This window comes from Corvus moneduloides, chromosome 10 (assembly GCF_009650955.1).
Source record: "Corvus moneduloides isolate bCorMon1 chromosome 10, bCorMon1.pri, whole genome shotgun sequence".
Lineage (NCBI taxonomy): Eukaryota > Metazoa > Chordata > Aves > Passeriformes > Corvidae > Corvus > Corvus moneduloides.
Window position 1 is genome coordinate 49,459 of NC_045485.1, and position 276,591 is coordinate 326,049.

The window sequence follows — 276,591 nt, forward strand, 5'->3', positions numbered from 1 at the left end:
TGAGGGATCTCTCCTGGTCCTTGTCTCAACCCATGAACCCTTTGTTATATTTTCTCTCTCCTGTCCAGCTGTGGACAGGAGTGAGAGAGCAGCTTTGGTGGGTGCCTGGAGTCCAGGCAGCATCAATGCACTACAGACCTGAACAAAAACTCCCTGGGCAATGATTCCCCTGGGATCTAAAGCCCCCACCCCTCACACGACAGCCCCGTCCCACAGAAATGTCAGCCACTGAGCCTCTCACTCTCCACGGCTTCACTGCTTTGGTGCCCAGTGGTTGCCACGGGGCCACCATGGCCCCTCTGAGCTGGGTTTGGGTGGGGTTTTGGTGGGTCTGCAGTCCCTGTTGTCATGTGGTTGTTCCAGTTCACAGACCATGATCTCTGGGCTGGCCACTCTGGGGATTTATTTTAGGTCACATTTAAGCTGCAGCTTTGTCCATTCTATTATTCATGTTCAGGTTGGCAGCTCCAGGACTCGCTGTGATCCACCTGTGACTCACATGCCAGGGCCATAAAATTCTGAAAAACTTCACTGATCAGCCCAGCAATTCCAGCCACTGCTGTCTACTTTTAAATAACACAAATCTGTCAACCCCTCCTGTGCTCACAAGACAGCCACAGAGCAGGACAGCAGTGCAGCAGCCAGAGCTGAGGACTCCCACAAGAACAGAAGGACAGCGTGGAAGGATAAACAGAGCAGCTCTGAAAGCACCGAGTGCTGCTGCTCCCTGGCCCTGCTGCTGTGCTGGGACTCAGCTTCTCTCCCCCTCTGCACACAGGCACTGCCCTGCCAGATTCAGATGAGGTTTCAAAGGAAGCATTTTTGACCAACAAGTTGCTGCAGGATCCTTTATTTTGCTAAAGTGCACAGAGGAGGTGATTCCTCATTTCCATTGTCTCTGGGTAAAATTCGAGGTGTAAGCAGTGAATTATAAATAGGATGAATGATCCCAGTAATGGGATGATGACGGGATAAATAAAGTTTCATTGTGCATAACATTATCACAAAATGAAAAAGGAAACCCTGCAGACACACAGCCACTATGAAAAACTTGAGCAGACAGGCTGGGCCTGCACTGAGTTACACTGCAGCTGTGGAGAACAAAACCGGCACTTTATTGCTGCTGAAAAAATCCAGTCATCATTTTCCTCAGGGTATCCCTGAGCTCCTGGTTCCTCAGGCTGTAGATGAGGGGCTTCAGGGCTGGAGGCGCCACCGAGTACAGAACTGGCAGTGCCAGGTCCAGGGATGGCGAGGAGATGGAGGGGGGCTTCAGGTTGGAAAAAATGCCAGTGCTGAGGAACAGAGAGAGCACGGCCAGGTGAGGGAGGCACGTGGAAAAGGCTTTGTGCCAGCCCTGCTCAGAGGGGATCCTCAGCACAGCCCTGAAGATCTGCACATAGGAGAAAACAATGAACACAAAACAGCCAAAGAGCAAACAGACACTGACAGCGATGAGCCCAAGTTCCCTGAGGTAGGATTTGGAGCAGGAGAGCTTGAGGATGTGTGGGATTTCACAGAAGAACTGGCCCAGGGCATTGCCCTGGCCCAGGGGCAGGGAAAATGTATTGGCCGTGTGCATGAGAGCATTGAGAAAGGCACTGGCCCAGGCAGCTGCTGCCATGTGGGCACAAGCTCTGCTGCCCAGGAGGGTCCCGTAGTGCAGGGCTTTGCAGATGGACACGTAGCGGTCGTAGCACATGATGGTGAGAAGGAAATACTCTGCTGAGAGGAAGAACAGAAAGAAAAACACCTGAGCAGCACATGCTGAGTAGGAGATGTGCCTGGTGCCCCAGAGGGAATTGTGCATGGCCTTGGGGACAGTGGTGCAGATGGAGCCCAGGTCGATGAGGGCCAGGCTGAGCAGGAAGAAGAACATGGGGCTGTGCAGGTGCTGGCCGCAGGCTCCGGCGCTGATGATGAGGCCGTTGCCCAGGAGGGCAGCCAGGGAGATGCCCAGGAAGAGGCAGAAGTGCAGGAGCTGCAGCTGCCGCCTGTCTGCCAATGCCAGCAGGAGGAAGGGGCTGATGGAGCTGCTGTTGGACATTGGCTGTGTCCGGGCATTGGGTTCTGCCACAGAGAAAAAGACAGTGAGGAGTTAGAGGAGATCTATAACCACAATCAAAGCCATTTCCTGTACACCCTCCCCTGGAACACACACAGACAGACACCCTTTTGTGTTTAAGAGTTCTGAGGTTTTTGTTTTTAATCTCCCCCCATATGTCTCCTGGTATTCTTGGATATCAGAAGCCCTCAGCATTTCTGCTGCTCTCAGGGAGAACAGAGCAACTTTTGCAAGGCAAGATGATGAGTGGAGACTCAGGGGAGGTGCTCTGTCATTCTGACCTGCTCAGAGTTTCTCTGTTTCACTTTTCTCAAATGCAGAATGTTCACCCTCCCATGTTTCCCTTAAAGATCACCAGGTGCTGCTGGGAGCAGATGGATCCACCACAGACCCCCAAATGTCCGTCCCTCTCTCAAGGTCCCAGCACCACATTCGTAGCCGAGGGCACCCCTGGCTCATTTCACCAACCCGACAGCATTTGCACACTTGTAGCATCTCTGCTTTTCTCCTCTCTCTGGGCCTTTCAGATAACACAAAGATGCTACAGGACACGTTTGCATCCTGGAGGAAACTCCCAGCTTGGAAGGAAGCCTCGGGGAGAGAGCCAATAGTCCCAGAGCTGGCACTGGATGAAGGGAGATTGAGCTGCTGCCCTGGCTGCACTGACAGCCCTGCCCACAGCCGGGCACTGGGGCCAGCGTCACCCTGAGCCAGCTGTGCCCCCTCCCAGAGCCCCCAGGGCCGGGCAGCTGCTCCCAGCCCTGTGCTCTGCAGAGGGAACTGGGCCCGGGGCTGCAGAGCTGCCCCACGGCTCTGCTGCAGCTCTGCCTGCCCAGGAGGGGCTTCACGCCTTGGAGCCCCGGCCCTGAGGGCAGAGGCTTGGCTGGGGGGCACAGGAGGGAGGGGGCTTCTTCAGAGGGAGGGGCTGCACTGGAGGGGATCCTGTGGGGATCTCTAAACTCTCCCTGACACATTGCTGGGTTTGTTTTCTCTCCTTCCCTGATCTCATCTCTGCTTCCTGGGGATTTTCCTCCTGGAGCTATTTCCCTGTGCCTGATCTGTCCCTGCAAGCACTCACAGACCCCAAATCTCTGTGCACTCTCCTTGGCCCTACAGAAACCTGCCTGTGTGCAGGGCACTGGCTGGGGGCGGGTTCTGTTTGCAGCTTGGAGAAAGGACAGCTCAGACTGAGCCTGATGGGTCCAGCCAAGGTGATGCTGGTGTTGTCCATGGGCACAGGAGTGGCTGAAAGCACAGGAGGGATCCCCTGTGCACCTGCTGATCACTAAAAGTAACAGTTCAGATGTCCCAGGGACCTGAAAAAATTCGTAATACCTTTAATATTTATCCTCCCTCCCCACCATTCTCCAGTGGTAGGAAACTGAAAACAAAGTCTCAGGAAATGTCCTCATTTCTATCAAAATCCTTGTATTGGAAATATTCTGGGAGTGATCAGAAACCCTCAGCCCGTCAGAGGCTCATGAGCATTTCACCTCCCCTGCACTCGAGATGCTCTGAGTTGTACTCACAGAATCCGTAGGCACGGGGATGTTGCAGCTTTAGGAGATCCCTCCAGGAGCTGCAGCTGCCGTGTCCTGCAGCCAGAGGCTTCCTGTGCCAGGGGCTGGGAGTGATTGTCCCACAGTCACTTCCCAGCCCCTTCCCAGCCCCGGCTGAGTTTAAGCCCTGTGTGCCTCTGTGCTGTGCCCGGGCTGGCTGCAGGCAGTGCCCCAGCCCTGCTGGGCTGTGCCCAGGAGCTGCTCCTGGCCAGAGCTGTCTCTCTGCAGCGCTGCCGCTTGCCAGGAGCTGCCTCTGTGCCAGGAGCCCAGCCCAGCTCAGCAGCACACACACAGCACAAGGACTGGAATGACCCTCTCGGGCCTTGGTGCTGAGGCCCTGAACATCAGTCCCTGACAGGGACTGGCACAAACCTCTCAAGGATTCCAGTCAGAATCGAACTTCAAAGTTTCTGGAAGTTTTCATGGGTCCCAGTGAGGGACACGACTGAGAAAGTGTCCCCAGGCTCCAGTCAGAGCAGAGAACTGGAGGCAGGGATGACGAGAGGGACAAAGAGAAGCCAAGTCTTGGTGCCCTGGGGCACAGTAGCATCTGTGCCACCAAGGGCTGGGAGGAGACACCTTGTCCTGAGGCCCTGGGACCTCCTGGCACAGCCCCAGCAAGGCTGGGCACTGTCAGCCCCTTGTCCTGCCCTCAGCATCCCCCCACATCCCAGTGGCCTCAGGGATCTGCTGGAAGGAGTCCCTGGGGAGCCTTGGTCAGGAATGGCCCTGGGGGCTCCTGAATGCTCCCAGGGACTGCAGGCTTTTCAAAGGACTTTGGCTTTGGCTTTTGCCTGGGAGTCTCTGAGAGCTTTGTGCAATCCTGGCCCCCAATTCTCTGCTCTAATGAGTCCCGGGAGATTCTTTGCCGGTAACAACACTCAGTGGGGCTCATTAATGCTTTGAGATACTCAAGGTTTTTAAGGTACTTTGGATTTTCCTTTCCACACTGAGTCTGTGAGAGCTTTTGTTCAATCCTGGCCTCCAATTCTCTCCTCCAAGGAGTTGTGAAAAATGAGGTTCACTTCTTGTAAAATTTTAAAGAAGTTTAATAAAAGGGACCATTAGGAGACAATAGCAAAAAGGGTGTTACGGCTGGGTGCTTTGGCAGAGCCAAAGGCACACCTTTACATCCAAAAGATCGTCTTTAAAAGTACATCTCTTATTGCATATTCATCACAATCATGCATGATTCATAAATCCTTTGGAGTTTCTGTGTATCATCCCATCAGCCTTATCTTCCTCCTTGGCTCCACTATGTCTCTGTTCTCTCCATAAATTCTTCTCTCTCTGGTTTCTGGTTTTCTTCTTCTCTGATAAGATACTCCAGGAATGTGAAGGCTTTCTCTGCCTATCTTTTCTAAATTGACTACATAAACAATAGACATTCTAGATCATGTATTACATTACAGAATCTAGGTAAAGTTTTTCTAACACTATGTAACATGCGAAAAGCCAACATCACAATACATTCATAACAATACCTCCCTTTTCTTTACCGATCATTTGGCTTGAGCTGTATCCCTTGTTTTCTAGCCTTTAATTGCTCTTTTTTTTCACAAATCAATCTTGCTTCTTCAAAGGGGTCTTTGATATCATTTTGTTTCTTTAACACCATGATCTTTTGTGCCGTTCCAGATGTGGCCAGTTTTGCTTCCACAGGCATTGATACTATTTGCATGCCTTGGACCACAGTAGATATTAATCGAATAAAATAGGGGATCAGGCACAGGAGAAATATCAAGCCTGCAGTGACACAGAAAAGGAAGAAGCCTCACTTCTTCCACCATTCTATTCCCAATACATTATCCCACCAGCTAAGTTTTAGTGCGGATTCCCACTTTTGGACCGGTACATGGGCTATTTTTCTGATATTTTTGGATATATCTAGGATGGCATCCCCATGGTCATCTATCTTCAAAAAACAGTCTGATGTATTATATTTTCTACAAACACCTCCTTCTTCAGCCAATGGATAGTCTAAAGCCAACTATTCTGATACACTGCAGCTCTTGTTTGGCTTTGTTGGCTAGCGAGTAATTCCAATGCCTGACCAGTTGGGTTCGTTATTATTTCTACAGCTGCTTGGAGTCTTATAATCTGATTCAGCATGCAAATTGGGGTTCGATACCCCCAACTCCCATCTTGTGCCCAGGTGGCTGGCCCATACGTTCCAATTATGTGCTGAGCAGGCAATCCCTCATCTCCCCATTTTTGAGATCCTCCAATCAATTCTCTTTTATTCCTTTTCAGATCCTCATACACTGGTATTCCTAGTTGATCTCCGTCGGGCTCGGGTAAAAGAAAGAATCCTGGGTGTATGATTCCCAGGGTACAGCTCCCTTTCCACCGAGAGGGGAGCTTTGCATATGCCCTTTTTCCACATATCCAAAATAGGCCATCTAGTGCCCTCCAGTGATCAAATTTTTGTTGATTTATATTTTCCCAAAATTTTGATATATATGGGATCCCAAAATAAGGATTTTTGTTTGTATCATTGTATTGAAAGGGTTTGACCCTATTACTGTACTTACAATTATTTTCCTTTGTTTTATCCTGAGTCCAATACAGAGCTGGTTTCTCGGGGACTGTAGTGGGTTGGGTTTGTAACTGGGCAGAAACACCAATTTAGTGTAGTGGTTTGGTCCAAAATACTCATTACTGTTTATCTTCTGTGAGATAAGAATTAGGAGAAATGCAAAGCAGGCACCAAACTTGAAAGAATATAAAGAAGTTTATTAACAGACGTAAAAGAAGGAAAAAAAATTACACCACCTTCAGAACTCTCCTCCTCCCCCCACCTTCCTCCCTTCTCCCACTGACAATGTGAAAAGACAACCCTTAAGATGTTCAGTCTGTTTACCACTTCCATAATAACCTTGTTCAGTCCATTTAGAAAGAGAAGTCTCTTCTTGCTCATGCTATGAAAACATTATCACAACGAGACAGCCGCCCACTTCCAAATATTGTTCAGTCCATTTAGGAAGAGGAGTCTCTCTGCTCGCATGTGAGTCCATTCCCCCGACTTGCAGCTTTTCCCACAACTGCTTTCGAGGGTCCACTCTTGAAGTTTTTTGGGGTATAATTTTAAGGTTGAGCCGTTCAGAAACAAAAACAGAGGCCCTACTCCTTCCCTGGGAGCAAAGGGTCTTCCTCATCTTCATCGTTAGGACTATCTCTGGGAGCATCTCTACGGACTGAGGTTTTCTCCTTTCCCGTTTGGAGCAAAAGTCCTCATCTGGTCCATCTCTCCCTGTCCAAACTTCTCATGAAATTACAGCTGCGTCAGCATCTGCCTATCTCAGCGCAGGTGCTTTTGCTTGCGAGCTGAACACTCCACCCCCCATATCTTCATGAAATTACAGCAGGATACTCTGATATATCATAGCTTCACAACAGAATTTCAGCTTTAAGCATCTCCTCTCTCTCTTCCCTCAGGTTTTCAGCTCTTCACAGCAATAAAAGGGTTAATCTCACCTCGGCCTTGCAGCTGGAATTTTTCTTATCGCAGTGGAGAGGGGGGAGAGCCGAGCCGCTCCGGCTGCCCACGGCAAGGCAGTGAGGGGGGTTCCACAGCTGGGACAGGTCCATCGGCTCCAGGATGGCCATGGGCCGGGCCCACTGGGCCCCACTCGGGGCCCGAAGCCACCTGTCCCAGCGCCGGAAATGAGAGAGAGCTTGGGGGGGAGTTTGTCTATTCTTAAGTGTGGATCACAGAGGTGGTCACAACTTTAAGTGGCTTAGAGAATTGTCCATATTCAAACTGGCCAGCTGATAGGTTCTATCAGTTCCCAGAGGAAACTGTAAGCACCCCTTAGCAAGGACATCCCTTCCGGGACTATGCTTGCTAACCTATGACAACGTGGCATTCCAGTGGTCCCCACACTGGATGCCCAACATGAGCTGTGTTGTGGGCAGCCTGTGCGGTTCCTGTTCCTTAAAGCTGTTCTGATTTCCCTTGTCAGCTGAGGGCATCAGTCACCTCTTCTGTTCCATGATGAACCTTTGAAAGCCAGTTTAAAATTTCAAACAGATGATTTAAATCTCTGAATAAGGTCGGATCCCCTTTCATTGAGATTTCTTTGTAAATACTCTGAAGTTCCTGTGTTCCTGCTCTGTTTTTAAATTTTGTTTTGTGCTTAATGTTTGCCAAAATATCATGAATTCTTCATTGGGAACTTTCATAAAGGTCAAGCTCCTCTAATGCCTGTCAGTATAGCACATGCCCATAGGTATATGCACAGGTGTGTAGGAAATACGACACATTTAGAGAATATGTGAAAAGCAATTGGGCTGATTTATGTGAGGGATTGGTTACGTGAAAAGGGACATATAGATTTGGGATATACAGATTCTTTGCAGCTTACTGATCTGAGAGGCTGGCTACGTGAGAACGGGCACATAGACCCTTGCAGCTAGCTGAGCAAGGTCTCATAAGACAATGCACCACACATCCTATGTAACAACTGAAGTTGCAGAATATTACATGTATCTTGCTCAATAACTGAACCACCATTGAGTCTTACTGCTGAGCTACGGGTTTATTTGCAGAGCCAGCAAGGTTAGGTTTTGGCAGTATAACAATAGACATCTGTGGTTAGAAGGCCAGGAAAAAAAGCAGAACTGCTGACCACAAAAGGGGAACTAAGGAGGAGTTTAGGATCAGCTTAGTAGATGTGAACCACTTAGAATGCGCCGTTACGAATATGCATGAAGCCTATTATTGTTAGTATATAAGGAGCACTGGTACAATCAATAAATCGGATTCCTGCTGATCACTCATACTGAGCGTCTGGGTTTCCCCTCTATCACGACAGATTTAGAAGATAAAAATATAGAATAACTTTTGCTGGAAGGGACCTCTGGAAATCATCTGAGCAAACACACTGCTCAAAGCAAGACCAGCGTCTGGGGCTTGCAAGGTGCCCTTGGGAGATCTGGACCTGTCTTTGGATGCCGTACAAGAAAACAAACATCCAAATGGACCTAGTTAAAAAGCGGAAGAAAACAAGCTATTAGAACCCCCTTCATACCTTACCTTTTCTGCCTGTCAGGTGCAGTAGTGATTCATGGAAAGGGTAGATCTAACAGGATGAGAACTATCTTAAGGAACAGCTCAGAATGAACAGATAAAAGGCCAAAATGTAGCCTGCCAGCCCCATCTCTTGGCAGTGGTTTTCATTTGGTTATTACAGTGACAGGGATGTCTCCTTCACAGCTCTTCGTATGTGTGGGTTCAGGGAAGAGCTTAGTGATGTTGGCTGAAATTCAGAGGAGTTAAGTTTAACTGCAGAGCTTGTGTCCTTGGGTCTTGGGGAGCCAAGTCTATATGTGAGAGATGACTGCTACAGCAGTAACAGGAGTCTGGTGGGTACAGCCCGGGTTGGGATGTAGGAGATGCAGGGGCTGATTTGCACTCAGTTTTTCAGTCCTGACAGCTGAGTTCTGAGCTTGGCTGGATCCTCTTCTGAAAATTTGGAAATAAGAAGATACCTTCTTTCTCAGGCAACCCCTGAAGTCACCCCCAGGAGTGTTATTTCCCATCCTGCTAACTGAGGGCAGGAGTATGTAGACATGGGACAGGAGTGGGAAAGGGATAGGATGGAAGGCAGTGCTGAAGTGTGGCCAGAGATTCCCTTAACTTGCAGCTTCTCTGTTCTGGTGCAAACTCTGGAAAAAGAATAAGAAAAAAATCCTGTGCCTTGCCCACACCAGGCACTGATCCCCCCTAGCCCCAGCAGAGACCTGCAGCAGTCCTGGCAGCACTCCTGGGGCAGATGCAGAAACACGTACAGTAATCCAGCTCTGGGGCTGGTGGGGCCTTGTCTTTCCTCCCCTCTCTCCAAAGTCTCAGGTCCAGCACATAAACATTTCTGGCCCAAGGCTTCTCCATCAGCCAGTAGTGATGTTCTCACTACTGGTAATGGGAACAGGCCAGGCCCATAATTGCAGCAATACGTCCTTAATGAGCAGAACCTGAAGCGCCTTCATCAGCTGTCACTACTGACATGAATAAAGTTCAGCTTGCCAGATGTTCTCCTTATTTTTGTGTGTGATGCATTCACAGAACACACTTTTAAGGTGACAGATTGACCACTAGCAAAGCACCCAGGCCAGGAACTTTTATTTCCTCAGTGATGCTCTGTAAGAGCACAAAGCCCAGCAGCTGCTGGGCAGAAGCACATTTCACCTGAGTTGTCCCTGTGCATCAAAGCACGGAGTCTTGTGTCTATCAGGCAAGAGCTGTTTACCTGGTGACCAATCCTAATTGCTCCTGTTAAATCAAAGTGCACCAACACATTTGCATAATTATTTCCAACACATTGCACAGAGTTTGTCTGGGGGGCCAAGCAAACAGTTACCAGCCTGGATGACAACCCAGAGTCCCAGACTCTGGTAAATACACAGAAACCTTCTGTTCTGTTTCCTTGATGTGCTCCTGGTAAGGGTGCTTCATTTAGCTGGGACTGGATCCTTCAGACTGTAAATGGCATCCTCCTTTTGGGTCTTGTTTCCATGCCACTGTAGTGCTCTAATGTGCATTTGCACTCTTTCAGAGTTTTGATTGCTCCTTTTCTTAAAACAGCTTTCATTGAAATGCTGATAAAATGTGCCCTTTTTAGGCTAAATCAGGATGATTTCAAGGTAAAATAAACCAAAGAACCACACTGCAAATTCAACAGTAATTATTCCTTGGTCTTCAAGGAGGAGCTCCTTCCCCTGTCTGATTCCTAGGCTGTAATCTCACAGGGCAGGTAGTGCCCTAACATTTGATCTCTTGAGATGAGGTTTATAGGCAGCAGGAAAAGAGAAATTCCTGAGGCAGTCAGTGTCAAGTTGTGCATGCAGATAGTTCTTAACCCTCTCTGTGCTTTTCACAAACCATTCTCTGATGGGATTGCTGATGGTCAGACCCTTGATTCTCCACTACTGTGTGGCTATATCTGGGTGAAGTTTTATTGTATTCCTGGGCAGTACTGTGTGTGAGGTGTCCATCAGACTCTCTCCAATGCAATGTATTTCTTGCACAGTTCTGTCCTGTATGCTGCTTCTCCATTGTCTTGTCACGGACGCTTTTTCTATGTTGCCCTCTACACATGTGTGTAATTTCTGTCTCATAACATTTTCAGGCCCTCGAGTTCCTGTTTGATAACAAATCAAGACAAATTTTTCCTCATCCCCATTCCCCAGGCCACTCATGCTGTTGCAAACCTCTCCCATCTATCTCCCATTTGATTTCCAGACTGAGAATCCCATTCAGTCTTCATATAGAAGCTGCTCTCTACTTACTAATCTTTCCTTTGTCCCTTTTTTATTTAATTTGAAATGCTCCAGCTTGGTTTTTGAGATGAGAACAGTATCAAATATTTCAAGACTGATGTGGCTGTGCATTTGGACAGAGAGATGATGATGATTTTCATGGTGTTCATTTTGTAGTTGTTTGTCATATTGCAGAGCACTGGGTTGTGTTTCCTCACTTGTGTCCCCTCCTGCTGTGGGCTGTCACTTCAGTTGTTCCTTTGGGCCTTCCTTTTCTGCCCACATGCCCCCAGGCATATTTTCTTGTCAGCAACAAGGGATCAGGAGAGACAGGAGTCTCGCAGGATGCCCAGGGGAGACAGGGCTCCTCAGCGTCACCTGAAGGACTTTGATGCAGAATTCCCAGTGATCGGCGTGGGTCACCTGAGCACATCTGACAAATCCCACTGTAAATACTGTCACCTTGGGGCCAAATCTCTACAAACACACTCAGAAATAAGGCGTTTAAGGAGGTGCCCAGGACATCCTCACTCTGTACACACAGAGCTGTCAGGATGTGATAAATGTACTGATCCATAGAACTGCTCATTCAGCTAAAAGCTGTGACACTTTCTTCTGTCACCTGTGGTTTGCTCTGTTCCTTGTGCTTCCATCAGCGCCTGAGCTGAGCAAAGACTCCTCTTTGTTTCAGATGAAACTATCTGGAGATCTGGAACTATCTATTCATGGAGAAGCTATAGATCTCAACATTGGGTTGAGCACATACTCCATGGAGCTTGAGAAGATTTACATCACCGTGTTGTGCCACACAACCATGGTCATCGAAAACAGGAGTGACACCACAGCTCACTTCCAGTGGAGGACTTATCCTAATGAGGAAGAAGAGAATCAAAAGAAGATGAGGTGGGTTTGAAAGATGCATTTCAGTGAAATACGTGGCGCAAGACTAAAACTAACATATGGCCTTAGGGGTTTGTTGGTGCTTTTGAATGGTTTAGGTCAAGTAAATCATCTCTGAAATTAGGGTGTGTGTCCCTGGGCTTCAGGAGCTCAGCACTTTGCATTCCAGTTCCATTTATACTCCAGCCTAGGATGGCGTTTTGGCGAGGAAAGGTTGATCGCAATGACTGGATTTCCTCAAGTTCTAATTGGGCTTTTGCCTCTCTAATTTTCTTCCTACGTGACCTGACAACATCCTTAAACATTTCCTGAGTTGCCTGCCCCTCTTTCCAAAGGTCATACACCCTCTTTTTTTCCCTTAGTTCCTTCAAAAGCTCCTTGCCCATCCGGGCTGGTTGTCTTCCCCATCAGCTCGTCTTTCAGCACATTGGGACAGTCTGTTCCTGTGCCTTCAAGACTTTTTTCTTGAAGTATGCCCATCCTTCCTGGACCCCTTTGTTTTTAAAGGCTGTTTCCCAAGGTACTCTCCAGATCAGTCTCTTGAACAGGCCGAAGTCTGCCCTCCAGAAGTCCAGAGTGGAAGTTTTGTTGATGCCTCTCCTTGTTTCACCGAATATTGAGAACTCTATTATTTCACAGTCACTGTACCCCAGATGGCCTCTGACCACATCTCCCACCAGCCCTTCTCTGTTTATGAACAGCAGGTCCAGCAGAGCTCCACCCCTTGTAGGATCACTCACCAGCTGTGATAAGAAGCTCTCCTCCATATACTCTGAGAACCTCCTAGATTGCCTCTTCTCCGCTGTGTTGAGTTCCCAGCAGATGTCTGTCAGGTTAAAGTCAACTACAAGAACAAGTGCTGGCGACCTTGACACATCCTTCAGCTGCTTGTAGAATAACACATCCACCTCTTGGTCCTGGTTGGGTGGTCTATAACAGACCCCCCCGGAATGTCGGCCTTGTGGGGCTTCCCCTGATTCTCACCCACAGACACTCAACTTTATCATCATTAATCTCAAGTTCCATGGTGTCAAGAGCCTCCCTAATATACAGAGCCACCCCTCCACCTCTTCTCCCTCTCCCATCTCTTCTGAAGAGCTTGTAGCCATCCATTGCAGCACTCCAGTCATGCAAGTCGTCCCACCATGTTTCCATGATGGCGACTACATCATAGCTTTTCTGCTCTACCATGACTTCCAGCTCCTCTTGTTTGTTACATGTGTCACTAATGGGTGCGTTAGTGTACGTGCACTTCAGCTGGGCTGCTGACTTCACCCCTAACTCTGGCTTACCGCCCTTAGGCTCCTCTCTGGAGAGTGTGGTTTCATCCCCTTTCCCTTCAAATCTAGTTCAAAGCTCTCTCAATCAGACCTGCCAGCTCAGGGGCTCTAGCAGGCCAGGTGCCGTAAAAGTTGCCTCCTGATAAAAAAACCCAAAATTTCACTGATGGTACCAGTCCTTAAACCACTTATTGATGATGTGGGTTTTCTTGTTCCTTTCATCATTCATTCCTGCTCCTGAAAGAACTGAGAACACCACCTGTGCTCCTGCCCCATCAACCAGTTGATGAGCCTCGAAGTTCTTTTTAATTACCCTGGTGCCTTTCCTGTCAGCGTCATCACTGCCAGCCTGGACAACCAACAGTGGGTAATAATCAGAGAGTTGATTTAGTTCATTTAGTTATTAGGGAATCTTCTGGATATCTACTGGATATCCAGTAACTGGATCCCAGGGAGGCAGCAGACTTCCCTGTGGAATGGATCCGATTGACATACAGGGCCCTCAGCTCCCCTTAGAATGGAGTCACCTACTGCAACTACTCTTCTTCTTAACACTTGAGATTGTGATTTGTCTGACAGACAAAGTGAAACTGGAAGACTCTCCAGACAGAATTGTTTCTTTGGTGTCATCTGCCTGACCCTCTGGATCCAGCGCCTCGTACCTCTTCTGTCAGGGCACCTGGGTAGGTGATGGGGATCAGGATGGAATTTTATTACCTCCCCAGGAGGGACCCATTTCCATTCCCCACTGTCTCCTAGGTCTTCTCCTTCTGCCTGGTGGCAGGAAGGGCAGGGTTCCTCTGACTGCTGCTGAGCTTCTCTCAGGGTTGGAAGGGTGTAACTCCACCAGCCTTTTTCCCTTTCCCTCTCCCTAATACTCCCTCAGCCTTTCCACTTCTTCCTTAAGCTCTGCCATCGGACAGAGCAGATCATCCACCTGCTCACACCACACACAGGTGTCTTGTGCACTGTCCTCTGGCACTAACGCCAGGCTCAGACCCTCCCTGCAGCCAGGGGCCTGGACAGCTGCATCCTTCCTGGGGGTTCTGTTTGGGTTAGTACACTCTTGCTGGCAGCAGCAGCAATGGCTTTTGATAATTTGTAAACTGTTCCTGGGGGGGGGAAAGGCAGGCTCTTCAGAACCAGCCAAAAGACACGAGCCACTGCCAGGAGGGGGGGTGGCTGCACCCTTTCTGTTCAGCCTGCTTGCCCAAATGGCCACACAAAAACCGACAAACTGTGTGCCAAAACCGCCGTGCCAAAACTGCTGTAGCAAGCCCGTTTGCTGCAGTCTGGGTCACTCCCACTCCCCAGAGCCATTTTAAATTGCCTGCCAAGGACCAGGCGATCGACCCTCGCCGGCTTGAATGGATGGCAAGAGGGTCCTTTAGTGCCCTGGGCTTCTTGGTGTTCCACTGTTCTCTATCTACTTACACAGTATCTGACTTCCATGCAAGCTCTGTGTGTTAAAAGAAAACCCCCTGACATTCTCTGGCTACTTCCCTGGACTGTTTATTTCCATTTTTTCCCACTTGCCTGCCTCAGCCTGGACCCCAAGTGATCCACTTTCCCCTCAGAAGCAACTAGGTTTCCCCACAGTTAACTTCAGCCTGGTTTTGGTTTTGTGGGTTTTTTTCCAATTACATTTGTTTTCATGCCAGTTTGTGTCCTAGACTTTGACCAAGACATTTTGTTCTTCCTTACTTCCAGTCTTAGGGATGGTTTTAGCTCCAAGGCTACTGTCGTGCCATGAGATCTCAGAGCAGAGAGGACATTTTTATGAGAAGAGACAGTGCAGGATCCTTTCCCTCTCAGCACATTCTATGACCATGCACTGGGATGGGACCCAAAAAGCCCTGGATCATGAAGAAGTCTCTCCAGGAGTTTGCTGTCTCCCTCCTGCACAACAAAAGTCCCTTCCCTTCTCAGGGCCTCTGTTTTCATGCATATAAAACCTTGAATGTCACTGAAGGGATGCAATGTCTGAGTTCATCAATTTCCTTTGGAAGTGATCTGGGATGCTCTCATGGAAGGCAGAATAGGGAACAGGGCAGGTCAAAAATGAAAGAAACAAAGAGTGATGCTGGTGACCTGTAGCTGCAATGCAGTTTCATCTCCTCTTCCCAGGGAAGTCCGGCAATGGATGCTCCTTGATCTTGATCTGCCTCCCCTGAGTAGCTCAGTGGTAGGAAAAGCCACTTGGGGTGGCTGGTGGATTCCCCTCAGCTGTGGCAGAGGTTTTGAGCCAGGAGGTTCTCTTGAGGGCTGCTGGCTTTCTAAACCTCTCCTGAGCTTGTAAGTGTGGAGTAAAACTGCGTGCTATGCCAGTGAACAACAAGTGATCCTCTGATCCATTTGGGACCCCGTGGCTCGGGGTCAGCCCCTTGCTGAGGAGCTGCTGCTGCTACTCCCCAGGTGCTTTGCTCTCCTGCACTTACACTGATCTCTGCAAATATGTGGCTTATTAAACGATCTGCTGGGTTCATCTCTCCCTGCGGCTGCAGGCTGTATCATTTGCTTAGTCCGGAGAAAGGGGTCTGGCTGGAAAATTTACTGGAGGAGATAAAAGTAATGGAGGTGCTGGGCACTTGTGAAGATCGCACTGCCATGCGACATGGTCGATGAGGAGATGGCAAAGGTGCAAGAAGACCCCATACTGTTCTCTGATGACATTTTTTTCATTGAGCCACTGGTCAGTAATAGCTGAGAACCTCATCTCCTCTTCCCTCCCCCCCTTCCCGTCATCTCCCCCCCCATGTGGTCACTCAGCAGATCCTCAGCTGGCTTGATGTGCTGACAGGGAAGACATCGAGTTTCTGGTGAGGCTAGAGAGCTCGCTCCTAAAAGCATTTCTGCCCTGCGGGCTCAAGGCAGGGGTGGGAGCCTGACAAAGCCAAGGCCTGTCCTTGCCGTGTCCACAGGGACCAGTTATTGTAGGTAGGGGCTACCCCGTGGTGTGTGGGGTTTAGCAGGGGTGCTGGAGCACTGCCAGTTCACATATTGACCTGAAGCATGCAATGGTTCACTGGGAAAAGGAGGCCAAATTCAGCCCAAGGTTAATCATAGAAATGCCAATCCCTTTGTGTAACCACAACCTGCACTATTTCTGAGTCTCCCTTCCAGTGTCATCTGCGAGCCTGGACACAAGGCTGGCAGGTTTAAATGGGCTTTTTGGGTTCTGTTGCACACAGGGACAGAAAACCTTTTCCTTTTCTGTTTATGCAAGCAAAGCCCCACCTCCTGCCATCAACCAGAGCCCTGATTCTGAGTACTGGCATAGTGAGAAATGATGAATGCCTAATGTCTGCACAGTGCAAAATCCCTTCTCATCCTGGAGTAAACCCTAGAATAATCCCAACCTCTGCTTTCTTTCAAAACAGGTTAAACTAATATTTTTATTTCCAAGGAAGGTGTTAGGATCAGAGTTAGGAAAAGTTGGCTTTCACAAAGTTGTTGGTTAATTGTTGAAATAAAAATTGGTAATTAGGGGATAAAGGAAGTTGTTAATGAGTTGGTTGAGGGTTTCTACAGTTGAGCAGTTGTGCATTGATCAGGTTTTAATTGTTGTAATTTATTCAAGGTTAAAAGTCATTAGTTACTGTGTTAATTGTATTTATTGTTAATAAAAATCATTATAGGGATTGTGGTACAAAATGGGGAACAGGAGAATGTTCCAGAACCTCTATGAGGTAACCAAAGAGGGAGGTCCCCCAAACCCATGAGGTAATCAAAAGGGAGGGCTTCAGCCGTTATCTACATAAGGGTGGAAAAGAAGGACTTTTACTGGATGTAGCCCGGAGCAGTCAGAAGACCCCAGACAACAGCCAAAGGACAAGGAGCCAACCAAAGGACTCTAGACATGGGAGAGGCAAGCGGGATGCTCTGGCTGGGTGGGGAAAGGGGCGCCCAGGAGGCGGAGACTAGGGGGATAAAATGTGTCGCCCGAGGCTGGGAGAGGAGCCTCTTATTTGCCCTGGCCTGCGTCAAGCTTTCAGTGCTGCTCCCTTTGTCTTGTGTGAGGCAAATAGCCACAAGTGGTCTTTTACTGTCTTTTATTTCTTGTTAATAAGTTTATTTTAAAGCTCAATCCTGAGCCCATTTTTAACAAAGGAGATCGTGTTCTCTTCTTGGTTACTCCTGTGGCCCATCTAAGGCCAAGAGCCGCCAGTGCACAATGGCAGTTACACACCACTGTAGCTGACAGCAGCGTGAAATGACCAAGAGCTGTATCAGAGCAGCAGGAATATTGTGGAGAGTGGGAGCTCATCGGCTGAGCATTAAGAGCTCCCAGAGGTGTGTTGAGCTTGGTTTGGTTTCCTCGGGCTCCTTGTGTTGTTCATTCCTGCCTCAACATTGATGCTCTAAATAAAGGCTTACAGGACTGTGGGTGAAAACAAGAAATGTGATGTATATAAGTGGTTTGCTGTCTCTTTCTTGTTTTAGGAGGGAGAGATTGGGCCAAATTGTTCGGCCAAAATCAAGGTGACCTTTAAACCCCAAGAAGCACTAGAGTGTCGAAGTGTGGCTTACTGCAACATCTCAGGTACAGCTCCTTTCCCCTGCTCCTCTCACCCACAGTGAAGCCATGGTGCAAGCCCGAGCCTGTTGGGCTCCCATGTAACTGCTGGGAAGAGTCTGTGGTCAGCGGGGCAGTGCTGGCACATCCCCACTGTCCCTGCAGCTTCCAGGGAGTCTCCTGTGCAAGGCCAGGGCTCAGAGCACCTGTGTCTGAATTATTGATCCCAGAACAATCCAGGCAGTGCAGGGAGAAGCTTTCATGCCATGGCTTTGCCAGCATTTCCTCAAAGGCCGAAGAGCTACAGAGCAGAAGAGCTTTAGTGAATGAGCACTGAGTCCCTCTAGACCACTGACCTCCAGGATGGGTCCATTTTACATGGATCCATCATCAGGCAGTGGGAGCTGAGTTAGAAATGTGCTCCCTGACCCTGGATCACCTCCCACTGCCCAGACACCACCAGACCAGAGGTGGCTGAGGCCCGCAGAGCCCAGGGTGTTTGTGGAAGGACCACCCTTGGCCAGCACCTGCTTCTCTCCTGTGTGGGAATTGTCACCTTGCAGCTCTCAGTCTGTGGAAATAGAACACAGTGCTGAGTGTCAGAAGTTGAGGGCTTTGGCAACAGAGTCCTGTGCTGCTGGGCCACCTACAAAACCCAATTTGCCAGGTAGCAGTTGCCAAACTCTTTATGAGCTTTGTGCCTTCACTGGATGGATTTCAAAGCTCCTCTAAGTGCATGGGAAGGAAACCATAGAATCACGTTAAGTATGTTAAGGATGGAATGGACTTTAAAGATCCCCTAGTCCCAAGCCCCCTGCCAGGGACAGGGCCACCTGCCACTAGACCAGGTAGCTCCAAGCCCCATCCAGCCTGGCTTTGAACACTTTCAGGGCTGGAACCTCCACAAAGTCCCTGGGCAGCTTGTTCTAGTGTCTCACCACCCTCACAGTAAAAATTTCTTCCTAGTATCTAACCTAAATTTCCTTTCTTTCAATCTGTACCCATTACTCCTTGTCCTGTCACTACAGGACATCAGAGATGTTTTAAACTCAGCAAACTGGTGGCTAAATTAGAAACCAGCCCAAGGAATGGGTTAGAAATTGGAAGTCAGCCCTAAGGGATATCTCCTGAGGGAAGAAAAGGGTCCATATCTTCTCTTGGAGCATCAGGAGCTGGTTGCATCCAGCTCAGAGTCAGGGACTACCATTGAGGCAGCCTGGAAAATACAGGATAACAGAGAGAATTATTGTACTGAAATGGACATCCTTCCACAGGCCGTGAGACCAGGCTGCCCCTGAAGCTCAGAGGGGAAGGCAAAGGACCCTGGGTTGAAGTCAGCTATCATACACTGAACCTTGGGAACATTTTTGTCAACACACCCCACGCCTATGAGGTGAGCAGCAGGGTTGGGGTGGATCCTGATGGCTCCTGAGACAGCAGCGAGCCTGGTGGACCTGTGGAATTCCTGGCAACTTGGGCAGTTGTGAGCAGGGAATATTTGATGTACTGCTCAAATCTGGAGGGGTCAGAAAGGCGTGTCTGCTGTTCATGAAACCCCAAGCCCTGCTTTTTGGCAGCCTTCCTTGGCCATCAGCTGGGGAGGCTTCCTGCAAAGCCTTGCCCCATGAAAGCAACACTGGGTCAAAATGCTGCATGTGCAGAGGCTTTTGTTCCAGTCCCAGGCACAAATCAGCTTTGTGCTCAGGCTGTCCAAAAGCAGCTGGAACAAACTGGCTGCATTTGAGTTCGAGTCCATTGCAAACAGTTTTCAGTCCAGTGCCTCCTGCCTATTCCTGGCAGTCGGAGGAAAGCCATCCACCCTCCTGGCTCAGCACTGGTCAAGGGGGCTTGGGAGTTCTTTCCCTTGCTGAGCAGTCCTTCACCACACTTCAGCCTTGGTGCATCTCTGGCTTTAGAAAAAGTGTTCCTGGAAATAAAGTAAAGTAATTTTCTACCTATTTGCCTCCACCCCAATACTGTCAAGTTTGCAAAACAAAAAACCAAAAAAACAAAGAGAGCAACTGAAATAGGTAGGAAATGAGGCACTACATCATGCCAGACACTTTCAAAAGCTTGGCTGTGGAAGGGAAAGGTGGTGATGGTCTATACAGTTTCATGCTGGTGCCTCATTGTTTATCAACGAATTGTTTCCGTGATCTGAGAAAAGGCGAATGAGTAGATGGTCCTGTTGGAGCTGTGCTAACCAGGGCAGCAGCAGCAGCTCTGTGGTGATTCACTATGCAGCTGCAATCACCTCACGTTGCTCCCAGGGCCAGGTCTGAATGAGCTTGGTGATGCTGACCAGAGGTGGACTGCTCTGTGTCCATGGCATAACCCCAGGGTGACTCTGGTTATGTGAAGTTACCACTGCTTAGCATGAAAACCCAAAGGCAGAACTTGTCCTGTTGTATTTTTTTGTCTTCTGTCGTTCAGCAGCACAAAGCATCTTCTGCCCTTTCCAGGTGTCAGTGGCTTCATTAGAAAATAACTCCCAAGAAGGGAAGATTCCACAAGTATTTCCATTTCGCTTTCTTGCTGCTGCAGGTGGATCTGATTAACAAGGGCCCTATTGATGCTCCCTTCACCTTCATGCCTCCAACTGCACACGTGGCCAACTGCTTCGAGTTTGAGCCCAGGAAGGGCATCATTGCGCCAGGCGAGAGACAGACTATTCAGATCTCCTTCAAAGCCACCCTGCTGGGGATGTTTGATGAAGAATTCCAGTTCAGTGTGGCTGGATCTCCTATGCCTGCAGCACTGAGAATCAAGTAAGGAGTCTGGGAGCTTGGTGGGCACATCTGTAGCTGACTCTGGGACATCCCCCACTTACCTCATTTTGGAGTGGAGCAGAGAAAAAAGGTGTTTCCTGAGGTCATAACCTCTGCTCTGATCCTGACATTGCCTTAGTGTGAGGATGCCTGCTGCCCTGTGTGGGTACCCAGGAGCTGGAGTGACTCCTCCCTGCAGGGATCTCCCTCTGCCTTGAACCATGGCAGGCAGTGGGATGGATCAGCTTTGGGCAGTAGCTGCTCCGGCATGTCCCACCTGAATAACAGCCAGCAAGGCCTCCAGGGCTTTGGAGATGGGCCAGCCTGGGTGATTGTGCGCCAGAAGCAGCATTTTTAAAATCCTCTGATAATAATTGGTCCCAAAGGGGCAGCAGCAGCCTCACCTCAGCTCTCATGCCCATGCATGGAGACAGGCTGAGCTCCCATCTCCTGTGCAGAGAGTGCTCTGGTACCTCCTCTCCACAGCCAGGAAAGGGCTGATGTGGGACAGGGAACTCTGCAGCAGGGACTGTCACAAGAACTTAGCCTTCATCCCATGGGCTGGTGCCATTGCAAGAGATAATCCTTGCCCAGCAAAAGGGAGAAGGGGTGATAATAGGGGAGGCAGAGCTCACTTCTCAGAACCACAGCAGCGTGAGGGCTTGTCCCTGCTAGCCTGAGCCATGTGCTGGTGGGATAATGTAGTGTAAGCAGGAAAGCTGATGCTGGCTGCTCTGGAGCTTTGGAGCTAGGCTGCTGCTGCTGGGGGGCACTGGGTTAAGGCAGTAAAGAAATGAAAGCAATCTGCAGTCGATTGTACTTTGTATCGATGAGGGGAAATGGATGAAAGAGAACAAGAAGGTTATTACTAAGCAAGAGAAAAGTGGTAAGTAGGTCTGCCCATAGTAGAGAAACAATTCTGCTGGCTTTGTTTTTGGAGGAAAAGTGCTGGGTTTTTATTTTGGAAATCAAGAGGGAACCTTTTAACACCAAATAATTGATTCTCCTCTGTCCCTCCCCCAAACTGGTCATGGGCTGTTACTGCATAAGCAGCTTTCTCCTTGAGCAAGGCGTCTCTTGTTGACATGTGTAGAGCAGAGCCAATGGCAGTCCTGTGAATACAATAGAAGGCACAGTTCACTGGTGCTTGATTTTTAACCAGAAGCCAGAGTGGGCATTGATTGGCATCAACCATTAAATAAACTTGTGAGTGTTGTGCAGCTTCAAGTGCTGATTTCAATGGATGTTGGTGACTTTTGGAGCCTGCTGAGTTCAAGGGCAGGTGAGGTGGTGTGGTTGACTGAGGACACCCATGTTTGGTTGTTTAAACCATTGCTCTTGGCTGTGTCAGCTGATGTACTGGGGATAAGTTGGTCCTTTCCTCTTAAGATTCATCTGTCCACTGTGTAGGATTGCTGCTGCTCTTTTCAGAAGATGTTTGGGGCTCCCCTGGCTTCATGTCTCAAAACTGTCTGTAATTACTGTGTGGGTCCTGAGAAAGCTCCATGGAAACACCAGTTACAGCTAAGAAGTAGCAAATCAGGGAAGCTGTGGCTGGAAAGGCTGGTTACAGAAGTCCATCACATTTCAGATGGGGAAACTGGCACAGAGCCATGTCTGGGTGTGTGTTCAGGGTCCTTCATGGGACCAGCAGCAACTCCAGGGCACTTCCTGCCTGCCCTGTGCCCAAAGCCCTATCAGGGGCTGTTGGCTGCTGACCACTTGGCTTTGGCTGCCTCCTGTCCACATGGACACTGTGCTGAGCACATGGCGGTGTGTTGGTTTGAAACCCATGGTGCCCCTGACACCAGGTTTTCTGCCCCTGAGCCACGCCAGGCGGACGCTTTGCAATTCCCTTTAACCTTTGCCTCCTCTGTCCTTGTCATCGCAGGGGGTGCATCGATGGACCGAATTTACACTTGGACGTCAAAGACTTTGGTGACATCGCCTTTGGTGAGTGCTCCCTGGGCTTGGACGCAGCGTGAGGGGTCTGTGCATTCCAAAATTGAGCACGTAAGAGTATCCATCACTCACGTTCTGCCTCTTGAGGGTGTGAATTCCAGGGCTACTGGTGCCTCAGGTAGCATTTTGCCATCGTGAGATCAAATAGAACCAAAGAATAGAATGTCAGTATGTTCTGGTGTGTCTCTGTCCTGGTTTAAAAGACAGATGTCTGCCAAGAAAGGCAGGAGTCTTCATGGAATGGAAAGATGACCCCTTCCCTCCAAATTATTATACCTTTGAAATTACAGGGCTTCCAGGCAAAGATCTGGGAAAAGGAATAACAGGTCTTTACTAGAATAGATCAGGACAGCACAAACAACAACACAATAACAGAAGATTCCAACCCGCCGAGTACTGTGTTTCCCTTTGGGTGCGATTATGATCCCAGGCAGGGGGAGCTGATGGCTCTGGTAGGGCAGTGATCCTCTCCCAGCTGGCATCGGCAGGGAAGGAAGCAGGGAAATCACTCCTTTTGCAAACTCAGGGGCAGCAGGCGATCTCGGCACTGCCGAACAGCAGCAGGCAGGAGGGGGGAAGGCAGGCAGGTTCGGTCGTAGTGCCGAGTTGCAGCGTAGTGGAGTCCCGGGGCCGAGCACACAAGCTCCCGCAGCTTCCCGATCCCTGAGAGGAAGGAAGGAAAGGTCCGCTCCCTGCGAAATCTCAGGTCCGAGTTCACAACCGCTCGCGGCATCACGCCACAATTCCTGAAGAACCCCGAACACAAAAGCCCACCCCCACAGCCAAAACCCCCCAAAACCTCTATCCCCCTTCCCAGACCAAGGGAAAAATTTGCTACGAAGCCTGAACCCATAACAATGAAGTTCATGAACTTTTTAAAGAAAATTCATTGCCTTCATGAGCTGCTTCTTCCCCTCCCTGCATCAGCACTGAGGCACTTGTTAAGCTGCCTTTTGAATAAATGAAACAAGAAAGGCAGCAGGTAGAAACATGGTTCTGTAATAGGAGATTCATCTGGCTTAATCCAATTTCATTCCTCAGGTCCCTTCAGCTGAAGAGTGCTGTTGTGTCTTTGCTTCTTTTTAACTGTTGTCTGTTGTCTGCATGTGGTGACCTCAGTCTCGTTTGAGGCTGTGACATCTGTGTTTGTCCTTCTTGTGCCTCTCTGCCTGTGTGCTGGAGTCACTGCTGGAGCCGGCAATGGTCACTGTTGATGGGCACGGAGGAGCTCTGGGCTGTGCCTGCTGTTGGCTTTTCCCCCCAACCTGTGTTCAAATGACTCTTGATGAGAAGCCTGGGGAGAAGTCTCCTCTCCACAGAGCTGGCCAGCCAAGCCAGATGTCCACTGCAGAGCAGGTTGTGGCTGGTGTTTGCACTCTGTGGGACACCCCCACCATGCGTGGCTGTATCTCTGGCTTTCCAGTATGGAAAGCAAATCTCAGAGCTGAAGTGGGGTAAACCCTTGCAGGCAGCAATCACAGTGAGCAGCACGGGTGTGATGTCCCCATTTGTTGGGTGAGGTGTGATGTGGTTCCTAACTGCGAATCTTGAAGCAAGGCTCAGATTTGTCTCCAGTGGACTGGGCTCTGAGCTGTCACGTGCTCAGTCTGTTTGGCCCAAACAAAGAGATGCCTTAAGGATCCCGCAGGGAGAAACTGCATTAGGGTGCTTTGCAACACGTTCTGTTTCCTGATTCCATCCTCACTTTCTTTTGCTGTAGCTTCTTCTCAATGACAGCTCATTGCTGATACACCTTGGAAACAGTGGCAATGTTGGCAGACTTAGCAGGGAATTTTACAGCTTGAATTTTCAGAGGTAAGTGCTCGGTCTGGGTGCACACTCATCAGTGAGAAATAACTGGTGCTGGTTTGGAGCAGGTGAGGGAGCTTCTCCCCATGAGAAAGAGAGAAACTTGTGGTGTTCAGCAGGGCTAAGAGTGGGCATTTTCAAGGCAGCAGTCTGGGATCAGTGTCAAAGGGAACTAAGTGACGATTAATTCCTCATGCAGCTGCTCGGTGAGCTGTAGTTCAGATAACAAAAAGCTAAACTCAATAGCCAGAGGTCTGCCAGGATGAACCACGCTTCTCATAGAGATATGATGGAACTCCGTTTATTCTATTGTCAGACCCATAGTTATACTCTAATTCCTCAAGCACGCATAAGCAAGCTCCATACTATTGGATTACAGCTACTGTTCACGCGGCCTTTAATAGCAAGCAATTGGTTACAGATTAATATGCACACGACTAACTAACATAAGTCTCTCTGTGGTCAGTATCCCCCTCTGCAACATCGTGTTGGCTTGCCAACATTGCTCCTCTCTTTTTTCCCTAGTCAAGGACAGTTCACTAATATAGCTTGGATTGTGAACGTACACATGTCCCTGTTCACTCAGCCATTTCTCTACAATTCCCCCTTTTTCTTCTTGCACAAGCCAAGCTCAATGAACAACTTTCTCTAAAGCTTTCCGTATGCACCCAAAACCACAACAAATTATTATTGCCACAATTACTAGTGTAGCTAGCAGACGTAATCCTTCTTGAACCAGGTTTCCTGACCACCCTGTCAGTCCAAGCAAGGACAGCCACTCAGAGAAGCTGTCTGTATGGATCTGTATCTTCTGAAAAGCATCTTGCGGTTCTGAGAGCTGTCGATGGATACTCTGGGAATGGTCTGATAGGTTCATACAACACATACCTTCAAACTCTTCGCAACCATGGCCGTTAGCTAGCAATAAAAAATCAATCGCGGCTCGATTTTGTAGTACAGCATGCCTAATGCTATCTACATCAGTTAAAAGTTCATTTAATATATGGGAAGTCCTATTAAATTCCTTTTCTGACCAACAAGCCAACTTTTTCAGAATTTTATAGCCATGAGCTGCAGCACCCCCTGGGTTAAAAATAGCCAGTGGTATAAACGCACTCAAACTCATAATGTTTACCTTATCATTACAATCTTTATCAAATGTGGAAACACTACACTGGTATCTATTCCGCATCCTACTTTTCCAACTTTTTGATGCCGTAATGTTTTTCCATGCTCGTATAGAAGGGGCAAACATAGTTAGCTTTCCCAGGTAGCAAGGACCCCCAATCGGACTATGCGGAATCCCATTCCATGCTCTATCTCCACATATCAAAAACACTCCAGGAGGTAAAACCTTTCCTCTGGTTGTGTCAATAGACTCAGCTCCTCGTAACGTGGCTGGCACGTTCCAGCCTCTGATGGAGTGTCCTGATACGTTCTGTTTCCATGGAATGGAGGCCATGCCCTGTCGTGCCTGATAGTCCTCCCAAGGATCTCCAAAGACGAAAACCCCAGACCCATTGGCATATTGCATTGGAGGCACCACATTGGAACAGTTGGTCCATGGTGTTACGTTAACAAGAGTACTGGGAAGAAGGGACCCATAAAGCTGTAGCTCTTGAAGAGGCAAGGTTGCATTTTTTGTTAAATTGGCAATAATACGGGTTTGCTGCAAGGAGTGCCAATAACTAGACCAACAACCTAAGCACTCGCCCCAGTTTCTTTTGTTTTGCATTTGTTGCTCCACCTCCTCATTGATTTTCCCTATATCTGTCACCCATTTTTGAAACGTGTCCTCGAGTGAGATCCATGGCACGCCAATAAGACATGTGTGAAATGGATCTGCTGCTGACACCACAGCCAGACAGAAGTCTGTCTGGTTCGCCTGGTGAGCCCATGTTACCCACACATTTTCTCTGACACTGAAGTTATCACAGCTTTACTCAGGGTGAAAGTACTTGAGAGGAGGAGCCACATGTAGGGCACCATGCCTGGGTTACAATGGTCTTTTTACTCACTTGCAGATGTCTGATGGCTTCCTTCCCTGCCCACACTTCCAAACTTAGTACAAACTTGTGTGGATCCCTGAATGAGCTAACTCTTATCTGTTGTGGTGGAATTCTGAACACGATAGACGCACACTGCCTAAAACTTCTTGTCTCAGGCAATTGATAACATTCTCGGCATAAACTACCTCGCTCATCTACATTCCAAGTTCCCCTAGTAAGCTCTTCCCCACAGCCCCCACAGCACAAGCGCAAGCACAAGCTATTATAACAGCATAAACAATTTCTGCGGTGATTAGCATGCACACTCGGTGACTGTTCCCAGACTCCGAGTGGTCGTCCAAATGTGAGGTCATCGGCCACCAAGCAAAGGTTCACTTCCCAAAGATTGGGAACATCTGCTGCACGTGCCACGTCCTGGCTCAGTCGGTCATGCACTCGCTGGAGCTGCTTTTGTCGACAGTGGGACTGGGAGCAGGCTTGGTCCATCTGCTAGGAACCCATATTGGTCCGGTATCTGTAGAAACACAGCTATAACCTCGACTGTTAAATAACAATGGAGCTGGACCCCCCCATTGTCCCGTCCGTGGGTCTTTATAACAAATTTGTACCCCTGGGGTGGCTTGTAACCTAATATGGCTGTTATGTGTGACTATGGGGGGCTATTCAGCATCTCCTGCCAAACTAAAAAAATTTAGAGTGAACAGTACCTGTTGCAGCCTAATTACAGGATCCGTTTGCTCAGCACCCTTCTGTTTAGCTAAATACTCCTTGATTGTCCGATGGGCCTGTTCTACAATAGCCTGTCCTGTAGACACATGAGGAATGCCGGTACTATGCTTAACACCCCATAGCTGTAAAAACTTCTGCACTCGACCCCCCACATAAGCAGGCCCATGATCAGTTTTTAAGGAGTCTGGTACACCCATGATGGCAAAACATGCAGTTAGGTGGTGAATCACATGGATTGCCTTCTCTCCTGCCTGTGCAGTAGCCCATATCATTTTAGAAAAGGGATCTACAGTGACATGCACGTATTTTAAACGCCCAAATTCAGGCACAGATGTGACATCCATCTGCCACAGTTCGCACGCCTGCAGCCCTCTTGGGTTCACTCCGAGGCCTAAACTTGAGCCGTGCTGGCTGCACTGTGGGCAGGCCTTCACAATCCCGTATGCATCAGTGTTGGTAATGCAGAACTGTCTTTGCAAGGCCTTTGCGGATTGGTGGAACATAGCATGACTGTTATGGGCTGCTGCAAAAGAGTGTTGAGGTGCCTTCAATAGCGGGCTAACCAAGGCATCAGCTCAGGTATTGCCTTCGCCTAATCCTCAGTCGGAGAGGTGACTTCTGATGTGCAGTATACTGCATGGCTCAGTCCTATCATGCTTGCTGCACTTTAAAGAACAACTGTCCAAGTCGTGGGTTGCTGGGTGGTTTAATCAAAGCATCCTTGATTCTCATCACTACACCCACCACATATAATGAATCGGATACCACATTCAATGGTTCTGTTCTCCACTGTATTAGTGCCCACGCTACTGCAGCTAATTTAAGTGTCTGTAACGAGTCCTGATCAGTTCCATACACCAGGTGATGCTTCCATGTGGTCCCCTCTAGCCACGTGCAGGCAGCTTTTCTACTTTGTTTGCCTGCATCAGTAAATACCGTACATCCCTTTACAGGACGCTTGGACACCTTTGCAGACTCAAGCCACAGTTGTTTCCCTAACATTTGGAGTCGTGCATCCTTTGGGTACCAATCAATAACATCTCCGGGGTAGGCCAGTAATGCCACTTATAGCGGTTCAGAGTGTTGTAACATCCATTCTTTTGACTCTGCTTTCAGAGGTAAAGCTATGAATGCAGGTTCCATAGCACCAATTTCAAGAGTCCTAGTCCTGGCTTTGCGAATCAAGTAGGCAATTGCCACTGTTCTGGCCCAAATGCTCATTGGAGGCATGTGCGACATAAACACCCATTCCAATAGGGCAAATTTGTCATCTGGAGTTTTCGGTTGCTTTGTTGTCACTTTGTCGGGTGCTTGTGTTTGTTGCTGTTGTTGCTGCAGCCTGGCACTACAGACTGTGTTATCAACAGGGTCATTTCCCCCCTTTTCCTTTTGCCAGGCTGGCCATTGACAGAGCATTGCAAAAGGGGAAGCCTCTTGGTTAAATACAAGCACTCCTATGGATTCGTCTGGGAAGCAGCGATCAGCAAAGGCACCTGTTATCTTGTTCCCAAGATGCTGCAAACAGCAGCGCTGGTCGTCGCTAAGCTGGACAGGGCATTGAGGAGAGGTACCGCGTAATAGGGGCATTAGTGGAGCTATTTCATCATTCTGGAGCCCTGTTATGTTGCGGACCCATTGTAAGTCACCAATTAAAGTCTGAGCATCGTGTAGGCTGGTGACATCAGTGGCAAGAGTCACTTTTTGAGGGCGTACGGAGCTAGAGGTAAGCACCCATCCCAAATACTTCCAGGGGCTTGATCGTTTCACTTTTTCTAGTGCCACTATAAGATCTCTGTTCTGTAGCAATCGAGTGATGTAAGAAACATCTTCATCAGTAAATGGTCGTTGCTGACAAAACAGAATATCGTCCATGTAATGGTAGATGATGGTGGCAGAAAAGTGCTCTCGAACTGGTTCCAACACCCAATGCACGTATAACTGACACATAGTGGGAGAGTTTTTCAGGCCTTGAGGCAGGATGATCCATTCATATCTTTCTGTTGGGGCACTTTTATTGACAGAGGGGATTGTGAAAGCAAAGCGCACAGTATCTTCGGATCGTAAGGGAATAGTGAAAAAACAGTCCTTAAGATCAAGAACCAAAATTTCCCAGTCTCGAGGCAACATAGTAGGAGATGGCATGCCAGGCTGGAGGGCGCCCATAGGCCACATTTCTTCATTTACTGCTCGTAGATCATGCAAAAGGCGCCACCTTCCGGATTTTTTGGGAATTACAAAGATGGGTGTATTCCATGGACTGATGGAGGGCTTTATGTGGCCTGCTTGCAATTGTTCGTGTATCAGGTGCTTAGCAATCTGGAGCCGCTCTTCATTTAAAGGCCACTGCTCTACCCATACAAATTTATCAGTTTTCCATGGAATTCTCGGGGTAGGCAGCTGTTCTGCAGTGGCCACACCTAAAAAGGTGTTGGCACATTTAATGTGGCCCCTATCTGGCTGAGGATGTCTCGTCTGATGAGACCTCCCAAGCCCCCTGGAAGGGTCATGACATATGGGCAAAGAGTAATTTCTTGCCCTTCTGGCAACTTCATCTTTATTGCTTGCAAACTGCGCATGAGGGTGGTTCCTTCCCCTATACCTTGTACTGCATCAATTGCAGGACACAGAGACCACTGTCAAGGACACTTGTCTCTGTTGATGATTGTAACATCAGCGCCTGTATCCATCATTGCAGTAATTTGATGTGTCTCGGTGTCATTTAACATGGTAATAGTGACCACGGGCCAAAGTTTCATTTGCTGTACAAAATTGACAACTGTTTCCCCGGTGGACCCAAAGCCATGGTCTTTGCGATAAGGACGAGCATAAATTTCTTCTCCTGCGGGCTTGTCTATAAACACGAGCTGAGCAATCCGTTGTCCCACTTTAATGGGTAAGGGGGGAAAACAAGGTATAAGCGCAAATTATAATTTCTCCAGTGTAATCAGCATCAATGACCCCTGGTAAGACTACTAGTACAGCAAGTCTTGTTGATGATCTCCCTAATAGCAATGCTCCAAATGAACTGTCCACTTCTACCACGGGGCCAAAAATACCCATGGGAATTTTGTGGACAGTGCTGTCCTTCAAGGTGATATTCACTGCTGCTGCCAAATCGACTCCCAGGCTTCCCCTGGTGGTGGGGAGGGAAGGTCTTAGACACTGATGCCTGGCCGACTACTTGTGTCGGAGCGTGGTAAGGCCTCGTGCTGGATTTCCCATTTTTTGACCTCTTACATACGGTTGTAGAATGGGTATCCTTTTGGCATTGACACCATACAGCCACCTTGCAAATGCGACGAAAATGTCCTTTTTGGCCACAGTGAAAGCAAGTTCCTGACTCTTCTTCTTGTGATTTAACCCCCATCCTTGTAACTGTGGTGGCCAGGAGCTTCGTAGCAGGTTTTATGGCCTCTGCTACCATACTGGCCATAACTTGTCCTTGTTGTTGTTGTACTGTAGAGAATTGGCTACGTGACTGAGGACACGTAGACTCTTTGCAGCTTATAGAGCATGATTTAGCAGAATATCACACTCATCTTGTATAATAGCTGAGCTACGTGAGAAAGGATGCATAGACCCTCTGCAGCTGATCAAGGCCTTGTGCTGATACAGCGGGGACATGCTGGCCTTGGTGAGCAGTACAGTTAACAAGAGACAGCTTATGGTCGGGGCATGGGAAAAAGAGGAACTTAGGCATGGGAAAGAGGAACTTGCTGACCACAAAGGTAGAACTAAAGGGAGGGGTCGGCGGCAGTGCCGTAAACCACTCAGCTTGCGCCTTTTGGAATATGCATAAGCCTCATTAGTCACACTATATCTGTAATCCACGACTGATCAATAAACGGAAGCTTGTTGATCACTCATATTGAGCGTCCGGGCTCTCCCTCCGTCGCGACATTGTACCGCTCGATTGGCTAGCTCGAGCATATCACTGACTTCCGCACCCCTTGGAAGGGTGGCGAGGACACGTTTCGTATTTGGATTGGCTCCTTCAAATGCCAACAACTTAAACATACTCTGCTTTGCGTCCTCTGTCATGTCTGATTGGCTGGCCAGAGCTTGCCAAAGCCTATCGATGAAATGCGAGTATCCTTCAAAATGGCTTTGTCGGATGGTGGCGAAGCTGGGTTGAGGCCGGGAATCAGGTACTGCGTTGAAGGCTTGGCGGGCAAGCTGCACTGACAGATGATGTATGGGCAACGGGTATTGAAGCTGCACTTGTAAATGTCCATATACTCCAGACCTGGTCAACATGTCTGGGTTGATACCGTATAGAGGTTCATTCTGCTGTCGCGGACGATTGGCCTCCATCTGTGCTAGTCTTTTCCACTCTCGCTCCCAGTGAAGGAACTGGGAAGGTGTCAACAGAAGCCTTGCCAGGTTAGTGCTGTCTATAGGAGAGTTGGTATCTGCTGTAAAAAATTCAATCCAAGGCCACGAGGGCAGCCTCAGATTTTATTCCATGATCTGTTACAGACTTCTTGGCTTGTTGTAAAATTTTCCAGCAATGCTGCTCATACCGTCGTTCACCATTCTGGAATATGATGCGGCAGGCAATTTGCCCTGCCGCTTCCCAGTCTCCCTCCAGGATATCATCTTTTATAATTCCAGACCACCTCTGTCCCAATTGAGAAGTAGTGGGAGTGCCCGTGACATAGGGTGGAGGTGGTGTGTTATCGAAGTCGGGAGGTGGAGCGGAGGGCTCTACTTGAGCCCACTCCTGTAGTTGCAGGGCTGTCTGGGCCACACCCTTCCGGGACTCAGTGGGACCCTGTTGTGGCTCGTGCTTCCGATGGAGCTTTTCTTCCATAGAAGACAGAGCACAATCAAAGTGTGGTTTCATTTGATGCACTGCCTCTTCTACTTGATGAGCCCATCTTTCCAATGCTTGTGGGTTCACGCAAGATCCTGGGGGATGAGCAGGTAGCTCATTTGTCGCCTCTGTCATTGGTATGTCATCATCTGGCAGAGGAACAGTCTGTGGCTCTGGCCGAAAAACAGTCTGTGGCAGAGAAGCAGTCTGTGGTCCGGGATGAATCTCTGCTGGCAGTGGAGGTGGAGGGGGCGGGCAAGCAGGGTAGAGGCGCTGCTGACAAGAAGGACTGCCCGTTGCCCTGACCATTGACTGGTCGACTGTAACTTCCACGTTTGCCTTCAGTTTGCTCTGAGGCACAGTGGCGGTAACTTCCTCTTTTGGCTCTGATTGCAAGAGCTCTTTCTCCTGCTCCTGCAGGAGCTCACTGACAGTCTCAAAGTGCTTCTCTGCTTTCTGCCCTTTTATCGCGCTTGGGCTTTTAAACAGTCCACTCAGCCCCCTGCGCTGCATAGTTCGGGCAGGAGTGACAACCCCAGCCGGTGTTGCAATTGCCTCCACCGCAGCCGCAGCTACTTTCAATTTGGCTTGCATATTTTTCGAGGCATTTATAACAGTTCTCCAGGTGGGCCCTAAGTTTGTCATTTCTTTCCCTTTTGTTGGGGAAGATGAAACAGGAAAGCCTTATAAATATGATTGCCTGACAAAAGATTTTGGGAATATGAAAACTACAGGCAACATCGAAATGAAAGCCACTTTTGAAATACCAAGTCTTACTTACTGAACAACTGGAAAACAATGGTATGGCCAACTGAAGGTAATCCCCTCTTGATGGAACAATACCCTTTGATTGCAAGCAGGTCCAAGGGTCAGAGCAGACCCTACTAGCTCAGCAGAAGGGGTCCAAAGAGTAGTTTTTAGAAGTTAAGATGTAACACTCTATGGTAATATAAGAACTCTTATAGGCTGTATGTAAATGCTATAGGATTTGTATCTTGTATTAGATTGGTTAGTGACAATTAGAATATTCAGTACAGAAGATGATTTATTGTATTGTAACCAGGACTTCAGACACTCTTGCTCTTACTGCACTTCCACTCTTACTCTTGCTCTTACTTCCACTCTTGCTCTTACTCTCTCTCTCTCTCACCCGCTTACTCTCTTGCTCTCTTGGGCCTGCTCAGAGCTGAGTCTGGCAGCTCTGAGCAGTGCCCCTATACCCACGCCCTTTGCAATAAACCCCATGTGTCCCAAGATCAGACTATAGAGATCTCTCGTCTCCGTCTCCATCCGTCCGACCGAACCCACCCGTAACCTACACCTTTTCCCTGGATAGTACAGTCCCAGAGGTGATCCCCTACTTCCCTCCACTTGGCTGCATCGAAGAAGAGGGGGGGACTTGCAAATGTCCATGCTCCTGCGCCCATAAAACGAGCTTATTTAGATCCTTTTCCTTGACCTCCTCCCCTCGCTTAGCGAGGATACTGAGGAGTAATTTCTGTGCTGCCACAAACCCTAAATCCATGCTAGCAGGGTATCACGGAGGGAAGGTAGCGACCCTTCTTACCGGCCTGACCGACGTCCTTTGACTCGCGGTCGACACTCTCCGCCTGCAGTGTCTCTGTCGCTCGTCATCGTCACCCTTCTTTCGGTGATCAGCGAGCGTATCTTCCTCTGAGGAACAGTCCCTGGTCAGGCGCCAGAAATAGCCAGAGATCTGCCAGGATGAACCATGCTTCTCATAGAGATATGATGGAACTCCATTTATTCTGTTGTCAGTCCCATAGTTATACCCTAATTCTCCAAGCACGCATAAGCAAGCTCCATACTATTGGGTTACAGCTACTGTTCACACGGCCTTTAATAGCAAGCAATTGGTTAGATTAATATGCATGCGACTAACTAACATAAGTCTTCCTCTCTCTGTGGTCAGCATCCCCCTCCCCAACATCCTGTTGGCTTGCCACATCAGCATTGCTCATCTCTTTTTTCCCTAGTCAAGGACAGTTCACTAATATAGCTTGGATTGTGCACATACACGTCCCTGTTCACTCAGCCATTTCTCTACAAAACTCCAAGCACACTTTCATCCTACCAAGATATTCACACCAGGAGTCATGATGTAATTGGTGCCTGAATGGATATTTGTGTCCTTTTCCTAGGCCTTCCCTACACCAAGTATTTTGCCTCACTAACACCTCTTCGGCATCCCTGACATTCAAGCTCTGCATTCCGGACGATGGTTCAGGGCCTGTTGTTACCTATTATGATCAAATGTGCAACAATAATGACCCATCCTGGAGGAAGGGAATTCATTTTTATGTGGAGCCAAAGGAGTTTACAATGACTCCCAGCCAAGGGACCATCCTCCCCCAGGGACACCAGGATATTGAGGTATGGGGAGAGTCCAGCTGGTGGGGCTGAAGCTTCACTGGAGTGTGGGAGCGCTTTAGCTCTGCCAGCTTTGAGCATCGTGTGTGTGAGAGACCTGTGTAGATACAAAAATGCTGCTAGCAAGAATTTTCTTGCTACTTTCTAAGTCCGTGAGAGACTTTTCTCTCTCACAGACGATAGTAGCAGAGTTCTATAAACAATGAAACACCTGCAACCTTGAGAAGCCTTGTTTACGCTATAGTAGAAAAATATTTTGACAATGGATGTTTTAGGAAATCTTGACAATCATCCCCAAGGGGTGGCTGATCCCTTGTCCAATTAGACTATGAAGAAAAAAGTCTATAAAAGAGTTTGTAAAATAATTAAAGAAATCAATCTTGCTGCACAATTCCTGCCTGCTGGATCTTCTCTCCTCTTCCCTATGGCTGCGGGACACGGTAATATTTTACGGCATTAATAGACCTGCACCGGTGTGAGGCCTCTGTTAGCTGGGTTACTGGGGATGCTCCTGAAGGAGCTGTTTTGTCTCCAAAATCACAAGCTGAAACTGTGTATCAGATGATCAGTACAGAAGCCATTCTTGTGCTTTCGAGAGAGATTTCTTTGATTGAAAGGGGGCAGAGGAAGGATGAGGACAGGAGGTGGCTATTAGAGAGATGTCACTGTATAAAGCAGTTTGCTTTTCTTCCTGGTCTCATTTCTCCTCTCCTGGGGAGCAGATGAGTTGTGTTCACTGCAGGGATCTCCAGGGGAGACAGAAAAAACTCTGCAGCCATGAACTGCCCAGCACCTGCTGGGCCACACTTTGCCCTCAGTTTCTTGCTGTAAAGCTGAACTAGTTCTGTTCAAGTCAGCAGACTTCCTCTGCATTTGTCATTGCAGTCAGATGAAAAATTGGCCCCTTAATTTGAATACAGTGGTGCATAGAGCTTTACTCTAATGTTTCAATTTAGCTGACCTATGCCCTGATAGAAGGGTGTGTTTAACAAATCCGGTATTGCCAGAAGGCTTGTGTTACTCCCAGAGACTGTGCTCTACACATGGACCAGCAGAAGAATTAAGGCAAAATCCTCCCCTTCCTTGCCATGAAACAAGAACTGGAGGACACCACACGTGGGCAATGAGCTTTTGTAAGGAAGAATTTACTGCTCTTCTCTTCCACCAGGTGACCCTGTGTTCCAACACCATGATGGAATACTACCGGTATATCCTGGTGGTCATGGAGGGTGTTGGTGAGGGAGTGTTGGCACTGAACGTCATGAGCAGGTATCAGCATTTCCCTGGCCTCCCCCAGTGTCTTGGGGTGACCTTATGATGTGTATCCCATATCGCTGCCTATGCCCAGAAGTTAATTCCTGTGCCTTTCTATGCCTCTAAACTGAGCCTGAGAGGGGAAAGGAAAAAACTGAGCAAAACTTTTTCAAAGCGGTTTGCAGCTTGTTCAAGGTCACACACAGATAGCAATTGGTTTCCCAGCTGCGGCAGGGGAGGGAGGAAGCACCCGGCTTGCTGCTCCCGGGACAGTTTTTTTTTTGGCCAGTGATTCAGCTGCTTTGTTCTCTGGAGAGAGACTGAGAGTTGAATTTTTCCTTCCCTGGAATTAAGGATTTTCTCCCTTTTCTACTGGACTGCTTGATTGCTTTAACATCAGAGCACATCGGGAGGACTTTCCACCAGGCACAGAGGGCCTGGCCCTGGCCCAAGCCCCAGCTCCGAGGAGACCAAAGGGAGGACTCTAACACTTTCCCAGGTTTTTCCTCCACAGCGAAAGATTTTATTATTTAGCATTATTTTCCTTTCCCGTGTGTTTGTTAAATAAATAGTTTTATCTCCTTCCCTTTCCTTCAAGGAAATTTTTTTTCCCAAACCTGGTGGGGGAGGGGTGGTTGTGCCTTCTCTCAGAGGATATATTTCTAAATTTGGCCAAACCGGAACAAATTTAGTGGCGCCCAACTGTGTGGCTTGAAGGAAAGTGAAAAAACCTGTCGTAATTACATTTTGGTTTGAATTTACTTATTCTATGTTGGGGTAAAGTAGTCACCATGCTGGTTGAGTTCATAATGTCTCTCTGGCTTGATGTACTCATGTCTTTCTGGTCCTTAGGCTTCATTGTGGTACTGGTGTTTTTTTGGTCCCTAGGGTTGTTTGCCTACACACAACTTGCTCCAATCTTGTCCCTGATATGTAAATTTTACAGAGAAGGGAGACGAATCAGGATTTCTCTCTTGCTGTGCTCAGTGATAATGATTTATAAGAAGTTAACAGAGGTACAGACAGCTGTTCGAGGTGTGTATGATATGTGGTTTCTCCGTCCTAACCCCAGTCCTAGCTTCAGTAGCCTGTTTTGGGAATTTATTAGTAATCGCACCCAGATTGTGAAAAGAGGAGGAGACGGGGTTTCCCTTCCCTTTAAATTTGATAGGTTATCTTTTGAGAATGTTCAGTATCCCCTGGATGTTAAAGAGACCACCTTCCTGGCATTTTATCTCGTAAGCTTCCTCCATATGTCTCGCAGCTTGTCTAGAATGAGAGCTCAGATTTCCAGGGTGACTGAGGAGACACCTGATCCAGAGGTGGAACATCCTGAGTGATGTGGGGAATGGGAGGACATCGGTCAAACCCTAAAGGAATTCTCTGACCCGATAGTTTGGGATTTCCCATCTGAACAAATTCAGAAACCAGCTGAGGTGGGAAAATATCTGAAAGAGAATACAATGAAAATTCTGAAAAAAAGACCTTTGCAATACGTTGGGCTTTGGCATATGCCTATCGCACACTGCAGCAGGTAAAGGTAGAGGGGCAGGAAGATAAATCAGCAAAGCCTGCAGACACCCCAGTCACTCAGACTGCAGCCACACCAGACAGCAAGCCCAAACCAGATGGAGAGTCTAAGCCACTGACAGTGGCTCCTGTCACAAGAAAAAAACACACAACCAAAACTGATTGTCCAGTGAAAGATGAGGATAATGCAGGGGAAGGGACCTCAAAAGATGCAGGGGAAGGAACCTCAAAACCACCAACTGACTCAGGCACAGAAACCATTACTGAGTCCATGTCCATAAAGGACTTTCACAGCCTAAGAAAGGATTACACCCGACGGCCTGAGGAATCCATAATAAGTTGGATGGTCCGTATTTGGGATGCGGCAGGTGATGATGTGATGCTGGACAGTGCTGAAGCGAGGCATTTGGGATCCCTGTCACGTGATCCAGTGATCGACCAAGTGATGATAAGGGAGGCTGACTCTGCCAGTGTCTGGAGATGGGTTTTGACAGGCGTGATTGAAAGATATATGTGTGGAGATGATCTCTACATGCAGCTAACCCCATGGAAGACCATAGAACAAGGGATCCAACGCCTGAGAGAACTAGGGGTGGTAGAGGTTGTCTTCGCAAATGACCCAGGATTGAGGAGTCCAGACCGGGCCAGAGTTATTCCATATATGTGGCAAAAACTCATACAGCTTGGGCCACAAGAATACGCTTCTGCTTTAGTAATAATGAAACCGGACTACGGTGCGAATGAGACCGTGCGGGATATGGCAGTGAAGCTCCGAGCATGTGCAGACTCTGTGCATGGCCCAACACATGCAAAAATCGCAGCTGTGGAAACACATGTGCAGAGAATGGAAGATAAGATGGAGAAGAGTCTCCAGGAGATTAAAGAGTGCCTTCTCCGTGGACGTTCCCCAGAGAGAAGGTACATCCCATGAAGTGAGCTGTGGAAATTCCTGTGTGACAGTGGGGAAGACACGAAGAAGTGGGGTGGACAACCCACATCTGCTCTGGCAGCACGAGTGCATGAATTGAAGGAGCGCAAGTTTCCAAAAGGAAATTCTACCAAAAAGGAAGTAGCTCCAGTTGCCTGTAGCCAAACTGCCAGAAATGATGGAAAAGACGATGGCATGTCCGATTCCCATGAAGGAACCTCTAAGATGCAGACCCAGGAAAAGAAGGATAACCAGGCATAGAGGGGCCCTGCCTCTAAGCCAGGTAGAGGTCAAGGAAAACCGTGTTTTTTGGACTGTGTGGATTTGTTGGCCTGGTACATCAGAACCACAAAAATATGATGCCTTGGTTGACACTGGTGTGCAGTGTACAATAATTCCATCGCAACATGTGGGGGTAGAATCTGTTTCTATTTCTGGTGTAACAGGCGGATCACAAAATTTGACTCTGGTGGAAGCTGAAGTGAGCCTGACTGGAAATGAGCGGAAGAAACATCTCATTGTGACTGGCCCAGAGGTCCCGTGCATTTTGGGCATAGATTTCCTCCAGAACGGGTATTTTAGAGACCCAAAGGGACTCAAGTGGGCTTTTGCAATAGCTGCTCTGGAGACAGAGGGCATTAAGCAATTGAACACTTTGCCTGGACTATCAGAGAACCCGTCTGCAGTAGGCCTTCTGAAGGTGGAAGAACAAAGAGTACCAATTGCTAACTCGACAGTGCATCGTCGACAGTACCGGACAACTTGAGATGCTGTGATTCCCATCCACAAGATGATCCGTGAGCTGGAGAGCCAAGGGGTGGTCAGCAAGACCCACTCACCCTTCAATAGTCCCATCTCGCCTGTGCGCAAATTGGAAGGAGAATGGAGATTGACTGTGGACTATCATGCCTTGAATGAAGTGACTCCACCGTTGAGCGCTACTGTGCCGGAAATGCTGGAGCTCCAGTATGAGCTGGAGTCCAAAGCAGCGAAGTGGTACGCCACTATTGACATTGCTAATGCGTTTTTCTCCATTCCTCTGGCAGCAGAGTGCAGGCCTCAGTTTGCCTTCACCTGGAGGGGTGTGCAGTACACCTGGAACCGACTGCCCCAGGGGTGGAAGCACAGTCTCACCATCTGCCATGGACTGATCCAGGCTGCACTGGAAAAGGGTGAGGCTCCAGAACATTTGCAGTACATTGATGACATCATTGTGTGGGGGAACACCGCAACAGAAGTGTTTGAGAGAGAAAGTTATCCGGATTCTCCTGGAAGCTGGATTTGCCATCAAGAAGAGCAAAGTCAAGGGACCTGCTCAAGAGATCCAGTTCCTGGGAGTGAAATGGTAAGATGGACGGCATCAGATTCCCACTGAGGTCATCAATAAGATCACAGCAATGTCTTCACCGACCAACAAGAGGGAAACACAAGCTTTCCTAGGCGCCATAGGCTTTTGGAGGATGCATATTCCTGAGTACAGCCAGATCGTGAGTCCTCTCTACCTGGTTACCCGCAAGAAGAACGATTTCCACCGGGGCCCTGAACAGCAACAAGCTTTTGCCCAAATCAAGCAGGAAATCACTCACGCCGTAGCCCTTGGTCCAGTCAGGACAGGACCCGAAGTGAAGAATGTGCTCTACTCTGTAGCTGGGAGCCATGGTCTGTCCTGGAGCCTTTGGCAGAAGGTGTCTGGCAAGACTCGAGGTCGACCACTGGGATTCTGGAGCCGAAGCTACAGAGGGTCTGAAGCCAACTACACTCCAACAGAGAAGGAAATCTTGGCAGCCTATGAAAGAATCCAAGCTGTCTCAGAGGTAATTGGCACTGAGGCACAACTCCTCCTGGCACCCCGATTACCGGTGCTGGGGTGGGTGTTCAAAGCAGAGGTTCCCTCTACCCACCATGCCACCAATGCCACATGGAGCAAATGGATTGCTCTCATCACGCAGTGCGCCCATATCGGAAAACTGAATCGCCCTGGGATTTTGGAAATAATCACAAACTGGCCTGAAGGTGAAAACTTTGGTCTCACTGATGAAGAGGAACAAGAACCAGTGACACGTGCTGAAGAAGCTCCACCGTACAACCAACTGCCATCAGAAGACACACGCTACGCTCTTTTCACCGACGGCTCTTGTCACATCGTAGGGATGAAACGAAAGTGGAAAGCAGCCATATGGAGTCCCACACGACGGGCTGCCGAAGCTACTGAAGGAGAAGGTGGATCAAGCCAACTCGCTGAACTCAAAGCTGTTCAACTAGCCCTGGACATTGCTGAAAGAGAGAAGTGGCCAAAGCTCTACCTCTACACTGATTCATGGATGGTAGCCAATGCTCTGTGGGGATGGCTGGAAAAGTGGGAAAAAGCTAATTGGCAGCGTAGGGGAAAACCAATTTGGGTTTCCCCTCCCCAAGAGCGGAAAGACATCGCTGCCCGAGTAAGAAAGCTGGTTGTGAAAGTCCGCCATGTAGATGCCCATGTCCCCAAGAGTAGGGCTAATGAGGAACACCAAAACAACAAACAGATCAGGCTGCAAAGATAGAAGTGTCACAGATAGACTTAGATTGGAAACATAAAGGAGAGTTGTTCCTAGCTCAATGGGCCCATGATGCCTCAGGCCATCAGGGCAGAAATGCCACCTATAAGTGGGCATGAGATCGAGGGGTGGATCTAACCATGGACAATATCTCCTAGGTTATCCATGACTGTGAGACATGAGCTGCGATCAAGCAGGCCAAGCGGGTGAAGCCCCTGTGGTATGGTGGGCGATGGTCCAAATACAAGTATGGGGAGGCCTGGCAGATTGATTACATCACACTGCCTCAAACCCACCAAGGCAAGCGCTATGTGCTCACAATGGTAGAAGCCACCACTGGATGGCTGGAGACCTACCCTGTGCCTCACGCTACTGCCCGGAACACCATCCTGGGCCTGGAAAAGCAAGTCCTTTGGAGGCATGGCACCCCTGAGAGAATTGAATCTGACAGTGGGACTCATTTTAAGAACAGCCTTATTAACACCTGGGCTAGAGAACATGGCATTGAGTGGGTGTACCACATCCCTTACCATGCACCAGCTGAAGGCAAAGTGGAACAGTGCCATGGATTGTTGAAAACCACCCTGAAGGCACTGGGTGGGGGAACTTTCAAAAATTGGGAACAGCATCTGGCAAAGGCCACCTGGTTAGTTAACACCCGAGGTTCCACCAACAGAGCTGGTCCAGCCCAATCTGAATCCCTGCATACAGCAGATGGAGATAAGGTCCCAGTAGTGCATGTCAGAGGTCTGTTAGGAAAAACTGTGAGGATGAATTCTGCCTCAAGTACAGACAAATCCATCTGTGGGGTTGTCTTTGCTCAGGGACCTGGTTGCACATGGTGGGTAATGCAGAAAGATGGAACAACACGTTGTGTACCACAGGGAGATCTGATTCTTGTATGAGAACCACCTGTAGTGTGAAATGCTTGTATACCCCTGCTTGCTGATTGTCACTGTCACTGTTCATATATAGCTGTGTATATATATATATATATATATGTATTAATGTGTGTGTAGAATTAGAATACATTCGTTTGGGCATTGAGCCAACAATATGGGATAAGGGGTGGAATGCCTTGGGGTAACCTTATGGTGTGTATCCCATATCACTGCCTATGCCCAGAAGTTAATTCCTATGCCTTTCTATGCCTCTAAACTGAGCCTGAGAGGGGGAAGGAAAAAAACTGAGCAAAACTTTTTCAAAGCAGTTTGCAGCTTGTTCAAGGTCACACACAGATAGCAATTGGTTTCCCAGCTACGGCAGGGGAGGGAGGAAGCACCCGGCTTGCTGCTCCTGGGACAGTTTTTTTTTTGGCCAGTGATTCAGCTGCTTTGTTCTCTGGAGAGAGACTGAGAGTTGAATTTTTCCTTCCCTGGAATTAAGGATTTTCTCCCTTTTCTACTGGACTGCTTGATTGCTTTAACATCAGAGCACATCGGGAGGACTTTCCACCGGGCACAGAGGGCCTGGCCCTGGCCCAAGCCCCAGCTCCGAGGAGACCAAAGGGAGGGCTCTTAACATTTTCCCGGGTTTTTCCCCCACAGCGAAAGATTTTATTATTTAGCATTATTTTCCTTTCCCATGTGTTTGTTAAATAAATAGTTTTATCTCCTTCACTTTCCTTCGAGGAAAAAATTTTTTTTCCCCGAACCTGGTGGGGGAGGGGTGGTCGTGCCTTCTCTCAGAGGATATATTTCTAAATTTGGCCAAACCGGAACACTGGAGAACTTAATTTTGTGTGCTGGATATAGGAACTTTGTTAGGCAGCACTATGTGGTCTAGTTTACCCTGGTTCGGGTGGCAGGTGTTCATGGCTGTATTCTTCCCCTTTGCAGCTCCTTACCTAAACAAGGGTCCTCTGACTAAGGCTACTGTTGCTGTTATCCAGTTTGCGCTATGGGTCGAGAAGATGAGGAATTCATGGGTCTTTAACTTCCTCCGGAATGTGGGTACATGGATAAAGGGCTATCACACACTAAGTGCATGTTTTTGGGGTTATGTTAAAAATGGTACCTTCTGTGAGGAAATGATACCAAGGGAAGTTTTCTCCAAACCCTTCAACCAGTTCTTTGGGCCCACCCCACCAATTTTCGAAGGGTTTAGATTCCCTCTGAGTATTAACCAACTGGTGCTGATAGGCCTACTCTATTTAGCACTCAGGGATAAGCTCAGATTGGCTTGGATAACTACCCAGACACTCGCCCCAGAGACTAGAGATCCTGCCCCAGAGCCTGATCCTGCCCCAGAACCTGACACGGCCCTAGACACTAGAGATCCAGCCCCAGAGCCTGATCCAGCCCCAGAGCCTGACACGGCCCCAGACACTAGAGATCCTGCCCCACAGCCTGACCCTGCCCCACAGCCTGATACTGCCCAACAGCCCACCTCAGAAATGGACTACCCGAACTGGGTGGGGGTACTGGTGAAGGGGATGCAGGAGATGCGCCAGGAGATACGCCAAGTGCTGAGGGAATACACCTCCTCAGCTAGTGAAAAACCCTCTCCCTGCCCTAATGAGGGTGAGTCCAATGGTGCAACAGTGGAACCCACGGATGTAACAACCGTCCAGGTTTCAGCTGAACCACAAGGACAACCACAGCCAGCAGCAGTCGCCCCTGTGCAAAGGAGGAAGTGTAAGACCAAATCAGTACGACCAGTTAATGATGATGGGCAACCAGGGCCCTCACAACCAGCAGGAGAGCCAGAGCCAGAAATCATCACTGCGTCCCTGTCGCACGACAGTCTCCGTAGTATGCGGATAGACATTGTGCGAAGGGGGCGTGAGCCTTGTACCACCTGGCTGCTTCGGGTTTGGGACCTTATGGGCACAGGTGTGCAACTGGATAGTGGTGAGGCAAAGTATCTGGGATCATTGACCCAGGACCCAGGTGTGGACCAGATATTTGTGAGGGAGCCAGGGCCCCTTTCTCTCTGGGAGTGGCTCTTAATGAGTGTGAGAGAAAGGTTTTCATTCACAAAGAGAGAATGCAGGAGTACCATCACAGAATGCAGTGGAAGACACTCGAGGAAGGGATCCAGCAACTAAGAGAGGTGGCAGTATTAGAGGTACTCTTTGGGAAGGATGGACAGCATGATAATGACCCTGATAAGGTCAGGTGCATAGGACAGATGATGTGGAACCTGGCAAAGCTAGGGCCACTGCAATACACCACCTTCATTGCAACAATTGATGCTGACAATAACAGAGAAACAGTGGGCTCTGGTGCCAACAAGCTCAGGCATTATGACAGCATGATCAATGGCCCGCTGAAAGCTCATGTCTCTGCTGTGGTCCAGGACCTCAAAGAGGAGATGAAGGAGATGAGGGAGGAGATGAGGAAGATCAGTGTGGCACCAGTGCGAGTCACAGGCCCCCAAGTCAGAGCCCATCGTCCCCCAGCTAGAGAGAGAGGGTACACCCCACGAGCTGAGCTGTGGTTTTTCCTGTGTGAGCATGGGGAAGACATGCGAACGTGGGATGGGAAACCCACTTCTGCCCTGGCAGCGCGGGTGCGTGAACTCAAGGAGGGAGGCGCTAACCGAGGGGGTTCCGCTAAGGTGAAAGTAGCCTCAGCCTCCCGTGACAGAGCTGCCAGGTATTACATTGCTAAACTTCTGACAAGAAACTTGTTGGAAGCCAGACCAGACCCACTCTTTCTTCCTTTATCTCCAAACTAATGTGAGCTTAGATCATCGGATCCTGCGGTGTATCCTCTGCAAAGGAGCCAGCGAGCTCGCCCAGCCAACGCCTTTCCTGATGCCAAGGTCACTTCTGTGACGCAGAGAAGTAACGCAGCTGGACACCCTCTGATCAAGGGCATGCCAGAGCTCATGCAGCGAGCCCAGAACTGCGTTACTAAATAAGCAGTATATCTGTTTTGCTATAGCATATGCACACGTGCACGCACACAGACATAAAGAGTTAGTGTGAGCAAGTTACCTGTGAAAAATTCCCCACAGAGGTCAGTGAAATGCTCACTTTGGATGGCTTTGCATCTCCCGACGGGTGAAGGGTCAGGCCTCAAGGAGTGAGGGTGTCAGCCCAGGACTCGTCGTTGTTCGGCAATCCTCCAAGTACTGCAAACCTGAGAGTTTGCTGGCTCTGAGAGGCATCTCACTCAGAGGGAGATTGCTGGTCGCAGCCTGCTGCGCTCCAGGAGAACTCAAATGGTCTCATTTTGGACCGCTGTTTATAGGGTCGCAAGAGAGTGGGCTTTAGCCATAACAATGTTCCATCCTAGCCACAGTTTGTGTTGCCACTTTCTTTGAAACTGTGAGAACAGGAATGCTATGGCGTTCAGGCAACAAAAGTATTTTCCAAGACCAGTCATAAGGAAAACAGGAGCTCGTTAGACAGCAGTTCTTGGGAAGAGACGGTGTTTCTGAGAAGCTCAGGAAGAGCTGAGAACAGGCTGTTTTCAAGGCCGAGGCCTAATGAGCGTTTCTCAGATCTCAGTGTGGCCTGAAAAAGGAGGGGGGAGGAATGCACCCCCACAGCTCCACTCCACCTTTGTAGTTGGGACCCTCAGAGTACAAGAAGGGCCCCTGAGGCCCCGTTCCAGAGGCCCGAGAGACACAAGCCCAGGGTCTCTGGCTGCAGCTCCTTGAGCCTTGGCCTCAGCCAGGCACCTGGGAGACCCTGCCCTGTGGCTGTGGTCATTCATCCTCTCCTGTGCTCCTCCCCCTGACAAGCCTTGACTGAACCAGCTGCAAGAGGAAGCATCCCCTTCACCAAACCAGCTGGGCAGTGAAAGGTCCCTCACCACACCAGGTGCTGCTGCATGATACAGCTGGGAACAGCCGTGACCATAACAGCAGCATCAGCTTCCCATGAGCAGCATGAGCCACGGTGGGGAACAAAGGATCATCAGTCATCCCACGACAGCCTTGAAACGTTCTCTCGATGAATTGTAGCCCAAGTGGAAGACCCCCATTGTTGCTTCAGTTTTGGAAACAATTTCCAAATGTCTTGGGAGTTGTTTCCAGAACTTACCACCATGGATTATGTCCGAGATGGAACCTTACTGATGACTAAGGCAAATCATCTTGTGAGCCTGTAAACAGCTCTGTCCTGAGTGAGGCTCTTGGAGGCCTCCTGGACCACAGTGGGCTGTGCCAGCACCTCCCTCTGGGTGGAACGTCTCTCGCAGCTTGAGAACCATAAGGCTGGGGTACTCAAAAGACCACCACTGATGACGTGGCCTGGTTTGATCCACACACACATCCATGCACACTCCTCAAAGTCCAACCCACGCTTGGTTGAGAAATGCAAAGGGATTTGATGTGAACATTTCAATGAGCCCGAGGGGCATTTTCAATAGGTACATTTACACACCTGAATACAGATGTGCTCTTCTCTGTGCCTCTGTAGGTGTGGGTGTGTGTGAATTGATAATGGTATCAATGTTGTCACCGTGAATTTGTAATTAAGTCCTTGCTATGATTGTGGATTGAGCGCTGCTAAACCCTTTTGCACCCTTCTAATTTTGTATCCATATCCTTTGCATACCGTACACTTCTAAATGCACAGTGTCCCTATAAAACATTAAACATTGATTACAATTCAATATTCTATTTATGCTTCATCCATTTAGGAAGTAACAGAGTGAACTTTGCCATCAAACTCTGTTGAAGCCACACTGTCTACGTCCAGCCATGAAAAGAAGTGGTTTTCTCCTTCCCAGCCCACAATCATGTACTCATCCCATTGAGAAAATTCCAACATCACCAACAGAAGAGATAAGATTGATTTTCCTATGCTTTGGTGAAGAAGCTCTGACAGGACTGAAAAGTTGCTCAAAATATCTTTATTAACTCTCACAAAGAACAAATTGGCACCGGGCCCTGCAAGACCATGATCTCCAGGTGACAGACCCAAGCTCAGTGACTGAGGCTTTGGTGCTCTGGTGTAATTTCTGGGAGTACTTTGTGCAGCTGCAGGTAACCTCAGGACAGAAGCCAGTACTCACCCTGGCAGTGCAGGTGGTAGCTGAGGGAAGAGGAGAACAAACGACCACAACTCTCTAGCAATGCTGCACAAAGGCTTTAATGAGAAGGAGCAAAAGCAGCGGCGCAGAACACAGACCAAGGGACACGCGTGCAGGGAACAGGCAGGGAAAGAGATCGGCCCATTTGCCAAGGACAGAGGGCATGAGCCGCTGGCTTCAGCAGATCTGACCGCAGCGGGGGGAAGGCAGACACAGGCCTGACCCCCCCAGCCCAAGGGAGCCCCCAGAAGAGATGGGAACCCCCGCACTGCTGAGGGAGCTGCCCACAGCAGCTGACAGAGAGGATCCCACGGCTGTGCTCTGAGGGAAAGAGGTGAGGATGGGGCCCGGCATGGTCACCACCACCGGCGAAGGCTCGATGTACACCGTGGAGTCAGCGCAGCGGGCGACACAGGGCTCACTGCAGCTGCTTGCAAGGGGGGTTGGGCCACAGGGGCCGCAGGGCCGTGGGGGACAGGGTCTGCAGCAAGACATCTCTCGGCGCAGGAGGCAAAGCTGCAACACAGAGCAGGGAGCGCCAACCAGCCTCAGGATCAGTCTGTCTGTCCCTCAGCTCTCTCCAGGGACACATGCGGTCTTCAAAACACGCTCTGTGCCCACAGCTCCCACATCCCTCCTCGTGCCCTGTGAGTGGAACGGCACAGGAAGGCCGCCCCACTTCAGGAATAGGACCCAGCACAGTGGCTTTAAGGCCCCTGTGGAAAGACGGGTCACAGCCCATGTCCAGAACAGACATGGCTGTGTTAGAGATGTCCGGAGACATTTTGCTACACCACTGCAGGTGCAAATTCTGCTGGGCACATCCCCCTGCGGCTGAGCCCCATTGATCCCCTTCTGCTGGAACAAAGCCCCCTCTTCCCAGCTGTCCCCAGCCACCACCATGGAAAGGCTGACGGCCCTTCAACAGTTCTGTGTCAGGGCCAAGCTGAGGCAGCCCAAGGATCAGCCTGGACAGCCTCCATGACAGCAGTTCAGCCCACAGGGAGAGATGGAGTGGACTCAGGCTTACCTCGTTCCTCGAGGAAAGGCACACCAGAGAGGAGGAGGATGCAGAGCCTGGAGCAGCGCAGCCTTTTATGCCGTGTCCCAGAGCCCTGTGGGGCCACAAACATTCCTTGTTCGTGAAACATCCAAACTCCTGGGAGTGGCTACTTGCGAGGCCTTGCTGCTGATGAAGTCCCTTCGTCTTTCATCTTAAATGTTGTGCTCCCACTTCATACAACCTGGAATCTTGCAATGATTCTTAGAATCACCTGGGGATGGAATGGATCTTAAATCATCTAGCTTGAGCACCCTGAAATGGCTTCTACAACTTCTCTGGAGAACCTGTTCTAGTGTCTCACTCCTCTCAGAGGAAAGGATTCCTTCCCAATATCTAATCTAAATATACCTGCTTTTAGTTTAAAACCAGTAGCCCTTGTCCCATCCCTACACACCCCAACCAAGTGTCCCTCCCTTTCTAAACTGAATGTCTCCTGGGAGCCCTCTCTTCTCTTTGCTGCACAACCCCAACCCTCTCAGCCTGTCCTCACAGAGCAACGGCTCCAGTTGCCCGATGGTCTTTGTGGCTCCTCTTGACCCACTGCAGCAGGTCGGTGTGTTTCTTAGGCTGTGGGTCCTAGAGCTGGACGCAGTACCCCAGCTATGGTGTCATGAGAGCCAAGTACAGCAGGACAATCCCCTCCCTCAACCTGCTGGCCTCATGGCTCTGGATGCAGCCCAGGATACGACTGGCTTTCTGCTGGCGCGTGGTGCAGGCTCATGTTCAGTATTTCAACCATCAGAACCTGCAAGCCCTTCTGTGCAGGACCACTCTCGATCTACTCATGGCCTAGCCTGTGTCCATGTTTGGGATTGCCCTGACCTTGGCACTTGACCTTGTTGAACTTCATGAGATTTTCACAGACCCACCTGTCCAGCCTGTCCATGTCCCTCTGGATGGCATCCCTTTCTCTAGAGTACCAACCACTATCGCTTTCCAGGCGCTGCGGCTTTTCTGTGTCATAGCGCGAGGTGCTGCGATCTTCCAAAAGCGTCTCCTTAGCGAAGCCGCTCGGCAGGATCAGCACACACTCACACATGTGTGCATGCACAAACGCACTGATAGCTCCAGTAATATCGGTCGATGGCAAAGAGGCAGGGAGAGTCTCTGTGTAGAGTTCCATGGACGAAGGTTTATTGCAGCCGCACCATGAAGGGGTGAAGGGACGAAGACAAAAGACAATGGAGAGTCCAGGTTTAAGCACGGGAGCGTGGCGAGCATCAGAGACCAATGATCTGAGGGCATGGCGGGTGGTACAAAGGCGGGACTGGGGAATGGGAGCCAATAGGAAAGCTCTAGGGGAGTGGCGATAGGCAAGGGCCAATGGGGGAACCTGGAGTGGAGAACTTTCTAGGGCATGGGACATATAAGGTAGCAAGGGGGCAGAGAGGCCAACGGCCAACCAGGAACGCAGAACTGGAGTACATTAGCATAGCAACGCAAAGCATTCTGGGAGACACTTCTTTTCTCACCCTAACCTGGAAGAATTCTCTGGTACTAGGGACTGTCTTACCAGAGGACTCTCTTTGTCTCTTGTACCACAGGCTAACCGGCCCCACAAACCACATCACTTTGCTCAGTGTCACCCACAAACCTGCTGAGGATGCCCTCAATCCCCCCCTAACACCCCTTCCACCCCCCATGTCTCCCAGCAAGCTGTTAAATATTCCTGGTCCCATCACCAAACCCTGAGAACCCACACTCATCACTGGTTGGACACTGCTCAAGTGTGACATCGAGCTCTCCACCACAAGTCCTGGAGTGCTGCCATCCATCCAATTCCATGTGCACTGACTGGCCACCCCTCATAAAATCCACGTCACTCCTATTTAGAGAGAAGGATGCAAAGAGCAGGTCCAGCAGTGCCTGTCCTCTGGTCAGGCTCTCCATCCCCTGTGCTAGGATGTTGTCCTCAACACACTCTAGTAGTTCCCAGGACTGCTGGCAGTTCCCTGTGCCGCTTTGCCAGCAGATGACTGAGTGGTTTAAGTTCCTCTCAGGACCAGGGCCAAGTGAGTGGGCTGTGTCCCAACATCAAAACAATTCGTCTGTGTCCCAGAAGCATAAGGCCAATTGGCTCAGAGGTCTGAGGCTGGAGTGGAGGAAGATTGGAGGTGGCTTTGTGTCACACGGATTGCCTTTGTCACATTGCCCTCTTCATGGGGACAGTGCCCGCCTGTCAACAGTAGAATTTAGCTATGAGAGACACCTCAAGTGAGCCCTCAAGTGCTTTTGGTGCAGATGCACAAGCCAGCCCTGAGAGGCATTTCTCCCCGGGGGTCACTTTGGCAAGGAGGAGACGGTGGGTAAGTTGAGGCGGAAGGTCAAGGCTGCACAGTCCCGTAGAGAAGAAGAGACGCACCTCTCCAGGGCTGTGGCAAAACTCAGTGGCAAAGTAGGATCACTGTGGGCCGGAGAGAAAGCTCCTCACTGAGAGGAGTGAGGACCACGAGGGCCTTGCTTTCTGTTATCAGTCTCTGCCACAGCCTGCTTTTTTCTGCCCATGAGCCTGGGGAAGAGAGGCAGATTCACAACCAAGACAAGAAAACCAAGGACTCAATAAACTGTCTCTCAAGGGACTTGTCTAAGGGAATCTCCACAGCTGTGTGTCCCTCGAAAACTAAGCAGGGCCCTCATGCATTTTACAAGCAGAGCTCTGGCCTCAGCTTGGGAAGCTGAGATCCTCTAGAGAACAAGGAAATCAACACGTAGGAAGGTGATCAAAGGCACGTGCCTACGTCTCTCCCAGAAAGACAAATGGACCCATTCTCTCACACACTAATTTTGCTCAGCGTGTCCACCCCGGAGGCCAGGATCTGCATGGTGGCCTTGGGGAAGAAGCTGAGGGCAGGGAACCCACAGCTCATGGCTCTTTTTCCTGGGGCAGGCATCCCTTTGCCCATTCAATGCATTTTGCAGTTCAAAGGGATAATGGATCAGTCTCCCAGAGCATGTGGGAATCATTGTGATGTGGAAGAGTTGGGAAAATCCATGAGCTTCAGGCAAACCTGAATCATCCTGATGTGGAAATGAGTGCACACGGTGCCCTGGACTCAGGCATTCCAGGGATACCAGAGCACATAGCCTCTTCCCTCCAAAATTTCTGCCTTTGTCGGGGGCGTTTCCAGACCTTTTAGGACCAGTCCCAAACCACCTCGTACGTCTGTGTAATCCTGTGCTGCTGCTGCTGCTGCAGCTTTCCAAAAGGCATTGCCTTTCGGTGGCTGTAGGTTCTCTGGTGGGTCGGGAGATCTCTATAAGCAGATCTTGGGACATGCGGTTTATTGCAAAGGGCGTGGGTATAGGGGCACTGCTTAGAGCTGCAGCTGGCAGCTCTGAGCAGGCCCAAGAGAGCAAGAGAGTAAGCGAGTAAGTACGGAGAAAGAGAGAGAGAGAGAGTGTAAGAGTGTGCGAAGAGTAAGAGAGGAATGGAATGGAATGGTGAAGTCCTGGTTACAATACAATAAATCATCTTCTGTACTGAATATTCTAATTGTCACTAACCAATCTAATACAAGATACAAATCCTATAGCATTTACATACAGCCTATAAGAGTTCTTATATTATCATAGAGTGTTACATCTTAACTTCTAAAAACTACTCTTTGGACCCCTTCTGCTGAGCTAGTAGGGTCTGCTCTGACCCTTGGACCTGCCTACAAGCAGAGGGTATTGTTCAATCAAGAGGGGATTACCTTCAGTCGGCCATACCATTGTTTTCCAGTTGTTCAGTAAGTAAGACTTGGTATTTCAAAAGTGGCTTTCATTTCAATGTCGCCTGTAGTTTTCATATTCCCAAAATCTTTTGTCAGGCAATCATATTTATAAGGCTTTCCTGTTTCATCTTCCCCAACAGGTGGCTGCTCAAGGGCCCATGGGACGCAGGGCAACCCAGGATAATGGAGATTAGGAGAGACCACTGGAAGTCCTCTGATCCCGCTCTGAGAAGAACAAACTTCCCAGTTGCCTGCAGAAGCTGTGGGCCTTGTGCCATTGTCCTCTGAACACTGCCACTGTCAGACAGGTCCCCGTCTCTTTGGACAGCTCTTCCAGGGATGCCCTGCACCCCTGGGGAGCTAGCAGGAGATGGAAAGGGCTCCTACAGCTGATCTTCCCAGGTCCTCGAGGGGGACGACCACCAGGAGATGACATTGAGGCTGCCTGCACTGGTGAGCACATGCCACATGGCAGCCTGGAGAGAACAGGGCCGGGTATGTGCAGGGAATGCCACCTGCTCCGCATTGCACTCTCAGGCCAGTGACAAGGAACCCCCCTTTGGGGCAGAAGGGCTGGAAAGCAGAGAGAAAGTCTGTCCCAAGAGAGCTTTCACTCGAAGTCCTCTGGGGAGCTTTCACCCCTAATCCTGAGAGTTGCTTACTGTCCATCTCCAGATCCCACCCCACAAGCCTGGGATCTGATCACCCCGTGGATGGTGCCCTTTCCTTGGCACTGCAGAAGCCACATCTGGGTTGGTGTCCCCATTTGGTGTCCCCAGGGACAAGGGAGGTGGTGGTGATCTCTTATGGCAGAGGGCCAGGCAGAACATAAGGGCTGCAGCACCCGACGTATGGGGGGAGGCGGAGGGCACTGTGCTTGTGCAACCTGGTGGAGATGGGCAAGGTGTGGAGGGGGGCATGGAGCTGCTGTCTCCACCACCTCCTGGAGGTTCTGGAGAGAATGAAGCCAAACTCTCCTGAGAGGTGCACTGCCAAAGGGCAAGAGGCAGCAATTGCAAATTGCAAGAAAAGAAATCCCAGGGCTCCCTGGGGGAAGACAAGGGACAGGCCTGGGAGAGCTGCACAAGGGACAGTGACCTCTTTCTTGAGCTGTGTCCGTGCTTAGAAGTCAGCAGGACAAAGGCCCAGAGCCTGCTGGGGAACCGGGGCAGTTTGGTCTGCCCTGAGCAGTTGATAGGAGCACAATACCTCTAGAGCTCTATCCCGACCTGCTGGGGTGGATCTGGGGTACTCTGAGTCACTACGGCCCTTGAGCAGCCACCAAAAGGCACATCTCCACGCCTTGGGAGACAGCAAATGCAGGACATTGCAGAGAAGCACCAGGTGATCCAGGAATGGGGATAAGAGGTGGGGAAATGCCCTTCATGGCAGCAGAACATTGAGGATATGAGCTCTGTTAACCCTTGAACGCCTGAGTCTGCGGCACCCAGTCCACTGAATTCCACACTGGGTGACTCAGGTTTGCCTGGAGCTCAGGGATTTTCCCAACTCTTCCACATCACAATGACACCCACGGGCTCTGGGAGACTGATCCAGTGTCCCTTTGAAATGTAAAACGTATGGAATGAGAAACCCCACTCCTGACCCAGCAAAAAGAGCTGTGAGCTTTGGGCTCCCTGCCCTAAGCCTTTCCCCAAAGCCGCCATCCCGGCCTCTGGCCTCTGGGATGAACACGCTGAGCAAAACAGGTCAATGTGGCTGTGGGTCTCTTTCAGGGAAGGACACGGCATCTCTTTGATCACAAAACCAGGCCGTGGTACAGCCTGTGGACCGTAAGCAAATCCCTATGGCTGTCACTCAGGCCTGCAGGGGACATCCTTCCAGCTGAACATGGGCTTTGCTTGCCACTGAGCTTTGCCACCTCCCTGCAGAGCTGGGTCTCTTCCCCACTATGGGATTGTGCAGTGTTGACTTTCTGCCTCAACTGAGCCACAGTCTTCTGGACATCTGTGATGACCCGTGGAAGTAATGACTCTCAGGATTAGCCTGAGTGCCTGCACTGAAAGCTCCTGAGAGCTGACCTGGGGTGTCTCTCATGGCTGAATTTAACTGTAACTGGAGCCAAAGTAGCCATCAAGAAGAACAAGTGACAGAAGCAATAGACACTACGCAAATCCATTTAAACTCACCTTATGCACTGGCCCGGGAACTCCAAGTCAAGTGGCCTTAGGAAGCTGGGACACAGATGAATCATTTCCTTGTTGGCTGGTGTGAAACTGGAGAAAAATGCCTGAGATGAAAGAGGCATGGACTTCATCAGCAGCAAGGCCTCGCAAGTAGCCACTCCCAGGAGTTTGGATGTTTTGCGAACAAAGAATGTTTGTGGCCCCACAGGGCTCTGGGACACGGCATAAAAGGCTGCGCTGCTCCAGGCTCTGCATCCTCCTCCTCTCTGGTGTGCCTTTCCTCGAGGAACGAGGTAAGCCTGAGTCCACTCCATCTCTCCCTGTGGGCTGAACTGCTGTCACGGAGGCTGTCCAGGCTGATCCTTGGGCTGCCTCAGCTTGGCCCTGACACAGAACTGTTGAAGGGCCGTCAGCCTTTCCATGGGGGTGGCTGGGGACAGCTGGGAAGAGGGGGCTTTGTTCCAGCAGAAGGGGATCAATGGGGCTCAGCCGCAGGGGGATGTGCCCAGCAGAATTTGCACCTGCCGTGGTGTAGCAAAATGTCTCCGGACATCTCTAACACAGCCATGTCTGTTCTGGACATGGGCTGTGACCCATCTTTCCACAGGGGCCTTAAAGCCACTGTGCTGGGTCCTATTCCTGAAGTGGGGCGGCCTTCCTGTGCCGTTCCACTCACAGGGCACGAGGAGGGATGTGGGAGCTGAGGGCACAGAGCGTGTTTTGAAGACCGCATGTGTCCCTGGAGAGAGCTGAGGGACAGACAGACTGATCCTGAGGCTGGTTGGCGCTCCCTGCTCTGTGTTGCAGCTTTGCCTCCTGCGCCGAGAGATGTCTTGCTGCAGACCCTGTCCCCCACGGCCCTGCGGCCCCTGTGGCCCAACCCCCCTTGCAAGCAGCTGCAGTGAGCCCTGTGTCGCCCGCTGCGCTGACTCCACGGTGTACATCGAGCCTTCGCCGGTGGTGGTGACCATGCCGGGCCCCATCCTCACCTCTTTCCCTCAGAGCACAGCCGTGGGATCCTCTCTGTCAGCTGCTGTGGGCAGCTCCCTCAGCAGTGCGGGGGTTCCCATCTCTTCTGGGGGCTCCCTTGGGCTGGGGGGGTCAGGCCTGTGTCTGCCTTCCCCCCGCTGCGGTCAGATCTGCTGAAGCCGGCGGCTCATGCCCTCTGTCCTTGGCAAATGGGCCGACCTCTTTCCCTGCCTGTTCCCCGCACGCGTGTCCCTTGGTCTGTGTTCTGTGCCGCTGCTTTTGCTCCTTCTCATTAAAGCCTTTGTGCAGCATTGCTAGAGAGTTGTGGGCGTTTGTTCTCCTCCTCCCTCAGCTACCACCTGCTCTACCAGGGAAGATCCTTCCTTCTCCCATGGCAACAAATATAACCCAATGATGGGGCACTGCCCAGTGTTGGTAGAGCTCCTTGCACTGACTGCAGAGCAATAGAACGAAATTGGCAGGGAGGGAGGAAAAGCCGCAGAGGAAAGGAGCAAGAAAGGAGCAGGACAAAGGACAAAGGTGGGCATACAAGTAATGCCACACAGAGTAACCTGGTGTTACTGTGGGAATGGTCCAACGTGGAAACAGCTGCCCAAAGAGTGTAGCCCAGTCTCCTGTTATTGGATTTGTCCAACATACAAGCAGAGAGTCCCAGAGCTGCCTCCTGTGCCTGACCCACTTTGAGTGGGTGATCTCCACCTCAGCTGCTGTGTGATTCATCAGAGAGCATTCCACAAGTGAACCAGGAGCAGAGTAGAGCTGTGAGGGTGTCAGCATGCTGAGGGAAGAAAAAAGCCAAGGTCCCACTGAGATTTGAACTCAGATCACTGGATTCAGTGTCCAGAGTGCTCACCATTACACCATGGGACCTCGTGCATAGGTGACCTCTGGCTCCTGTGCCCAGCCTTGCTCAGCCTTATGCCCCTGGCTGAGGCTGGCTGTCTCTCCATCGCCTTGGACATCCATCACCAAGTGCAGCCTTCCTGCAGGGCCTCCAGGCACTCTCTAATCGCGCCACCCTTCAGGGCAGCAGCACAGCTTCTTCTGCTGGCCCGGCGTGGCCTCTCTTACAAGTGCCAGGCTCAAAACCTCACACAATCTTGTCTTTCCCAAATTGCAGCAAGCTCTTTCAGACTCAGGGCAGGCCTTGGCAAGTCACCTTCACCCAGCAGAAGCCCCCTTGCCTTCTCTTCTCCAGCCCAAACCAGCCCCGCTCCTTAAGGACTAATAAGAGGGAAACATTGCCCCGTCTCTACAAAAGGTAAAGAAAGACCCTCTGCGGAACCCAGGAAAGGGGCTGGAGAGGCAAGCAGAAAGGACAGGTGAGACACCAAGGGCTGAGCAACGACTGAGCTCCAGTTCCTGTGGGGTAGAGGTTCACTCACTGCCCATGGTGGAGAGCAACGAGGGCAGAGCCCTCTCTGGGAACTCTTCCTTCTCGGAAGGAACTTCACTGCAAGGCATCCCAGGAGGACACAAGTCCAAATGCCTGCTCAAAGCAGCGCTGGAGACAAAGCAAGGAACTAGGCAGCTCAGTGCCTGAGCCCCGTTGCAATCCCAGTGCATGGAGAACCACCAAGATCTCTGCACACCTGGCTGCAGCAGCTCATTTGCTCTCTGGGAGTCTCTGCAGGATCCAGAGCAGCTCCCGCAGTCTGCTTTTGCCAAGGACGACCTGGCTCAAAGCCAGTCTGTGCCTGCTGGGCTGGGAGGTGCCGGGAGTGCCGAGCAGGAGGCCCGGCTGAGGGGAGCAGGAGCAGGAGCTCAGCTGCTCTGTGTGAGCAGAACTTGCAGAGGAAAGAAACCATGCTGTTCGGGAGCAGGAGAGGCCGGGCAGTGTGGAGCCAGGCTGAAGAAAAGCTGGTCTGCCTTGGCCAGGAATGACCGAGCCCTGCTCACCTGCTTGGAGGGCAGCTCTGCCAAGCACTACCCCGCAAGGCTCCTGCAGCGCTGCTGCTTCCCGCTCCTGCCACCCGCAGCCTGCGCTGCCTCCTGCTCCTCCAGTGCCCACGGGCACTGCCTCCCACACTGCCACCTCACACCCTGGCCTGGCTCCAGCTCCTGCACCTCTCACACTGGCTGCCCCCTCCTTCCACACCTCCCTCCCCCTTCACACACCGCAGCTCCAGCTCCTGGCATGTGCCTGCACTCCTCTGGCTCTCACACATGGGCTCAGCACACTCACGCTTCTGGGTGCTCCTAATGGAGCCCCCCCAGTTGTAGAACACAAGTCCTGTTTCACTGGGGAATCCTCCGTGGTCCCCAGGCCTTTCAGGAAACCTCTTCAGCGCCATGGCTACTCTGTAGGATGGAGCGCCATCCGGAATATTCACGTGCTCCAGCAATGCTGTTGAGGGTGCCACGAGCTTCACAGATGTTTCAGAGTTGTGGTGGCAGCAGGAACCAGCTGTGTCCTGGGCAGGCCAACCGCTAAAGGTTTTCCAAGAGAGACGGTGCCCACAGCACCCTGTGTCTCCTCCACTCCCAACACCCAGCCACCTCTAGCCAATACAGTGTCCCTTGGGAATACCTGCTTGGCCCTGATCCTGGATCACCCTACAAATGGTCACGGCAGCAAACAGACGAGGACGGAGAAAGCTCCCAGGTCTTTGAGCTGAGCACATGTGGAGCAGTCTGAGCCTCCTCTGCCCCTAGAGGAGGTGCCCTCCTGTGCCTGGGAAGCTGGGGATTGAGCTGCCTGCAGGGAAGGGAGGAAGACCTGTGTGCCCATAATACGCAGGGCCTCATGGGGGGAGCTGTGCCTGCTGCTGCACAGCTGCCCATAGGCCATGCTGAGGGGCCCTTTGGGAGTGTTGGTGCCTGAGAAAGCCAAAGAGAAAGTGTCACCAAAGCCTAGGGAAAACCAGAAACTCTCAAACAACATCTTTTCAATGCTAGAGAATTAGGCATTACTTTACTCTGGCCAGGATGGAATTCTGGCCAAGATTTGCAATAGAAATTATTCCATCCACACGTGTCTGGTTTGTGCAGTGGAAATTTTTCCATCACACACGGTTCTTTACCAGATTTTTCACATATTTTTACGTGAAAACCCCAAAGAAATTCTTCTTCATTGGACCTAAATTACACAATCCTTAGTATGCAATCTCCTATGGGTTATCGATCCCTTTTCCCTTGATGCTAATTTGGTGCTCTTATCAATCTTTTCCCAGACCACGTGTCTCCAGCCACACCAGGCGGTAATGTTAATGTCCATTTATCTCCTCTGTATCTTCTGGCCACTCCCAACCTGTAGATGCATGTTAAACTCTCATAATCTGGGAATCTTCTTTTTGTTGACTGACACCGACCAGGCCCCAGCCTGCAAAACTCAAACCCTGGGTAAACAGAGTCTTTTGAAGAAAAGCTTCGATTCCCCTCCTCCTGGGCAGAGGTGAACAAACCCCTGACTAAAGTTAGTTAAAAAAATTATAAAAGTTGTAGCATTTCTAACAAAAGCAGGTAGTGGGGGCAGAGGGAAGAGGAGCGCTATGGCCAGGGTTGCTCAAAGAGCTAGAGCCAAGCAGGGTAAAAGCTGTTGGGTGGGGCAGCATCGGTGAAAAAGTACCCTAGCAGAGGATGGTTTCAATCCATCGACCTCTGGGTTATGGGCCCAGCACGCTCCCGCTGCGCCACTCTGCTCCCCCTGGGGCTCAGCTGCCACTGCCCCCAGCCGGGCCTGACCCTGCCTGGGCACTGCTGGCTCTCGCTCCCTCCCTTCCTCTCCGCTTGGCCTCCCCCGCCCCACAAAACAGACTCCCCCAAAAATTCATCTCCTTTGGGCACGCGCTCTACAGCTCCAGGGCCAGGCCTTGCCCTTCTCCCACGCCTCCCGCACACAGCCCTGCACGGCCACTTGCCCTTTGACCACCCAAGCTGGCGCTGCATGTGCTCAAGGCATCCCGGACGCAGGCTGCAGCCTTGGGCCTTGCTAGGGACGGGGGCACCTGAAATCCAGCGACATCCTGACGGCTGCAGCCCTGCCCAGAAATCCAGCTCTGCTCCCAGCATGCTGCGAGACTGCACCTGCCCGACAGTTTGGTTCTTTGCTGGCCAAGGAGGGACGCAGGCTCCCTTTGCTTAGAATTACCAACGGAAGAAATTCTCCTCTTTTAGCTGTGCAAATTCCGGTGCCTGAGCTCAACGCTGCTCACGGTTACCCTGAAGGAAAAGCTCTGAGTTCTAGGCACTTTGTGCTAAGCAGGCTGTCAAGCTGCAGGTCCTTGCCTTTCACGCTTGGTGCTAATGCGAGGTGACAAAATGGTCAGCTCCAGGTGCTGTCTGCATTTCCCCTTTCCTTCTTCATTGATGCTGACAACATCTCTGAGCTTCTTCTCCCTTGCAGGGCTTCCCCCACGCCAAGTGGCTTGGCTGCAGGACACAGACCTTGCAGCAGCAATGGGCTTTTGTCCCCCTGCCCTTACATGTGCACCTCAGGCTTTCCCCTTGCCCTGATGAAGGCCCTTCAGAAGCCATGAAAGGCATTGCCAGCAGCTCCTCCCTTGCAGCTGCTCTGCGGGAACAGCCAGGGCTGCAAGCGCAGGAGCCCTCCTCTGGGGCTGTGTCGCGGCTGCAGAGTGGTCAGCTGCCCGCAGCCCAAAAGGGGCACGCACCCCGTAGTTGGCAGGATTCGAACCTGCGCGGGGAAACCCCAATGGATTTCTAGTCCATCGCCTTCACCACTCGGCCACAACTACCTGCTCCAGCCCTCCCTGCCCTGCACATCACACGCCCTGTGCCATGACACCAATGCCCAGGCACTTTGGGCCAAGGCTCCTCTTACAAACGAGTGTTTCAGATTGCTTAAAAAATTGCTGGCAAGAGTATCAGCAAAAGCCAGATTTAAATATTAAATAAAAGCACAACAAAGTTCCTTGGCAACAGTCACTCTACTACTTACAGAACAGTTAAGGCACAACAAGGAAAAACAAGCAACAACAAAACCAAACAAAATCCAAGCAATCAAAACAGAAATAAACCAAGAACTACCTAGGGGAATGTTTGTGTTTGTGGGTGTGTCTCCCTGTGTGTCTCTGTGTCTGTGTGTGTGTGTGTGTGTGACAAAAGTCAGTGAGGGCAAGGATATAAAGAAACACAGCCTAAAAGCTTAACAGCACTCAAACTTAACAGTATTTTAACTTAACCTATACATTAAACCTAATTAATATCTTAACCTTAAAATTTAACAGAGGAATAACACTTGAATAGCATTTAACCTAACATAGAACTTCGAAGTTATACTTAGCAACTTAGCAGAAGAACAACACTTAGCAGCATTTAGGTAAGTTTATAACTGTAACTTAACTTTACTTACAGGCCTAACTTACTTAGATATCCAAGGTACTTAACCATCTAAGAAACCAGTATTTCTCCCAGATTTGCTATAGCATATGCACACGTGCACGCACACAGACATAAAGAGTTAGTGTGAGCAAGTTACCTGTGAAAAATTCCCCACAGAGGTCAGTGAAATGCTCACTTTGGATGGCTTTGCATCTCCCGACGGGTGAAGGGTCAGGCCTCAAGGAGTGAGGGTGTCAGCCCAGGACTCGTCGTTGTTCGGCAATCCTCCAAGTACTGCAAACCTGAGAGTTTGCTGGCTCTGAGAGGCATCTCACTCAGAGGGAGATTGCTGGTCGCAGCCTGCTGCGCTCCAGGAGAACTCAAATGGTCTCATTTTGGACCGCTGTTTATAGGGTCGCAAGAGAGTGGGCTTTAGCCATAACAATGTTCCATCCTAGCCACAGTTTGTGTTGCCACTTTCTTTGAAACTGTGAGAACAGGAATGCTATGGCGTTCAGGCAACAAAAGTATTTTCCAAGACCAGTCATAAGGAAAACAGGAGCTCGTTAGACAGCAGTTCTTGGGAAGAGACGGTGTTTCTGAGAAGCTCAGGAAGAGCTGAGAACAGGCTGTTTTCAAGGCCGAGGCCTAATGAGCGTTTCTCAGATCTCAGTGCGGCCTGAAAAAGGAGGGGGGAGGAATGCACCCCCACAGCTCCACTCCACCTTTGTAGTTGGGACCCTTGCAGAGCCAGACGGGCCCCTGAGGCCACATTCCAGAGGCCCAAGGGACATAAGCCCAGGGTCTCTGGCTGCAGCTCCCTGAGCCTTGGCCTCAGCCAGGCACCTGGGAGACCCTGCCCTGTGGCTGTGGTCATTCATCCTCTCCTGTGCTCCTCCCCCTGACAAGCCTTGACTGAACCAGCTGCAAGAGGAAGCATCCCCTTCACCAAACCAGCTGGGCAGTGAAAGGTCCCTCACCACACCAGGTGCTGCTGCATGATACAGCTGGGAACAGCCGTGACCATAACAGCAGCATCAGCTTCCCATGAGCAGCATGAGCCACGGTGGGGAACAAAGGATCATCAGTCATCCCACGACAGCCTTGAAACGTTCTCTCGATGAATTGTAGCCCAAGTGGAAGACCCCCATTGTTGCTTCAGTTTTGGAAACAATTTCCAAATGTCTTGGGAGTTGTTTCCAGAACTTACCACCATGGATTATGTCCGAGATGGAACCTTACTGATGACTAAGGCAAATCATCTTGTGAGCCTGTAAACAGCTCTGTCCTGAGTGAGGCTCTTGGAGGCCTCCTGGACCACAGTGGGCTGTGCCAGCACCTCCCTCTGGGTGGAACGTCTCTCGCAGCTTGAGAACCATAAAGCTGGGGTACTCAAAAGACCACCACTGATGACATGGCCTGGTTTGATCCACACACACATCCACGCACACTCCTCAAAGTCCAACCCACGCTTGGTTGAGAAATGCAAAGGGATTTGATGTGAACATTTCAATGAGCCCGAGGGGCATTTTCAATAGGTACATTTACACACCTGAATACAGATGTGCTCTTCTCTGTGCCTCTGTGGGTGTGGGTGTGTGTGAATTGATAATGGTATCAATGTTGTCACCGTGAATTTGTAATTAAGTCCTTGCTATGATTGTGGATTGAGCGCTGCTAAACCCTTTTGCACCCTTCTAATTTTGTACCCATATCCTTTGCATACCGTACACTTCTAAATGCACAGTGTCCCTATAAAACATTAAACATTGATTACAATTCAATATTCTATTTATGCTTCATCCATTTAGGAAGTAACAGAGTGAACTTTGCCATCAAACTCTGTTGAGCCACACTGCCTACGTCCAGCCATGAAAAGAAGTGGTTTTCTCCTTCCCAGCCCACAATCATGTACTCATCCCATTGAGAAAATTCCAACATCACCAACAGAAGAGATAAGATTGATTTTCCTATGCTTTGGTGAAGAAGCTCTGACAGGACTGAAAAGTTGCTCAAAATATCTTTATTAACTCTCACAAAGAACAAATTGGCACCGGGCCCTGCAAGACCGTGATCTCCAGGTGACAGACCCAAGCTCAGTGACTGAGGCTTTGGTGCTCTGGTGTAATTTCTGGGAGTACTTTGTGCAGCTGCAGGTAACCTCAGGACAGAAGCCAGTACTCACCCTGGCAGTGCAGGTGGTAGCTGAGGGAAGAGGAGAACAAATGACCACAACTCTCCAGCAATGCTGCACAAAGGCTTTAATGAGAAGGAGCAAAAGCAGCGGCACAGAACACAGACCAAGGGACACGCGTGCGGGGAACAGGCAGGGAAAGAGATCAGCCCATTTGCCAAGGACAGAGGGCATGAGCCGCCGGCTTCAGCAGATCTGACCGCAGCGGGGGGAAGGCAGACACAGGCCTGACCCCCCCAGCCCAAGGGAGCCCCCAGAAGAGATGGGAACCCCCGCACTGCTGAGGGAGCTGCCCACAGCAGCTGACAGAGAGGATCCCACGGCTGTGCTCTGAGGGAAAGAGGTGAGGATGGGGCCCGGCATGGTCACCACCACCGGCGAAGGCTCGATGTACACCGTGGAGTCAGCGCAGCGGGCGACACAGGGCTCACTGCAGCTGCTTGCAAGGGGGGTTGGGCCACAGGGGCCGCAGGGCCGTGGGGGACAGGGTCTGCAGCAAGACATCTCTCGGCACAGGAGGCAAAGCTGCAACACAGAGCAGGGAGCGCCAACCAGCCTCAGGATCAGTCTGTCTGTCCCTCAGCTCTCTCCAGGGACACATGCGGTCTTCAAAACACGCTCTGTGCCCTCAGCTCCCACATCCCTCCTCGTGCCCTGTGAGTGGAACGGCACAGGAAGGCCGCCCCACTTCAGGAATAGGACCCAGCACAGTGGCTTTAAGGCCCCTGTGGAAAGACGGGTCACAGCCCATGTCCAGAACAGACATGGCTGTGTTAGAGATGTCCGGAGACATTTTGCTACACCACGGCAGGTGCAAATTCTGCTGGGCACATCCCCCTGCGGCTGAGCCCCATTGATCCCCTTCTGCTGGAACAAAGCCCCCTCTTCCCAGCTGTCCCCAGCCACCACCATGGAAAGGCTGACGGCCCTTCAACAGTTCTGTGTCAGGGCCAAGCTGAGGCAGCCCAAGGATCAGCCTGGACAGCCTCCGTGACAGCAGTTCAGCCCACAGGGAGAGATGGAGTGGACTCAGGCTTACCTCGTTCCTCGAGGAAAGGCACACCAGAGAGGAGGAGGATGCAGAGCCTGGAGCAGCGCAGCCTTTTATGCCGTGTCCCAGAGCCCTGTGGGGCCACAAACATTCCTTGTTCGTGAAACATCCAAACTCCTGGGAGTGGCTACTTGCAAGGCCTTGCTGCTGATGAAGTCCCTTCGTCTTTCATCTTAAATGTTGTGCTCCCACTTCATACAACCCAGAATCCTGCAATGATTCTTAGAATCACCTGGGGATGGAATGGATCTTAAATCATCTAGCTTGAGCACCCTGAAATGGCTTCTACAACTTCTCTGGAGAACCTGTTCTAGTGTCTCACTCCTCTCAGAGGAAAGGATTCCTTCCCAATATCTAATCTAAATATACCTGCTTTTAGTTTAAAACCAGTAGCCCTTGTCCCATCCCTACACACCCCAACCAAGTGTCCCTCCCTTTCTAAACTGAATGTCTCCTGGGAGCCCTCTCTTCTCTTTGCTGCACAACCCCAACCCTCTCAGCCTGTCCTCACAGAGCAACGGCTCCAGTTGCCCGATGGTCTTTGTGGCTCCTCTTGACCCACTGCAGCAGGTCGGTGTGTTTCTTAGGCTGTGGGTCCTAGAGCTGGACGCAGTACCCCAGCTATGGTGTCATGAGAGCCAAGTACAGCAGGACAATCCCCTCCCTCAACCTGCTGGCCACGCAGCTCTGGATGCAGCCCAGGATACGACTGGCTTTCTGCTGGCGCGTGGTGCAGGCTCATGTTCAGTATTTCAACCATCAGAACCTGCAAGCCCTTCTGTGCAGGACCACTCTCGATCTACTCATGGCCTAGCCTGTGTCCATGTTTGGGATTGCCCTGACCTTGGCACTTGACCTTGTTGAACTTCATGAGATTTTCACAGACCCACCTGTCCAGCCTGTCCATGTCCCTCTGGATGGCATCCCTTTCTCTAGAGTACCAACCACTATCGCTTTCCAGGCGCTGCGGCTTTTCTGTGTCATAGCGCGAGGTGCTGCGATCTTCCAAAAGCGTCTCCTTAGCGAAGCCGCTCGGCAGGATCAGCACACACTCACACATGTGTGCATGCACAAACGCACTGATAGCTCCAGTAATATCGGTCGATGGCAAAGAGGCAGGGAGAGTCTCTGTGTAGAGTTCCATGGACGAAGGTTTATTGCAGCCGCACCATGAAGGGGTGAAGGGACGAAGACAAAAGACAATGGAGAGTCCAGGTTTAAGTACGGGAGCGTGACGAGCATCAGAGACCAATGATCTGAGGGCATGGCGGGTGGTACAAAGGCGGGACTAGGGAATGGGAGCCAATAGGAAAGCTCTAGGGGAGTGGCGATAGGCAAGGGCCAATGGGGGAACCTGGAGTGGAGAACTTTCTAGGGCATGGGACATATAAGGTAGCAAGGGGGCAGAGAGGCCAACGGCCAACCAGGAACGCAGAACTGGAGTACATTAGCATAGCAACGCAAAGCATTCTGGGAGACGCTTCTTTTCTCACCCTAACCTGGAAGAATTCTCTGGTACTAGGGACTGTCTTACCAGAGGACTCTCTTTGTCTCTTGTACCACAGGCTAACCGGCCCCACAAACCACATCACTTTGCTCAGTGTCACCCACAAACCTGCTGAGGATGCCCTCAATCCCCCCCTAACACCCCTTCCACCCCCCATGTCTCCCAGCAAGCTGTTAAATATTCCTGGTCCCATCACCAAACTCTGAGAACCCACACTCATCACTGGTTGGACACTGCTCAAGTGTGACATCGAGCTCTCCACCACAAGTCCTGGAGTGCTGCCATCCATCCAATTCCATGTGCACTGACTGGCCACCCCTCATAAAATCCACGTCACTCCTATTTAGAGAGAAGGATGCAAAGAGCAGGTCCAGCAGTGCCTGTCCTCTGGTCAGGCTCTCCATCCCCTGTGCTAGGATGTTGTCCTCAACACACTCTAGTAGTTCCCAGGACTGCTGGCAGTTCCCTGTGCCGCTTTGCCAGCAGATGACTGAGTGGTTTAAGTTCCTCTCAGGACCAGGGCCAAGTGAGTGGGCTGTGTCCCAACATCAAAACAATTCGTCTGTGTCCCAGAAGCATAAGGCCAATTGGCTCAGAGGTCTGAGGCTGGAGTGGAGGAAGATTGGAGGTGGCTTTGTGTCACACGGATTGCCTTTGTCACATTGCCCTCTTCATGGGGACAGTGCCCGCCTGTCAACAGTAGAATTTAGCTATGAGAGACACCTCAAGTGAGCCCTCAAGTGCTTTTGGTGCAGATGCACAAGCCAGCCCTGAGAGGCATTTCTCCCCGGGGGTCACTTTGGCAAGGAGGAGACGGTGGGTAAGTTGAGGCGGAAGGTCAAGGCTGCACAGTCCCGTAGAGAAGAAGAGACGCACCTCTCCAGGGCTGTGGCAAAACTCAGTGGCAAAGTAGGATCACTGTGGGCCGGAGAGAAAGCTCCTCACTGAGAGGAGTGAGGACCACGAGGGCCTTGCTTTCTGTTATCAGTCTCTGCCACAGCCTGCTTTTTTCTGCCCATGAGCCTGGGGAAGAGAGGCAGATTCACAACCAAGACAAGAAAACCAAGGACTCAATAAACTGTCTCTCAAGGGACTTGTCTAAGGGAATCTCCACAGCTGTGTGTCCCTCGAAAACTAAGCAGGGCCCTCATGCATTTTACAAGCAGAGCTCTGGCCTCAGCTTGGGAAGCTGAGATCCTCTAGAGAACAAGGAAATCAACACGTAGGAAGGTGATCAAAGGCACGTGCCTACGTCTCTCCCAGAAAGACAAATGGACCCATTCTCTCACACACTAATTTTGCTCAGCGTGTCCACCCCGGAGGCCAGGATCTGCATGGTGGCCTTGGGGAAGAAGCTGAGGGCAGGGAACCCACAGCTCATGGCTCTTTTTCCTGGGGCAGGCATCCCTTTGCCCATTCAATGCATTTTGCAGTTCAAAGGGATAATGGATCAGTCTCCCAGAGCATGTGGGAATCATTGTGATGTGGAAGAGTTGGGAAAATCCATGAGCTTCAGGCAAACCTGAATCATCCTGATGTGGAAATGAGTGCACACGGTGCCCTGGACTCAGGCATTCCAGGGATACCAGAGCACATAGCCTCTTCCCTCCAAAATTTCTGCCTTTGTCGGGGGTGTTTCCAGACCTTTTAGGACCAGTCCCAAACCACCTCGTACGTCTGTGTAATCCTGTGCTGCTGCTGCTGCTGCTGCAGCTTTCCAAAAGGCATTGCCTTTCGGTGGCTGTAGGTTCTCTGGTGGGTCGGGAGATCTCTATAAGCAGATCTTGGGACATGCGGTTTATTGCAAAGGGCGTGGGTATAGGGGCACTGCTTAGAGCTGCAGCTGGCAGCTCTGAGCAGGCCCAAGAGAGCAAGAGAGTAAGCGAGTAAGTAAGGAGAAAGAGAGAGAGAGAGAGAGTGTAAGAGTGTGCGAAGAGTAAGAGAGGAATGGAATGGAATGGTGAAGTCCTGGTTACAATACAATAAATCATCTTCTGTACTGAATATTCTAATTGTCACTAACCAATCTAATACAAGATACAAATCCTATAGCATTTACATACAGCCTATAAGAGTTCTTATATTACCATAGAGTGTTACATCTTAACTTCTAAAAACTACTCTTTGGACCCCTTCTGCTGAGCTAGTAGGGTCTGCTCTGACCCTTGGACCTGCCTGCAAGCAGAGGGTATTGTTCAATCAAGAGGGGATTACCTTCAGTCGGCCATACCATTGTTTTCCAGTTGTTCAGTAAGTAAGACTTGGTATTTCAAAAGTGGCTTTCATTTCAATGTCGCCTGTAGTTTTCATATTCCCAAAATCTTTTGTCAGGCAATCATATTTATAAGGCTTTCCTGTTTCATCTTCCCCAACATCTCCCCCTTTCTGATGAACAAATAAGATATTAGACACAGTCCTACTCGTCATTTTTTGCACACACTGAAGTATACAAGGTACTGCTACTAAAACTATAATTATTACTACTAGAATAATCAAGCCTATTTTACAGAGTTCCCTTAGCCAAGGTGCAAAGCTCCAACCATCAAACAAACTGTCTAGCCAAGACGAGTCATCTGTTGTAATTTGGTTAGCTAGGTCCCTTAGGTTTTGTAACTGTTTGTGAATGGAAACAGAATTATCGGATAAGTTCATACAGCATAATCCTTCAAAATCTTCACAGCCATGCCCATGTGCTAATAAAAGATAATCAATGTAAGTTTGGTGTCTATGGCTGGTAGTTGGAGAAATGTGATGATTATCATATGGCCAATATTTATCAAAAGTAACATTACCAAAACCTTCTGGAAAAGGTATTCCAACTAAACAGGTTGAAAAAGGTTTGTCAGGGCTTGTGTCAGATAGACAGATGGTATCGGAGCCTGCAGATTTGGCTAAAGCAACCCAAACATTTGTCTTTGGTTGATTTACAGGTAAAGCTTCACTGCAAAAACAAAAACAAAAGGTTAAAAGCAACATGCAGCTACACAAATAATGCTAAAACTCCATTCTTTTCTTGAGCTGTTTCTGGCAGACAATCTTCTCTCAGTGGTTCTGCCTAGTTCACATTTCAGTGCTGGCTTCTCGGCTTCCACTCGCGGGGTCACTGGCTGAAGTGGAACCGACAACGGGTTTTGATGTGTGGTACAGCTTCACGTTCTTTGCTGGAATCCACTTGGTTCCTTCACCTGTGGAGAGACATGCAAATCCCTTTCCCCACATTATAAGATCATAAGGTCTTTCTATTTTTCCTGATGCTAAATTCTTAATTAAAACTAGGGGGTGCTCCTTCAGTTTTGCTTTTTTGTTGTTTAAGAAATGTCTGAAAATGGGGGAATCAGGCTCTTCTGCAGAGCTGTTCAAGAAATTATAAACATACAAGGCTTTATTCAACCTTCTTTGAGGTGTAGCCTGGGCTTTTCCCCCTTTCTGTTGATTTAAAATGCGTTTTAAAGTTTGATGTGTTCCTTTTAGGGTACTTTTTAGCAGTTGTTTAAGATACGGTGAGCAAATGCCACTGTATCTTACAGCACTTTTTAGTTCTTTAATTTCGAGAGTGGGGATGGGAGCCCACGTTTTAGGACTGTCAGGCTGTTGGCTAGCTATCACAGGCTTAGTTAATAGACTAAGACTTTCATCTTTATAGATTTGGGGTCTTATTTCATGGCAATCTGTTAATTGAGAATAATCTGAGCACTTTGGAGGATTTTTTGATTCAGAAGGTAGCGCTGACAAACTCTCGGAACTCGTTTTCTCTTTCTGGGTTGCAAGATCCCCGCCGCTCGCTGGCGGGACTCTGGGGCTCATTGCAAACAAATCTGGCTGCTTTTCAGAGTTTACTTGTGTTAGATTTAAAGCATCAGCTCCGGCAGAAGGGCTCTCTGTCTCCCCTGCCACTGGAGCTGCATCATTGCTCTCCGTTCCCCCCCTGCTCGCGGCTTCTGAGGCGAGGCTGTGCTGCGCGAAGGGATACTGCTGGGCGGCGGAGGGATACGGCTGCGCGGTGTCGGGGGACCCCGGCGGGGGCGGCTGCAGCGCGGGGATGGGACCCGGCAGGGGCGGCGATGACACGGCAGAGCTCGGGAGTGGCACAGCAGAGCTCGGGAGTGGCACAGCAGAGCTCGGGAGTGGCGCAGCCGATCTCGGTGGCAGCGGGCGAGGAGGCGGCGGGGCCGCAGGGGACTGGCTCAGTGACTCCGGCACGGCCAATTGAGGTGGCGGCGGGCGAGGGGGCGGGGCGGAGCTGCGCGGCGGTGGGGGGGGGGCGCGGCGAATAGTTCCATTAACGCTGCACAAGCCGGGATGAGTTCTGCGGTACTCTTGTCCCAGCGTGATATGGCATTAAATAATTTGATTCCCACTGAGTCCCAAAAGTCTCTGGTGTAGACTGCTGAACGGTCAGCATTTGGGAAATTAATCAGAGTCCATTCTAAGAGGTTTTTTAGCTCCTGTTTAGGTAATTGACTTGGACCGGAGCTTATAAGTAAATGCTTAAGTTGCTTATAGAGATCTCTGTCATGGGCAGAGTGAGTTTGTCCCATTTTTAGACCAGTATGATACTCACTTAGATGATGTCGCAGGAGCAGTGTCCTTAGTCAGAGGTCCGTCGTGGGGGGCTGGCCAGGATCTCCACTCGGCACTCAGGACGCTGCTTTTGGGTCCTTTCCCAGAGCTCCGGTTTTAGGCGTCGCTTGGCAGCGGCTTTCCGTGCTCAGGACCTCACAGGTGGGTCTGCACTGAGCTCCAGTGCGGGCGGTGCTGAGCACTACTCGCCTGTGCTCGGGGCGCGCGGCAGGGTCCCTCCTTAGAGCTCCGGTCAGCACTGCTTAGCAGCGTGTCCGTGCTCGAGGGGTGCCACGGCAAACTTCCTCAAAGAGCTCCAGGTAGCCGCTGCGCAGCAGTGGCCGCCTGTGCTCGAGGACTGCCAGGCAATTCCCTCCAAGAGCTCCAGGTAATCCCCGTGCTCGAAGGCTGCCTCAGCAGAATTATAGAGCTCCAGCTTTTACGATGCGCAGCAACGGTATGCCGTGCTCGCGACACGTTCTAGGTGGCTATAACTGGTCTTTTAGTTACCGTCCATGGAGAGGTCTCCCACAGATGGAGAAAGCTGAACCGGGCCTTCAATCACGTTGTGCGCCAGACTGTAGGTGCTGGGTGTGGGTTCGGCAATCACGATGGGCGCCAGACTGTAGGTTCTCTGGTGGGTCGGGAGATCTCTATAAGCAGATCTTGGGACATGCGGTTTATTGCAAAGGGCGTGGGTATAGGGGCACTGCTTAGAGCTGCAGCTGGCAGCTCTGAGCAGGCCCAAGAGAGCAAGAGAGTAAGCGAGTAAGTAAGGAGAAAGAGAGAGAGAGAGAGTGTAAGAGTGTGCGAAGAGTAAGAGAGGAATGGAATGGAATGGTGAAGTCCTGGTTACAATACAATAAATCATCTTCTGTACTGAATATTCTAATTGTCACTAACCAATCTAATACAAGATACAAATCCTATAGCATTTACATACAGCCTATAAGAGTTCTTATATTACCATAGAGTGTTACATCTTAACTTCTAAAAACTACTCTTTGGACCCCTTCTGCTGAGCTAGTAGGGTCTGCTCTGACCCTTGGACCTGCCTACAAGCAGAGGGTATTGTTCAATCAAGAGGGGATTACCTTCAGTTGGCCATACCATTGTTTTCCAGTTGTTCAGTAAGTAAGACTTGGTATTTCAAAAGTGGCTTTCATTTCAATGTCGCCTGTAGTTTTCATATTCCCAAAATCTTTTGTCAGGCAATCATATTTATAAGGCTTTCCTGTTTCATCTTCCCCAACAGGTGGCTGCTCAAGGGCCCATGGGACGCAGGGCAACCCAGGATAATGGAGATTAGGAGAGACCACTGGAAGTCCTCTGATCCCACTCTGAGAAGAACAAACTTCCCAGTTGCCTGCAGAAGCTGTGGGCCTTGTGCCATTGTCCTCTGAATACTGCCACTGTCAGACAGGTCCCCGTCTCTTGGACAGCTCTTCCAGGGATGTCCTGCACCCCTGGGGAGCTAGCAGGAGATGGAAAGGGCTCCTACAGCTGATCTTCCCAGGTCCTCGAGGGGGACGACCACCAGGAGATGACATTGAGGCTGCCTGCACTGGTGAGCACATGCCACATGGCAGCCTGGAGAGAACAGGGCCGGGTATGTGCAGGGAATGCCACCTGCTCCGCATTGCACTCTCAGGCCAGTGACAAGGAACCCCCCTTTGGGGCAGAAGGGCTGGAAAGCAGAGAGAAAGTCTGTCCCAAGAGAGCTTTCACTCGAAGTCCTCTGGGGAGCTTTCACCCCTAATCCTGAGAGTTGCTTACTGTCCATCTCCAGATCCCACCCCACAAGCCTGGGATCTGATCACCCCGTGGATGGTGCCCTTTCCTTGGCACTGCAGAAGCCACATCTGGGTTGGTGTCCCCATTTGGTGTCCCCAGGGACAAGGGAGGTGGTGGTGATCTCTTATGGCAGAGGGCCAGGCAGAACATAAGGGCTGCAGCACCCGACGTATGGGGGGAGGCGGAGGGCACTGTGCTTGTGCAACCTGGTGGAGATGAGCAAGGTGTGGAGGGGGGCATGGAGCTGCTGTCTCCACCACCTCCTGGAGGTTCTGGAGAGAATGAAGCCAAACTCTCCTGAGAGGTGCACTGCCAAAGGGCAAGAGGCAGCAATCGCAAATTGCAAGAAAAGAAATCCCAGGGCTCCCTGGGGGAAGACAAGGGACAGGCCTGGGAGAGCTGCACAAGGGACAGTGACCTCTTTCTTGAGCTGTGTCCGTGCTTAGAAGTCAGCAGGACAAAGGCCCAGAGCCTGCTGGGGAACCGGGGCAGTTTGGTCTGCCCTGAGCAGTTGATAGGAGCACAATACCTCTAGAGCTCTATCCCGACCTGCTGGGGTGGATCTGGGGTACTCTGAGTCACTACGGCCCTTGAGCAGCCACCAAAAGGCACATCTCCACGCCTTGGGAGACAGCAAATGCAGGACATTGCAGAGAAGCACCAGGTGATCCAGGAATGGGGATAAGAGGTGGGGAAATGCCCTTCATGGCAGCAGAACATTGAGGATATGAGCTCTGTTAACCCTTGAACGCCTGAGTCTGCGGCACCCAGTCCACTGAATTCCACACTGGGTGACTCAGGTTTGCCTGGAGCTCAGGGATTTTCCCAACTCTTCCACATCACAATGACACCCACGGGCTCTGGGAGACTGATCCAGTGTCCCTTTGAAATGTAAAACGTATGGAATGGGAAACCCCACTCCTGACCCAGCAAAAAGAGCTGTGAGCTTTGGGCTCCCTGCCCTAAGCCTTTCCCCAAAGCCGCCATCCCGGTCTCTGGCCTCTGGGATGAACATGCTGAGCAAAACAGGTCAATGTGGCTGTGGGTCTCTTTCAGGGAAGGACACGGCATCTCTTTGATCACAAAACCAGGCCGTGGTACAGCCTGTGGACCGTAAGCAAATCCCTATGGCTGTCACTCAGGCCTGCAAGGGACATCCTTCCAGCTGAACATGGGCTTTGCTTGCCACTGAGCTTTGCCACCTCCCTGCAGAGCTGGGTCTCTTCCCCACTATGGGATTGTGCAGTGTTGACTTTCTGCCTCAACTGAGCCACAGTCTTCTGGACATCTGTGATGACCCGTGGAAGTAATGACTCTCAGGATTAGCCTGAGTGCCTGCACTGAAAGCTCCTGAGAGCTGACCTGGGGTGTCTCTCATGGCTGAATTTAACTGTAACTGGAGCCAAAGTAGCCATCAAGAAGAACAAGTGACAGAAGCAATAGACACTACGCAAATCCATTTAAACTCACCTTATGCACTGGCCCGGGAACTCCAAGTCAAGTGGCCTTAGGAAGCTGGGACACAGATGAATCATTTCCTTGTTGGCTGGTGTGAAACTGGAGAAAAATGCCTGAGATGAAAGAGGCAGGGACTTCATCAGCAGCAAGGCCTCGCAAGTAGCCACTCCCAGGAGTTTGGATGTTTTGCGAACAAAGAATGTTTGTGGCCCCACAGGGCTCTGGGACACGGCATAAAAGGCTGCGCTGCTCCAGGCTCTGCATCCTCCTCCTCTCTGGTGTGCCTTTCCGCGAGGAACGAGGTAAGCCTGAGTCCACTCCATCTCTCCCTGTGGGCTGAACTGCTGTCACGGAGGCTGTCCAGGCTGATCCTTGGGCTGCCTCAGCTTGGCCCTGACACAGAACTGTTGAAGGGCCGTCAGCCTTTCCATGGTGGTGGCTGGGGACAGCTGGGAAGAGGGGGCTTTGTTCCAGCAGAAGGGGATCAATGGGGCTCAGCCGCAGGGGGATGTGCCCAGCAGAATTTGCACCTGCCGTGGTGTAGCAAAATGTCTCCGGACATCTCTAACACAGCCATGTCTGTTCTGGACATGGGCTGTGACCCGTCTTTCCACAGGGGCCTTAAAGCCACTGTGCTGGGTCCTATTCCTGAAGTGGGGCGGCCTTCCTGTGCCGTTCCACTCACAGGGCACGAGGAGGGATGTGGGAGCTGAGGGCACAGAGCGTGTTTTGAAGACCGCATGTGTCCCTGGAGAGAGCTGAGGGACAGACAGACTGATCCTGAGGCTGGTTGGCGCTCCCTGCTCTGTGTTGCAGCTTTGCCTCCTGCGCCGAGAGATGTCTTGCTGCAGACCCTGTCCCCCACGGCCCTGCGGCCCCTGTGGCCCAACCCCCCTTGCAAGCAGCTGCAGTGAGCCCTGTGTCGCCCGCTGCGCTGACTCCACGGTGTACATCGAGCCTTCGCCGGTGGTGGTGACCATGCCGGGCCCCATCCTCACCTCTTTCCCTCAGAGCACAGCCGTGGGATCCTCTCTGTCAGCTGCTGTGGGCAGCTCCCTCAGCAGTGCGGGGGTTCCCATCTCTTCTGGGGGCTCCCTTGGGCTGGGGGGGTCAGGCCTGTGTCTGCCTTCCCCCCGCTGCGGTCAGATCTGCTGAAGCCGGCGGCTCATGCCCTCTGTCCTTGGCAAATGGGCCGATCTCTTTCCCTGCCTGTTCCCCGCACACGTGTCCCTTGGTCTGTGTTCTGTGCCACTGCTTTTGCTCCTTCTCATTAAAGCCTTTGTGCAGCATTGCTAGAGAGTTGTGGGCGTTTGTTCTCCTCCTCCCTCAGCTACCACCTGCTCTACCAGGGAAGATCCTTCCTTCTCCCATGGCAACAAATATAACCCAATGATGGGGCACTGCCCAGTGTTGGTAGAGCTCCTTGCACTGACTGCAGAGCAATAGAACGAAATTGGCAGGGAGGAGAGGAAAAGCCGCAGAGGAAAGGAGCAAGAAAGGAGCAGGACAAAGGACAAAGGTGGGCATACAAGTAATGCCACACAGAGTAACCTGGTGTTACTGTGGGAATGGTCCAACGTGGAAACAGCTGCCCAAAGAGTGTAGCCCAGTCTCCTGTTATTGGATTTGTCCAACATACAAGCAGAGAGTCCCAGAGCTGCCTCCTGTGCCTGACCCACTTTGAGTGGGTGATCTCCACCTCAGCTGCTGTGTGATTCATCAGAGAGCATTCCACAAGTGAACCAGGAGCAGAGTAGAGCTGTGAGGGTGTCAGCATGCTGAGGGAAGAAAAAAGCCAAGGTCCCACTGAGATTTGAACTCAGATCACTGGATTCAGAGTCCAGAGTGCTCACCATTACACCATGGGACCTCATGCATAGGTGACCTCTGGCTCCTGTGCCCAGCCTTGCTCAGCCTTATGCCCCTGGCTGAGGCTGGCTGTCTCTCCATCGCCTTGGACATCCATCACCAAGTGCAGCCTTCCTGCAGGGCCTCCAGGCACTCTCTAATCGCGCCACCCTTCAGGGCAGCAGCACAGCTTCTTCTGCTGGCCCGGCGTGGCCTCTCTTACAAGTGCCAGGCTCAAAACCTCACACAATCTTGTCTTTCCCAAATTGCAGCAAGCTCTTTCGGACTCAGGGCAGGCCTTGGCAAGTCACCTTCACCCAGCAGAAGCCCCCTTGCCTTCTCTTCTCCAGCCCAAACCAGCCCCGCTCCTTAAGGACTAATAAGAGGGAAACATTGCCCCGTCTCTACAAAAGGTAAAGAGAGACCCTCTGCGGAACCCAGGAAAGGGGCTGGAGAGGCAAGCAGAAAGGACAGGTGAGACACCAAGGGCTGAGCAACGACTGAGCTCCAGTTCCTGTGGGGTAGAGGTTCACTCACTGCCCATGGTGGAGAGCAACGAGGGCAGAGCCCTCTCTGGGAACTCTTCCTTCTCGGAAGGAACTTCACTGCAAGGCATCCCAGGAGGACACAAGTCCAAATGCCTGCTCAAAGCAGCGCTGGAGACAAAGCAAGAAACTAGGCAGCTCAGTGCCTGAGCCCCGTTGCAATCCCAGTGCATGGAGAACCACCAAGATCTCTGCACACCTGGCTGCAGCAGCTCATTTGCTCTCTGGGAGTCTCTGCAGGATCCAAAGCAGCTCCCGCAGTCTGCTTTTGCCAAGGACGACCTGGCTCAAAGCCAGTCTGTGCCTGCTGGGCTGGGAGGTGCCGGGAGTGCCGAGCAGGAGGCCCGGCTGAGGGGAGCAGGAGCAGGAGCTCAGCTGCTCTGTGTGAGCAGAACTTGCAGAGGAAAGAAACCATGCTGTTCGGGAGCAGGAGAGGCCGGGCAGTGTGGAGCCAGGCTGAAGAAAAGCTGGTCTGCCTTGGCCAGGAATGACCGAGCCCTGCTCACCTGCTTGGAGGGCAGCTCTGCCAAGCACTACCCCGCAAGGCTCCTGCAGCGCTGCTGCTTCCCGCTCCTGCCACCCGCAGCCTGCGCTGCCTCCTGCTCCTCCAGTGCCCACGGGCACTGCTTCCCACACTGCCACCTCACACCCTGGCCTGGCTCCAGCTCCTGCACCTCTCACACTGGCTGCCCCCTCCTTCCACACCTCCCTCCCCCTTCACACACCGCAGCTCCAGCTCCTGGCATGTGCCTGCACTCCTCTGGCTCTCACACTTGGGCTCAGCACACTCACGCTTCTGGGTGCTCCTAATGGAGCCCCCCCAGTTGTAGAACACAAGTCCTGTTTCACTGGGGAATCCTCCGTGGTCCCCAGGCCTTTCAGGAAACCTCTTCAGCGCCATGGCTACTCTGTAGGATGGAGCGCCATCCGGAATATTCACGTGCTCCAGCAATGCTGTTGAGGGTGCCACGAGCTTCACAGATGTTTCAGAGTTGTGGTGGCAGCAGGAACCAGCTGTGTCCTGGGCAGGCCAACCGCTAAAGGTTTTCCAAGAGAGACGGTGCCCACAGCACCCTGTGTCTCCTCCACTCCCAACACCCAGCCACCTCTAGCCAATACAGTGTCCCTTGGGAATACCTGCTTGGCCCTGATCCTGGATCACCCTACAAATGGTCACGGCAGTAAACAGACGAGGACGGAGAAAGCTCCCAGGTCTTTGAGCTGAGCACATGTGGAGCAGTCTGAGCCTCCTCTGCCCCTAGAGGAGGTGCCCTCCTGTGCCTGGGAAGCTGGGGATTGAGCTGCCTGCAGGGAAGGGAGGAAGACCTGTGTGCCCCATAATACACAGGGCCTCATGGGGGGAGCTGTGCCTGCTGCTGCACAGCTGCCCATAGGCCATGCTGAGGGGCCCTTTGGGAGTGTTGGTGCCTGAGAAAGCCAAAGAGAAAGTGTCACCAAAGCCTAGGGAAAACCAGAAACTCTCAAACAACATCTTTTCAATGCTAGAGAATTAGGCATTACTTTACTCTGGCCAGGATGGTATTCTGGCCAAGATTTGCAATAGAAATTATTCCATCCACACGTGTCTGGTTTGTGCAGTGGAAATTTTTCCATCACACACGGTTCTTTACCAGATTTTTCACATATTTTTACGTGAAAACCCCAAAGAAATTCTTCTTCATTGGACCTAAATTACACAATCCTTAGTATGCAATCTCCTATGGGTTATCGATCCCTTTTCCCTTGATGCTAATTTGGTGCTCTTATCAATCTTTTCCCAGACCACGTGTCTCCAGCCACACCAGGCGGTAATGTTAATGTCCATTTATCTCCTCTGTATCTTCTGGCCACTCCCAACCTGTAGATGCATGTTAAACTCTCATAATCTGGGAATCTTCTTTTTGTTGACTGACACCGACCAGGCCCCAGCCTGCAAAACTCAAACCCTGGGTAAACAGAGTCTTTTGAAGAAAAGCTTCGATTCCCCTCCTCCTGGGCAGAGGTGAACAAATCCCTGACTAAAGTTAGTTAAAAAAATTATAAAAGTTGTAGCATTTCTAACAAAAGCAGGTAGTGGGGGCAGAGGGAAGAGGAGTGCTATGGCCAGGGTTGCTCAAAGAGCTAGAGCCAAGCAGGGTAAAAGCTGTTGGGTGGGGCAGCATCGGTGAAAAAGTACCCTAGCAGAGGATGGTTTCGATCCATCGACCTCTGGGTTATGGGCCCAGCACGCTCCCGCTGCGCCACTCTGCTCCCCCTGGGGCTCAGCTGCCACTGCCCCCAGCCGGGCCTGACCCTGCCTGGGCACTGCTGGCTCTCGCTCCCTCCCTTCCTCTCCGCTTGGCCTCCCCCGCCCCACAAAACAGACTCCCCCAAAAATTCATCTCCTTTGGGCACGCGCTCTACAGCTCCAGGGCCAGGCCTTGCCCTTCTCCCACGCCTCCCGCACACAGCCCTGCACGGCCACTTGCCCTTTGACCACCCAAGCTGGCGCTGCATGTGCTCAAGGCATCCCGGACGCAGGCTGCAGCCTTGGGCCTTGCTAGGGACGGGGGCACCTGAAATCCAGCGACATCCTGACGGCTGCAGCCCTGCCCAGAAATCCAGCTCTGCTCCCAGCATGCTGCGGGACTGCACCTGCCCGACAGTTTGGTTCTTTGCTGGCCAAGGAGGGACGCAGGCTCCCTTTGCTTAGAATTACCAATGGAAGAAATTCTCCTCTTTTAGCTGTGCAAATTCCGGTGCCTGAGCTCAACGCTGCTCACGGTTACCCTGAAGGAAAAGCTCTGAGTTCTAGGCACTTTGTGCTAAGCAGGCTGTCAAGCTGCAGGTCCTTGCCTTTCACGCTTGGTGCTAATGCGAGGTGACAAAATGGTCAGCTCCAGGTGCTGTCTGCATTTCCCCTTTCCTTCTTCATTGATGCTGACAACATCTCTGAGCTTCTTCTCCCTTGCAGGGCTTCCCCCACGCCAAGTGGCTTGGCTGCAGGACACAGACCTTGCAGCAGCAATGGGCTTTTGTCCCCCTGCCCTTACATGTGCACCTCAGGCTTTCCCCTTGCCCTGATGAAGGCCCTTCAGAAGCCATGAAAGGCATTGCCAGCAGCTCCTCCCTTGCAGCTGCTCTGCGGGAACAGCCGGGGCTGCAAGCGCAGGAGCCCTCCTCTGGGGCTGTGTCGCGGCTGCAGAGTGGTCAGCTGCCCGCAGCCCAAAAGGGGCACGCACCCCGTAGTTGGCAGGATTCGAACCTGCGCGGGGAAACCCCAATGGATTTCTAGTCCATCGCCTTCACCACTCGGCCACAACTACCTGCTCCAGCCCTCCCTGCCCTGCACATCACACGCCCTGTGCCATGACACCAATGCCCAGGCACTTTGGGCCAAGGCTCCTCTTACAAACGAGTGTTTCAGATTGCTTAAAAAATTGCTGGCAAGGGTATCAGCAAAAGCCAGATTTAAATATTAAATAAAAGCACAACAAAGTTCCTTGGCAACAGTCACTCTACTACTTACAGAACAGTTAAGGCACAACAAGGAAAAACAAGCAACAACAAAACCAAACAAAATCCAAGCAATCAAAACAGAAATAAACCAAGAACTACCTAGGGGAATGTTTGTGTTTGTGGGTGTGTCTCCCTGTGTGTCTCTGTGTCTGTGTGTGTGTGTGTATGTGTGTGTGTGTGACAAAAGTCAGTGAGGGCAAGGATATAAAGAAACACAGCCTAAAAGCTTAACAGCACTCAAACTTAACAGTATTTTAACTTAACCTATACATTAAACCTAATTAATATCTTAACCCTAAAATTTAACAGAGGAATAACACTTGAATAGCATTTAACCTAACATAGAACTTCGAAGTTATACTTAGCAACTTAGCAGAAGAACAACACTTAGCAGCATTTAGGTAAGTTTATAACTGTAACTTAACTTTACTTACAGGCCTAACTTACTTAGATATCCAAGGTACTTAACCATCTAAGAAACCAGTATTTCTCCCAGATTTGCTATAGCATATGCACACGTGCACGCACACAGACATAAAGAGTTAGTGTGAGCAAGTTACCTGTGAAAAATTCCCCACAGAGGTCAGTGAAATGCTCACTTTGGATGGCTTTGCATCTCCCGACGGGCGAAGGGTCAGGCCTCAAGGAGTGAGGGTGTCAGCCCAGGACTCGTCGTTGTTCGGCAATCCTCCAAGTACTGCAAACCTGAGAGTTTGCTGGCTCTGAGAGGCATCTCACTCAGAGGGAGATTGCTGGTCGCAGCCTGCTGCGCTCCAGGAGAACTCAAATGGTCTCATTTTGGACCGCTGTTTATAGGGTCGCAAGAGAGTGGGCTTTAGCCATAACAATGTTCCATCCTAGCCACAGTTTGTGTTGCCACTTTCTTTGAAACTGTGAGAACAGGAATGCTATGGCGTTCAGGCAACAAAAGTATTTTCCAAGACCAGTCATAAGGAAAACAGGAGCTCGTTAGACAGCAGTTCTTGGGAAGAGACGGTGTTTCTGAGAAGCTCAGGAAGAGCTGAGAACAGGCTGTTTTCAAGGCCGAGGCCTAATGAGCGTTTCTCAGATCTCAGTGTGGCCTGAAAAAGGAGGGGGGAGGAATGCACCCCCACAGCTCCACTCCACCTTTGTAGTTGGGACCCTTGCAGAGCCAGACGGGCCCCTGAGGCCACATTCCAGAGGCCCAAGGGACATAAGCCCAGGGTCTCTGGCTGCAGCTCCCTGAGCCTTGGCCTCAGCCAGGCACCTGGGAGACCCTGCCCTGTGGCTGTGGTCATTCATCCTCTCCTGTGCTCCTCCCCCTGACAAGCCTTGACTGAACCAGCTGCAAGAGGAAGCATCCCCTTCACCAAACCAGCTGGGCAGTGAAAGGTCCCTCACCACACCAGGTGCTGCTGCATGATACAGCTGGGAACAGCCGTGACCATAACAGCAGCATCAGCTTCCCATGAGCAGCATGAGCCACGGTGGGGAACAAAGGATCATCAGTCATCCCACGACAGCCTTGAAACGTTCTCTCGATGAATTGTAGCCCAAGTGGAAGACCCCCATTGTTGCTTCAGTTTTGGAAACAACTTCCAAATGTCTTGGGAGTTGTTTCCAGAACTTACCACCATGGATTATGTCCGAGATGGAACCTTACTGATGACTAAGGCAAATCATCTTGTGAGCCTGTAAACAGCTCTGTCCTGAGTGAGGCTCTTGGAGGCCTCCTGGACCACAGTGGGCTGTGCCAGCACCTCCCTCTGGGTGGAACGTCTCTCGCAGCTTGAGAACCATAAAGCTGGGGTACTCAAAAGACCACCACTGATGACGTGGCCTGGTTTGATCCACACACACATCCACGCACACTCCTCAAAGTCCAACCCACGCTTGGTTGAGAAATGCAAAGGGATTTGATGTGAACATTTCAATGAGCCCGAGGGGCATTTTCAATAGGTACATTTACACACCTGAATACAGATGTGCTCTTCTCTGTGCCTCTGTGGGTGTGGGTGTGTGTGAATTGATAATGGTATCAATGTTGACACCGTGAATTTGTAATTAAGTCTTTGCTATGATTGTGGATTGAGCACTGCTAAACCCTTTTGCACCCTTCTAATTTTGTACCCATATCCTTTGCATACCGTACACTTCTAAATGCACAGTGTCCCTATAAAACATTAAACATTGATTACAATTCAATATTCTATTTATGCTTCATCCATTTAGGAAGTAACAGAGTGAACTTTGCCATCAAACTCTGTTGAAGCCACACTGCCTACGTCCAGCAATGAAAAGAAGTGGTTTTCTCCTTCCCAGCCCACAATCATGTACTCATCCCATTGAGAAAATTCCAACATCACCAACAGAAGAGATAAGATTGATTTTCCTATGCTTTGGTGAAGAAGCTCTGACAGGACTGAAAAGTTGCTCAAAATATCTTTATTAACTCTCACAAAGAACAAATTGGCACCGGGCCCTGCAAGACCGTGATCTCCAGGTGACAGACCCAAGCTCAGTGACTGAGGCTTTGGTGCTCTGGTGTAATTTCTGGGAGTACTTTGTGCAGCTGCAGGTAACCTCAGGACAGAAGCCAGTACTCACCCTGGCAGTGCAGGTGGTAGCTGAGGGAGGAGGAGAACAAATGACCACAACTCTCCAGCAATGCTGCACAAAGGCTTTAATGAGAAGGAGCAAAAGCAGCGGCGCAGAACACAGACCAAGGGACACGCGTGCGGGGAACAGGCAGGGAAAGAGATCAGCCCATTTGCCAAGGACAGAGGGCATGAGCCGCCGGCTTCAGCAGATCTGACCGCAGCGGGGGGAAGGCAGACACAGGCCTGACCCCCCCAGCCCAAGGGAGCCCCCAGAAGAGATGGGAACCCCCGCACTGCTGAGGGAGCTGCCCACAGCAGCTGACAGAGAGGATCCCACAGCTGTGCTCTGAGGGAAAGAGGTGAGGATGGGGCCCGGCATGGTCACCACCACCGGCGAAGCCTCGATGTACACCGTGGAGTCAGCGCAGCGGGCGACACAGGGCTCACTGCAGCTGCTTGCAAGGGGGGTTGGGCCACAGGGGCCGCAGGGCCGTGGGGGACAGGGTCTGCAGCAAGACATCTCTCGGCGCAGGAGGCAAAGCTGCAACACAGAGCAGGGAGCGCCAACCAGCCTCAGGATCAGTCTGTCTGTCCCTCAGCTCTCTCCAGGGACACATGCGGTCTTCAAAACACGCTCTGTGCCCTCAGCTCCCACATCCCTCCTCGTGCCCTATGAGTGGAACGGCACAGGAAGGCCGCCCCACTTCAGGAATAGGACCCAGCACAGTGGCTTTAAGGCCCCTGTGGAAAGACGGGTCACAGCCCATGTCCAGAACAGACATGGCTGTGTTAGAGATGTCCGGAGACATTTTGCTACACCACTGCAGGTGCAAATTCTGCTGGGCACATCCCCCTGCGGCTGAGCCCCATTGATCCCCTTCTGCTGGAACAAAGCCCCCTCTTCCCAGCTGTCCCCAGCCACCACCATGGAAAGGCTGACGGCCCTTCAACAGTTCTGTGTCAGGGCCAAGCTGAGGCAACCCAAGGATCAGCCTGGACAGCCTCCGTGACAGCAGTTCAGCCCACAGGGAGAGATGGAGTGGACTCAGGCTTACCTCGTTCCTCGAGGAAAGGCACACCAGAGAGGAGGAGGATGCAGAGCCTGGAGCAGCGCAGCCTTTTATGCCGTGTCCCAGAGCCCTGTGGGGCCACAAACATTCCTTGTTCGTGAAACATCCAAACTCCTGGGAGTGGCTACTTGCAAGGCCTTGCTGCTGATGAAGTCCCTTCGTCTTTCATCTTAAATGTTGTGCTCCCACTTCATACAACCCGGAATCCTGCAATGATTCTTAGAATCACCTGGGGATGGAATGGATCTTAAATCATCTAGCTTGAGCACCCTGAAATGGCTTCTACAACTTCTCTGGAGAACCTGTTCTAGTGTCTCACTCCTCTCAGAGGAAAGGATTCCTTCCCAATATCTAATCTAAATGTACCTGCTTTTAGTTTAAAACCAGTAGCCCTTGTCCCATCCCTACACACCCCAACCAAGTGTCCCTCCCTTTCTAAACTGAATGTCTCCTGGGAGCCCTCTCTTCTCTTTGCTGCACAACCCCAACCCTCTCAGCCTGTCCTCACAGAGCAACGGCTCCAGTTGCCCGATGGTCTTTGTGGCTCCTCTTGACCCACTGCAGCAGGTCGGTGTGTTTCTTAGGCTGTGGGTCCTAGAGCTGGACGCAGTACCCCAGCTATGGTGTCATGAGAGCCAAGTACAGCAGGACAATCCCCTCCCTCAACCTGCTGGCCTCATGGCTCTGGATGCAGCCCAGGATACGACTGGCTTTCTGCTGGCGCGTGAGGTGCAGGCTCATGTTCAGTATTTCAACCATCAGAACCTGCAAGCCCTTCTGTGCAGGACCACTCTCGATCTACTCATGGCCTAGCCTGTGTCCATGTTTGGGATTGCCCTGACCTTGGCACTTGACCTTGTTGAACTTCATGAGATTTTCACAGACCCACCTGTCCAGCCTGTCCATGTCCCTCTGGATGGCATCCCTTTCTCTAGAGTACCAACCACTATCGCTTTCCAGGCGCTGCGGCTTTTCTGTGTCATAGCGCGAGGTGCTGCGATCTTCCAAAAGCGTCTCCTTAGCGAAGCCGCTCGGCAGGATCAGCACACACTCACACATGTGTGCATGCACAAACGCACTGATAGCTCCAGTAATATCGGTCGATGGCAAAGAGGCAGGGAGAGTCTCTGTGTAGAGTTCCATGGACGAAGGTTTATTGCAGCCGCACCATGAAGGGGTGAAGGGACGAAGACAAAAGACAATGGAGAGTCCAGGTTTAAGTACGGGAGCGTGACGAGCATCAGAGACCAATGATCTGAGGGCATGGCGGGTGGTACAAAGGCGGGACTAGGGAATGGGAGCCAATAGGAAAGCTCTAGGGGAGTGGCGATAGGCAAGGGCCAATGGGGGAACCTGGAGTGGAGAACTTTCTAGGGCATGGGACATATAAGGTAGCAAGGGGGCAGAGAGGCCAACGGCCAACCAGGAACGCAGAACTGGAGTACATTAGCATAGCAACGCAAAGCATTCTGGGAGACACTTCTTTTCTCACCCTAACCTGGAAGAATTCTCTGGTACTAGGGACTGTCTTACCAGAGGACTCTCTTTGTCTCTTGTACCACAGGCTAACCGGCCCCACAAACCACATCACTTTGCTCAGTGTCACCCACAAACCTGCTGAGGATGCCCTCAATCCCCCCCTAACACCCCTTCCACCCCCCATGTCTCCCAGCAAGCTGTTAAATATTCCTGGTCCCATCACCAAACCCTGAGAACCCACACTCATCACTGGTTGGACACTGCTCAAGTGTGACATCGAGCTCTCCACCACAAGTCCTGGAGTGCTGCCATCCATCCAATTCCATGTGCACTGACTGGCCACCCCTCATAAAATCCACGTCACTCCTATTTAGAGAGAAGGATGCAAAGAGCAGGTCCAGCAGTGCCTGTCCTCTGGTCAGGCTCTCCATCCCCTGTGCTAGGATGTTGTCCTCAACACACTCTAGTAGTTCCCAGGACTGCTGGCAGTTCCCTGTGCCGCTTTGCCAGCAGATGACTGAGTGGTTTAAGTTCCTCTCAGGACCAGGGCCAAGTGAGTGGGCTGTGTCCCAACATCAAAACAATTCGTCTGTGTCCCAGAAGCATAAGGCCAATTGGCTCAGAGGTCTGAGGCTGGAGTGGAGGAAGATTGGAGGTGGCTTTGTGTCACACGGATTGCCTTTGTCACATTGCCCTCTTCATGGGGACAGTGCCCGCCTGTCAACAGTAGAATTTAGCTATGAGAGACACCTCAAGTGAGCCCTCAAGTGCTTTTGGTGCAGATGCACAAGCCAGCCCTGAGAGGCATTTCTCCCCGGGGGTCACTTTGGCAAGGAGGAGACGGTGGGTAAGTTGAGGCGGAAGGTCAAGGCTGCACAGTCCCGTAGAGAAGAAGAGACGCACCTCTCCAGGGCTGTGGCAAAACTCAGTGGCAAAGTAGGATCACTGTGGGCCGGAGAGAAAGCTCCTCACTGAGAGGAGTGAGGACCACGAGGGCCTTGCTTTCTGTTATCAGTCTCTGCCACAGCCTGCTTTTTTCTGCCCATGAGCCTGGGGAAGAGAGGCAGATTCACAACCAAGACAAGAAAACCAAGGACTCAATAAACTGTCTCTCAAGGGACTTGTCTAAGGGAATCTCCACAGCTGTGTGTCCCTCGAAAACTAAGCAGGGCCCTCATGCATTTTACAAGCAGAGCTCTGGCCTCAGCTTGGGAAGCTGAGATCCTCTAGAGAACAAGGAAATCAACACGTAGGAAGGTGATCAAAGGCACGTGCCTACGTCTCTCCCAGAAAGACAAATGGACCCATTCTCTCACACACTAATTTTGCTCAGCGTGTCCACCCCGGAGGCCAGGATCTGCATGGTGGCCTTGGGGAAGAAGCTGAGGGCAGGGAACCCACAGCTCATGGCTCTTTTTCCTGGGGCAGGCATCCCTTTGCCCATTCAATGCATTTTGCAGTTCAAAGGGATAATGGATCAGTCTCCCAGAGCATGTGGGAATCATTGTGATGTGGAAGAGTTGGGAAAATCCATGAGCTTCAGGCAAACCTGAATCATCCTGATGTGGAAATGAGTGCACACGGTGCCCTGGACTCAGGCATTCCAGGGATACCAGAGCACATAGCCTCTTCCCTCCAAAATTTCTGCCTTTGTCGGGGGCGTTTCCAGACCTTTTAGGACCAGTCCCAAACCACCTCGTACGTCTGTGTAATCCTGTGCTGCTGCTGCTGCTGCAGCTTTCCAAAAGGCATTGCCTTTCGGTGGCTGCTCAAGGGCCCATGGGACACAGGGCAACCCAGGATAATGGAGATTAGGAGAGACCACTGGAAGTCCTCTGATCCCGCTCTGAGAAGAACAAACTTCCCAGTTGCCTGCAGAAGCTGTGGGCCTTGTGCCATTGTCCTCTGAACACTGCCACTGTCAGACAGGTCCCCGTCTCTTGGACAGCTCTTCCAGGGATGCCCTGCACCCCTGGGGAGCTAGCAGGAGATGGAAAGGGCTCCTACAGCTGATCTTCCCAGGTCCTCGAGGGGGACGACCACCAGGAGATGACATTGAGGCTGCCTGCACTGGTGAGCACATGCCACATGGCAGCCTGGAGAGAACAGGGCCGGGTATGTGCAGGGAATGCCACCTGCTCCGCATTGCACTCTCAGGCCAGTGACAAGGAACCCCCCTTTGGGGCAGAAGGGCTGGAAAGCAGAGAGAAAGTCTGTCCCAAGAGAGCTTTCACTCGAAGTCCTCTGGGGAGCTTTCACCCCTAATCCTGAGAGTTGCTTACTGTCCATCTCCAGATCCCACCCCACAAGCCTGGGATCTGATCACTCCCGTGGATGGTGCCCTTTCCTTGGCACTGCAGAAGCCACATCTGGGTTGGTGTCCCCATTTGGTGTCCCCAGGGACAAGGGAGGTGGTGGTGATCTCTTATGGCAGAGGGCCAGGCAGAACATAAGGGCTGCAGCACCCGACGTATGGGGGGAGGCGGAGGGCACTGTGCTTGTGCAACCTGGTGGAGATGAGCAAGGTGTGGAGGGGGGCATGGAGCTGCTGTCTCCACCACCTCCTGGAGGTTCTGGAGAGAATGAAGCCAAACTCTCCTGAGAGGTGCACTGCCAAAGGGCAAGAGGCAGCAATCGCAAATTGCAAGAAAAGAAATCCCAGGGCTCCCTGGGGGAAGACAAGGGACAGGCCTGGGAGAGCTGCACAAGGGACAGTGACCTCTTTCTTGAGCTGTGTCCGTGCTTAGAAGTCAGCAGGACAAAGGCCCAGAGCCTGCTGGGGAACCGGGGCAGTTTGGTCTGCCCTGAGCAGTTGATAGGAGCACAATACCTCTAGAGCTCTATCCCGACCTGCTGGGGTGGATCTGGGGTACTCTGAGTCACTACGGCCCTTGAGCAGCCACCAAAAGGCACATCTCCACGCCTTGGGAGACAGCAAATGCAGGACATTGCAGAGAAGCACCAGGTGATCCAGGAATGGGGATAAGAGGTGGGGAAATGCCCTTCATGGCAGCAGAACATTGAGGATATGAGCTCTGTTAACCCTTGAACGCCTGAGTCTGCGGCACCCAGTCCACTGAATTCCACACTGGGTGACTCAGGTTTGCCTGGAGCTCAGGGATTTTCCCAACTCTTCCACATCACAATGACACCCACGGGCTCTGGGAGACTGATCCAGTGTGCCTTTGAAACGTAAAACGTATGGAATGGGAAACCCCACTCCTGACCCAGCAAAAAGAGCTGTGAGCTTTGGGCTCCCTGCCCTAAGCCTTTCCCCAAAGCCGCCATCCCGGTCTCTGGCCTCTGGGATGAACATGCTGAGCAAAACAGGTCAATGTGGCTGTGGGTCTCTTTCAGGGAAGGACACGGCATCTCTTTGATCACAAAACCAGGCCGTGGTACAGCCTGTGGACCGTAAGCAAATCCCTATGGCTGTCACTCAGGCCTGCAGGGGACATCCTTCCAGCTGAACATGGGCTTTGCTTGCCACTGAGCTTTGCCACCTCCCTGCAGAGCTGGGTCTCTTCCCCACTATGGGATTGTGCAGTGTTGACTTTCTGCCTCAACTGAGCCACAGTCTTCTGGACATCTGTGATGACCCGTGGAAGTAGTGACTCTCGGGATTAGCCTGAGTGCCTGCACTGAAAGCTCCTGAGAGCTGACCTGGGGTATCTCTCATGGCTGAATTTAACTGTAACTGGAGCCAAAGTAGCCATCAAGAAGAACAAGTGACAGAAGCAATAGACACTACGCAAATCCATTTAAACTCACCTTATGCACTGGCCCAGGAACTCCAAGTCAAGTGGCCTTAGGATGCTGGGACACAGATGAATCATTTCCTTGTTGGCTGGTGTGAAACTGGAGAAAAATGCCTGAGATGAAAGAGGCAGGGACTTCATCAGCAGCAAGGCCTCGCAAGTAGCCACTCCCAGGAGTTTGGATGTTTCGCGAACAAGGAATGTTTGTGGCCCCACAGGGCTCTGGGACACGGCATAAAAGGCTGCGCTGCTCCAGGCTCTGCATCCTCCTCCTCTCTGGTGTGCCTTTCCTCGAGGAACGAGGTAAGCCTGAGTCCACTCCATCTCTCCCTGTGGGCTGAACTGCTGTCACGGAGGCTGATCCTTGGGCTGCCTCAGCTTGGCCCTGACACAGAACTGTTGAAGGGCCGTCAGCCTTTCCATGGTGGTGGCTGGGGACAGCTGGGAAGAGGGGGCTTTGTTCCAGCAGAAGGGGATCAATGGGGCTCAGCCGCAGGGGGATGTGCCCAGCAGAATTTGCACCTGCCGTGGTGTAGCAAAATGTCTCCGGACATCTCTAACACAGCCATGTCTGTTCTGGACATGGGCTGTGACCCATCTTTCCACAGGGGCCTTAAAGCCACTGTGCTGGGTCCTATTCCTGAAGTGGGGCAGCCTTCCTGTGCCGTTCCACTCACAGGGCACGAGGAGGGATGTGGGAGCTGTGGGCACAGAGCGTGTTTTGAAGACCGCATGTGTCCCTGGAGAGAGCTGAGGGACAGACAGACTGATCCTGAGGCTGGTTGGCGCTCCCTGCTCTGTGTTGCAGCTTTGCCTCCTGCGCCGAGAGATGTCTTGCTGCAGACCCTGTCCCCCACGGCCCTGCGGCCCCTGTGGCCCAACCCCCCTTGCAAGCAGCTGCAGTGAGCCCTGTGTCGCCCGCTGCGCTGACTCCACGGTGTACATCGAGGCTTCGCCGGTGGTGGTGACCATGCCGGGCCCCATCCTCACCTCTTTCCCTCAGAGCACAGCCGTGGGATCCTCTCTGTCAGCTGCTGTGGGCAGCTCCCTCAGCAGTGCGGGGGTTCCCATCTCTTCTGGGGGCTCCCTTGGGCTGGGGGGGTCAGGCCTGTGTCTGCCTTCCCCCCGCTGCGGTCAGATCTGCTGAAGCCAGCGGCTCATGCCCTCTGTCCTTGGCAAATGGGCCGATCTCTTTCCCTGCCTGTTCCCCGCACGCGTGTCCCTTGGTCTGTGTTCTGCGCCGCTGCTTTTGCTCCTTCTCATTAAAGCCTTTGTGCAGCATTGCTGGAGAGTTGTGGTCGTTTGTTCTCCTCCTCCCTCAGCTACCACCTGCACTGCCAGGGTGAGTACTGGCTTCTGTCCTGAGGTTACCTGCAGCTGCACAAAGTACTCCCAGAAATTACACCAGAGCACCAAAGCCTCAGTCACTGAGCTTGGGTCTGTCACCTGGAGATCATGGTCTTGCAGGGCCCGGTGCCAATTTGTTCTTTGTGAGAGTTAATAAAGATATTTTGAGCAACTTTTCAGTCCTGTCAGAGCTTCTTCACCAAAGCATAGGAAAATCAATCTTATCTCTTCTGTTGGTGATGTTGGAATTTTCTCAATGGGATGAGTACATGATTGTGGGCTGGGAAGGAGAAAACCACTTCTTTTCATGGCTGGACGTAGGCAGTGTGGCTTCAACAGAGTTTGATGGCAAAGTTCACTCTGTTACTTCCTAAATGGATGAAGCATAAATAGAATATTGAATTGTAATCAATGTTTAATGTTTTATAGGGACACTGTGCATTTAGAAGTGTACGGTATGCAAAGGATATGGGTACAAAATTAGAAGGGTGCAAAAGGGTTTAGCAGCGCTCAATCCACAATCATAGCAAGGACTTAATTACAAATTCACGGCGACAACATTGATACCATTATCAATTCACACACACCCATACCCACAGAGGCACAGAGAAGAGCACATCTGTATTCAGGTGTGTAAATGTACCTATTGAAAATGCCCCTCGGGCTCATTGAAATGTTCACATCAAATCCCTTTGCATTTCTCAACCAAGCGTGGGTTGGACTTTGAGGAGTGTGCGTGGATGTGTGTGTGGATCAAACCAGGCCACGTCATCAGTGGTGGTCTTTTGAGTACCCCAGCTTTATGGTTCTCAAGCTGCGAGAGACGTTCCACCCAGAGGGAGGTGCTGGCACAGCCCACTGTGGTCCAGGAGGCCTCCAAGAGCCTCACTCAGGACAGAGCTGTTTACAGGCTCACAAGATGATTTGCCTTAGTCATCAGTAAGGTTCCATCTCGGACATAATCCATGGTGGTAAGTTCTGGAAACAACTCCCAAGACATTTGGAAATTGTTTCCAAAACTGAAGCAACAATGGGGGTCTTCCACTTGGGCTACAATTCATCGAGAGAACGTTTCAAGGCTGTCGTGGGATGACTGATGATCCTTTGTTCCCCACCGTGGCTCATGCTGCTCATGGGAAGCTGATGCTGCTGTTATGGTCACGGCTGTTCCCAGCTGTATCATGCAGCAGCACCTGGTGTGGTGAGGGACCTTTCACTGCCCAGCTGGTTTGGTGAAGGGGATGCTTCCTCTTGCAGCTGGTTCAGTCAAGGCTTGTCAGGGGGAGGAGCACAGGAGAGGATGAATGACCACAGCCACAGGGCAGGGTCTCCCAGGTGCCTGGCTGAGGCCAAGGCTCAGGGAGCTGCAGCCAGAGACCCTGGGCTTATGTCCCTTGGGCCTCTGGAATGTGGCCTCAGGGGCCCGTCTGGCTCTGCAAGGGTCCCAACTACAAAGGTGGAGTGGAGCTGTGGGGGTGCATTCCTCCCCCCTCCTTTTTCAGGCCACACTGAGATCTGAGAAACGCTCATTAGGCCTCGGCCTTGAAAACAGCCTGTTCTCAGCTCTTCCTGAGCTTCTCAGAAACACCGTCTCTTCCCAAGAACTGCTGTCTAACGAGCTCCTGTTTTCCTTATGACTGGTCTTGGAAAATACTTTTGTTGCCTGAACGCCATAGCATTCCTGTTCTCACAGTTTCAAAGAAAGTGGCAACACAAACTGTGGCTAGGATGGAACATTGTTATGGCTAAAGCCCACTCTCTTGCGACCCTATAAACAGCGGTCCAAAATGAGACCATTTGAGTTCTCCTGGAGCGCAGCAGGCTGCGACCAGCAATCTCCCTCTGAGTGAGATGCCTCTCAGAGCCAGCAAACTCTCAGGTTTGCAGTACTTGGAGGATTGCCGAACAACGACGAGTCCTGGGCTGACACCCTCACTCCTTGAGGCCTGACCCTTCGCCCGTCGGGAGATGCAAAGCCATCCAAAGTGAGCATTTCACTGACCTCTGTGGGGAATTTTTCACAGGTAACTTGCTCACACTAACTCTTTATGTCTGTGTGCGTGCACGTGTGCATATGCTATAGCAAATCTGGGAGAAATACTGGTTTCTTAGATGGTTAAGTACCTTGGATATCTAAGTAAGTTAGGCCTGTAAGTAAAGTTAAGTTACAGTTATAAACTTACCTAAATGCTGCTAAGTGTTGTTCTTCTGCTAAGTTGCTAAGTATAACTTCGAAGTTCTATGTTAGGTTAAATGCTATTCAAGTGTTATTCCTCTGTTAAATTTTAGGGTTAAGATATTAATTAGGTTTAATGTATAGGTTAAGTTAAAATACTGTTAAGTTTGAGTGCTGTTAAGCTTTTAGGCTGTGTTTCTTTATATCCTTGCCCTCACTGACTTTTGTCACACACACACACATACACACACACACACAGACACAGAGACACACAGGGAGACACACCCACAAACACAAACATTCCCCTAGGTAGTTCTTGGTTTATTTCTGTTTTGATTGCTTGGATTTTGTTTGGTTTTGTTGTTGCTTGTTTTTCCTTGTTGTGCCTTAACTGTTCTGTAAGTAGTAGAGTGACTGTTGCCAAGGAACTTTGTTGTGCTTTTATTTAATATTTAAATCTGGCTTTTGCTGATACCCTTGCCAGCAATTTTTTAAGCAATCTGAAACACTCGTTTGTAAGAGGAGCCTTGGCCCAAAGTGCCTGGGCATTGGTGTCATGGCACAGGGCGTGTGATGTGCAGGGCAGGGAGGGCTGGAGCAGGTAGTTGTGGCCGAGTGGTGAAGGCGATGGACTAGAAATCCATTGGGGTTTCCCCGCGCAGGTTCGAATCCTGCCAACTACGGGGTGCGTGCCCCTTTTGGGCTGCGGGCAGCTGACCACTCTGCAGCCGCGACACAGCCCCAGAGGAGGGCTCCTGCGCTTGCAGCCCCGGCTGTTCCCGCAGAGCAGCTGCAAGGGAGGAGCTGCTGGCAATGCCTTTCATGGCTTCTGAAGGGCCTTCATCAGGGCAAGGGGAAAGCCTGAGGTGCACATGTAAGGGCAGGGGGACAAAAGCCCATTGCTGCTGCAAGGTCTGTGTCCTGCAGCCAAGCCACTTGGCGTGGGGGAAGCCCTGCAAGGGAGAAGAAGCTCAGAGATGTTGTCAGCATCAATGAAGAAGGAAAGGGGAAATGCAGACAGCACCTGGAGCTGACCATTTTGTCACCTCGCATTAGCACCAAGCGTGAAAGGCAAGGACCTGCAGCTTGACAGCCTGCTTAGCACAAAGTGCCTAGAACTCAGAGCTTTTCCTTCAGGGTAACCGTGAGCAGCGTTGAGCTCAGGCACCGGAATTTGCACAGCTAAAAGAGGAGAATTTCTTCCGTTGGTAATTCTAAGCAAAGGGAGCCTGCGTCCCTCCTTGGCCAGCAAAGAACCAAACTGTCGGGCAGGTGCAGTCCCGCAGCATGCTGGGAGCAGAGCTGGATTTCTGGGCAGGGCTGCAGCCGTCAGGATGTCGCTGGATTTCAGGTGCCCCCGTCCCTAGCAAGGCCCAAGGCTGCAGCCTGCGTCCGGGATGCCTTGAGCACATGCAGCGCCAGCTTGGGTGGTCAAAGGGCAAGTGGCCGTGCAGGGCTGTGTGCGGGAGGCGTGGGAGAAGGGCAAGGCCTGGCCCTGGAGCTGTAGAGCGCGTGCCCAAAGGAGATGAATTTTTGGGGGAGTCTGTTTTGTGGGGCGGGGGAGGCCAAGCGGAGAGGAAGGGAGGGAGCGAGAGCCAGCAGTGCCCAGGCAGGGTCAGGCCCGGCTGGGGGCAGTGGCAGCTGAGCCCCAGGGGGAGCAGAGTGGCGCAGCGGGAGCGTGCTGGGCCCATAACCCAGAGGTCGATGGATCGAAACCATCCTCTGCTAGGGTACTTTTTCACCGATGCTGCCCCACCCAACAGCTTTTACCCTGCTTGGCTCTAGCTCTTTGAGCAACCCTGGCCATAGCACTCCTCTTCCCTCTGCCCCCACTACCTGCTTTTGTTAGAAATGCTACAACTTTTATAATTTTTTTAACTAACTTTAGTCAGGGGTTTGTTCACCTCTGCCCAGGAGGAGGGGAATCGAAGCTTTTCTTCAAAAGACTCTGTTTACCCAGGGTTTGAGTTTTGCAGGCTGGGGCCTGGTCGGTGTCAGTCAACAAAAAGAAGATTCCCAGATTATGAGAGTTTAACATGCATCTACAGGTTGGGAGTGGCCAGAAGATACAGAGGAGATAAATGGACATTAACATTACCGCCTGGTGTGGCTGGAGACACGTGGTCTGGGAAAAGATTGATAAGAGCACCAAATTAGCATCAAGGGAAAAGGGATCGATAACCCATAGGAGATTGCATACTAAGGATTGTGTAATTTAGGTCCAATGAAGAAGAATTTCTTTGGGGTTTTCACGTAAAAATATGTGAAAAATCTGGTAAAGAACCGTGTGTGATGGAAAAATTTCCACTGCACAAACCAGACACGTGTGGATGGAATAATTTCTATTGCAAATCTTGGCCAGAATACCATCCTGGCCAGAGTAAAGTAATGCCTAATTCTCTAGCATTGAAAAGATGTTGTTTGAGAGTTTCTGGTTTTCCCTAGGCTTTGGTGACACTTTCTCTTTGGCTTTCTCAGGCACCAACACTCCCAAAGGGCCCCTCAGCATGGCCTATGGGCAGCTGTGCAGCAGCAGGCACAGCTCCCCCCATGAGGCCCTGTGTATTATGGGGCACACAGGTCTTCCTCCCTTCCCTGCAGGCAGCTCAATCCCCAGCTTCCCAGGCACAGGAGGGCACCTCCTCTAGGGGCAGAGGAGGCTCAGACTGCTCCACATGTGCTCAGCTCAAAGACCTGGGAGCTTTCTCCGTCCTCGTCTGTTTACTGCCGTGACCATTTGTAGGGTGATCCAGGATCAGGGCCAAGCAGGTATTCCCAAGGGACACTGTATTGGCTAGAGGTGGCTGGGTGTTGGGAGTGGAGGAGACACAGGGTGCTGTGGGCACCGTCTCTCTTGGAAAACCTTTAGCGGTTGGCCTGCCCAGGACACAGCTGGTTCCTGCTGCCACCACAACTCTGAAACATCTGTGAAGCTCGTGGCACCCTCAGCACCATTGCTGGAGCACGTGAATATTCCGGATGGCGCTCCATCCTACAGAATAGCCATGGCACTGAAGAGGTTTCCTGAAAGGCCTGGGGACCACGGAGGATTCCCCAGTGAAACAGGACTTGTGTTCTACAACTGGGGGGGCTCCATTAGGAGCACCCAGCAGCGTGAGTGTGCTGAGCCCAAGTGTGAGAGCCAGAGGAGTGCAGGCACATGCCAGGAGCTGGAGCTGCGGTGTGTGAAGGGGGAGGGAGGTGTGGAAGGAGGGGGCAGCCAGTGTGAGAGGTGCAGGAGCTGGAGCCAGGCCAGGGTGTGAGGTGGCAGTGTGGGAGGCAGTGCCCGTGGGCACTGGAGGAGCAGGAGGCAGCGCAGGCTGCGGGTGGCAGGAGCGGGAAGCAGCAGCGCTGCAGGAGCCTTGCGGGGTAGTGCTTGGCAGAGCTGCCCTCCAAGCAGGTGAGCAGGGCTCGGTCATTCCTGGCCAAGGCAGACCAGCTTTTCTTCAGCCTGGCTCCACACTGCCCGGCCTCTCCTGCTCCCGAACAGCATGGTTTCTTTCCTCTGCAAGTTCTGCTCACACAGAGCAGCTGAGCTCCTGCTCCTGCTCCCCTCAGCCGGGCCTCCTGCTCGGCACTCCCGGCACCTCCCAGCCCAGCAGGCACAGACTGGCTTTGAGCCAGGTCGTCCTTGGCAAAAGCAGACTGCGGGAGCTGCTTTGGATCCTGCAGAGACTCCCAGAGAGCAAATGAGCTGCTGCAGCCAGGTGTGCAGAGATCTTGGTGGTTCTCCATGCACTGGGATTGCAACGGGGCTCAGGCACTGAGCTGCCTAGTTCCTTGCTTTGTCTCCAGCGCTGCTTTGAGCAGGCATTTGGACTTGTGTCCTCCTGGGATGCCTTGCAGTGAAGTTCCTTCCGAGAAGGAAGAGTTCCCAGAGAGGGCTCTGCCCTCGTTGCTCTCCACCATGGGCAGTGAGTGAACCTCTACCCCACAGGAACTGGAGCTCAGTCGTTGCTCAGCCCTTGGTGTCTCACCTGTCCTTTCTGCTTGCCTCTCCAGCCCCTTTCCTGGGTTCCGCAGAGGGTCTTTCTTTACCTTTTGTAGAGACGGGGCAATGTTTCCCTCTTATTAGTCCTTAAGGAGCGGGGCTGGTTTGGGCTGGAGAAGAGAAGGCAAGGGGGCTTCTGCTGGGTGAAGGTGACTTGCCAAGGCCTGCCCTGAGTCTGAAAGAGCTTGCTGCAATTTGGGAAAGACAAGATTGTGTGAGGTTTTGAGCCTGGCACTTGTAAGAGAGGCCACGCCGGGCCAGCAGAAGAAGCTGTGCTGCTGCCCTGAAGGGTGGCGCGATTAGAGAGTGCCTGGAGGCCCTGCAGGAAGGCTGCACTTGGTGATGGATGTCCAAGGCGATGGAGAGACAGCCAGCCTCAGCCAGGGGCATAAGGCTGAGCAAGGCTGGGCACAGGAGCCAGCAGTCACCTATGCACGAGGTCCCATGGTGTAATGGTGAGCACTCTGGACTCTGAATCCAGTGATCTGAGTTCAAATCTCAGTGGGACCTTGGCTTTTTTCTTCCCTCAGCATGCTGACACCCTCACAGCTCTACTCTGCTCCTGGTTCACTTGTGGAATGCTCTCTGATGAATCACACAGCAGCTGAGGTGGAGATCACCCACTCAAAGTGGGTCAGGCACAGGAGGCAGCTCTGGGACTCTCTGCTTGTATGTTGGACAAATCCAATAACAGGAGACTGGGCTACACTCTTTGGGCAGCTGTTTCCACATTGGACCATTCCCACAGTAACACCAGGTTACTCTGTGTGGCATTACTTGTATGCCCACCTTTGTCCTTTGTCCTGCTCCTTTCTTGCTCCTTTCCTCTGCGGCTTTTCCTCCCTCCCTGCCAATTTCGTTCTATTGCTCTGCAGTCAGTGCAAGGAGCTCTACCAACACTGGGCAGTGCCCCATCATTGGGTTATATTTGTTGCCATGGGAGAAGGAAGGATCTTCCCTGGTAGTGCAGGTGGTAGCTGAGGGAGGAGGAGAACAAACGACCACAACTCTCCAGCAATGCTGCACAAAGGCTTTAATGAGAAGGAGCAAAAGCAATGGCACAGAACACAGACCAAGGGACACGCGTGCAGGGAACAGGCAGGGAAAGAGATCGGCCCATTTGCCAAGGACAGAGGGCATGAGCCGCCGGCTTCAGCAGATCTGACCGCAGCGGGGGGAAGGCAGACACAGGCCTGACCCCCCCAGCCCAAGGGAGCCCCCAGAAGAGATGGGAACCCCCGCACTGCTGAGGGAGCTGCCCACAGCAGCTGACAGAGAGGATCCCACGGCTGTGCTCTGAGGGAAAGAGGTGAGGATGGGGCCCGGCATGGTCACCACCACCGGCGAAGGCCTCGATGTACACCGTGGAGTCAGCGCAGCGGGCGACACAGGGCTCACTGCAGCTGCTTGCAAGGGGGGTTGGGCCACAGGGGCCGCAGGGCCGTGGGGGACAGGGTCTGCAGCAAGACATCTCTCGGCGCAGGAGGCAAAGCTGCAACACAGAGCAGGGAGCGCCAACCAGCCTCAGGATCAGTCTGTCTGTCCCTCAGCTCTCTCCAGGGACACATGCGGTCTTCAAAACACGCTCTGTACCCTCAGCTCCCACATCCCTCCTCGTGCCCTGTGAGTGGAACGGCACAGGAAGGCCGCCCCACTTCAGGAATAGGACCCAGCACAGTGGCTTTAAGGCCCCTGTGGAAAGATGGGTCACAGCCCATGTCCAGAACAGACATGGCTGTGTTAGAGATGTCCGGAGACATTTTGCTACACCACGGCAGGTGCAAATTCTGCTGGGCACATCCCCCTGCGGCTGAGCCCCATTGATCCCCTTCTGCTGGAACAAAGCCCCCTCTTCCCAGCTGTCCCCAGCCACCCCCATGGAAAGGCTGACGGCCCTTCAACAGTTCTGTGTCAGGGCCAAGCTGAGGCAGCCCAAGGATCAGCCTGGACAGCCTCCATGACAGCAGTTCAGCCCACAGGGAGAGATGGAGTGGACTCAGGCTTACCTCGTTCCTCGCGGAAAGGCACACCAGAGAGGAGGAGGATGCAGAGCCTGGAGCAGCGCAGCCTTTTATGCCGTGTCCCAGAGCCCTGTGGGGCCACAAACATTCCTTGTTCGTGAAACATCCAAACTCCTGGGAGTGGCTACTTGCAAGGCCTTGCTGCTGATGAAGTCCCTTCGTCTTTCATCTTAAATGTTGTGCTCCCACTTCATACAACCCGGAATCCTGCAATGATTCTTAGAATCACCTGGGGATGGAATGGATCTTAAATCATCTAGCTTGAGCACCCTGAAATGGCTTCTACAACTTCTCTGGAGAACCTGTTCTAGTGTCTCACTCCTCTCAGAGGAAAGGATTCCTTCCCAATATCTAATCTAAATATACCTGCTTTTAGTTTAAAACCAGTAGCCCTTGTCCCATCCCTACACACCCCAACCAAGTGTCCCTCCCTTTCTAAACTGAATGTCTCCTGGGAGCCCTCTCTTCTCTTTGCTGCACAACCCCAACCCTCTCAGCCTGTCCTCACAGAGCAACGGCTCCAGTTGCCCGATGGTCTTTGTGGCTCCTCTTGACCCACTGCAGCAGGTCGGTGTGTTTCTTAGGCTGTGGGTCCTAGAGCTGGACGCAGTACCCCAGCTATGGTGTCATGAGAGCCAAGTACAGCAGGACAATCCCCTCCCTCAACCTGCTGGCCTCATGGCTCTGGATGCAGCCCAGGATACGACTGGCTTTCTGCTGGCGCGTGGTGCAGGCTCATGTTCAGTATTTCAACCATCAGAACCTGCAAGCCCTTCTGTGCAGGACCACTCTCGATCTACTCATGGCCTAGCCTGTGTCCATGTTTGGGATTGCCCTGACCTTGGCACTTGACCTTGTTGAACTTCATGAGATTTTCACAGACCCACCTGTCCAGCCTGTCCATGTCCCTCTGGATGGCATCCCTTTCTCTAGAGTACCAACCACTATCGCTTTCCAGGCGCTGCGGCTTTTCTGTGTCATAGCGCGAGGTGCTGCGATCTTCCAAAAGCGTCTCCTTAGCGAAGCCGCTCGGCAGGATCAGCACACACTCACACATGTGTGCATGCACAAACGCACTGATAGCTCCAGTAATATCGGTCGATGGCAAAGAGGCAGGGAGAGTCTCTGTGTAGAGTTCCATGGACGAAGGTTTATTGCAGCCGCACCATGAAGGGGTGAAGGGACGAAGACAAAAGACAATGGAGAGTCCAGGTTTAAGTACGGGAGCGTGACGAGCATCAGAGACCAATGATCTGAGGGCATGGCGGGTGGTACAAAGGCGGGACTAGGGAATGGGAGCCAATAGGAAAGCTCTAGGGGAGTGGCGATAGGCAAGGGCCAATGGGGGAACCTGGAGTGGAGAACTTTCTAGGGCATGGGACATATAAGGTAGCAAGGGGGCAGAGAGGCCAACGGCCAACCAGGAACGCAGAACTGGAGTACATTAGCATAGCAACGCAAAGCATTCTGGGAGACACTTCTTTTCTCACCCTAACCTGGAAGAATTCTCTGGTACTAGGGACTGTCTTACCAGAGGACTCTCTTTGTCTCTTGTACCACAGGCTAACCGGCCCCACAAACCACATCACTTTGCTCAGTGTCACCCACAAACCTGCTGAGGATGCCCTCAATCCCCCCCTAACACCCCTTCCACCCCCCATGTCTCCCAGCAAGCTGTTAAATATTCCTGGTCCCATCACCAAACCCTGAGAACCCACACTCATCACTGGTTGGACACTGCTCAAGTGTGACATCGAGCTCTCCACCACAAGTCCTGGAGTGCTGCCATCCATCCAATTCCATGTGCACTGACTGGCCACCCCTCATAAAATCCACGTCACTCCTATTTAGAGAGAAGGATGCAAAGAGCAGGTCCAGCAGTGCCTGTCCTCTGGTCAGGCTCTCCATCCCCTGTGCTAGGATGTTGTCCTCAACACACTCTAGTAGTTCCCAGGACTGCTGGCAGTTCCCTGTGCCGCTTTGCCAGCAGATGACTGAGTGGTTTAAGTTCCTCTCAGGACCAGGGCCAAGTGAGTGGGCTGTGTCCCAACATCAAAACAATTCGTCTGTGTCCCAGAAGCATAAGGCCAATTGGCTCAGAGGTCTGAGGCTGGAGTGGAGGAAGATTGGAGGTGGCTTTGTGTCACACGGATTGCCTTTGTCACATTGCCCTCTTCATGGGGACAGTGCCCGCCTGTCAACAGTAGAATTTAGCTATGAGAGACACCTCAAGTGAGCCCTCAAGTGCTTTTGGTGCAGATGCACAAGCCAGCCCTGAGAGGCATTTCTCCCCGGGGGTCACTTTGGCAAGGAGGAGACGGTGGGTAAGTTGAGGCGGAAGGTCAAGGCTGCACAGTCCCGTAGAGAAGAAGAGACGCACCTCTCCAGGGCTGTGGCAAAGTAGGATCACTGTGGGCCGGAGAGAAAGCTCCTCACTGAGAGGAGTGAGGACCACGAGGGCCTTGCTTTCTGTTATCAGTCTCTGCCACAGCCTGCTTTTTTCTGCCCACGAGCCTGGGGAAGAGAGGCAGATTCACAACCAAGACAAGAAAACCAAGGACTCAATAAACTGTCTCTCAAGGGACTTGTCTAAGGGAATCTCCACAGCTGTGTGTCCCTCGAAAACTAAGCAGGGCCCTCATGCATTTTACAAGCAGAGCTCTGGCCTCAGCTTGGGAAGCTGAGATCCTCTAGAGAACAAGGAAATCAACACGTAGGAAGGTGATCAAAGGCACGTGCCTACGTCTCTCCCAGAAAGACAAATGGACCCATTCTCTCACACACTAATTTTGCTCAGCGTGTCCACCCCGGAGGCCAGGATCTGCATGGTGGCCTTGGGGAAGAAGCTGAGGGCAGGGAACCCACAGCTCATGGCTCTTTTTCCTGGGGCAGGCATCCCTTTGCCCATTCAATGCATTTTGCAGTTCAAAGGGATAATGGATCAGTCTCCCAGAGCATGTGGGAATCATTGTGATATGGAAGAGTTGGGAAAATCCATGAGCTTCAGGCAAACCTGAATCATCCTGATGTGGAAATGAGTGCACACGGTGCCCTGGACTCAGGCATTCCAGGGATACCAGAGCACATAGCCTCTTCCCTCCAAAATTTCTGCCTTTGTCGGGGGCGTTTCCAGACCTTTTAGGACCAGTCCCAAACCACCTCGTACGTCTGTGTAATCCTGTGCTGCTGCTGCTGCTGCAGCTTTCCAAAAGGCATTGCCTTTCGGTGGCTGTAGGTTCTCTGGTGGGTCGGGAGATCTCTATAAGCAGATCTTGGGACATGCGGTTTATTGCAAAGGGCGTGGGTATAGGGGCACTGCTTAGAGCTGCAGCTGGCAGCTCTGAGCAGGCCCAAGAGAGCAAGAGAGTAAGCGAGTAAGTAAGGAGAAAGAGAGAGAGAGAGAGTGTAAGAGTGTGCGAAGAGTAAGAGAGGAATGGAATGGAATGGTGAAGTCCTGGTTACAATACAATAAATCATCTTCTGTACTGAATATTCTAATTGTCACTAACCAATCTAATACAAGATACAAATCCTATAGCATTTACATACAGCCTATAAGAGTTCTTATATTACCATAGAGTGTTACATCTTAACTTCTAAAAACTACTCTTTGGACCCCTTCTGCTGAGCTAGTAGGGTCTGCTCTGACCCTTGGACCTGCCTGCAAGCAGAGGGTATTGTTCAATCAAGAGGGGATTACCTTCAGTTGGCCATACCATTGTTTTCCAGTTGTTCAGTAAGTAAGACTTGGTATTTCAAAAGTGGCTTTCATTTCAATGTCGCCTGTAGTTTTCATATTCCCAAAATCTTTTGTCAGGCAATCATATTTATAAGGCTTTCCTGTTTCATCTTCCCCAACATCTCCCCCTTTCTGATGAACAAATAAGATATTAGACACAGTCCTACTCGTCATTTTTTGCACACACTGAAGTATACAAGGTACTGCTACTAAAACTATAATTATTACTACTAGAATAATCAAGCCTATTTTACAGAGTTCCCTTAGCCAAGGTGCAAAGCTCCAACCATCAAACAAACTGTCTAGCCAAGACGAGTCATCTGTTGTAATTTGGTTAGCTAGGTCCCTTAGGTTTTGTAACTGTTTGTGAATGGAAACAGAATTATCGGATAAGTTCATACAGCATAATCCTTCAAAATCTTCACAGCCATGCCCATGTGCTAATAAAAGATAATCAATGTAAGTTTGGTGTCTATGGCTGGTAGTTGGAGAAATGTGATGATTATCATATGGCCAATATTTATCAAAAGTAACATTACCAAAACCTTCTGGAAAAGGTATTCCAACTAAACAGGTTGAAAAAGGTTTGTCAGGGCTTGTGTCAGATAGACAGATGGTATCGGAGCCTGCAGATTTGGCTAAAGCAACCCAAACATTTGTCTTTGGTTGATTTACAGGTAAAGCTTCACTGCAAAAACAAAAACAAAAGGTTAAAAGCAACATGCAGCTACACAAATAATGCTAAAACTCCATTCTTTTCTTGAGCTGTTTCTGGCAGACAATCTTCTCTCAGTGGTTCTGCCTAGTTCACATTTCAGTGCTGGCTTCTCGGCTTCCACTCGCGGGGTCACTGGCTGAAGTGGAACCGACAACGGGTTTTGATGTGTGGTACAGCTTCACGTTCTTTGCTGGAATCCACTTGGTTCCTTCACCTGTGGAGAGACATGCAAATCCCTTTCCCCACATTATAAGATCATAAGGTCTTTCTATTTTTCCTGATGCTAAATTCTTAATTAAAACTAGGGGGTGCTCCTTCAGTTTTGCTTTTTTGTTGTTTAAGAAATGTCTGAAAATGGGGGAATCAGGCTCTTCTGCAGAGCTGTTCAAGAAATTATAAACATACAAGGCTTTATTCAACCTTCTTTGAGGTGTAGCCTGGGCTTTTCCCCCTTTCTGTTGATTTAAAATGCGTTTTAAAGTTTGATGTGTTCCTTTTAGGGTACTTTTTAGCAGTTGTTTAAGATACGGTGAGCAAATGCCACTGTATCTTACAGCACTTTTTAGTTCTTTAATTTCGAGAGTGGGGATGGGAGCCCACGTTTTAGGACTGTCAGGCTGTTGGCTAGCTATCACAGGCTTAGTTAATAGACTAAGACTTTCATCTTTATAGATTTGGGGTCTTATTTCATGGCAATCTGTTAATTGAGAATAATCTGAGCACTTTGGAGGATTTTTTGATTCAGAAGGTAGCGCTGACAAACTCTCGGAACTCGTTTTCTCTTTCTGGGTTGCAAGATCCCCGCCGCTCGCTGGCGGGACTCTGGGGCTCATTGCAAACAAATCTGGCTGCTTTTCAGAGTTTACTTGTGTTAGATTTAAAGCATCAGCTCCGGCAGAGGGGCTCTCTGTCTCCCCTGCCACTGGAGCTGCATCATTGCTCTCCGTTCCCCCCCTGCTCGCGGCTTCTGAGGCGAGGCTGTGCTGCGCGGAGGGATACTGCTGGGCGGCGGAGGGATACGGCTGCGCGGTGTCGGGGGACCCCGGCGGGGGCGGCTGCAGCGCGGGGATGGGACCCGGCAGGGGCGGCGATGACACGGCAGAGCTCGGGAGTGGCACAGCAGAGCTCGGGAGTGGCACAGCAGAGCTCGGGAGTGGCACAGCCGATCTCGGTGGCAGCGGGCGAGGAGGCGGCGGGGCCGCAGGGGACTGGCTCAGTGACTCCGGCACGGCCAATTGAGGTGGCGGCGGGCGAGGGGGCGGGGCGGAGCTGCGCGGCGGTGGGGGGGGGGGCGCGGCGAATAGTTCCATTAACGCTGCACAAGCCGGGATGAGTTCTGCGGTACTCTTGTCCCAGCGTGATATGGCATTAAATAATTTGATTCCCACTGAGTCCCAAAAGTCTCTGGTGTAGACTGCTGAACGGTCAGCATTTGGGAAATTAATCAGAGTCCATTCTAAGAGGTTTTTTAGCTCCTGTTTAGGTAATTGACTTGGACCGGAGCTTATAAGTAAATGCTTAAGTTGCTTATAGAGATCTCTGTCATGGGCAGAGTGAGTTTGTCCCATTTTTAGACCAGTATGATACTCACTTAGATGATGTCGCAGGAGCAGTGTCCTTAGTCAGAGGTCCGTCGTGGGGGGCTGGCCAGGATCTCCACTCGGCACTCAGGACGCTGCTTTTGGGTCCTTTCCCAGAGCTCCGGTTTTAGGCGTCGCTTGGCAGCGGCTTTCCGTGCTCAGGACCTCACAGGTGGGTCTGCACTGAGCTCCAGTGCGGGCGGTGCTGAGCACTACTCGCCTGTGCTCGGGGCGCGCGGCAGGGTCCCTCCTTAGAGCTCCGGTCAGCACTGCTTAGCAGCGTGTCCGTGCTCGAGGGGTGCCACGGCAAACTTCCTCAAAGAGCTCCAGGTAGCCGCTGCGCAGCAGTGGCCGCCTGTGCTCGAGGACTGCCAGGCAATTCCCTCCAAGAGCTCCAGGTAATCCCCGTGCTCGAAGGCTGCCTCAGCAGAATTATAGAGCTCCAGCTTTTACGATGCGCAGCAACGGTATGCCGTGCTCGCGACACGTTCTAGGTGGCTATAACTGGTCTTTTAGTTACCGTCCATGGAGAGGTCTCCCACAGATGGAGAAAGCTGAACCGGGCCTTCAATCACGTTGTGCGCCAGACTGTAGGTGCTGGGTGTGGGTTCGGCAATCACGATGGGCGCCAGACTGTAGGTTCTCTGGTGGGTCGGGAGATCTCTATAAGCAGATCTTGGGACATGCAGTTTATTGCAAAGGGCGTGGGTATAGGGGCACTGCTTAGAGCTGCAGCTGGCAGCTCTGAGCAGGCCCAAGAGAGCAAGAGAGTAAGCGAGTAAGTAAGGAGAAAGAGAGAGAGAGAGAGTGTAAGAGTGTGCGAAGAGTAAGAGAGGAATGGAATGGAATGGTGAAGTCCTGGTTACAATACAATAAATCATCTTCTGTACTGAATATTCTAATTGTCACTAACCAATCTAATACAAGATACAAATCCTATAGCATTTACATACAGCCTATAAGAGTTCTTATATTACCATAGAGTGTTACATCTTAACTTCTAAAAACTACTCTTTGGACCCCTTCTGCTGAGCTAGTAGGGTCTGCTCTGACCCTTGGACCTGCCTACAAGCAGAGGGTATTGTTCAATCAAGAGGGGATTACCTTCAGTTGGCCATACCATTGTTTTCCAGTTGTTCAGTAAGTAAGACTTGGTATTTCAAAAGTGGCTTTCATTTCAATGTCGCCTGTAGTTTTCATATTCCCAAAATCTTTTGTCAGGCAATCATATTTATAAGGCTTTCCTGTTTCATCTTCCCCAACAGGTGGCTGCTCAAGGGCCCATGGGACGCAGGGCAACCCAGGATAATGGAGATTAGGAGAGACCACTGGAAGTCCTCTGATCCCACTCTGAGAAGAACAAACTTCCCAGTTGCCTGCAGAAGCTGTGGGCCTTGTGCCATTGTCCTCTGAACACTGCCACTGTCAGACAGGTCCCCGTCTCTTGGACAGCTCTTCCAGGGATGTCCTGCACCCCTGGGGAGCTAGCAGGAGATGGAAAGGGCTCCTACAGCTGATCTTCCCAGGTCCTCGAGGGGGACGACCACCAGGAGATGACATTGAGGCTGCCTGCACTGGTGAGCACATGCCACATGGCAGCCTGGAGAGAACAGGGCCGGGTATGTGCAGGGAATGCCACCTGCTCCGCATTGCACTCTCAGGCCAGTGACAAGGAACCCCCCTTTGGGGCAGAAGGGCTGGAAAGCAGAGAGAAAGTCTGTCCCAAGAGAGCTTTCACTCGAAGTCCTCTGGGGAGCTTTCACCCCTAATCCTGAGAGTTGCTTACTGTCCATCTCCAGATCCCACCCCACAAGCCTGGGATCTGATCACCCCGTGGATGGTGCCCTTTCCTTGGCACTGCAGAAGCCACATCTGGGTTGGTGTCCCCATTTGGTGTCCCCAGGGACAAGGGAGGTGGTGGTGATCTCTTATGGCAGAGGGCCAGGCAGAACATAAGGGCTGCAGCACCCGACGTATGGGGGGAGGCGGAGGGCACTGTGCTTGTGCAACCTGGTGGAGATGAGCAAGGTGTGGAGGGGGGCATGGAGCTGCTGTCTCCACCACCTCCTGGAGGTTCTGGAGAGAATGAAGCCAAACTCTCCTGAGAGGTGCACTGCCAAAGGGCAAGAGGCAGCAATCGCAAATTGCAAGAAAAGAAATCCCAGGGCTCCCTGGGGGAAGACAAGGGACAGGCCTGGGAGAGCTGCACAAGGGACAGTGACCTCTTTCTTGAGCTGTGTCCGTGCTTAGAAGTCAGCAGGACAAAGGCCCAGAGCCTGCTGGGGAACCGGGGCAGTTTGGTCTGCCCTGAGCAGTTGATAGGAGCACAATACCTCTAGAGCTCTATCCCGACCTGCTGGGGTGGATCTGGGGTACTCTGAGTCACTACGGCCCTTGAGCAGCCACCAAAAGGCACATCTCCACGCCTTGGGAGACAGCAAATGCAGGACATTGCAGAGAAGCACCAGGTGATCCAGGAATGGGGATAAGAGGTGGGGAAATGCCCTTCATGGCAGCAGAACATTGAGGATATGAGCTCTGTTAACCCTTGAACGCCTGAGTCTGCGGCACCCAGTCCACTGAATTCCACACTGGGTGACTCAGGTTTGCCTGGAGCTCAGGGATTTTCCCAACTCTTCCACATCACAATGACACCCACGGGCTCTGGGAGACTGATCCAGTGTCCCTTTGAAATGTAAAACGTATGGAATGGGAAACCCCACTCCTGACCCAGCAAAAAGAGCTGTGAGCTTTGGGCTCCCTGCCCTAAGCCTTTCCCCAAAGCCGCCATCCCGGTCTCTGGCCTCTGGGATGAACACGCTGAGCAAAACAGGTCAATGTGGCTGTGGGTCTCTTTCAGGGAAGGACACGGCATCTCTTTGATCACAAAACCAGGCCGTGGTACAGCCTGTGGACCGTAAGCAAATCCCTATGGCTGTCACTCAGGCCTGCAAGGGACATCCTTCCAGCTGAACATGGGCTTTGCTTGCCACTGAGCTTTGCCACCTCCCTGCAGAGCTGGGTCTCTTCCCCACTATGGGATTGTGCAGTGTTGACTTTCTGCCTCAACTGAGCCACAGTCTTCTGGACATCTGTGATGACCCGTGGAAGTAATGACTCTCAGGATTAGCCTGAGTGCCTGCACTGAAAGCTCCTGAGAGCTGACCTGGGGTGTCTCTCATGGCTGAATTTAACTGTAACTGGAGCCAAAGTAGCCATCAAGAAGAACAAGTGACAGAAGCAATAGACACTACGCAAATCCATTTAAACTCACCTTATGCACTGGCCCGGGAACTCCAAGTCAAGTGGCCTTAGGAAGCTGGGACACAGATGAATCATTTCCTTGTTGGCTGGTGTGAAACTGGAGAAAAATGCCTGAGATGAAAGAGGCATGGACTTCATCAGCAGCAAGGCCTCGCAAGTAGCCACTCCCAGGAGTTTGGATGTTTTGCGAACAAAGAATGTTTGTGGCCCCACAGGGCTCTGGGACACGGCATAAAAGGCTGCGCTGCTCCAGGCTCTGCATCCTCCTCCTCTCTGGTGTGCCTTTCCTCGAGGAACGAGGTAAGCCTGAGTCCACTCCATCTCTCCCTGTGGGCTGAACTGCTGTCACGGAGGCTGTCCAGGCTGATCCTTGGGCTGCCTCAGCTTGGCCCTGACACAGAACTGTTGAAGGGCCGTCAGCCTTTCCATGGTGGTGGCTGGGGACAGCTGGGAAGAGGGGGCTTTGTTCCAGCAGAAGGGGATCAATGGGGCTCAGCCGCAGGGGGATGTGCCCAGCAGAATTTGCACCTGCCGTGGTGTAGCAAAATGTCTCCGGACATCTCTAACACAGCCATGTCTGTTCTGGACATGGGCTGTGACCCGTCTTTCCACAGGGGCCTTAAAGCCACTGTGCTGGGTCCTATTCCTGAAGTGGGGCGGCCTTCCTGTGCCGTTCCACTCACAGGGCACGAGGAGGGATGTGGGAGCTGAGGGCACAGAGCGTGTTTTGAAGACCGCATGTGTCCCTGGAGAGAGCTGAGGGACAGACAGACTGATCCTGAGGCTGGTTGGCGCTCCCTGCTCTGTGTTGCAGCTTTGCCTCCTGCGCCGAGAGATGTCTTGCTGCAGACCCTGTCCCCCACGGCCCTGCGGCCCCTGTGGCCCAACCCCCCTTGCAAGCAGCTGCAGTGAGCCCTGTGTCGCCCGCTGCGCTGACTCCACGGTGTACATCGAGGCTTCGCCGGTGGTGGTGACCATGCCGGGCCCCATCCTCACCTCTTTCCCTCAGAGCACAGCCGTGGGATCCTCTCTGTCAGCTGCTGTGGGCAGCTCCCTCAGCAGTGCGGGGGTTCCCATCTCTTCTGGGGGCTCCCTTGGGCTGGGGGGGTCAGGCCTGTGTCTGCCTTCCCCCCGCTGCGGTCAGATCTGCTGAAGCCGGCGGCTCATGCCCTCTGTCCTTGGCAAATGGGCCGATCTCTTTCCCTGCCTGTTCCCCGCACACGTGTCCCTTGGTCTGTGTTCTGTGCCATTGCTTTTGCTCCTTCTCATTAAAGCCTTTGTGCAGCATTGCTAGAGAGTTGTGGTCGTTTGTTCTCCTCCTCCCTCAGCTACCACCTGCTCTACCAGGGAAGATCCTTCCTTCTCCCATGGCAACAAATATAACCCAATGATGGGGCACTGCCCAGTGTTGGTAGAGCTCCTTGCACTGACTGCAGAGCAATAGAACGAAATTGGCAGGGAGGAGAGGAAAAGCCGCAGAGGAAAGGAGCAAGAAAGGAGCAGGACAAAGGACAAAGGTGGGCATACAAGTAATGCCACACAGAGTAACCTGGTGTTACTGTGGGAATGGTCCAACGTGGAAACAGCTGCCCAAAGAGTGTAGCCCAGTCTCCTGTTATTGGATTTGTCCAACATACAAGCAGAGAGTCCCAGAGCTGCCTCCTGTGCCTGACCCACTTTGAGTGGGTGATCTCCACCTCAGCTGCTGTGTGATTCATCAGAGAGCATTCCACAAGTGAACCAGGAGCAGAGTAGAGCTGTGAGGGTGTCAGCATGCTGAGGGAAGAAAAAAGCCAAGGTCCCACTGAGATTTGAACTCAGATCACTGGATTCAGAGTCCAGAGTGCTCACCATTACACCATGGGACCTCATGCATAGGTGACCTCTGGCTCCTGTGCCCAGCCTTGCTCAGCCTTATGCCCCTGGCTGAGGCTGGCTGTCTCTCCATCGCCTTGGACATCCATCACCAAGTGCAGCCTTCCTGCAGGGCCTCCAGGCACTCTCTAATCGCGCCACCCTTCAGGGCAGCAGCACAGCTTCTTCTGCTGGCCCGGCGTGGCCTCTCTTACAAGTGCCAGGCTCAAAACCTCACACAATCTTGTCTTTCCCAAATTGCAGCAAGCTCTTTCGGACTCAGGGCAGGCCTTGGCAAGTCACCTTCACCCAGCAGAAGCCCCCTTGCCTTCTCTTCTCCAGCCCAAACCAGCCCCGCTCCTTAAGGACTAATAAGAGGGAAACATTGCCCCGTCTCTACAAAAGGTAAAGAGAGACCCTCTGCGGAACCCAGGAAAGGGGCTGGAGAGGCAAGCAGAAAGGACAGGTGAGACACCAAGGGCTGAGCAACGACTGAGCTCCAGTTCCTGTGGGGTAGAGGTTCACTCACTGCCCATGGTGGAGAGCAACGAGGGCAGAGCCCTCTCTGGGAACTCTTCCTTCTCGGAAGGAACTTCACTGCAAGGCATCCCAGGAGGACACAAGTCCAAATGCCTGCTCAAAGCAGCGCTGGAGACAAAGCAAGAAACTAGGCAGCTCAGTGCCTGAGCCCCGTTGCAATCCCAGTGCATGGAGAACCACCAAGATCTCTGCACACCTGGCTGCAGCAGCTCATTTGCTCTCTGGGAGTCTCTGCAGGATCCAAAGCAGCTCCCGCAGTCTGCTTTTGCCAAGGACGACCTGGCTCAAAGCCAGTCTGTGCCTGCTGGGCTGGGAGGTGCCGGGAGTGCCGAGCAGGAGGCCCGGCTGAGGGGAGCAGGAGCAGGAGCTCAGCTGCTCTGTGTGAGCAGAACTTGCAGAGGAAAGAAACCATGCTGTTCGGGAGCAGGAGAGGCCGGGCAGTGTGGAGCCAGGCTGAAGAAAAGCTGGTCTGCCTTGGCCAGGAATGACCGAGCCCTGCTCACCTGCTTGGAGGGCAGCTCTGCCAAGCACTACCCCGCAAGGCTCCTGCAGCGCTGCTGCTTCCCGCTCCTGCCACCCGCAGCCTGCGCTGCCTCCTGCTCCTCCAGTGCCCACGGGCACTGCTTCCCACACTGCCACCTCACACCCTGGCCTGGCTCCAGCTCCTGCACCTCTCACACTGGCTGCCCCCTCCTTCCACACCTCCCTCCCCCTTCACACACCGCAGCTCCAGCTCCTGGCATGTGCCTGCACTCCTCTGGCTCTCACACTTGGGCTCAGCACACTCACGCTTCTGGGTGCTCCTAATGGAGCCCCCCCAGTTGTAGAACACAAGTCCTGTTTCACTGGGGAATCCTCCGTGGTCCCCAGGCCTTTCAGGAAACCTCTTCAGTGCCATGGCTACTCTGTAGGATGGAGCGCCATCCGGAATATTCACGTGCTCCAGCAATGGTGCTGAGGGTCTCACGAGCTTCACAGATGTTTCAGAGTTGTGGTGGCAGCAGGAACCAGCTGTGTCCTGGGCAGGCCAACCGCTAAAGGTTTTCCAAGAGAGACGGTGCCCACAGCACCCTGTGTCTCCTCCACTCCCAACACCCAGCCACCTCTAGCCAATACAGTGTCCCTTGGGAATACCTGCTTGGCCCTGATCCTGGATCACCCTACAAATGGTCACGGCAGTAAACAGACGAGGACGGAGAAAGCTCCCAGGTCTTTGAGCTGAGCACATGTGGAGCAGTCTGAGCCTCCTCTGCCCCTAGAGGAGGTGCCCTCCTGTGCCTGGGAAGCTGGGGATTGAGCTGCCTGCAGGGAAGGGAGGAAGACCTGTGTGCCCATAATACGCAGGGCCTCATGGGGGGAGCTGTGCCTGCTGCTGCACAGCTGCCCATAGGCCATGCTGAGGGGCCCTTTGGGAGTGTTGGTGCCTGAGAAAGCCAAAGAGAAAGTGTCACCAAAGCCTAGGGAAAACCAGAAACTCTCAAACAACATCTTTTCAATGCTAGAGAATTAGGCATTACTTTACTCTGGCCAGGATGGTATTCTGGCCAAGATTTGCAATAGAAATTATTCCATCCACACGTGTCTGGTTTGTGCAGTGGAAATTTTTCCATCACACACGGTTCTTTACCAGATTTTTCACATATTTTTACGTGAAAACCCCAAAGAAATTCTTCTTCATTGGACCTAAATTACACAATCCTTAGTATGCAATCTCCTATGGGTTATCGATCCCTTTTCCCTTGATGCTAATTTGGTGCTCTGATCAATCTTTTCCCAGACCACGTGTCTCCAGCCACACCAGGCGGTAATGTTAATGTCCATTTATCTCCTCTGTATCTTCTGGCCACTCCCAACCTGTAGATGCATGTTAAACTCTCATAATCTGGGAATCTTCTTTTTGTTGACTGACACCGACCAGGCCCCAGCCTGCAAAACTCAAACCCTGGGTAAACAGAGTCTTTTGAAGAAAAGCTTCGATTCCCCTCCTCCTGGGCAGAGGTGAACAAATCCCTGACTAAAGTTAGTTAAAAAAATTATAAAAGTTGTAGCATTTCTAACAAAAGCAGGTAGTGGGGGCAGAGGGAAGAGGAGTGCTATGGCCAGGGTTGCTCAAAGAGCTAGAGCCAAGCAGGGTAAAAGCTGTTGGGTGGGGCAGCATCGGTGAAAAAGTACCCTAGCAGAGGATGGTTTCGATCCATCGACCTCTGGGTTATGGGCCCAGCACGCTCCCGCTGCGCCACTCTGCTCCCCCTGGGGCTCAGCTGCCACTGCCCCCAGCCGGGCCTGACCCTGCCTGGGCACTGCTGGCTCTCGCTCCCTCCCTTCCTCTCCGCTTGGCCTCCCCCGCCCCACAAAACAGACTCCCCCAAAAATTCATCTCCCTTGGGCATGCGCTCTACAGCTCCAGGGCCAGGCCTTGCCCTTCTCCCACGCCTCCCGCACACAGCCCTGCACGGCCACTTGCCCTTTGACCACCCAAGCTGGCGCTGCATGTGCTCAAGGCATCCCGGACGCAGGCTGCAGCCTTGGGCCTTGCTAGGGACGGGGGCACCTGAAATCCAGCGACATCCTGACGGCTGCAGCCCTGCCCAGAAATCCAGCTCTGCTCCCAGCATGCTGCGGGACTGCACCTGCCCGACAGTTTGGTTCTTTGCTGGCCAAGGAGGGACGCAGGCTCCCTTTGCTTAGAATTACCAACGGAAGAAATTCTCCTCTTTTAGCTGTGCAAATTCCGGTGCCTGAGCTCAACGCTGCTCACGGTTACCCTGAAGGAAAAGCTCTGAGTTCTAGGCACTTTGTGCTAAGCAGGCTGTCAAGCTGCAGGTCCTTGCCTTTCACGCTTGGTGCTAATGCGAGGTGACAAAATGGTCAGCTCCAGGTGCTGTCTGCATTTCCCCTTTCCTTCTTCATTGATGCTGACAACATCTCTGAGCTTCTTCTCCCTTGCAGGGCTTCCCCCACGCCAAGTGGCTTGGCTGCAGGACACAGACCTTGCAGCAGCAATGGGCTTTTGTCCCCCTGCCCTTACATGTGCACCTCAGGCTTTCCCCTTGCCCTGATGAAGGCCCTTCAGAAGCCATGAAAGGCATTGCCAGCAGCTCCTCCCTTGCAGCTGCTCTGCGGGAACAGCCAGGGCTGCAAGCGCAGGAGCCCTCCTCTGGGGCTGTGTCGCGGCTGCAGAGTGGTCAGCTGCCCGCAGCCCAAAAGGGGCACGCACCCCGTAGTTGGCAGGATTCGAACCTGCGCGGGGAAACCCCAATGGATTTCTAGTCCATCGCCTTCACCACTCGGCCACAACTACCTGCTCCAGCCCTCCCTGCCCTGCACATCACATGCTCTGTGCCATGACACCAATGCCCAGGCACTTTGGGCCAAGGCTCCTCTTACAAACGAGTGTTTCAGATTGCTTAAAAAATTGCTGGCAAGGGTATCAGCAAAAGCCAGATTTAAATATTAAATAAACTTAGCAGAAGAACAACACTTAGCAGCATTTAGGTAAGTTTATAACTGTAACTTTACTTACAGGCCTAACTTACTTAGATATCCAAGGTACTTAACCATCTAAGAAACCAGTATTTCTCCCAGATTTGCTATAGCATATGCACACGTGCACGCACACAGACATAAAGAGTTAGTGTGAGCAAGTTACCTGTGAAAAATTCCCCACAGAGGTCAGTGAAATGCTCACTTTGGATGGCTTTGCATCTCCCGACGGGCGAAGGGTCAGGCCTCAAGGAGTGAGGGTGTCAGCCCAGGACTCGTCGTTGTTCGGCAATCCTCCAAGTACTGCAAACCTGAGAGTTTGCTGGCTCTGAGAGGCATCTCACTCAGAGGGAGATTGCTGGTCGCAGCCTGCTGCGCTCCAGGAGAACTCAAATGGTCTCATTTTGGACCGCTGTTTATAGGGTCGCAAGAGAGTGGGCTTTAGCCATAACAATGTTCCATCCTAGCCACAGTTTGTGTTGCCACTTTCTTTGAAACTGTGAGAACAGGAATGCTATGGCGTTCAGGCAACAAAAGTATTTTCCAAGACCAGTCATAAGGAAAACAGGAGCTCGTTAGACAGCAGTTCTTGGGAAGAGACGGTGTTTCTGAGAAGCTCAGGAAGAGCTGAGAACAGGCTGTTTTCAAGGCCGAGGCCTAATGAGCGTTTCTCAGATCTCAGTGTGGCCTGAAAAAGGAGGGGGGAGGAATGCACCCCCACAGCTCCACTCCACCTTTGTAGTTGGGACCCTTGCAGAGCCAGACGGGCCCCTGAGGCCACATTCCAGAGGCCCAAGGGACATAAGCCCAGGGTCTCTGGCTGCAGCTCCCTGAGCCTTGGCCTCAGCCAGGCACCTGGGAGACCCTGCCCTGTGGCTGTGGTCATTCATCCTCTCCTGTGCTCCTCCCCCTGACAAGCCTTGACTGAACCAGCTGCAAGAGGAAGCATCCCCTTCACCAAACCAGCTGGGCAGTGAAAGGTCCCTCACCACACCAGGTGCTGCTGCATGATACAGCTGGGAACAGCCGTGACCATAACAGCAGCATCAGCTTCCCATGAGCAGCATGAGCCACGGTGGGGAACAAAGGATCATCAGTCATCCCACGACAGCCTTGAAACGTTCTCTCGATGAATTGTAGCCCAAGTGGAAGACCCCCATTGTTGCTTCAGTTTTGGAAACAACTTCCAAATGTCTTGGGAGTTGTTTCCAGAACTTACCACCATGGATTATGTCCGAGATGGAACCTTACTGATGACTAAGGCAAATCATCTTGTGAGCCTGTAAACAGCTCTGTCCTGAGTGAGGCTCTTGGAGGCCTCCTGGACCACAGTGGGCTGTGCCAGCACCTCCCTCTGGGTGGAACGTCTCTCGCAGCTTGAGAACCATAAAGCTGGGGTACTCAAAAGACCACCACTGATGACGTGGCCTGGTTTGATCCACACACACATCCACGCACACTCCTCAAAGTCCAACCCACGCTTGGTTGAGAAATGCAAAGGGATTTGATGTGAACATTTCAATGAGCCCGAGGGGCATTTTCAATAGGTACATTTACACACCTGAATACAGATGTGCTCTTCTCTGTGCCTCTGTGGGTGTGGGTGTGTGTGAATTGATAATGGTATCAATGTTGACACCGTGAATTTGTAATTAAGTCTTTGCTATGATTGTGGATTGAGCACTGCTAAACCCTTTTGCACCCTTCTAATTTTGTACCCATATCCTTTGCATACCGTACACTTCTAAATGCACAGTGTCCCTATAAAACATTAAACATTGATTACAATTCAATATTCTATTTATGCTTCATCCATTTAGGAAGTAACAGAGTGAACTTTGCCATCAAACTCTGTTGAAGCCACACTGCCTACGTCCAGCCATGAAAAGAAGTGGTTTTCTCCTTCCCAGCCCACAATCATGTACTCATCCCATTGAGAAAATTCCAACATCACCAACAGAAGAGATAAGATTGATTTTCCTATGCTTTGGTGAAGAAGCTCTGACAGGACTGAAAAGTTGCTCAAAATATCTTTATTAACTCTCACAAAGAACAAATTGGCACCGGGCCCTGCAAGACCGTGATCTCCAGGTGACAGACCCAAGCTCAGTGACTGAGGCTTTGGTGCTCTGGTGTAATTTCTGGGAGTACTTTGTGCAGCTGCAGGTAACCTCAGGACAGAAGCCAGTACTCACCCTGGCAGTGCAGGTGGTAGCTGAGGGAGGAGGAGAACAAATGACCACAACTCTCCAGCAATGCTGCACAAAGGCTTTAATGAGAAGGAGCAAAAGCAGCGGCGCAGAACACAGACCAAGGGACACGCGTGCGGGGAACAGGCAGGGAAAGAGATCAGCCCATTTGCCAAGGACAGAGGGCATGAGCCGCCGGCTTCAGCAGATCTGACCGCAGCGGGGGGAAGGCAGACACAGGCCTGACCCCCCCAGCCCAAGGGAGCCCCCAGAAGAGATGGGAACCCCCGCACTGCTGAGGGAGCTGCCCACAGCAGCTGACAGAGAGGATCCCACAGGCTGTGCTCTGAGGGAAAGAGGTGAGGATGGGGCCCGGCATGGTCACCACCACCGGCGAAGGCTCGATGTACACCGTGGAGTCAGCGCAGCGGGCGACACAGGGCTCACTGCAGCTGCTTGCAAGGGGGGTTGGGCCACAGGGGCCGCAGGGCCGTGGGGGACAGGGTCTGCAGCAAGACATCTCTCGGCGCAGGAGGCAAAGCTGCAACACAGAGCAGGGAGCGCCAACCAGCCTCAGGATCAGTCTGTCTGTCCCTCAGCTCTCTCCAGGGACACATGCGGTCTTCAAAACACGCTCTGTACCCTCAGCTCCCACATCCCTCCTCGTGCCCTGTGAGTGGAACGGCACAGGAAGGCCGCCCCACTTCAGGAATAGGACCCAGCACAGTGGCTTTAAGGCCCCTGTGGAAAGACGGGTCACAGCCCATGTCCAGAACAGACATGGCTGTGTTAGAGATGTCCGGAGACATTTTGCTACACCACTGCAGGTGCAAATTCTGCTGGGCACATCCCCCTGTGGCTGAGCCCCATTGATCCCCTTCTGCTGGAACAAAGCCCCCTCTTCCCAGCTGTCCCCAGCCACCACCATGGAAAGGCTGACGGCCCTTCAACAGTTCTGTGTCAGGGCCAAGCTGAGGCAGCCCAAGGATCAGCCTGGACAGCCTCCGTGACAGCAGTTCAGCCCACAGGGAGAGATGGAGTGGACTCAGGCTTACCTCGTTCCTCGAGGTAAGGCACACCAGAGAGGAGGAGGATGCAGAGCCTGGAGCAGCGCAGCCTTTTATGCCGTGTCCCAGAGCCCTGTGGGGCCACAAACATTCCTTGTTCGTGAAACATCCAAACTCCTGGGAGTGGCTACTTGCAAGGCCTTGCTGCTGATGAAGTCCCTTCGTCTTTCATCTTAAATGTTGTGCTCCCACTTCATACAACCCGGAATCCTGCAATGATTCTTAGAATCACCTGGGGATGGAATGGATCTTAAATCATCTAGCTTGAGCACCCTGAAATGGCTTCTACAACTTCTCTGGAGAACCTGTTCTAGTGTCTCACTCCTCTCAGAGGAAAGGATTCCTTCCCAATATCTAATCTAAATGTACCTGCTTTTAGTTTAAAACCAGTAGCCCTTGTCCCATCCCTACACACCCCAACCAAGTGTCCCTCCCTTTCTAAACTGAATGTCTCCTGGGAGCCCTCTCTTCTCTTTGCTGCACAACCCCAACCCTCTCAGCCTGTCCTCACAGAGCAACGGCTCCAGTTGCCCGATGGTCTTTGTGGCTCCTCTTGACCCACTGCAGCAGGTCGGTGTGTTTCTTAGGCTGTGGGTCCTAGAGCTGGACGCAGTACCCCAGCTATGGTGTCATGAGAGCCAAGTACAGCAGGACAATCCCCTCCCTCAACCTGCTGGCCTCATGGCTCTGGATGCAGCCCAGGATACGACTGGCTTTCTGCTGGCGCGTGGTGCAGGCTCATGTTCAGTATTTCAACCATCAGAACCTGCAAGCCCTTCTGTGCAGGACCACTCTCGATCTACTCATGGCCTAGCCTGTGTCCATGTTTGGGATTGCCCTGACCTTGGCACTTGACCTTGTTGAACTTCATGAGATTTTCACAGACCCACCTGTCCAGCCTGTCCATGTCCCTCTGGATGGCATCCCTTTCTCTAGAGTACCAACCACTATCGCTTTCCAGGCGCTGCGGCTTTTCTGTGTCATAGCGCGAGGTGCTGCGATCTTCCAAAAGCGTCTCCTTAGCGAAGCCGCTCGGCAGGATCAGCACACACTCACACATGTGTGCATGCACAAACGCACTGATAGCTCCAGTAATATCGGTCGATGGCAAAGAGGCAGGGAGAGTCTCTGTGTAGAGTTCCATGGACGAAGGTTTATTGCAGCCGCACCATGAAGGGGTGAAGGGACGAAGACAAAAGACAATGGAGAGTCCAGGTTTAAGTACGGGAGCGTGACGAGCATCAGAGACCAATGATCTGAGGGCATGGCGGGTGGTACAAAGGCGGGACTAGGGAATGGGAGCCAATAGGAAAGCTCTAGGGGAGTGGCGATAGGCAAGGGCCAATGGGGGAACCTGGAGTGGAGAACTTTCTAGGGCATGGGACATATAAGGTAGCAAGGGGGCAGAGAGGCCAACGGCCAACCAGGAACGCAGAACTGGAGTACATTAGCATAGCAACGCAAAGCATTCTGGGAGACACTTCTTTTCTCACCCTAACCTGGAAGAATTCTCTGGTACTAGGGACTGTCTTACCAGAGGACTCTCTTTGTCTCTTGTACCACAGGCTAACCGGCCCCACAAACCACATCACTTTGCTCAGTGTCACCCACAAACCTGCTGAGGATGCCCTCAATCCCCCCCTAACACCCCTTCCACCCCCCATGTCTCCCAGCAAGCTGTTAAATATTCCTGGTCCCATCACCAAACCCTGAGAACCCACACTCATCACTGGTTGGACACTGCTCAAGTGTGACATCGAGCTCTCCACCACAAGTCCTGGAGTGCTGCCATCCATCCAATTCCATGTGCACTGACTGGCCACCCCTCATAAAATCCACGTCACTCCTATTTAGAGAGAAGGATGCAAAGAGCAGGTCCAGCAGTGCCTGTCCTCTGGTCAGGCTCTCCATCCCCTGTGCTAGGATGTTGTCCTCAACACACTCTAGTAGTTCCCAGGACTGCTGGCAGTTCCCTGTGCCGCTTTGCCAGCAGATGACTGAGTGGTTTAAGTTCCTCTCAGGACCAGGGCCAAGTGAGTGGGCTGTGTCCCAACATCAAAACAATTCGTCTGTGTCCCAGAAGCATAAGGCCAATTGGCTCAGAGGTCTGAGGCTGGAGTGGAGGAAGATTGGAGGTGGCTTTGTGTCACACGGATTGCCTTTGTCACATTGCCCTCTTCATGGGGACAGTGCCCGCCTGTCAACAGTAGAATTTAGCTATGAGAGACACCTCAAGTGAGCCCTCAAGTGCTTTTGGTGCAGATGCACAAGCCAGCCCTGAGAGGCATTTCTCCCCGGGGGTCACTTTGGCAAGGAGGAGACGGTGGGTAAGTTGAGGCGGAAGGTCAAGGCTGCACAGTCCCGTAGAGAAGAAGAGACGCACCTCTCCAGGGCTGTGGCAAAACTCAGTGGCAAAGTAGGATCACTGTGGGCCGGAGAGAAAGCTCCTCACTGAGAGGAGTGAGGACCACGAGGGCCTTGCTTTCTGTTATCAGTCTCTGCCACAGCCTGCTTTTTTCTGCCCATGAGCCTGGGGAAGAGAGGCAGATTCACAACCAAGACAAGAAAACCAAGGACTCAATAAACTGTCTCTCAAGGGACTTGTCTAAGGGAATCTCCACAGCTGTGTGTCCCTCGAAAACTAAGCAGGGCCCTCATGCATTTTACAAGCAGAGCTCTGGCCTCAGCTTGGGAAGCTGAGATCCTCTAGAGAACAAGGAAATCAACACGTAGGAAGGTGATCAAAGGCACGTGCCTACGTCTCTCCCAGAAAGACAAATGGACCCATTCTCTCACACACTAATTTTGCTCAGCGTGTCCACCCCGGAGGCCAGGATCTGCATGGTGGCCTTGGGGAAGAAGCTGAGGGCAGGGAACCCACAGCTCATGGCTCTTTTTCCTGGGGCAGGCATCCCTTTGCCCATTCAATGCATTTTGCAGTTCAAAGGGATAATGGATCAGTCTCCCAGAGCATGTGGGAATCATTGTGATGTGGAAGAGTTGGGAAAATCCATGAGCTTCAGGCAAACCTGAATCATCCTGATGTGGAAATGAGTGCACACGGTGCCCTGGACTCAGGCATTCCAGGGATACCAGAGCACATAGCCTCTTCCCTCCAAAATTTCTGCCTTTGTCGGGGGCGTTTCCAGACCTTTTAGGACCAGTCCCAAACCACCTCGTACAGTCTGTGTAATCCTGTGCTGCTGCTGCTGCTGCAGCTTTCCAAAAGGCATTGCCTTTCGGTGGCTGCTCAAGGGCCCATGGGACACAGGGCAACCCAGGATAATGGAGATTAGGAGAGACCACTGGAAGTCCTCTGATCCCGCTCTGAGAAGAACAAACTTCCCAGTTGCCTGCAGAAGCTGTGGGCCTTGTGCCATTGTCCTCTGAACACTGCCACTGTCAGACAGGTCCCCGTCTCTTGGACAGCTCTTCCAGGGATGCCCTGCACCCCTGGGGAGCTAGCAGGAGATGGAAAGGGCTCCTACAGCTGATCTTCCCAGGTCCTCGAGGGGGACGACCACCAGGAGATGACATTGAGGCTGCCTGCACTGGTGAGCACATGCCACATGGCAGCCTGGAGAGAACAGGGCCAGGGTATGTGCAGGGAATGCCACCTGCTCCGCATTGCACTCTCAGGCCAGTGACAAGGAACCCCCCTTTGGGGCAGAAGGGCTGGAAAGCAGAGAGAAAGTCTGTCCCAAGAGAGCTTTCACTCGAAGTCCTCTGGGGAGCTTTCACCCCTAATCCTGAGAGTTGCTTACTGTCCATCTCCAGATCCCACCCCACAAGCCTGGGATCTGATCACCCCGTGGATGGTGCCCTTTCCTTGGCACTGCAGAAGCCACATCTGGGTTGGTGTCCCCATTTGGTGTCCCCAGGGACAAGGGAGGTGGTGGTGATCTCTTATGGCAGAGGGCCAGGCAGAACATAAGGGCTGCAGCACCCGACGTATGGGGGGAGGCGGAGGGCACTGTGCTTGTGCAACCTGGTGGAGATGAGCAAGGTGTGGAGGGGGGCATGGAGCTGCTGTCTCCACCACCTCCTGGAGGTTCTGGAGAGAATGAAGCCAAACTCTCCTGAGAGGTGCACTGCCAAAGGGCAAGAGGCAGCAATCGCAAATTGCAAGAAAAGAAATCCCAGGGCTCCCTGGGGGAAGACAAGGGACAGGCCTGGGAGAGCTGCACAAGGGACAGTGACCTCTTTCTTGAGCTGTGTCCGTGCTTAGAAGTCAGCAGGACAAAGGCCCAGAGCCTGCTGGGGAACCGGGGCAGTTTGGTCTGCCCTGAGCAGTTGATAGGAGCACAATACCTCTAGAGCTCTATCCCGACCTGCTGGGGTGGATCTGGGGTACTCTGAGTCACTACGGCCCTTGAGCAGCCACCAAAAGGCACATCTCCACGCCTTGGGAGACAGCAAATGCAGGACATTGCAGAGAAGCACCAGGTGATCCAGGAATGGGGATAAGAGGTGGGGAAATGCCCTTCATGGCAGCAGAACATTGAGGATATGAGCTCTGTTAACCCTTGAACGCCTGAGTCTGCGGCACCCAGTCCACTGAATTCCACACTGGGTGACTCAGGTTTGCCTGGAGCTCAGGGATTTTCCCAACTCTTCCACATCACAATGACACCCACGGGCTCTGGGAGACTGATCCAGTGTCCCTTTGAAACGTAAAACGTATGGAATGGGAAACCCCACTCCTGACCCAGCAAAAAGAGCTGTGAGCTTTGGGCTCCCTGCCCTAAGCCTTTCCCCAAAGCCGCCATCCCGGTCTCTGGCCTCTGGGATGAACATGCTGAGCAAAACAGGTCAATGTGGCTGTGGGTCTCTTTCAGGGAAGGACACGGCATCTCTTTGATCACAAAACCAGGCCGTGGTACAGCCTGTGGACCGTAAGCAAATCCCTATGGCTGTCACTCAGGCCTGCAGGGGACATCCTTCCAGCTGAACATGGGCTTTGCTTGCCACTGAGCTTTGCCACCTCCCTGCAGAGCTGGGTCTCTTCCCCACTATGGGATTGTGCAGTGTTGACTTTCTGCCTCAACTGAGCCACAGTCTTCTGGACATCTGTGATGACCCGTGGAAGTAGTGACTCTCAGGATTAGCCTGAGTGCCTGCACTGAAAGCTCCTGAGAGCTGACCTGGGGTATCTCTCATGGCTGAATTTAACTGTAACTGGAGCCAAAGTAGCCATCAAGAAGAACAAGTGACAGAAGCAATAGACACTACGCAAATCCATTTAAACTCACCTTATGCACTGGCCCGGGAACTCCAAGTCAAGTGGCCTTAGGATGCTGGGACACAGATGAATCATTTCCATGTTGGCTGGTGTGAAACTGGAGAAAAATGCCTGAGATGAAAGAGGCAGGGACTTCATCAGCAGCAAGGCCTCGCAAGTAGCCACTCCCAGGAGTTTGGATGTTTTGTGAACAAGGAATGTTTGTGGCCCCACAGGGCTCTGGGACACGGCATAAAAGGCTGCGCTGCTCCAGGCTCTGCATCCTCCTCCTCTCTGGTGTGCCTTTCCTCGAGGAACGAGGTAAGCCTGAGTCCACTCCATCTCTCCCTGTGGGCTGAACTGCTGTCATGGAGGCTGTCCAGGCTGATCCTTGGGCTGCCTCAGCTTGGCCCTGACACAGAACTGTTGAAGGGCCGTCAGCCTTTCCATGGTGGTGGCTGGGGACAGCTGGGAAGAGGGGGCTTTGTTCCAGCAGAAGGGGATCAATGGGGCTCAGCCGCAGGGGGATGTGCCCAGCAGAATTTGCACCTGCCAGTGGTGTAGCAAAATGTCTCCGGACATCTCTAACACAGCCATGTCTGTTCTGGACATGGGCTGTGACCCATCTTTCCACAGGGGCCTTAAAGCCACTGTGCTGGGTCCTATTCCTGAAGTGGGGCGGCCTTCCTGTGCCGTTCCACTCACAGGGCACGAGGAGGGATGTGGGAGCTGTGGGCACAGAGCGTGTTTTGAAGACCGCATGTGTCCCTGGAGAGAGCTGAGGGACAGACAGACTGATCCTGAGGCTGGTTGGCGCTCCCTGCTCTGTGTTGCAGCTTTGCCTCCTGCGCCGAGAGATGTCTTGCTGCAGACCCTGTCCCCCACGGCCCTGCGGCCCCTGTGGCCCAACCCCCCTTGCAAGCAGCTGCAGTGAGCCCTGTGTCGCCCGCTGCGCTGACTCCACGGTGTACATCGAGGCCTTCGCCGGTGGTGGTGACCATGCCGGGCCCCATCCTCACCTCTTTCCCTCAGAGCACAGCCGTGGGATCCTCTCTGTCAGCTGCTGTGGGCAGCTCCCTCAGCAGTGCGGGGGTTCCCATCTCTTCTGGGGGCTCCCTTGGGCTGGGGGGGTCAGGCCTGTGTCTGCCTTCCCCCCGCTGCGGTCAGATCTGCTGAAGCCGGCGGCTCATGCCCTCTGTCCTTGGCAAATGGGCCGATCTCTTTCCCTGCCTGTTCCCCTGCACGCGTGTCCCTTGGTCTGTGTTCTGCGCCGCTGCTTTTGCTCCTTCTCATTAAAGCCTTTGTGCAGCATTGCTAGAGAGTTGTGGTCGTTTGTTCTCCTCCTCCCTCAGCTACCACCTGCACTGCCAGGGTGAGTACTGGCTTCTGTCCTGAGGTTACCTGCAGCTGCACAAAGTACTCCCAGAAATTACACCAGAGCACCAAAGCCTCAGTCACTGAGCTTGGGTCTGTCACCTGGAGATCACGGTCTTGCAGGGCCCGGTGCCAATTTGTTCTTTGTGAGAGTTAATAAAGATATTTTGAGCAACTTTTCAGTCCTGTCAGAGCTTCTTCACCAAAGCATAGGAAAATCAATCTTATCTCTTCTGTTGATGATGTTGGAATTTTCTCAATGGGATGAGTACATGATTGTGGGCTGGGAAGGAGAAAACCACTTCTTTTCATGGCTGGACGTAGGCAGTGTGGCTTCAACAGAGTTTGATGGCAAAGTTCACTCTGTTACTTCCTAAATGGATGAAGCATAAATAGAATATTGAATTGTAATCAATGTTTAATGTTTTATAGGGACACTGTGCATTTAGAAGTGTACGGTATGCAAAGGATATGGGTACAAAATTAGAAGGGTGCAAAAGGGTTTAGCAGCGCTCAATCCACAATCATAGCAAGGACTTAATTACAAATTCACGGTGACAACATTGATACCATTATCAATTCACACACACCCATACCCACAGAGGCACAGAGAAGAGCACATCTGTATTCAGGTGTGTAAATGTACCTATTGAAAATGCCCCTCGGGCTCATTGAAATGTTCACATCAAATCCCTTTGCATTTCTCAACCAAGCGTGGGTTGGACTTTGAGGAGTGTGCGTGGATGTGTGTGTGGATCAAACCAGGCCACGTCATCAGTGGTGGTCTTTCGAGTACCCCAGCTTTATGGTTCTCAAGCTGCGAGAGACGTTCCACCCAGAGGGAGGTGCTGGCACAGCCCACTGTGGTCCAGGAGGCCTCCAAGAGCCTCACTCAGGACAGAGCTGTTTACAGGCTCACAAGATGATTTGCCTTAGTCATCAGTAAGGTTCCATCTCGGACATAATCCATGGTGGTAAGTTCTGGAAACAACTCCCAAGACATTTGGAAGTTGTTTCCAAAACTGAAGCAACAATGGGGGTCTTCCACTTGGGCTACAATTCATCGAGAGAACGTTTCAAGGCTGTCGTGGGATGACTGATGATCCTTTGTTCCCCACCGTGGCTCATGCTGCTCATGGGAAGCTGATGCTGCTGTTATGGTCACGGCTGTTCCCAGCTGTATCATGCAGCAGCACCTGGTGTGGTGAGGGACCTTTCACTGCCCAGCTGGTTTGGTGAAGGGGATGCTTCCTCTTGCAGCTGGTTCAGTCAAGGCTTGTCAGGGGGAGGAGCACAGGAGAGGATGAATGACCACAGCCACAGGGCAGGGTCTCCCAGGTGCCTGGCTGAGGCCAAGGCTCAGGGAGCTGCAGCCAGAGACCCTGGGCTTATGTCCCTTGGGCCTCTGGAATGTGGCCTCAGGGGCCCGTCTGGCTCTGCAAGGGTCCCAACTACAAAGGTGGAGTGGAGCTGTGGGGGTGCATTCCTCCCCCCTCCTTTTTCAGGCCACACTGAGATCTGAGAAACGCTCATTAGGCCTCGGCCTTGAAAACAGCCTGTTCTCAGCTCTTCCTGAGCTTCTCAGAAACACCGTCTCTTCCCAAGAACTGCTGTCTAACGAGCTCCTGTTTTCCTTATGACTGGTCTTGGAAAATACTTTTGTTGCCTGAACGCCATAGCATTCCTGTTCTCACAGTTTCAAAGAAAGTGGCAACACAAACTGTGGCTAGGATGGAACATTGTTATGGCTAAAGCCCACTCTCTTGCGACCCTATAAACAGCGGTCCAAAATGAGACCATTTGAGTTCTCCTGGAGCGCAGCAGGCTGCGACCAGCAATCTCCCTCTGAGTGAGATGCCTCTCAGAGCCAGCAAACTCTCAGGTTTGCAGTACTTGGAGGATTGCCGAACAACGACGAGTCCTGGGCTGACACCCTCACTCCTTGAGGCCTGACCCTTCGCCCGTCGGGAGATGCAAAGCCATCCAAAGTGAGCATTTCACTGACCTCTGTGGGGAATTTTTCACAGGTAACTTGCTCACACTAACTCTTTATGTCTGTGTGCGTGCACGTGTGCATATGCTATAGCAAATCTGGGAGAAATACTGGTTTCTTAGATGGTTAAGTACCTTGGATATCTAAGTAAGTTAGGCCTGTAAGTAAAGTTAAGTTACAGTTATAAACTTACCTAAATGCTGCTAAGTGTTGTTCTTCTGCTAAGTTGCTAAGTATAACTTCGAAGTTCTATGTTAGGTTAAATGCTATTCAAGTGTTATTCCTCTGTTAAATTTTAGGGTTAAGATATTAATTAGGTTTAATGTATAGGTTAAGTTAAAATACTGTTAAGTTTGAGTGCTGTTAAGCTTTTAGGCTGTGTTTCTTTATATCCTTGCCCTCACTGACTTTTGTCACACACACACACATACACACACACACACAGACACAGAGACACACAGGGAGACACACCCACAAACACAAACATTCCCCTAGGTAGTTCTTGGTTTATTTCTGTTTTGATTGCTTGGATTTTGTTTGGTTTTGTTGTTGCTTGTTTTTCCTTGTTGTGCCTTAACTGTTCTGTAAGTAGTAGAGTGACTGTTGCCAAGGAACTTTGTTGTGCTTTTATTTAATATTTAAATCTGGCTTTTGCTGATACCCTTGCCAGCAATTTTTTAAGCAATCTGAAACACTCGTTTGTAAGAGGAGCCTTGGCCCAAAGTGCCTGGGCATTGGTGTCATGGCACAGGGCGTGTGATGTGCAGGGCAGGGAGGGCTGGAGCAGGTAGTTGTGGCCGAGTGGTGAAGGCGATGGACTAGAAATCCATTGGGGTTTCCCCGCGCAGGTTCGAATCCTGCCAACTACGGGGTGCGTGCCCCTTTTGGGCTGCGGGCAGCTGACCACTCTGCAGCCGCGACACAGCCCCAGAGGAGGGCTCCTGCGCTTGCAGCCCCGGCTGTTCCCGCAGAGCAGCTGCAAGGGAGGAGCTGCTGGCAATGCCTTTCATGGCTTCTGAAGGGCCTTCATCAGGGCAAGGGGAAAGCCTGAGGTGCACATGTAAGGGCAGGGGGACAAAAGCCCATTGCTGCTGCAAGGTCTGTGTCCTGCAGCCAAGCCACTTGGCGTGGGGGAAGCCCTGCAAGGGAGAAGAAGCTCAGAGATGTTGTCAGCATCAATGAAGAAGGAAAGGGGAAATGCAGACAGCACCTGGAGCTGACCATTTTGTCACCTCGCATTAGCACCAAGCGTGAAAGGCAAGGACCTGCAGCTTGACAGCCTGCTTAGCACAAAGTGCCTAGAACTCAGAGCTTTTCCTTCAGGGTAACCGTGAGCAGCGTTGAGCTCAGGCACCGGAATTTGCACAGCTAAAAGAGGAGAATTTCTTCCGTTGGTAATTCTAAGCAAAGGGAGCCTGCGTCCCTCCTTGGCCAGCAAAGAACCAAACTGTCGGGCAGGTGCAGTCCCGCAGCATGCTGGGAGCAGAGCTGGATTTCTGGGCAGGGCTGCAGCCGTCAGGATGTCGCTGGATTTCAGGTGCCCCCGTCCCTAGCAAGGCCCAAGGCTGCAGCCTGCGTCCGGGATGCCTTGAGCACATGCAGCGCCAGCTTGGGTGGTCAAAGGGCAAGTGGCCGTGCAGGGCTGTGTGCGGGAGGCGTGGGAGAAGGGCAAGGCCTGGCCCTGGAGCTGTAGAGCGCATGCCCAAAGGAGATGAATTTTTGGGGGAGTCTGTTTTGTGGGGCGGGGGAGGCCAAGCGGAGAGGAAGGGAGGGAGCGAGAGCCAGCAGTGCCCAGGCAGGGTCAGGCCCGGCTGGGGGCAGTGGCAGCTGAGCCCCAGGGGGAGCAGAGTGGCGCAGCGGGAGCGTGCTGGGCCCATAACCCAGAGGTCGATGGATCGAAACCATCCTCTGCTAGGGTACTTTTTCACCGATGCTGCCCCACCCAACAGCTTTTACCCTGCTTGGCTCTAGCTCTTTGAGCAACCCTGGCCATAGCACTCCTCTTCCCTCTGCCCCCACTACCTGCTTTTGTTAGAAATGCTACAACTTTTATAATTTTTTTAACTAACTTTAGTCAGGGGTTTGTTCACCTCTGCCCAGGAGGAGGGGAATCGAAGCTTTTCTTCAAAAGACTCTGTTTACCCAGGGTTTGAGTTTTGCAGGCTGGGGCCTGGTCGGTGTCAGTCAACAAAAAGAAGATTCCCAGATTATGAGAGTTTAACATGCATCTACAGGTTGGGAGTGGCCAGAAGATACAGAGGAGATAAATGGACATTAACATTACCGCCTGGTGTGGCTGGAGACACGTGGTCTGGGAAAAGATTGATAAGAGCACCAAATTAGCATCAAGGGAAAAGGGATCGATAACCCATAGGAGATTGCATACTAAGGATTGTGTAATTTAGGTCCAATGAAGAAGAATTTCTTTGGGGTTTTCACGTAAAAATATGTGAAAAATCTGGTAAAGAACCGTGTGTGATGGAAAAATTTCCACTGCACAAACCAGACACGTGTGGATGGAATAATTTCTATTGCAAATCTTGGCCAGAATTCCATCCTGGCCAGAGTAAAGTAATGCCTAATTCTCTAGCATTGAAAAGATGTTGTTTGAGAGTTTCTGGTTTTCCCTAGGCTTTGGTGACACTTTCTCTTTGGCTTTCTCAGGCACCAACACTCCCAAAGGGCCCCTCAGCATGGCCTATGGGCAGCTGTGCAGCAGCAGGCACAGCTCCCCCCATGAGGCCCTGTGTATTATGGGCACACAGGTCTTCCTCCCTTCCCTGCAGGCAGCTCAATCCCCAGCTTCCCAGGCACAGGAGGGCACCTCCTCTAGGGGCAGAGGAGGCTCAGACTGCTCCACATGTGCTCAGCTCAAAGACCTGGGAGCTTTCTCCGTCCTCGTCTGTTTGCTGCCGTGACCATTTGTAGGGTGATCCAGGATCAGGGCCAAGCAGGTATTCCCAAGGGACACTGTATTGGCTAGAGGTGGCTGGGTGTTGGGAGTGGAGGAGACACAGGGTGCTGTGGGCACCGTCTCTCTTGGAAAACCTTTAGCGGTTGGCCTGCCCAGGACACAGCTGGTTCCTGCTGCCACCACAACTCTGAAACATCTGTGAAGCTCGTGGCACCCTCAGCACCATTGCTGGAGCACGTGAATATTCCGGATGGCGCTCCATCCTACAGAATAGCCATGGCACTGAAGAGGTTTCCTGAAAGGCCTGGGGACCACGGAGGATTCCCCAGTGAAACAGGACTTGTGTTCTACAACTGGGGGGGCTCCATTAGGAGCACCCAGCAGCGTGAGTGTGCTGAGCCCAAGTGTGAGAGCCAGAGGAGTGCAGGCACATGCCAGGAGCTGGAGCTGCGGTGTGTGAAGGGGGAGGGAGGTGTGGAAGGAGGGGGCAGCCAGTGTGAGAGGTGCAGGAGCTGGAGCCAGGCCAGGGTGTGAGGTGGCAGTGTGGGAGGCAGTGCCCGTGGGCACTGGAGGAGCAGGAGGCAGCGCAGGCTGCGGGTGGCAGGAGCGGGAAGCAGCAGCGCTGCAGGAGCCTTGCGGGGTAGTGCTTGGCAGAGCTGCCCTCCAAGCAGGTGAGCAGGGCTCGGTCATTCCTGGCCAAGGCAGACCAGCTTTTCTTCAGCCTGGCTCCACACTGCCCGGCCTCTCCTGCTCCCGAACAGCATGGTTTCTTTCCTCTGCAAGTTCTGCTCACACAGAGCAGCTGAGCTCCTGCTCCTGCTCCCCTCAGCCGGGCCTCCTGCTCGGCACTCCCGGCACCTCCCAGCCCAGCAGGCACAGACTGGCTTTGAGCCAGGTCGTCCTTGGCAAAAGCAGACTGCGGGAGCTGCTCTGGATCCTGCAGAGACTCCCAGAGAGCAAATGAGCTGCTGCAGCCAGGTGTGCAGAGATCTTGGTGGTTCTCCATGCCTGGGCATCACGCTGGGGTTGCAACAGGGCTCAGGCACTGAGCCGCCTAGCTTCTTGCTTTGTCTCCAGCGCTGCTTTGAGCAGGCATTTGGACTTGTGTCCTCCTGGGATGCCTTGCAGTGAAGTTCCTTCCGAGAAGGAAGAGTTCCCAGAGAGGGCTCTGCCCTCGTTGCTCTCCACCATGGGCAGTGAGTGAACCTCTACCCCACAGGAACTGGAGCTCAGTCGTTGCTCAGCCCTTGGTGTCTCACCTGTCCTTTCTGCTTGCCTCTCCAGCCCCTTTCCTGGGTTCCGCAGAGGGTCTTTCTTTACCTTTTGTAGAGACGGGGCAATGTTTCCCTCTTATTAGTCCTTAAGGAGCGGGGCTGGTTTGGGCTGGAGAAGAGAAGGCAAGGGGGCTTCTGCTGGGTGAAGGTGACTTGCCAAGGCCTGCCCTGAGTCTGAAAGAGCTTGCTGCAATTTGGGAAAGACAAGATTGTGTGAGGTTTTGAGCCTGGCACTTGTAAGAGAGGCCACGCCGGGCCAGCAGAAGAAGCTGTGCTGCTGCCCTGAAGGGTGGCGCGATTAGAGAGTGCCTGGAGGCCCTGCAGGAAGGCTGCACTTGGTGATGGATGTCCAAGGCGATGGAGAGACAGCCAGCCTCAGCCAGGGGCATAAGGCTGAGCAAGGCTGGGCACAGGAGCCAGAGGTCACCTATGCACGAGGTCCCATGGTGTAATGGTGAGCACTCTGGACTCTGAATCCAGTGATCTGAGTTCAAATCTCAGTGGGACCTTGGCTTTTTTCTTCCCTCAGCATGCTGACACCCTCACAGCTCTACTCTGCTCCTGGTTCACTTGTGGAATGCTCTCTGATGAATCACACAGCAGCTGAGGTGGAGATCACCCACTCAAAGTGGGTCAGGCACAGGAGGCAGCTCTGGGACTCTCTGCTTGTATGTTGGACAAATCCAATAACAGGAGACTGGGCTACACTCTTTGGGCAGCTGTTTCCACGTTGGACCATTCCCACAGTAACACCAGGTTACTCTGTGTGGCATTACTTGTATGCCCACCTTTGTCCTTTGTCCTGCTCCTTTCTTGCTCCTTTCCTCTGCGGCTTTTCCTCCCTCCCTGCCAATTTCGTTCTATTGCTCTGCAGTCAGTGCAAGGAGCTCTACCAACACTGGGCAGTGCCCCATCATTGGGTTATATTTGTTGCCATGGGAGAAGGAAGGATCTTCCCTGGTAGTGCAGGTGGTAGCTGAGGGAGGAGGAGAACAAACGACCACAACTCTCCAGCAATGCTGCACAAAGGCTTTAATGAGAAGGAGCAAAAGCAATGGCACAGAACACAGACCAAGGGACACGCGTGCAGGGAACAGGCAGGGAAAGAGATCGGCCCATTTGCCAAGGACAGAGGGCATGAGCCGCCGGCTTCAGCAGATCTGACCGCAGCGGGGGGAAGGCAGACACAGGCCTGACCCCCCCAGCCCAAGGGAGCCCCCAGAAGAGATGGGAACCCCCGCACTGCTGAGGGAGCTGCCCACAGCAGCTGACAGAGAGGATCCCACGGCTGTGCTCTGAGGGAAAGAGGTGAGGATGGGGCCCGGCATGGTCACCACCACCGGCGAAGGCTCGATGTACACCGTGGAGTCAGCGCAGCGGGCGACACAGGGCTCACTGCAGCTGCTTGCAAGGGGGGTTGGGCCACAGGGGCCGCAGGGCCGTGGGGGACAGGGTCTGCAGCAAGACATCTCTCGGCGCAGGAGGCAAAGCTGCAACACAGAGCAGGGAGCGCCAACCAGCCTCAGGATCAGTCTGTCTGTCCCTCAGCTCTCTCCAGGGACACATGCGGTCTTCAAAACACGCTCTGTACCCTCAGCTCCCACATCCCTCCTCGTGCCCTGTGAGTGGAACGGCACAGGAAGGCCGCCCCACTTCAGGAATAGGACCCAGCACAGTGGCTTTAAGGCCCCTGTGGAAAGACAGGTCACAGCCCATGTCCAGAACAGACATGGCTGTGTTAGAGATGTCCGGAGACATTTTGCTACACCACGGCAGGTGCAAATTCTGCTGGGCACATCCCCCTGCGGCTGAGCCCCATTGATCCCCTTCTGCTGGAACAAAGCCCCCTCTTCCCAGCTGTCCCCAGCCACCCCCATGGAAAGGCTGACGGCCCTTCAACAGTTCTGTGTCAGGGCCAAGCTGAGGCAGCCCAAGGATCAGCCTGGACAGCCTCCGTGACAGCAGTTCAGCCCACAGGGAGAGATGGAGTGGACTCAGGCTTACCTCGTTCCTCGAGGAAAGGCACACCAGAGAGGAGGAGGATGCAGAGCCTGGAGCAGCGCAGCCTTTTATGCCGTGTCCCAGAGCCCTGTGGGGCCACAAACATTCCTTGTTCGTGAAACATCCAAACTCCTGGGAGTGGCTACTTGCGAGGCCTTGCTGCTGATGAAGTCCCTTCGTCTTTCATCTTAAATGTTGTGCTCCCACTTCATACAACCCGGAATCCTGCAATGATTCTTAGAATCACCTGGGGATGGAATGGATCTTAAATCATCTAGCTTGAGCACCCTGAAATGGCTTCTACAACTTCTCTGGAGAACCTGTTCTAGTGTCTCACTCCTCTCAGAGGAAAGGATTCCTTCCCAATATCTAATCTAAATGTACCTGCTTTTAGTTTAAAACCAGTAGCCCTTGTCCCATCCCTACACACCCCAACCAAGTGTCCCTCCCTTTCTAAACTGAATGTCTCCTGGGAGCCCTCTCTTCTCTTTGCTGCACAACCCCAACCCTCTCAGCCTGTCCTCACAGAGCAACGGCTCCAGTTGCCCGATGGTCTTTGTGGCTCCTCTTGACCCACTGCAGCAGGTCGGTGTGTTTCTTAGGCTGTGGGTCCTAGAGCTGGACGCAGTACCCCAGCTATGGTGTCATGAGAGCCAAGTACAGCAGGACAATCCCCTCCCTCAACCTGCTGGCCTCATGGCTCTGGATGCAGCCCAGGATACGACTGGCTTTCTGCTGGCGCGTGGTGCAGGCTCATGTTCAGTATTTCAACCATCAGAACCTGCAAGCCCTTCTGTGCAGGACCACTCTCGATCTACTCATGGCCTAGCCTGTGTCCATGTTTGGGATTGCCCTGACCTTGGCACTTGACCTTGGCACTTGACCTTGTTGAACTTCATGAGATTTTCACAGACCCACCTGTCCAGCCTGTCCATGTCCCTCTGGATGGCATCCCTTTCTCTAGAGTACCAACCACTATCGCTTTCCAGGCGCTGCGGCTTTTCTGTGTCATAGCGCGAGGTGCTGCGATCTTCCAAAAGCGTCTCCTTAGCGAAGCCGCTCGGCAGGATCAGCACACACTCACACATGTGTGCATGCACAAACGCACTGATAGCTCCAGTAATATCGGTCGATGGCAAAGAGGCAGGGAGAGTCTCTGTGTAGAGTTCCATGGACGAAGGTTTATTGCAGCCGCACCATGAAGGGGTGAAGGGACGAAGACAAAAGACAATGGAGAGTCCAGGTTTAAGTACGGGAGCGTGACGAGCATCAGAGACCAATGATCTGAGGGCATGGCGGGTGGTACAAAGGCGGGACTAGGGAATGGGAGCCAATAGGAAAGCTCTAGGGGAGTGGCGATAGGCAAGGGCCAATGGGGGAACCTGGAGTGGAGAACTTTCTAGGGCATGGGACATATAAGGTAGCAAGGGGGCAGAGAGGCCAACGGCCAACCAGGAACGCAGAACTGGAGTACATTAGCATAGCAACGCAAAGCATTCTGGGAGACACTTCTTTTCTCACCCTAACCTGGAAGAATTCTCTGGTACTAGGGACTGTCTTACCAGAGGACTCTCTTTGTCTCTTGTACCACAGGCTAACCGGCCCCACAAACCACATCACTTTGCTCAGTGTCACCCACAAACCTGCTGAGGATGCCCTCAATCCCCCCCTAACACCCCTTCCACCCCCCATGTCTCCCAGCAAGCTGTTAAATATTCCTGGTCCCATCACCAAACCCTGAGAACCCACACTCATCACTGGTTGGACACTGCTCAAGTGTGACATCGAGCTCTCCACCACAAGTCCTGGAGTGCTGCCATCCATCCAATTCCATGTGCACTGACTGGCCACCCCTCATAAAATCCACGTCACTCCTATTTAGAGAGAAGGATGCAAAGAGCAGGTCCAGCAGTGCCTGTCCTCTGGTCAGGCTCTCCATCCCCCGTGCTAGGATGTTGTCCTCAACACACTCTAGTAGTTCCCAGGACTGCTGGCAGTTCCCTGTGCCGCTTTGCCAGCAGATGACTGAGTGGTTTAAGTTCCTCTCAGGACCAGGGCCAAGTGAGTGGGCTGTGTCCCAACATCAAAACAATTCGTCTGTGTCCCAGAAGCATAAGGCCAATTGGCTCAGAGGTCTGAGGCTGGAGTGGAGGAAGATTGGAGGTGGCTTTGTGTCACACGGATTGCCTTTGTCACATTGCCCTCTTCATGGGGACAGTGCCCGCCTGTCAACAGTAGAATTTAGCTATGAGAGACACCTCAAGTGAGCCCTCAAGTGCTTTTGGTGCAGATGCACAAGCCAGCCCTGAGAGGCATTTCTCCCCGGGGGTCACTTTGGCAAGGAGGAGACGGTGGGTAAGTTGAGGCGGAAGGTCAAGGCTGCACAGTCCCGTAGAGAAGAAGAGACGCACCTCTCCAGGGCTGTGGCAAAACTCAGTGGCAAAGTAGGATCACTGTGGGCCGGAGAGAAAGCTCCTCACTGAGAGGAGTGAGGACCACGAGGGCCTTGCTTTCTGTTATCAGTCTCTGCCACAGCCTGCTTTTTTCTGCCCACGAGCCTGGGGAAGAGAGGCAGATTCACAACCAAGACAAGAAAACCAAGGACTCAATAAACTGTCTCTCAAGGGACTTGTCTAAGGGAATCTCCACAGCTGTGTGTCCCTCGAAAACTAAGCAGGGCCCTCATGCATTTTACAAGCAGAGCTCTGGCCTCAGCTTGGGAAGCTGAGATCCTCTAGAGAACAAGGAAATCAACACGTAGGAAGGTGATCAAAGGCACGTGCCTACGTCTCTCCCAGAAAGACAAATGGACCCATTCTCTCACACACTAATTTTGCTCAGCGTGTCCACCCCGGAGGCCAGGATCTGCATGGTGGCCTTGGGGAAGAAGCTGAGGGCAGGGAACCCACAGCTCATGGCTCTTTTTCCTGGGGCAGGCATCCCTTTGCCCATTCAATGCATTTTGCAGTTCAAAGGGATAATGGATCAGTCTCCCAGAGCATGTGGGAATCATTGTGATGTGGAAGAGTTGGGAAAATCCATGAGCTTCAGGCAAACCTGAATCATCCTGATGTGGAAATGAGTGCACACGGTGCCCTGGACTCAGGCATTCCAGGGATACCAGAGCACATAGCCTCTTCCCTCCAAAATTTCTGCCTTTGTCGGGGGCGTTTCCAGACCTTTTAGGACCAGTCCCAAACCACCTCGTACGTCTGTGTAATCCTGTGCTGCTGCTGCTGCTGCAGCTTTCCAAAAGGCATTGCCTTTCGGTGGCTGCTCAAGGGCCCATGGGACACAGGGCAACCCAGGATAATGGAGATTAGGAGAGACCACTGGAAGTCCTCTGATCCCGCTCTGAGAAGAACAAACTTCCCAGTTGCCTGCAGAAGCTGTGGGCCTTGTGCCATTGTCCTCTGAACACTGCCACTGTCAGACAGGTCCCCGTCTCTTGGACAGCTCTTCCAGGGATGCCCTGCACCCCTGGGGAGCTAGCAGGAGATGGAAAGGGCTCCTACAGCTGATCTTCCCAGGTCCTCGAGGGGGACGACCACCAGGAGATGACATTGAGGCTGCCTGCACTGGTGAGCACATGCCACATGGCAGCCTGGAGAGAACAGGGCCAGGTATGTGCAGGGAATGCCACCTGCTCCGCATTGCACTCTCAGGCCAGTGACAAGGAACCCCCCTTTGGGGCAGAAGGGCTGGAAAGCAGAGAGAAAGTCTGTCCCAAGAGAGCTTTCACTCTAAGTCCTCTGGGGAGCTTTCACCCCTAATCCTGAGAGTTGCTTACTGTCCATCTCCAGATCCCACCCCACAAGCCTGGGATCTGATCACCCCGTGGATGGTGCCCTTTCCTTGGCACTGCAGAAGCCACATCTGGGTTGGTGTCCCCATTTGGTGTCCCCAGGGACAAGGGAGGTGGTGGTGATCTCTTATGGCAGAGGGCCAGGCAGAACATAAGGGCTGCAGCACCCGACGTATGGGGGGAGGCGGAGGGCACTGTGCTTGTGCAACCTGGTGGAGATGAGCAAGGTGTGGAGGGGGGCATGGAGCTGCTGTCTCCACCACCTCCTGGAGGTTCTGGAGAGAATGAAGCCAAACTCTCCTGAGAGGTGCACTGCCAAAGGGCAAGAGGCAGCAATCGCAAATTGCAAGAAAAGAAATCCCAGGGCTCCCTGGGGGAAGACAAGGGACAGGCCTGGGAGAGCTGCACAAGGGACAGTGACCTCTTTCTTGAGCTGTGTCCGTGCTTAGAAGTCAGCAGGACAAAGGCCCAGAGCCTGCTGGGGAACCGGGGCAGTTTGGTCTGCCCTGAGCAGTTGATAGGAGCACAATACCTCTAGAGCTCTATCCCGACCTGCTGGGGTGGATCTGGGGTACTCTGAGTCACTACGGCCCTTGAGCAGCCACCAAAAGGCACATCTCCACGCCTTGGGAGACAGCAAATGCAGGACATTGCAGAGAAGCACCAGGTGATCCAGGAATGGGGATAAGAGGTGGGGAAATGCCCTTCATGGCAGCAGAACATTGAGGATATGAGCTCTGTTAACCCTTGAACGCCTGAGTCTGCGGCACCCAGTCCACTGAATTCCACACTGGGTGACTCAGGTTTGCCTGGAGCTCAGGGATTTTCCCAACTCTTCCACATCACAATGACACCCACGGGCTCTGGGAGACTGATCCAGTGTCCCTTTGAAACGTAAAACGTATGGAATGGGAAACCCCACTCCTGACCCAGCAAAAAGAGCTGTGAGCTTTGGGCTCCCTGCCCTAAGCCTTTCCCCAAAGCCGCCATCCCGGTCTCTGGCCTCTGGGATGAACACGCTGAGCAAAACAGGTCAATGTGGCTGTGGGTCTCTTTCAGGGAAGGACACGGCATCTCTTTGATCACAAAACCAGGCCGTGGTACAGCCTGTGGACCATGAGCAAATCCCTATGGCTGTCACTCAGGCCTGCAGGGGACATCCTTCCAGCTGAACATGGGCTTTGCTTGCCACTGAGCTTTGCCACCTCCCTGCAGAGCTGGGTCTCTTCCCCACTATGGGATTGTGCAGTGTTGACTTTCTGCCTCAACTGAGCCACAGTCTTCTGGACATCTGTGATGACCCGTGGAAGTAGTGACTCTCAGGATTAGCCTGAGTGCCTGCACTGAAAGCTCCTGAGAGCTGACCTGGGGTGTCTCTCATGGCTGAATTTAACTGTAACTGGAGCCAAAGTAGCCATCAAGAAGAACAAGTGACAGAAGCAATAGACACTACGCAAATCCATTTAAACTCACCTTATGCACTGGCCTGGGAACTCCAAGTCAAGTGGCCTTAGGATGCTGGGACAAAGATGAATCATTTCCATGTGTGCTGGTGTGAAACTGGAGAAAAATGCCTGAGATGAAAGAGGCAGGGACTTCATCAGCAGCAAGGCCTCGCAAGTAGCCACTCCCAGGAGTTTGGATGTTTTGTGAACAAAGAATGTTTGTGGCCCCACAGGGCTCTGGGACACGGCATAAAAGGCTGCGCTGCTCCAGGCTCTGCATCCTCCTCCTCTCTGGTGTGCCTTTCCTCGAGGAACGAGGTAAGCCTGAGTCCACTCCATCTCTCCCTGTGGGCTGAACTGCTGTCACGGAGGCTGTCCAGGCTGATCCTTGGGCTGCCTCAGCTTGGCCCTGACACAGAACTGTTGAAGGGCCGTCAGCCTTTCCATGGTGGTGGCTGGGGACAGCTGGGAAGAGGGGGCTTTGTTCCAGCAGAAGGGGATCAATGGGGCTCAGCCGCAGGGGGATGTGCCCAGCAGAATTTGCACCTGCCATGGTGTAGCAAAATGTCTCCGGACATCTCTAACACAGCCATGTCTGTTCTGGACATGGGCTGTGACCCATCTTTCCACAGGGGCCTTAAAGCCACTGTGCTGGGTCCTATTCCTGAAGTGGGGCGGCCTTCCTGTGCCGTTCCACTCACAGGGCACGAGGAGGGATGTGGGAGCTGTGGGCACAGAGCGTGTTTTGAAGACCGCATGTGTCCCTGGAGAGAGCTGAGGGACAGACAGACTGATCCTGAGGCTGGTTGGCGCTCCCTGCTCTGTGTTGCAGCTTTGCCTCCTGCGCCGAGAGATGTCTTGCTGCAGACCCTGTCCCCCACGGCCCTGCGGCCCCTGTGGCCCAACCCCCCTTGCAAGCAGCTGCAGTGAGCCCTGTGTCGCCCGCTGCGCTGACTCCACGGTGTACATCGAGGCTTCGCCGGTGGTGGTGACCATGCCGGGCCCCATCCTCACCTCTTTCCCTCAGAGCACAGCCGTGGGATCCTCTCTGTCAGCTGCTGTGGGCAGCTCCCTCAGCAGTGCGGGGGTTCCCATCTCTTCTGGGGGCTCCCTTGGGCTGGGGGGGTCAGGCCTGTGTCTGCCTTCCCCCCGCTGCGGTCAGATCTGCTGAAGCCGGCGGCTCATGCCCTCTGTCCTTGGCAAATGGGCCGATCTCTTTCCCTGCCTGTTCCCTGCACGCGTGTCCCTTGGTCTGTGTTCTGCGCCGCTGCTTTTGCTCCTTCTCATTAAAGCCTTTGTGCAGCATTGCTAGAGAGTTGTGGTCGTTTGTTCTCCTCCTCCCTCAGCTACCACCTGCACTGCCAGGGTGAGTACTGGCTTCTGTCCTGAGGTTACCTGCAGCTGCACAAAGTACTCCCAGAAATTACACCAGAGCACCAAAGCCTCAGTCACTGAGCTTGGGTCTGTCACCTGGAGATCACGGTCTTGCAGGGCCCGGTGCCAATTTGTTCTTTGTGAGAGTTAATAAAGATATTTTGAGCAACTTTTCAGTCCTGTCAGAGCTTCTTCACCAAAGCATAGGAAAATCAATCTTATCTCTTCTGTTGATGATGTTGGAATTTTCTCAATGGGATGAGTACATGATTGTGGGCTGGGAAGGAGAAAACCACTTCTTTTCATGGCTGGACGTAGGCAGTGTGGCTTCAACAGAGTTTGATGGCAAAGTTCACTCTGTTACTTCCTAAATGGATGAAGCATAAATAGAATATTGAATTGTAATCAATGTTTAATGTTTCATAGGGACACTGTGCATTTAGAAGTGTACGGTATGCAAAGGATATGGGTACAAAATTAGAAGGGTGCAAAAGGGTTTAGCAGCGCTCAATCCACAATCATAGCAAGGACTTAATTACAAATTCACGGTGACAACATTGATACCATTATCAATTCACACACACCCATACCCACAGAGGCACAGAGAAGAGCACATCTGTATTCAGGTGTGTAAATGTACCTATTGAAAATGCCCCTCGGGCTCATTGAAATGTTCACATCAAATCCCTTTGCATTTCTCAACCAAGCGTGGGTTGGACTTTGAGGAGTGTGCGTGGATGTGTGTGTGGATCAAACCAGGCCACGTCATCAGTGGTGGTCTTTCGAGTACCCCAGCTTTATGGTTCTCAAGCTGCGAGAGACGTTCCACCCAGAGGGAGGTGCTGGCACAGCCCACTGTGGTCCAGGAGGCCTCCAAGAGCCTCACTCAGGACAGAGCTGTTTACAGGCTCACAAGATGATTTGCCTTAGTCATCAGTAAGGTTCCATCTCGGACATAATCCATGGTGGTAAGTTCTGGAAACAACTCCCAAGACATTTGGAAGTTGTTTCCAAAACTGAAGCAACAATGGGGGTCTTCCACTTGGGCTACAATTCATCGAGAGAACGTTTCAAGGCTGTCGTGGGATGACTGATGATCCTTTGTTCCCCACCGTGGCTCATGCTGCTCATGGGAAGCTGATGCTGCTGTTATGGTCACGGCTGTTCCCAGCTGTATCATGCAGCAGCACCTGGTGTGGTGAGGGACCTTTCACTGCCCAGCTGGTTTGGTGAAGGGGATGCTTCCTCTTGCAGCTGGTTCAGTCAAGGCTTGTCAGGGGGAGGAGCACAGGAGAGGATGAATGACCACAGCCACAGGGCAGGGTCTCCCAGGTGCCTGGCTGAGGCCAAGGCTCAGGGAGCTGCAGCCAGAGACCCTGGGCTTGTGTCCCTTGGGCCTCTGGAATGTGGCCTCAGGGGCCCGTCTGGCTCTGCAAGGGTCCCAACTACAAAGGTGGAGTGGAGCTGTGGGGGTGCATTCCTCCCCCCTCCTTTTTCAGGCCACACTGAGATCTGAGAAACGCTCATTAGGCCTCGGCCTTGAAAACAGCCTGTTCTCAGCTCTTCCTGAGCTTCTCAGAAACACCGTCTCTTCCCAAGAACTGCTGTCTAACGAGCTCCTGTTTTCCTTATGACTGGTCTTGGAAAATACTTTTGTTGCCTGAACGCCATAGCATTCCTGTTCTCACAGTTTCAAAGAAAGTGGCAACACAAACTGTGGCTAGGATGGAACATTGTTATGGCTAAAGCCCACTCTCTTGCGACCCTATAAACAGCGGTCCAAAATGAGACCATTTGAGTTCTCCTGGAGCGCAGCAGGCTGCGACCAGCAATCTCCCTCTGAGTGAGATGCCTCTCAGAGCCAGCAAACTCTCAGGTTTGCAGTACTTGGAGGATTGCCGAACAACGACGAGTCCTGGGCTGACACCCTCACTCCTTGAGGCCTGACCCTTCGCCCGTCGGGAGATGCAAAGCCATCCAAAGTGAGCATTTCACTGACCTCTGTGGGGAATTTTTCACAGGTAACTTGCTCACACTAACTCTTTATGTCTGTGTGCGTGCACGTGTGCATATGCTATAGCAAATCTGGGAGAAATACTGGTTTCTTAGATGGTTAAGTACCTTGGATATCTAAGTAAGTTAGGCCTGTAAGTAAAGTTAAGTTACAGTTATAAACTTACCTAAATGCTGCTAAGTGTTGTTCTTCTGCTAAGTTGCTAAGTATAACTTCGAAGTTCTATGTTAGGTTAAATGCTATTCAAGTGTTATTCCTCTGTTAAATTTTAGGGTTAAGATATTAATTAGGTTTAATGTATAGGTTAAGTTAAAATACTGTTAAGTTTGAGTGCTGTTAAGCTTTTAGGCTGTGTTTCTTTATATCCTTGCCCTCACTGACTTTTGTCACACACACACACATACACACACACACACAGACACAGAGACACACAGGGAGACACACCCACAAACACAAACATTCCCCTAGGTAGTTCTTGGTTTATTTCTGTTTTGATTGCTTGGATTTTGTTTGGTTTTGTTGTTGCTTGTTTTTCCTTGTTGTGCCTTAACTGTTCTGTAAGTAGTAGAGTGACTGTTGCCAAGGAACTTTGTTGTGCTTTTATTTAATATTTAAATCTGGCTTTTGCTGATACCCTTGCCAGCAATTTTTTAAGCAATCTGAAACACTCGTTTGTAAGAGGAGCCTTGGCCCAAAGTGCCTGGGCATTGGTGTCATGGCACAGGGCGTGTGATGTGCAGGGCAGGGAGGGCTGGAGCAGGTAGTTGTGGCCGAGTGGTGAAGGCGATGGACTAGAAATCCATTGGGGTTTCCCCGCGCAGGTTCGAATCCTGCCAACTACGGGGTGCGTGCCCCTTTTGGGCTGCGGGCAGCTGACCACTCTGCAGCCGCGACACAGCCCCAGAGGAGGGCTCCTGCGCTTGCAGCCCCGGCTGTTCCCGCAGAGCAGCTGCAAGGGAGGAGCTGCTGGCAATGCCTTTCATGGCTTCTGAAGGGCCTTCATCAGGGCAAGGGGAAAGCCTGAGGTGCACATGTAAGGGCAGGGGGACAAAAGCCCATTGCTGCTGCAAGGTCTGTGTCCTGCAGCCAAGCCACTTGGCGTGGGGGAAGCCCTGCAAGGGAGAAGAAGCTCAGAGATGTTGTCAGCATCAATGAAGAAGGAAAGGGGAAATGCAGACAGCACCTGGAGCTGACCATTTTGTCACCTCGCATTAGCACCAAGCGTGAAAGGCAAGGACCTGCAGCTTGACAGCCTGCTTAGCACAAAGTGCCTAGAACTCAGAGCTTTTCCTTCAGGGTAACCGTGAGCAGCGTTGAGCTCAGGCACCGGAATTTGCACAGCTAAAAGAGGAGAATTTCTTCCGTTGGTAATTCTAAGCAAAGGGAGCCTGCGTCCCTCCTTGGCCAGCAAAGAACCAAACTGTCGGGCAGGTGCAGTCCCGCAGCATGCTGGGAGCAGAGCTGGATTTCTGGGCAGGGCTGCAGCCGTCAGGATGTCGCTGGATTTCAGGTGCCCCCGTCCCTAGCAAGGCCCAAGGCTGCAGCCTGCGTCCGGGATGCCTTGAGCACATGCAGCGCCAGCTTGGGTGGTCAAAGGGCAAGTGGCCGTGCAGGGCTGTGTGCGGGAGGCGTGGGAGAAGGGCAAGGCCTGGCCCTGGAGCTGTAGAGCGCATGCCCAAAGGAGATGAATTTTTGGGGGAGTCTGTTTTGTGGGGCGGGGGAGGCCAAGCGGAGAGGAAGGGAGGGAGCGAGAGCCAGCAGTGCCCAGGCAGGGTCAGGCCCGGCTGGGGGCAGTGGCAGCTGAGCCCCAGGGGGAGCAGAGTGGCGCAGCGGGAGCGTGCTGGGCCCATAACCCAGAGGTCGATGGATCGAAACCATCCTCTGCTAGGGTACTTTTTCACCGATGCTGCCCCACCCAACAGCTTTTACCCTGCTTGGCTCTAGCTCTTTGAGCAACCCTGGCCATAGCACTCCTCTTCCCTCTGCCCCCACTACCTGCTTTTGTTAGAAATGCTACAACTTTTATAATTTTTTTAACTAACTTTAGTCAGGGGTTTGTTCACCTCTGCCCAGGAGGAGGGGAATCGAAGCTTTTCTTCAAAAGACTCTGTTTACCCAGGGTTTGAGTTTTGCAGGCTGGGGCCTGGTCGGTGTCAGTCAACAAAAAGAAGATTCCCAGATTATGAGAGTTTAACATGCATCTACAGGTTGGGAGTGGCCAGAAGATACAGAGGAGATAAATGGACATTAACATTACCGCCTGGTGTGGCTGGAGACACGTGGTCTGGGAAAAGATTGATAAGAGCACCAAATTAGCATCAAGGGAAAAGGGATCGATAACCCATAGGAGATTGCATACTAAGGATTGTGTAATTTAGGTCCAATGAAGAAGAATTTCTTTGGGGTTTTCACGTAAAAATATGTGAAAAATCTGGTAAAGAACCGTGTGTGATGGAAAAATTTCCACTGCACAAACCAGACACGTGTGGATGGAATAATTTCTATTGCAAATCTTGGCCAGAATTCCATCCTGGCCAGAGTAAAGTAATGCCTAATTCTCTAGCATTGAAAAGATGTTGTTTGAGAGTTTCTGGTTTTCCCTAGGCTTTGGTGACACTTTCTCTTTGGCTTTCTCAGGCACCAACACTCCCAAAGGGCCCCTCAGCATGGCCTATGGGCAGCTGTGCAGCAGCAGGCACAGCTCCCCCCATGAGGCCCTGTGTATTATGGGCACACAGGTCTTCCTCCCTTCCCTGCAGGCAGCTCAATCCCCAGCTTCCCAGGCACAGGAGGGCACCTCCTCTAGGGGCAGAGGAGGCTCAGACTGCTCCACATGTGCTCAGCTCAAAGACCTGGGAGCTTTCTCCGTCCTCGTCTGTTTGCTGCCGTGACCATTTGTAGGGTGATCCAGGATCAGGGCCAAGCAGGTATTCCCAAGGGACACTGTATTGGCTAGAGGTGGCTGGGTGTTGGGAGTGGAGGAGACACAGGGTGCTGTGGGCACCGTCTCTCTTGGAAAACCTTTAGCGGTTGGCCTGCCCAGGACACAGCTGGTTCCTGCTGCCACCACAACTCTGAAACATCTGTGAAGCTCGTGGCACCCTCAGCACCATTGCTGGAGCACGTGAATATTCCGGATGGCGCTCCATCCTACAGAATAGCCATGGCACTGAAGAGGTTTCCTGAAAGGCCTGGGGACCACGGAGGATTCCCCAGTGAAACAGGACTTGTGTTCTACAACTGGGGGGGCTCCATTAGGAGCACCCAGCAGCGTGAGTGTGCTGAGCCCAAGTGTGAGAGCCAGAGGAGTGCAGGCACATGCCAGGAGCTGGAGCTGCGGTGTGTGAAGGGGGAGGGAGGTGTGGAAGGAGGGGGCAGCCAGTGTGAGAGGTGCAGGAGCTGGAGCCAGGCCAGGGTGTGAGGTGGCAGTGTGGGAGGCAGTGCCCGTGGGCACTGGAGGAGCAGGAGGCAGCGCAGGCTGCGGGTGGCAGGAGCGGGAAGCAGCAGCGCTGCAGGAGCCTTGCGGGGTAGTGCTTGGCAGAGCTGCCCTCCAAGCAGGTGAGCAGGGCTCGGTCATTCCTGGCCAAGGCAGACCAGCTTTTCTTCAGCCTGGCTCCACACTGCCCGGCCTCTCCTGCTCCCGAACAGCATGGTTTCTTTCCTCTGCAAGTTCTGCTCACACAGAGCAGCTGAGCTCCTGCTCCTGCTCCCCTCAGCCGGGCCTCCTGCTCGGCACTCCCGGCACCTCCCAGCCCAGCAGGCACAGACTGGCTTTGAGCCAGGTCGTCCTTGGCAAAAGCAGACTGCGGGAGCTGCTCTGGATCCTGCAGAGACTCCCAGAGAGCAAATGAGCTGCTGCAGCCAGGTGTGCAGAGATCTTGGTGGTTCTCCATGCCTGGGCATCACGCTGGGGTTGCAACAGGGCTCAGGCACTGAGCCGCCTAGCTTCTTGCTTTGTCTCCAGCGCTGCTTTGAGCAGGCATTTGGACTTGTGTCCTCCTGGGATGCCTTGCAGTGAAGTTCCTTCCGAGAAGGAAGAGTTCCCAGAGAGGGCTCTGCCCTCGTTGCTCTCCACCATGGGCAGTGAGTGAACCTCTACCCCACAGGAACTGGAGCTCAGTCGTTGCTCAGCCCTTGGTGTCTCACCTGTCCTTTCTGCTTGCCTCTCCAGCCCCTTTCCTGGGTTCCGCAGAGGGTCTTTCTTTACCTTTTGTAGAGACGGGGCAATGTTTCCCTCTTATTAGTCCTTAAGGAGCGGGGCTGGTTTGGGCTGGAGAAGAGAAGGCAAGGGGGCTTCTGCTGGGTGAAGGTGACTTGCCAAGGCCTGCCCTGAGTCTGAAAGAGCTTGCTGCAATTTGGGAAAGACAAGATTGTGTGAGGTTTTGAGCCTGGCACTTGTAAGAGAGGCCACGCCGGGCCAGCAGAAGAAGCTGTGCTGCTGCCCTGAAGGGTGGCGCGATTAGAGAGTGCCTGGAGGCCCTGCAGGAAGGCTGCACTTGGTGATGGATGTCCAAGGCGATGGAGAGACAGCCAGCCTCAGCCAGGGGCATAAGGCTGAGCAAGGCTGGGCACAGGAGCCAGAGGTCACCTATGCACGAGGTCCCATGGTGTAATGGTGAGCACTCTGGACTCTGAATCCAGTGATCTGAGTTCAAATCTCAGTGGGACCTTGGCTTTTTTCTTCCCTCAGCATGCTGACACCCTCACAGCTCTACTCTGCTCCTGGTTCACTTGTGGAATGCTCTCTGATGAATCACACAGCAGCTGAGGTGGAGATCACCCACTCAAAGTGGGTCAGGCACAGGAGGCAGCTCTGGGACTCTCTGCTTGTATGTTGGACAAATCCAATAACAGGAGACTGGGCTACACTCTTTGGGCAGCTGTTTCCACGTTGGACCATTCCCACAGTAACACCAGGTTACTCTGTGTGGCATTACTTGTATGCCCACCTTTGTCCTTTGTCCTGCTCCTTTCTTGCTCCTTTCCTCTGCGGCTTTTCCTCCCTCCCTGCCAATTTCGTTCTATTGCTCTGCAGTCAGTGCAAGGAGCTCTACCAACACTGGGCAGTGCCCCATCATTGGGTTATATTTGTTGCCATGGGAGAAGGAAGGATCTTCCCTGGTAGTGCAGGTGGTAGCTGAGGGAGGAGGAGAACAAACGACCACAACTCTCCAGCAATGCTGCACAAAGGCTTTAATGAGAAGGAGCAAAAGCAATGGCACAGAACACAGACCAAGGGACACGCGTGCAGGGAACAGGCAGGGAAAGAGATCGGCCCATTTGCCAAGGACAGAGGGCATGAGCCGCCGGCTTCAGCAGATCTGACCGCAGCGGGGGGAAGGCAGACACAGGCCTGACCCCCCCAGCCCAAGGGAGCCCCCAGAAGAGATGGGAACCCCCGCACTGCTGAGGGAGCTGCCCACAGCAGCTGACAGAGAGGATCCCACGGCTGTGCTCTGAGGGAAAGAGGTGAGGATGGGGCCCGGCATGGTCACCACCACCGGCGAAGGCTCGATGTACACCGTGGAGTCAGCGCAGCGGGCGACACAGGGCTCACTGCAGCTGCTTGCAAGGGGGGTTGGGCCACAGGGGCCGCAGGGCCGTGGGGGACAGGGTCTGCAGCAAGACATCTCTCGGCGCAGGAGGCAAAGCTGCAACACAGAGCAGGGAGCGCCAACCAGCCTCAGGATCAGTCTGTCTGTCCCTCAGCTCTCTCCAGGGACACATGCGGTCTTCAAAACACGCTCTGTACCCTCAGCTCCCACATCCCTCCTCGTGCCCTGTGAGTGGAACGGCACAGGAAGGCCGCCCCACTTCAGGAATAGGACCCAGCACAGTGGCTTTAAGGCCCCTGTGGAAAGATGGGTCACAGCCCATGTCCAGAACAGACATGGCTGTGTTAGAGATGTCCGGAGACATTTTGCTACACCACGGCAGGTGCAAATTCTGCTGGGCACATCCCCCTGCGGCTGAGCCCCATTGATCCCCTTCTGCTGGAACAAAGCCCCCTCTTCCCAGCTGTCCCCAGCCACCCCCATGGAAAGGCTGACGGCCCTTCAACAGTTCTGTGTCAGGGCCAAGCTGAGGCAGCCCAAGGATCAGCCTGGACAGCCTCCGTGACAGCAGTTCAGCCCACAGGGAGAGATGGAGTGGACTCAGGCTTACCTCGTTCCTCGAGGAAAGGCACACCAGAGAGGAGGAGGATGCAGAGCCTGGAGCAGCGCAGCCTTTTATGCCGTGTCCCAGAGCCCTGTGGGGCCACAAACATTCCTTGTTCGTGAAACATCCAAACTCCTGGGAGTGGCTACTTGCGAGGCCTTGCTGCTGATGAAGTCCCTTCGTCTTTCATCTTAAATGTTGTGCTCCCACTTCATACAACCCGGAATCCTGCAATGATTCTTAGAATCACCTGGGGATGGAATGGATCTTAAATCATCTAGCTTGAGCACCCTGAAATGGCTTCTACAACTTCTCTGGAGAACCTGTTCTAGTGTCTCACTCCTCTCAGAGGAAAGGATTCCTTCCCAATATCTAATCTAAATGTACCTGCTTTTAGTTTAAAACCAGTAGCCCTTGTCCCATCCCTACACACCCCAACCAAGTGTCCCTCCCTTTCTAAACTGAATGTCTCCTGGGAGCCCTCTCTTCTCTTTGCTGCACAACCCCAACCCTCTCAGCCTGTCCTCACAGAGCAACGGCTCCAGTTGCCCGATGGTCTTTGTGGCTCCTCTTGACCCACTGCAGCAGGTCGGTGTGTTTCTTAGGCTGTGGGTCCTAGAGCTGGACGCAGTACCCCAGCTATGGTGTCATGAGAGCCAAGTACAGCAGGACAATCCCCTCCCTCAACCTGCTGGCCTCATGGCTCTGGATGCAGCCCAGGATACGACTGGCTTTCTGCTGGCGCGTGGTGCAGGCTCATGTTCAGTATTTCAACCATCAGAACCTGCAAGCCCTTCTGTGCAGGACCACTCTCGATCTACTCATGGCCTAGCCTGTGTCCATGTTTGGGATTGCCCTGACCTTGGCACTTGACCTTGGCACTTGACCTTGTTGAACTTCATGAGATTTTCACAGACCCACCTGTCCAGCCTGTCCATGTCCCTCTGGATGGCATCCCTTTCTCTAGAGTACCAACCACTATCGCTTTCCAGGCGCTGCGGCTTTTCTGTGTCATAGCGCGAGGTGCTGCGATCTTCCAAAAGCGTCTCCTTAGCGAAGCCGCTCGGCAGGATCAGCACACACTCACACATGTGTGCATGCACAAACGCACTGATAGCTCCAGTAATATCGGTCGATGGCAAAGAGGCAGGGAGAGTCTCTGTGTAGAGTTCCATGGACGAAGGTTTATTGCAGCCGCACCATGAAGGGGTGAAGGGACGAAGACAAAAGACAATGGAGAGTCCAGGTTTAAGTACGGGAGCGTGACGAGCATCAGAGACCAATGATCTGAGGGCATGGCGGGTGGTACAAAGGCGGGACTAGGGAATGGGAGCCAATAGGAAAGCTCTAGGGGAGTGGCGATAGGCAAGGGCCAATGGGGGAACCTGGAGTGGAGAACTTTCTAGGGCATGGGACATATAAGGTAGCAAGGGGGCAGAGAGGCCAACGGCCAACCAGGAACGCAGAACTGGAGTACATTAGCATAGCAACGCAAAGCATTCTGGGAGACACTTCTTTTCTCACCCTAACCTGGAAGAATTCTCTGGTACTAGGGACTGTCTTACCAGAGGACTCTCTTTGTCTCTTGTACCACAGGCTAACCGGCCCCACAAACCACATCACTTTGCTCAGTGTCACCCACAAACCTGCTGAGGATGCCCTCAATCCCCCCCTAACACCCCTTCCACCCCCCATGTCTCCCAGCAAGCTGTTAAATATTCCTGGTCCCATCACCAAACCCTGAGAACCCACACTCATCACTGGTTGGACACTGCTCAAGTGTGACATCGAGCTCTCCACCACAAGTCCTGGAGTGCTGCCATCCATCCAATTCCATGTGCACTGACTGGCCACCCCTCATAAAATCCACGTCACTCCTATTTAGAGAGAAGGATGCAAAGAGCAGGTCCAGCAGTGCCTGTCCTCTGGTCAGGCTCTCCATCCCCTGTGCTAGGATGTTGTCCTCAACACACTCTAGTAGTTCCCAGGACTGCTGGCAGTTCCCTGTGCCGCTTTGCCAGCAGATGACTGAGTGGTTTAAGTTCCTCTCAGGACCAGGGCCAAGTGAGTGGGCTGTGTCCCAACATCAAAACAATTCGTCTGTGTCCCAGAAGCATAAGGCCAATTGGCTCAGAGGTCTGAGGCTGGAGTGGAGGAAGATTGGAGGTGGCTTTGTGTCACACGGATTGCCTTTGTCACATTGCCCTCTTCATGGGGACAGTGCCCGCCTGTCAACAGTAGAATTTAGCTATGAGAGACACCTCAAGTGAGCCCTCAAGTGCTTTTGGTGCAGATGCACAAGCCAGCCCTGAGAGGCATTTCTCCCCGGGGGTCACTTTGGCAAGGAGGAGACGGTGGGTAAGTTGAGGCGGAAGGTCAAGGCTGCACAGTCCCGTAGAGAAGAAGAGACGCACCTCTCCAGGGCTGTGGCAAAACTCAGTGGCAAAGTAGGATCACTGTGGGCCGGAGAGAAAGCTCCTCACTGAGAGGAGTGAGGACCACGAGGGCCTTGCTTTCTGTTATCAGTCTCTGCCACAGCCTGCTTTTTTCTGCCCACGAGCCTGGGGAAGAGAGGCAGATTCACAACCAAGACAAGAAAACCAAGGACTCAATAAACTGTCTCTCAAGGGACTTGTCTAAGGGAATCTCCACAGCTGTGTGTCCCTCGAAAACTAAGCAGGGCCCTCATGCATTTTACAAGCAGAGCTCTGGCCTCAGCTTGGGAAGCTGAGATCCTCTAGAGAACAAGGAAATCAACACGTAGGAAGGTGATCAAAGGCACGTGCCTACGTCTCTCCCAGAAAGACAAATGGACCCATTCTCTCACACACTAATTTTGCTCAGCGTGTCCACCCCGGAGGCCAGGATCTGCATGGTGGCCTTGGGGAAGAAGCTGAGGGCAGGGAACCCACAGCTCATGGCTCTTTTTCCTGGGGCAGGCATCCCTTTGCCCATTCAATGCATTTTGCAGTTCAAAGGGATAATGGATCAGTCTCCCAGAGCATGTGGGAATCATTGTGATGTGGAAGAGTTGGGAAAATCCATGAGCTTCAGGCAAACCTGAATCATCCTGATGTGGAAATGAGTGCACACGGTGCCCTGGACTCAGGCATTCCAGGGATACCAGAGCACATAGCCTCTTCCCTCCAAAATTTCTGCCTTTGTCGGGGGCGTTTCCAGACCTTTTAGGACCAGTCCCAAACCACCTCGTACGTCTGTGTAATCCTGTGCTGCTGCTGCTGCTGCAGCTTTCCAAAAGGCATTGCCTTTCGGTGGCTGCTCAAGGGCCCATGGGACACAGGGCAACCCAGGATAATGGAGATTAGGAGAGACCACTGGAAGTCCTCTGATCCCGCTCTGAGAAGAACAAACTTCCCAGTTGCCTGCAGAAGCTGTGGGCCTTGTGCCATTGTCCTCTGAACACTGCCACTGTCAGACAGGTCCCCGTCTCTTGGACAGCTCTTCCAGGGATGCCCTGCACCCCTGGGGAGCTAGCAGGAGATGGAAAGGGCTCCTACAGCTGATCTTCCCAGGTCCTCGAGGGGGACGACCACCAGGAGATGACATTGAGGCTGCCTGCACTGGTGAGCACATGCCACATGGCAGCCTGGAGAGAACAGGGCCAGGTATGTGCAGGGAATGCCACCTGCTCCGCATTGCACTCTCAGGCCAGTGACAAGGAACCCCCCTTTGGGGCAGAAGGGCTGGAAAGCAGAGAGAAAGTCTGTCCCAAGAGAGCTTTCACTCTAAGTCCTCTGGGGAGCTTTCACCCCTAATCCTGAGAGTTGCTTACTGTCCATCTCCAGATCCCACCCCACAAGCCTGGGATCTGATCACCCCGTGGATGGTGCCCTTTCCTTGGCACTGCAGAAGCCACATCTGGGTTGGTGTCCCCATTTGGTGTCCCCAGGGACAAGGGAGGTGGTGGTGATCTCTTATGGCAGAGGGCCAGGCAGAACATAAGGGCTGCAGCACCCGACGTATGGGGGGAGGCGGAGGGCACTGTGCTTGTGCAACCTGGTGAAGATGAGCAAGGTGTGGAGGGGGGCATGGAGCTGCTGTCTCCACCACCTCCTGGAGGTTCTGGAGAGAATGAAGCCAAACTCTCCTGAGAGGTGCACTGCCAAAGGGCAAGAGGCAGCAATCGCAAATTGCAAGAAAAGAAATCCCAGGGCTCCCTGGGGGAAGACAAGGGACAGGCCTGGGAGAGCTGCACAAGGGACAGTGACCTCTTTCTTGAGCTGTGTCCGTGCTTAGAAGTCAGCAGGACAAAGGCCCAGAGCCTGCTGGGGAACCGGGGCAGTTTGGTCTGCCCTGAGCAGTTGATAGGAGCACAATACCTCTAGAGCTCTATCCCGACCTGCTGGGGTGGATCTGGGGTACTCTGAGTCACTACGGCCCTTGAGCAGCCACCAAAAGGCACATCTCCACGCCTTGGGAGACAGCAAATGCAGGACATTGCAGAGAAGCACCAGGTGATCCAGGAATGGGGATAAGAGGTGGGGAAATGCCCTTCATGGCAGCAGAACATTGAGGATATGAGCTCTGTTAACCCTTGAACGCCTGAGTCTGCGGCACCCAGTCCACTGAATTCCACACTGGGTGACTCAGGTTTGCCTGGAGCTCAGGGATTTTCCCAACTCTTCCACATCACAATGACACCCACGGGCTCTGGGAGACTGATCCAGTGTGCCTTTGAAACGTAAAACGTATGGAATGGGAAACCCCACTCCTGACCCAGCAAAAAGAGCTGTGAGCTTTGGGCTCCCTGCCCTAAGCCTTTCCCCAAAGCCGCCATCCCGGTCTCTGGCCTCTGGGATGAACATGCTGAGCAAAACAGGTCAATGTGGCTGTGGGTCTCTTTCAGGGAAGGACACGGCATCTCTTTGATCACAAAACCAGGCCGTGGTACAGCCTGTGGACCGTAAGCAAATCCCTATGGCTGTCACTCAGGCCTGCAGGGGACATCCTTCCAGCTGAACATGGGCTTTGCTTGCCACTGAGCTTTGCCACCTCCCTGCAGAGCTGGGTCTCTTCCCCACTATGGGATTGTGCAGTGTTGACTTTCTGCCTCAACTGAGCCACAGTCTTCTGGACATCTGTGATGACCCGTGGAAGTAGTGACTCTCAGGATTAGCCTGAGTGCCTGCACTGAAAGCTCCTGAGAGCTGACCTGGGGTGTCTCTCATGGCTGAATTTAACTGTAACTGGAGCCAAATTAACCATCAAGAAGAACAAGTGACAGAAGCAATAGACACTACGCAAATCCATTTAAACTCACCTTATGCACTGGCCTGGGAACTCCAAGTCAAGTGGCCTTAGGAAGCTGGGACACAGATGAATCATTTCCTTGTTGGCTGGTGTGAAACTGGAGAAAAATGCCTGAGATGAAAGAGGCATGGACTTCACCAGCAGCAAGGCCTCGCAAGTAGCCACTCCCAGGAGTTTGGATGTTTTGCGAACAAAGAATGTTTGTGGCCCTACAGGGCTCTGGGACACGGCATAAAAGGCTGCGCTGCTCCAGGTTCTGCATCCTCCTCCTCTCTGGTGTGCCTTTCCTCGAGGAACGAGGTAAGCCTGAGTCCACTCCATCTCTCCCTGTGGGCTGAACTGCTGTCACGGAGGCTGTCCAGGCTGATCCTTGGGCTGCCTCAGCTTGGCCCTGACACAGAACTGTTGAAGGGCCGTCAGCCTTTCCATGGGGGTGGCTGGGGACAGCTGGGAAGAGGGGGCTTTGTTCCAGCAGAAGGGGATCAATGGGGCTCAGCCGCAGGGGGATGTGCCCAGCAGAATTTGCACCTGCCGTGGTGTAGCAAAATGTCTCCGGACATCTCTAACACAGCCATGTCTGTTCTGGACATGGGCTGTGACCCGTCTTTCCACAGGGGCCTTAAAGCCACTGTGCTGGGTCCTATTCCTGAAGTGGGGCGGCCTTCCTGTGCCGTTCCACTCACAGGGCACGAGGAGGGATGTGGGAGCTGAGGGCACAGAGCGTGTTTTGAAGACCGCATGTGTCCCTGGAGAGAGCTGAGGGACAGACAGACTGATCCTGAGGCTGGTTGGCGCTCCCTGCTCTGTGTTGCAGCTTTGCCTCCTGTGCCGAGAGATGTCTTGCTGCAGACCCTGTCCCCCACGGCCCTGCGGCCCCTGTGGCCCAACCCCCCTTGCAAGCAGCTGCAGTGAGCCCTGTGTCGCCCGCTGCGCTGACTCCACGGTGTACATCGAGCCTTCGCCGGTGGTGGTGACCATGCCGGGCCCCATCCTCACCTCTTTCCCTCAGAGCACAGCCGTGGGATCCTCTCTGTCAGCTGCTGTGGGCAGCTCCCTCAGCAGTGCGGGGGTTCCCATCTCTTCTGGGGGCTCCCTTGGGCTGGGGGGGTCAGGCCTGTGTCTGCCTTTCCCCCGCTGCGGTCAGATCTGCTGAAGCCGGGGGCTCATCCCCTCTGTCCTTGGCAAATGGGCCGATCTCTTTCCCTGCCTGTTCCCCGCACACGTGTCCCTTGGTCTGTGTTCTGTGCCGCTGCTTTTGCTCCTTCTCATTAAAGCCTTTGTGCAGCATTGCTGGAGAGTTGTGGTCGTTTGTTCTCCTCCTCCCTCAGCTACCACCTGCACTACCAGGGAAGATCCTTCCTTCTCCCATGGCAACAAATATAACCCAATGATGGGGCACTGCCCAGTGTTGGTAGAGCTCCTTGCACTGACTGCAGAGCAATAGAACGAAATTGGCAGGGAGGGAGGAAAAGCCGCAGAGGAAAGGAGCAAGAAAGGAGCAGGACAAAGGACAAAGGTGGGCATACAAGTAATGCCACACAGAGTAACCTGGTGTTACTGTGGGAATGGTCCAACGTGGAAACAGCTGCCCAAAGAGTGTAGCCCAGTCTCCTGTTATTGGATTTGTCCAACATACAAGCAGAGAGTCCCAGAGCTGCCTCCTGTGCCTGACCCACTTTGAGTGGGTGATCTCCACCTCAGCTGCTGTGTGATTCATCAGAGAGCATTCCACAAGTGAACCAGGAGCAGAGTAGAGCTGTGAGGGTGTCAGCATGCTGAGGGAAGAAAAAAGCCAAGGTCCCACTGAGATTTGAACTCAGATCACTGGATTCAGAGTCCAGAGTGCTCACCATTACACCATGGGACCTCGTGCATAGGTGACCTCTGGCTCCTGTGCCCAGCCTTGCTCAGCCTTATGCCCCTGGCTGAGGCTGGCTGTCTCTCCATCGCCTTGGACATCCATCACCAAGTGCAGCCTTCCTGCAGGGCCTCCAGGCACTCTCTAATCGCGCCACCCTTCAGGGCAGCAGCACAGCTTCTTCTGCTGGCCCGGCGTGGCCTCTCTTACAAGTGCCAGGCTCAAAACCTCACACAATCTTGTCTTTCCCAAATTGCAGCAAGCTCTTTCGGACTCAGGGCAGGCCTTGGCAAGTCACCTTCACCCAGCAGAAGCCCCCTTGCCTTCTCTTCTCCAGCCCAAACCAGCCCCGCTCCTTAAGGACTAATAAGAGGGAAACATTGCCCCGTCTCTACAAAAGGTAAAGAAAGACCCTCTGCGGAACCCAGGAAAGGGGCTGGAGAGGCAAGCAGAAAGGACAGGTGAGACACCAAGGGCTGAGCAACGACTGAGCTCCAGTTCCTGTGGGGTAGAGGTTCACTCACTGCCCATGGTGGAGAGCAACGAGGGCAGAGCCCTCTCTGGGAACTCTTCCTTCTCGGAAGGAACTTCACTGCAAGGCATCCCAGGAGGACACAAGTCCAAATGCCTGCTCAAAGCAGCGCTGGAGACAAAGCAAGAAGCTAGGCGGCTCAGTGCCTGAGCCCTGTTGCAACCCCAGCGTGATGCCCAGGCATGGAGAACCACCAAGATCTCTGCACACCTGGCTGCAGCAGCTCATTTGCTCTCTGGGAGTCTCTGCAGGATCCAGAGCAGCTCCCGCAGTCTGCTTTTGCCAAGGACGACCTGGCTCAAAGCCAGTCTGTGCCTGCTGGGCTGGGAGGTGCCGGGAGTGCCGAGCAGGAGGCCTGGCTGAGGGGAGCAGGAGCAGGAGCTCAGCTGCTCTGTGTGAGCAGAACTTGCAGAGGAAAGAAACCATGCTGTTCGGGAGCAGGAGAGGCCGGGCAGTGTGGAGCCAGGCTGAAGAAAAGCTGGTCTGCCTTGGCCAGGAATGACCGAGCCCTGCTCACCTGCTTGGAGGGCAGCTCTGCCAAGCACTACCCCGCAAGGCTCCTGCAGCGCTGCTGCTTCCCGCTCCTGCCACCCGCAGCCTGCGCTGCCTCCTGCTCCTCCAGTGCCCACGGGCACTGCCTCCCACACTGCCACCTCACACCCTGGCCTGGCTCCAGCTCCTGCACCTCTCACACTGGCTGCCCCCTCCTTCCACACCTCCCTCCCCCTTCACACACCGCAGCTCCAGCTCCTGGCATGTGCCTGCGCTCCTCTGGCTCTCACACTTGGGCTCGGCCAACTCATGCTGCTGGGTGCTCCTAATGGAGCCCCCCCAGTTGTAGAACACAAGTTCTGTTTCACTGGGGAATCCTCCGTGGTCCCCAGGCCTTTCAGGAAACCAGTGCCATGGCTATTCTGTAGGATGGAGCGCCATCCGGAATATTCACGTGCTCCAGCAATGGTGCTGAGGGTGCCACGAGCTTCACAGATGTTTCAGAGTTGTGGTGGCAGCAGGAACCAGCTGTGTCCTGGGCAGGCCAACCGCTAAAGGTTTTCCAAGAGAGACGGTGCCCACAGTACCCTGTGTCTCCTCCACTCCCAACACCCAGCCATCTCTAGCCAATACAGTGTCCCTTGGGAATACCTGCTTGGCCCTGATCCTGGATCACCCTACAAATGGTCACGGCAGCAAACAGACGAGGACGGAGAAAGCTCCCAGGTCTTTGAGCTGAGCACACTGGTCTTTCGTACACGCAGAGCAGCCTGAGCCTCCTCTGCCCCTGCATGGCCCTGGAGGTGCCCTCCTGTGCCTGGGAAGCTGGGGATTGAGCTGCCTGCAGGGGAGGGAGGAAGACCTGTGTGCCCATAATACGCAGGGCCTCATGGGGGGAGCTGTGCCTATTGCTCCACAGCCACCTTGGACCACGCCAGGTGTCAGGGCCAGAGGGTGCCCAGAGAGCTCAAGCCCAGCAGGGTAAAAGTTGTTGGGAAAGCAGCACTGGTGAAAGAATGCTCTAGCAGAGGATGTTTTCAATTCATCAACCTCTGGGTTATGGTCCCGGCACTCTCCCACTGCGCCACTCTGCTCCTGCCAGGTTTAACTGTCACCACCCCCAGTCCGGCCTGATGCTGCCTGGCACTGCCGGCCCTTCCTCCCTCCCTTCCTCTCTGTCCATCCCTGGACACACTTTTGTCATTCCTAGATGTAGGAACCCACAGTGCCAAGAATATTTCTCTGCCTGTTTTTAAGGGTTCTTACCCCGCTGAACAACACTGTTTTAACCTCCAACCTTGGAAAAAATTACCAACGATCAGACAGGAACTAGAAAATACAGTGGTGTGAATTAGGTGATAGACTGCTATGTAAGATTGTCACAGGGTGAAAAATTTAGAGGTTTTAGGCTTATCTTTGTAGTAAGATAAGAGTAAAAAATATCAAAATGGAGGATTGTTGTTTTTCTCTAAACCTTCTTCTCTTTCTTCTACTACTCCATGTTCGGCAGTAAAAGTAGTTTGGAATGATTGGATAGAGAATTCTGCAGTTCCTGCCCATGTTACTGAATAATTGGTAGGAAAGTGAAAATAATGTACATTTTTAGTAACTATTGGTTAAATTATCTTTAAAAGGCCGTGTAAATCTTCATAATTAGACTTCACTCCCGCTTTCAGGGCTCTATGTTGTATCTGGGTAATGCTAGTGGCTCTGTTCCTCTGATAAGACTTAATAAACAACTATCCGGCAGCATTGAAACTCAAGGAAAAGTCTTGGTTTATCTTTGAAACTCCTTGCAAGGACTTTTAGAAAATTCTTTCCCATCAGGAGGGATTTGATTTATGGCACAGTTCAGTGTCACTAGACAGGTTAAGCTTTCTGAATGAACTCTTTACAGGATTTTAGACCCTTGCCAGTGATAACTGGTTCTGCCCAAACCCTCTGAAGTGTATAATTTTTTACACATTTAATACGGCAATCAAGAAAGAGCATCTATCCAGTGACTGGATTCTTCTGGTGGTGGTCTGACAGCATGCTGGCAAGTTGTCAAAAGTGTTTGTGCGGAATTATGCTCCTGTTTGCAAAATGCAGTCACAGCTTGCTGTAAACTGTCAATCCCAATGGCTGATGATATGGCTCCCATTTATGCTTTTGAAAATTGGACCAAATACTTAGCAGTGATGTTAAGAATATAGAGCATTGCAATATGATACCAATTATGTAACCCTAAATATTGCAAGAAATAGTATAACAAATACTTGTCTTACAGACCTGGGTTTTTTTTCCCTGCTTTTATCCAATTTATTCTAGAAATGGGAAATTTCTTTTGGTAGATGTCTGCTTGTCTGCTGCTCATCTGAAGCACTTCCCATGATGGCATAGAAATTCAGTTTAAAACACAGGCGAAAAACTAAGTGACATGAATTCAAGACTGAAATATTCAACACTGAATCAACTCCAGCAAAGTCAAGCTTTGTATCCTGGAAAAACAAGTCAAACTAGCGGTACAAAAGAAAACTCTTGTACCAGCTGGGAAATGTCACAGAGAAAACCCTAGTGTTCTCCTATTGTGAAAGGTTTGACTTGCACCCACCTCCCTGACTGTGCTCCAGGCAGGTCTGATGCTGCTTCTGCTCTGTCCTGAGCTCTGGCTTTCTCATTTGTGTGAATTCTCTCATTTGTGTAAATTCTCTCATTCCTGTGCATGCAAATGTCTGGTGGCCTGACTTTGCTGGGTGCCAGGCTCTCACCCAGTGCTCTCTCACTCCAGCTCCTCAGGAGGTCAGGACAGGGGAAAAAAATGAGATGAAAAACCTCATGGGTCAACATAAAGACAGGGAGATCATTGACCATCACAGGTAAACCTAAACCCCACTGATTTGGGGAAAAATTAACTTACTTCCTTGCCAATCAAAATAGATTGGATGGTGAAAAATAGACACAACTAAAACACCTTCCCCCAACCCTCCTTATTCTTCCCAGGCTCAACTTCACTCCTGCATATATACTTTACTCTTTCCATATCTTCTACCTCCTCCCAGCCCCAGGCTGTTCACAGGGTAAGAGGAATGGGGGGTTGCAATCAATTCATAACAGTTTGCCTCTGCAGCTCTTTCCTCTTTACACTTTCCCCCTCCTGCTCCAGTGTGGGTCCCCTATGGGGGCTCAAATATCATAATCTCAGACATTACCTGTGCTGCAGTTTAAAGTTGTAACTTTTTTATTACTTAATGACCTACAGTAGTGGGAAAGCATTGCAAGAGATAAAAGTCACCCCAGCAGGAACAGGTTCAGACTCCCTACCCTGAGGCCAAGACTTACTTGAACAGCATTAATAGTTTATCAGGGTTTAAATGGGATCAGCATAGCAAGTGTTCCAAGGAATCCATCCCCTGCTTTTCTCCAGGTGATTTTCTTGTTTAAATCTTCAGTAGTAACTCAGAGCCAGCCTAAGAAGCTGATGCTGTGTGGAGCCTGTAGGAAGGGGACAACAGACTTCCTATACAACAGAGGGCTTCCAAGAAAGTAAGACATTGACCTATTGGAACAAGTCCAAAGGAGGCCACTAAGTTGATCCCTGGGCTGGAGCTCCTCTGCTCTGGAGACAAGCTGGGAGAGCTGGGGCTGTTCAAGCTGGAGTAGAGAAGACCCAGGGGAGTCCTTAGAGTCCCTTACAGTGCCTAAAGGAGCTATAGGAGAGCTTAAGAGGGACTTCAGATAATGGTCTGGAGTGACAGAACAAGGGGAGATTGTCTTTAGCTGAAGAAGATTAAGTTTATATTAGATACAAGGAAGAAATCCTTTACTATAAGGGTGGTGAAGTCCTCACACAGGTTGCCCAGAGAAGCTGTGGCTGCCCCATCCCTGGAAGTGTTCAAGGCCAGGTTGGATGGGGCTTGGAGCAACCTGGGATAGTGGAAGGTGTCCCTGCCCATGGCAGGTGGTGGCATGGGATGACCTTTAAGGTCCCTTCCCACCCAAACCAATCTGTGATTCTATGATTCAATGGTATTAGAAGTGACCAGCAACAAAGTTTTGTTGTCAGCATTGCTACCCTTTACCTATTGCTGTCTGTTTCTTTCTGAGCCGGTATAATCCTTCCACTTTGGAGGTATTCCTGTGTTCTGATTAAAATCAGAACTTAAAATGGCTACTTAAGAAGTAGCCATTTATATTTCAATTAATTGTTGACTATTAGTCGTCATTACAGAGAGCAATTACAGAGGAATTCCAAAAGAATGATTTACCTCATCCATGAGATAAATGTGAAGAAAATATCTATTTCTCTCCAGTGGTTGCAGATTAATCTTCACTAGGTAAAAGGTAGATTTATGCATTCCATACTTTCAAAGCCAGACATGATATGGTTGTTTTAATACTTAATTACACAGTTTGCATTGATTACCTCTATCTGAATGCCTCTTTCTTAGAGAAGGGCCTAAGATATTTTTTTAATTAATAACAAAATCACCAAGAAAATATGGAGTCATAAAGGGAAAGATAAATAAATAAATCAGCAAAATGTGAGCAAATGAGGTGACTATTTGCTTGTTTCTTTCTCCCTAAATGATTGTAGAAAAACTAAGTATTTTATCCTAGCCTTTTTTTCAGATGAGTATGTGGGTGTTTTGTTCATAGTGAATCAGGAGCTGTGGAGTCCCTCAAGACAGAGAGACCTTACAAATAGATCTGGATAGACCAGAGAGCTGGACAACCACCAACTGGATGACATTCAACAACAATTCAGGGTTCTCCACCTGGAGCAAGGTAATCCTCGGGGATTAGAGTCTGGAGAGCAGTCCTGTGGAAAGAGATCTGGGGGTTGGGTTAATGGAATCTTGAGCATGATCCAGCAGTGCCCTGGCAGCCAGGAGGCATCTAAAGCTGTCAGAGAGCAGCCAAAAGGGGGACATGTAGATGGTGAAGGGTCTGGAGAAGCCACACAAGGGGTGGCTAAGAGCACTTGTCTTGTTCAGCCTGGAGGAGACTGAGAGCAGAGCTTGTGGCACTCTGCACCTTCCTCAAAGCGTGCAGTGGACAGGGAGGTGCTGATATCTGTGACCAGTGACAAGAGCCAAGGAAATGGCTGGAGTTGTGCCAGGGGAGGGTTAGGTCGGATATCAGGAAAAGGTTCTCCCCCCAGAGGGTGGTCAGGCACTGAGCAGGCTCCCCAGGTCATGGCACCAAGGCTGCCAGAGCTCCAGTAACAGCTAGACAATGCTCTAGTCATTTTAGGTCATTCAGCAAGGAGCAGGAGTTGGACTTGATAATCCTTATGGCTATCTTCTGACTTAAGATATTCTGTGATTCATTTTCAAAATGAACCTACCTCTGCTTCTTGAAAGGCCTTTTTTATTATTATTTGAAAATTGCTTTCCTTAAAGGGAAAAAATACACCGAAAATATTCTAATGATGCTAAAAAAATAAAAATAAAATGAAAACACTAATGCCAAGTTCAAAATAAAGTTTTTATTTTACCAGATATCCGTCCTCCACTGCTTTGCTTTTATTGTATTGGTTGTTTAAATCTGCTTTAGCTGGATCAGAACTTCCCACTACTCCTTGATGGAGTTTTTTAACTCACTGGGCAAAATAAAACCCTGGTCATGTATAGGAGAAGTGTCTATGAAGGATGTCTGGACTTCAGGCAGCTCTCTTGAAAGCTGTTTATTGAATAGGTGAAGTTACAGCATTTCAGGGAGCGGGTATCCAGAGCCAGCCCTACAGCTGCCAGCTCCAGCTGTAGGCATACCTGAAGCCGCTTTCTGTTCAAGTTACAAAACATTTTATACTTTTCTTTGCTGAGTATCTTAACACATAACAACCAATAAGCACCACACACAATACCTTTACATTTGCCTATAGCCTATCATAGCTACTACCATCACCATATTATAGTCATTATTATCCAATCACAAGAGTAAGTTACAATTTAAGCTTACAATGGGAAATTCTCAGACCTCTCTTCTTCTTGCTACATCGACATTTCTTGTTTGCCTGCAATATCTCTCTTTTTGGTAAAAACATGTTTTCTATTTACTTATGCTCTTCTTGAGACTTATTTACTTGGTGAAAAACATGTCTTTGTTTGTAGTCACATACCTTTGCCCTAATCATAAAAATCTCCTTCCAACTCATCTCCAACCTTTGCCTTCTCAGTTATTCAGTGCTCAGTGTTTCTGCAAAACATCTTTTACTCTATATCAAAACTTGCTTTCATTTCTATCTCATCCTCAGTTTCTACATTCAGAGATCTTTCTGCCAAGCCTACATACCTGTGAAACTTTCTTACCAAACTTTCATCCTCCCCAACAGTCACGTTCACAAAGGCAGTTAAAAGTGTATTCCTCTGGAAACCTTATAATACCTATTTATGAGCAATCACAAATGGCTCTCTAAAAGCAATAAATAAACATACATAAATCATGATCGTGGACATTGGTGTCAGTAAGGGTAGTTGGGTGCACAAATGGAACAAAGAATAGGAGCAGACTTCTTGGGCTGAGTTAAGGTATTATTCATGGACCTTCAGTAACAAAAATGCCTGTACAATCATCATTCACAGAGAAGGAGCACCATGTGGAGGCGATGCATCCTAGGCCCTCCTTGCTGTGGTATGCTCATGTTATTTTTCAGTCTACAAGTGATTCCATTTAACCCTTTTGCATTATCTAGGAATGATAAGTAAAAATTGTGTAAATTGCTACATTGAGTATGTGTGGGGCTGGGGATAAAATGGTAACTTTTATCACTCTATGGGAAATGAACATTATAAAATTACATTCCTATCAGGCTAATGGGCAAGAGACTGAGGGCAGAGATTGTCTACACTGAGATCACTATTCAACCAGCATTCTCTCTGGAGCACCCTCGCCTTTCTCAGACATACATGACCACACACAGAGTTGTCCCAGGGACTTCTAACCAGTGACTTGTATAGTGTGATGCCCAAAACTAGGCAAGAAAATAAAACTCTGTAGTCGACTTGGCTACAGAGCAGGCATTTGTTTATTCAGTGCTGGGAGTGAGGGGGATCTCTCAGCCAAAAACTCACTCAAATCTTCTTTAGCCTTTGGTTACATTTTATAAGTCCTTCTGTGCAACATCACAATTACAACATATCACTAGCATACTCATATTTACATAAAACTGTGTCATGCTTTTACAACAGTTTGTTGCTTCTGTGCATGCGTCAGTTCCTTCTGTGGTGGCCATCAGTCTTCTGGCAGTCTTTTGATGAAGGCTTCTGTAGTCTTCCTCATGTTTGAACTTTTTACCTCTGTCTTCAATGTATGCCCTGTGCTTTTTGTTTTTCAGTCTAACTTGTTTTAACTGATTTTGCAGTTTCCAAGTTCCATTCAAACTTGCTATCTTGCTTTTGATGGCGCATGCTATCTTGCTTGCTTTCCTATCTTGCTTGCTTTGCTATCTTGCTTGCTTTACCTGCACATCTTGTTACAATATTACTTGTGGTTAACCTTTTGGTACATACCACTTAGGTTTCAAGTGGAAACTTTACTTTCCTGACCCTACAGGAAATTCTCTGCCTGGTATACGGCTGTGGTACACTTGCCTGTTTTCCAAAAGTTTTATATTTTGATTTCACAAATTCACAATTTTTTTTTTTCATTTTGGTAATCTCCTTCTGCTGATCGAATGGTAATGCAAAATCAAACTGAAAAAAATGAATTCAAGAACTAAATTTCTAGCAATATATTATTGAACATTTATTAGTAGAACAAAGGCATATCACAGCGCAGGAGCACTTATCATTACTGCTAGGGGCGTGGCTCCATTAATTTTACTGTGAACTTAAGTACTTCTTTAAACATAGTCCTTAAGCCCAGAAAGTAATTTACACTTCACTCAACTTTTCCCCCCCTCCTGTCTCTGCCCCCTTGTGCCAGTGCACGCCAGCACACCGCCGCCGGTCCTCTGGATAGCTCCAGAATTGAAGGCAGGCACCCTGCTCCAGTGCCTCCTCAGTCTCCAACCTAATTTGTAGTTGACAGATTCTTTGGGAGGTGTGAGTTTTGATGAGATAACAGACTTCCTGGGATGCATGCGGTTCATCTTCTTTGTTTCTTTAAGATGTCTTGGTTTCTGCTGACTTTCGGCGGGGGAAGGCATGCAGACAATCAATGTGATTGCTAAAGCAAGCTTAATTTATTAGCAATACAGAGGCACTTATATAGTGTGAGAGTACATGCTTATCAGTTCTTTAGTTTAAACTTTCAAAAGCGCATTCTTACTTCTACATAATTGGGTTAGATAAAAGACTACATTTGGCAAGCTTCTATTATTTATGTTTTGACTTGAGAGATCAAAGATCTTCCTCCCTTCTCATGGTCAGTACATTTTATCAGCACAGGACTGTACCTCCTTAAAACTCCCTTTCGGTTCTCAGGCCTGTTTCTCACGCAGGCATTTTCTCATGGAGGCATTTTCTTGTGTAGGCTTTTGCTTGCAGGCTTTTGCTTGTACAGTTCTTTTATTGATCTGGTTTTATCAATGATCCATGTCCCTGATCCTTCAACCATTCTCCAACAGGTTTCTACCTCTGTAGTTTCTCAATTCAAAAGACATTTATTACCATGTATTTATTACTACATTTCTTAACATATTACAACTATTTTGAAGTTACAATTTACCTTAATCTTGTTTCTACTTAACTACATTTTACCTTAACACAATTTCTACATAGTATTTTATTATCATTATATAATACTATTTTTACATAGTATATTATTATCACTTATAGATGTTAAAATCCTATATGCAAAAGACAATATTCATCATTCACTCATTTATCACAATACTGTGGTGACTGAATTTCTTCTATTGGAACTTTCCAGCATTCCCAACTTCCAGATTTCACCATTTCTGGTGCCTTTATTTAATTATCTAATGACAGTGACTAGGAGTTCAGTTATTACACTGGTAAGGAAAGTTCACCCTCAGCTTCAGTCCTCCACATATGTTTGGGTTATGTAGCTTTTGTTTATGTGTGTTACCCCACAGTGACTGTCTCAAAGATGCTAAAGAACTTCCTGGAAAAGGAAAAAAATGTTTTTCTCAATGGCATTTGTCTCGGTTTAGAGACAAATTTAAGAGAAAATGCTCTGGAATGAGTGTTTCCTCTAAAGAGAAGGGCTTCAGTAATCCCTTTTGCCAATGAGAAAAATGAATGCCAGTGGGTGAAAGTGAAAAAACCCCTGTTTATTGACAATCCAAAGTGCCTGCACGGCACGGGAAAAAGAATTGAATAAATGCTAGATATTGAACTTTCAGAACCTTACCCACACACACCCACACACCCACAGCAGAACCAAACAACTCAAAATGCCAGGGGAAGAAAAAAATACGACCGACCATGTGGCAAAAGGGGGGCAAAATGGTGGCCAGCCCCTGTGCCTCAGGGAAGGAAAAGAAAAAGAATTCATGCAGCAGCTCAGGGAAAAGAGATGGGAACCTGTTGAACTTCTGGCATTGGTCTCCTCCTCACAACAGATGAAGCTGGTAAATTTTGGTGTCCTTTCTCTTGTTGGTTGAGCTTTTCCCGAGGTCTTGGGCTGACTGGAGCGGCTCCCACAGGCTCCCGTTGGTCCCGGTCAATCGTCTCAGTGATCTCAGCCCAAAACCAAGCCGCTACAGTTCAAGAAACAAAAACCAAAAAGCGCCAAAGGATTGCTGCTGCAGTCCAGGGAAAGGTGAAAAAAAAGAAACTCCTTGCTTAAGTTACCAAGAAAGAATGAGCTAGCTAAGCAACAAAGCAACCAAGCATGCCTGGGAGAGAGTCTTTGAACAAAGCCCACTCAGGCGCTCCGAGGCTTCCGCCCCTCCCCCGGACCCACCTTAAAGTTTGAGCAGCCATTTCTGGGCATAAAGCAGACAATCAGGAATAGCGTAGCATAATAAAATTACCCCAAGACAGCACTGTATCATTATTATGTTTTTCCTGTCACCTTGTGCAAAGTTTTTACGCTTTCAGCAACGGGTTATGACCAATATGCATGTGACCATATGACCGCTGTGCAACCCTTTCCTTTGCAAAGACTGTACCCAGCTTGGATCTGGGGTGTGGGTGGTGGGATTTATCCTCGCATAAACACTATTCTACTTTTCAGTTTGAAAGGAATGAGATAGATTTGTCTTTACAAACAAAGTGTGGGTCTGGTGATAGGTAAAGATAGATACTGATAGATGAAAGAAGCAATGGGAAGAACCATAAATTCCATAGGAAAAGAAAAAGGAGGGTATACATTAGACGGGGTCTGTATTAGGCAATTCGGGAAGTCTGTACCTCTCAAGTACGTCAGCCAATGGGGAAAGAGAGAGGGAAATGTAGCCAGGAAATTGGGATAAAAAGGGGGCTGCATCCTCTAACAATTTGGGAGACCCCAGGGGAATGCCCCATGGCCTTTCCCTTTATTTGAATAAAGTAACAGGAGATTCTTCTGTCTCCTTTTTGGACATAAACCTCTGGTGTTTGTAGATTAATTTACCTGGCAAGTTTAAGCCTCTGTGAGCCCAATGGAGTCAGTCATTTCAGCAGTGAATTTCCATTCTTATTGGATTTGTGCTGCACTAAGGCTTTAATCAACTTTGATAGGCTTTGATAGACCAGTTTCAATCCAATAGATCATCTTAACACCCACTTTCAACTTTCTTATTTATACTCTGAAAAACAAGACTGTGAAAGAGACATTGAAAATTAAAAAGGAACATTTGGTTTTCAAATAATTTTCTGCATAAACCATAGAATCATAGAATTGTTTAGGTCGGAAATTACCTCTGAGATATTTGAGTTCACCTGTTCCCCCAGCACTGCCAAGGCCACTAATCCATGTCCCCAAGTGCCACATCCACATGGCTTTTAAATCCCTCCAGGAATTATGACTCCACCACTTTACTGGGCAGCTGTGCCAGGGCTGGACAACCCTTTCAGTGATGACTTAATTTAGTCCAAGTATGGAACCATCAGAACAGAAAGTTCTCGTAACAAAAATCAGTTCATTATGTTTGGCATCCCATGTATTCTAATTAACTTTAAACCAATACCTGGAGAGCTGCACAGAAGAATTCTTCCAGCAGAAGAATCAAAGAATAAAAAGCACGTACAGATCTATTTATCATTAAAGTCACTGGGTATATTTTCCCATTTCGTTGTACTTGCTTGGGCTGGTATAGAGTTAAGTGTCTCACAGTAGCTCACATGGTCCAATGTTTGGACACATTGATGAAAAATAGTGTTGATAACACATTAGTATTGTAGTTATTATTGCTGAACTGTGCTTATACATTGTTTGCCCCACCAGTGAGTAGGGTGGGGGTGTGCAAGAAGATGGGAGGGGGAACAGCTGAGACACCAAAGGGATATTCCAAAGTTTTTGGGGGACTACCTTTGCTCAGAGACTGATTGGGCTTAGACCAACTGGTGATGAACAGTTGGGAGTTTTTTACATCATTTGTTTTTCTTGATTTTGTTTTACTTTGAGTTGTTTTGTTTGCTTTCTTCTCCCTTTTTCCCTGATTAAAATATTTCCACTCAAATCTTTTTGCATTTTTGCATTTTTACCCTTCCAATTCTGCCCCCGCCCCCCCACCCCCCCCCACCCCATCCCACAAGGAGGGATCATTTTATGGAGCCAAAGTTTCATAAAAGGACTCAGGAAAATCTAATACTGCATGGCAGTGTGGTGTTTTATGTTAGGATACCTGGCTAACAGTTACTCAGTGATGAGAGGAACGGTGATGAGACACAGAGCACAACCAATCTCATTCATCTGACTCAGCCACCAAAAAACATAAAGGTGTTTCAGGATGTGAAACAATCTTCCAGATGCTATACAAGCTAAGGAGGACTGTGGCATAAAAGTTATTATGGGTGTGTGCACGTGGGGACAAATTTGGAGAACAAACAGGAAATTATTTCATACAGGATAGTTCTTATTGGGGCTGCTTGTAACTTAGGTACGCCCTCACCTTCCCAGGGACCAATGCGAGGCTGACCAGCCTGTAGTTCTCTGAGGCCTCTTACCCTTTTCAAAGACAGGAGTCTTTTGCTTTGTTTTAATCCTCAGGCATCTCTCCCAGTCACTATGATTATTCAAAGATTATTGAGAATGGCCTGACAATGACATCAGCCAGTGCCCTCAGCACTCATGGGTTCATGGGCAGGTTCATGGACAGGGGGATTGGAACTAGATAATCTTTAAGGTCCCTTCTGACCCAAACCATTCCATGCTTCTATAATTCTTTGATTCTATAATTTACCTATGTCTGTTATTCCCTGGCCATATCTTCTTTCACCAAGGATGCACCATTCTTACTCCAGTCTCCCTCTGATTTCTAGGGCCTGGGATTCCTGAAGCCTGGTCTTGCTAGCGAAGACCAAGGCAAAGGAGTCATTCAGTGTATCAGCCTTTTCCATGTCCTGCATCATCAGGTTCCCCAGCTCATTCACCAATGCGCTGTGTGTGCCTTTTGTCATGTGGATATGTACAGAAACCCTCCTTGTCTTTGACATCCCTGACCAGATGCAATTCCATTTGAGCTTTGGCTTTCATAACTGCATTTTGTAACATGCTCAGACAGAGCATGAAGATTTGAAAAATAATAATTCTTAATTAGTTTATGCACTTTTGTCCTGTAAACTGCCAACCAGATGCTTTAGGGAATATACCTATGTGGCCAACCAAAACACTTCCACCCACACCCAGGTGTGCGCAAATATGCATCACACACTGTAGGGGAGGATGATGGAGCAACTGTTCACAGCTATTGCAAAACAAACCAAAATCATTTCAATATGAAAGGAAACCACAGGTGTTCATTGTTTTATTTTGACAAAAGAGCAAAAACTAGAACAACCAGTTGTACTTACAGAAATGCAGAGCTAGAGCAAGGCAAAACTAATTTTAGGGTTATGCTCACATAGCTTGGGAGCTTGCCAGGCCCAGCAGCATATGGGCTGGATGAGTTGAGCATGGGCATGTCCAACCACACAGCTGCAGCCCCTGACCTGTCAGGGACACTTCTGCCTGCCTGAATCCTCTACGTGGACCATTCCCCAAAAGAACCGTGGCCTGGAGACAGCCCACACTGGAGCAGATTTATCCTGAAGGACTGCTGCCCCAGAGAGGACATACACTGGAGCAGGGGAAAAATGGAAGGAGGAAGAAACAGCGAAGACAAACTGTTACGAACTTACCACAATCCCCCACTGGTCAGTAAAGGGAGGAGATAAAACTTTCAGGAATGAATCATAGAATTCTTTAGGTTCCAAAGAACTTCTAAGATCTTCAAGTCCAACCATTAATCCAGCACTGCCAAGGTCACCAGTAAGTCGTGCCCCCACCTGTCACATCCACACATCTTTTAAATCTCTCCAGGGATGGTGACTGCCCTGTGCAGCCTGTGCTAGTGCATGACAACCCTTTCAGTGAAGAATTTTTTGCTAATATCCAATCTAAAACTCCCCTGGCACAACTTGAGGCCAGTTGCTCTTCTCCTATTGCTTGATGCTTGGGAGCAGAGCCTGACCCCCACCTGGCTACAGTCTCACATCAGGGAGTTGTGGAGAGCAAGAATGTCCCCCCTGAGCCTCCTTTTCTCCAGGCCGAGCCCCCCTTAATTGTTCCTGGTGTTCCAGACCCTTCCACAGCTTCATTCTCTTCCCTGGACATGTTCCAGCCCCTCAATGTCTCTCTTGTCATGAGGGACCAAAAACTGACCCCAGGACTGGAGGTGTGGCCTCACCAGTACCCAAGGACACTCACTGGCCTGGTCCTGCTGGACACACTGTAGCTGGTACAGACCAGGTGCCATTGGCCTTCTTGCCCACCCGGACACACCTGGGCTCATGTTCATCTGCTGTCAGCCAGCATCCCCAAGTCCTTCTTCTCCAGGCACTTTCCAACCACTCTGCCCCAGCCGGGAGTGTTCCAAGGCACTTGGTGTGACATAAGCACAGGACCCAGCATTTGTCTTGTTGAGTCTCAAACCACTGGCCTCAGCCCATCAATCCAGCCTGTCCACATCCTTCTGCAGAGCCTTCCTGTCCTCCAGCAGATCCACACTCCCCCCAATTTTGCCTGCAGATTTACTGAAGGCGCACTCCATCCCCTTGTCCAGATCATCAATAAAAATACCATGAAATGGAGCCCAGGAAAAAAGGGAATGTAGGGGGAAGGTGATGTAGTTTTGGTTTTGTTTCTCACCGTCCAATTTATTTTGATTGGCAAGGAAGTAAGTTAATTTTTCCCCAAATCAGTCTGGTTTGCCTACATGGTAATCAGTCAATGATCTCCCTGTCTTTATGTTGACCCAGAGGTTTTTCATCTCATTTTTTCCCCCCTGTCCTGTCCTCCTGAGGAGCTGGAGTGAGAGAGCACTGGGTGAGAGCCTGGCACCCAGCAAAGCCAGGCCACCAGACATTTGCATGCACAGGAATGAGAGAATTTACACAAATGAGAGAATTCACACAAATGAGAAAGCCAGAGCTCAGGACAGAGCAGAAGCAGCATCAGACCTGCCTGGAGCACAGTCAGGGAGGTGGGTGCAAGTCAAACCTTTCACAATAGGAGAACACTAGGGTTTTCTCTGTGACATTTCCCAGCTGGTACAAGAGTTTTCTTTTGTACCGCTAGTTTGACTTGTTTTTCCAGGATACAAAGCTTGACTTTGCTGGAGTTGATTCAGTGTTGAATATTTCAGTCTTGAATTCATGTCACTTAGTTTTTCGCCTGTGTTTTAAACTGAATTTCTATGCCATCATGGGAAGTGCTTCAGATGAGCAGCAGACAAGCAGACATCTACCAAAAGAAATTTCCCATTCCCAGAATAAATTGGACAAAAGCAGGAAAAAAAACCAGGTCTGTAAGACAAGTATTTATTATACTATTTCTTGCCATATTTAGCTAAGATTAGTAAGCTGTAAGAAAAAGCATTAAAGAATATCCTATTATTACTCTTAACAATTATATCACTTACAACTCAACATGCATAAGGAATAAGGGAATTTTGCCTATCCTACACTTAGACTGCTAGTATGTTCTAAAACCGTTGATAAAAAAAAGATTAAGTAACATACGATTTCATCATACCAACAAGTTGCTGTCTGGAGACCGGATCCTACTGGGAGCATATGAAAATTCAAATAGCCCCACCAGTTTGCTATGGAGCCTTTGGAATCAGAGAAGAGATGCTTCCTCTTAGAGAGGAAAATGAAGGGAGTTGGGGTTTTTTTCTTTCATTCTCTTTATTCATAATTTCTCTTCCTCTCCGCCTTTAGAATTATTGCTCCTTGAAGAGGAGCAATTATTTCTCCTCTTGAAGACAGAGACAAAACTCCACCACTTTTTGTAACATAAGGTAATATTTAATTTTCCGTTCCTCATTCTTAGTTGGTTCCTAAGGCAAAACCAAAACACATATGTGTTTCCATGGTTTATTTTTCTGATTGGAGCCTGGAGCTGCTATTAGATTCTACAAGAGAAATCTATTCCGCCTTTAAGCACCAGCAATATGGATTTTTACATCTGAATTACTCACTCATCCAAAAGCAACAGAAACATCTCTGGCATCAGTATGTTATTTTCAGTGTTTATGATGGAAAAACTTTAATTATACTGACAGTACACTTGCTTATTTCTATTGTCTATAGAAAACTTTGGCAACTTTAGCTACTTATTTTGCTGATAAATGTGTGGAACAAATGAATCACAGTGTCTATACTTTCTCCTCATTTTCTATTTTGTAATTGTTAAGGAAAAGAAAAAGGCATTTTCAGAAACCCTGAAAACCCAGATTCCAAAATCTCAAGCTGTTTTATCGTTATTAATGATGCAGTATAGCTGCTGTGTAGGAAGCAAGAGTTCTCTTTCATCTGGATAGAAGCCAAATCCCACTGGACATACAGATATTTTCATGAGAGTCCAAGCAATTTATTTTCATTATTTGTTTGGAACTTTTGTTGCACATATATATATTTTTATCTCATACATGTGAACCCTGTAAGAAAATGTTAATCCTTAGTTCTCTTAGAGTAAAACTAAACTCCAGGTCTTGTGGGCAACATTATCTTAATCCCAATGGTGTAAATATAGAAAAAGTTATGGTTCTATTATTGTCTTTCTGTATCTTTCAAAAATCAGCCAAGTATATTTTGGCTAAAACAGTCCAGGAAGTTTCCCAGAAAAATAATTCTCTTAGCAGATCTGATGAGATGGCAAATTCCCAGAAAAAGGCAGCAAGGTGTAGATGCTGGTGACCACTTTTATGTGGGCAGCTGTGTCTATGCTGAGCATCTTTTTATTCCCCAGAGCTTATCTTATATAAAAACTCAGAATATGGATTTTATATGATTTGACAAAACAAACAACCAAACACCTCTAGCAGCCTAAACTTGTTTAGGTTTGGATTTTACTTTTGCAGGGTTAAAATGAAATAATATATGTAGGTCACTTCTGCTAGAGTCAACCCAGCAGGTAGAAAGCCACAGGATCTCCATATCATCTGGCCCGAGAAATTAAATTAATTTCAATTCCAGGTATCCAAAAATCTAGTATTTGCATATTGCATACTCACTTCATTAATAATTATACCACCGATCCTTGCATCTTTGAACATCCATGTTAGAAGGAAAGAAATTCTGCATCTGTCTTATGGTATCTTTCTCATCATTAAATATGAAGTGAAGATATGTATCCAAGATATGAAGATATCTAAGCTCCCGCTTGGATGTCTGTAGACATTTAGATGCTGAAGTTAACTGAGAGGAATCCAGCCCATCCAAAGTGAAATTCTGCTGTCTCATCAAAGATACTTCTGTCACTCTAAGGTGAGCTGCCCTTTGGTGGCATCAATTTCTTTCTGTATAAAATGAACACAGAATGGTCATTTGAAATTTGTATGTCTGTCTTCTGTTCACCTAATTTCAGGAAGACAAATCCCAGCCTGTTACTGTTAAAGATGATCTTGAACAGGTTCTCCAGCTGAGATTTTTTTCACAGAGGTCACTGTCATATCCAGCCCAAGTTTCATGACGTGTTTTAAACCTCATTTTGCTGCCCATTTTGCATTTTAGTCCACAAGTCTGTCCCCAGCTGCTAATACTTTTGTAGTGTGGTCTGCTTTTTTCCCTTTTGGGATGAGACCTGTTGAGGAAATGAAGCCGGGTAACCAAACCAACACTATTCACTTCTTACTTTTGTATTACCAGGGGCCTAGGCCCTAGGGTATATCACCGTGTCCCGCAGCCATAGGGAGGAGGAGGAGAGAAGATCCAGCAGGCAGGAATTGTGCAGCAAGATTGATTTATTTAATTATTATACAAACTCTTTTATAGATTTTTTTAGAGGGATTCCTTGTGGAACAGGGGCATATGATCCCCCAGGAGACTCTGGGCAACCCAGGGCTGCTGCAGAAGCACCCTTGCAGGGGCCTCAGACTGCAGATAGGTCAGAAAGACACCTGGCAGCAGGCAGCCTTGAACAGCCTTGGGAAAAAATATACACTGGTCGGCTCCCCCGCTGCTTAGAGGCTGTCCTGTGGGAATAAGGCGTGAATCATCTTTGTAAAGTAGATGTAAGGGTAGGTAAACAATAAAGGAGCACGATACTCAAATCATATCGGTGTTCATATCGTGACTTCGGCCGGCTCCCCTGCACTCAGAACCCCCCCTCCCCCCCGCTAAAGACTTTTTTCTTCATAGTCTAATTGGACAAAGGACCAGCCACCCCTTGGGGGTGACTGGCTAAAATCCTAAAACATCCATTGTCAAAATATTTTTCTACTGTACCATAAACAAGACTTTTCAAGGTTGCAGGTGGTTTGGTTGTTTACATAACTGCTACCTCTTCTGTGAGAGAAAAAAGTCTCTCATGGACTTAGAAACTAGCAAGAAAATCCTTGCTAGTAGCATTTTTGTATCTACACTTTTGGGGTTTGCCTTTCATGGCAAGATGCCGGTCCAGCTCTTCACACTGATTTGCATCACATTTGTGGCCACCTTGATAGGGAACTCTCTAACTGTTGTGATCACAACCACTGACTCTGTCCTACACATGCTCATGTGAACCTTGCCTTGACAGATCTGCTACAGGCTGAGCATTATCCCCAAGATGCTCATGATTCTGCTGGTGGAGGAAAAAATTATTTCCTTCAGAGCTTGTGCATTGTGAGTTGTAGCTCATCTGCGTTGTCCTTTTTCTCACTTGAGAGTGTTTCCTCTGGGGTGCAATGGCTTATGACGGGCAAGTGGCAATATGTCATCCTTTGCAATATGCCACCATGATGAATAGGGATCGCTGCGTCAGGATGACCCTTGGGTCTTGGCTGTCTGGTGCCCCTGTGGCTTTGTGCTTCACCACATGGTTGTTCTCTCTGCCCCTCTATGGGAGAAACATGGTCAATCATTTCTTTTGTGATGTTTTCCCTGTGTTAACGTTGCTGTGTGCAGACACAGCCTTGTTTGAACTACTGATTGTTATTGCTGTTGTCATAATAGTGATGATTCCTTTTTCTCTGATAGCCATCTCTTACCTTCGCATTATCCATGCTGTTCTTCAGATACCATCAGCTGTGGGCCAGAGACAAACCTTTTCCACGTGTGCAGCTCACCTGTTGGTGGTGGCTCTTTTGTACAGCACAGCTGGCATCATCCACCTGCAACCCAAGGCCAGCATGAAGAAAATGGTTTCCCTGTCCTATGCAGTTATCACCCCAATGCTCAACCCCATCATCTACTGTAGGGTATGCCCAGCCACTGCCCTGGAAGGACGTCTGCTGAGATGAGGAGATTGAGCAATCTCCCAGCAGGACCCCCTCCGGGAAGGCAGCTAACTTTGCAGTTATGGCAAGAAGAAGAGAGACCCAGAATCCTCTGGGAGACCCTATGCAGATCTTTTGTAACCCATTGGCCTTTACCCTCTGACACCCACCCCCTGTATCCCTATAAGAGCTAGCCCTCTGCCCCTGCAACTGAGAGAGCACATCCCAAGTCTCCCCTTCGCTTGGAGTACAGACCAGCAATAAAGCTACTTCATGCGGAACCAGCTACACGGGCCTCTCTTCTCTCCCTGGTCTGGCTGCCTGGGAGGCTGCCCTGCAGAGCTGAGCTGAAATCACGAGCTGACAATCACTAAAGCGCTGACAGCTTCTGCATGGGCCCTCCTGCCAGCAGCTGAGGGAAGACACCGGGCCTCAGGAAGGCGATTCCTTTTGGGACCATCTCTCCGGACTGGTCACAGCTTCCTCGGTCAGAGCTACTGACCCCTCACCAGCTGCCACAACTATCTACAGCTTGAGGAATCAGGAATTCAAGCAAAACCTGAAGAGATGCACTGATGAGTGGTTCCTTAGGAAGCAGGTGGCTGTTTTTCCACTGTCCAGGTGATGGATTCCTTGTAGCTGCACAGAACATGAGAGTTCCCCTTGTAAAAAAGTTAAATAAAATCTAAGAATTAAGTGAAATTCCTTTCAAAGAGACATCTGCTATTTTAGCAATCCTTTGCTCTTAAATCCATAAAATATCTGACCTCTTTTTACTCAGCATGTTAGAATACAGTATAGCTGTACCTCTGACATTGCAAACAAATGAGTAGACCTGAATCAGTGTAGGAACACTACAAAAGCGGATTATGAAATTCTTATCCTCCCCCACCAATCATTATACTTTTATCTCCCTAAGTACATGAAATCTCTGGCATGGGAATAAGAAGTTTGTTTTCCTCTCTGTCAAAGCAAAAGGGATAACCTGGAACTCCCTCCACCACCATCTCCACCCCCAAAAAGCCCTCAAAAAACTCAGGAATGAGTTTAGAAACAAGCTGAAACCTTATGATTGGAGGGAAGATGTGTCCCCTGGTGTGTCCTTCCTACTGATGTGAGAGACTGGGTCCAATCTAGACTTCATCTCATTTTTTTCCTCTCAGAGCAAAGACTTCTTGCACAAAGTAGTAACTTGCTCAGTTCAAACTGGAAAAGGTAAAGTGAAACATTGCCAGATACCTGCAGTAGCTTTGTTCAATTTTTACCCCTCTAATGTAGACTAAAAGCAAGCTGTGGGAGGGGACTGTTCATAACTCACTGAACCTGATATTTCTGACTGATCGTTCTCCTGGCTTGCCAGATGGAGAGTTCAGGAAAGCAAAATGTGACCTGTCTTTATTTTCCCTCTGCTTATTTCAGTGCCAGTTCTGGTCTTGCTTGTATCTGAGCAGCATTTTCTCTTCCAGTTTGTGTGACTAAAACCTATTTTACTGTCTCTTAGACTAGAAGTAATAAAGACACCGTACTACAAACACAAAAAACCACTATGTATTTTCTGTGTATTGGGTGTACAGGGTGAGGTTTTGGTAGGTGGGACCAGCAGCTCATGGAAATCTCACATTAGAGCAGGTTCATCCTGAAGGATTGCAGACCCAGAGGGACACTGGAGCAGGAGGGGGAAAATGTGGAGAGGAATAAGCTGCAGAGGCAAACCGTTAAGAACAGACTGCAACCCCCCATTCCTCTTACACCCTGCACAGCCTGGGGCTGGGAGGAGGTAGAAGATTTGGGACTGAAGGAGGGAAGTTGAGCCTGAGAAGAATAAGGAGGATGAACCCCCCGAGCCATCCATAAAAAGTCTGGTGGAAATGATCTCTTGTATCTTTTTGAGAGACTGCCTTGCCTCTTTTGTCAGGGATCTAGGGGATGCTGGACCACCTTCCCCTTTTAACAGGCTTGCAATAGGAGCTACATCTTCTGTGGTGAGTCCTAACCAGGACCTTAAATAATTCAGTGTCCCACAGATCTGTTGCACTTCCTCTAGTGTTTTTGGGTTATTATTAATGGTGACGGGTGTTGGGGTGATAGAGGTTTCTGTGATTTTGAGTCCGAGGTATTTCCAAGGGCTTGTTCTCTGCATTTTTTCTGGTTGTAATTCAAAGCCCTTGGCCTCTAGGGCCTCAATCACCATGTTAAGTGTCTGCTCAAGATACTGACTATTGGGAGTACATACCAGCACATCATCCATGTAATGTAGGATGATGGCTTTCTCTGCTTTGGCACGGATGGGAGATAGAATTTTAGCAATATACTCTTGGCAGAGAGTTGGGGAATTTTTCATACCTTGGGGAAGCACAAGCCAATGGTAACATTCCATGGGAGTTTCACGATTAATAGAGGGCACAGAAAATGCAAATCGAGGGGTGGAGTGGAATATGAAAGAAGCAATCTTTAATATCAAGAACAGCTAAATGCCAATGTTGTGGGAGCATTGAAGGTGATGGCATACTTGGTTGAAGGGGTCCCATGTCTTCAATAACCTTACTGATTTCTCTAAGATCTTGGAGGAGCCTATATTTGTTCGTTCCCGTTTTTTTTATTACAAACATGTAATAAAAAAAGTGTATTCCAGGGGCTATTATTTGGTACAATATTCCCTTTAGCCAGTTGTTCAGCTACTAACGTTTTGAGTGCCTCTAAATTTTCTTCTTTTAGCGACCACTGGTTAACCCACACTGGTTCATCTGTTTTCCAAGTTAGCTTTTGTGGTTGGCACTCAGCTCCAGCAGCCGCAAGGGAAAATTTTGATGTCTAGGGGTGATATCAATTTTTGTTCCCCACTCAGACATGGCATCCTTTCCTCACAGGGTGAATTTGGTATCCAGGACATATGGACGAAGTGTCGCTATTTGTCCTTCAGGACCTTCAATCTGAATGGTGTTTTTGGATTGCTTCATCATTTGGGTACCTCCAATCCCTTGTGTGATACCCTGAGACTGCAATTCCCTTTGTGCAGGCCACTTATCAAATGGAATGACAGACACATCAGCACCTGTGTCAGTCATTCCCATGATACTGATTTTATGTGATCCGTGATGGAGCTTACATTCTACTACAGGTTTATCGTTTCCCAAAACCTCAGTCCAAAGATGGCTGGGATATGACCATCTGTGGGCAGGTATTTGGGCAGTGGAATGGCCTGTGCAAGGACTTGACCCTTTGGCATAAAGTACGGTGGATATATACATTGTACAATTAGGTTAGAACACCCGTTCTGATCCACTTTCATGAGTGTGGGTGTAACCTCTATCCCAGCAGGTGTTTCCTGCGTGTCCCCAATAACAAAAAGCTATGTAAAGTCTTGCATGTGGTCCACGTTCTGGAATGAGATGGGTATTACAGTCTGGTTGTTGTTGAAATGGTGTGTTTCATCACAGGTTACCTTAAACCTGAGTCCAGAAGTCCAAGTTGCTTTGTCTGCAGCTCTCTTTTTGTCTGAACATGGAACTGTGACGCGTTGAGTCGCTAGTTTCCCTGCTGTTGACCTGGGGAAACAGTCTTTGGAGAGTTTTTATCAGCAGTTATAATCGCTCTGCAATTGTGAGCAACATGTCCCTTTTTCTGACAACGATAGCATATAAGGTTACCTCAAGATTGAGTTTCCCCTGTACCCATAGATTCTCCACAACCTCCCCCACCATCCCCACTTTTTTCAAAAAGGGAACAGCTGTGTTCAGCTGCACCTTCTTTGTACAGACTTCGAGGATGGTTTCAACAGTCGGGGTTGGGCGCAGAGGAAGACTCAGAATGACTTGTTTGCAAGCATCATTCATATTCACTTGGAGCAGTTCGAGTAGGAGCGCTTGTTGGAGGTCAGGATTAGGGATCTGGGAAAAGATAGCTTCGCGCAAACAGTTATAAAAGTGAATAATACTTTCATTTGGCAATTGTTTGATGTTGGTATAATAAGATGCAGGAGTCTGAGATGGTAGTAATGTTAAGGCCTTTTCAGCAGCACGTGTGATTTCAGTAAGAACTGGACGAGGGATAAGCATTGCTTGTTTTTGAGGATTTGCCATATTGTCACCAGATAAAAGGTCTAATGTGATATAATTGTTGTCAAAGTCCAGGTAATTATGTGGAGTTTGCCACAAAATTTGCAATAAATCAGATAAAATTATTTTCCATTGTTGTTTCCACAACACAAAATCACCAGGTGTGAGAAGAGTTTGCATTATTGTAATTAGATCATGAGGTGCAAGTAAGTGAGTTGCAAAAGTAGCACTTAAAAGGCTCTTAAAATAGTTACTATGCATCCCAAACTCCTTAATTGCCTTGCACAAATCCTTACTATTAGAATAAGGGTGTCCAGCCAGGTTTCTCTCCTGTGCTAGTACAAGAGAGTGTAGTAGTAGCAGCAGGAGTTACTTCCTGGTAGCCATGGGTTGCCGGATTGAAGGGGGGAGTCACATGACTGTGGGATTCTGGGGCAGGACAATGGGAAGCAGGGGTGGGGAGTGGAGGGGCGGGGGGGGAGTGGAGGCGGGGATGTGGTGGGAGGAGGGGAGGGGTTGGGGGTGGGGTTGTGAGAGGCAGGGGCGGTACTTGAGTCATGGGTGGGTACAGAGGGAGGGGTGAAATGCAACGCTGTGGGGGCAGGGTTGAGGGCGGGGACAGGTTCCAACACAGGAGGGGGAGGGGATGGGGACAAGAAGGGATTTGTGGGATGGGGAGAAAGGGATTGTGGGAGGTGTAGTTTGGAGATGAAGAAACGTTGCATCCGCCATTATTGGAGACAAACTCGGAGAAAAGGGGTTGGGGGGAGGGGTTTTTTACGGAATGCGAGCACATGGCAGTGGCTGTCCCTGGGAACAAAGAGGTCAGGGGAGAAGGGGTTTTTACGCGCACTTAAAACATGAGAGCTAGAAACTGGGGAAAAGGGAGTGGAGAAGAGGTTTTGGAAAGGTCCTGGGACGGGCTCCGGATTCCCGTCCAAGGCAGGGTGCTGAGGAAACACAGGTGAGCCAGGAGGACGATAGCTCTCCTGTGCTAAAAAGCAGTCTGCTCTAGGTGTGTTTTCCAGCATAGGGGAAGAGGGGTCAGGGACACAGGGGCTGGAAGAGTGTGTAAGGGAATTAAAAGAGGGTTTTTGCAGTGGCTTTTCATGTACTGTTTTTTTCTCCGGCAAAGTATAACTTAGTAACAGGAGAGGAAAAAATTTTGAAACTGTTTCATCTCCTGATCCTCTGAGAGAGGAGAGTTTTCTCCCCACCTTATCCCAAAATTCAGAAGAGCTCATATCCTCGGAGGTCAGATTAGGAAAGTACTGGAAAAGCCATTGTACAAAAGATTGAACTAGATTTTTAGGGTATTTATGCCCAGTACAAGAAAGGTAGCTTTGAACTTGGTAGTATATTTCTCTATGGTGTGCAGAAACCTCAGATCCCATGACAAACCTCAGCCCCAAATCGCGAAAAAGAGGGAAAAAAAAAGACAAAATTTGCACCGGAACCAGCTTAAGACAGGAGCCCCTAAATCAGCAGGGAAATACTCACCAGAATTCTGGATTTACCACATGAAAGCAGGTCCAGAGAAAAAAAAAAAAAACAAATTGGGTCTTCCACTTTCCAGCTGTTCCCTTGCCATGTGGTGCGGGGGAGGGTACAGGCTGAGACTCTGGGCTTGCTGTTACGCAAAAAGTAACAGCTCACTACAAAGAGCTGGCATGGCAGGACGTGCAGAGCTAACTCCAGCAGACACTCAGCTGCTGTGACACCCTGAAAGTCTCTCAGAACCAGAGTTCAGAGATAGCACGCTGGGCGCCAAATGTGAAATACTCACAGCTTTTTACTGGCTAGCGCTCGTAGTTCAATGCCTTAGAAAGCCTCGGGCAGCCTAAAGAGGTAGCACGGGCAATCTAGCATTTCAGTGGCTCTAAAAGGGGCAAATAGTAGCTGCAAAGCTAATACCGCTAGCAGAAGCAAAGAGGGAGAAATATAGGTCTTAGCTTAAGCTGTAGTTCGGCTTTCAATAAGAGACAGAGACACACAGATGTTCGCAGAAGGAATGCAAAGCCAAAAGGGCGGGTCCCCTCTCAGGTCCTTCTTTTACTCGGAAAAGGGGAAAGGGGAGAACTGGGGGCGGACCTGGGGTGACCGGCCAATCAGACACTGCTAAAGAGTTTGAGTTACATTTGGTTTTGCCCGCGCTTGGAACAAAGGAGTTCAGAGCACATGGCAGAGGCAAGTCCTGCCTTGTCTTGGAGAGGGGAAAGGGAAGCTCGGAGCAGGCAGCAACACATGACTTTTATGTGCTTCATGTCCATCCTCATACAGGTTTACCTGGTAATACTTGTGCTGATCTTACTGTCATGCCAAATGTTGTGCCTAGTAAGTTTGCTCAGGCTAAGCTGTCTGATGACTTCTTTCATCAGAATGCACGCTCTTTACAAAAGCAATTCCAATTGACTGCCTCACAAGCTCGAGACATTCTGCTTTCCTGCCCCTCTTGCCGTGGAATTGTTCCTGCTCCTTTGGCAGATCCTCGAGGCCTAACTGCTAATTCTGTCTGGCAAACTGATGTTACTCATGTTCCAGAATTTGGTCGTTTGAAGTATGTTCATGTAACTGTTGACACTTTCTCATGTTTTTTTGATGGCAACTGCCCACACAGGAGAAAAGGCTTGTGATGTTACTCGACACTGGCTGACATGCTGTCATGGGTTAACAAGCATAGTCGCGGAAGTGGTTTTCTTGCAGAGAGGTGCTTACAGCTTCCTCTATGGCCTGACAGAACCCATCAGCTGGCTAGTTTGAATATGGACAATTTTTTAAGCCACTTAGAATTTTGACCGCCTCTGTGGTCCACATTTAAGAATGGACAAAGCCCGGGGGAGCTCTGTCTCATTTCCGGTGCTGGGACAGGTAGCTGCAGGGCTCGTACGGGGCCTGCAGGGCCCAGGCTGGGCCCTGCTTGGGCCTGGAGCCGTGCGGCCCTGTTCCACCCGTGGCCCCCCACAGCCCTGCTATGTGCAGATGGCGTGGCCCCCCTCTCCAGTGTGGCTGAAGAATTCAGCTGAAGCTGCCCCGCTGCCCAGCAAAGATCATGTGACCAACAGCGATAAGCGAAATTCCAGCTGCAGGATCCAGGTGAGATTAACCCTTTTAGTGCTGTGAAGAGTTGAAAGCCTGAGGGAGGAGAAAGAGGAGATGCTTAAAGCTGAAATTCTGTTGTAAAGTTATGGTGGTGATGGACTATGATATATCAGAGTACCCATTGTAATTTCATGAAAGCATGGGGGGTGGAACGTTCAACTTGTGCTGGAATAAGCAAATGCTGAAGCAGCTGTAATTTGATGAGAAGTTTGAACAGGGAGAGATGGAAGCGATGAGGACTCTTGCTCCAGTTGGAAGGAGAAGACATCTGTTCCTACAAATACTCCCAGAGATAGTCCTAGAGATGAAGATGATGAGGACCCTTTTCCTCCCAGGGAAGGGGAGGGCCTCTGTTCTTAGAGATAAAATGCTCCCAGAGATGGGTGAAGAGAACTTTTGTTTCTGAACAGCTCAACCTTAAAATTGTACCCCATTAGCTCAAGATTGGACCCTCGAAAGCAGTTGTGGGAAAAGCTGCAAGTCGTGGGAGGGGACTCTCACATGGTGCGAGTGGAGAACCAGCCCAGGCGGCTGTCTTGTGATACTGAAGCGAGCAGAGAACCAACCTGGGCGGCTATCTCATTGTGATAATGTCTCCATAGCATGAGCAAATGAGCAGTTCCTAAATGAACTGAACAAGGTTATTATGGAAGTGGTAAACAGACTGAACATCTCAAGGGTTGTCTTTTTACATTGTCAGTGGGAGAAGGGAGAAAGGTGGGGGGAGGAGAAGTGTTCTGAAGGTGTGGTATGATTTTTTTTTTTTCCCTTCTTTTAGGTCTATTCATAAACGTCTTTACATTCTTTCATGTTTTGTGCCTGCCTTGCTTTTCTCCTAATTCTTATCTCACAGAAGGTAAACAGTAGTGAGTATTTTGGACCAAACCACTACCCATGCTTTGCTACTTTGGGCCTCCCAGACACTATAAAGACTGACAATGGCCCTGCTTATGCTTCTGAGCAGACTCACCAGTTCTTACAGCAATGGGATATCTCCCACAGCACAGGTATCCCTCACTCTCCCACTGGCCAGGCAATTGTTGAACGTGCCCACAGAACACTGAAAACTATGCTTCAGAAACAAAAGAAGGGGGAGTTGGAGTGCCCACGATAGGTTAGCAAAAACCCTGTATGTTCTCAATTTCCTGAATCGAGATGAAGCTGGCCAAACAGCATGCGAAAGGCAATATTCTTTTGATACAAAGGCTCACCCAGGCCTCAGGTGATGGTAAAGGACTCAGTAACAGGGCAGTGGGCAGGACCTTTAGACTTGTTAACATGGGGAAGGGGTTATGCTTGTGTCTCCACAGGTCACCACGTGAAATAGGTTCCTACATGGTGTGTGCAACCATTTGTTGCATCATCCTGATCAGTGAAGGCACTGCAAGTGTCTCACTCCCTACACTGGACAGCGCAAACGTATGGATCACCCTTGCAAATTCTATGCACACTGATACTATGTGCACCTCTATGACAACTGCTAGTGATTCTTTTCGCACGTGGTTGATAGGGGTACCCATTGACAAGAAATGCTTTGGTAAGCTGTACAATGAAAGCATGCAGCAAAACTGCACGGCCCCAGGTATATTGCAGCCTCTGTGGTGGTGCCAGGACCCCCTGGTGGAAGACCGCAGGACAGGATGAGACATGGTATAAAGATCTGAGAAGAATGCATGACTTTCCAGCTTTGCCCTCACAGCCACAAGAACTAGACATGCTAGGGACTTTGCGTGCTTTGCTGTGCTTTTACACTGATGGTACGTTCGGTGTTTATATGAACAGTGTTAACTTTGATGTCTCTCCTAAAGGTATTTTCAGCAATGCTTCCTTGTGGTGTAATCGGACCGTGGAAAGTCAACTGACATCCAGCATCAGCGCTGTTGCTGTCCCCCCGGACTTGTTCTTAATATGTGGGGAGAGCATCTGAAAAGGTATATCAGGCAAAGCTGTTGGTGAACCTTGCACCATTGGCCAACTAACCTTGTTTCATCCAAATCAGACTGCTCTAATTGTTGCAGCACAGCGTTGCGTTAGGCGCAGCACGCAGGTTCTTAACGAGAAGTGCGATCCGATGGTAACTCTCTGGAACACCGCAGAGCGCATCTCTGCCAGTTTAGTACCAGCAATTGGTACTGCTCACGCTTTGGCTTCTTTAAGCAAGCTTGGCTGCTGGCTTGCAAAGGAAGCTAACGCCACTAGTGCCACTCTTTCAGCTATGCTAATGGACATTGAATCGGTATGACATGCAACACTGCAAAACAGGGCGGTCATTGACTTCTTGCTGTTGGTTCAAGGCCATGGATCCGAAGATTTTGAGCATGTGCTGCATGAACTTAAGTGATCATTCAGAGTCTATCCATAACGGTATCAGTAATCTGAAGCAGCTCATTAAACAGTTACAGCAACATAATGAGGGTGATTGGTGGGTGGTGTCTTCATGGCTCGACTACCTTGACTTTGGCTTTGGGGCATGGTTAAAACGCTTAGCAATGTATGGCATAGTTATCCTTGGTGTGTTCTTAATGATTATGGTATGTATCCCATGTATTTTATCTTGTGTGCAACAAATGATCAATAACAGTCTTAATAAGATAATGGCCATACTGGCACAGACAGTTTTAGCTGTGCAACACTTAAAAAACAAAGAAGGGGGAAGTGTCACCGATAGGTAAAGTTTTGTAAAGGGAAGGCCTGGTAAAATCATGGCTCTGGCCTGTTACTTAGTGTAAGTAGAAGAGGACTGTGGGAGAATGACTCAGCTAGAATAGAGGTAGTGAGGCATGCTGCATGAATGTCTTGTGCCCGCACCATGGTGTATGGTGGTTGGTTAAATTTGGTTTGTTGTGCCTTAAAACTGTGTAAACTAACAACCAACTAACAGCATAAAAAGGCCAGGTTTTTGTAAATAAAGTTCCTCTTTTGCACCTGCCTGGGGACTCCTCGCTGCTCCCTAGCGTTACACTTCCTGACCCTGAACTGTTCCCTTCCAGACAGGTACACACCTGTCCAGAAGGTTTTCAGTGGCCTCTTGCGGGTTCTGAACTGGGAATTCCTGGATGCCTATGAGAACTCCAGCTCTCCAGAGTTCAGTGTGCTGGCCAAGAAGGTGAAGAGCATGGTAAGAGGTTTCTTGCCTACCTCCTTCTGCAAGCAAGGAATTTTTCTCTTGTTCCATGGCCATGGGGATATGTCATGTAAGATTCCTTGGAGCTTTCCCTGCTCACTGTGACACACTGGCTGGGAGCAGGGACCTTCCTTGGAGCTGGATCTTGACATCCCAACTCCAGCCCAGTGCCACAGCATCTCCCTGTGCCATAGGAGCTGCCAGGGCATGTCCCAGGATCGTTGGATGAGTCAGGGCCGGGAACTGAGGCAGAAGGGTGTCTGAAGGAGGCTGAAGCTGTGGCTGGTCTTGCCTCTTCCCTCAGACTTGGGGATTCACTTCTCCCAGGGAAGCTGCGTCAGAGCAGGCTGTGATGGGCAGCCCTGGGCTGTGCTGGGGCTCTCAACTCTCCTTCTTCCTTTCTTTGGCTCTGCAGATTCCAGCACCCAGGGATGCCAGGTATGTGCCCTGGTTTTCCTTAAAAGGCCTCTGTCTTTAGCCTTTCCCTTTTCCTCACTTCTGGACATGATGAACACCCCTTTTTAACCCTTTCAGGTGGAGGAGACCTACAGGAATCACACTGATATTGGTCCTTACCACAAAGAGACAATGATCACTGCCTTCAGGTGAGTGTTAGGCACTGCCTGAGCCCCATCTTGGGTGCCAGGATATCACACAGCCATTTATTCTCATTCCCAAGATGCTGGGATGGAAGAACCCCCGTAGTCACCCTAAATGACACAGGAAAGGGTGAGCAGTAAAAAGTGGCCTGAAAATACATTTTGTTTTCTATCAGATGTCTTCAGAAAATCAATGTGTGGTGTAGTGAACTGCAGTGTTTGGTAACTGGCAGCATTGAGAGGGACTCCTGGGGCTGGCAGGGGCCTTTGCTGGGCACTGTCTGCTTAACTTGTCACTGAAACTCTCCCTTCCCTGTGGCTAGGCTCCAAAAATAGCTCATCAAGTACTCTGGCACCATCTTCTAGTGGTACTTGAATCCTCCCATGTTTGTCCTTGCCCTCACGCCACAATTGCCCTTCCCACAGTGAAGGCAGTGTCAGTGACTACCACTGGTCAGAATTCCTTGCGCCCAAGTACCAGGAGGAGAGCCTGGACAGGGCAATGGCTGACAAGCAGAGCCTGGTGCAGAGGTGGAACCCCTGCCTGAGAAACCCCATGCTGAAGGTGGAGTCAGTCATCGCTATCCATGAGTATTGGCTCTGTTGTCCCTGGGCCTCTGTGTGGGACTGGGTGGGATATTTCTCTGGAGGGAGAAGACGCTGGTAGCAGCCCTCTCTTGGGAAAGCCAGCCCTGAGGGTGGTGGTAAGGTTGTCACAGCACAGCTTAATGGGATGTACAGCCTGAAGGAGGCTGCACGGACCTGCTCCCCTCTGCTGGAATGCTCTTTGTTCTCCTCTGAGCCCAGGGAAGAGGGACAGGGATGAGTTCTCCCTCTGCAGAGAAGAGTTTTGTTACAGTGTGGATACACTGCAACATGTGTATCAAACAGCGAGGCCCATGGAAAAGAAATATATATGGACAGATTCTTGACAGATGTTTCAGAGATGTTTCTTTCTCCATGGCTGAGGATCTGCTGAGGAACTGAGGCAATCACGGGACCCGAGGGTCCTTGCCCGTGCAGGGGAACACAAAACAACCAATGGGGAACGAGGCTGACCAGGGGCGGGGAAACCCCATGCCTCCCCCCAGGGCCCCTCTCCCAGGACCCCACGGCAGGGGGGAGGGCCCCAACAGAGTTTGATCCCTCAGTTTCCAGAGGCCAGGCAGAAGCAGCCTCCCCTGTCAATTTTCAAGGAGAGACTCCTCAAGCAAGGCCCGATCAATGAGGGTCCAAGAAACAACCTCGGCTTTGTGCCCAGGGATTTTGCATAGCCCAAAGGGTGATGCCAGCTCTTTTTTCTCCTGCAGCTGTGAACCCCAGCATAGCTCACTCTGCCTGGGACCGTAAGTGCAGTTCTTCTTCCATTTCAGTGGCCTCTTTAGGGTGGTGTTTCTCTTGCAGGATGGGGAAGGATCTGGAGAGAGGTGCTCTGTGTGCAAGGAAGACCCCAGTGTGCTCCTTGGAGCTGTTTTGTGGTTGGACAGACTGTGGCACTTGCTGTTATCCAGGAAGAGCCATCTGCCCTGGGATAGCCTGCAGGATTTATTCTCTGCATCCCAGGGAAAGGCAGGGCAAGCCTTGTTTGCCTTGTTAACTGTTCCCTACTCTCCAGGCAGACAGCTGCATGTTCTCCCTCCACACCAAGGAAGAGGAGGTCACCAGTTTCACCATGCTGGGCTTCCCCAACAGCCCATACCCCAACAATGCCCTCTGCAACTGGGCATTGAGGGAAAATGCCAGCTCCAGCATCAGCCTCACCTTCAAGACCCTGGAGCTGGAGCCATGCAGAGATGACAGTGACTACATCAAGGTGTACGACTCTCAGCCCAGATCCCCACACCTTGGTTAGGTGGGTGTTCCTGTACAACACTGAGTCCAGGGTGATCCTGAGATGTCCTGCTCCTGTCCCTGCTCAGAGCTGAGCTGTGCTACTTGAAGCTCCCTGTGCAGCAGTGCCTCATGGATTCTGTCCCTTGCTTCCTAGGCTTTGTGGGAATTATGGCCCATCTTAGAACCTGACCTTCCTGTCCTCCCAGAATGTCATGCTAGTCATGTTGACTACCAACAAGGAGGGGTGATTCCCTGGCATTAAGGCTGAGTTCTTCCAGCTCCCAAAGACAAAAGGTGAGGTGAGGCGTTGGCCTGTTTCCCCCCCCCTCTCCCTGCCATGGGCAGCCGTCTCAGTTTGAAAGACAGGTGTCTGCCAAGGAAGGCAGGAGCCTCCCTTGGAATGGAAAATATGACACCCTTTCCTCTGAATTATTACAACATGAAAATTTAGGAGCTTTCAGGTGAAGATATGGGAAAAGGAATAACAGTTCTTTACCAGTGTGTGTATGTATAACAAGGCAAGCAAACAACAACAATGGCAGTGACAACAAACAAGAGCAGCAAGCCCAGTGAACGGGCTCTTCCCGCTCCTGGAGCGCTTTCCCCTCGCTGCAGCTCCGCTCGCGGCCGCCAGGGGCGCTGGTGGCTCCCGGCTGGGCGGGGCGGCTGCGGGGATTTCCCGCGCCGGCAGGGGGCGCTGTGCCGCGAGCTCAGGGACCTCACGTGGTCCGTGGCGGACGGGCTGGATGGTGACAAAGGCTGCGGCAGGAACCTCGGAGCGGGGCCTGGAAGGGCAGGGCAGCCTCGCCCAGGATAGCAAGCAAGAGGTGGCAGAAACTCTGCAGCTGGGGCAGGAGCCCGGAGGTGTCCCAGCAGGCGGGGGTGCATGGCTACAGTGTAGCAAAAATGCCAGAGAAGTGGGAGAGAAACCGCGGGGCTGAGCAGTGGCAGCCAGGCTCCTGAACAGGGCAGGGAGAGGCTCCCTTGGAGGGGGAAGGGACTCGGGGATCCCAGGGTTTCCCACCTGAAGCACCCTAGCAGTGCCCACCCACACTGCTGCAGTAATTCAATAATGGCATTCAGTTCTTGTTGCATTTGTTTCATATGCAGTCCTTTTATGAGAATACAATTTATGTATTGTAAAATCTGTACCTCAGCAGGTGCAGTATGTGCAGTTGTGTCGAAGTGTGGTGTATTGCTTGGTGACAAAAGGTCTGCGTTTTTACCCTTGAGGCAGACATGTGAAGGTGTATTGGTTTCCTCCCCAGGTAAATGCAAACTGATCTTGAGCAGCAATGGGGAATAGGAATCGTGAAAAACGCATTAGCTACACCAGTCACCATATATTATGCTCCTGGATGTGCCTAAATTTGGTGTACCAGTGTAGTGACCTCGGGTGCAGCAGCTCTTATGGGGGGTGTTTTCTTGTTCAATGCTCTAGAGTCCACAGTCTTTTGCCAGTTATCATTTGACTTTTTTACAGGCCAGAAAGGACTATTAAAAGGAGAGTGTATACAATGAACAACTCCTGCCTGTAGGAAATCATTGATGGTTGCTTTGATTTCTGCATCTTCTCCTGGGATCTTATATTGCTTGATCCTTATAATTTCTGTAGCTACTGGAATGTCTGTTTCATGTTGTGTAAATCTCCCAGTGATGCCTCTGGCATGTAGCCACCACATAGTAGCAAAAGCCCAACATGTACCATTAATTTCTAATGTGGCACCCCATAACACATCCATGCCTAGGATATATTCACCGATTGAAGTAATCATAACAGAATAGGTATGAGGGTCCCAGTCCCCAATTTGTAATTTTAATTTGGTCATTTTTCTCACTACAGGTTGGTCACCTAACCCCCACATGTGAGCAGTCGTCCCCCATATCTTGTCTGGGTTACCATGTATGATAGTGACCTCTGCCCCTGTATCCACAAGTGCACGGACTCCCTGTTTGTTTACATTTGACCACCAAATGATACATCTGGTAAAGGGACAGGGGTCTCATCGCAACACACTGCAGTCCAATACAGGGGCTTGGTCTCTTCCCTATTCAGTTTTTATTTGTCCTTCTGCTGCAGCTACAGCTTCTTTAGCGTCTTCCCACGGATAAAAGAGTGTAGACAGAGTAAGCGCTGGGACTTTTGGTGTTCCCAACCCTGGGTATTCCACCTTCTGCACACTCCTACTCTGGGATTCCTTTATCACATGGTGCAAGTTTTGTATAGGTAGTCTCTCTATTTCCTTCTTATCTACCCCTCTGTTAAGGACTAAATGGAATAATCGGGTCTGTTCACTTGGCTCCCCTTTGCCACTTTCAGTTCTCCTCTAAGCCTGGACCGAATCCTCTGAGTTTAGTTCTGGTAACTCACTTAATTGATTTAATTTTTCAATAACTTGTTCAATTGGGTTCCCTTGTTCAGCTAGGAGTACAGGTATAAGATAGGCTTTCCGCCCTTTTGGGCATCCCTCTAGGAGAGTGTTCTGCATTCCAGGAGTTAGAGGCTGAGCCATATAAAGCTCAGGAGACCCCATCATGATGTTTACTTTCATGTCTTCTGCTTTGAGCAGATTGCATGCTTGTCTTAAAGTTGTCCGTTCTTTGGCCATGACCAGCCAAGCAGCATCATTGGTATACTGATCTGAAAATTTTTCTTCAACAACTCTAACCAGAGTGACACTGTTGTCCTCAATATGGCGTAATGCAGATTGCACGTATTTGTCAGAGGTAAGTCCCATGAACTTTTTAGCATTTCTACTATTTAGTAACACGGTATCACTTCCTTCTTCTACAAGACATACCAGCCAGTTTTGGGGATTTTCCCATGGCCTCTGTTTATATTTTTCCAGTAAATTTTCAACTTTTTCAGAGCTATAATTAGTAAGTTCATCTGTTTGAACAGTCTGTTTATTTTTTCCAGTTACTAGGTTTTTTTAAACACAGGAGCAGCATGAACACCTTTCTTTTTTGCGTCAGACTTTTCCTCAGCAGAGGAATCAAAATTCCAAATATTTCCATCCCAGGTTTCCGGATCCTGGGTTTGCAATGATTGCATGGACTTGTGGGCCAGCTGCCTTTCTATCTTTCTTTTTCCTCATTTCTTAGTAACCCAAACCGCAAACGGTTCTGCTAAAACTGCACATTTTTTCCTCAATCGTTTACCCTGCTCAACAGCAGTTACAAACACTTGCCTTCATAAGATCATATCTGCTCTAAGCTGCTCTGCATCCTTGGCCTGTTCAATTAACTGTTGCTCTAGTTCTTTATTTTTTTTCATTGCAACTTTGTATGCAAATAACAGGCAACCTGTCATTTGGCTAGCAGGAATCAGTTGCTCTTTAAACCATGTCCAAGAAGTTTGCACAAACTCTCCCCAGTATTTTAACGCCTCCAAGGGGTTCTTAGCCTCCCATGGTCCGATATTTGTACAAGTTCTGTCATAATGTATTCCATGGCTCCTGGGTCTACCCAGGTCACTCCAGTGAGGGAGCCACGGCCTGAGGCTTATTTTTCTGAAATATTATTATCACTGCACTTGCACAAGATCGTGATAATGACAACAAAAATAGTAAGGACGATAACTCTGTTCTATTGGTATTGTCTGGCTTCACCACAAACACAGAGGACTAAGGGATTTTTTAACTCAACTTTTAAAGTATTTCAGTTATGTCTACAAAGTCTACACTGAGCCACAACAACTGTATGACGCCAATTACACCTCACTCACAGATAAACACTACTAAGTTCTCACACGACTGGGTACCTGGACTAAATCTTGACTTCCCATATACCACACACACACATAGTACAGCGTCTCTCAGTGCAGTGACGTGCTTCACTCTCCTGGTGCAGCCCCACGCTTCGCTGACTACACTCTACACACAGAGAACAGTGGTACGCTCAGTCCCCTGGTGCAACCACACAACCCACTGACCACAGAACAGCCTCTCCTGGTTCAGCTATGCGCTTCACTGACCAGGCTCTCTCACATAAACTAAACAGCTGTCATAGGTTAGCAAGCATAGTCCCGGAAGGGACGTCCTTGCTAAGGGGTGCTTACAGTTTCCTCTGGGAACTGATAGAACCTATCAGCTGGCCAGTTTGAATATGGACAAGTCTCTAAGCCACTTAAAGTTGTGATCACCTCTGTGATCCACATTTAAGAATAGGCAAACTCCCCCTCCAAGCTCTCTCTCGTTTCCGGCGCTGGGACAGGTGGCTGCAGGGCCCGAGCAGGGCCCAGTGGGCCCGGCCAGGCCCTGCTTGGGCCAGGCCGGGCCGGGCCACGGCCATCCTGAAGCCAATGGACCTGTTCCAGCCGTGGAACCCCCCCCACTGCCTTGCCGTGGGCAGCCGGAGCGGCTCGGCTCTCCCCCCTCTCCACTGCGATAAGAAAAATTCAACATTCCAGCTGCAAAGCTGCAAGGCCGAGGTGAGATTAACCCTTTTTATTGCTGTGAAGAGCTGAAAACCTGAAGGAAGAGAGAGAGGAGATGCTTAAAGCTGAAATTCTTTTGTGAAGCTATGATATATCAGAGTATCCCGTGGTAATTTCATGAAGATATGGGGGGTGGAGTGTTCAACTCGTAAGCAAAAGCACCTGCGCTGAGATAGGCAGATGCTGACGCAGCTGTAATTTCATGAGAAGTTTGGACAGGGAGAGATGAACCAGATGAGGACTTTTGCTCCAAACAGGAAAGGAGAAAACCTCAGTTCCTAGAGATGCTCCCAGAGATAGTCCTAAAGATGAAGATGATGAAGACCCTTTACTCCCAGGGAAGGAGAAGGGCCTCTGTTTTTGTTTCTGAACGGCTCAACCTTAAAATTGTACCCCAAAAAACTTCAAGAGTGGACCCTCGAAAGCAGTTGCGGGAAAAGCTGCAAGTCGGGGGAAAGGACTCACACGCAGGCAGAGAGACTCCTCTTCCTAAATGGACTGAACAATATTTGGAAGTGGGCGGCTGTCTCGTTGTGATAATGTTTTCATAGCATGAGCAAGAAGAGACTTCTCTTTCTAAATGGACTGAACAAGGTTATTATGGAAGTGGTAAACAGACTGAACATCTTAAGGGTTGTCTTTTCACATTGTCAGTGGGAGAAGGGAGGAAGGTGGGGGGAGGAGGAGAGTTCTGAAGGTGGTATAATTTTTTTTTTTTCTTCTTTTAGGTCTGTTAATAAACTTCTTTATATTCTTTCAAGTTTGGTGCCTGTTTTGCATTTCTCCTAATTCTTATCTCACAGCAGATAAACAGTAATGAGTATTTTGGACCAAACCACTACAACAGCATTGCAATTTTTAGCAGCCACACAAAAACACCATCGTTTGGTGCAGCTACACATCTTACTGCCCAAGCCCTGTTTTTTACGCACAAACAGCATCTTTTGGAGAAGCTGCTCTCCCACTCCCCTGGTGCAACTACGTGCCTCACTGCCCAAGCCCCACCCGTGTTAATGTGCACGCACACCAGTGTTAGTTTGCCACACATACACACTCAAGACAGTGTCAGCTTTTGCGCTCTGGGCATCCCATCCTCAATGCTGGTACTGTTACGGGTTCAGGAGGATGCCCGTGCACAACAAACTCAAGACGCACTCAGGACTGCAAAGAAAATTAATTTTATTAGTTTCATTAGCAATTAATACATACTGACCCCTGGATTCTGGAGAAGCTGCTGAGCAGGAGAAGGAGATGGAGAGGGAGGGGTAGGGAGGTAGCACACCTTCAGGGCGTCTCCTGGATGAAAATGGCGTGCATGTTGTCTTCCTCTCCCCTCCACCCCAAGACCACACCTTACATCTCCTCCTCAAGAGTGGCCAGTTTCAAAATCATCTCATGTGGGGCCAGTGCGTGAGATGAGGTCATAATGGCCCATGATAACACCTCCATGCTAACAACGGTTTTATCGTTATTATTTTCCTTTCAAAGGTTGAATCCTACCAGGTGACCGATACATAACTTCATTTCAGAAGGTTAAAGTCCTACCAACTAACAACAAGGTCTTCTTCCACATTATCTTGTTGACGTGCACAACAGCAGACCAAATATGGTAGGCCTTAGACACAGCTTTGGTCCCTGTCACACTCTGCCATCTGTAGCTGCTGCTTTTCACATCTTTAGAGAAGTGCAAAAGAACTTTCAAGGAAAGGCATTGTTGGAGACTGAAATATTATAATTTATGGCTTAAACATCTTCATTAAGGACTTTTGCCTATAATAGCAAAACTGTACAAAAGCTGCAGAGAAAACCACCAAAACCCTGAATGGGGCCCTGGACTACTTGTTGATGGAGATAAGATAAAGTAACTCAAGTCTGGGCTGGGGGAGAAGATACATTCACAGCAGGATCAAGCTCATCACCTTCGGGGTGGAGACCACAGCCCCGGGGCTATTAGCTGCCAGGCTCGAACAGACCCTCACACCAAAGGAGGGGTGGAGGAGAGGTTTTGGATGTGTAGTGAAAAAGCCTCTGGTCTGAGGCAGTGAACACCCATCATCCACTGTGCAGACCAGTCCAGCTGCAGGGACTCCTTCACCCTGGGAAAAGCCGCATTCATGTGAAGGAGAGCAGAGGGGGTATCATGGCCCATCAAAGGCCCTCCCTCCCCCCCCAAAGGGTCCCCAGACCCTGCATCAGAGCACTGCAACATGATGCAATAGACCCACAGTGCCAAACTTGCTCTCCCCAGGGAGGCATGTGGGTGTTCTTACCTGGCCCAAACGTATATTAATCCATTGGATTCTATACTTTTCAGTGCAGGGACCCTCACCACCAAGAAGACCAGATGGAGGGGAGCAACAAGAAGTCATTGGGACCCTCAGAAGGGTGATATGTTTCTACTTAATCCCTGTCACTCTCTCCCTGTCCCCCCACCCATGCATGCCTCTTTTTCTCTTTCTTTTCTTTTTCTTTGCCTCTTTTACTATTAAATAAAATATATCAAGTTTTTTGACACCAACGCCTAATCTCGTTTGGTTTTAATCATGCTTTTTGGGTTTATGTTGAACCTTTCTGGGTTTGATCTGTTTTATTCACAGAGACTTAGTTTTCTTTACTCTTCTGTGTTTAAACCAGTTCATAACAGGCATATTTGCTTGAAGAGGGAACAGGGAAAGCTGTCAGACAAGGGGTCTCTGGGGAGGGGGGACAGTTATGTCTCTGCTCCAGCTGTGCTTTGTGGAATGACTGCAAGAGCTCAGCAGTAGCGAGTGATGATAGTTCTTGGTTTTAACAGCTGGAAAGAAGATTGTGTCACATTCAAAATGTAGATCAGTAAGAAAAAGACAGTATTTCAGATTGATACAATTTACAGAAGCCCGCCCGGATGCAGGAGGCAAGAGGAACGGCTGTGGTGATGGCCCAGTAGCTGGGAGGTTGCTCAAGGTTGAGCGCTGCCCTGTGCTGTGCTCCTCTAAGCACCCTTGGAAACACCTGGAGTCTCCCTTGCACATCCAATCTTAGTAATCTCTGCTTCTCCCTCAAGAAGAACTGCAAGGGTAGAGAGATGATGTATCAGCACTCAGAAACTGTTACAAGAGGGACTAGGGATGCAGAGAACCACTAAGAGCTTGTCTATTACTGTGCGCTCAGCCAAATCTGTTAAATTGTTCTTATTAGTAGTATCTATTACCCTTTCCTCAACTGAACATTAAACCAAAATAAAACCATCTAACTCAATTCTTCACCCTGGTTTAAGTAAGAAATAAAACCACCAGATGCTAATTTAACTTGTACGATTTTAAATGTTTACTGTAGGGCTGAAAAATGAGATTGTTTGGACACCAGAAAACAGAGAGCACAGACGGAGTTTCTACCATCACTCTCAAGATGCAACAATACACGCAGCAGTGGTGAGTCACAGCATACCAGACTATTTCACAAGACAAAAACAAAGTTTGAAATTGCTTTTGGGCAGAAGCTTCCTATGACATTTGGTGGATCACTTTACGTCAGAGAATGGTTGACCGTGGGCAAGAAGGGATTACATGTTATCAAAAACGTTGCACTTGGAGGGGCCCTCCTTGGGGAGTGCAGTCCCTCATCCTTCAGGGGCAATGGTTGCCATGACCACTTTCTAGAAGGCCTCCAGAGGTGTCTTCTGGACCCGAAGGGTAAAACGCCAGGAAGCCGCTTCCCCTCGCCGCAGGGGTGTGTGCAGGGATGAGCAGCCCACGGAACAGGCTGGAAGCACGGCTGCTTTGATCGCAGTGAAAGGAATGAGAGCCTTGTCTTTACAAACAAGCTCTGGGCCTGCTGGTTGATGAAATTAGCACTGAGAGATAAAGGAAACAATGAGAAGGGTTCCATTGACTGATGAATGGAAAGGGATTTGTCTCTACAAACAAACTGTAGGTCTGCTGATAAATGAAATTGGATATTGAGAGATGAAGGAAACAATGGGAAAACCATAAAATTCAATAAGAACTAAAAATAAGGGGGGGGGGGGGGTATACTTTAGAAGGGAACCTTAGGTATTAGGCGTTCCAGGAAGTCTGTACCTCTCGCGTACCTCAGCCAATGGGGAAAGAGAGAGGGAAATGCGGCCGGGAAATTCGGATAAAAAGGAGGCTGTGCCCTCCAAAAATTTGAGAGATCCCAGGGGAATACCCATGGCCTCTCCTTTTATTCGAATAAAATAACGGGACTCCTCTGTTTCCTCTTTGGACATAAACCTCTGGTGTTGGTGGATTAATTTTCCTGACAGCAGGAACAAAACCACGTCAGTGCGGTGTATGTCACTACGCACCAGGTAGCGGCTCGGCCAGCGCTGCCCCCTCCATCCCACACTCACAGTGGCTGCAATGTGTTTACTACCAGATGGGGCGACGCAGCTTCGGCGGCGGGACGGAGGCAGCCGCCGTGCCTCCTCCCCCTTTCCCTTCTTTCTCCCTCCTCCCCCCTCCTTCCGCTCTGTCGCCTCGTTATTCCGTATTTCTTTCCCTTTATAGGAAAAGTATGCGCAGGTCCGGGGGGGCTGCCCTGAGTCACCGCGGGTTGCGGTGCCCGCCCACGCCCAAGGGGTCGGGGCCGCCGCCGGGGCGGGGCGGGGTCAGAGCTGCCCGCCGGGGCCGCAGCGGCGGGGCCGAGCCGCCTGTCCCGGCCCGCAGCCCCGCGGCGGCAGCGCGGGGTTCGCCGCCATGACGGGCAGGTGAGGCCGGGCACAGGGAGCCGGGCGGGGGTCTGGGCCGTGCCAGCCTTCATCGCCCCGGGCAGGCCGTGACGTGTCGGGAACAGCTCCTTCTCGCCCTGGGTACCGCCATGGCGGGGCTGGTTGGAAGGGTCGGGGGAGGACGCTTTGCTGCTGTGGGACTCGGGCGGAGCGGGGCACGCTCCGGCCGGGGGTGCAAGCGCAGAGCTGCTCCGCTGTGCCTGAACCGTGCACGGGGACACAGCGGAGGGCAGGCCAGAGGCTGTAGGTGTGAGCAGTGCCTGCTTAGCAGCCGGGCTCTCTGTGGCCGCATGGTGTGACCCAGGCTGGCAGCCTGCGCCCGGTGTGCCCCGCACCGCTGCCCCGTCGGGCCCTTCTCACTGATCTACACGCAGCCCCTCTGCCCACAGATTCCCTTTCCTCTTCTTCGAGCTGGCCTTGGAGTTAACGAGTTCCGGGAGCTGTTTAAATCTGGAGTTTGATTCTCCTCTCATGCTGACAGTGGAGAGCACTGTAAAGCAACTTAATTGACAGTTGTAAATGAGAAGAGGAGCGAGAAAGGCATTTACTGGCTTTTTGCGAGGGTTTGCACAAGTGCTTTAATGTCACTTTTTTTTCCCATCTGTAAAATAAAACCCAGACGTTATAAAGCAGTTTGTAAAAATAAGCTTGCTTTTGTGAAATGTCTTGGAGATGAGAAGCGTGAAGAAGCAGTACTACAATTAGCAGGGTGCCCTTTTTAGGATACTCATCCTCACGAATGCTATCTTACTGTAGTTCTGAAGCATTCCTATTCATGATTAGGAATACTGACATGGATCCAGAGCACTTTGTGTATAAGTATTCACTTTCCTTTTGTGTCAAGTTTTGATCTTTGTATTATGCAGCTTTTTACGATTATTCAAAGGGGATCCTAATTAGTGAGTTGGGTGTGAGAACCTGCTGAATAATTGTGAATGCTCGTCTATGATTTGGGAATGTGTTATTTTTGGTCTCTGTGATGACAAATTGATGTTTGTGGGTGATTGTACATGCTCCTCTGGGTTTTGCCTCATGTCTTTAATGGTCCCTTTTTAATTTTTTTGACATGTGAAACAGGTGTGTATTTACAAGTTTACATTCATTTTCTTACAACTAGTGGAAGACTCAGGAGCCTTAAATGTTCACAGGTTATGGGTACCCATCCAGGTCTTAAATGGAGACAAGATGGGGAGGACTTGGCAAGAATTGTGGCTGTATGAACCCAGCTGATTTTATTTTTACAGAACTGTGGCATGATACTGTTTAGAATGACAGGCTTGGGTGAAATCACTCAGGAGGACAGTGGGAAGTGCTAGTGCACAGTAATCCTTGTCTTCTCTCCATGCTTCCACTGAAACTTGCCTGTTAAAAGTGCAACACTATTCAGTGAGAAGCTTGGATGTGAAGTGTGAGCCTGGGCGGGGGGTGGGGGGAGGTTCCAAGGTAGCTGAGACACTGCAAAGTGTGTAGTTCCAAGTGATGCATGACTTCTGTCTTCTTTTCCTTGGGTTTACTTCAGAGGGTTGTTAAAATGAGCAGGCCTTGGCTTTAGCTTGTGAAAAGTGAACACGGGTATTATTTAATGTTTTCAGAAATGTTTGTCCTGGGAAGTTTGTCAGCTATGAACATTTCTAAAGTTATGTCTGCTGTCATTCCCAGGACAGGACAATTAACTGTTCCATCCGAGTTGTTTGTCGCAGCTGTAACTCAGCTGACTGTTTCCTTGTTAATAGTATCATCCATTCAGGGTTGTAGTTTCCCAGCAAAGCTTTACAGCATCTGTGAAACATTGCACTGCTCAGCACCTTGCCTGGCCAATGCCGTTGACTAGCACTGTGTTCAGTGTTGTTTTTCAGGCTGGGACAGACTCGTATGGCATTGGAAAGAATTCAGCGTTGAGAATGTTCTTCCTTAGATCCAGCTACAGGTCACTCTGCTGAGTGGTACCCAGATGTTGTTCCATGTTTGTTATTCTTCAAGTCTGCTGACATTATGTGGTCAGTTGTTCTCCAGCTTTTGCGACTTGGGATTTTCAGGGCTCTGGGAGGAGATGAACTGCTTCACAGCTGGAGCATCCCCACAATATCCATCAGTGGGAACCTTCCTGAGCCAGGAACGGGACATAAACATGCCTTTGGTCTTGAAACTGTTAACACAGAGAATGACTGTGTTGTTTTACAGTGTGCTAAAGTGAGGAAGATTGGAAAACATGAGGTGCTGAAACAGTATTCTTCTTCACCTTTCTTGTAAAGTAGAAATACGGAAAGACTCTCTTCTAGGTACTGTGATTACTGATGCAGTATTAGTATTAAAATACATTAAAAATAACTCAATTTTCATCATGTTCTGTCTCATTTGGCTGCAGAGGGCATCTCCTGAATTTAAAAAACTGCAGTGATTTGATTTATTGACTTTTAGCATTAGGGATAAATATAACTCCAGGAAAAAGAAGTGCACATCTTTCTTTTTGTGTACTCATAGAAAAAAATTACTAAAATTAGGTGACTATTTAGCAAGTGAAATGCAAATCTTACACGTATCACTAGTTACATTCTTACAGTGTGAGGACTGTGTTTTGAGATAATTGGATTTTAGAAATAGTGTTTGTGACTGCCAGGTCTGGGCTGGGCTATTGGGGAAGTAAAGGAGGAGAACCACCTCCCTGACCTGCTGGTCACACTCTTTAGTTTTATGAGGTTACATGTTGTTTTAACTACATTTAAAAACAAATTGTGTATAAGAGATAGTGTGTTAGATGTAAAACCCGTATGTTTCTCAGCAGTCTTTCTGTATTTTTCACTGTTGATAAATACAGTTGATGTGATTTTTGGAGCATTTAGGAGTTAACTATGGTGCTTCTTACCAATAAATAAGGGAAGACTGCTTCTAGAATTGTATTTGATGTATTTAGTCCATTTGTTCATTTTAACTTTTGCCTTTTTGACAATTGTTGGAGTTTGGGGTGGGGTTGATTATTTTTGTTTGGTTGGCTGGGTTTTGTGGTTTTATTTTTCTTTGTCTTCATGATGGGCTTATTCCTAAGAAAGAGGATCTGTGAATGACCAGTGAGCAAAATGTTGTCAAATGCCCAAAGTAGAAACTAAACAAGAATGGAAGAGAGTTTCCTTTAAGACTTTGCTGCTGTGGTGTTGATTACAAAACCCAAAGGTAAAAAATGCCTGGACTGTTTTGTGTTGCCTTTAGAAATTAATCTAATACAAAGCCCAAGAAAAAAACATTTCCCAGGTGCATGTTTCAGAGCATAATTATTTTTGTAAGACATTTTTGTTATCACTATACTTGGTCAAATTGGGATCTGGATACGCCTATGTACTTCCTGTAGTTAACAAAAGAAGAGCAGCTGCATTTACAGATACGCTTACTGACTGTTCCTAATCCAGTGGAGGTAAGAAATAACAGTATATTATTTTCAATTAGGCTAGCTGGTTAGATGCTTTTTTAATTCAGTAGAGAGCTGCTGCTGCTGTGCATGAAGCAGTTGCAAGTAAAATGGTTTGAAGAAGGAGGGAGTATAAAGGACAACATTACAAAAGGTTCTTGGCGCTGAGTAGAAAGTACCTGTATCAAATAAAGATATCTTGTCTCTCTGAGTTAGAAGCATCCATTTCTGCTCTTCTGGATTGAAAATGTGGTTTTAATCTTAATCTTTCAATCTAAATCTGCTCTCTGTGGCTCTCTAGATAGAAAGGTCCTTAGTCTGTTCTGGGGCCATAGAGGTGCTTCTCTGAGGAAGAACCTGAAAATGCCTGAAAGAAGTCTGGCTGCTTTCTTCTCTGCTTTGGCCCAGAAAGTAACCACCTGTAAGATTTTGGCATCAACCCTGTCTCCTAAAAGCAATCTATCAAGAGGGAAAGAAAAAACAAACCCATGCATTTTCACTCTTCATGTGTAAAGTGGCAAGAGAGGAATGAGTGAGTGAGCTTGTGTTGAGGGATGGAAAGACAGGATGTTTGCTGTTGTGCTCTTGTTTTTTTCTTTAATCCCCTCATCTTCCCTTTTGAAGAAGATGGTCATAGTTTCCATGGAAGAGTGGTTATTTGAAAACCAATAAAATCATGTCATATGAGTCAGGTAAAAGCTTAAGTGTTTGAGAAAGGAGGGGTTTTGTCAGATTGCTTAAGGATAAGGGAGATTAATGTTTTGGTGATTTAATGTTTTGCTTTGTGCTAGAAGTAAAAAGGTGATTTAATCTTACATTTAAAAAATGGTTTATTGCTCTAAAATTTCAAAGGTCAGCAGAGACACGCAGTATGGAGGACATTTTTCTTTATTCCATTTATATTATAAAATAGAAATGGATAAACCACACTTACAGTCTGAAAGAAATTATAGCGGCAGATTGCTGTCACGTCAGGAGCTGAAACTCCCAAGGAAATGTGAGGTGCATTGTAGATTTTAAGGTTGCTGATTTGTGGTTTTGAAAGTTTATTGTTCTTTATTCATGCCTGTTCTGCTGGGCCTCAGTAAACCTTTCTGTTTAAGAGTCAGAAGAGATTCCTGCTGGTTAATACTCATTTAGAACTCATGAAGTCATCAGTCTTCTCATTTTTTTTCCTCTGTAGCTTGCCAAGCTGTATTTCATGCTCATGCTACAAAAATCCTCTCTTTTTTTTCTTTCCTTTTTTTTTTTCCTTTTTCAGTTTACTGAAAAGTGATTTGTTGGTAATGACTCTTATGTTATTTTTCATGGTAATGCTTGAAGGCCAGAGAGCTCTGGAGACTGGAATGCCAAGTGTGTTCTTTCTCCCTGCTTCCTGACTCTCTGCTGCCTGCTGGTGCTGCCAGCTGCGGTGAATCCGAAGAGCAGAAGTCTTCGCAACTTTGTTTCTTGTAATATGCTTTGTCCAAATGGAAGAAACAGCTCTGTTGTTTACAGTATCCTTAGGACATGGTGTGTGTCTTGGTTTGAAAGACAGGTGTCTGCCAAGGAAGGCAGGAGCCTCCCTCGAAATGGAAAATGTAACTCCCTTCCCTCCAAATTATTACAATTTTGAAATTAAGGGACTTTCAGGCAAAGATATGAGGCACGGGAATAACAGTTCTTTACTATTATATATCTGTATGTGTATAACCAGTCAAACAAACAGCAATAACTCTGGCAGTAACAGCAAACAATCACAAACCCAGTCCCAGCCTTCTCGGCTGTCAGGCCCTTTCCCCTCGGGTGCAGTTCCGCTCGCAGCCGGCAGGGGCGCTGGCGGCTCCCGGTGAGCAGGGCAGGTGCGATGGTTCCCCCGCGGCTGCAGGGGGCGCTCCGGAGCGAGCTCGGGGAGCACGCGGCACCGGTGCCCTGGGATCCCGGGAAGGATGGAACAAAGGCTTCACAAACCCTGGGCAGCTGATCCCGGACTCTCAGGAACAGCAGGCTGGAACGGCAGGGATGAGCACAAATCCCAGGCGGCAGACGAGATGTATCGAACTCCGGAGCTGCGGTGGGAACCCCCGGAGGTCTGGGCAGGCAGGGCGAGCAGGGCTACAGCGTAGCGAAGGCTCGAAGCAGCAGCGGGGGCAGGGCGGCCACAGCCCGGCCTCCAGCAGGGCAGGGAAGGCAGGCTTGGGAATCCTGGGGTTTTTTCTCTGAGGCACCAGAGCGGATGGTGAAAAAGTCCCTCTTTTAGTGAGGTAGGGTGTTAGGGTCCCAGTGTAACAGCCGCCCCAGCGAGCAAGCTCCACTCACAGTAGAAGGGAGGCAGCAGAAAGCAGAAACCTGCAATGGTGACGAATGCTCTCCACAACGCAGCCCTCCTCTCCCTCTGAACGCCGAGAGAACAACAGAGCTAGGGGCTATACACAACCCCTTTTTCCCAGTTCAAATCTCGTGGAGTCCCCCACCCTACACAGAAAACTGCAGGTGAAAGAGAGTGGCCAGTTGGACCCCTCCCCCTGTGGCCAGGTCTTTTTTGTCTCTCTTAAGTACTCAGTAATTTGTCTCGGCAATAGTGTGGGGGAAATTCTTTAAGAGAAAAAGAAAAACAAAAGGAGAACTCCTAAAACCCCAACAGTGTGGTACAGCAGCTTGCAGGGAAGCACATGGAGCTACCAGGGTCAGAAACTGATCTGCAGCAAACAAGAGCTGTCAAGAGCTCTAGTAATCTGCTTTGCCTTTCTGCATTTCTCTGTGCGTTGATCAGAAAGTTTTCTTTAATTAAGTGGCTTAATTATGTGAGGACTCAGGATTTATTTTTTTACCTCACTTATGCATTTTTACAGATGCATTCTGTAAGCCTAGCACAGAATGAAATGCTGATGTAGCCCCCAGTGCTGCATTAAATAGGTAATTACTAGTGGAATACAGGAAAGAGATTGTCAGATCTTTAAGAATATGGCAAAGTGGCAGACAGGTTGTAAGAAACAGTGCTGGATTGGGGGTCTGTGCATCCTGCTTTAGCTCTTCTAAGATGTAAAGGCAAATCCCCAAAGGAAGGTGACTCATTGAGTATCGGTGCTACTTGTGTTGCTCCAGTTGTGTCCCTGCATTCCCCTGCAGAGGGGCCTTGGGTGCCATGGCTGGCCTGAGGCTCCGGGGGCTGGCAGCCTCCAAGCTTTATCAGCGCTGGCAGGATCGGCTGAGTGGCACAGGGTCACTGCTGACTCACAGGACAGACATGGCAGCCGGGATTCATGGGTATGTCTCTGAGATTAAGGGAACGGCATTGTTAAAGCATTTGCCAGGATTTGATAGATTTTCGGTTCTGGTGGTGGGGTGGTTTTATTTAAAGTGAGAATTGTTTGCACAGAGCCAGAGGGGATGAGGTCTGTTTTTTTTCATTTCCAAGTAGATTAAGAAGGAAAGGACTTTCCTGATGAGAAAGCTTTCAGTTTTTAACAATAACAGGAAAGCAACAATGGAGAACCTTTCCCATTTCGAGCTCTGTGCTAGACTGTTCAGAACCAGCATTAGTGCTTGTGTTGGTTTTGCATGGCCTGGTAGTGGGGGGGCCACAGAGGTGGCTTCTGTGAGAAGCTGCTGGAAGCTTCCACCATGTCTGGCAGAGCCAATCCCTGATGGCTCTGAAGATGGACATGGCACTGGCCAAAGCTGGGCCAATTGGAGATATTGGTAATGCCTCTGTGATAACAGATTTAAGAAGAAAATCAAAACAAAAGGCACACAGTTTTTTCTAGCCAGAGAAGAGGAGGAGGTGAGAACATGTGAGGAACAACAACATGGCAACACCAAGGTCAGTGGAGAAGGAGGGGGAGGAGGTGCTCCAGGTGCTGGAGCCAAGGCTCCTCTGCAGGCCGTGGTGAAGAGCTTGGTGAAGCAGCTGTGTTTCCACAGGGGATGCAGAGATCCACCCGCAGCCCCTGGGGATCCATGGGGATGCAGAGATCCACCCGCAGCCCCTGGGGATCCACGGGGATGCAGAGATCCACCCACAGCCCCTGGGGGAGGTGTCCATGCCAGAGTGGGTGGATGCCTGGAGGAGGCTGTGATCCAGTGGGAGATCTGGCGGAGAGAGGTCCTTGCTTCCCGGCTGGAGCAGCCTGGCCTTGGAGGACTGCACCCCATGGAAGACAGACCCATGGCACAGCAGTTTTGGGAGGACTTGTGCCTGTGGGAGGGGCTCACGTGGCAGCAGGTTTGGCAGGACTGCTGCTCGTGGGAGTGGACCCACGCTGGAGAAGTTCATGGAGAACTGTCTCCCGTGGGAGGGACCCCACGGTGCAGCAGGGGAAGGACTCCTCTCCCGGAGCAGTGGAAGAAAAACTCGGGTGATGAGCTGACCAAGCCCCCGTGCCCCGTCTCCCTGCACCGCTGTCAGTGGGAAGGAGAGAGGGGTTGGGGGAAGAAAAGGTGGTTTAGGGGCTTATTTTACTTCTCATTATCTTTCTCCAACTCTGTTAGTAATAAACTCACTTTTTATCTCTGAGTTGAGCCTGTTTTTCCCTTGGAGTGTTTTCTCCCAGTCCTTATCTCAATTCATGAACTCTTTGTTTAATTTTTTTTTTTTTCCTCTCCTTTTCCCAGCTGTGGCAGGGGAGGGCGAGTGAGTGGCTGTCAGGGGTGCCTGGTGTTTGGCCCGTCTCAAACCATGACAGTGCTAGTGGTGTTATTGGTGAAATGTTTGAACACTGTGGGAGTAAAAAATTGTGAAATGCAGTAATTTTTAAAAATGCTGATAAAATTCTATCATTCCTTGGGTTTTAGGGTTCAGTAGTCAATTCTTTACCTATACTGTTAGTAGCAAACTTGTTGATTTTAGTTTTTGTAAATAACTCCAATCCAGCAGAAACTAAAGCTTTCAAGTTAGCTGCTTCATGAGAACATGCAAACCAGAGATTCTTGAATCTGTCCAGACAATTCCATTGCTTGATATGATCATTACTTTTCCCATGTTTCACATTAAAATTTTACTTTTGAATTTTCATTAGTTAATTTTGTGCAGGAGGTAAATTAACAGGAGTTAAATAAAACTTAGTTTCTTGCATTCTGGGAGAACTGTGAGCTGCAGCAGCAATATTGGATCTGAAATCTGTGTCACTGGAGAGAGCAGTGAGCATCCAGAGGAGATTTTCTTCTTCTAGCAGTTAGGAGTTCTGAATTTCAGACTTTTCTTAGCAGGAAGTAGGCCTGATGCTTACCTGGAACTGAGGAATTAGTTTGGCCTTTCAATATGAACTGTGCATCCCTTGCTAAAACCCTCCTTTCCCTGCTCTTTTCCTTTTAGCTAATAGCTCTTAGTTAGTTGGTAAATTTTCTATTTTTCCTGCACAAAGCTGTGGGTGTGAATGTATGAGAATTTAATGAGGAGGGGGACTAACAAGGTAGTGAAGGAAATGGTGATGCCATCGAGTGGAGACAATGCTGTTCAGGAGTATTGAGAAGCATGGAAGGGACCTGTGAGGGGAAAGAAAAGTACTGAAAAAGCAGATGTACAGCTAAATTGAGTACATTTTTCACATCATAGTTCCTGAAGAAAAGTAAACATAGAGCCAATATATTTTGGTTTTACTGAACAGGTGACAGTGCTGAAAATTTTAATCCCTTTGAGAAGTTTCTCTCCTGAATTATTGTATTTCATCCATGGGGTTTGAGCTAGTGATAATTTTTGCTTCTCCTTTTTGATAGGCCCTGATAGGAGATGTCCTTTCTTCAGGCAAAGGAGAGTAATCCAACAGTAGTGCTGATGCTAGTTGGTGATAATTGATGAATACATGTGGGGAATGATTTGTGTTACCAGTGCTGGTAAACAAACATCACATTTAAACTCCTCTGAGATAATGAAAGTGGAGAAGAGAAAGAGTAAGTGTGCATAAGGAGTTATTTGTCAAATAGATATTCTGGGTGAAGTGGTACATGCTTGATAATAAAAGGGTGGTTTTCCTGTGTAAGAGGTATAATTTGTTTAATTTCTTTGTTTCTTTTGTTTAATTTCTGTACATTTCTTTATGTTGTTGATGTTTGCCTGTGCTGAGTGAACACTGCTAACTGTGTGTCTTTTTAAGTAATTGGTCATGATTTACTGGCAATAAGTATTGCTTGGTATTGAGAGGGACTCCCAGGTACCCATGGCATAGATTTTTTTTCTGTGTGAATACCAAGAGACTTTCACTGCTGCTGCTGCTGGTCTCAAAGGTCTGCCTGATTGCAGCTTCCTGCAGGTCAACCATACGGACGTTGTACTCTGGTCTCAGCTGCAATATCTGCAATTTTTTTTTTTAAACCTCCCCCCCCCCCAGTTTCTACTAATCGCAAATTGCTGTTGCTGGTAGGCCCAAGGAGAGATTGTTTTTTTTCATATTGTGGCCATAAGTTGCATTTGTATGTTCTTCTTAATTTTGGTTGTCCCTGTATTCTAAATAAGAAAGAAAAATGTTTATTTCACTGAAAGTTTGGGGGGCTACAGGATCAAGGAAAATATACTGAGAGAAACACTATTAATTTCTTATTTAGTCAGTGAAAAAATATTTAGAAGGAACTGAAAATTCAATACAAGCAGAAGGAGAAATGCTGAAATGTTAAGCTATGTGCATAGTTTAACAAATGCACAACAAATCATACTTTAAACAAATGGGAATTACTTTTTTCAAACACTTTATGACAAATTTAAAGAATTAACTAAAGAAGTTAATTCAGTTTGGGAAAGTTGTCCTGATAAGACAATTGCAGCAAAGAGATTTTGAAATGATAAGGGTAGCTGAGGGCTGTTTTTCAGTACTAGTTCGTGAACTGACACCCTTCCTCTTTCTTTTGTCTTTGCATAAATCTTTATCTGTGAAATTAATCATAAAGTCTGGTATTGTCCCAGCTGATTTCATTTGTGTCTTTGTCAACATTGAGGACTTAAAGCCACTAATTCTCAGCTGTGCTATGGGGGTGGGAACCAGCTCCTCTCCTGGAGTGCTGTGATTTTTATCTTGGCTGCTGACATTTGTGACACACACAAGTGGTGACAGCTCTTTCAGTTTTGACTTTTCACTGTCCTATCTGTGTGTACATACATACTAGACATGTGATTGTATTGTGATGTTTTCTGTATACACTTGCTCCTACTGGTAGACTAGAATGAGCAGAGAATACATTTTTAGGGTTCTCCAGCATAGGTTTTGCTGTCTGCTGAGGTTTGGATAATGCCCTGAGTTCTTGTATCTCAAAGTATTGTCTTGCTTTCTTTTTGTAGTATCTGCAAGGTTGTTGGTCACTATTAAAGCAAATCTTCGTTCAACATTGTTGAACTCTATTTGACACTAAAACCAAAAAGCTTTCAAAACCAATTAAAGAAAACTTTTTTTTTTAACTGGGCTTTTCTGACAGAAGCACTCCACCCTCCTGCAGTTCCTTGCCTTCTCAGGCAAAATCTGAGATTGTTCATCTGTTCTCCTGGTTGTCCAGGTGTCTGGTTCATTTTGTCTTGCAGCCACATTTAAGATAATTAAATCTGCAAATGTGATGGCGAAGGCTGGAGCTCCTCTTCTAATCTCTTAGCAGGCGAATTATTAAATTTGCTTCTTTTTCCTTAATCTGTCACCAGTGGTAGATCTCCGGGAACAAGTGTCTTAAAAAAGAGGTAGTATTGACTTCAGTGATAGAAGAAGGTAAAATGCTTTCAAATATTTCTATAGCACCTGTACATGTGGCACAGAATGGGTCTCCTAGATAATGTCCACTTTTGAAGAAGGATTTTTGTTTCTCTCTTTTTTGTTTCTTTTTTTTCCCATTTGAAAGCAATGGTGGTACTTTATAGTAAATACTTCTGAGAAGTCAAAGCATGAGAAACCTAGTTATAATGGTAAAAACATAATTTCTGTAAATTAGGTACTTTGTCAAAGATAATTTGTTAAAAATACAGCACACAATGATGAAAGATTGGGAAAAGCGTTGTTTGAATGCTGGTATTTTTTGGGTTTGTGCAGGACAGGATAACTTCAGGATGTTGATCTCATTGTGTTTTAATAGCCTTTCCTGTCTTTGTGTCACCAGCTTATTGTTAAAACAAGATGTATTTTACTGAATAGCAAAAAACCAATGAGCAAACAGAATAGAAGAAGCACTGTATATTGGGGATTGTCCAATATAGGGGAAGATTAAGGTGTAAATATATGATGAGTGGCACAGCAAGTCAAACTTTTGTGGTCACTCCTGGTACCACTATCAGAAGGACAGTGATAGTGTTACTCTTCCTCTCCCCATACTGCTGGGAGAAGTGCTTTTGCAGCAGTGTAGTAAACTGAATGATAAAATTGCTCTGAATTGGCACAGTGCTCTCTTCCTTCCAGCTTTGGTTAATTTTAACCTTGAGCTAGTTGAAAAAACGCTTGGTTTTGTATGAACAAGAGGGCACACACGGGTGTGTACTTGGGGGAAATTAAGAAATTGGCAAATGTTAAAGTAAAACCTTTGAATAAATGCAAAGTCATATCTTTAGGGCAAGGCTGAAGTGGCAAATTGTAGCTTGAGTACAAAACAATAAAATGTCTTCTGTGAAAACGGATGCAGAGTTATAAATGGAAAAAGAGCAGTGATGCAAAACTCTTGCTGTGATTGTCAAAGAGCCGCAGTTGCTGGTTTGCATTACAGGAGGTACATTGGTCAGGAGCTGATGAGGTTCAGTTGACTCCTGGTAGTCTGGCTCTTCCCAAAAGTTTCAGTTGGATTTTAGCTGAGGCAGAGAACTGAGTCATTTTTTGTACTGGTTCTTTCATTTATATTTTCCTGGACTAATAGTTTCTATCATCTGCATAATAAGTCACACTCATTAGCTCATTTGCATGGACAGCTCAGACTTTATCATGCTAATCTTTCTTACGCCTTTGAGGAAATCTTAGCAGCAGCAGCATCACAAGGAAGTCCCTGTGTCGTCATAGTTTTTCTTGCCAGGACAGCCATGGGACTTGTGTGGGAGTCTCTCCCAGGACAAGTATATTCCATAGTGTCTCTCCCAGGACAAGTGTATTCCATGGTGTCTGGTGTGAAGTGTCATGGCTGCACTGGATTTCATGCGGTAACGTGGCTGTGAAGGTTGCAGGCTTTATTTGTTGCAAAATGCTGATGTGGAGGTGGCCGCTCTGGTCTAGCAGAGTTCACCCTGCATGTTGGCATTGGCACTGGCGGGTCCCTTTGGAGGAAGAAAAAAGAAGGAAAATTAGGATTTTTTAAAATGTTGATTTCATATTTATAAAGAAAAAAACCCAACAAGCACAACATGAGATGGTGCTTTGTTGTTAGTGTCTAGCATGTAATACTTGCTGGTTTGCCTGGTTTTCTTCCCAGAGGAGATTTTTCACCATGATGTCAGTTTTTATTAATTTGGGCTGTTGGCTAGCTCAAATCTTGGTATTTACTGAATGAACTGAATTTTTCAACAGAGAAAAAGTACTTGAAGGGAAGATTATATTTTCAAGTCCTGGTACAGATTTTTGTGGTGCAGCTGAAAGAGTGGTGACTGAAAACCAAGCCGATGAGGTGTCGGCTTTGCTGAAAATACTGATGTTTCTGTACTATTCCCTTGGTACTGTGTCAGGATAAAAAATGTTTCTTTAACTTATGATTTCTAGTTTATGAAATTGCAGGATTTCCTCTTGTCTGTAATTACAGTCCATGTCTCTTTTTTTACATCTCCTTTGTACTGCAATAAGGAAACAAGTTGCAACAAATTTTTGCTAAATTAGTACTCCATTCTTGAAACTATTGTGATCTCTCTTGGGTTTTGCCTCCATTGGAATTGCAGCAGTAGAAAGAAAGTCTGTTTTTACTGAGGGGTCACGCCAGGTTACAGCCTAGGATATTAGTGCAGGCTGCAGAGGGGAGACACTTGGCTCAGCTCAGCCAGCTGGAACGCAGGGCTGGTTGTGTTGCGAAGTGGTGGTGCAATGTTTTATTGTATTTTTGTATGTTCTTTGTACCCCAATAGTTCATCCCTATCTCCCGCATTTCCACTCCCAGTTGGTTTGCCCCAGAGCCAAGCCGCTCCCCCGATGCTCCAATATGGTTATCCCAATATGGTTATCCCAATATGGTTATCCCCTCCCTTTGTTCTGGCACCTTCCCTGCCAATCGCCCAAACCCCTCCCGGAGTTCTGGATTGTTCTGTGCCCATCACCCGAGCCCTCCCTCCCTAATTACCCTTATATGGTCCCCATCAATCCCCCAAAACCCTGCCCCCTCGGATACCGCCCCTCTTGGAAATCCCCTAAACCTTGACGCCCCATTGGGGCATGTGACCCCTCTCCCTCCTCCCACCAGGACCATTGGACCAGGTGTAGGTCCTCCCCCCCAGCGTCCCTCCCTCCTGATCCACCTATTGGTCCCTACTCGGGTTACTCCCCTTGTTCCACCCCCCTTTATAAGGTGTAGCAGCACTGCAACTGTTGCTCGTTCACCGTGGATCCCTTCAATAAGTCTTGCGTTATATCCAGTGCCGAGCCTCCCTGCTACTTTTATGTTTCCCTTCGTGGAGGGCTGCTGACTGCTACAGTGCCTGGAGCCTTTGCTCCCCAGGGTAGAGCAGAGGCTTCAGAGGAGCAGCTTTAAAGCTCTGCACCTCCGGCTGCTCCCCACTCCTGCCGCACCCCGCTGGAGCCAGCCTGGGCAGTGGACAGCAGCGGTCACTGCGACATTGCCTCACGAGTGTGAGACTGCGCCCTGCTCATTCTAGTTGTGCTCAGGACATGAAGCCCTGGAATACAGACAATGGCCTGTTTTTGAGGGGGATGTCTCTGACCAGAGGAAAGAGAATCTTCTGCTCCTGGAAAAGCTTATTGAATTACTGTTCTCCGTGAAGAGGTGGGGAAAGTAGCTTGTTGGGTTGTTGAGTAACACTAACAATGGAAATTCAGTTCAGAGTAATTTTGAATCTAAAAAAAAAGAAAAAAGACCTTGTAAACCCAGCTATCTTTCATTTTATGCATACATTACATACCTCAGGAAAAGTGCTATGCAAATAGTTTGGAGATTTTTTTAAACGTGGTGGCAATTTTTTATACTTCCACCTATAAAACTGCGATCTTTCCAATCATAGAATTCAAAAGATGCCCAGAAGGCATAAAACAGTTTTTCTATATCTAAAAGTGTAATAATATCGAGGTTTTATACTATTAGATAGTCTGATGGTTAAAAGAAAGATCACATTGCAACAAGAAGCTGAGATGTGCCTTATAATTTTTCCCTCCCAGTTTGCACATGTGGTATACAATTTGAAAAGTGCATTAACTTAGCTTGCATGATGGCAAGCACGTAAATTTTGTGAAAGAGGTTAGGGTGATTCCATGTTTTAGGGTAGATAGAGGAAATGTTCTTTACGTGATTTTTAAGTGTGGCTTGGGGGGGTTTTAGCCGCACTTTCTGAGGAAATGAAGCTGAGGTATTGGCCAAGCCCACGAGAGGGGCTTTTGCCTGCCCAAAGCTTTGTAACACTTTGACAGTTTCAACAAATTTGTTAGGAGGACAGGGGCCTGTAGAGAGGGAAATGCATTGTTACTGCTCACAGTGAAGGGGAGAGTGCAGTGGGATACCAGTGCTTATTACACATCAGAAAATCCACAGGGGTGCACATCCTGAGACCAGAAGGCTGGAGAAGTCAGGATCTTTGGGTTTGCTGCTCTCCAAACGACTGGTTTGTGAAAAATTGTGGATATTTGCTATGAGCTATTAGCAGGATGATGTAATGGGTTGAAATAACGGTGAAGTAGCCAAAAGTGTGTGATCGGTAAGTCTGCTACATGACCTCATCTGCCACATATGAGTTGTCAGAACCTTATTTCTAACCAATGTCAGTGACTCATTGATCTTTTTTGTTTCATGTAAAAGGGAGTTTAAAGCAGCGGGAATGTTGAGCTCATAAGTGTTCTTACTCTTGTCTTTTTTCCAGTAATATGTCTGATGCTCTGGCAAATGCGGTGTGTGAGCGCTGCCAGACGCGGTTCGATCCTGCGGAGAGGATTGTGAACAGCAATGGGGAGCTCTATCACGAGAACTGCTTTGTCTGTGCTCAGTGCTTTCGGCAGTTCCCAGAGGGACTCTTTTATGAGGTGAGTTCTCAGACTGGGTGGCAGAGGTATAGCTCTGGTAAAGTGCAAGGAATTAAGTGAAGATTCTGGCAGAAATATGAATTCTCATCTTTTTTTGCATGTTTCTTAGCCGTAAATGTTTGTTGGCATTTTTTTTGAGGAGCTTCCAACTTAATTTCCCTTTTTTTCTTCTCATGTATTCCTTCAGTAACAGCAAAAGCTGCTCTTTGCATAAGAGGCATTTCAAAAAGAAAATTTAAAGTGTTTTGTTAATCATCACAGAATCACAAAATGGTTTGGGTTGGAAGGGACTTTACAGATCATCACATTCCAAACCCTGCCGTGGGCAGGGCCACTTTCCACTGGACCAGGCTGCTCAAAGCACTGTCCAACCTGGCCTTAATATTTCATTAGACATAAGTGAATTTTTGTCTTTATTTTTAGACATATTGTACCAAACTGTTCCGGTTGGGCAACTGAAATAAGTGAATCCGTTTAAAAGCTAGGTTGAATTTTTTTTACAGAATATGCACAAACACATATTTTGATTAACACATTATTTTAAACTTGCTGTATTTTATTTTGACATGAGTTTTAGCCTCATGTAGGAGTAGTAGTTCTGAACTAAACTAAAGCAAAAATGAAGTTAAAGGTAACTATAGGAAAAGGATTGGGGTATTCTTCAGGAGTTTTACTGTCTTGTAGCAGCATTGCTATTAACTTAGCTGTGCAAATTCACCATGAGGCTGAAACCATATGTGGGTATTTCTTTAAGAAGAACCTTTAGGAGTTGAAAAACAGGTGTGTAGGGTGCTAGAAGTGGTCAGCTTGACTGACCTTGACTAAATGGTCATATCAATGGAAAATCATGCCGAACATGATTTACATGTCAAGATGTAAAAGTAGTTTGGTTATTCATGATGCCTCCTTCTCTCTTGTTCTGTTTGCAGTTTGAAGGTAGGAAGTACTGTGAGCATGACTTCCAGATGCTGTTTGCTCCTTGCTGCGGGGAATGTGGTAAGATGTGGCAAATAACAAGACAAGGGGTAACAACTACAGGGCTGTGCAAAATTCGCAGCATTGCTGTGACATCCAGCCTTGGGCTGGAATTGTTAGGGTCATTTTAAGGAGCCAGGAGCTCTGGATGGGTACAAAGCATGATACCAGGAGTGATTTGGGGTTATCCGGGTTGTGGGAATAATTGGGGTTTTTCCAGAGTTAGACTGTGATAGTACTTATGGAACTAAAGTGGAAGGACTGTGAAGGACAGTAGATTTTGATAAGACTATTTTCTGCATGCATCTCATGCTTTCCTTTTGCAGGTGAGTTCATTATTGGGCGTGTTATCAAGGCAATGAACAACAACTGGCACCCAGAATGTTTCCGCTGTGAGCTCTGCGATGTAACCCTTGCTGACCTGGGTTTTGTGAAGAACGCTGGCAGGTAAGATGGAGCAGGAGGTCGGAAAGTTTTATCCTTGTGTTATTGATACAGCAGTGAGATGCTGAGGGTGGTCAGTTAGTTTTACACTGAGAAGGAAAGCTTGAAAAGGTACAGAAGAAACTTTAAGGAATAACCTGTTAGGTGGGAAGTTCTTCATCCAATGGAACATGCAGGAACCTCAAATTTTAGTGGCTAGTGGATGGGTTCTGGAAAAGAAAGGGATTTCAGGCAGAAGACTGCATAGTAAGTGAGAAAAAGGGATTACATGATCTCAGGCAGGCTGTTTATCAAGTAAACTGCTGAGCAGGAAATCAAGATGTAGCAAAAGGCCAAAAGAATAACACAATGATTGCAGCAAAGTCTTTTCAGCCTGTGATTCCACTGGTCTTCAGAAATCATTCATTTTAAATGCAGAAATATTAAAATGAATCCTAGAGGTTGATTAATGCATTTAATTCAGAAATAAGAAATAAAAACACAAAAGGGAGTTTATACAAAAACATACCATTTTAAGAAAATAAAACAATCCAGCAGTTAGCAGAAAGTGTTGCACAATTCAGAGTGAATTCTAGACTTTCATATTACGAGCAAAGTCTAGTAGTTTCCTAGAGTTTATATTTTCACTAACTAAATGGTGAAGGAAGGAAGAAAAGGTCATATACTTGTACCTGTCCAGCAGAGAGTCCTATCAACTCCCTCTTCTTTTTCATACTGCATGCAACCTCTGTGCCTTAGTTTTTTGAGCTGGGCATAACTGATTTTCTTTTGGCGCCTAAGCTTGCTAGAAGGGGCTGTTGGAATAGCTTAAGGTGTTTGGGGAAAGCAGTCAGGATAAAAGCAGTTCAAGCAAGATAAAGTATGTTTGATTTTGAAATTTGTGGACCAAATCTAAAATGGTAAGGAACTTGCTCCCAAAAGCATAGCAGAGAGATAGGTGTGTGTATCTACATAAGAATATATTTCACCTGTCACATGATTTCCTATAGTACTTATCTCCATAACATTGAAGCAGTCTTCTAGTAAATATTGTTGGAAACTCTTGAGTTCTTTTTTGCACTTTTCATTGTACCTGGTCTACCCTAGTCTGCCTGTCACTTCCAGGCATATTCCGCTGGATGCAATTTGTCTCAGTAAGAATCAAGATAATCCCTACTTTATCTATAGTGAAGGAATAGTCCTGCTAGATAAGTCACAAAAAAGAACTGTAAACCATCTTAAAGCTAGGAATCTTTTCCGTCTTAATTCCAGTCCTGGCTGGGTTCATTGCATCATTCTGGTCTTTTTTTTTTCTTGTCACCATTTGGTACCAATTTTCTATTACATGTAAACACATTGAATGCAGGGACTTGAACAAGATGTGCAAATATGGGGTTTTTTCATCAGGCAGATCTATCTCAGGAGCGCATCTCTACTGCTGGCACAATGTGAAATTTTAAATAAGGTGTATACATTGTGCAGAGGAAGCACTGAGTGCTTTGGGAAGTAAGTTCTTTAAAAAAAAAGAAATACATAGGTCCATTTCCCTCTTTGCCCCCTTCCCTATTCCTAAGTGCTCAACCCTCAGTTTCATTTCTTGGAAATCAGTAGAACTGTCCTTCTCTTTGCAGTTTCAGGAATATAAACACACGTGTTCTCTATGGTCAGAGGGGTTCTTGTTATGGCAGTCCCATGAAAACAACAGAACTTTCCTTCCCAGGATGAATTTGACTCTGGGTGGACTGTCTTGCTGCATATTTGTGCTCTCAACTGGTTTTGGTGGAAGAGAGTGTTCACGAGAACTGACAAGTCATGTTCACAGTTCAGATTTAGCACTTAGTGAGCTTTCATTTGTCTTACCCTCATATGTTTGAGGCAACATTACAGTCTTTTTGATACAAAACAGATTGCACAAAGCCTCACGGAATTTCTCAGCTACAAAAAAGTACATGACGGGGTCGAACGCCCCGTTGAGGCTGGTGAGGCAGGAAGTGATGCGGTTGCTGAGGGCCAGGAGACGCTGTGTTTCACAGGAAGCTTTGGTCCCGATGTAATGAAGAATATAAATGTAGCGATTGACATGATAAGGTACAAAGCAAATCAGAAAGATCATCAGGACCATGATGATCATTTTGACAGCTTTTTCCTTCAGGTGTTTCTCAACTCTGTTCCCGCTCTTCAGGCTTCGGATGATGAGTAAGTAGCAAGTCACAGTTGTAACAAAGGGGAAGGTGAATGCCACTGCTAAGGACACGAGGGCATGACGTGATGCCTTTTCTCTGTAGAGCTGCAGGCAGACAGTTGTGTTTTTCATCTGGACTGTCTGCACACTGAGCAGCAGAGGTGCCATTGCCACACCAACGATAACCCACAGAAAGACACATGCCACATGGGCATAGCGGGACCTGCGCAGCTTGATGGACTTCACAGGGTGCACAATGGCCAGGAAACGGTCAACACTGATGCACATCAGGAAGTAGATACTGGCATACATGTTGAGGTAAAAAAGGAAGCCAGTGAGTCTGCATGGGATCTCACCAAATGGCCAATGGTTACCAGAAAAATGATATACCAGCCGGGTGGGAAGTACCAGCACGAAGGACAGGTCAGCCACAGCAAGATGCATCAGGAAAACGTTGGCAGGTGTGCCCGACTTTTGGTCCCGGATGAAAAGCCAAAAAGCCAGGGCATTGCCAGCAAAAGCCAGGATGAAGTCCAGAAAGTAGAAAGTGGCGAAAAGCATGTTCTCAAGGTGTGTCTCTTTGCCACATTGCTCTGATGTTTCCAAAGCGAAATTTGATTGATTTGAGCAATTGAAGAGCAGGCTTGAATCTGCTGGCCCATTCATTTTTCCCCCACAGTTTTGAAGAAAAAAGCCCTAAATCTGAAAGAATTAAGACAGTATATTACTAAAGAGCCTGGGTTTGTGGAAAACAAACAACCCCAACAAAAGACCCAAAAACCCATACATGAAAGTGAACAATGTCTCCTGTTTGCTAGCATCAGTGTTTAGTATACAGGTCAGTCTGAATTTAAAACTTATATTAAAATTCTGAATACCCTCTGCTCAGCTGGGTTTACCACAGCAGTAATTTCTGTGGAAGGAACCCCAATGAAGAGCTGGCTAGCTGGTGATGAGCTTGTCTCCAACCTGTGCTGAGGTCACTTGTATAACCAGGTAGTGAGATGCTTGTGTCCCTGGTTAAGAGGAGTAGGAGTGAGTTCTGTATGTCGAACTAGAAAGTATTTGCTGTGTTTTGATTTGAAAGCCTGAGGACTGAGGAGTTCCTGATGAGTTAGCTTTTCTGAGCACAGGTATCTGTTGTAAGGTGATCTAGATTAGAATATCTGTCCTGTTCTTAGAATAGATAAAAGACAGGTCAAGTACTGCTGTTATTTTAAAAATCCACAGGGTTCCTGAAAACATTTGAACATTATTTTGGTCTAAAATCCTCTGTTGAAGGCAAATACACCTAGTTCCAATATAGGAGGAAACTTTTCAGATGGGTAGCAAGCATCTCATTTGACACTGAATTGGCTCAGGGAAGATTTTAAATAATGCCCATGCTGTCAGTCACCTGTCAAAGTGTCGTCCTTCCCTGCAGCTTTTATCTTCCAACATAGCTCTCTCTTTTCCTCCCTCAAAAGCCCAAGCTCCCCTGTAGCTTATCCAGGGCCTTTTCCAAATAGCAGCTTAGTAAAACTGATCTTAGCTTTGCCGGTCTCTGTTTGCAATGTCCTGAACAGCATCAACAAGAAGTGTGATAGGATATTCTGAGCACCTACCCATGGCTTTTTATACATTGCTCATCTGTGGGTATAGGTGGTAGGGAAATGCAGGCAGTCTGAAATTCCAGCATTGTCTCTATTACTTGGATTCCTCAGAAGTGTTACAGTATGTGCAGCAGTACCTCCATTGTGCTGACCATTGCATTTTGTACTGACTGACCATTTCTCCGTGATAGTCAATAAATATTTAAATACATCTGTTAAGCACTGCGTCCCACTCCCCAACAGAACTCATTGTTCAGATGTCTAAAAATACTGGGTTCATAGAGAAACCGAAATGGGATTAAGGACAAACAAATATATTGGAAAATGTAAGAAAATTCAAGATAATTAATATCTTCAGTTTGGCTGCTGCTACTTTCAGGTGAACAGAAAACTGGAATAGCTGGAGATTAATGTGCTGGATCACTTCTGTTTGGTTCACAGCTGAAGAGACAAAGTCAACAGCAGGGAGAGTGGATGAAATTCAGAAATTGGAAGTTCTTTCTATGGTGCTTCTTCATACATTGCCTGAATACCCTTCTGGATTTGAGTATTTGTAACAAGGTGCTATCTTGCCATTACTTGAAATTGCACGTGCAAGGAAGGCTGGAAAGCCCTTATGTCCTTATCTACAAAAATACATGTGAAATTGTGCTTTCACATACAAAAGGAGAATGCCCTGCTGCATTTTTTTTTCTGTGAAGGTCACAAGTTTACAGAGGAGGCCACAATTTTTTGTTAATAGTATTCATTTGTCCCTTACAAAGTAAAACCTGCAAGTATTCTTGAACCACAAGAGTTTAAAGTTTGTGTGGGATAGTAACATTGACTCACATACTTGCCCTCCCTGGAAAGAGTTAGTTTAAATATGTATTTTTCTGTTGCATACCAAAAGAGAAACACGCCAGACCATGCCTTTTTATTGGCTGTTAATTTACAGTGGTGCATATCACCTCATATTCTAGCTATTAAGCCTTTTCTTGGTGTCAGGCCCATTGTTTAATTATGCTTTTCATCTGCAAAAAGTGTAAATCAGGTGATCTTTATGTCAGGGACAAGGTGGTCTGATGGCTAAACATTGCTCTATCCATGGTTGTGACACCTGTGCAAGCAGCAAACACTGCCTTGGAGCGCCTGAAAAGGCAGAAGCACAGATTGGGATGGCTCTTGTCTTACTGATAATGCTTTAAATCAGTTCCTGAAATGAAGGACTAGGCAGACTTTTCCCTGTTTACAAGCTAATTACTAAGGGTTTAGCAGCATAATACACTGAGCCAATTCTATTTGAGCTGATTTCCTAAGGAGGATCTTGGAAATTCAGATTCAGCTGCGTGTCAGTGCCAGACCTAGAATAGGCAAGACTTCAAAGTTGAGAGTTTTATCCTCACTGATGACAGCACTGAGTGTGCTATGGATTTCTATACAGACATGATTTCGGTGCAAAACGCTGTGGGTTGGAGGAGAAAGGAGAATGTCAGAGCTATCTGGAAGCCCAGTATGTCAGTGTCAGGAAGAGAGAGGCTTAGAACTAATGATAGAATTGAAATAGATTCAGTCTTTGCAAATGACGGCCTTCATAGGAGAGCTGCTGTTACCTAATTTACTTTTTAGAGCAAGGTGAAGTGAGATGATTTTCGATACTTGGTTTGAAGTTATAGAAAAGGGAAGTGGTCCTCTTTCTAATTTTGCTTATGTTTTAAGTTAGAAGGAAATTTTAATTACAGCTTTAATATTTTTTTTGTAATTCTGCTTATTGGTTGAAAACAGTGGTGTAGCACTTGAGTAGGTTCGGAAAAAAGCCAACATGTCACTAGAATTAATTGTTGGGCTTATTTTTAGAATTTATATGTTTTCAACAAAATTCTACAGCTTTAGAAAAGTAATAATTCTCTGACAGTGTGTTCTCTAGAAGGTGTCAAAAGCCCTTTGCTGTTATTTGCAATTCCATGCCTATTCTCCTCAGGTTTATCCTATAAATTTAAAATAAATGTGTGTAGGTTTTTTATGCTTATAGACAAAGCACTGGGATTCCTATAGTCTGTATAAATGCTGAGAGCAAACTAGAAACCGTTCCAAATAACCTAGAATATGTAGTTTTTGTTAAGCTGTATGGTGCAAGAAGCTTTCATTCCACAGACAGAAAACTCCTTTAGGAGTCTGGCTCATTATCCAACAATTTCCGCTTGGACTGCACTCTTGATGCTGTGTGAATATTTAGTGACTTACGTATTGCTAAACAGAGCACTGTTCTGGAATTAGCCATTATCCCAGGCCTCCCAGGGCAGAGCTGTAATGGGGATGCCACTGCTCATTTGAAATGCATGCACTCTGACCATATTTCATGCCCTTTTTCTCTTCTGCTCAGAAACAAGCAAGAGAACAATCCACAAGGCTGTCAGTATGGACATAATGCAGTCACTCTTTCAGCAGATGCTCTGTCTGGCATTAATGAAGGAACTAGCAGGAGAAATCTTTAGCTCCTTGTACTCAGTTACCTAGCTAGTTTGCAAGGAGCTTTTGTTTGCCCACTGCAGATAAACTTGACCTATATGTTCGGGTTTGTGGTGGGTATCAGAAACTGCTGTTCTTGCTCTCAGCTAGAGCAGTTTCTGGTATGATTATACTGGTTTGTGCATTTTTATGATTATGAGTTTAGTGTTCTGTCAAATGAGCATTTCCTATCTTTCACTCAAAGTACTCTTCATTAGAAATAGTCCGTTTCTGGCTGAAGTTATTCTCCTGAAAATCACTCTCTGCTGAGCCTGTACTTCAGCTGAAATACTTGGTTTTTGTGAGCATGAAAGCAGTGTCAGAGAGCACTGGACACAACATTACAAATGGCACAAATGGATATACATTAGATACAAAAGTTTGGAAACCTTTTTTGTTTTGAAGGAGTGATGTAAAAGAAAGGCGAGGAAATTATTCTTTGAAGTTCAAAAAACGCTGCCTATTCTTAGATTCAGACATTTCCGTTATATTCATCCACCTCAGTATGTGTTCTGCTCCTCACTGGCACCAGCTAAAACTAATGCCATTAGGAAAGCTCCTAAAAAAGGAATACTCCTAAAAAAAGTATGCTCCTAAAGCCCCTAGTAACAAAAGTTTGTCTCTTACCTCTTTACAATGCAGTCCTGTAGGTGGAGTATAGGGTCCTTTTGGGGAATATCTCAACGAACTCCTTCTGATGACAGCAAACTAGGTAGAAGCAGAGCAGAGCAAACAAGATGATCCCAAGAGAGTGCACAGTTGCAGAGCTGCTCTGGGCAGAGAGGGGAGCCCCCTCTATATAGAGTCCTCCTTGCTCTGATAGCACATTATCAGCTCAGTCACACAACAGAGCAGGGGAGAGGACACCCCAGCACTGAGGAGCAGTCTTCATCCCAGCTGAGCTCTTGGCACTGGGGCTGCTGCTGTTGGTATAGATATGAGTATCCTGCATGAATATTCCAGTGTTCATGGTGCTTACTGAAGGCTGCTACTGAACCCCCAGCCCTAAACACAGAATCCTTGGAGTCCCCTGATTATTTGAGGAGGCTGGAGAGATGCATTGTTTGAGGGCAATCTAGTATTAATAGGCACAACAGGACATTTCAGAACGGGATAATTCCATAATGGTGGGAGTGGGGAGGGGGGGAGGGTGAGGGAGAGGGGAGGCTGCTATGGTAACAGCTTAGCCTGTCCAACACTTCCCTTTGCTTCCAATAGAGAGGGTCTGTGGGAGGGCAGAGGGCTTGTGAGTGGGGAGGGGGCTGATAATGGTTTATCAGTGCAAACGGCTGAAGGCGTCTCATTCAGCTGGATGAGAGGGGTCTCTTTCAGGACACTTGCTTCGGGGTCTCCATGTCCAGCCCTGTATAATTACTCTGCGTTTGATAGTGCTGAATAAAATTGATGCCTTTATGCTGAGATGAGCACAGCTGCATGTTTCCTTATAATGGGGTGCTGTCTGCTTTTTCTGGACTCCGTCTGGGCGGACAGTACTTCCAGCCCTGGACAGAGATACTTGCTGACAGGAGGGCTCAGATTTGGAGAGAATAATAATGATACTTAGCACTTAGGCGCCTGCCAGCTGAGAGTCATAAACGTTTGAGGCCTCACAACAACATCTGTGTTGTATTCTTATCCCCATTTCACAGATCGAAGGGTGAGTGATTCATCACGGCAGAATTTTGAAATGGGCCCTGTGAAGAACCTAATACTTCATCCATAAATCTGCCCTTTCCATTTGAACTTTTCCTTTTGTCTGATGTGTTTTGAGAATGACCTGTGAATCTCAGTGAGTGTTTGACATAGTGATACAGTGAAAGGAATTAAGCAGACTTGTTGGTTTTGGGACAAAGCAACCCACAGAAGTCGTTCTCTGTCATTTTTCTTTTATCATAAATTCTTCCCAGCCCACAGCATTGCAGCTAGAGGGATAGGTAATAGGCAACTAAACTGAACAGCTTCTCGTCAGAGCTCCTAAATATTGGGATAAAACTGGTGGCTTCCATCAGCCTTCACAAGTTTTTTACACCTTCACCTGAGCTTTGCTGCCAGAAATTTGAGTTATCTGCCTGTTTAGAAGTGTACTTGTAATATGTTCAAGAACATGTGCTAGGAACACACTGGCTTTTACCACATAAAGCTGCATAGTTCTTAATTTTCTTTGACTTAGGAGTAAAAGGAATTTGTAGGCAAGAAGAGGTCTCTTGTTTATCCTAGATATTGAAGACTAAGGAATCCAGCCATGGTAAAAGCAGTACACTTTGGTTTGATACATTTTATTCTCTCTCCTTGACTCCCTCCCAGTGCTGTAGTGCCCCTGTTATGGTTGGATCCATTAGTAATAGAGAGAGGGTGTTGCCACTTTTCCTTGTCCAGCTATCAGAAAAGATCTAGAGGGTTGGAAAGGATCCCTAGAAGAATGACTGGGTGATATCCCTGATGGCATATAAATCAGTGAATGTTGGAGGAGTATTCTAAGGAAATACAACTGTGTGACTGCTTCATACTCATATTCTTGTCTGTGCAACTGGAGTGAAATATTGGATACCAAACTGAATTATGTTTAGTCTGACCTCAGAAGACAGTTCTGTTACATAAAGTACTTCTCACAGTATGCACTATATGTTGTTTTAGGAGAAAGAGTTTTTAAATATTTTCTTTCCTTTACTTTGTTCAACCAGGCATCTGTGCAGGCCATGCCATAACCGTGAAAAAGCTAAGGGACTGGGCAAGTACATCTGTCAGAAGTGCCACTTGATAATTGATGAGCAGCCTCTGATGTTTAGGAATGATTCCTATCATCCAGATCACTTCAACTGCACCCACTGTGGGTATGTTGTCATACTGTAAACTCTGACAAAAAAGGAGAGAGACAAACAGTTCAGTCAGCAGTGCAGTCCTTCCCAAAATCTAAACTTTGCTGCCTTCACATTGTTGAGCAAATAGAAATTGTGTAAGGAGAAACTGAAATAAGTTTGGAAAAAATACAGGAATTTTAGTTTTATTTTGCCATTCAATGTTCTCTTATTCTAACATTGGATAATGTTAGTTTATAATGAAAGTGAAAATAGTTCCTGAGCATGAACTTATCTGAAAGGTTGTGTGCAGATTACCATAGCAGAGTTTTCCAAAGATAGTAGATACCAGGCTGTCCAAAATAGTTTAACTTTGAATTCCTAGATAGAAAAAAAAAAAAAGATGGCTTGATGAGCTGTGTCAGTTGTGTGGCACAGTCCATTAGCACGCTGATACCTGTCTGACCTGAATTACTTACCACGAAGGCATTTTACCTGGGCACAGTATTGCCCCAGAATGGGTAAGAGTCCAAGTAAATGTCTCAGTATTGAGCACTGCTAGGATGGTTCTTGTACCTGAGCTCTCCCATTCAAAGGTAATTCGAGTCTTAGCATGACAGTGCAATGTTCCCTGTAAGTGAACCTCATCTTTCTGTGGGACTGTGCAGCTGCAGACATGATGTCCCACATATGTTCTTGTCTGGCAAACTGAGAAAACAATTTTAGAAAGATGAGATGACAATAACTGTGTTTCACTAGCTAAACTTAATGACTGCATTTGTAGCATGAATGTTACCTAAGTTAACTTTCAAATTTAGTCTTCCAAAACTTCCTCCTGGGCATTGAAGAGTTTCCCTCGGTGTTCTTACTTCAGGGACATGTTTGTGTTCCCAGGAAGGAGCTGACTGCCGAGGCCCGGGAGCTGAAGGGGGAGCTGTACTGCCTGCCATGCCACGACAAGATGGGGATCCCCATCTGCGGCGCCTGCCGCAGGCCCATCGAGGGCCGGGTGGTCAATGCTCTGGGGAAGCAATGGCATGTGGAGGTGAGGCCTGTCTGAAGCTCAAACTTCCTTCAAGAGCTGCTTTGGAAGAGGACTAGTGCTGGTTGGAAGCTGTAGACATGAAGGTGGTCTGTAATAGATGAATTCAGACAAAACCCAGTTGCTTATGTTTCAGATTGTCTTCACTTTTGTGAGTGAATGAATTACAGCAGGGCCATCAGGATTCCTAAGAAAGCTATGTTTTAACGACTGCAATAAACTTAATTTTAAAATTTGTAAAGATTCTTGCAGAATAGGGTTCACTGAACAGCATCTACTTACTAATAAATTTACATATTTTCTATGGTGTACTTAGAGTTATCCTCTCCAATTCCAGTTACCAGGCACATACAGGGTTGCAATTTTTACTGCAGGCTGAGCCAGTGCAATTTGTGCTTTTTAAGCCTTTTCAGCTCATTGTTTCTATAACTTTCAGCTGAGTCATCACAACTTGCTCTGAAGATTTTTAGTGATCTTTGTTTCAGTCATTTATGCCTCCTAGGGGAGAGAGATGCTGCTGCTCATTTAAAGTGTATTAATACCAACTATGTTTATGTTCCTGCTTCTCTTCCCTGAAACAAGCAAGATAATAGTCCACAAATCTGCCAGGATAGACACAAGATGATTGCCTATCCAGCTGGTCTTCCACCTATCTTTAATACAACTCTTAATTACTATAAATAGACTAAATATCTCTTTTTTTTGCTTCCATAAAGATCTTTCCTGTCTGTGCTTCATTAAAGCATTAAGAGGTAACAGCTTTAAATGGAAAGAGGTAGATTTAGATAGATATTGGGAAGAAATCCTTCCCTGTCAGGGTCCTGAGGCCCTGGCACAGGCTGCCCGGAGAAGCTGTGGCTGCTCCATCCCTGGAAGTGTCCAAGGCCAGGTTGGAATGAGATGAGCCTTAAGGTCCCTTCCAACCCAAACTATTCTGTGATCAAGTGTCAGGTATTGAGCTACAATGTATTGCCATGTTTTTCCCTGGTGATGGGAAATTTGTTTTGCCTGCCATGGAATTTTTTTTTTTTTTTTTGTCTTTTACAGCATTTTGTTTGTGCCAAATGTGAGAAGCCATTCTTGGGGCACCGACACTATGAAAAAAAAGGGCTGGCCTATTGTGAGACTCATTATAATCAGGTAAATTCTGCCATCTGTGCTGTAGGTGTGACTGGCAAATGCTTTTTTATGTTTTATATATGCAAAGCTATGCAGATTTTGCATAATCTGAATTTGTAGAGGCAATGAAATACTAAGAAATTAGTCAGATTTAACAGAAAAAGGACAGTTTTTCTTGGTAGGTAGAAAAGTGATGCTGAAAACAGAATAGAAATATCTTGGGGATACTGATTTTAATTTATGCCATTGAGAAAATCACTGGCCATGGGTTGTGATTAAAATCCCTGTAATTGTACTTCTAAAGTATTTAGTGGGCCTCTTTGGTAATTGCTTGCTTCTGTGGGCCTGAGGCAACTATTGTGTTATCTAAAACATAGAAAAATAGATCAATAAAAAAAACCCATAGAAAAGCCAATCAAACCCTGTTTTTTGGGTATGATTTGACTGAACAACTTTTTGGTTTGGTATTTTCCTCTGTCAGATAAATGGCTCTCTCATAAGAAGTAAGTGTTGCTGTTCTGATAGTAGCAGTAGTTTTATTTTGGTGTTTATAGTTAAGCATCAGGAGATGTTTGTCTACAGTAAGCATCATACTGTACCCATCCTTCCTTCTCCACCTGACACATATACAGGACTTGAAGATTGCATGACAGTACTAGAGTGTGAGGCATCAACAAAAAAGGTTTTGTAATATTTACTGGTATGAGATCCAAAGGAACACAGCCTATTTGGCAAGTGTATGAGAAGTTATTCAGAGGATTTAAATTGGTATATTGGGGGCCGCTGCAGTATCTGGGAATTCTTTGGTTATTAGCATTTAATGTTCACACCAGCTGTGTAATTTGGGCAGCATGAGTAGTCAGCAACATGAGTTCCTATTCTTATTTCTTTTTCTGTGCAGCTCTTTGGAGATGTTTGCTACAACTGCAGCCACGTGATAGAGGGAGATGGTAAGATTTGTTCTCTCCCTGTTTTTGGTTGCTGTCCTTGTTTCATTTGTTAGTGCAGCTGTTGCAGTCCCACAGTTGCAAGACATCAGTGTTTGTTTTCACATCTGGCCTCATTTGAATTTGCATGTAAATCTGAATTCAAGTAACCCGTCACTTTCCTCTTATTTGGTGCTTTTACTTTTGCAGTGGTATCAGCTCTTAACAAGGCCTGGTGTGTGAATTGCTTCTCCTGCTCCACCTGCAACATCAAGCTCACATTGAAGTAAGTCAGTGTTTATATTTTGGACCATGTGCGATATTTGCCCTTATGGCACGGTATCAACCTGGAGGAGCCATGAGCCAGTGCCTCTCTGAAGGCCAGTATACGTCTTCTCTGTGGGAGCAGGGGCTTTTAATTCCACTGATTTCAGCACTAAAAGGGATCTGACACTCAGCATCCTCTCTGATTTATTTCCCTTCATTAATCTATTCTGTGAGGAGGTTGGGTAAGATGGGAACTCAACCAGCAGTACAGAGGGAAGGCTCTAAACTTTGCCTGTCCTGAACAGCCTGCAGCCTCCATGTCTCTGGTTGCTCCACTCAATGACAATATTTGCTATTGCATAGATTACTTTGAAATAAAATACTATGCTATTTGCCTTAAATATCTAGAAGAGGGACAGCAAAAAAAAAAAAGCAATCCTACATTTTTCCTTTCTCAGGTTCAAACCCTTATCCTACGATACTGGGTTGGCTCCACTGACCATATGAAGGAGCTCTGATTCATCCCAAAGGGGATCTCTGAAGTGCAAGGGACCTCTTGCATTCTACAATAACAAAACTATTATTCTAGATAGTTACATGCAAATATATAGCAAAATCTTGCTCCTTATTTACCTAGCAATACTAAAGACTTCAGTTCACTGATAACCCAGTCTCTGTACTTGCGTCACCAGCTGAGGAAATGAGTCGTTTTATAAATGGAGTAGAACATTAGCAACAACACTCATGTAGGTACATGGAGATTTGAAGTAGTGAAGCATATAGTTTGCAAATACCATTTTAGTGACTGTTCTTTGTGTTAAAGGAATAAATTCGTGGAGTTTGACATGAAGCCTGTGTGCAAGAAGTGCTATGAGAAATTCCCTCTGGAGCTGAAGAAACGTCTGAAGAAATTGTCAGAGCTGGCATCCAAGAAGACCCATCCTAAAGCTTTAGATTTAAACTCTGCTTAAACGCATCTGTCAGTCTCCTGATGCACTCTTAACACAAGCTGCTCCTCACTGCAGCTGTTGATTACAGAAGCAATTACTAAGAAGTGGAACCAAAGATAAGTAGTACCTTTCTCTGCTTCTGGTGATGTCTCTTGCATCTAGACTGTCCCTTTTCTCAAGCAATTGTCTGTTAACACTGGCAGGAAGAGGAGTATGATTTCTGCTTGAGCAGCATGCAGGCTCATTATTAATTTGCTACTAACATTGCATTTTGCCTTTGTGGAGTTATACACAGTCTTTCGTTCCTCAGTTGAACTGTACTACTCTTTCCACTCCTCTAGTCTAAGGAGTTTGGAAAAAGTGGTTGAGTGTAGGGCTGGAAGAAATGTCAGATTTTCTATTTTTCAATCAGAGTATCAAAATTTTTCTTCTTACTCTGGGTGAAGAAATTTTTTTTGTTTTTAGTATATAGGCAAATATTCTGAAAGTTGTCACTCTTTGCTGCCAGCAAAACGTTCTGGTCTTTCTCCAGATTCCTACAGAGAATATGGGTGCCCTACAGTCCTTCTGGTTTGTAGGTTTACTGGACAAGCCCAGGAACCAATAGCTATGGCTTCTGCACTGCCCACTTAGGCCCAGTGTTAAGGCAGCTAAGAAGTTTGCTTTGCTGCTTCCCTGCTCACTAAGGAGATTTCAGCTGTCAAGGCCATGTGAGCCTGTTCAGAATAGCTGGGCTCTCCTTAAGGAGAAGGTGGCTGCGGGAAACTAAACATTTTATTAGAACTGACACTAAATTTCTTTGTTCTCTACTACTACATGGCTGGTAGAGTGGTCAGTATAAAGTGAGTCCTGTCCACTGGCATAGCTGATATTTATTGAGGCAGTGTGGCTGGAGCATTGGTTACTCTTTTGCATAAGGAAATCGAATGGATAATATGGTACCAATTTAAGCACTTCAGTTTTCCCATTCTCACTTTATTTGCAAGCCAAGTATATGTTTGTTGGTCGCGCTTCAGAAAGCCCAATTACATCACAGAGTTTCTAATGTATGCCATTTGTAGCAAATGTGGTGCTAGGCAGAAAAAAAAGCCCATTTTTCTTTAAATTTTTACCCAAAAAAGAGTTTCCCATTCATCTTTCTTTTTAAGACCTGAGTATACTTAAGGAAAGAATCTCAGACATGACTCTAACATTCTCAAGCATATAGTCCTCCTCTGTAATTTTGCCTGTCACCAGTGAAGTTTCAGTGGTCTACTGTCTCTGCTACCACAACCCTAGGTGCTGAGATATCTACTGGTTTTGGATATTCTCAATACTTCTTTAGAGGTGAGCCATCAGCAGTGCTGTTTCTGAGCCCACCTGCACAATGTATGATCCCCGTGAGCTTCGGAGGCCCCCGGAGGTGACCCCCTTACTTCCTTGTGCTGAACCAAGCTGAGCAGCCTGAAAATCCCTTTCCAGGAACAGTTGTGAGACTGTTGCAAGGCTGACAAGCACTGGAGGATTACTGTCCTTCGCATGGTTTAAGTCTTCCGAAAAATGGCTAGTTTAGTCAGTCAAATGAACACAGCAGTTGGGCCTAGACAATACCCTGCAGCCCCAGGTGAATTAGGTAGCAAGAAGTTAAAGCTTCCCCACTTCATGTATGTGTGAGCAGCAATTGGATAGGGGCAATAATCTACTTTAGAATTGTGTTACCATGCTTGCTGGATCTACTACCCATGGAACTGCACCAGTGATACCACAGCAGTGGTGGGAAATCCTGGATAACTGCGTGCAGATCAGAATCCCCCATGTGAGACCATCTTAGATCTTCACTGCCTTTGCTAACTCAGTTTCCATCAGCTGCCTTGCTTTTTGTTGCTGTAAGTTACCATAATCTTTTAACTGGGTTACAGTGTATCCACTCTAATAATGATGAGGGGATAGGCCTAATTTTAACAGTAAACTCTTTCATCTTTTCCTGCACTGTAGATTCCAATAATAGTAGCTGCTTGTGTCACTGCTTTAGGAGAACACATTGGCTATTCACTGTTCTCTCACCAGCCTTAAAATGGTCTTTTAGTTAAGGGCACAAAGAACAGCACATCTTTTGGTGCAGTAGTGTGGCCCTGCAAAGACCCCCGTTTGCAATGAAACCTGTTGTTTGGCATTTTGTCATCGCATAAAACACTTGGAAGTTCTAACCTAGATGCAGCTCAGTATGTTATGCAGATTTGTCTCAGCATAAAGCATTCTGGTCTGTTCCTGTAATCTCAGTCCCAGGCCATGTTTAATGCTGAATCTGAGCAGCTGTGTATCCCCAGCCTCCTGGGAAGTGGTGGAGGAACACACAGTCACACATTCCTGGTAAATATGGAAGGACTGAGTAGCTAGCAGCCAGCAGGTAATATTCTTTCAGCAGCCACTCTCACGTTCAGCAATGGGAAGTGCATGTATGTGAAGGCGAATGGATTTACTTCTGTGCTGCCAGTAAAGATTTAGTATGGGCTCTCGCCTTGTCTCATGTTAGAAATTTGGCAGACCTAGAAAGCTTCAGAGTTCAAAGGAGAGTTGATATAATTCTCTATTCAGTTCTCTAAGATTTGGAGTATGTCCTTATCTTCAGGATATTTTGTAAAGTTAGTTGGTGAAAAAAATCACTGTAATCCCTGACCTCTATATTAGTGGAGGGTGATACTCTCATAAATTATTAATTTTCCACAATTATTTTTCGTATACATCTGCTGCCCATAGCCTGCAATGTGCAGAGTTACAGTAGTTTATATTACCAACATACCTTTTGTGTGAGAGTGGAATTGAAGGAGTAGGAGAAATAACTATAAATGTTTTAAAAAAATACATCTTCCTCTACTTCTGTCAGTCTACATTTTAAAAACCAAGTAGAATATAGTGCAAACTTACAAGTTCTCCTTAGTGCCTTGGTAGGCTGACAGGTTGGGTTTTGTTTTCTTTATAATAAATATAGTCAAGGTGTCAGTCAGAAATAGGCTGCATGCTTTTTTCCATTGCTGTAAATAGACCTGCTGGCCAAATTCTTCCTAAGTATCACACCACTGGAGAGTAGAGATTAATATCAAGGTTGAACTTGGCTCAGAAATCTACACTTACTAAAAGGTGTTGTCTCATACTATTCACTTATAGTTTACATTCATATTTTTACATAATTAAAAGCACTAACACTCACTGAGTACACTTGAAAATGGTTTTGCTTTTAGAAAGCATGGTATGTGAAGCTTCTTTGTATTCAAAGGGTATGCTAATCACTTGCAGCCTTTCTTTATGGCACTAACCTGCTCTCTAGGATTTGTGTCTGATGTTTTTACAGCAGTCTGTGCAATGCTGGCAAACATTGGTCAGCCTTTTGTACAGAGAATTCCTGATGTGGCATGATTGGTGTTAGATGATATGACTGACACACTTTCAGAAGTGATTGGATGGGGAGGGAATAAATTGCAGGCAAGCATGTAATAAACATGGTTATACTAGTCTGTAAAGCACTGTTAAGTGCTGAGGGTATTAGACTGAGAAAAGAATTAGCAGTTCCCTGCCTTGATTCAGGCCTTGATGGGTTCTGCACCGTGTAGAGCTCTCATTTTATCACACTTTGTTTTAGCTGTCTAACCAAAACACAATTGTGGATTGAAATGCTGTAATACTGTGCCTTTGTATGTTCTTGTATTAAAGTTACTGTAATACATTTTAAATCTTTACCCAAAAATAAAGGGAAAAAATTTGTATAGTGTACAGTTAATACCATATTTTCAGTGCTTAGCCAGAGAGCATTACCCACTCTGAGGAGCTCTGGTTTTGCCCAAACCTTAGGAGCTGCTGTGGTGAATTCACATTTTGGACCTGTGCTGCTTCTGTGGTGATGTGTTGGTTGATGAGGATGTGCAGAAAGGGGGATCATCCTTTTAGCAGCTGTCTTGTACTAATTGTGTTGTGTATTTAATGAGCAGATGGGATGCTATGATCATTTACAGGATATAGTGGATATTTGGTAGATCTGGGTTACATGGATCTGGAGCAAACATTCACTTGGTAAAAAAAGGACATTGTGGTTGATTTTCTGAAGTCTTTATTTAAAAAACAGATACAATACAGTTTGGCCGCAAAATTTCTTTTTGTACAGGTGAAGTGCTGGACATTTTTCACTTATAGGTAGGTAGGTAGATCAGACACTGGGTGACAAAACCACTCTGGGCAATTAGACTCCAGCATTTCCATTGCCAGCAATGGACATTACAGCAGGAACATCTAACTGCTTGCAAAAGGATCAGCTATTCTGACAGGTGTGGCACTCATTTAGATGCACAAACGGAGTGGGGCTCTTGCCTGCCACCCATATACAAAACTCCCACCAGCATTTGAATTTTGCACATGCATGTCAGAAGGAACAAGAGAACCATTGTGCATCCATTGGCAAAGTTGAAAGCTCAGGCAGAGCTGCATTTCCAGCACTGCCAGACTGTGTGTCAAGGAACTTGGTGTAAATGATTTAAGACATATCCACGTTTCACTGGGAGTGAGGGAGGAGTACTTTTTCTGAGGGGGAAGCAGCTGAGCTTACTCCCACCATAGTGCATATCTGCTTTACACACTCACAGCACACTCTGGTTCCTGTGGCACCAAAGCTGTGTTTCTACAAAGCTCTGAGAGATGAACAAGTGCTGAATCAAATTTTACCACTCAAACTGTCTGCTAAACAGGAAACAGAAAAGATCAGGAGCAATTAAAGCTATTATTGTTGTCTTGTGAAAGAATGCCTGCATAACTCCAAACAGAACATTTTTGTAGAGCAGAAAAGTCTCTTTTCAGCAGAACTCTGTTAGACTGAGTTCTTCAGTTCTGATTTGCACTGAATAGCTCATCTATATCTTGAAATAGGAGCAACTAAAAGTGATGGACCCAAACCCCAGACTCATTTCAGCACTTACTAGAAACTGCAAGCAGTTGTTAGTTTCCAAGAGGATTATAACATGTGGAAGAAAGAAGACTATTTAATTTAAGCAAGGCTGTGGTAAATCAGGGGACAGCCTGCAAGTTTAGCAACATGCAGGAAGGACAGTTACATTGGGACAGTAATTGGCTGTCAGTCTACTGTAATGTGCAGCATGTAACCTAGGGACCAGAGGGTGAAACCATGCATGTTACCTTTCAAAGTGTCCAGTTATCTACTACTAAAGGGCATCTCTCCACTCTTAGAATTGCCAACAGGAGGGAAAAAATTACATTACCTTTGTTTCCAAAGACTCTTTGAGTTTGTGCATTTGGTAAGACCATATACAATAAGGGGCATTTTCTTTCCAACAGAAAGACAGCTCTTAATGTGTGTCTGTCTTTGAATGGAGGAGATTCAAGCTATTAGAAGGGGCCCTCACAGGGTTTCCCCACTCCCATGGAACATTAAAGTCCATCTAAACTTCTCTAAATCCAAAATCTGAATAGAATTCTCATACTACATCTAAGACAGAAAAGTTACAGATGTTTGAAAGCACATGCTTACTTGAGCTTCTCTTGTAGTAGTATTTCAGCAACTCAGTTCATTCAGTGTGTGATCAGAAGATTGATCATCAAGATTAATATTTTTTAAATGGCATTTCTTCTGGGATATGAAATTACAGGTAGTTTGGCACAAGTACAGGTCATGGACTCTATCCACTCTCAGGCTGGGAGGTTCTTTTGCTTGTTTACAGCATTCATGAGCAGGTGTACATAGGATGTTAACAGGTCATCCATTTTGTAACCCTGTCAGGAAAGAAAAGAGTCTTAAATCTCTCAGAGAGCTCCAGAAGCAAAAATAACTATCATTTCCTCCCTCATTTATTATCTTCTCAGGTTCTTCCTTGCATGAACATCTCCTTTCAATAGCTGTCACTGTTTTAGTTATAATTTATCCATTCCTCCCTCTGCTTTTCATAGATTTCCAAAACTTTACAGAGCATAGCTCTACTGTCTCCTTGGTATTCATTCTGTAGCTTGACTTGTACTTAAGATTCTTGTATTTAAGAACCCAAGCTTTTCTGTCAGAGAAGATAGCCTTTAAATGTTTTTGTTATCTTACAAACCTACCTTTAAATATTAATACAGTGACGCTTCTCTGACACTGTGAATAGTCTGAAACCAGTTGTTAAAAAGATGGTACCACTCCCTGGAAAATATGAAGTCTTACAAGGCTGGCATTACTACATAACTGGAGGCAGACATGCAAGACAAAAAGCCTCTTCTGTAGCTTTGCAGTCTTAACTTCTCAGATGGATAGAATTTTGATATATGGGAAGAATTTGGGAAATAACTATTTTCCCTTGTGTCCTGTGTCTTGCATCTTTGCATCAGATAGCATTATATATGAAAATTGCAATTTTATTGACACAGCAGTGAATGCTTTTTGTATCTGCACTGGTATTTATCTGGTTTTGCACCATCTTTTGTAGCAATCCTGGTTGGAAAGGAAAAATTAGGATTTCATTGCATCTAAGTTGGCAAAACTCTTCTTACCAGAGATGTCTCACATAAGAGCCGGTTTCCTCGTACCAGGTTCCCTATTGTCATGTGAAAGTACGTGCTCCCACTGCTCCAGTTGGAGATTTTATTGAAGGGGTAGACTATTAAAATATCCTGTAAGGGGAAACAAACTGAACCATAGAACATCTCTCAAATGAAAGCAGGCTGTTACATGTAGACCCAGAGAATTCTTGTTCTTTCTCACTTCATTTATAAAAACAGTGGATCAAGGTAGTTCTTGCATCCAGATTACAATGGTATATTGTATTTTCACCAAACAGGTGAATCTTAATCACACTAATGAGACTTCCTTTCATTATATATTGATCTTTGCCTTAGCACACTGCCATTAGATTTACAATAATCTAAAACTCGCTTTTAATTTGTTTCATTATTAAAAAAGCAAATAGTGATACTCCCTTTTCCTGAGAACTTGGTATGACCAGACTGTTGGGGTTAGACTGCAGGTAAACATGGCCATTTAGCCTAATCTTTTAGCCAGCTGGAGCTTCCTGCAAAGCATTTTTCTGAAGCAGGTTCCCAAGTGCACTGCCCATCCATCTTCCTGATCTTACCACCTTGCCACATCTATCATAATTCCTATGTCTTTTTTCAGAGATGCACTACCCCTATTCCGTTCCAGTGTAGAAAATGCAAAGAAGTGATTGGAGGCAGTAACATTTGCTTTGGTTACAGTAAATGAATAGAGAGCCTCTATCCTCTCCTACCATTCCTGGTCCTATCACTGTCCCTAAATTAGCAGGATCCATTCAATCCTTCCTTAGATGGACTTTTGAGAAGCAGCTGTTACCTTTGTCTTCGGGTGTATCAGCGAGACTCCTTGCTTGTTGATTGCAATCAATACAATCTCTGGGAAATTGGGCTCTGAAGCTTGCTGTAAATGAGTAACACAGCAAGATAAGCAGAAAATTGAGAAATTATCGGTATCTTGGGCCTAGTGACCTTTAACAGTGTCCAGTGCTTCGTGTTCTCTTTCCCAAATGAACACTGAAACATTTTAGCCATACATTGATGACTTGAGCAAATGCTACATGACAGCAGAATCAGGTCCATTATTTACTATGCTGTCTGATACTAGGGTTAATGATTGATTGCAAATCAATTAAGAGCCTAGTGAGGAGAAATTAAAGGTAACACATGGGAAATTATTCTTGGGAGATACTCCAGAATGAGAGCATTAGTACAATTCTGTTCTGAGGGAAGAGTCCCCCAGAGAGATACAATTTGGCAGCATTTTCTTGTGGAGAGCAATGACAGGACAATTAAGCCCCCTACATTTACTACACAATTGTAATAGAGGTATTATAACTAGAACAACATTGTCAGTAAGCAACAAGCATAGTTCAGAATGGATAAAGAATCCATCTCCCAACTTGGAAGGATCTGAGTTTTCCTCAATAGATGACAGGAATCCAGCTTTATAATGTATTTTTACTTTCAAATATGGAATTACAGTCAGTCTGTATCCCTCAGGACTAATTACTACTAAATCCACTCACACAGGGCTTCAAACCTACCTTCACTTCAAAAAAGGCTGATCCAAACGTTGGCCACCGCTGTATCATTTTCAAGAAGGCAATCTTGGCCTCATCCACAGTTTTTCCTTCATGTTTACTATATGCTGCAATAATGCTCTGTTTAGGAAAAGAGGATACAAAGCCAGTTGTTTTGGAGACAGGCAGGTTTCCAATACCTAGCATTAGCACTAAAGACAGCATCAGCTCATCACTGCCATCAGGCTTTTTGCCCCAGCAACAGAAGACTGAAAATGAAAGCAGCTGCCATGCCATGGGGCAAGGTGAAGCCAGCACCCTCCAGTGTTCCTTCTTCCTGTGGTGGGTGAAGGAAGCCCAGCAGCCGAAGGAAATGGACTCAGGGCAGAGGGGCAATGTGAGATAAAACTCAGGAAGCCAGTGTTCAACACCCACAAACATGTATTACATCGTTGGCTGAAAAACGTAGGGTGAATTTGCCCTTCGTATTTGAAACAATGACCTGTGTTTCCCTCAGCAGACTAAGTGATAAGTACCCACTGAAACTTCCTTGCCCTTTTTGTGGATAAAAGAGCCTTTTGCTGTAAGTAGCATGGACACGGTGCAAGGAGATTGATTTGCTGCCAAGAAATACTTACGAGGCACCTTAATTTTTCTGTTTCTGTGAATATCCTCAACTTCCGAGTCACGTCACTGACTCTCCTATCTCTAACTCTTTTTCTGGGCACTGGAAATAGATTAGTATCTCTGAGAAAGATGCACACTTCAGATAAGCCATCCAGGCCTGCAGATATCTTTCAGAACTTTGGTAGAGTATGTAAAATCTGGATTATAAGAGGCAAATCCTCTTGCTATCCTGCTGGAAAATCCAGCAATATCCAATACCGTCCCTCCACAGAATTTTCAAAGACCATCAGATCAAAAATGTAGTGTGGCTCAATGTGTCTTGTCTACTAAAGCTCGGTATATGTAAATATGACTAATGAAAGCGAATGTTCTTACCTTCTTCCATTCATCTGGTGACACTGCTCGGAGCAGATTCTCTGGAACCAGCTCCTTCAGGATTTTGGGGATGGCTGCCAGCTGTGTGCGGTCATTGTTGAAGTGCACTTTATAAATCAGCCCTGCCAGCTGCACAGCTTCATCCTTGGAACACTTGTGGTAGCCTCTGAGGTACTTCGGCAGCTCCTGGAAGAGACCAGCTCTGAATCCAGGCAGAATGGGCCAAAGCAACACTGACTTTAGCATTCTGAATTTGTGAGGTCAGGATGCAAGTCTTGCCGAACACAGTCCAAGGACATCCCAAGAACTTTTGATTCCTTCTGAAGGTTCTCTGGGTGATCTTTAAAGATCCTTTGCAACCCTTTCTTGGATCACAAGATCTCTGCTTTAGAGAGCTGCTTACCTGGTGGTAATGGAAAATGGTATCAGCTTTCAGGTCCTTGCCAGGAGCAACATTCAGCCACAGCTTTCTCATGAAGTACACCTCATATGCTACAGACAGAGCAGCCCCTAAGGAGACCAGATCTTGTTAGTGTTCTCTGTGTCACTGACAGTTCTACAGTTTTTAAATGGCTTGTGAATTCCTTCAGAAAAGTAATTATGGTTTTAATGGTAACAAACAAAATTACTAACAAAACAACACAAAAAGCCATTTTAGATGACAAAAGAAATTACTAGTTTTCAGTTCCTGGACACTGCTCATGCAATGATCAGATGGAGGAGAAGTTGAGGGACTGCCATTGAGTGTTTGTTATTGGTACTCATGACAGCTGCCTGCTGGTGTGCAGCACACCCGAATGCTCTTACACTGAAGTGAGTACATCCCCTGATGGCTGTGCTTCTACAAATGAACTGTGATTTAGTGCACCCACATCTTTATACTGTGATTTTCAGTGCTCCTAGCAGCTACATCAGCTGAGGGAAGAGAAGTTAGAAAGTCTTAGATACATAGACAGAGCTTCAGGAAGTTGAACCTCAGCTGTTATGAAATACACAAAGGTCAGGACAAATTGATACAAAATTTGAGTGGAGTTTGAGTTTGATGTAGATTTCAAAATGTATATTATCCGTGGGCGGGGGGGGGAGGGTAAGTGCAAGGAATTGCTGTTATTAGTGTTACATTGTTTTAGTCTAACAGGTGGTCCCTTGACAACATAATTTGTGTTTGGGTATCACCAGGTAATAACCTGGTTAAAAATTTTCTAACAACCCAAGGAATGTGAGTGACACTGTGTAAAGAACCTATTTGCATGTGTTGGCTGATTCTTAATATTTGAGGATCAACCTATCTAACTTGCATGTATCCAGCTGCATGTTTTGGATACAACAGGCCAAAAAAATCTTTTCTACCAATTTAAAATTTGTGGAGAGATCCTTCCACAGAAATGTTCTGGTGTTTTTGATAGCCAGTGCTTGGCTGCATCAGGTCACTGGATCTTGCTGCTGGTGCAGGCAATAACCATGTATGTACAAACAAAAATGATGTGAGACTCTGCTAAACACTTCCCAACATGGAGTGAATCCTACTGGATGGATCAGCTGCTTTCCATTTCAACACAGCATCTCATGCAGCTTCTTGTCATGCTAGCATTCTCCTTACCATCTTTTCCTGGTTTGTTCCTCCTGTTCCAGTCTGTCACCTGCCTTAGTGAGTCAAAGAAGTAGTCTGCTTCATTCTGGCTGATCACCTGCAGAGGCCAAGCAATGAAGGAGAGAAAGGAGGGGTTAGCACATCATACCAAATACTAGCTGTGCCACATATCCAAGTATTGGGCTGAATTTTCTTTCCCTGTCTACAGTGAGAGGGCAGAATTATAGCAGGAAAGAAGTAGAAAAATAGGAGAAAGGCTCAAATTACTTGTATTTCATATGGGGATCTTTATTGCATCTTCTGTTGCTTTTTGCTTTCCAAGCTGCTTACTGAAGTCAAGCTGAAGATCCCTACTTTCTTCCCAGGCTTTTTCTCTTTGTAAAGTGTTGTTACATACTGGGTTTCTCTTTTTGGGAAGGCAGCACACCAGAAACTCCCTGTGCTAGGGCTCAATGCTGCTTTTGCCTTGATCACAGTTTCAAGGGGCCTCTCAGCGAGACAGCCAGCCCAAGCTTCAGCTCAGGCAAGGTAGGCTCCCAACAAACCAGAGTAATCAACTGGGGGTGGTTGCCCCTGCTTTCCCTAACACATCTTCTGGGCAAAGCCTGAGTGAAAAACAGCTGAATCCAGCAGTATGCAACCATCCTAGCAGGTGCCAGAAAGCCTACATCTTCTCTGCTTTTAGTGCCACCTGGGTAGTGACAGACTGATAGAAACTCTGCATCTCCATCTAGCCCCTTGAAGAGACTGAAAATAATTGTCAGGTGCTAAAAGTTCAAGTTTAGGTTGTATCCCCTCAGTAAGACAGAAGCAGTAATCACCTGCTCTGGTCCTTGGCTTCATATGGTTGCTTAGGTGGTCTGGTGAATAAGTAATAGAGGAGGGGCAGTCTGGCTACCCTGCCAGAGTCAAGAAGGAGTTACCTTATCTGCAATCTTCACAAAGAGGCTGAAACCTTCCCAGGAGTTCAGCTGCAGTTTGGAAGCGATGTTCTGACACAGAGTCCGGATTTTTGTGTTTGTTCCCACATCAAATGTCTATGAGATAACAAGACTCTTGTTACACAGAGGAGAGGGAGAAATAAGAATACTGAATGTCTTCATACATGCTCCTGGATGAACACATCATGGCTGGAAAAATGGTCAAGGCTGGGAAAACAAGTAAATGCTCACCTGTTCTGTTTCATTGGGGAAGCAAATCTTGTGTGAAATCTTAGTGTTGTTCTGTAAGATGGACTCAACCTCCACAGGATGAGGTGCCCACTTCCTGCAGCCACTCCTGGAAAATGCCACCACCATCGTAAGAGAGATCAGCTTAATCACAGTATTTCAGCTGAACAGCAGACACCTTCCAAAATGCCAGTACTGTGTGATGAGGTGGGCTCCAGTGGACCTCCACCCCAGTGCAAATTCAGTGTATTAACAGCAAGAAACTGAGGGTCTTATTAGCATGTAAAGTAAAAGTCTGTTCTACTCTGCAAGGTGGTTGCATGAATAGGGCACTTTTGAGCCAGTACCATTTCCTCTTCTATGCATTCAGCAGCATTTTTCCTTACTGAAGTGTGAATATAATGAGTATAAGGAGAAATACATTTTATTTAATTCCTGCATCAGCAAAAAGATACGTATTCGGATACAAAATTACTTGGAGCCCAAGTACCAAAAAGGTCTGGAGGGCTGCTGAAAAGCATTACATTTTATAGAAAGAGCTGGAGTGCAATCACTGACTCGGGAGGTGCTTAAGCTGTACAAACGCAGTTCTTCGAAATTATACCTCAGAGCAGAGCTGCCTTTTAAAGCAAAGGAACTGGCCCTGAAGTCTCAGTCATGCCAAAACCTTGAGTTAAAGTGAGAACAAATCTAGCAAATTATCTCCTGGGGCTGGTAAGTTCCTGCCCTCCGTGGTACAGAGCAGGCTGTTCAGATATTTTGAACACCCAAGCTTACGGGCCTCTCACGCTGGATCAGTCTCTCAGGAGGAGGTTAGTCTGGATCCAAGCTTTAATTGTGTGGATTTGAAAACTAATTTTTTTCCATTCAATAAAGGAGCATTTCCATTTGGAGAAGGAAAACTTGACTGTAACCAGGCTGAACAGCACATGCTTTGTACTGTGCAGACACTGTATGAAGTGTGGACCTGCCCCACTCAGTCATCTGTTCCTGAACTGGCATCAGAGGGAGGTCCTGGGAGCTCAAGGAAGCGCAGCAGCTGGGCTGCAGAGGCATAGGGGGCTACCCACCTCTCCTTGCAGCCTGAGCAAGGAATTCACCGCCAAGGTGAAATCTGCTTAACACCCATCAGGGTGGTTCCTTGTCCAGGATTCTGGGGATGAAGCTGTAAAGTGGTTTATGGAGGAAAAGGTGTGTACCCAAAGGCTCAGTTGGCTTCCCCGGTATGTATTGTAGGTCAATCCTTTGAACTGCCTGCTCTCCCCTTTCCAAAGAGACCAGGTTACTTACAGGGAGAAGTTGGGCTAGATGATCATTGAAGATCCCTTCCAACTAAAATAGTTTATTCTATTCTATTATATTCTATTCTGTTCTATTCTGTTCTGAGCAGGTGCAAGTTTAATCTTAAGAAACGAACTCTCTTAGAAGACAAGATTTGTCTTTGTTCCTCTTCCCATCCCCCAAGCTCCAGATCTGGGGCAGTTTAGCAGATAAAATTCTCCTTCCAAACAGCCCATTCTGCTTTCCCCTTCCTGTTTGCTCTCTCTGAAGAAGCTCTGTACAGCTCAACAGGGCTTAGAGCAAGAATATCACATGATATAGAGAGGCAGGAATTTTTAAGTCTTCTCCGTAGAAATAAACAATGAATAGCATTCCTTGCCATGCATTTTTCAGGCACTTCGAAAGTGAGTTCAATGTGTGGTGACATTTCCCCAGCAGTGCCAAACCCCATCCACTGCAAGGGGGATATCCACTGTGTTAGTGTTCCCCTTGAGCCTGACCCGTGGGGCTCACAGACCAAATGGGGCCCAGCCTGAGAGAAAGGGGAGGATGGAGGAGCTGGAAGGAGAAATCATTGGGCAGATTCTTTACTGATGAGGTCTGTGGTGGTAAATCACAGCACCCATCAAAAGGGAGCAGGCTGGATTCAACCTTTGCCAAAGCTTTGTTCTCAGAGTGGCTAGCTGGGTAATGCCAGTGCTTGGAGGAATCTAGGGAAACCTTTCCCCTACAGTTCATTTGATCCTTCCTGAAATTCTGTTAGCCCTCCCCCTCTCTCCGGTTGTGTCATGTCCCTTAGAACAACAACTCATTCAGAAGCTCAGGAAGCCCTGTGGTTTGGGGGTCTTGTTGCTTCAGCCTGTTATAATGCCAAGTGGATGGAGAAGTGCCTTTCTGTGAGCAGCCAGGTAAGAGGGCTTTGCTCATTTGGGTTCTTTCAAAGAATAGGAATTGATTGTATTGATCCTTCCAACAAGGACATGCTGCCTCACCAAAGAAAAGTAAGGTCAGGATATCATCAATGACATCATTCCAAGCTGCATGCCCTTTAGGATATTTGAAATACCCAGCTCTGGGAGTGATTATGTGTGATGATGAACTTTTAAAAATGCTGCTAACTCTGTGAAAGAAAAAAGTGAAACTGTGGCATAGACCTCTCTTTAATGGCTCAAAGTTCATAAAGAAAGTTAAAAATAATGATCACAAAAAAAACCAAAAAACAAGATGTAAAGAGGGAAAGGAGAGTGAGAGTGACACTATTTTAGCCCATGTGGTTTTTTGGAACCTGATTATTGATATTTGAACACTTTGAGCTGGTTATATGCGAGATTATTTACCTCATTACTGTCTGAATCCTCCGACGGCACCCCAGGGCCAGTGTTTCTTTCTGACGTGTCTCCATGAACTTCTGGGCATGTTTGAGCAGTGACTTGCTGGGTGGGAAGAGGCCGGTGCAGAGCCAGAGGAGCTGCCAGCCCTTGGTCTCGCTGTACCTGGGAACACAAAGCCAACAGTTCTGCTACAGCCACATATAATTCTCTGTTTGATCACGCACCTACACACACTCTGTTTGACTGCACACACTCTGTTTGACCACACACACCACTACAGGGAAGAGAAATACACTCCCATCATGGTCCCATTCAGCAGAGAGCTGCAAATCAACATAGGCTCTGGCATTCACTTGCTGTGCAACAACCACAGCCTGCATGTGAAGACAATGCCAAGTCCTGCATAAGAAATACCCATGACAGATGCAAACCTCATGAATAAATTTCAGTTTAGCAGACATCTTAGCAGGAGTGACCCTGGTGCCATCCTCTTGGAAAGACACTGTTGACTTGGTGTTCAAGCTCACATGTATTCAAATTGTGGTTTCTCAATGGATGTATTCTCAATGGAAGTGCTCAGGGTATGAGCACTTTGCATGCACTGGCTTCCCCCTATGTGTACTCCTGTCCTGTTCTGAAAAATGAACATGTCAATAGCATTATGTAGTGAGGTAGGTGCAGTTCTTAAATGCTCCAGGTCAAGCTGGTACTATTTTTCCGGCAGCAATCCAGTTCTTCCAGCCTCTGCATCTGTGAAATCTGGCAGTTGAAGCTCTTCTGGTACCTTGCCCTCACCATTAAGAAGGGCTCTGCAGCCTTGAGGTGGTCAGTCATTCTGCCTTAAAGCCAGGAGCAGAACACACTTCAGCGGTGTCCCAGGATTGCTCTGAAATGCTCACTGGTGTGAAGTGATTTCGGTTGGGAAAGTCAGCTCTGAAGGGGCATCAGACTTCACTGAATAAAGAGGTCCTGGCTTCTTTATTCCTGCTTACTGTTCTAATTTTGCATATGAAGACACACTATTTTAATCCCATTTATACTCTATAGATCAGTGGTGTTTGTGTCTATGTGAGAGTGGGACGTGGTCCACAACACAGCAGCCTGGGAAGGATGAAAGATTTGTTGCTCTGGCTGTTCTAATGAAAGTATATGGAAATAGCCACCTTTCAAGCATTGTTTTTTTCACATCAGTTATCCCTCTCACAACAGCTACTAAATTGGTGGAATACATCAGGCGTGGCATTGGCACCATGGTTACAGACTATGCATTCAATAGCCTGTAGGATTCAGTGCGTGCAAGGGAATTTACCATTCAACACTGACACACATGATAAAAGTTCCACTACGTGTAATATTTGTGGAACAGTAAGAAAGAAATAAACACAATGCATCCAGAAACAAACAGTTTTGTTAATAATTAATATTATTTTAAGCTGCTTTTTGCAATTCAGTTTCCCTGGAAGTAGGTCAAATTATCATTTTGTGAGTGGGGAATAAAACACTAGCCTGTTTCAGAGACTTTTATGTGGGCAGGTGCCTCTGTAACCAATCTGTTCTGCAAGGCAGTTATGTAACGTAATTAATATAACTACTCAAAAGTATTTATTCACTGGTGGTAAAAATCCAGTGTGAACTATGTTTTCATGAGAGGGGAATGCTGCCGTTGGGAAACTTAAGTGGAGAGTTGTCAGGCCAGTCACTGAAAGGATGCAAGGACTATGCAGTGCCGTTTCCCCTACACACTGCTTCAGGAGCAGGGGAGCCTCAGTGACACCTTGCCTGCCTCACACCGCAAGGAGATGAGCATGGAATGCTGATGGGAGCCAGGGAGTGGTCCTGAGCGCTCCACAAAGGTGAGCCCCATAGCACTAGCTGGCAAAAGGGGGAAGACAAGCTGTTACTCCAACATTTGTTTATCCTTCCCAGTGCCCCCACTGCATCACAAGTGCAGCAAGGGTTCCTGATGCCCCTTGCACTTTGAGGCCTTGCTCTGCAGGAGCAGGGGGTTTGCACCCAGGTAAATACCTGTTTTTGTTCTCAGTCAGTTGCTTCATAATCTGACAGTAAATCTCATCGCGCAGGACCTCCTCCTGGATAGCTGGCACAAATATCTGGTCAGTGACTTCCACGGAGGAGTGTGCCTGTTTTGAGGGGTAGTCTCCCATGAATTTCATGATGGGTGAATGCACTGTTAAGGGGGAAAGCAGGCCAGTTTTTGAAGCTAAATGGGAAGTTTCATCTGGATCCTAACATGTTGGTGACTTTGTTGATGTCTAAGTGGCAAATACTGGGAGGAAGGTCTGGAGCATGTTCCCTGTCTGTCCTCTACCCCCTTTTCCTATGCAGCAGTTGCTGCTTGGCTGTGATCTGTACTGTGCTAGTAGGTGCTTTCTCTGGGCATGTGCAGTAGATCTCACTCACTCTTAAAGCAACATTCTCACTTAAGCGAGCCATTGGTAGTTGTGGAGCACTGGGAGGGAATAGGAGCCTTTCCTCTGTAGACAAGGGAAACAGATTCAATCCACTTCATCTTTATATGAATGTATCCCCTGTAAGCTGGCTGAGGTATCTCAATAGAGGTAGTTTAGTGGACCTAGCTAACTCTTCCTTCTCCTGAGTGTTCTCAGGTCCCAAAGAAAGGAGAGAAAGGATATCAATGAAGGCCTGACAGGCCAAATCCCGAAGATCAGGGTCTGTGCATGCTCTCTTCAGCAACGGCTGTTTCAGAGGCTCCTTAGAGTGTGCCCACAGTTGACTGTGCCCACGGGATTTCTGAAGAACAGCTTTGCTGATGGATTCCTTCTCAGGAGTCCTGAATGAAGACAAGTGCAGGCAATACAAAATTACTGGATTAGTGTTGCTATGAACAAAGGAGGTCGTTATCACAAAGTCATATCTCTAGACCTGTTCTTTCTCAAGACAGTGATCTCTGATTCTGCAGGTCAACAAGAGCAAGGAAGTGTAGTTTCCTCTATAACCAGAAGGTAGGAGGCTTGCAAAAAGAAGAGGGCTTTCCAGAAAACTAATTTTCCCCTTACTTTCTGAAGCCTGAGATGTTGTATATCCTCACTAGCTGGTAAGTGCTGAAGAAGGGGTGAGAAGTAAGAATAGGGCCTGCTGGAAGAAGTCAGTCTAACTGGGGTTCTTCTACCCACCCCTTTTCATTTCTGCAGACTTAAGATACAATAGGCCAGAATCTCTGCATATCCAAAGTCACAGGGAACAAAAAGAAGAAACCCAATCAGAAGTGGGAGATGCCATTACATAATAGGCTTTAAGGATTACGGATCAACAAGAACTTTTCTAGGGTGTACTCTACACAGAGCTTCACCTGAAGTGTTCGTAGGAGAACTCCTCCAGGGTGTAAGGCTTCACCTTGACATCCTCTTCATCAGGTTCCTCCATGAAGGAGTTCTGTGAAGCTGTCCTCCTCTGGTCTGGAGACATCATCAGCAAACTCTGGAATAACACAGCCACATAGAGATGTCACCTGAAGACAGGTCTCTGCACGCACTGTCAGGTGTTACTCAGCATATATGGGCAGGTAGTACTCTGTGCTGCCTGAGACCTTCTGTCTCAAAAGCAGCATCTCCAGAGACTCAAGAAAGACCTGGGAACAGTTGACTCAAAGAAACAATTTACACAGACCCAAGTGGACATTGAAATGTATGTGATTATCCAAAGCACAACACATGTTTTACAAAGCACCTGCTTCTCTCTAGTGTGTTTTGCCACCAGTTTTTCTGCTTTTTACCTGTTAGCACAACATCCAATATACTGAATGCCCAAAACTGAAGACAAAATTATTAGCAGAGGCGTTAATGAGAAACCTTGACTCCCTCAAAGACCATATTCTCTTAAAGTAACCTGCTGCACTCAAAGGTTCCCTTGAGGCATAATGTGATCACCACTCAAGCCCAGAGTGAATGCAGGAAAATTCAACTGCACACCCATACCCATTAATTGCTACCAGTTGCAGGCACTGGAATCTCCCATGGTGGATAGACTGGGTTTTGGGGTTTTTTTTAAGTCATTGCTTCTGTGCAGCTGCAGTCTTCTCCTTAGAGTCTGGGCTAGGTTTAGTTTTATATTCAGACAGGACAGAATGAAATGTTTTATTTCAATGGGAGGTATAGAACTTGTCTGACTTTGGAGGGACAATTGTCTTCCAGTTATAAATTCAACCATATTTAACATTTTTATCTTCTTCCAGTCTTTTCACAGAGAGTGTTAGCTTTCCTTACCAGCACTTGACTAGAGGGTTTTGTGAGAGAAGGAATGATGTAGATGTCTTCCAGAAATACATTCCCTGTTTTGCCTGTCCTTTCATTCTGGGCACCAATCCAGCCAGGGTCTGCATCCAGCCTTTTGTCTTCAGTGAAGATTAGCAAGTCTCCCTTCTTGAAGGACAGGATGCTGGGATCTTCTGGAAAACAGAATAAGGGAGTACTGTTCCAGCTTGACAATCCAAGAAAATGCAAAGGGTTTGCAACATGAAAGACAAGGGAATTGTATTTTGAAGGTCTGAATTCAGTTAGCAATAGAAAGTGATTTGTGTAAATATGGCTAATTTTCCAGTAACACTTCAGAGAAATCACTGCTGTTTCCTCTGACACCCTGATTTTGATCCACTGAGGGCAATGGCAGAACTCCGTTTGATTCACATGAATGCTGACTTTGTGTCTAGACTGGCAGCAAAGCATGGAAAGGAACTCAGTAGTAGTAAGTAGCTGAAGTTAATGTTTACATTTAAAACATATATGTCTGTTTGAGCCACCTGTATTCCACATAAAATTCCAGTTTACTGCCTCTGTAAAATTCTTCTTCTGCAAAGTGTTTCCAGAGAGTCCAGATCCAACTTCCTACTATAACCAAACTGAATTCCTGGACACTATACTATCTAAATAAAATATATAAAGAAGGAGAAGGAGGAAGGAAAGGTTATTTGTGTGTACTGAATCCAATTGCCTTATGCTTGGCATTGCTGTGCATCCCCCTGGGAGCAAAGGGACTCTTGTTGAAATTCCCCCTCTCCTCTCTGAGCACCTTCAAACAAGTGCCATGGATTCTCTCATGATTTTCTTCCCCACCCTGTAGAAAAGTTGTGAGACTTACCCTGGGATTTTTTCTCCTGCATTGCCACGGCAAATCGTGATCTTTTCTTCAGTCCTTCCAGGAACATCACCACCAGTTCAGCAATGACAACGCTATTTACAGATGTCAGAACAAACTCCTCGGCACGAAGCGTGATAAGAGTGCAACTCTGTCCAAATGACTTCACTGCCCTATGTATTATCAAACAATTTGTTACCAGAGCATCTGAAAAACTTACAGACCTATCTGTAAATACAGCCAAGGCACCCACACCTCCTTGCAGGTAACTCCCTTTCAGTGAATATTGGTAGTTCCTAATTTGCCTTCCCATGAACTGGTAGGTGTGAAGGACTGAAGTGGTTCAGCTTTACCGTGGACTCCACCATGTTTTGTATAAAAGTGCTTCCATATAGACAAAAGAACACCCTTCTTCTGGAGTAACTTGACAACTAATTAAATCTCTGGCAGTCCTCACAGGGGTTTTTTTTGTGTATGTAGGACTCTTTTTTCCGAGTGATCTGATGCAAGGATGTGTGCCATGAGCAAGCAGTGGTTAACCTCTTTTCTCAGTGATCCTGTTCTGGTCCATGACACCCGAGAAGTGTGTGAACTCCCAGTATACACAACAGACAATGGCTTCACTGTGTCAGTTATTTCGGCCATTCTTGTCTCGATGCCTGTCTGTGCTTCCTTACACCTTTATGACTGAGCAGGATCACTTTCCACCAGCTGGAAGGATCCAGTCCTTTCAGTATTTCCTTTACAAGCTGCTCAGAAGTTTTCCCTTTCTGTTTCCCAGAACTAGGCTAAACCACCTTTCCAGGGACAGATCAAATCACCTAAGGAGGTGGCAGAGAAGGTACACCCTTTCTGAGTATGGAAGAGATGCCTTCTTCAGATCTTGTCTTTCTGGGGCCCTCACCTGTTGGTGTGGATGCCAGTTATCTCTGGGAAGGTCAGCTCAAGGAACCGCTTTTCTGACTCATCCAAGAAGCAGATGCCTTTCCAATTTACAGCAATGATGAAGTGGTTCTTAGGCAAGCTGGGTCCTGAAAATACGGAAAAAAATTCCTTTTCAATGCTATACAAGTCTTCCCCTATGGATCTTATATCTGTCCTCTACTCCCAGGCTCCAGGTATTACCTGAAAACTTAGTGACTTCAAAGAATCTGGAAAAAAGCAAAGGCCACTGAAAGCGAGCAAAATCTACAAGTTGCTCCTTCACAGTCTGAGAGGAGAGATGGTCCTGTGTGTATGGGGCCTGCAGGAAAAAAACACACCCAAGATTTTCTCAGTAAAATCTGGTTTGCATCATCTGCAGACAATAAAGAACAAGCCTGACCCCAGAGATCCCAACAATCCTCTGCTGTTACTGGCGTCAAGGGAACTCGGAGAAAGTAAATCAGGAATGGTCTCCAGGGACCCACGTGCAGCTAATAGTGCCCACAGGCATCTGGATTCCACATTTCCCTCAAATCCCCACTGACCTGTTCAGAGTCTAACACATTTTGGATGGCATGGAAATAATTCAGGTAATCCATTTCCAGATCAAAAGCAATATTCCGTCCCATGCCCATCCTGACTTGGTTGTCAGATGGTAAATAGAGCCTTAAAAGCTACTCTATTTAGAGATTTAAATGTACTTTTTCATTCTTCCCCCCTGCTCTTCATACAGAAGAGCGAGTGGAAAGGTTTTCCGATCCCCCAGACCTAATGAGCTATTTGGGATCTACAAACTGAGCTGGTTTTCCTTCTTCCCCTACAGACTATTCATAAATGGAAATAGTGAAAGAAGCAGAAACTGGTGCTCAAGAGTAGTTACCCAGCAGTGCCAGACAAACCTCTTACCTTAGCATGTGCATAGGTTATAAGGCTCACCCACTTTTCCAGGGGCTTGGACTTCAGCTGTTTCACTGGGATACAGTCATGGAGCACCTTCTGCACAAGTTCGTTGTGGATGGTATCTCCAAATTTGATATAACAATATTTTGCACCTATCTCCACCAAATCCTCCTCCTGAAATAATTAATACATTAAAAGAGGCCTAGAAGGATGTCACAAAGGCTATAGATAGCCTCTTTCAATCTTTGAACCATTTAGGTTCAAACGGCTTTCTCTGTTTTTGTCTGGATAACTCTTAATAGTCATCCAGCATAAGGAGGGATGAACTTCACGCAGTCATAACATCAGAGAGATTATTAGCAAAGACATTTTAAGGTATGACCCAATTTGCCCCTTTGGACATGCCTCCAAGTTCCCATGTGAACTGAAAGTTGCTGGGAAAGAAAAATTATTCATTAGAGCTGCCAGTGTGACAGCTGGCACAATCACCCGGACAGGGATTGTTCATTAAGAGGGGAAGGGTTGTTCACATCCACTACAAACTCAGTTCATATTCCTGCTTTTTAATGTGGTAAGTATTAATATAGTTTGTCTCTTTGCGAGAATGAATCAGGAGACCCACCTTCTCGCAGCGGTACTCTCCGAATCGGATGCCACGGATGACTTGGTGGTAAATGAGATCAGTGCTGACAGGATCCTCCTGGGAGTTGTGCCAGGGGGTGAAGATTTCCTTCCGGAAGTAGAGGCGCCAGGGTGCGTGGCGTTCATGTGTGCCCCGCTCCTTCACCAGCTGCTCACACTGAGAGATGGCATCCAGGACATGGTCTCGGCCCCCGCCCAGCGACCAGACCTGCCACAAAGGGACCCTGCATTTACTGGCATGCCTGCTCTGGGTTTGCCTGAAGGACAATAAACACAAAGCTCCTGGTCTCCTGACAGCAAGAAAAACTCCCAAAAGGTAAGCAGAATATGCAAGCTGTATGTGGTAAGTGGATGTATTTTTACTAGTCAGCTATGTGGCAAAGGAAGCCTTACAGGGCTGCAGCAGGAATTGCTGAATGATGAGCCAACAGAAAGGCAGAAAAGAATTATCAGGTCCCAAGATCCAGCTGGGATTCAGAACTGATTTGGTTTCAGTGCAGGACTGGGTTGAGGATGTTCCAGAATTCAGAGGGAGTCCTCAGTGAGTCTGGGTGGGCAGCAGCAACTCCTCCACAGAAAGAGAAGGGAGCTTTCATTCTGTTTTTCTACACTTTACCTTATCAAACACAGCAATGTAGAGCGAAAACCCAAAGGCATCCTTCAGTTTGGTTTTATCTGCTATGAACTGACAGATCTCTTTGGCAGTGGAAGCAGAGTCGGCAGGGACAGTGATGCTTTGGCCATTCATCAGGGTGACATTAAGCATAATGGGTTTCTTCTGCTTTGTTGCCTGTAAGTCAGAGTTAAGTGAGAGAAACAGATTATGGGCAAACCTTACTCTCTTCTGAAGAATGAAGAAGGCATTTAGATGTAAAAGCTCCACACACTGCACAACCCAGTCAACAATCTTCAAGTGAATCTCCAACACTCACACAGTTTCTTCAAAACATGGTGAGTCATAAACATAAATTACATCCCTGGAGCAGCACTGGACTCAAATTTTCTCCTCCTCACAGCTCAGGAGAGCTGATAATCACATAACAGTGCCAACTGATAGACTTTTCATGAGCCACATTTGTCCTGATGATTTGTGGGAACAGCCTTACGTGCATCAGTGGAGAGATGGCCTGCAGCAAGTACTTTGTCCAGGAAGATGAGTGTTAAGTAATAGGGTCCCTGAGATTTAGGGAGGAATTGAACTGAGGTCTTTATTTGAAAGGGGGGGCATGTGGTTTTTAATTACTAGGGTGACATTTAAAGGAAGGGGAGGACAATATAGCACCATCTTACTCCCTTCTTCCTTTCATTTTAAAAGCATAAGCCTTGCTCAGTTCTTTCCAAAAGTGATAGTAAGAGCTTTCCTCAGGAGGTTGTTTCTGGCCTGTGGTTCCTGAGTGGATGGAGGTATCTCCCTGCAAATCATCTGCTGCTGCTTACATCCTCTTCTGGATTTAGGGTAACTGAATAGCCAGAAGAGGTGTATCCAAGAAACTGCCCAGACCAAGGTGGCTGGTCTTCAATCTCCTTGTGCCATTGATTTCCATTATTGGATTTAGGAATGTCTGTTATTACAGGTTAATGAATGTAGTATAACTACAAAGTAAGTAGTATGCTTACAAAAACCAGTATAAAATGTCCCAGATCAATATAATTAAGCCAAAAGGGAGCTGCTACCTGAAGTTCCAGCCAGCTGGGAGGTTCAGTCCGGGCCCCGTTGCTGTAGGTACGTCTCAGACGCTCAGCACAGTACGGAGCGTAGCCTGTGGGCCCATGGTGGATGAAATTCAACAGGTACTACATGCACAGAGCAGGGGAAGGAGTTAGGAAACATTAGTCCTCAGAAAACAATAAAAACCTTCTGCAGCTGATACACTAGATTAGAGTGATCCATTAGCTTTTGATTCACCAGAAAATATTAAAGATAAGGGTTGGAATTAGTGTCTTCAAAAAGGAGGCTTGAGACACTTAGTTTTCACTCATTCTTCAGAACTTTCTGTCCAAAGGGAGAGAAGACTTGTGTCAGTCTATTCACCATGTTTAACTACATGAGTAGTGGAGGCTTTATTCTTAATGCTTAGGTTAGAGCAAGAGTTAGTGTTTTCAACCCAAGAGCCTGACATTCTGTACAAATGGAAGAGCTGGGAAGAGGGCTAATGGCAGATTAGGACTAATGATGATTGATACCTTTAGTTGTACCAAGTTCTCTGGCAATATCAATAACTTAAGTCCATGATTAAGATTGGACATTTGAAGAGATTAATTGGATAAACTGAGCTTTTGGAGTCTTTATGGCTCTTGGATGACACGGACTTGTATGTACATATCTGTATTTAGTGCAAGCATGGGTCATTCACCTGGTTATTTTAATGATTAAGAATACTCCTGGAGGTAGGGTATGGTCATGTCTTTCATTAATTCTGTATGGTTCCAAGTCCTTGGACGAAGACTGGTGTCGAAAGATGCCTATGGCTTGTGACTGATTTGTTCCAATCAACACTGGACACTGATTTGTGTCCATTTATCAGCATTTATGATTTGATTGATCATTTGAACTGGGGTGTTAGTAAAGCAAGGCTGAAGTTTCATGCACATCCATGGATCTGTTTGCCTCTCAGATTTAGGAGGAAGCCTGATGTCAAGTTGGAGCCACAGGTTGAGTTTTTATCCTGTGGTGAAGTAGATTTATCATCCATTTAAACTTGGAAATTAATGAATAATTTAAAAGTCCAAATATCTAATGTACTTTTTAGGGCTTAGAGATATAGGGTAAGGACTGATAAAACTTGGGAGTGTGATTTTATACTGCCCTCCTGAGTATATTTAATCACTGGCGTTGTAACTGGAGACACCTTTTGGTTGCCTTTGGTTAGAAAGGCAGAATTGGAGAGGTTAAAATTTGCCAGATCCCTTGCAGATTATAGATCTAAAACAGAACAACAGAATCCAGACTCTATGACACGTAATGAAAAAAAAATAAATGTGAATGCAGCAATAATTTATTTAAATTCCCAGATAAGAATAGGAGATGAGAAAGTTTCTGCTGAAACTGCAGCACCAGCTGCTCTGGAAGCCAAACATTTTATGTGGCTGTCAGCATCAAAGCATCAAAATACACAAGACACCAGCTCAGCTGAGGCGTGTGAGCTATTGTAGGAAAGGTTAGCAGTGTACCTTCACAAACGTGTCTGAAGGAGGAAAGCAGCCAAGGCAAAGTGACAGAAGGATCCAGCCACGAGCATAGCTGCTCCTGTTGTTGTTTTCGGTGAGTTGTTTGCAAATTTGGCAATAAATCTCATCTCTGTAATGAAACGTGAGAACAACAGATTCACTGTCCGAACTGTCTTTGGCTACATTTCAACTGCAAGCTTGGCAGGATTGCAGCATGATGAAGTAGATCTGAGCTAGGTTGAAACACAATAGCTTGGATAGCACCTTTAATGCACCACAGGAAATAGGTTTGTTATGGAAAAGGCTCCGGGCATGCTTAGGGTCTTTTGCCACCCCTTCTTACTCGAGCAGCTCAAGTGCAGTTCCCATGCTGGATTAACTCCTGCGACAAGCAGGGGACTGTGGAGGAGAAACAACTGCTGGGTCATGCAGCTGTGAAATGGCATTGCTGTCCAAGAATCTAGATGTGTAACTTGCTCTGAGCTCTCTTCAGCATGTGGCTTGTAGCTCATGGCTCCTGTCTGTCTGCTTGTAGGTGAATTTGGGGATAAGGATGGGGGACACCCTGCTTAATTTTATATATATATATTTATATATTTAAATATATAAATATATAAATATATAAATTTATATATTTAAAATATTTATATATTTTATTTATCTTTATATACAAACTTGGAGTGAATCCTGGTACAGAAATGGAGAATAGAACACTTCAGAGTAAGCTTCTGAAAATGAAACAAGGACCTAAGGGAAACAGATGCAAAAATCTGCATACAAAGAAAACTGCTATTAAAAAATCATCTTAATTTTTTCTAGACTCTTGGAACACACATTTGTCAAATCTGATGTAAGAGGACATAAGTTTCATGAGTTTTTTGTTCCCTGATAGGACATATGATGAAACACAGACTAAGGGAATAGGTACTTAGCCTGTGGTTATTATGATATATGGATTGAATGCAATTTTTGCTGGCTGAGAATCTGCTTTAGGGAGTGTCTTGACTGAAATAAAGTGACTGTGGAGAGAGGAATGCAGCCCATGACTGGGGTCAAGGCACGGCCTGTGTCTGTGGGCTTTGTTACAGAAAAGTGCTTAGGATAAAACAAAGGAGAGGATTCATGGGATCAGGTCAGAATCAACAAGCTTCTGTCTTATCCTCACACCATGCTTGGCCTAAGGTCCAGCCTCACACTGCTTGTGGTCAGGATTTCTCCTTAGTGTCTGATACACTCAGCAATCCAGACCTTCGACCATCTCCGATGTGAGGACAATTGCTTGAGTGCTCAGCAAGAGGCTATTGGCAAACCTCTCATCCATTAACTCCGTATTTCTTACTCCTCTGAGTGACTCTTTTCCCTCATTCAAGGGCTGTGCTCCATCTTCAAGTGTTATTAAGTCACAGCCCTGAGCTCTGCCCCTTTCCATACCTGTGGGGTATTCAGAAAGCCATACATGGAGGCAGCTGGCCTAAACTGCAACATGAAAATACCAGAAAAGGCAGTAAGGGAGTCATTCTCCAGGACTGTGGAAAAAGGATGCTGGATTTCCTCGATGTAATGGGCACCTGGCCCTAGGAAGGAGGTATACATTTCCTACCTGATGGCAGGACGCAGAATTGCATTGCCAATAATGAAGTGTACTTTTTCTAGGTTGGACATAGGTCTCTGAGAGATTGAGGTATCCTCTTGGAAAGCCTCTTCTCCACTTCGCAGCTGGTCTGTCACCTGAAAGAAACAGAGTGGAACCCCAGAGTGGTCTAGAAATCTCCCTCTTAGCAGGCAGCTCTCCCAGAAATGAGAGACATTCCTTCTCTATCTTTCTGGCTAAAACTCTTCCTGCTCAGTGCAGGAGAACCAGGCCATATTGCCCCCTTCCCTCTCAAGGTAACTCATTAAACGTGCTGTTACAGCACTATCACTGGCTAGGAGAACTTTCTTGTACTGTCCTGTACAGCCCTAAGCACATGGTTCTCAGTCTGCTCAGGCTGCTGGGCAAGCTCTTCTGTAATGCCAACAATTCTCAGTAATAAATTTCTCCCTATGTTCTCTGCCAGAGAACAGATGACATCAGTGCACATGGGGATTGTTTCCGAAGAACACTGCACCAGGTGTCCCACACGGGGCTGTCCTGGCTTGGCAGGGGAACAAGTTCTCAGCTGGGAGGTTGCTCACATAACATCTGCCAGAAGGTGAAGACAGGACTGCAGGCAAGAAGAAAGGAAGGCAATTTATTTCCACCTCTTACCTTCCCTGTCAGCTTGGATGACCGTTTCAGTTTCAGGGATGAAATTCCCTTAGAAATCCTGTTATCCCTTCTGCCTTCTCTCTGCAATACACATTACCATTATAGAAAATCTGTTTATTGCACAGCAAGAATGATTCATTAAGGACAGAAAGATGCTCAAGTGAAGATGTTTTTGTTTTGTCCTCTCCTGCCAGAAGGAGCTGAGTGTCCTGCCAGGACTGACTGGTGCCCTTTTGCACTTGTGACATTTCAAGTACAGTAGCATGAAAGAGTTCCATTGCTTTTCTCACTCTTGGTAGGACAGCACAGAAACCAAGGAAAGCAAATGAAAACTTTGAATGAAATGAAACATAGCCTGCTTCTCTCACCATATTTGGGCTGTCATTCCTCAGCTGGACCTGGTTTTTCCTGCCAAGTGTGTCATATATCTGTGTCATCACAGAGCTGCTCTTGGTCGTGGTATTCTTGGCAAACATTGCTGGCTCTGGCAGATCCCCCATGAACCTCAGGATGATCACCCACACAACTAGAGAAGCCTATAGTAGCAGAAAGCATAGTCAAACAGTGCCAACAAAACCGATGGCTTCATGCCATTTCTGCCTGTTTAGATTAAGAACATTTTCTTCCTTTACCCAGTCCAAATTGTTAAAATTCCCATTTCCTCTGGCTACTTACATGAAGAGTTTGGTTTCATACCAAACCACATGACAGCAACACACAGCACTTTCCTGCTAAAGGAAGAGGGTACAGCTCTGGTGGGAAGGTCAGATTTCTTCTGTGATTGCTGAACCCTCACCATTCCCTTTACTGGCACCTTGGAGGTGTGCTGTGGCTGGAGGGAGGTGGAGAAGCCTTGGCTCCACTGCACTCTGCATTTGCTCACCTGATGAGCAGTGGAGTGGAGTCTGCCAGGACCCCTCATGCCCAGAACTAGAAAGCCAAGTAATAGCAAAGTTCTTGATGCATGGGGTCCTCCCTTCTGCCAGGATGCTTAGAATCAAGGAAAACACCCTCCTCAATCCCCCTCTGGTTCAACAGGATATTGGAGGCCTGGCCCTCCCCCTTCTGTCCTATCTCACAGATCAAGCAACCCTAGCAAGAGCAGAGAGATGGGTAAGCTCTCACGCTTTTTCTCTCCAGTCCATTTTTGCCCCCAAAGGATGTCTGGAGAAGTCAAAACACACCTCCGAGTTCTCTCTTTGGGCAAGACCAAAGGTGACCAGAGATCCTGTGTTGGGCAGGTGATTGTGTGAAGTGCCTGCGTGCAAAGTGCCAAAAAATGCTGATGAGAACTGCTACTTTCAATACAAAGGCTCGAGACTATCTCCTTGGCTCTGGAGTCTCTTGTTCCCAGGGCTGTGCCAGAGCCAGGACCCAAGGATGAGGGGACCTGAAAAGCCAGGGCTGTGGAGAGAGCAGGTTCAACAACAACAACAAGGAGCAAGATACCAGGACATTGTCCTTGTCATCATGGTAGAGCAGTGGGTGCCGCAGCTGTCTCCGGATATGTGTATGTGTAGAAGACCCCTGAAAATAAGTAGCAGCAAACTTGGGGAAGGTGTACTCTTCCAAACCATCTGCTTCCTCTTCTAGCTCCACACTCATGGGAACCATGTCCAGGTCCACTTCCTCCAGCTTGTTAAGCTTTGTTTCCAAGTCCTGTGCAGAACATGAGGAAGAAGCATATTTTCTTTTACTGAACTCTGATGTTCTTTTGTTTAATTTTGCTTTTTTTTTTTTCCCTTGGCCATTGGTCTTCCAGAATTTGCCTTTCCAGCTAACCCCAAAGCCATTTACAGCTGCTACCAACAGATCATTTTGACTCAGAGCTTGTCCTTCTGAGATGCATCCATTCCATATGGTCTTCCCATCTTGGTCCTCAGCAAGAATATTGCTGCTAGAAAATCCAGGTGTTATTGTTCACATCCTGTACTAATCCATACAATTCTATTCTGCACACCTCTTCCTACAGAATTCCAACCTCCGCAGCTATCAGGACAAGTATATCCCAAATTTTACTTTCAAGAACATGATATAACTTGGGTCATGAACTTTCAGCTTGTTTCAGGGAGAAAATCACTGAGAGCACTGTCAGCAGAGCATGAGGTTGGTGCCAAAATGCAGAAGATGGCACTGTTTTGCTGGGCCAAAGAAACAAATGTGCAGTCTGAAGCTATATAGTCCCTAAACTTCATGTGACCAAAAACTTTTGGGAATTGACCTCTGCAAGAGATGCCTCAGTGACTGGATAACTAATTTGGGGGATTCTTTCACTGTACAGAAGTACAGTAAACAGAACTGACCACTGATGGAATTGCAACAGTCAATTGGCTTACACAAGGAAAAGCATGACCTGTTACCAGTCTGCAGCTCTGTACCTCAAAACCCAGAGGAGCCTGTCCTTCTTGGCCTCCAATCATAGACGGTAAAAACCCAAAAATTTTGTCCACCATTTCTTGGTCGCTGATAACATCATGATTTGTTGGTTTACTGGCAGGCACGTTCCTCCTTTGTCTTGCTTCTGCCTCCTCTCTCTCCTGAGTTGGCAGGTGTTCCTTTAAACACAGAAATAGGTTAGGCATGACTTAAACATGAACATCATGAATGAACATCATTCTGCTAGAGTGAAGGGGTATGAAGATGAAACACTTTTACAAAGGTGTGTGACAGTGAGGTCCAGCTCTGCCAGTACAGTGTTGAAACGGGAAGTTAATTGTTGCTTGTGTCAAGCAGTCACAAAGACCTGGCACGTCAGCAGCAGGGCCCTGCTCTTACAGCTGTCTTTATGGACTGTTGGCCTATTGATAATAATGTGGAATTATTCAAGAATTTTATCAACAAGAGATAATACAGGAAAAACACAGAATTGCTAACAGCAGAAAACCCCACGATATTTAAAATTTTAAAATGTTTTGTGTCAGGAGACTTGTAATAGCACTGGCATATTTGGCTAAAGTGCCAGCTTATGCTGCAATCAGAAATGTGTATGTGTTTGCCTTGTTCTATTTTCAAAGCATCATTACAAATAGGTTTACAACTATGTCTTCTCTTTTTTTAAATACAGCAGTGCTCAGAGGTTTGAGCAAGTCCTCAGGTGTGAGCTGGGCAACACTGGCCAGTGTTCCTCCACCAGCATATCTACCTTTTGCAACCTAACAGCTTCTCCCCTTGCTTTTGGATATTTCTCTTCTTCCAAGTGGATATTCCTGGCTTTCAACTTGTTCTGTGGACAACAGGACTATTCTGTGACTGTTTTTACAACTGCTGAGCCAACTCCCTTCTGCCAAACTGTTGTCCAAACTGGTCCCAACAGGACTTTGTCACAACAGAAGCTTAGTTCTAGATTTGGCATTTTAGGGAACAGGCCACAGGCAGAAATCTGCAAACTGGCTTTGTCCTGTTTGTACAGCATTAGTAGAGAAAGGAAATCAGGGAGATGCCTCCCATGTGCTTTGGACTGCCAAGGGCTGGTAGCACCTACCAAGACACACTGCATTGGGATTCCCTTCTGAATGGATCCCTGAGTGCCACTATCAGGCCCTGCTGTAGAAATTGATCTCCCTTTGCAGGACTGGCTGATACACACAGATCTTATCCTTTCTCCCTTCTGTCAAAGCCACTGCAACTGTGTCAGTGAAGTTTTGATCCATGATAATGATCACATAAAACAAATGTAAACAAGATCAGTTTGCTTAACACACACTGCTTTTGTACTTGGCAAAAGTTCAAAATAAAATACCCCAAAATGAATATCCACACCCAATGCTATGTTAAGGCAACACTTGCTGGTCATAAAATCTCTATTGGAATTTCATAGAAACAATGTGTTCACAAGGTATCTGTGAGCATTACCTGCCCCTTTATCCTCCGGTAGGTTTGGCGAGCAAACATGCCCCTTGCGTATGCCTGTATGACACGCACGGCTTTCCTCTGCTCCGCCACCTTCTGGCGCACCAGATAACCGCGGCACATGGCCTGGAACCTGATGATCCGAGCCCGGGTGGCCTCGTACTGCTGAGCCAGCTGCCGGCTGCGGTACAGGGCCTGCAGGCGCCCGAAGCCCAGCAGCACCTGCGGGTGGTGCAGAAAGAAGGCGTCATTATGGTTCCAAACCATCGAGACAGGTTGGGATGTAAGTTGGGATGAGTAGAAGACAACAAAATTCAGTAACTGTTTCTAGACACTAGAAGTGTCTAATGTAATATTACACTTTATGCTTTGTTTTCTACCAGTAATAGGCCTTTAAAACTAGTATATAGAGTTATTTGGGGGGTCTGTTCTAGGGAGTGGCTCCAGAAAGTGACAATGGTAGCCTGGGATTATAATAAGGGAAGGAACAGAGCAGAAATGAAGCCAAGTGAATGGAAACAAATGAACAAACCAATCAGAGAGGAATTGCATCACTGATGCAGAATATAGAATGTTTCTGACTGAAACTGGCAGTTTCTCCTCCTGCCCATCTCAAATGGGATGTATGGGATATAATAATAATAATAATAATAGTAATAATAATAATAATCCCTCCCACACAAATACACAATCTGTGAGTGCCCCCAGTTTTCCTCACCCAGAAAATGCACCATCTATGAAAGACCAGCCAGTATTTTTCACACAGAATCACCCAGAATCATCAAGGTTGGAAGAGACCTTCCAGATTATCTTGTCCAGCTGTCAACCCATCACCACCATAACCACCCTTAAACCATATCCCCAGGTGCCACAATCAGATGCCTCTTCAACACATCCCGAGATGGTGATTCCACCACCACCCTGGACAACTTATTCCAGTGCCTGACCACTCTTTCAGTGAAATTTTTTTCCTAATATCTAATCTGAATCTGAACCTCCCCTGGAAAAATTTTTAATAGTGTGAGATTGATATAATGACTTTTCTGCTAATTTTTTACAAATTCCCAGTTTTCCTGTAGCAGTTGCAGAAGACACTTTGCTCATAGCATGGTGGTGATGCACAAAGGCTATGCTTGAGTTTCTGACTGTAAGAGGTGTGGGACCACTCATATCTTAGGCCTCTGGAGCAAGGTCTGCTGAAGGTGAGTTGGGTTCCTATTTCACTAGAAAGCAGAAATGTCACAGGTTCAGGTAGCCCTGAGAGGTCCCAGAGCCCTCCTTGGACTTTACATCCTCCTTTACACTCTGTCATCTTGTCTCTTCTCCCTTCAGTTGTGAATATCTTAATTTCTAATACTTCACTCAGTCTGGCAGGGCACAATATATAAACACACACACAAATATACATTAATTGATACACCTTCACCTTACCATTCTGAATTCCTTCCGGCAGCAGTAGCCTCTCCAGGCTGACTGAATGGCTACAGCAGACTTTCTCTGTTTCAGGAACTTCTTCCTAAGCAGACAGACATGTGAGGTGACAAACTGTAGGTTATCTCTGATGCTTCTTATGATAGCAGTAAAGAATAAGGTGGCTTTTTTTTCCTTTTATGGGATGTTCACAGTCTTATGTCAGCCTTGTTTGCTGCAAAAATACTCATGGCAACTGCACACCAAATTGATTGCTGTGGTCAGAGAGCTCTGTAAGAACTGAAAACCTCTCACATCAAGACTGGATAAGTTAACTTCCCCACCTAATAACCTCTCGCTCCCCAGTGTTTTGCTGCCAGGACAAGGAACCCATCTGAGCAAGATGAACCTCCCAAAGCACAAGCTGTCATGCTGCAGCTGAAAAAGCAGCACGTAGGTCTGATGGTTTAAAAGTAAAAGCAAGTTGAGGCTTTTGGTTTGGATACTCTTCTGGATAGCAGAGTGTGAAAAACAAAGGAAGTTTTGGGGCATTTGTGTCATATTTTTTAGTTCTTCCTTCACTTTCTAAACCAAACAATTTCTAAACCAAACCAAGACTCAGTTCTATATCATGGTTCTGATTGAGGGGATACAAGATCAATGAGTACAAATTATGATGCAAAGCATTTAATGAGGACAAACATTTATTTGACAGTGACTAAATTTCATTTCTGAAGATATTTCAAACTAAAGCAGACATAATGCAAGAATTAGGTCTCTTTGGCAAAGAGAAGGACTAGTTAGTTTCTATCTGATTCTTTTCAACATCTTGTATCAAAGAACCATCCTAAGTAAGAGAATTCTTGTAGCTCTGAGAAGGGCATACATTCCATGGGGATTTCCTGCTTTCCAGATGTCTACTGTTTACTAAAAATAATTAAGAGCAAGTCCTCCTTTCAAACCTTCCTTTTCATACATGCCACAGCCCTGCATTTTGAAAAACATCACGAAAATAACAAAAACTGAGCCAAAACAAATCTTTGTCCAACATCTGCATAGATACACTGTGCATTGTTACATGACAAGCATGAAATTTAGGGCTGGTGGAAGGTATAGATCGATACATTTCATACCTAAAAATGCTGCACAGAGTGTGTCACGCTGCACCATAAAGATCAACTACTCTAAACTAAAGTGAATTCCCTCCTGTAAGATGACTGACCTGTCCTTCAATCCTCTCATCACCTTCTGGATAAGAAGAACCTTATCTGTGAGCACATTTTGGCGTTGCAGCTCCAATACAGTGTCATGATGATCCTGTTAAAAGAAAGTGTGGATATGCCAGCTTAGCAGACACACCTACAAACTCTGGAAATGGGACACATGATCTGAAAAAAGACCCAAAACCAGCATGATGTAGCATAATGTGATTAAAATGCATTTATGGGACTGCAGTAGGAAAAGTGCACACCACCTGACCAGACTCGGTCTAGCTGTAGCCATAAACGAGCAAGAATCTGCCTGCAGCAAGACTGTTTTCACCTGGGGGTATGCTAGAGGCAAGGGTATGCTACAGGCAAGGTGGACCTCTGCGACAGTGCACTGGTATCCCATTCTTTTTTGTGCTCCAATACGTTTCACTGTGCTGTTCCAGCTGCAACGTTGTAGCACAGAAACTGGATCACCCGTATGTTGGGGTTTTAGCAGTTCTCCTTTTGTTTTTTTGGGGGTTTTTTTCTCTTAAGGAGCTTTCCCCCATACGCTAGGAGACAATAACGACTGGACACTCAAGAGAGACAAAAGAAGTTGTCACCGCTCAGGGGAGGGATGCAGCTGGCTACTGTCTTTAGCTGAGGTGTCTCGTGAGGGCAGAGATACAGCGAACTTTGGACTGGGAAAACGGGGTTGCATGCAGCCCCCAGCTCTTGTTCTCTCAAGCATTCGGAGGGGAGAGAGGCTGCGGTGGCTGTGGGGAGAACTGGTCACCACTGCAGGATTCCATCTCCTGCTGCCTTTCTTCTACCGTGAGTGCAGCTCTGTTCGTAAGAGCGGCCGTTGCATTGGAACCTTCTTAACAGTCTACCTTCACTAAAAGAGGGACTCTTCACCATCTGCTCGGGTGCCTCAGGTGAGAAACCCTGGGATCCCGGGCCCTCTTCCCCTCCGCACCAGGGAGCCTTTCCCTGCCCTGCTGGGAGCCAGGCTGCTGCTGCCCTGCCACACGGGTTGGTTTTTTTTTCCCACTACTCCAAGTTTTTGCTACACTGTAGCTCTGCATCCCCTGCCCTCCCGGGAGGCCCTGCGGTTCCAGCCCTGCCTCCCCGTGGTTCCAGCAATAGCTGCGGAGTTTCTGCCACCTCTTGCTTGCTATCCTGGGCGAGGCTGCCCTGCCCTTCCAGGCCCCGCTCCGAGGTTCCTGCCGCAGCCTTTGTCACCATCCAGCCCGTCCGCCACGGACCACGTGAGGTCCCTGAGCTCGCGGCACAGCGCCCCCTGCCGGCGCGGGGAATCCCCGCAGCCGCCCCGCCCGGCCGGGAGCCACCAGCGCCCCTGGCGGCCGCGAGCGGAGCTGCAGCGAGGGGAAAGCGCTCCAGGAGCGGGAAGAGCCCGTTCACTGGGCTTGCTGCTCTTGTTTGTTGTCACTGCCATTGTTGTTGTTTGCTTGCCTTGTTATACATACACACACTGGTAAAGAACTGTTATTCCTTTTCCCATATCTTTGCCTGAAAGCTCCTAAATTTCAAAGTTATAATAATTCAGAGGGAAGGGGGTCATATTTTCCATTCCAAGGGAGGCTCCTGCCTTCCTTGGCAGACACCTGTCTTTCAAACTGAGACGGCTGCCCATGGCAGGGAGAGGGGGGGGAAACAGGCCAACGCCTCACCTCACCTTTCGTCTTTGGGAGCTGGAAGAACTCAGCCTCTCCTACACCAAACTCCCTTCATTGAATTATTTGGCTTTCAAGAACAAAGATCCACCCTCAGGTTCAAGGAAGAATTGGTAAGATAACCCAGTCCTCCTTGCACAAGCAGACCGAGCTGTATTGTGAAGCATCCAGTCTTTCATGAGAAAAGACAATGAACTGTCCTTTTTACTTACTTTAAGGAAAATCTTGGTCCTTCCAACTTGCCAGCTTTCATCCTTGCCCAGCACTTCTTTGGAGATGCTGATGCAGCTCTGTCGAACATCATTCTTCAGCTGATGTGCAAAAGCATAATGATGTTAGGGATTGGCTGTGAAACACAGCAGCTGTAGTATGCAAGGATCTACTGCCCTGCATTCCAAAGGGCAAAGAACAGAAACAGATGAGGTCTTGCAGACCTCTGGGCTGACAGTAGAATGAATCAAAGTGGTTCAGCTCAAATGGTCAGGAAGAGGAGGAACGTGATTGCATTCCAGAGTCAAAGTGTGAGGAGGCTGTCAGAGACCTGAGAAGTGTGTGATTATGGAAAAAAAACATCGGAGGGCAATGGGAATGGGGATGTTACCCTGCCTGGGATGTCCGCATGGAGCAGGCCAAGGACAGTTGGACCTCAAAGCAACTCTGCATTTTCAGTTAAGGTCGAAGGGAGTACTTAAGTATTTAGCTTTAATTCTCTGCTGACAGCTCTCTCAACTCCGCCAGCAGTAATTCAAGACCTTTCTGGCAGGGGAAAGACCAAAGCCTCATAAGGAAAAGTTAGATTAGCTTTAAGTCATGTTTTTGCTTGCACACCTGTTGTCGAAGAGACCATGGCAGAAGAACTCTGTATCTCTCAAAGAACTCCTCAAAGCTGTAGCGAATGGGGTACCCAGCTTTCCTGATCTGAATGGTCTCCATCATCCCTGAATATCGCAGCTGTTTGATACATAGTTCCCGATCAAACAACTGAAAGGGAAAGCAGATGAGGAGACTTAGCACTGAAAGAAGGTACACATGCAGTATCTCTCAGAACATGTCCATTATGCTCCAGCCTCAGAGGGCCTGCAAAATGGCCTACTGTGCTTTTTTTAAATTGTGTTTTTCTTTAGTGCACTAAATTAGTTCATTACAAGCATAAACAAGTCACCCCAATGGCTCTACCAAATTTGTGTATGTCAGCAGTAAAAACAGTCCATTAACTTCAGTCTGGCTACCATTTTTCATTCTAGAACTGTAATTTCAGATGAATGGTGAATTGATCATATAATTTTGCAGGGGTGAATAACTGCAGTAGCAACTTAGGCCTTTGGGCATGCCATGCAAAGCACAGCAGGCATGCTGCTCTTTTCTTCTTATTATTGTTTAATCTTACCTGAGGTTAAAAACTGGCTCACTAAGCCACATGCAGTGCTTCAAAAACTTTTAACTCACTTGACCAACACCATACAAAGTTTTAGAGTAGAATCAGGTCGAAAATCCCCCGAGTTCCAGCCACGTGTCCTAATGACAAACTGACTTCTCTTCTCTTGTAATGTCAGATTAAGCCACATCACCCCTCTCACAAAGTCCAACAGCTTTCCTATTCTCTCTCAGGCTATTTCATAGTATGATCATTGTTGATCATGTTTTTTGTTTTGTCCCTTTGTTGAGGAGTTACAAAGTCTTCAGTTTCGTCTTTATCTTTACTGAAAAGGCTTCTGTAACTCTGCTCAGGAATACACCTGTCTGCTTTTTTGCTATTCATTACTCTATGGTACTTTTTTGAGATGCTTTTGTAAATTAACAAAGCTATATCCTCCTACTATGTTTATTGCAGGAATAGCCTGTACTCCAGCTCTTCGTGGATGCAGCCAAGTACAGCTACAAAATGCTACACAGCAACTGAGAGCCTTTTCTCATTACAAACTTTACCAAAGGCAAGACTTCTTATTGTTAGAACATTACCAGTGGTTTCTTGTAGTCATTTGGCTTGATGCAGCGGATGAAGTATGGCTGGCACTGCTCAAGGATTTTCATTAGTTTTTCCAGGGATTGCTTGAACTGTCCTCCCAGTGTCGAGAGCCGCTTGGTGGTATCCAAGCCCTGAGAAGACAAAGCACATGCTGACTGCAACATCATTCACTGTCAGAGGCCAATTAGTAAACCTTTGTATTTTTGTACAGTGTAATAGTATCACACAACCACCAGAAAAACATTATTTACCTACATGGGAGCTAAATTGGCCATCTGCACCTTATTAGTTGGGGTTTATTCTTGTAAAGAAACCCCCCACTAAGTGCTTTCACCTACTTGGGCACTAAGTCCTCGCAATGGGGGTGGCTGTGGTGGAAGTAATTCCACCGAGAGAAGCCCACATGCGCCTCTTTCTTCCAGCCAAGGCTGCGTTTAGTGCCAGGCCTGGGTGCCAAGCTGTGATTCCTGGGGATGTGCCTGAAAGCTTGGTGAGAAACAGCCACTCCCAAAGCAGGAATAAACTCCAGGCAAGACATTTTGCTGCCATCATAGCTAGGAATGCTAAAGACCCAGAACAGCCCATTCCTTAGGGACTAGCCTTGCTCATTAATACTACAGTAAGCAGTAAAAAGGCAAACTTTTACTGGAGGATAATGTATGAGGTACTTCAGATTTCCCCAGCCTCTCTGACAGCACAGTTACACCTGTGTCTTTCACGCAGATCACCACATTATGCCTAAGTTTCTACATCTCAGTATGGGCAAATTAAATTACAGTGACAACAGTACAGATTCCAAATAACAAAAGGACTCCACTGGCATTTTGCATACAGGCAATGAGCTGATCATTGCAGCACAACACAGCTGCTTTGTTTGTTTGTTTGGTGGGGGTTGGTCCATTGTGGGGTTGTTGGAATATTTTTCTAAGTAAATAATTTAAAGTTGAGTGGCTCCCCTCACTTCCATGGTCTTTAGGGTACCTCATCCTGCTATTCTTACATCTAAAGTGCCCTTTTGAACACTCCGATTTCCACCCTCTGCTTTAGCTACAGGGCAAGGCTGCCCTCCAGTGATCAATCACTCGTGTCTTTGGAAAACAGCTCCTGGGAATGTCTTGTTGCAGCTCTGATGCATCTTAGGGCTAGCAGGCATCCAAAGTGGGTATGATAACAGCATATATATATTTTAGCTGTGTAAGAGTTAAAAGTGATTTTCACTCTCAGACTCTTTCTGCTGTACCATCAGTGGGATGGCCACACAAGGCTGAAGCTCATGCCTTCATGATCTCACACATACAACATTGTTAAAGCAGGGTTTAAATTTGTTGTTGAGTTAAGGGTGACTTTTCTGTTGTGATGTGTCAGGAAAGGAACTCTGAGATCTCAGGACAAAAAAGTGTTTTCTGGCACATCATTCATTGTTCTTTTCTGTAGCCGGCTTCTTAGGCTTCCCAATGATGGTCCCATTTATTTGAGCATCAACAGCTAATTTCTGTGCATTTTGACATGGGGTAGCCCACATTTGGTATTTCCTTTCTTGACATGCTGCTATACTTTTTTTTCAATAGTTCAGCCTTATTTATAGAGACAAGACCCATTAGAGTATTAGAGCAATGTAGATACACCGGATATTTAATCTGGAGGTATTCATAGCATTTAAGAGATGCAAAGCCAGCTCTCTGTTGCTGCTTATACCACTTTTGACATTCTTTGCCCCGGGATGTTTACCTGTGCGTGGCCAGGTGTTCTGGACAGCAGAAAGCCACACTGGGACAAAGACGGAGGAAGAAAGGACAAGATCAGAAAACGCTAGGAGAATAGACAGACAGTAGGTAAGATAGCAAGCTGACTGTTCTGTATCCTGACAGGAAAAATCAAATATGTAAACAATAAAAGCAAAAGTACCTTCACATACTGGTGACACTACATAGTTAAATGTTCAGAAATCAAGGTATGTGGAAGTTGGAGCAGGACAGAAAACCTGAACTGTGCCCCACACTGTTTCTAGTCCACTGCACTTCACACCCTTATTTTCACTAGGCACAGACACACCAGGCACAGTGGAGTCTCTGATAATGACCCATCATGAACTTTGGCCCAAAGTGACATCCAGTTGATGACAACATGTGGGGAGGCATCATGACTCGTGGTTCTGAGACAGCCTGCAGGCATGGCTACACACATGTCCAGGGATGAAGACCTGGGAGGCAGGGCTGACATTGCACTTGTTTACAGCATGAACACCAGACCCTGACTTTTCCTGCAGCCCCCTTGGAAGAGACAATTTGAATGAAAGAGATAGGGATTTGCAGAGACAGTGCAAAAGAAAGAGAGCGTCAAGAACAGCCAGAGCTTTATAGGAGGGAGGAGAAATGAGTTGTTTCTGCAAGACAGTGCCAGTAAGCCAACCTTGTAGACCTGGTCAGATCCAAGATGCCGAATGGTCCCGCGTCCCAGACTAGGTGGGGTTGTTTCCACCTGGAAAATCTCTCTCAGGAATTTGTTTTTGGAGGAATGGACCACTTGCATTACATTAGCACTCAGTGTGTCACGATTTTTCTCCAGGAAATCTATAGGATGGAAACAAAATTAGCCTGTCACCTCTGCATCCTGCTGGCTCTAGCACCACTCTGTCTAGCTAAAATCCACTTAATTTACAGTAACTTGCAGATTGGTTTAGAGTAATCCTCCTGACCTTCTGATCAACTTCAGATCAGCATTACTCTGGAGAGCCACATATCCAGGGCAGGTGGATATGTGGCTCTCCAGGATATTCCCTTCACCCTCCGTATCCAGCAGAGATAGGCTCACCTTTTGATTCGTAAAAGACAACCCCAGCAAAGTGGTTGATGCCAAACTTGGTGTCATGAACACTCTTAGGTGGGATGTAGACTTTACTTTTACCGTGGAGGGAATTGATTTTGACAAGCATGGTGGCATCAGTGCCCTAGAAACAAACATAAGTAAAAAAGGATGGTTAAGCAGATTGTCCCCACCACTGGTCTGTGCTCAGCAAACAAACAGAAGTGGTGCTTAGAGATAACAAAAGCTCAAATACTGCCCTTATGTGTGGAATAGATCTGGAGGAAAGTAGTGCCAAAAGTATCTTCCCTTTTACACAGACTCCTGTCTCAAGCATCATGACAGAACACACCATCAAGCACAGGGCCTGGTGTTCTAGGGCTGTACACAAGCCCCCGTAGCATTACTAACGTCACCAGGTGCACTTAGAATTTACCAGATCTTTGGACCTCACAAGCAAAGGCCCCCACCAACCTTCTCATGCCCTCCTACCCAGGAAGCTGTAAGGGGTGCCTGCTCCTTCTCCTGGGCAGACACAGTTGTTCTTGCACTCCTCAGCTGGTGCAAGACTCAGAGATCCCTGGAAGAATCCCAGAGCAGATCCCAGTCAGCAGGCCCAGACCATGAATTCCAGAGGCAAGCCAATCAGCTGGGTGCTTCTCTTCAAGGGGTGCCATCATGATGCCATCCCCTCATGGGCCATGTGAGCTCTGTGCACTGGCCCATGCCCAGGGCAGTGGGGGCTGTGCTCTCAGAAGTCACATGCTCCTGGAATCATGGAAGAGGTGTTTTCTTGATCTAACTGTGGGACTACCCTCTTCTTAGGCAAGAAAGGGGAAAGCTGTCTGCCTGTACATGATCCTCTCAAATTGTTACCTGAAGGACTACAGATGAGCTGAGGCAGGGGCTTGCTTTTCTGGACACCCTCCACTGTCATCTGATTTCTGCACCAACACTCCAGCTTAGCCTCACCATGCTCTGCAGACTATGAAAATGCTCTGTTGGGATGTCTGAGATCAAATGGTACTTTCATCTCTGCTCTTCTGTTTGAGATGACTGGCCTTTGCAGAATAACATTTCACAGAATCACAGAATCATGGCAGACAACAGCCACAGGATCTCCCTCATGCACTCAGCAGGTCAACTTGTCATGGAAGGAGATCAGGTGAGTAAAGCAGGGCCCTTGCTGACTGGGCCTGATCAACTTGTTCTGTACCTGCTCTGTGATGGTGCTCTAAATGATCTGTTTATGACTTTCCCAGGCACCAAAGTCAGCTGCCAGGCCAGGCCTGTAGTTCCCCTTCAGTTTCTCACAATGGTGACATTGCTGAATTGAGTCTGTCAGCAAGGGGAAGAAAGAGCAAGCTGCAGTCTAGACCAACAGCAGAACGATACTCAAACAATAAACTATTTCAAAGATTTCTGAAGAAGCCCTTGTAAAATGATGCAGACTCCTTCTTTCTCTGTCTGGAACAGCTGTAAGAGTTTCAACAGCAAGGCACCAGGAAGAGCACATTCCATCAGAGAGTGAAGCAGTCGTGTAGTGAGCTAATTTGAAAGAAACATCTATGGGGAGAAGATATTGCCTCTTCTAACGTATCTGAAAGCCACTTTTGCACTTTTGTGTGTCTAAACCCAAATGTCACCTGTGAGCTGTGTGCAAAGCCAGGGATTACAAGTGAAACCAGAAATTTACCTTGGGGAACCTGCTCTCTTCATCAATGAGGGAGATGATATTCATGGGCTTAAGTGCAATGACTTCCAGAGCCTGGCGGTTGTCAGTGAAGTCAATGTTGTTCCAGGCAATATGCTCTGCAAGGTATTCCTCTTGCTCCAGCTTGAAGACATGGTGCACGAAGAACTGCTGAAGGTGCTCATTTGCAATGTTAATGCACAGCTGCTCAAAGCTGGGGAAGGACAAGATGAAAGCCCATGGTCATCCTTGGCCAGTGCTGCACTGGTCTGTGCTGTTTGTTTAGCCTCTGCTTTAAAGGCATATCCAGATATACCACTGCCATATTCCACAGTGCACCATCACTGCACGTTGCCAATCTTAGCAATACAAGGGAGGCATTTTCTGCTGTGGCAAAGACCAGCAGCAATGAGCCAGCTGATGCCTGAATGTTGCTTAGTAGGCAAGAAAAGATCTCTTAAGTGTTTCAAGAAACTCTAGAGATAAAGGGAACATGTAACTGTGAAAACTGCTTGACTTATGAGCATGTGACATGTTTCTGCTTGCAGTGGCACTTCCGCTTCTTTTGTTAGTTACTCCTTTATGCTGCACCTGAGTATCATTACCTGGTACTTGCTGTGGCACACTGTGTGGGCCTCTGGGGTGCTCACCACAGTGAGGACCCATGCGGACTGCAGACCCTGGGGAACAGCACAAAATAACAGGAGAGAACACAAAAGATAGAAGACAGACTGTAGAGATCCCAGATTCTGTTCCTAAAGTCACTGAGAAATATTATCTGGCTGAAGGCAAGAGGCATCAGTTGAAATGGATTGCAAAAGATTGCAGAGTATGTGCTGATGGTTTGCTGAGAACTGATGGTACCTGACAACTGAGAGAGCTGCTGTCCCCCCAGAGAGAAGGGCAAACAGAAACGGTGCTTTGGGAATGGAAACACCAGTGGAAGAGACAGCAGTGACACGCAGTGACACAGTGGTGTGCTGACCAGGGGACCAGGGACTTAGCTGACCTGCCCTTAGGAGTACAGAAATGAAGCAGTCAAAAAAAAAAAAAGGGATGGGAGAACACTGAGAAAGATGTAAGCATGAGCTGAAATGGGAAACACAACACAGTCTTGTTTGTACAACATGCCAAATGTATCCCAAGAGACATTGTAAAATGCTGTGGAACAGGAAAGTTTGGTACAGAGACACAGGGATATACTACGTCCTCACATAGTGGCTGCCTGCCACAGTAGCTCCATAGCTATCTCCCCTTAGAAGATTCCTCAGGTTCTGGAATAGACGTGCATTCTGGAATAGACATGTAGTGCAATGGCTGCACTAAAATGAAGGTTGGGGAGGGAGGCAGAAATATGATCAAGACTGAAGGAAAATGGAATCTGCATGATCATAATTGGGAAAACCCAGTAATGAAATTTTCACCATTTTTCTGAGAATCAGGATGATGTTGAAAGAGCATGTGTCTGTTTGTTTTTTCATTCTTTCCCTTTACATCAGCAGCTTTTCAGCTTCCTATTGCATTGCATCTGGAGTTTCCCACCTGTTGTTGCTGAAGTTTTCAAACCCAAAAATGTCCAGCAGTCCAATGGATTGACGTCTGTCTTTAGGCTTCTGAGAAGTTGGGTTGAAAATGGCTGAGTTTATCTTGTTCACGATCCACAAGAAAATCCGTCCATATATACCCTGAGAAAAAAAATGAAAGAGGAATTGGAGCACATTATTAGAGACTTCGGATGTAACTTACTGGTTGCTATTGTGCTGTCAAGCTATGCCTGAGAACTGCAAGGGCCTGGAGCCCTCAAGGTCAATCACATAAGGCTCCTCAGCCAGGAAGAAAGACAGCTCTGAAAGCATCCCCAGTCTTTAAACAAGAAAGCCATGAGCACCAGTACCTTCACAAAGGCATCCCTCCCATCAGCAGCTTGAACCACGTTCAGAGGCCTGGACACACTTTCTCCTCGGACAATGATGGAGAGGTTTGTGAGGCTGTTCTGGAGTTCACTAGAGTCTACCTGGAGAAACAGTCATAGCAGCCTGGTCATTCCAGGTGGATAAAGGAGATCCAGCAAAGTTTGTATCAGGAGGAGGGCTATGACAAACTAGTGATGTCTAGCAGCATCCACTGGCAACTTGCTGTCCCAGTTAAAGATCTCCTGGCTTGGAGAGACATCTGCAACAGCATGACTGGAGTGTCAGCGAGAGAGGGGGCATGCCTGTTGAATGTATGTTCCTACATACACTCCAGAGATGTGCTCTGCCAGTGTGCTCAGGGAACAAGGGGGAAGGGAGAACCAGCAAGAGAAGATGAGAGTCCATTACCTCGAGCAATTTGGTGGCAATGGAGAAGTGTGGTGAGTCCATCACATCGGAGCAGTCCAAGTTGTCGTACACGGCCGCTGCAAGGAAGAAACAGCCAGTGTCAGGGGGTACCATCACTGTTGTTAATATAGCTGTATTTCTGTGACCCCACAGCACTGGGAGTGTGGCAAGGTACTCAGTTCTCATTTGAAACTGATGGGTTCAGTGATTTTACCAAGGAGGGTCCTGATTTCACCCAGGGATCCTGGGATCTACAGGGCTCTCATGCCTAGAACATCAGGCTAAAAACAGCAGCCAAACTGACAAGGCTATTCATTTAAAATAGCTACTACTGGGGATCTGGGGAAGTGATATCTGACTCCAGAAAATGTGTTTCTGGAAATAATTTTTCCTGTGTATTTGGCTTGAGGGAAATTTAGACAACAAAGGGGAATAAAAGAAATCTCTAATTTTAGTAGTCAGCATTAATCCAAAGAATCCAGCTGGCATCACTGTATCAGGCCCTCTGTATCACAAAGCAAGGAGTTATTTTCTAAAATGTGAGAGCTTCTGGCATGTGCTGGTGGGTATCACACTGTGCCTGTCCATACCAGAAGAGCACCTATGCAGGTGAGTAGTCAGCAGACTTAAGCAGGAGCATGACTGCTATTATCTCCATGGCAAACATCACTCCTGTGTCCTCTGGCTTGTGTAGAACAACAATCAGCAAATGTAACATGGCATTATACTCTGTTGTTTCAGTTTGTGTGATAAGGGCCTATCTACAAACATGGAGACCTGACAGCATGACAAAATAATAATAAGATACTGTTTTTCAAAACACTTGGCAGTGGAGTCACATATCAGAATTTCATGGTGCTTATCTGCCTGCCTTTCCAAGTCTGTTGACCTATTAATAGAGGGCAGAGCAGCACAACCTAATCTGTGCAGGTGGAAGCAGGAAGCACCCAAGGGAAGCACCTTTACCATCGAGTCTGAGGAAGGGTAAGCACAGGCAATATTGAGTTTACCTTGAAACTCTACATTCCCTAGGTGCAAGATTGCAGCCAGCAGCTTGCTGATGTCCCAGTGCTCAGAGTCTGAGAACATGAGGATCTTCATAGCCGAGCGAATGTGGGCATAATCCTTGGCGTCATTCCGGCCGTCGCAGGACATGCAGTTGCCCTGCAAGCACCACACTGACAGGTAAGGAAGATCCTCCTGCTACCCAGACAAGGAAGAAAGCACCTGCAGACTAACAAGCCTTTGTACACAGGGTGGCTGTCCTGTGAGTCCACAAGGACGCAAGGTAAAAACCTATTTAGACATTCTATATCCTCTTCCCATGGTTGTATCTTCCTTCATCTTTACTCTCAAAAAGTACCCATTAACAGAGGGCTCAATAGTGCATTTCTCCAGCGCTAGACTGAATGCTGGGGATGCCAAAAGGAAAAGCTGAGGGGAAGGCTGCTCTGGAGCATAAAAGGACAGGAAGCTTTGACAAGGTTACCTACATTTACAAGGTCATTTACAAGGCCTTTGGTTTTCTCTGTCTGCCTTGTCAATGGAAAATTAAGAGCCCTCATCCCAAACCAAAGCAAGCTGAATTGGATAAGTACTAGAAGGCAGAGCTCAAAATAAAAATATTAGGTCCTAACGGAAGGCAAATGGAAGCATCCAAGGCAGCATCAGAAGAACCTTCATCAAAGCCTGCACAGCAGGTCCTAGGATGCTGCTCCTGATAGAAACTACTTTCAGCCCTAATGGAGATGGGGAAATGCCTTTTTTATCCTTGATGTTTCTGACAATATAGCATGATAATTACAAAAATGAAATATTCCCAGACATGTCAGTTTACAGCATGTAAACATGCCAGCTTGTGCCAACAGCTGACCTTTATAAAACCATGGATATGTTCTCCTTTAGTCCAATCCTATCTCACTATCACACTGCCCTACTGCTGACCCAGTGGCCTTTTTATGGAATGGCCAATGGATTAATTGCACTAATTGCACTCATCAGCTTTGCTGTAAGATCACTGATATTTTGAAAATATTACATTTGAAAAAATCTCCGCAACTTTAATGGTTTTGCTTTTGAGACTCCAGAAACAGATCATAGACTTGTTTTTATTTCCTAGAAATTAGATGCCCAGCTCCAGCTAATTTCAGTAGAGGCATTTTTTCCACAGCTGTAGAACAGCCCAAGTCAAACCAGCTGGCGTATGTAATACGAGGTATATACACAGGCTAAAGGACAGGATTTTCATCATGGCTTTCATGTCCTAAACCATTCAATTAGCCATTTTCAAAAATCTCACCTATGAAGATCCCACTTCTGCCACAATGGCATCATAAACCCAGACATGGTAACATCAATTTTGGGAGGTTACGCTGAATGCCAGCTGCCTGCATTATGTATATAAGATTTATTAGATATAAGGACTAGGATTCTTATTCATATTCCTCTAAGGTACACATATCTGATTACCATTCTCCCTGGCGTGAGATCCCTTACATTCCTCTGGAATCTGAGTGTCTGGGAAAGTGGGGGATGTTGTCCACATTCTTTATGTTGTCCCATTTCTTTATGTTTCTTAAGTCTGACTTTGACAGAAAGCTTTGACATGCCACAAGCTGCTTCCCACTGGTGGACAATACAATAAGTGTCTGAAACAGATGCTCACAGCACTTTTGGTGTTACTGCTTCTGGTACTCTAAGGGAAGCACTGTTCATATTTGGTAAGTACCATCTGCAGCTCCTAGTGATTGCAATTGCTCACTGGAAGAAGCAAATGGCAGAGGCATAATGGAGAATAAAGCAGAGATAATTACCATAGTGAGATAAGTGTACTCTGAGGCAGTGCCCAGATTCAGCATCTTTTTCTGTTCTGTATTCATCCCCATTAGCATGCAGTAGAAGATGTGATAGTTCCTCTCCTCTGGAGCCTAAAAAAGAAAGAAGTAGGCCAATGGACAGCCTTGTCAGGATAAGCTTCTAACACAAGAGCAGGCAGAATGTACACCTGCCAGTGCCCTCACCTGCCGGCAAACCCGGGACTTCTCCAGGAGGAACTGTTCTATGCGGGCTCCTTCTATCACACCATTCTGGTTGAAGTGAATATCAATGTATTTCCCAAAGCGGCTTGAATTGTCATTTCGAATTGTCTTGGCATTTCCAAAAGCTGATGGGCAAGGGACAGAGATAGTACCTGGATTATTGCAGTTCATGATCATCAAGCCTATTTTTTTGCCTTTCTACTTTGCTGCTAGTATTTTACACGTGTTCCAAATGCCTGCGCTCAGAAGCACTGGAGCATGTCTTGTCTCAGTCTGCCTCCTGAAGAGAGGGGCAGGCATACTGTGCATCCAGATAATTGGGTCCTAAAAGACATATTCAAATGATCCAAATGTGGTCTATATCTGGCCAGCCAAGAGATCTGGACAAGTCTGAAGACCTCCAGAAGGATTTACTGGGAACATGTTGATCCCTGTACAAAGATGGGTGTCTCAGGGTGTCTCATGGATGTATCTATAGGCTCCCCTATAGATACATCCATGCTTGGCCAGTCACTTTGTCACTGTCTAGGGTAAATGCTAAACCAGGGGGCTTTGCCTTGGGCTCTGCATTCCCAAGGATTCTTGTGCTCCCAGCAGTTCCAGGTTACATACTACAGTGGCACCTCCTCCTACAGCGTGAGAGCAAGGCTGCTGAGGACTGCATGGGAACATGGCAGAGAAGTATAGAGAACATCTACAGTGCATCACCAGTGTTTCAGGGGGGTTACCAGTTAAGCAGATACAATGGTTCAAAGATCTGGTTTTGATTTTTTTTTATTCTGAGGTAAATGTGGTAAATCAGCCATGTTTGCTAAATAACCCACCTTCCAGAATGGGGTTGGCCTCTAGGATTTGCTGCTCTATCCAGGAATGCTGGCCACTGACAGCTGCCAAAAACTGTAGTATTAGCTTTGTGCTTTCAGTTTTACCAGCTCCAGATTCTCCACTGCAGTAAGAAACAAGATCATTACAGGCTTCCTTACTTTTTTTGGTAACATGGCAAACCTAGTTTAAAAAAAAACCAACCACTAAATTTACCCTGTAAATGGTAGATCAGACTTTCATAGAAGGCTGGAAAATTTGAGTCTTTCATCATCTTATCTGCTTAAATTCAAGTTGTTTTTTAGACTTAGGCTGAGAACTAAATCCTCCCACCAATTAAAAACAAGCAAATCCATGGAAGACATTCTGTACCTGTGCAAATTAAATGACCACTTGCTTTTCTTCTCTATTGCATTACCAGATTGTCAATGCCAGTGTTAGCACATCAACTGAGTTGACTCAGCTATAATCAGATACTATTGCAATGAGACTATCTGGTTCTTCGCATTGATGACAAACAGAAAATGGATTCTTTATAGGACAAAGAAAGCTTTCTTTCATCTTCGGGTTATTTCTCTTTGGGAAATGTCTGTTCTCAGAAACTACATGTAACATAAATATCTTGTCTCCAAGGTAAGAGATAGCCCTATATCACACATGCTCAGGTGTTATGTTTCTGTGTGTAGTGACCACCTGCAGAATGTACAACCACATTCAAAGATTCTGGGGGAAAACAATGGACTTTGGAAATCCTTTGCTTATGTTCTACCTTTTGCAGCCCTAACTGAAAATAAAGAAGAAGGGAAGAAAATATTTCCCTCCTCTTGTCTCTAGTCTTATATGTGCCCTTCCATTTGGAAGGTCTCCTGTGTCCACAAAGGTGCCCCAAACCATGCCAGACTTAATTTCTGCTATTATCCTCTCTGAGTCCAATCACCTGATCACACAGCACTGGTCTCTCTTATTCCTCTTCATATTGAAGTAACAGTTGTCTGCAATGGCAAAGACATGAGGTGGAAGCTCTCCAATCCTCTTGTTACAGTACAGTCTGATCTGATCCACTGTGTAGAGAGGCAGCAGCTGGTACGGATTCACTGCTACAAGGATTGATCCTGTGTAAGTCTGGAAAACAGTTGTGAGCATTATTGCTACAGCAAACCTGCAAACAAGAATGCAAGCAAAGCCACTCACAGTATAAATCTAAACAGAGGCAGGAGGGGTGCCTGGGAGATCATAGCAGCACTTGGGTGAGCTGAGAGCCCAGTTCCTCGCTATCAGCTGCTGTTAAACATCCCAGGATAAGGAGGGTTTTGCCCAAGGAAGAATGCTAGGTGTAATCTCCTTGCCAAATCACAGTTCTCTGTCTCAAGCTGAAATACGCAAAAGTCCAATTTGACCTGGCACTTTTGTGTTATCCTAAGGTGCTTTGCAGTGTTTTGTTAAGCTGCTTTTGTATTCCAGTGCAGATGTAGCTGAACTTTGCTAATGGGCCAAGTCATAGGTGTGCTACTCATACAGTGATTTAGAAACATTTGTATGCAGCACGACCAGTGAAACGAAGGCTGTTGAAGGCTGTGGAGATGCAAGGCAATAATATAGTTCAAAAACTACATGAAACAACTGCAGGCTGCTAGAGTCTAATATAACAGGTCTATACACACACCTTGGTAGTTATAACTGCAGCATCTATAAAATCAGTCCTTTTTTACACTGAATATCATCACACCTGTGTTGTAAGAGGCAACTTCTCTCCAGTACTGTATATAACATGAGAGGCAAAGCATGGAAAAACTTGAATATTCATTATAATATTACAAACTGGAAACTAAGGAAAAAAGAAAATAAAAATGCCAAATTGCCCAGTTACAGATAAAACTTTCAATGGACAAAATATCCAGATTATTCATTAGCGATCTTATTACATCAAAATCAAGTAAATGTTAGCTTGGACTGGGGGACAATTGAAATCATGTCACTGTGTACTAGTGTGTTGGGTTGACCCTGAGTTGATGGACAGTCTTTAAGACCAATTACGCTTCTCACAATTTACATATTTAAACCGCACAGAAAGGCGGGACTTCCCCTTTTTGGTCGGAGCTCGCCTGCTGGAAGGTGGGGGGGGCTCCGAGCCTCCCGGCCCCGCTGGGCCGGGCCGGGGCCACTGCCCCTTTCCCCCTTTCTCAGCACCACGGCACGGACCCTGGGTCGCTGGGGGGGACTGTCCCAGAGCCGCAGGCAGCTCAAACCAGCCATGGACTGCTCACAGCTAAACCCATCCAGCGCAGCTTCTGGGGACAGGCGGGTCCCTCTCCTCTCCATGCGGAGCCAGCGGGAGCCGGCAGAGCCTCCTGTCTGCAGCCAGCACACTTCGTGCTGAACTGAAGAGGACACCGTGCAGCCAGCAGCACAGAGGGAGCGAGGCTTTCCCCACCGTCAAGCCCGAACAAGAACACCCTTCAACATGGCGGTTTCAGAGTCAGAGAAAGAGAAGTGAGTCACGTGGGACGGAGCTGGAAATGGCGACGGGAGAGAAGAGGGCGGTGCCACGATTCTGGCGCGCAGCTTAAAAGAAACCTTCTTGCATGCCGTGGTAAGAAACCGTAATACCACAAACTGTTTGTCTCTTTAATCCAATGAAAGAACATGGGGGGATGGAGTATCCTCGTGTGCCTGTGAAGATTGTGAAGAATGCCTATGCCAGGCTATATAGAAGTAGTGAGAGGCTGTTAGAGACTTGTGGCGAAGAAAAGCCTCTGTGTGCAGGCCAAAATAACTTATCCTTAAAAAGATGAATAACCCCATGTGATGGCCCATGTTTTGTAGTATGAAAGAACTGTGAAATTCTTCATGAGAGAGATGTTCTACACACAGCAGACTGTTTGTTTCCGGGCGGGTGTGCTGTTGGTGGCAGTTTGGGAACCACGTGCAACTGAAGGAAAACCTTTTCTTCCTTAAGCATAAGAGAAAGACTTTTCAAGAACTGCAACACTGACTAACATCCCATGTTCTGTTATCCCTTGTGTGAGCTGGATAAAAGGGGAGAAGTGCTGGAAAGGGGGGGGGGGGGGGGAATTTACTTTAATTTTGTTTCGTTGTTTTCTCTTTACTTTTAATTCTGTTAGTAATAAAGCTCTTTCATTGTACTGCAACTGTTTAAGGTTTGTGCCTGCTTTGCTTTTCTCCTAATTCTTATCTCACAGAAGAAAAATAAGTAAATAATGGATATTTTGAATCAAAACCACTACATTTAATTGGTGTTTCCGCCCGGTTTCGAACTCAACCCGCTACAACTAGTTAGGCTGATCCTCCAGGTAAGAGCAGCACTAAGCTGTAACATGGGCTGGATTTAGTTCACTGTCAGTAACTGGTGGCAATGACTGCTCTGGGAGAAAGTAAGTGGGGCCACTACCTGTGCCAGCACTGTGACTGAAGGGCTGCTGGTAGCTCTCTTCTTCACAGCCAAAGTACTCGAGTGAAAGAAGATAAAAACTATGTTGTGTCTCTTTGGCACCCTCAGGCAGTAAAGAAGTCAGAGGGCCTCACGTGTGAAAGGCTCACAGGCTGCTCAAGTCACTTGCTAAATGTAGAGGCCATTCCTGGAGGTGACCTGGAAGCGACCATGGCACTCACATAGATTTTGTGCTCCTGATGTCGGATGAGGAGGTTGTGCACCATGCCAGCTTCATGGAGATCCCCGAGGCGGATCATGTCCTCTACCCCCTGGACAGAGGAGGGGTGCATCAGGCGCACCATGTGCATGTTCCGAGCCGTGATCCAGTGTTCCTGACAAAGGCAAGGCACAGACTTTAACGTGTGATGCTGTGGCTCAGAGGCAAGCAAAGGAGAGCTGGGTTAGACTAGAGTGAGCTTCAGCATAACACATGCTCAAGCAAGCATGTTCTAACACACAGGTGACTCGCCTAGAAGAATTAACTGGTTTGCTGCTCCCCAGGACTAGATGGTTAAAAACACTGAATGAAGCCATTCAGGTGGGTTCTGAACAGCACCAATTTTAACACTGTTCAGAGTGCAACTCTGTCATCACAGGCAGAACATTGTATGAGGTAGGGATTAACTGATTTCACTGGGATGATGTTTTCACCTAAAGCTTCACCAGATTTAGGGATTGGAGCCCATCCATTTCCATTTCCTAACCACGTAGATATAACTGCTGTCTCATGAAGCTCTGAATCTTCTTAGTGCTTGGACCTGGAGATGATGGGTGACCACCCTATACTTGCCTTATTTCTATAGTCCTTCTTTCAGTATATCCTACCAGACATTATCAAAGTCAGACCCTCTGGATAGATGGAGCTTTGGTATGACCCAATAGGGCCTTCTTTTGTACTTTGCACTTTTAAATTTTATGTTCATCTTTTACAGAAGGTTATAGCATAGCCCACCTTGCCTTCATCATCCTCCAGCAAGATCCGTCCTGAGTCAGATTCCTTTACAACTGCCCCGATAGGGACATTAAATTCACTGTTTGGTTGAGTGTCCAGCCACACGTGATCACCCTGGGGAGAAAAAAGCTACTGTCAAGTACAGTGACATACTTGATGCCATGTAGCTCACAGGCAAACACCTCTTGGTCTTCCTTTTTTAGTGATTTGATTTCTTTAGCAGTGTTTATCTGGATATGTTCTTACTGCTTGCCAGCAGAACATTCACAGACCTCTGAATTCTACTCCCAGCTCCACAGCTGATCTGGAACATGACTTTGGACAAGTCATCAAACCCAGCTGTCTCCCAAGAGGAAATGATGCAATACCTGTTCCAAGGACAGCAATGATGCAGCTCCACTACCTCTCAGAGGCTGGCTAGGGGCACAGGGAATGCTGGGGAACTGCCTTGGCAGCTTCACATGAGCTGTGATATTCTCTCAGAAGAGATTCTTGAGAACATAGACTTTACCAGCAAAAAGAAAAACAAACAAATGGATGTACAGACTGGATGCCTAGAAATGTAGA

The 276,591-nt window shown here is 48.6% G+C and overlaps 12 protein-coding genes, 6 long non-coding RNA genes, 19 other non-coding genes and 1 pseudogene across 42 annotated transcripts in view; 18 read left to right on the plus strand and 20 right to left on the minus strand.

The window, feature by feature from the left end:
• Positions 1-1,002: 1,002 nt before the first annotated feature.
• Positions 1,003-3,701, minus strand: LOC116449087 (olfactory receptor 14J1-like). The gene is made up of 2 exons (XM_032120246.1): positions 3,595-3,701; positions 1,003-2,070 (listed from the first exon to the last, which is right to left on the minus strand). The coding sequence occupies exon 2, from the start codon at positions 2,045-2,047 to the stop codon at positions 1,115-1,117; it is 933 nt and encodes a 310-aa protein (XP_031976137.1). The 5' UTR covers positions 2,048-2,070; positions 3,595-3,701; the 3' UTR covers positions 1,003-1,114.
• Positions 3,702-20,088: 16,387 nt separating this feature from the next.
• On the plus strand, positions 20,089-22,333 carry LOC116448867 (hydrocephalus-inducing protein homolog). Its single transcript, XM_032119882.1, has 2 exons — positions 20,089-20,348; positions 22,240-22,333. Exons 1-2 carry the CDS (start codon positions 20,170-20,172, stop codon positions 22,331-22,333), a joined length of 273 nt encoding a protein of 90 aa, XP_031975773.1. The 5' UTR covers positions 20,089-20,169.
• Positions 22,334-46,343: 24,010 nt separating this feature from the next.
• Positions 46,344-48,504, minus strand: LOC116449070. Its single transcript, XM_032120228.1, has 3 exons — positions 48,236-48,504; positions 47,334-47,418; positions 46,344-46,819 (listed from the first exon to the last, which is right to left on the minus strand). Exons 1-3 carry the CDS (start codon positions 48,487-48,489, stop codon positions 46,481-46,483), a joined length of 678 nt encoding a protein of 225 aa, XP_031976119.1. The 5' UTR covers positions 48,490-48,504; the 3' UTR covers positions 46,344-46,480.
• Positions 48,505-53,469: 4,965 nt separating this feature from the next.
• Positions 53,470-54,511, plus strand: LOC116449064. The gene is made up of 2 exons (XR_004242221.1): positions 53,470-53,522; positions 54,037-54,511. It is a non-coding gene; the product is annotated as an uncharacterized LOC116449064 (long non-coding RNA).
• A 506-nt stretch (positions 54,512-55,017) lies between these two features.
• Positions 55,018-55,089, minus strand: TRNAQ-CUG. The gene has a single exon. It is a non-coding gene; the product is annotated as a tRNA-Gln (tRNA).
• A 2,700-nt stretch (positions 55,090-57,789) lies between these two features.
• On the minus strand, positions 57,790-57,861 carry TRNAM-CAU. Its single transcript has one exon. It is a non-coding gene; the product is annotated as a tRNA-Met (tRNA).
• Positions 57,862-58,834: 973 nt separating this feature from the next.
• TRNAS-AGA lies at positions 58,835-58,916 on the minus strand. The gene has a single exon. It is a non-coding gene; the product is annotated as a tRNA-Ser (tRNA).
• Positions 58,917-61,744: 2,828 nt separating this feature from the next.
• On the minus strand, positions 61,745-64,168 carry LOC116449068. 2 transcript variants are annotated; one of them, XR_004242224.1, is made up of 3 exons: positions 63,638-64,168; positions 62,736-62,979; positions 61,745-62,221 (listed from the first exon to the last, which is right to left on the minus strand). XR_004242224.1 is itself a non-coding variant. In XM_032120227.1 (3 exons), the coding sequence occupies exons 1-3, from the start codon at positions 63,889-63,891 to the stop codon at positions 61,883-61,885; spliced, it is 678 nt and encodes a 225-aa protein (XP_031976118.1). In that variant the 5' UTR covers positions 63,892-63,906; the 3' UTR covers positions 61,745-61,882. The 2 variants fall into 2 exon arrangements, 1 of the variants encoding a protein (XP_031976118.1); XM_032120227.1 differs by having other exon boundaries at positions 62,736-62,820; positions 63,638-63,906.
• Positions 64,169-73,864: 9,696 nt separating this feature from the next.
• TRNAQ-CUG lies at positions 73,865-73,936 on the minus strand. Its single transcript has one exon. It is a non-coding gene; the product is annotated as a tRNA-Gln (tRNA).
• A 2,701-nt stretch (positions 73,937-76,637) lies between these two features.
• Positions 76,638-76,709, minus strand: TRNAM-CAU. The gene has a single exon. It is a non-coding gene; the product is annotated as a tRNA-Met (tRNA).
• Positions 76,710-77,682: 973 nt separating this feature from the next.
• Positions 77,683-77,764, minus strand: TRNAS-AGA. The gene has a single exon. It is a non-coding gene; the product is annotated as a tRNA-Ser (tRNA).
• A 2,845-nt stretch (positions 77,765-80,609) lies between these two features.
• Positions 80,610-82,767, minus strand: LOC116449022. Its single transcript, XM_032120154.1, has 3 exons — positions 82,499-82,767; positions 81,595-81,679; positions 80,610-81,080 (listed from the first exon to the last, which is right to left on the minus strand). The coding sequence occupies exons 1-3, from the start codon at positions 82,750-82,752 to the stop codon at positions 80,742-80,744; spliced, it is 678 nt and encodes a 225-aa protein (XP_031976045.1). The 5' UTR covers positions 82,753-82,767; the 3' UTR covers positions 80,610-80,741.
• Positions 82,768-87,042: 4,275 nt separating this feature from the next.
• Positions 87,043-88,127, plus strand: LOC116449023. Its single transcript, XR_004242199.1, has 2 exons — positions 87,043-87,149; positions 87,655-88,127. It is a non-coding gene; the product is annotated as an uncharacterized LOC116449023 (long non-coding RNA).
• A 2,843-nt stretch (positions 88,128-90,970) lies between these two features.
• TRNAS-AGA lies at positions 90,971-91,052 on the plus strand. Its single transcript has one exon. It is a non-coding gene; the product is annotated as a tRNA-Ser (tRNA).
• A 973-nt stretch (positions 91,053-92,025) lies between these two features.
• On the plus strand, positions 92,026-92,097 carry TRNAM-CAU. Its single transcript has one exon. It is a non-coding gene; the product is annotated as a tRNA-Met (tRNA).
• Positions 92,098-94,798: 2,701 nt separating this feature from the next.
• Positions 94,799-94,870, plus strand: TRNAQ-CUG. Its single transcript has one exon. It is a non-coding gene; the product is annotated as a tRNA-Gln (tRNA).
• Positions 94,871-95,370: 500 nt separating this feature from the next.
• Positions 95,371-98,776, minus strand: LOC116449024. Its single transcript, XR_004242200.1, has 2 exons — positions 97,269-98,776; positions 95,371-96,610 (listed from the first exon to the last, which is right to left on the minus strand). It is a non-coding gene; the product is annotated as an uncharacterized LOC116449024 (long non-coding RNA).
• A 7,099-nt stretch (positions 98,777-105,875) lies between these two features.
• LOC116449069 lies at positions 105,876-106,971 on the plus strand. The gene is made up of 2 exons (XR_004242225.1): positions 105,876-105,982; positions 106,497-106,971. It is a non-coding gene; the product is annotated as an uncharacterized LOC116449069 (long non-coding RNA).
• Positions 106,972-107,478: 507 nt separating this feature from the next.
• TRNAQ-CUG lies at positions 107,479-107,550 on the minus strand. The gene has a single exon. It is a non-coding gene; the product is annotated as a tRNA-Gln (tRNA).
• A 2,700-nt stretch (positions 107,551-110,250) lies between these two features.
• TRNAM-CAU lies at positions 110,251-110,322 on the minus strand. The gene has a single exon. It is a non-coding gene; the product is annotated as a tRNA-Met (tRNA).
• A 973-nt stretch (positions 110,323-111,295) lies between these two features.
• TRNAS-AGA lies at positions 111,296-111,377 on the minus strand. Its single transcript has one exon. It is a non-coding gene; the product is annotated as a tRNA-Ser (tRNA).
• Positions 111,378-113,817: 2,440 nt separating this feature from the next.
• On the minus strand, positions 113,818-116,406 carry LOC116449017. 2 transcript variants are annotated; one of them, XR_004242193.1, is made up of 3 exons: positions 115,706-116,406; positions 114,804-115,047; positions 113,818-114,289 (listed from the first exon to the last, which is right to left on the minus strand). XR_004242193.1 is itself a non-coding variant. In XM_032120151.1 (3 exons), the coding sequence occupies exons 1-3, from the start codon at positions 115,957-115,959 to the stop codon at positions 113,909-113,911; spliced, it is 720 nt and encodes a 239-aa protein (XP_031976042.1). In that variant the 5' UTR covers positions 115,960-115,974; the 3' UTR covers positions 113,818-113,908. The 2 variants fall into 2 exon arrangements, 1 of the variants encoding a protein (XP_031976042.1); XM_032120151.1 differs by having other exon boundaries at positions 114,804-114,888; positions 115,706-115,974.
• A 7,784-nt stretch (positions 116,407-124,190) lies between these two features.
• On the plus strand, positions 124,191-124,272 carry TRNAS-AGA. Its single transcript has one exon. It is a non-coding gene; the product is annotated as a tRNA-Ser (tRNA).
• A 973-nt stretch (positions 124,273-125,245) lies between these two features.
• On the plus strand, positions 125,246-125,317 carry TRNAM-CAU. Its single transcript has one exon. It is a non-coding gene; the product is annotated as a tRNA-Met (tRNA).
• A 2,711-nt stretch (positions 125,318-128,028) lies between these two features.
• Positions 128,029-128,100, plus strand: TRNAQ-CUG. The gene has a single exon. It is a non-coding gene; the product is annotated as a tRNA-Gln (tRNA).
• Positions 128,101-128,600: 500 nt separating this feature from the next.
• LOC116449018 lies at positions 128,601-130,779 on the minus strand. The gene is made up of 3 exons (XM_032120152.1): positions 130,511-130,779; positions 129,596-129,680; positions 128,601-129,081 (listed from the first exon to the last, which is right to left on the minus strand). Exons 1-3 carry the CDS (start codon positions 130,762-130,764, stop codon positions 128,743-128,745), a joined length of 678 nt encoding a protein of 225 aa, XP_031976043.1. The 5' UTR covers positions 130,765-130,779; the 3' UTR covers positions 128,601-128,742.
• Positions 130,780-135,062: 4,283 nt separating this feature from the next.
• On the plus strand, positions 135,063-136,150 carry LOC116448753. The gene is made up of 2 exons (XR_004242103.1): positions 135,063-135,160; positions 135,675-136,150. It is a non-coding gene; the product is annotated as an uncharacterized LOC116448753 (long non-coding RNA).
• Positions 136,151-138,990: 2,840 nt separating this feature from the next.
• TRNAS-AGA lies at positions 138,991-139,072 on the plus strand. Its single transcript has one exon. It is a non-coding gene; the product is annotated as a tRNA-Ser (tRNA).
• Positions 139,073-140,045: 973 nt separating this feature from the next.
• Positions 140,046-140,117, plus strand: TRNAM-CAU. Its single transcript has one exon. It is a non-coding gene; the product is annotated as a tRNA-Met (tRNA).
• A 2,711-nt stretch (positions 140,118-142,828) lies between these two features.
• On the plus strand, positions 142,829-142,900 carry TRNAQ-CUG. Its single transcript has one exon. It is a non-coding gene; the product is annotated as a tRNA-Gln (tRNA).
• A 500-nt stretch (positions 142,901-143,400) lies between these two features.
• LOC116449058 lies at positions 143,401-145,579 on the minus strand. Of its 2 annotated transcripts, none has more exons than XR_004242219.1 (3): positions 145,311-145,325; positions 144,396-144,639; positions 143,401-143,881 (listed from the first exon to the last, which is right to left on the minus strand). XR_004242219.1 is itself a non-coding variant. In XM_032120217.1 (3 exons), exons 1-3 carry the CDS (start codon positions 145,562-145,564, stop codon positions 143,543-143,545), a joined length of 678 nt encoding a protein of 225 aa, XP_031976108.1. In that variant the 5' UTR covers positions 145,565-145,579; the 3' UTR covers positions 143,401-143,542. The 2 variants fall into 2 exon arrangements, 1 of the variants encoding a protein (XP_031976108.1); XM_032120217.1 differs by having other exon boundaries at positions 144,396-144,480; positions 145,311-145,579.
• Positions 145,580-149,874: 4,295 nt separating this feature from the next.
• On the plus strand, positions 149,875-150,949 carry LOC116449066. Its single transcript, XR_004242222.1, has 2 exons — positions 149,875-149,960; positions 150,475-150,949. It is a non-coding gene; the product is annotated as an uncharacterized LOC116449066 (long non-coding RNA).
• Positions 150,950-151,455: 506 nt separating this feature from the next.
• Positions 151,456-151,527, minus strand: TRNAQ-CUG. Its single transcript has one exon. It is a non-coding gene; the product is annotated as a tRNA-Gln (tRNA).
• An 18,168-nt stretch (positions 151,528-169,695) lies between these two features.
• LOC116448869 lies at positions 169,696-171,972 on the plus strand (annotated as a pseudogene).
• An 8,570-nt stretch (positions 171,973-180,542) lies between these two features.
• Positions 180,543-184,368, plus strand: LOC116448870 (suppressor of tumorigenicity 14 protein homolog). Its single transcript, XM_032119887.1, has 7 exons — positions 180,543-180,600; positions 181,426-181,589; positions 182,130-182,200; positions 182,621-182,781; positions 183,505-183,540; positions 183,814-184,046; positions 184,182-184,368. Exons 1-6 carry the CDS (start codon positions 180,543-180,545, stop codon positions 184,044-184,046), a joined length of 723 nt encoding a protein of 240 aa, XP_031975778.1. The 3' UTR covers positions 184,182-184,368.
• An 8,699-nt stretch (positions 184,369-193,067) lies between these two features.
• Positions 193,068-227,512, plus strand: LIMS2 (LIM zinc finger domain containing 2). Of its 2 annotated transcripts, XM_032120063.1 has the most exons (10): positions 193,068-193,173; positions 208,527-208,686; positions 209,616-209,682; positions 209,988-210,108; positions 219,027-219,176; positions 220,035-220,185; positions 221,230-221,322; positions 222,203-222,251; positions 222,438-222,513; positions 223,318-227,512. In XM_032120063.1, the coding sequence occupies exons 1-10, from the start codon at positions 193,163-193,165 to the stop codon at positions 223,463-223,465; spliced, it is 1,026 nt and encodes a 341-aa protein (XP_031975954.1). In that variant the 5' UTR covers positions 193,068-193,162; the 3' UTR covers positions 223,466-227,512. The 2 variants fall into 2 exon arrangements, with proteins under 2 accessions (XP_031975954.1, XP_031975955.1); XM_032120064.1 differs by lacking the exons at positions 193,068-193,173; positions 219,027-219,176.
• Positions 211,356-217,219, minus strand: GPR17 (G protein-coupled receptor 17). The gene is made up of 2 exons (XM_032120062.1): positions 216,973-217,219; positions 211,356-212,968 (listed from the first exon to the last, which is right to left on the minus strand). The coding sequence occupies exon 2, from the start codon at positions 212,930-212,932 to the stop codon at positions 211,901-211,903; it is 1,032 nt and encodes a 343-aa protein (XP_031975953.1). The 5' UTR covers positions 212,933-212,968; positions 216,973-217,219; the 3' UTR covers positions 211,356-211,900.
• MYO7B (myosin VIIB) overlaps positions 227,509-276,591 on the minus strand; it is a 54,404-nt gene continuing 5,321 nt past the window's right edge. Inside the window, exons 3-50 of one of the 2 annotated variants that reach the window (XM_032120030.1) lie at positions 276,025-276,138; positions 275,252-275,404; positions 272,559-272,743; positions 271,624-271,745; positions 270,782-270,924; positions 270,575-270,688; positions 268,772-268,925; positions 267,762-267,838; positions 267,335-267,454; positions 266,983-267,125; positions 265,444-265,654; positions 263,757-263,892; positions 263,355-263,515; positions 262,674-262,712; positions 260,939-261,076; positions 259,808-259,960; positions 259,192-259,290; positions 257,315-257,409; positions 256,114-256,198; positions 254,686-254,904; positions 253,976-254,056; positions 253,212-253,388; positions 252,283-252,492; positions 251,202-251,369; positions 250,834-250,914; positions 250,186-250,313; positions 248,589-248,715; positions 247,092-247,211; positions 246,034-246,207; positions 245,398-245,625; positions 244,782-244,949; positions 244,077-244,194; positions 243,856-243,982; positions 242,955-243,124; positions 242,084-242,265; positions 241,171-241,298; positions 240,494-240,651; positions 239,865-240,018; positions 237,846-238,001; positions 235,231-235,336; positions 234,982-235,095; positions 234,068-234,155; positions 232,871-232,977; positions 232,468-232,653; positions 231,490-231,606; positions 230,763-230,846; positions 229,946-230,065; positions 227,509-229,195 (exon numbers count right to left, since the gene is read on the minus strand). In XM_032120030.1, coding sequence (XP_031975921.1) covers positions 229,112-229,195; positions 229,946-230,065; positions 230,763-230,846; positions 231,490-231,606; positions 232,468-232,653; positions 232,871-232,977; positions 234,068-234,155; positions 234,982-235,095; positions 235,231-235,336; positions 237,846-238,001; positions 239,865-240,018; positions 240,494-240,651; positions 241,171-241,298; positions 242,084-242,265; positions 242,955-243,124; positions 243,856-243,982; positions 244,077-244,194; positions 244,782-244,949; positions 245,398-245,625; positions 246,034-246,207; positions 247,092-247,211; positions 248,589-248,715; positions 250,186-250,313; positions 250,834-250,914; positions 251,202-251,369; positions 252,283-252,492; positions 253,212-253,388; positions 253,976-254,056; positions 254,686-254,904; positions 256,114-256,198; positions 257,315-257,409; positions 259,192-259,290; positions 259,808-259,960; positions 260,939-261,076; positions 262,674-262,712; positions 263,355-263,515; positions 263,757-263,892; positions 265,444-265,654; positions 266,983-267,125; positions 267,335-267,454; positions 267,762-267,838; positions 268,772-268,925; positions 270,575-270,688; positions 270,782-270,924; positions 271,624-271,745; positions 272,559-272,743; positions 275,252-275,404; positions 276,025-276,138 — 6,522 coding nt within the window. In that variant the 3' untranslated portion in view covers positions 227,509-229,111. The remainder of the gene's footprint in view (positions 229,196-229,945; positions 230,066-230,762; positions 230,847-231,489; positions 231,607-232,467; positions 232,654-232,870; positions 232,978-234,067; positions 234,156-234,981; positions 235,096-235,230; positions 235,337-237,845; positions 238,002-239,864; positions 240,019-240,493; positions 240,652-241,170; positions 241,299-242,083; positions 242,266-242,954; positions 243,125-243,855; positions 243,983-244,076; positions 244,195-244,781; positions 244,950-245,397; positions 245,626-246,033; positions 246,208-247,091; positions 247,212-248,588; positions 248,716-250,185; positions 250,314-250,833; positions 250,915-251,201; positions 251,370-252,282; positions 252,493-253,211; positions 253,389-253,975; positions 254,057-254,685; positions 254,905-256,113; positions 256,199-257,314; positions 257,410-259,191; positions 259,291-259,807; positions 259,961-260,938; positions 261,077-262,673; positions 262,713-263,354; positions 263,516-263,756; positions 263,893-265,443; positions 265,655-266,982; positions 267,126-267,334; positions 267,455-267,761; positions 267,839-268,771; positions 268,926-270,574; positions 270,689-270,781; positions 270,925-271,623; positions 271,746-272,558; positions 272,744-275,251; positions 275,405-276,024; positions 276,139-276,591) is intronic. The other variant, XM_032120029.1, reaches the window with a different exon arrangement.

What these genes read in the sequence shown, in the direction of transcription:
- GPR17 (XM_032120062.1), bottom strand. Translation starts at nt 212,932, where the DNA reads ATGAATGGGCCAGCAGATTCAAGCCTGCTCTTCAATTGCTCAAATCAA.
- LOC116449068 (XM_032120227.1), bottom strand. Translation starts at nt 63,891, where the DNA reads ATGGAACTCTACACAGAGACTCTCCCTGCCTCTTTGCCATCGACCGAT. An exon ending in GACATGGACAGGCTGGACAG is followed by an intron (nt 62,821 to 63,637) that starts GTGGGTCTGTGA and finishes GTGGCCCCACAG; the next exon opens with GGCTCTGGGACACGGCATAA. An exon ending in GCCTTTCCTCGAGGAACGAG is followed by an intron (nt 62,222 to 62,735) that starts GTAAGCCTGAGT and finishes TCTGTGTTGCAG; the next exon opens with CTTTGCCTCCTGTGCCGAGA.
- LOC116449070 (XM_032120228.1), bottom strand. Translation starts at nt 48,489, where the DNA reads ATGGAACTCTACACAGAGACTCTCCCTGCCTCTTTGCCATCGACCGAT. An exon ending in GACATGGACAGGCTGGACAG is followed by an intron (nt 47,419 to 48,235) that starts GTGGGTCTGTGA and finishes GTGGCCCCACAG; the next exon opens with GGCTCTGGGACACGGCATAA. An exon ending in GCCTTTCCTCGAGGAACGAG is followed by an intron (nt 46,820 to 47,333) that starts GTAAGCCTGAGT and finishes TCTGTGTTGCAG; the next exon opens with CTTTGCCTCCTGCGCCGAGA.
- LOC116449017 (XM_032120151.1), bottom strand. Translation starts at nt 115,959, where the DNA reads ATGGAACTCTACACAGAGACTCTCCCTGCCTCTTTGCCATCGACCGAT. An exon ending in GACATGGACAGGCTGGACAG is followed by an intron (nt 114,889 to 115,705) that starts GTGGGTCTGTGA and finishes GTGGCCCCACAG; the next exon opens with GGCTCTGGGACACGGCATAA. An exon ending in GCCTTACCTCGAGGAACGAG is followed by an intron (nt 114,290 to 114,803) that starts GTAAGCCTGAGT and finishes TCTGTGTTGCAG; the next exon opens with CTTTGCCTCCTGCGCCGAGA.
- LIMS2 (XM_032120063.1), top strand. An exon ending in TTTGTGAAGAACGCTGGCAG is followed by an intron (nt 210,109 to 219,026) that starts GTAAGATGGAGC and finishes TTGTTCAACCAG; the next exon opens with GCATCTGTGCAGGCCATGCC. An exon ending in GTGAGACTCATTATAATCAG is followed by an intron (nt 221,323 to 222,202) that starts GTAAATTCTGCC and finishes TTTTCTGTGCAG; the next exon opens with CTCTTTGGAGATGTTTGCTA.
- LOC116449022 (XM_032120154.1), bottom strand. Translation starts at nt 82,752, where the DNA reads ATGGAACTCTACACAGAGACTCTCCCTGCCTCTTTGCCATCGACCGAT. An exon ending in GACATGGACAGGCTGGACAG is followed by an intron (nt 81,680 to 82,498) that starts GTGGGTCTGTGA and finishes GTGGCCCCACAG; the next exon opens with GGCTCTGGGACACGGCATAA. An exon ending in GCCTTTCCTCGAGGAACGAG is followed by an intron (nt 81,081 to 81,594) that starts GTAAGCCTGAGT and finishes TCTGTGTTGCAG; the next exon opens with CTTTGCCTCCTGCGCCGAGA.
- LOC116449087 (XM_032120246.1), bottom strand. Translation starts at nt 2,047, where the DNA reads ATGTCCAACAGCAGCTCCATCAGCCCCTTCCTCCTGCTGGCATTGGCA.
- LOC116448867 (XM_032119882.1), top strand. Translation starts at nt 20,170, where the DNA reads ATGCCTCCAACTGCACACGTGGCCAACTGCTTCGAGTTTGAGCCCAGG. An exon ending in CCTGCAGCACTGAGAATCAA is followed by an intron (nt 20,349 to 22,239) that starts GTAAGGAGTCTG and finishes TTGTCATCGCAG; the next exon opens with GGGGTGCATCGATGGACCGA.
- LOC116449058 (XM_032120217.1), bottom strand. Translation starts at nt 145,564, where the DNA reads ATGGAACTCTACACAGAGACTCTCCCTGCCTCTTTGCCATCGACCGAT. An exon ending in GACATGGACAGGCTGGACAG is followed by an intron (nt 144,481 to 145,310) that starts GTGGGTCTGTGA and finishes GTGGCCCCACAG; the next exon opens with GGCTCTGGGACACGGCATAA. An exon ending in GCCTTTCCTCGAGGAACGAG is followed by an intron (nt 143,882 to 144,395) that starts GTAAGCCTGAGT and finishes TCTGTGTTGCAG; the next exon opens with CTTTGCCTCCTGCGCCGAGA.
- LOC116449018 (XM_032120152.1), bottom strand. Translation starts at nt 130,764, where the DNA reads ATGGAACTCTACACAGAGACTCTCCCTGCCTCTTTGCCATCGACCGAT. An exon ending in GACATGGACAGGCTGGACAG is followed by an intron (nt 129,681 to 130,510) that starts GTGGGTCTGTGA and finishes GTGGCCCCACAG; the next exon opens with GGCTCTGGGACACGGCATAA. An exon ending in GCCTTTCCTCGAGGAACGAG is followed by an intron (nt 129,082 to 129,595) that starts GTAAGCCTGAGT and finishes TCTGTGTTGCAG; the next exon opens with CTTTGCCTCCTGCGCCGAGA.
- LOC116448870 (XM_032119887.1), top strand. Translation starts at nt 180,543, where the DNA reads ATGGTAACTCTCTGGAACACCGCAGAGCGCATCTCTGCCAGTTTAGTA. An exon ending in CCAAGAAGGTGAAGAGCATG is followed by an intron (nt 181,590 to 182,129) that starts GTAAGAGGTTTC and finishes TAACCCTTTCAG; the next exon opens with GTGGAGGAGACCTACAGGAA. An exon ending in GGAGTCAGTCATCGCTATCC is followed by an intron (nt 182,782 to 183,504) that starts ATGAGTATTGGC and finishes TTTCTCCTGCAG; the next exon opens with CTGTGAACCCCAGCATAGCT.